At 37.3% G+C, this 288,358-nt stretch overlaps 7 protein-coding genes and 3 non-coding genes across 19 annotated transcripts; 6 read left to right on the forward strand and 4 right to left on the reverse strand.

Moving 5' to 3' along the window:
• Nucleotides 1–667: 667 nt before the first annotated feature.
• On the forward strand, nt 668–31,331 carry RCSD1 (RCSD domain containing 1). Of its 3 annotated transcripts, XM_070943726.1 has the most exons (7): nt 668–738; nt 1,178–1,274; nt 17,270–17,374; nt 17,799–17,888; nt 20,763–20,834; nt 28,189–28,386; nt 30,354–31,331. In XM_070943726.1, exons 2-7 carry the CDS (start codon nt 1,224–1,226, stop codon nt 30,939–30,941), a joined length of 1,104 nt encoding a protein of 367 aa, XP_070799827.1. In that variant the 5' UTR covers nt 668–738; nt 1,178–1,223; the 3' UTR covers nt 30,942–31,331. The 3 variants fall into 3 exon arrangements, with proteins under 3 accessions (XP_070799827.1, XP_070799826.1, XP_070799828.1); XM_070943725.1 differs by lacking the exon at nt 668–738 and having other exon boundaries at nt 1,090–1,274; XM_070943727.1 differs by lacking the exons at nt 668–738; nt 1,178–1,274 and adding an exon at nt 16,928–16,993.
• A 6,688-nt stretch (nt 31,332–38,019) lies between these two features.
• Nucleotides 38,020–38,091, forward strand: TRNAP-CGG (transfer RNA proline (anticodon CGG)). Its single transcript has one exon. It is a non-coding gene; the product is annotated as a tRNA-Pro (tRNA).
• Nucleotides 38,092–38,698: 607 nt separating this feature from the next.
• Nucleotides 38,699–38,770, reverse strand: TRNAP-AGG (transfer RNA proline (anticodon AGG)). Its single transcript has one exon. It is a non-coding gene; the product is annotated as a tRNA-Pro (tRNA).
• Nucleotides 38,771–48,700: 9,930 nt separating this feature from the next.
• MPZL1 (myelin protein zero like 1) lies at nt 48,701–90,962 on the forward strand. Its single transcript, XM_070942687.1, has 6 exons — nt 48,701–48,931; nt 59,929–60,089; nt 60,652–60,865; nt 73,297–73,429; nt 78,574–78,679; nt 88,824–90,962. Exons 1-6 carry the CDS (start codon nt 48,772–48,774, stop codon nt 88,923–88,925), a joined length of 876 nt encoding a protein of 291 aa, XP_070798788.1. The 5' UTR covers nt 48,701–48,771; the 3' UTR covers nt 88,926–90,962.
• A 7,791-nt stretch (nt 90,963–98,753) lies between these two features.
• MPC2 (mitochondrial pyruvate carrier 2) lies at nt 98,754–116,307 on the reverse strand. The gene is made up of 5 exons (XM_070942688.1): nt 116,086–116,307; nt 104,116–104,156; nt 102,559–102,643; nt 100,896–101,007; nt 98,754–98,971 (listed from the first exon to the last, which is right to left on the reverse strand). Exons 1-5 carry the CDS (start codon nt 116,189–116,191, stop codon nt 98,926–98,928), a joined length of 390 nt encoding a protein of 129 aa, XP_070798789.1. The 5' UTR covers nt 116,192–116,307; the 3' UTR covers nt 98,754–98,925.
• Nucleotides 116,308–116,978: 671 nt separating this feature from the next.
• On the forward strand, nt 116,979–172,197 carry DCAF6 (DDB1 and CUL4 associated factor 6). Of its 7 annotated transcripts, none has more exons than XM_070942693.1 (21): nt 116,979–117,171; nt 124,662–124,723; nt 127,449–127,541; nt 128,093–128,278; nt 128,685–128,798; nt 129,931–130,066; nt 132,402–132,616; nt 137,593–137,686; nt 141,452–141,571; nt 144,449–144,685; nt 149,544–149,711; nt 153,438–153,549; nt 155,442–155,557; nt 156,768–156,851; nt 157,486–157,612; nt 161,210–161,248; nt 164,389–164,527; nt 166,333–166,489; nt 170,805–170,893; nt 171,320–171,425; nt 171,764–172,197. In XM_070942693.1, the coding sequence occupies exons 1-21, from the start codon at nt 117,078–117,080 to the stop codon at nt 171,826–171,828; spliced, it is 2,553 nt and encodes an 850-aa protein (XP_070798794.1). In that variant the 5' UTR covers nt 116,979–117,077; the 3' UTR covers nt 171,829–172,197. The 7 variants fall into 7 exon arrangements, with proteins under 7 accessions (XP_070798794.1, XP_070798792.1, XP_070798790.1 ...); XM_070942691.1 differs by having other exon boundaries at nt 144,497–144,685; nt 157,294–157,612; XM_070942689.1 differs by having other exon boundaries at nt 116,980–117,171; nt 157,294–157,612.
• Nucleotides 172,198–172,591: 394 nt separating this feature from the next.
• Nucleotides 172,592–172,693, reverse strand: LOC139317300 (U6 spliceosomal RNA). The gene has a single exon (XR_011600435.1). It is a non-coding gene; the product is annotated as a U6 spliceosomal RNA (small nuclear RNA).
• A 3,454-nt stretch (nt 172,694–176,147) lies between these two features.
• GABRR3 (gamma-aminobutyric acid type A receptor subunit rho3) lies at nt 176,148–199,278 on the forward strand. Its single transcript, XM_070943728.1, has 9 exons — nt 176,148–176,281; nt 180,668–180,780; nt 183,297–183,364; nt 185,058–185,281; nt 189,636–189,718; nt 192,504–192,644; nt 193,991–194,143; nt 196,826–197,022; nt 198,982–199,278. The coding sequence occupies exons 1-9, from the start codon at nt 176,148–176,150 to the stop codon at nt 199,276–199,278; spliced, it is 1,410 nt and encodes a 469-aa protein (XP_070799829.1).
• Nucleotides 199,279–202,956: 3,678 nt separating this feature from the next.
• Nucleotides 202,957–215,898, forward strand: RIOX2 (ribosomal oxygenase 2). 2 transcript variants are annotated; one of them, XM_070943729.1, is made up of 11 exons: nt 202,957–203,024; nt 204,649–204,779; nt 205,871–206,303; nt 207,738–207,857; nt 209,802–209,930; nt 210,310–210,413; nt 211,557–211,659; nt 212,191–212,356; nt 212,811–212,899; nt 213,301–213,405; nt 215,354–215,898. In XM_070943729.1, the coding sequence occupies exons 3-11, from the start codon at nt 205,875–205,877 to the stop codon at nt 215,513–215,515; spliced, it is 1,407 nt and encodes a 468-aa protein (XP_070799830.1). In that variant the 5' UTR covers nt 202,957–203,024; nt 204,649–204,779; nt 205,871–205,874; the 3' UTR covers nt 215,516–215,898. The 2 variants fall into 2 exon arrangements, with proteins under 2 accessions (XP_070799830.1, XP_070799832.1); XM_070943731.1 differs by having other exon boundaries at nt 202,960–203,029.
• Nucleotides 215,899–219,392: 3,494 nt separating this feature from the next.
• On the reverse strand, nt 219,393–259,694 carry CRYBG3 (crystallin beta-gamma domain containing 3). The gene is made up of 19 exons (XM_070943732.1): nt 259,137–259,694; nt 258,282–258,329; nt 257,782–257,897; nt 256,320–256,464; nt 254,819–254,952; nt 253,277–253,391; nt 252,004–252,039; nt 248,974–249,107; nt 245,721–245,847; nt 242,046–242,188; nt 240,765–240,891; nt 240,039–240,071; nt 237,842–237,951; nt 234,047–234,173; nt 232,046–232,185; nt 228,126–228,249; nt 223,615–223,773; nt 222,260–222,419; nt 219,393–219,775 (listed from the first exon to the last, which is right to left on the reverse strand). Exons 1-19 carry the CDS (start codon nt 259,284–259,286, stop codon nt 219,687–219,689), a joined length of 2,217 nt encoding a protein of 738 aa, XP_070799833.1. The 5' UTR covers nt 259,287–259,694; the 3' UTR covers nt 219,393–219,686.
• Between the last annotated feature and the right edge of the window lie 28,664 nt (nt 259,695–288,358).

Below are 288,358 nucleotides of genomic sequence, written 5' to 3' on the forward strand. Positions count from 1 at the left end.
ATTAGCCTAATTACTTTGTGGGGAAAAGGTAGCTATTTCCTAAGATATGATTAAAGTGCCACCACTAAACAGAATTGTAATGGTTCAGACTCAAAATTTTTAAAAGTTCAGCAAATACTTTTTAAACGATACTTCCTTCTTTTTTTTTCCCAAGCAGACAAACAAGAAAGAAAACAGAGATGACATTATTTCCTATACCAGTGGAAAACATTGTTAGGGCTGGGCAGACAAGAGAAACTTTCTGACATTCTCCTGATTCCATTCTGGAAGCTGATTTGCTGGAGTGATATTTGGCAGAGGTGCAGAGGGTCTTAAACATAACTTGGCATGTCTCCCTCTGTCTCTTTAAAGTTAGTCTTTCCCAATCTGGCACTCTTCCGATATGTGTGATTACAATTCACATAGCATGACCTTTTGCTGTGCTGGTGAGGAATTATGAGAGCTATAAATCAACAAAACTGGAAGACACCAGATTGAGAAAGGCTACTCACATGTGACCTAAAAGGACAGTTTATAGAACACCAATTTATAATTTGCAAATATAAACATCTGCGATCAAAGGCAATTAATATTGTCATGCCAAAATGTAGAGGTTTCTCCACCCCACCTTATCCTACTTTAAAGTATGTGTATACAATCTGAGACAATTAAAAGGTGGCTTGCTAAAAGCCTTATGCCTCATCTGTTGGATTATGGCTCTCGAATGTGGCCTTAACATTGCCTTAATACTTCAAACTGGTAAATACCCTCCTCTTTTACTTGTTGGGTTAAAGAAGAGAGTTCCAGAAAACTATGGAAAAATACTAGAACCAAAGCTTTTACCGGAAAGAAAGATGTAGTAAGAAGAGGAAGTAGAAATTGAGAAATAACGAGAAAGGCAAAAATAGGATGCATAACTGATTCTGTCTTGCTCTCTCTTTTCTCCCCTCACTCCTGGAAAGGCAGTATCTGTTTAGTTTTGCGTCTAAATTTAAACCTTGATTGCTTTGTCTCCCTAAACACCCGCTCTCCCCACCCTCCCTTCCTCTCCTCCCCCAGCTCCCCCCCCCCCCACAGCCTTTACAGCAGGCCACATAGGACTCTTGACAGTTTCTAAGCTAAGCTGGAACTTGGATTTTTACACTCCCAAGCAGTGTGTTCTTATACTTTTCTTCTTTTTCTTTCCCTGCCTGATCAGAAGCTTTGAACAAATAGAGGAAATAAGGAGAAAATAAAACAACGGGATGGGGGAAGAAATACTTCCCAAGACCATCCCACACCTGCACAACAGAGAGGTAAACATATTTTATTTTTTGCTTTCTCCCTTATTTAGCTCTGTGATGTTTTGGAACTTTAAAATAAACATAGTTAAACCTTAAACAGCCCAGCTAACCAAGTCTATCAAGCTTGTACCTCAACTGTTTACTCATTAACGGGCAATAGTGTTAATGTGAGGAATTAAATACCATTTTTGTCCTTCTCAGAGAATTTTGCACTTGAACCAGGTTAATTTTACTTGACTCAAAGCATCTGTGTGTCTTCATAAGAAAGTTCATATTTAAGGCCAATGTTAAATAACTGACATTTGGTTTGTCTATTTATGTTTTACTTGAAACTAACTATAATATATTGGGACAGAATTTGGAAATTCAGTTTTAATAGTTAACATATTCACAAAAGCTATTGCTCAGGTTGAAGTTTCCTTCTCTGATTCAAATGTTATCTTTTGTATTCTTAGTCCTCATATCATTGTTCTCAATTTCTTATCATCTTTTCTTGGTTCATACATGCAGTTCTTCTACTTCATATTACCTCACAAACGCACAAATCCAACATGTCATAAAAACAGCGGTAGTCAAGTTTTTTCTTATTTGAATTGTGTAGATATATAGATTCCAGGAAAAAGGTTGTAGCTCTGTACTTGTTATATTAAAAACACATTCTCACTTACAAGAACTTTAGTAATTGCAATGTAGAAAAAGTTTAATGCATTGCAATTCTATCAATAGGACTTAATAATTTTTACGGATAGCATTCGCCAGTATCATATCAATGCAATCTTTTAAACGGATAGCTTGGTATTAAATAATTTGAGAATTGATAATCTACTGAGTAGGACATAAAAACATGTCCATGAAAATTTGAAAAGAACACACAAAAATCATGTTCTTGTTTTCATATTTCAAGGCAGGAGGAAGAACATATTAGATCTTTATAGGTCCACATATGTCCAAACGTGCCTGCTGACAACTGATTGGGTACTTTACTTGTGAAGTGATTAATAGCTGGGCTGATTTGCTATTTATTAAATCTGTTGTTTAGATCTGTTATATATTTGAAAGGACTCATCTACTTTTTAGCTAGCATTCTCATGATTTTAAAAAAGTGGGAAAGTAAAGATACATATGCTTATCTCACTCCTTGTTATTCAGTTAATTTGTAAAATAACTTTAAAAAGCTAATGTGTTCCTTGATTTATTTAGTGGGAAAGGCTGTAATGTTTACAAATAATATTTCAGGATTGAGATTATCAAAATTAGATATTATTTAAGGAGAAAATAGTTGTAAATCAAATTACATACTGAACCCTTGGATTTTGGTTTCTATTTGACCTTTTGACCAAAGAATTGACCAATTCTTTGCTAGGTTTACACATAATAATAAATCATAATTTACTTGTTTGCTTTTTGCTATGTGTGATTAGTAAAACTGTCATTCTGGCTTAGTGTTGTATATAAACCAAGTCATGATGGCCTGTTCAACAAAACACGATTTTAAAAATTCTGGTTTCAGATTATGTGTGAACTCAGACCTTATCAGCCCTTATTTGTTAAGATAGCGTTATTTGTGTTATTCATTCATGTCATGAATCATGTCTAGATTAGTGTTTTTTGTAAGTATTCATGAAAAGAAAAAAAAAGAATTTTGTTCAGTGTTTGTATAAGCCAAAATATTTCTGAATGTCTACTTTCAAAATTCTGATGTTTTCATAAATTTGAAGGCAGATTGGATCAGAAGATTTATCAATTTAATCTTTAAAAAGATTAATTTCCTGTTTAGAGAATCACATGCAGAAACCAGCTAGCATAGCTTATAAATATCTGTGGGCTTTGTCAGAATGTTTCTTGCCTTTTTACTGTCCTGTGGTAAAGTTATCTGGAAAAAAAAAAGTAGAGAACTCAAGATAGGTAAAAATTAATCAAGAAGAATTGATCCATAATTTAAATTTAAACTAGTGTAATTGTCACATGTCCATACAAAGTAACAAGAATATGCCATCACAATGCAAGCTCTGCCCCTTTTGTATGTGTATAATGAAGAATGCCTCTGGAGTGACATTTTTCACACTTCACAATGTTGGTTCCTCCAGAGAACATGGGATGATAACAGCTAAGCAGCTAGGTATGTTAGACTCTGAACTTGTACAGGAAACACCATGGTTAGACTCAAGATAGAATTTCGGAACTTCTTTCTCTAGGAACCATTCCCCAATTTTTAAGATTGCTATGCCAATCTTCTAGAATTTGAAGGGCATAATAGATCTTTGTGGTGATGTGGTTATGAAGTAGTGGAAGTTTGAATCAGGTGACAGACATAAACTACAGTTAGTCCTCAACTTAGGACCATAGTTGAGCCCATAATTTATGTTGCTAAGTGAGAAACTTGTTAAGTGAGTTTTGCCCCATTTTATGACTTTTTTTCATTTTAAATTCATTTTATGAATTTAGTAATTTTTCCTTCATGTTGTAGAACAATCTTTGAATTTTAATTATGCTGCACTAAAGATAACATTGTGGGTATCTCAAAGAATTGAGGATACTCATTCCAAACAAGTTGAAGTTTAATGTTTACAACAGCTGTTGCCTGCTGTAGAAGGAAGGAAATCGGCAATATTGTTTGTCTGGTGGAATAGAAATTGATATAGTTCCAAGATCTGGATATTTCTAATTTCAGTCATTATTAGAGTTGTGTGAACCATTTGGAGAAGTGTTTCACAAACCTACTAAAGTAGTTCCCAGGGAGCCTAAGGAAGCACATATCCCCTTAAAAAGCAAGACAGTTATTTTAAAGGCTTCCCATATTGTCTGAAATTGTCACCAAAGCAAAACTGGCAATTAAATCTCCTTATCCGAACGGACGTGATGGCTCAGTGGCTAAGATGCTGAACTTGTCAATCGAAAGGTCAGCAGTTCAAATCCCTAGTGCTGCGTAATGGGATGAGCTCCCATTACTTGTCCCAGCTTCTGCCAACCTAGCAGTTCAAAAGCACGTAAAAAATGCAAGTAGAAAAATAGGGACCACCTTTGGTGGAAAGGTAACAGCGTTCCATGCGCCCTTGGCATTTAGTCATACTGGCCACGTGACCACGAAGACGTCTTAGGACAGCGTTGGCTTTTCGGCTTTGAAACACTCCCTAGAGTCTGGAACGACTAGCACATATGTGCGAGGGGAACCTTTACCTTTACCTATCCGAATTACAAGGGAAAGGAAAAGGAGGTATGTGTCTTTGGAAGACAAAAAGCAAACATAACAAAATACATCTCAGTTTTATGCCTCTTAATTTAGTCTGGGCCACTGTGTGGAAATTGAAAGGCATTTTCTCTGAAATTGAAATATTAAATGAGTTGTCATTAGCCACTTTGACCCTTTAAAGGTAGAATTCCATTCTATATGTAAAATTCTGAATCAATGTGGGATAATTATTATTACAGTGACACATTATGGTTGGAATCACATAGTATATTAAACCATGGTTTATTTTACTATTTATTAAATACTGTTGTTCATCTGATATCCTAAAATGATAAATCATAGTTAACAGATTGCAATCCTGTGACAAATTCCAAAACACTAAGCAAATCAAACAAAGCAGATTTTGTTTAATGAGATAAATGAACACTATCAGTCAAGATAGCAAGCTCCTCATTTGACAAAAGCTGATTGTATGACAGTAGGCCACGATCTATCAATTGATCCTACTTTTTACACCCACACACCCTACTGTATATACTGATATATATATTACGGATATAGATTTATAACTCATGGATCAAGCAGATATAGTACGTTGAGGAATGTAATTGAAATCATCCGTAAACCATTTGATCTTCCTGAGAATGCCCCAAAGTATTGTTCATCTAATATTTCTCAGTTACCTTTGCCCATCCTTAGCATTGTTATTCAGCTCTGAATGGAACTTTTGCTTAAGAAAGTATCCACAAGATTGCAGCTTTTATAGACTCTTTCAAAAGGAGATATAGATCTATCAACAGAATGAGACGACTTCCTCCCTCCCTTTCCCATACTAGTTGGTGTGTGGGTGTGTGATTGTGCCAGATCCCAGATTCCTTCTGTTCCGGTTTATTTGAAGCAGAGAGAAGGCAGGATCTGATGTGATTCCATGTGGCTGGCACTGGTGCAGTGGAATGCAGGAAAGGAGTTCAGATCCATTCCTTTTGGAGGAGCCTTTATCTATTGCTTAATATAGTTTCTTTTAGTATAGGTAGCTTTATTCTTAGCAAGGTTCTTAGCAAGCTTAAGAACCTTTTTTTCATACTATTTCCATCATTAGTATTTATTTCCAGATGTTGTATGGTTTCAAGTACAGAGGAAATATGAGAAAAACATATTACTTAGATCTAAATATTATTAATGTAAAGGCACATTACTGTGTATGCTACTAGTTACTAAAAAACATACAGTAGAACAGATTCCCATTGTCATTCAGGAAATGCTATAGATATAGATATCTGAGAAAAGAAGTGCTGTATATGATTTATTGCCTTGCTTCCTGCCAGGATTAAAATTGCACATTTTTTGTCATCATTAAACAAAAAACAAAAATAAAATCCTATATGCTCCAAATAGCATTTACTTCACTATGAAATAAATTCTGTTTGGAGCATACAGGTTTTTATTTTTGGTTTTTAAAGGGTAACAAAAGATGTGCAAGTTTAACATTGGTTACTGTTCAAAACTTTTATAGGAACTGCTGCAGAAGCCATGTATGTTAAATCACATAGTAGTCCAATGATGACAATCTGAATGCCAAGACTCAGTACTGCTTAAGAAAGCACCAAAGTTACCAATGGTGCTTTATTGTAGAAGCATTATTTTTGTCAAAGTGATTAACCAGTGATTAACCAGTTTCAAAGACCATAGCATGACTTTTATCAATTATTAAATGGTTCACATGTCTTTTAAATCAGCTTCACCCAGGAAAAGGAAAGAAAACAGCTTCTAAGTGCTCTAAAATTCTTTAAATTGTAATTCTTAAAAAGCAACGCATTGTCCATGAGCAAGATGTTTTATGAATTGTGATGTTTTAATCTGTTTTACAAAACCACGGTACATATTCTATGATAGTTAATGAATACTTTAGAACATGGGTCCCCAACCCGCAGTCCATGGACGAGCATTGGGCCGTGGCGTGCCAGTGTTGGAAGAAATATCCTTCTGGGTTCAGTTCCAAGTGCGGAAAAAAACACTGGAAACATGGAGACTGTTTGGAAAGATGTTTAATGATGGACAGGATCACGTGGCTTGAGTTCCTGAGCAGAAAAGGGCAGAGACGCTGAGAGTGCCTTGGTTTTATGCCCTCTCTGGGCCCCACCCCAGAGCCACCTGTTCCTGTGTAAGAAATGCTCTCTGATTGGTAGTCAGACTCCCAGGGGGCGGAGGTCTTAGCTAACTTGGTAGGCTGTGTCTCCCAGGCTTGGTTGAGCCTTGACTGGGTGATGCAATCTCCCCAGGTACTATGTGGCGAGTTCTGTTGCTAGATGGGTAGAGGGCTAATCCTATCTTTGTTATGTAGAATGGACTGACTCAGGCCTTAATGGCTCATTAACAAAAGTGAGGGGGTGAATTTCTGTCTCCCTTTTTGGGGAAATATTCTACCCTTTTAATATTTCCTAAAATATTTCATTCTTCTAGGAGAGGGGTGAATGCTACCTTCCTTCACCAGAAACTGGGCCATGCAAACAAGCGAAGCCCCAGCACATGAAACCACACCTCTTCCAGTTCACAGAGAAATATGTCTCCATGGAACTGGTCCCTGGTGCCCAAAAGGTTGGGGACTGCTGCTATATAACCTAGAAAAATACATAGCTTCAACCTAGATTAATCATTTTATTAGCAGATACTTGAATTGACACGTTTAAAACAAAAGGATAACCTGGAGTTCATAGAATATATATTCATAGAAGGTTATGAATCTTCTGGGCAACATCTTGCTACTGTGTAATAAAACCATTATTGGAATTTCTTACTGGAAAAAATAAATGCATTAAGAAAAACAGTTTCCTATTATATATACATATATTTGTATATATACAATTATCATGTATAAGTTCAGTGTTGGTAATAGAGTTGGGGAGGATTCACTATATCCTGATATTCATCATAGCTTTGCTCTGGCTTTGGCCATCTGGATCCAGAAAAAGGCAACATGAAATCAAGCCATTTTAACAATGGGGCTGTGTCTAATCAGTTTTGAAGTGCAATAAATAAGTAAACAAAGAAATAGTAGCATTTACAATCCAATTAAACTTGGCCCTCTTTTCCATCATCATGGACAAACCATTTATTTAGAAGATGCCAAACTTTAGTGGATACTTTAGTCTCTTGCTAAAGAAAGTACATTTGTTAGATGTTACCTGCTCATTGTAAAATAGCACACAGCATTTTCCAATGTACTCTAATAATATGAATAATCAAATGCATCATTTCAGATTACCAAGTAATAATTGTCTAACAAGCAACACATTCATGAACCTAACAAAAATATCTTGGACATTACAGGGTTCAAAAAAGAAATACATTAGCCTTCTTGAGGGTGTGGAATTTTTTCTTTGGTTTTTGTGCTTTCAAGTCAATGTTGACTCCTAGCAACTGCCTGAACAAGTCCCTACAATTTTCTTGGCAAGGTTTCAGAAATGGTTTCCCATTGCATCCTTCCTAGGAGCAAGAGAGACTGGCCTAAGGTCACTCAGCTAGTTTCACACTTAGGTGGGACTAGAAGGCACGATTTCCCAGTTTCCACCTGGTGCCTTAATCACCACATTATAACTTTGGTTTTTTTTTCCATATATTCTGCTTGCAAGTAAATTAACGGTAAGCTAAAATTGTTGTCAGATTGAAGCTTGACTCCTAGTAACTACTTGGATACTGTACAATCATTGCCAACAGCAAGAAGTGTTTTGCAATTGAATTTTATGATTTCCTGGTCTAGCTTCCAGCCCTAGGATTCACTGATGGTCTCCCAAAGACTTACTTAACTTTCAAGTCCAGCTATCTATTGACAACATTGTAACTTGCCAGTTTCTATTTGCCAATTCAAAAAAGTAGAAAAAGACTCAGCCTTTTCTAAGGCATTTTCTCTAAACATTAGCAATGAACACTTTACTAATGAAACTCTTTGAGTGCCGAAGATTATTGGGTGGTTAATGAATGTCATTTCCCCATTCCTCTTTAATTCCCTTTTGAATTCCAGTTGAAAATACAAGAAACCCCTCAACAATGCTGTTCTGTCAGATGATATTTTGGGATACTTATGGAAAATATTCTCTGAATATTTATTGAATATCACATTGCCAACTATTGACAACAGCTTTAGAAGTTTTGGTGGTGGTCTTCATCAGTTGTATTTAGAGATGTCATAGACTAAACTTACATCTTTCCACATGTGATGTAATGATGTTTACATAATTCAAAGTATTTCTCTTGGATCTTGGCTATCTTAAATGTCTGTGCATAAATAATGCTAGCTGGCTGTTGAATTGCCATTTAATAACTGTGATAAACTTACCAATATATCTGATACTTATTTATTGTTTCTGAATTTTATTTTCAGACTTCAATCTTGTAATGTTTAGAAAAATCAGCTTCTGAAATTTATTTTTATTTCTTGGAACATTGCAGTGAACTTTGACTGAGGGTACTTTATATTTATTGTGCTATGCAGCAGGTGCCATGCCTTTTTTGGCAGGGTGCCAATCAAGCTTTGCAACCATGCTGACTTTCACCTTGGCTATTGGGAAACATAGCTGTTGACTTCAACATAGCTATAGATTCTTTTTTTCACTGTGGAGCACTTGCCTTTTCCTCCTTTTCCTTCTTATTCATCCATTAACATTGTCTTCTTACTTATCTAGTAAATTGGAAGAACGCAAGCTTCAATATTTTATTTTCTACTTTTACATTTTATTTGTAGGAGGTTCTGTTTGAAGAAGCTGCAAATATGAGTCAAAATGGATATTAATATGTGCTGTTAAACGAATTCTTTCCGGTCAACCATGTTGAGCAACATACGTTGCAGAACACAAGGTTGCACATTTTAAGAGAAGATTGTTTTCACTCCCTTCTGCTTAAAGATAGTCCTGGAAAAATGGTGTTTGTAGATATTCTGTCTCTGTGTTCCTTTTACATCTCTCTTCTGTAGACACATGGGGGTGGGTGGAGTGGAGGTTGCATTTAAAAATGGGAAGAAAGGTTGGCATAGGAAAATAGTATCTTGCTGGTCATAAATTGAAAGATTTAAAAATGGCCGGGATATTAGGGTGAGTCCAGTGGAGCAGCTCACTTCTCCAGTCATCCCATGCAAACAGAGTCTCATAACTTTTTTTAACACTCGTAGGTTATATTGGATCTGGAATTAAATGATGTGAGAATGTTTTTGCTCTACTGCCTTAGTCTGTTTAAAAGTATTCTAGTGACAGGCAAAGGATATTCATCTGAAGTGACCTATATAGTTTACTAATAAACCACAGTTGTCTCTATGTTATATAAGAACCAGTGGTGGGATTCAGCCAGTTCGCACCATTTCGGGAAAACCGGTTGTTAACTTTCTGAGCAGTTTGGTGAACTGGTTGTTGGAAGAAATCATTAGGACAGAGAACCAGTTGTTAAATTATTTGAATCCCACCACTGATAAGAACGCCTTAATTTGCCAGGAGAGGTACAGTGCAGTGGTGAAATGCAGTCGGTTCTATCCAGCTCGGGCGAACCGATAGTGCCTGCAGTGGGAGGCTCCACCACCAGCCCAGACGTCATCACATCCTGTTTTTGATACTCTGTACATGCGCAGAAGGTACTGTGCATGTGCAGAGGTCTCGTGCATGCATTCCCATTTGCGAACCGGTAGCAAAAGTAAGTGGATTTCACCCCTGGTACAGTGGTAGTTAGAGAAATTTTCTATTGTAGCAAACTATATAATTATTTGGAAATATGTCCTCTCAAAAATAACTCTTATTAAGGCAAATTATTACTAAGTTTTTTGGGGGGTTTTTGGCTTCCAAGAATAGCAGGGGTCTGAACTGGCAAGTTCAAAACTCGTGGGAGAAAGCAGGGGCAAATCTCAGATATAAGTGTTTCTTTCTAGCCAGAACTATTTTAGTTCTATGAGTGTGCTTTATATATATAAATATATATAAAATATAAATATATTTATATAATATATAACTTTGGAAAAAGTGCAGAGAAGACCAATTAAGATGATTAAAGGCCTGGAGACTAAAACGGATGAAGAACAGTTGCAGGAATTGACTATGGCTACTAGTCTAGAGAAAAGAAGAAGTAGGGATGACAGGATAGCAGTATTCCAATATTTGAGGGGCTGCCAAACAAGAAAGGGTCAACTTATTTTCCAAAGCACAAATAGGCAAGATAAGAAACAATGGATGAAAACTAATCAAGGAGAGAAACATTAGAAACTTCCTAACAGTGGGAGTCGAAAGCATGTAAAAATGCAAGTAAAAAAATAGGGACCACTTTGATGGGAAGGTAACAGCGTTCTGTGTGCCTTTGGCGTTTAGTCATGCCGGCCACATGACCATGGAGACGTCTTTGGACAGCGTTGGCTCTTTGGCCTTGAAATGGAGATGAGCACCCCCCCTAGAGTCGGGAACGACTAGCATATATGTGCAAGGGGAACCTTTACCTTTACCTTTACCAGTGGGAACAATTAACCAGTGGAACAGCTTGCCTTCAGAAGTCGTGGGTGCTTCATCACTGGAGGTTTTTAAGAAAAGATTGGACAGCCACTTGTCTGAAATGGTATAGGGTCTCCTGCTTGAGCAGGGGGTTGGACTAGAAGAACTCCAAGGTCCCTTCCAACTCTATTCTAATTACTATTGCTAATTCTCTCTCCCAAACATCAGCGATTCTACATATTTGAATTTATGTTGTATGCAGCTTTCAAGAAGCACATTATTCCTTCTAAACTAATTCAGATTTAGCCTTCACTCAAATGTATCCTCATGAGAAAAATTCTAACTGCGACTGGACATTTCCCTGGCCAAGTTCTATTTATGAATTTGTAGTTGTCACAGGAACTCTTGACACAGTGTAATGCTATTCTACCCAGCCAAACAAAGAGATTACAGAAGCAAGGGGAGAAGAAATTCAATGGAAAGCTTTTTCTCAACAAGAAATATTGTTAACTATTCAAATGGTAATAGATTGTTGGTGTTCAACTGAAAAAAAAGTGGTCAATTGTTTTTATCTTTGTGGCTTCCTGCAGTTCACAGATGTTTCCTGTAAATTGTTTGAGAGAAGCTGTGCAAGGCAGTCTCGCATTTGCTTTGTTTGTTGCCAGAGCAAATTTTGTCTCTCACAACACTGTGCTTTTCTTTCAGGTAGAAAATCACCATCAATTTATGCCCATGTTAAAATAGTAGTTTTCATTTTCCCAGTTTGGTTATTGCACCTTGTTTCTACAAGAATTGCAAGCAGATAATGCTACACAGTTCTTAGAAAGAAAATTTGATATAAGAATTCCTAAAATCTCATGACTAGTATTAATATAATAGTGAAAGAACACTGTCTCTAAAAAAGAGCTGCCATATTGAATTTCATTCATCGCAGGCAAATGAATTTATGGAATATTCTTGAATAGGGATTGATTATGTTCCTATTAAGCCCATAATTGTCCTTCGGCAAGAAGACGCTTGCTTACCTACACCCTCAGTCATTCTAAGAAGGCATTGATTCCTGTCACATATTGCCTTTCTAATCACTGAATCAAGATCAATTTTAACCTAAACATTGTCAATTTACAGATAATAAAAAATACAAACCTTTAGGTAACAACTATTATCAGCTTTAAGAGCAGGAATCTCTTAAGTTGTTACAATTAAAGTAAATGTCGTCCACAGGGCCGAATTTAGATGAAAAGAGGCCCTAGGCTATTCCCCTTATGAGGCCCTTTCACCTATAGTGAAAGTGTAATTTTAATTTTGCTAACAATTTGAATGTAGGCCCCTCTTGATCTTGAGGCCTTAGGCTGAAGCCTAGTTAGCCTATAGGAAAATCTGGCCCTGGTCGTCCATACTGTTTCTTATTTCACCTCTTCAAGAGAGAACTATAGGGAACACAAAGAAAGTTCCCCGCTCTTTTAACTTCAGATATTTATAGCTACTTCTTAAAACCAGTAGAAGGCTTATAGCAGATGTAATATCAATATAATTCTGTAGATTTTATTAGACTGCCCAGCGCCATAATATAGCAGGGCAAGAGACAAAAATAAAGCAAGTTGCAAAAAAAAAAAAAAGTTGCTCATTGGAAAAAAGATTAGTGTAGCTAGAACTGCAGCCATTTGTTTACTTATCTCTTAGCATGTGTTGTTTCTTGAGCAAGAGGCCTAGCTTGCTCCCATGCTTTCAATCAGAACAGACATTGTGGAATTTCCTTCTATGGAAATAATCAACAGGCCAAAACAAGCTTCACACACCCACTTCCTGAGTAATTTCTGCTGTGTTTGACTCCATACTTCAACTTGTGAAGAAAAAAGCAGTCTGAATACAGGCTCTGATAATTCACTGTCTTCCTTCTGTGCAGGGCTGATTCTTTGATATACCATCAACTTATTTGCTTCTTCCTTTTAATTATAAGAGCACTTTCTTCTTTAAACTGAAATCATATATTTGAGAACAATGATGTGTTCTTTTTTCTATTTCTTCACATTTGGTAAAATATCTTACTTATTTTAGACAGATCCTAAGAGATCTGATAAGAACAATTTAATTTCATCTCCTGCCTGAAATCACAGATGCAACTGGATCAGGGGTGAAATCCAGCAGGTTCTGTAGAACCGGTAGCGGAAATTTTGAGTAGTTCGGAGAACCAGCAAATACCACCTCTGGCTGGCCCCAGAGTGGGGTGGGAATGGACATTTTGCAATATTCTTCCCCCTGGAATGGGGTGGGAATGGGGATTTTGCAATATCCTTCACCTGCCACACCCACCAAGCCACACCCCAAGCCACACCACACCCACCAAGCCACACCCACAGAACCGGTAGTAAAAAAATTTGGATTTCACCACTGAACTGGATGAACCATTTCTTCTGTAATAGTAATAATTGTTGTTGTTGTAAATTAAGTGTAAGAAGAACCATTACTATGATTATCAGCATGGGTGGACTTACATTATGATGCTAATTGGTTGTTATAGCAAAGGGTGAGCAGTTGTTTGTTCATCTCTAATATTAGACATTATAATACAATTATGATAATTTAAACCTATTCTGTATGGTTCTTAAGCTAGCTCTTTAAGCATCAGTCCAGAAAAGAGACATGGATCGCCAGAAAGAGCAAAATTGCACGGAGTTGCATAACATTTCAAACGACACATGTACAGGCTTAGAAACATTGGCTGTAGTTTAGATATATCTCACCATAGTGGGAACATTACATCAAGAGGGCATGCTCAGTATGTCTTCTGGACGCAAAGAGTTGCTGTGCAATTGAAATCGTCCTTAACATTTGTCTTTCAACTGGCCTTGGAACAGGCAAGTCTTCAAATGAAGGACATGTTCAATAGTTGTGACTCCTAGTGTCCTTTCTAGAACCATAGTGTAATGAGGCAGTGATGATTTGCACAATTATCGTGACTACTATCATAGAAACCTGTCATGAACAATGTAAGGGGGGAAGTTAATGCACAATGTATTTTCTGCAGTGTTGTGGTAGCCCTTGGAGTGCTCAGAACTACTTCCCTTCCCTAACCAAATTGAGAAAATAGCTGCTCGGATATTTTAAAAGAGATACAAAGTAACATGTAGAACTAAGACTTCCAAAACAATGTACAACAAAAATATATAATTTCTCTAACCTTTTGAAGTACACACACACAATAATCTACAAAATGAAAGAAACTACAATAATATATTCATAAAAATACCTCTAAATAAAGTAATTACTGCTATCATTAAAAGAAAGGCAAATGTTTGCTAAGTGAAATTTAAAAACATCAGATTACATTTTACACTGCTTCAAGGACATAAAACTCTATTTAAATACAGTTTTCCCCTCCTCCCAAAAATCCATAGAGTTGTGTGGATTATTCAGTATTATTCTTGTGATGTTTCTGTCAGGGAACAGAAAAATAATACAAGAAAGGTGGCCACTTTGCTAAAAATATCATTCTGGGTTTGCAATGCATACAATAAATATTAATGTGAATTGTCTGAATATAGCTTAAGTCTGTACCCAAAATACATCCACTTAAGTTATATTTCAGATCAATACAGCCTTACAATTGGTGTAGAATACTCAGCAATTCATTATAATTACTCCATTTTATTCATTAAAGATACTGTTGTTTAATGAAAGAAATAAAATGCTACTTTCAGCCTTATGTGTTTATTGCTTTCAAATTATATTGACAGCCTGATATCCTTGAAAATAAATAAATATAACAGTACTTTATTTCTCACAGGCATTCAGCCCATTCTCATGACCATGAGAGCTATTGTTACACCCTAATACTCCCTGGGTAGAACACTGCATGTCTCTTCTGTATGTAGAGTTTCTATGCATACTGAGTCCCCTTATATTTATTTCAGCATGTGGAATTATCATACTCAGAAATCAACTTTATTTACATAGTCTTACTTACAATGTATTGTTATAGTAATGACAATGAATTTGTACTTGGATTTCACTCAATTTCTTTTTACTTTCCTACATTTACTTATCTTATTCTTCAGTTTGTCTGAAATATGTATCAAAATGTTATATTCCCCTCAGTGGACGGGGAATATATTCTACTATTTCCAAGTGACTCTTAAATAGCTTGGAAGAGACCTCATAATGTTAGAATGAGGTATCAAAAGTATATGCAGCATTGAGACAGCCAAATGTTTGCTTGGGTCCAGAATACTATAATAGTTATTTGTTTTCCCAATGATTTAATTCTCTCTTGCTGAATTATTTGTGAATAAGGACAGAATGCTTGTTCTCCCTTCCCACCCCTCTTGCTGCTTCTTTCCAAATGTTGTAGAGGCATAATTTATTTTTTTCCCCCAAACTATGAAATTTGGAGATATAATTTGTGCATCTGTAGCTGCCAGTCCTTTACATGATCTAATCTAAACTTAAAACGTTTCTTATCTGTGTCCAATGCAATGAAGGACAAATCTTTTCTTGTTCATTGAGAACAATATGTGCAGAAATAAATGTTAGGAGGGAAACAGAGCTTCCTTGAAAGAGAAATATTGGCAGGTAGAAGCTGTTTAACTCTTCTTTGTCTTGCCAGTAGTAGTGCAATCAAAGAATAACAGAATAATAATAATAGAATTCTTTATTGGCCAAGTGTGATTGGACACACAAGGAATTTGTCTTGGTGCATACGCTCTCAGTGTACATAAAATAAAAGATATATTCGTCAAGAATCATAAAGTACAATACTTAATAATAGTCATAGGGAAACAGACAATATAAATCTTAAGGATACCAGCAACAAGGTTACAGTCATACAGTCATAAATGGGAGGAGATGGGTGATAGGAACAATGAGAAGGAGGATATAAGGGATGAAGACTGTGGCTCCACTTAGTAAACAGAACTGGCAGAAGGTTCTGTGAATGCAGCAATAAGTGGAGAAATAGATTTTATAATCAAAAGTGGCGAAATAAGTGAAGAAATACATTTTGTAGTAAAAAACAGTTGCCTCAACCTGGCTACTTATTCTAGTGGCCACAAACTAAAATTATTCAGTTATACTGCAGCCTCCTGTTCTTTCCCGTATATAACAGTAATTAATTTACCCTACAAAACAATTTAAATACTATTTAAATGTGTGGTATCCTGGTATTCTGATAATTTTATCTTTTGGACTACTGATCAAAGAAGACCATGAGATTGCTAGCATGACTAGAGTTATGGGATACCATGGAGAGAATTGTGGATTTAACTAGCAGTCCTCCTACCTTTCCTTTGCATAATCTGACTCTGCTTTGAAATTATCAAATTATATTGGTTCCCCACCTACTTCTCAGTCTAATATTAACATATTAAAGCATTATATATTAAATAAAAATCTGCTCATAGTTTTTCCCCAACTAAAGATCTTTTCCAAAAGCTCTGCTGAAGAGACTTGCAACATTTTTTACCATTCTCCTAAAGAATAGAAGGGATAATCTGACTTCAAGAGGTATTCCAGAAGGAGTGGCCCACCACTAAGAAGGTTGTGTTCCAGATCCCAACCAACAGCATATTGTCCTGACTAGACTATGTGCAAAGGCAGATTTTATTTGGAGAAAGCAGTCTCAATTGTTCCTTCAGGGAAAATGAACACCACCCCAAACAATAGATGGTATATCCACAGAACTAGAAAGTTTCTGTTCCAATAACAACTCTTCTGTTATGCACAGTTCAGACTTTATAACTATGACTACTTCACAGGTTTTTGTCTTCTTAGTCCTGTATGTGATAGCAACTACACCTCCTACTAACTTTCATTACCTGAATCCTTTCCATAATGACGATCTCCCAGCCACTTATTTCTTTTTCTCAACTTGTTCCTCTTTTTATACCTAATTCTCTTTCCATCTACTAGTATTCAACTCAGCTAAATGTCTGAGCAGTCCAAATACAGTCCAAAGTGTCTTCTTTGTTTTTTTTTTCCAGCGTCTACTTTCAAATAAATCCATTTTTCCTCTAAAAATAGTATCAACAGCAACAACAATGCTATTATCTTGCCAACCAAATTTACTGTAACAGGAATGGAATGAGCTAGTAAGTAGATTTCAGGTAAAAAAAAATGTAATTTAAACCAATATTCATGCCGGTTGCATTTATACGAGATATTAGAAAGAATTTCCTAACATATTTATTATTCCTTAAAATAGTAAAAGATTTGAATATATTATTTCTTAAAATGTTCAAGTAGTAAAACAAAACTTGAGATAATTTGGTCATCAAGATAAGTGCTGCATAGTTTTAACAATAACTTTTACCAACTTTTTACTTATTTCTTAGACTGAGAAACATTTTATTTCTGGTTTTCTTCAGGACAAACCATCAGAGATCAAGATGGTGGTGGAAAAGCCCACAACTTCATCTGTGGCCCAACTAGCAGGAAAATTTCAAGAGCAATCATCAGTTTCTGGAAAGGAGGTAGGGATAATGCAACTACAAAGGGAAGTTCAATTTGCATATTGGGGCAACCCTCCAACTTCGTGTATATCAGAGGTGGGTTTCAGCAGGTTCTGACCAGTTCTGGAGAACTGGTAGCGGAAATTTTGAGTAGTTCGGAGAACCGGTAGTAAAAATTCTGACTGGCCCTGCCCCCATTTATTCTCTATCTCCCAAGTCCCAACTGATTGGGAGGAAATGGGGATTTTGCAGTAACCTTCCCCTGGATTGGGGTAGGAATGGACATTTTACAGTTTCCTTCCCCGGTAGTAAAAAAATTTGAAACCCACCACTGATGTATATATTCAGATTTGAGCATTCCTTAAAGAACCAATATTACATATGTTTTTTTTTTCATATCTATCTCTTTTCTCTTTATTTTTCATACATTTTCCTCTATTTTTAGGTCCCAGCTCCTAAACCAGTACGCAGAAAACCACCTTGTTCTCTTCCCCTCCACACAAATAAGATGGAGCTAGGACAGAATGGTGAGCTAGTAAGTATCAATATTTTAAGGAAACTGAATTGTACTTCTTTTACTGTATAAGACATGTTAATAAGAACTCTAAAACTGAAAAGATGCAATTGCTGTAGAGGTGTTTGGAATGGTACAAGGTAGTGATTTCCTTACATCATGGAGCATGATTCTATCTCACGAAGCTCTGTTAATACAGAGTTCTTGCTTGCCTCCTGATGTGAAACAGCTGACAACTATGTTTTGTAAATATGCCTTCATGTTACTAAAAGAAACCGCCCTATTGGTTAGGGTAGTTCCAGGAAGAATTGGGCTTCCAGCAGATGCATAATCCATGTAGACAAAAACAGGCATCGCTATTCATTTGCCATATATGATTATTAGGGTGATCATATATATGGTTAAAATAAGCATCAACCTCTTTAGATAATATTACATGTTTCTAGTTGAACATGGATATAAAATCCAAAAGCGAATATCTCCAAAATAAAGCTTACATCTTCCTGAACAAAGCAGATATGAGTACATAGATATCTTTAAAAAATTACTACGTTGGATCATGAGAGTAAGATGTTTGATAGTAGGACAGGCAAGACAAAAGCACTGAATTCCCATGAAATAGACAATTTCTTTGTGGATGATAGGAAGAGTTGAAGCAAATAGAGGTTAGGGCTATTGACCAAAGTAAGAAATCTCACCTGTTTTTCCTCTTTCTGATACCACATTCTCTCTCTTTTCTTCTCATAATTCCTCTCTAAACAACCTGTTTCCTGTGGCTTGAGGTATATCAAGAAAGAGGCAGATATTTCTTATGGAGATATAAATTTGTCACGAGTTTTTTTCTTCAATACTTCATGTTTCCCATGTCTGCTTTTTATTCCACATATACACTATATACTCATTATGCTATTCTGTTTCAGGGTAAACAATGTAGGTTTGCATTCTCTCTTCATACATTTCCTTTTTTGGGATTAATAATAGTCTTCCAATTGCCATGTGCAGATACAGTCTACACACATACAGTACATTAGGAAGTCACATAGCCATATTAACCTTAAATATTTTATCATTTCTCCACTTGCATCATTTATATCTTATCATTTTCAGTAATCTGAAAATGCATCTCTTACTTGCTTTCCATTCATTCTTTTTATTAGATTGCAACAATTATACTACCCACTTTAATTTCATTTTTGATATACAAACCTATAAAATATTCCTTGCAACATTTCTTCATTTCAAATAATCTCAAATCATATCACATTTATTTTTAATAATATATAAACTCTTGGTGACTCCTTGTTTAGCCTTTTCTTTATGTCTACTTTCCATTAATTCTGCTGGGAGATTAATCTAGTTTCTACTAGATTACTTTAGTAACTCCATTACATTGTATTAAATGATGGGTATATCAATATGTGGCAGCAGTGTTAGTAATGGCTCAGAACCAATCTAGGTACTCTCCAAATATGTGGATGTCAATTTCTAGAATCCATAAGTCCCCCATGGCCACTGCTGAGAAACATAGTAGGTTTTTTTTTTTTAAATTTCATTTATATGCCGCCCTTCTCCGGAGACTCAGGGCGGCTTACAATGCGCTAAGCAATAGCCTTCATCCTTTTGTATATTTATACAAAGTCAGCTTATTGCCCCCACAACTGGGTCCTCAATTTACCTACCTTAGAAAGGATGGAAGGCTGAGTCAACCTTCAGCCTGGCGAGATTCAAACCTGCAGTAATTGCAGGCAGCTGGTCTTAATAACAGGGTGCTTTAGACCACTGTACTACCAAAGCTCTTGGTATCTTGGTAGTTGCAATCTAAACATCTGAAGAATGCTATAATTGCAGAAGGTTGTTGTGATTTAAGTAGTATATTTCTAATCAGTGACCCTGTCATCTGAATAACATCACACCTGTCCACAGTGGCAGCACTAGTAACCAGATGTTGCATTAGAAATTATAGTCAGGGAATAAGCTTTGCATTACCATTTATTTATTTTATCAATTTCAAACACCAACTCAAAGGTTTATAATTAAAAAGTAAGGACATTCCAATAAAAGAACAAGAATGCATATGAGGCTTAAAGACAGGCATAAAAACAAATTCCCCATCCAGAAGGGGCTTCACCATCAACCTCTTCCAAGACCTCATTTCATCCCAGATGAAAAGTCAATAAAAATTGGAGAATGGTAGCCTAGCAATGGTGGCAATAGGAATTTTCATCCTTTTAAGTTAGTTACTTCTCTAATTTCTGAATCCCTTCAATTTATCTTCATTGTGAGGTCAGATGTCTAGCAAGAATATGACAGTACTGCTCCTGATAAAACCCTACAATCCTAATACCATCTATTGCATCATCATCATCATCATCATCATCATCATCATCATCATCATCATCATCTTTATATCTAACATATACATATCTTTCTTTTGTGGAATATAGTCCTTTCCAAGGAGGGTTCTTCAAGGATACTTGTATTAATACTTGTATTTTCCTAGAGACTTTTTTTTTTGGATTTGATTTATATGCCGCCCTTCTCCGGAGACTCAGGGCAGCTTACAATGAGTTTAGCAATAGCCTTGATACTTTTGTATATTTATACAAAGTCAGCTTATTGCCCCCACAATCTGGGTCCTCATTTTACCTACCTTAGAAAGGATGGAAGACTGAGTCAACCTTGAGCCTGGTGAGATTTGAACTTGCAGTAATTGCAGGCAGCTGATGTTAATAACAGTGCTTTAGTCTGCTGCGCCACCAGGGCTCTTCCTTTTTATACTTAATAATAAAGAAAATTTAATAATTAAAAATGAATCAACTAAACACCAAAGATTTTTGGAACGTAACAAAAGGTGGCTCTTTCAACCAACTCTGTTTCTTATTTCTCCTTTTACAGAAACCATCCCCAAATGTTTCTCGTCCTATAAGGGTAAAGCCCAAAAGTTCTCCTCTCATTGAAAAAATGCAGGTAAGATCTGATTTCATCATTGCTCCTCTGCTAATGTTTTAAAAATGTTACTAGTTAAAACATTTAGAATTTCTAGTTGCTGATGTCATGCAGGGAAAAAATCCAAAAGCTGTAAAGACAGAACTATAGTAACAATATGGAATGTAAGAAGCATGAACACAGGAAAGCTCAACATAGTGAAAATGAAATACATTAACTACATATTGACATCTTAGGCATCAACAAATTGAAATGGAGTGAAATTTCAGAATATCATAATGCTGACTACTAATTGGGACAAAAAAAATCCATAGAAAGACTATGGAAATAATATAGTCAGATACAGAATAATATCAATTAGACTTCCTGGACAGCTCTTTAATAAAATGGTTATTCAGATTTAACTCCAACCATTGAGGCAGAAAAGAGGATTGATGAGTTTTATGGTTAAATTCAACATGAAATCATCAGCTGGAAAAGTAAGAAGGAAAAATGTAGTTCCAATGGTGGGATTCAAAATTTTTTACTACTGGTTCTGTGGGCGTGGCTTGGTGGGCATGGCATGGCTTGGTGGACATGGCTTAGTCAGCGTGGCAGGAGAAGGATACTGTAAAATCTCCATTCCCTCCCCACTCAGGGAGTGGAAGGTTACTGCAAAATCCCCATTTCCTCCGATCAGATGGGACTCTGGAGGCAGAGAATAGATGGGTCCAAGGCCAGTCAGAGGTGGTATTTACAGGTTCTCCAAACTACTCAAAATTTCTGCTACTCATTCTCCAGAACTGGTCAGAATCTGCTGAATACCACCTCTGTGTAGTTCAACTTCAAATTGATTTTTAAAGGATGCCAGTGAAGGAGTATACTGAAATTCTATACAGTACGAATGCCCATATTCAACATGGTGAGACAGACTAGCTCCAAGTTAGTGGAAAAGTGAGAAAAAATTATATATTCTCTGTGCATTTGTTCAGCTATGTGCTGAGAGAAGCTAATCAAGTTTCTATCCAATAATTGGATTGGTTGGAATTAGAAACAATTATTGGATGGAAACAAATCAAGGACAGAAGCAAACTAAGGAGAAAATTCCTAACAGTGGGAACAATCAACCAGTGGAACAAATTGCCTTTGGAAGTTGTGGGTGCCCCATCATTGGAGGCTTTTAAGAAGTTACTCGAAAGCCATTTGTTAGAATTAGTATAGATATCCTGCTTGAGCAGGGGATTGGAGTAGATGACCTCCAAAGTCCCTTCCAACTCTGTTACGTTATGCTGTCACAATTTATATTAGGACTGTCTCACATTACTGGAAATAGAAAATTTAAGACAATCTTGAATATAAAGAATTAAATCTGTTGATATTATGGACATGTTCACCCTTTCTTTGATATCAAGCCACTGTTGATATATTTTCTTGGCTGAGATGCTAGAAAATCTATAAGGCTTGAGCCAACATACAAGAATAGTGTCTACATTCAGCTGTTTTGGAAAGGCAGCTATTCTCCACCTCTGCTCTTCCCCAAACTATTTGTTGACATAGTCACCATTAGATACATAGGATGGTGAAACAGATATCTTAAGCACAAGAGCTCCCTCTTGTGATTATAATATTACAATAGCAGTGATTTCCAAAAGACTGCCTGCTAATACTAGAAATCATATATGAAAAAATTAGCAAGATATTTAAAGGTATTTCTAATTTAATAGGATCCAAAAATTCATTCTGATTTGGATTGTGAATGAGGACAAGTTCATTGGGAGCATCAATAAAGCATTACCATGTGCAATAAATAATAAAACCTTTATTTTCACAGCTATATTTAGACCTGGTACCTTCCAAAGTACCATTTTTGATTTCTTTTTTTCCCATTTCCAATTTTCCCATCCAAAAACCAGTGTTTTGTACTCACTGGGACTCCTCATCCCTAAATGGTCTATCTTCATAAAATCATGGAAAGCTTTGAAGAGACCTTGGAGACCAATCCCCTGCCCTCTGCAGAATCCACCATTATAGCATCTGTGACAAACGGTCATTCAGCCTCTCTTTAAACACACCCAGAAATGAACACCTCTACTTCTCAACACATTCTGATTTCATTGTTTAATAGCAGTTAACAATAGGATATGCTTCCTGATGTCCAATTGAAGTTTATTTCCTCTGTAATTTCAGCCCATTGTTTATTGTCCTGTCTTCTGAAAAATTCTGAGCTATTCTGCCTTATCTTCTAATTTCTCTTGAATATGACACTATATGTCTGCTTATATTACCTAAGATTGCTTTTTCTTTTGGGGGAGTTGTACCATATTCTTGGCTCATGTTTACCTTGTGCTTCCCCAAAATAATAAGATCCCTTTTTACAGGTGCCATTGCCAATATGGTCTCCCCATACTATATTTCACATGTATTAATTTTTATGCTGAAAAAAGGCTTTGTATTTATTTCATTGAAATTAATCTTGCTAGATTTTGCCATTGTTATTGTTTATCAGGTTCCTCCTGAATCATGATACTTTCCCTGTTTACCCTGCCATGTGTGACATTTGCAAGTTTAATAATCATATTCTCTAAACATCATTTAAATTATCTATAAATATGCTAAATACCACAGAGCCTTTGATATTTCTTCCAGTTTGACATTAAGATACTGATGTTCTTGTTGACTGTGATCATTCAATTAGTTCTATCATCTAATCATAGTCTAGTCCAGGGGTGAAATCTACTTCCTTCCCTACCGGTTTGGAAGTGCTTGCTCCGCTCGCGCGTGTGCCATCATCACATCCAATTTTTGACCCTCTGGGCATGTGCAGAATTCTTTGCGCATGCGCAGAGTGTTAAAACCCAGAAGTAATGACGTCTGGGCGAGTGGGAGGAGCCTTGCGCTGCTGCCGCTACCATTTCACCGAACTACGCGTCACATGCACTACCAGCTCACGCGAGCTGGACAGAACCGGCAGGAGTTCACCTCTGGTCTAGTCCAGGGATGTCAAATTCACAGCATCACAGCGGCATCACATGATGTATAGGGACTTTTTCCCGCTTTGCTAAACCGGACATGGGCGTGACCAGTGCGTGATGCCTCCGGCCCATCTCACAGCCCTGGTCTAGTCAATTCCAATTTTTATTACCTTCTCTCCTAGAAACTCATGAGAGACTTATTAAATTGCTGAACTCAGAGTTAACCTGTGAACAACTAATAACTGGTCATTCTATTTTAAAAAATCATGGTTTTGCATGACTTGTCCTTGATAAACACATGTTAGCATTATTCTCTAAATGCTCACAAGTCAACTGTTTGATAATGTGTTTCAGAGGTTTGCCTAGGTCTTTTTGACTCTTGTGTAAAGATATAAAATACATTCATGTTTCTCAAGTCCTCTGATGCTCTGTTTGTCCTCCATATTGTCAAGAATTTATAGATGAAGCTCCAAAATAATACCTACAAGATTCTTCAAGATTCTTAGATGTAATCAGTATGGGTCCTGGAGAGCTAAACTCATTTATTATAATTAGGTGGCTATATTTAAAACTTACTACAAGCCATTTTGTGTGTCAGTTGTTCCACTTAATGTCAGGTATGCCTCCTTTCAGTACTCAAGAAAGAAAAACCCCAACTCCATTTTCATAGAGAAAGGTACTTTTACTGAGTATGAACTGAATGCAACCAAAGAAAAGCAAGGTCTGAGACAATAGGCGCGAAAATCACATATAGAAAACATCCTTAAAACCCTCCCCCCAATGGTCCAGTCAGGATTATCCAATCCACATCCCCCCAAGGGATCATGTGGGGTGCAGCTTCTGATGGCTCCATCCTTCTGGTATGCCAGGACAGTTGACCTTGACTGGTTATCAGCACGCTTCCCAGCTGCAGAGAAACGCTGAGGAAAACTTTCTCCAATTTACTCTACCAGCTCACTTCCCCCGTCCCAATATCCAGACAGATCCCCCCTCCCCCCATTTCAATTGCAGCCGTAGCAAGCAAGCAATATAAAAGTGGAGGCTGACACTTAGATCCATTTAAACATAGTTCTCCTTTGCACAGAAAATTGAAGTAAAGTCAGAAATGTCAAGTTCTAAGTCTTTCCAAAGTTTGCTACAATCCTATTTCCCCAAGCAGTAGCCCTTCCCCTTCCCCTTCTTTTTTCTTGGCAAACTAATCTTTTAGCATCCCTTGCAAACCTAAGTTCCTTTTTGACTTTCTTTACACAGATAATAACTGCTTACTGGTATGCCTGCTTAGTTCAATTGCCATTTTGTAAACATATCCCTTTAAACTCTCAGCTCCATCAAAATTCACTATGTATTCACAATTATTTCATAAATTATCTCCTATTTTTTTTTCTCACTTTAGAATGGTGGTAACTGTATATCCAGTATCTTATTTTTTTAGAAATTTCTAACTCTCCTGTAAAATCTAAAAGAAGGATAGATTGTCATGAAAAAATGTAGTTACTAAGACTCAACAATAATTTGATGTTACATAATCACTCAATCAACTCTCCTGCATTTTCTTTGACTTGAGAATTTTTGTCTGTGGGATTCTATTAAGCACTTGGAAAAGTTTATTAAAACTGAATATTCTAACATCTGATATGTATGTACAATTCTGTTCTGTCCCAATTTCTCTTTTTGTAGTATCTTAAAGCAAAGGTAATATGATATGTTCCCACTGCTTTTACCTCTTCAGCCAGCAGTTTTTTATTTATTAGAATCAGAAGAGCCAAATCTCCTGTTTCTCCTTTAAGAAACACATGAGAGACAAGAAACAAAATCAGGAAGACAACTAATGACTTTTGGAAACTGTATAGTCTTGGCTGAGTTGGTTTTCTAACAGATGTCTTCATAGTTGAAGCCTGAATGTTTTTTAATCTGCATTGTCCAGATCTCTTGCCTGGTTTTGCTGGTTAAAATAATGCTATAGTAAAATGCTTCCTCCCCGCCCCTTTTTTTTTTGTATTCTTACCTATGCTTTCAATTAGACATTCATATTCAAACTCTGGGATCTTAAAACACGTGTGTACTTTCTTCACATATAATGCCAATCCTTCATGTGGCATATTATAGTAAATAACATTCTATTTGTTAATCATTGTATTTCACTCATGCACTCTATCATGCCAGAATCCATCCATCCATCCATCCATCCTTCCTTCCTTCCTTCCTTCCTTCCTTCCTTCCTTCCTTCCTTCCTTCTCATAAACTGCCTATCTCAAATGCATGATTCTGGTTGACTAACAAATATTAAAAGAAAGATAAAATATTATAACAAAGTAATAAATAATATGTACAGCAGCCAAGATGAATTTAACACAACATGATTAGTTAATTAACACAACCCTGATTGTTCTCTGTGCAATTGTTAAGAAACAACTGGAAAGTTTAGTTTATCTAACCAGACCTAATATATCAGATGCCTCTGTGTCTCACATACTCCTCCCAGTTGAATTTCCAGGACTTGGGGTTGCACTATTTTTAGAGATTTTTTCTCCTTCCTCTAAAGGACTCAGTTTAAAGCTCTCTGAATCTGCTTTGCATGGCATCTTCTAAAAACAATTTTCTCAATTCTTGTGAGATGCAGCCTACCTTTTGCAGTAATTGTTTATTTTGGAAATACAACTCATTATCTTGTAATCCAAATAGTTCTTATTGGACCATCTGTGTTGTTAGTTGTTCATTCCAGTATTCTTCTGTCCTCCCAAGTCATATCCTTCAACAGGAATGAGTGAAAAAATACCATCTCTTTCATTTTCCTGTTCCTTCATAATCCTTTGTTGCCCCTCCATTGCCTGTTTAACTGTGTAATTTGTTCCCATGTGAATCAACAAAAAGGAATGTGTCAACAGGTGTTCAACCTTTGAAAGCCTTTCATCACATCCTAAATGTGTGCCCTAGGAAGGCAGCACGTTTTTCTGAGTGCATTATTCAGCCAACAGATTGTGCCTTTGAAGCAAGGAGTCTCCCATCATCACCCCACACTACTTCCCGTTCTTCAGGACAGAGGCAGAATCCTTCCCCTTGGGCAGACAATATTGTCTTCTCCCTTAGTCCCTGAGGTCTGGCTGTTGCTATTTCTCCAACAATATGAATAGGGATAAAGATTATGGAATTGCAATTTATTTTGAAGCTCTAGAGAATAAGAAGTCTTTTTGATAGGTTTGGGTGTTTGTGTCATGTTCCTCCATTTCTCTGGCCTCTTTATCGACTCTTCTCCTATATTACAGGAGGCTTCTTGGTAACACTGCCCATGTACAAGTGCTTCTTGTCTCTGTTCCAAAAATGCCGAGGGTTCTCCCATCATAATTTGTTATTAATTTGGGGATGAGCGAGGGTTACTGTCCTCTTGTGTGGATATTATAGTTTTTACCTCACAACTGTATTTGGTCAATATCTATATATGAGGGATCCATCACAATGTTATATCAGATTGCCCTGTCATATGAACTATTGGTAGAAGGGACTCTTTCCCTTCCAGACCTCTTTGATCAATTATATCTCTCATCCTCAAGCTGCTGCCCCCACTCAAGTTCCACTTAGGCCTGCATTCAAAAGAGGACATTGCAAAACAGCTTCTTTTTTTGTAAGGCTTACACAGCTGCTTTGAAAGCTATTATGGATATAGGACAATATAGGTGTTATGTAAATGTGTTTTTGGAAGCTTCTCTTTACAATGTTTTGAATAGTATTATATCCAGTATTCTTGTCTGTTAATAGAACATCTTCTCAGAATCTTGGTTTATGTTTTCTTTGGTTTTTGTGTATGTTATTTTATTTATTAGGAGAGGGGGTTGTTTTTCCATAATTGAACATCTGATGATACGCTTGAGCTCATCTCCACCTCCAATTAATAGGGAACTATAGAGGGTCTCCAATAATTCCTTGGCAGTTCAGAGATAAATAGATCAATAATAATATCTCAGCTTCATAGACTACATCTTTTTTCTCTCACTTCTCCTTTTCCTATTTTTTCTCCCACAGAGCTGGATACTATTTTATATTTTCTACAGAGCCGTTGCTGAAACATTGTTGGCTCATATTTATTTAAAAATTGCTTATTTTATTCAGGAGGTGAACATGATTAATCCCTCCCCACAAAATAAAGTTAATAGCAGTTTCGAAGTTCCATGTTCACCTCTGAATGCTGTTTACTTCTTAACGGGTGCTGGCAAAGGTAGCAAATTCCAGAAAAAAAAATACAATACAGAATGTCATTCCTTGGCAGATATCCTTATTAAGCATTTAGGAATCTCTCTGTTTCACTAATATTAAGTGTGCTCCATAAACTGACTTCAGCAATAGATAAAGTGAGTAACATTAAGGCAAAATTTCAAACATTGGGAACAAAATGAAAGTACTTATTTATGATTCACTCATTTTCTTTACAGGCCAATTTGGCACTTGCTCCAACTTCTATGCTGCCAGGAGCTTCTCCTAAAAGCCCTGGACTAAAGACAATGATGTCTCCCTTTAACAGTCCACCGGTCACCCCTGTCAGCCCAAAGACTCATTCAAGTATTCCTGATGAATCTCCAGTTAGTTTTGAGCAACCACCAGAAGGTACTCATCTTCAGTTTTATAATAAGGTAAGATATAGGCTGGTCACCATAATATTGACAATTTAAAGATGAAAAGGAAAGGAAGGAGTCGGGAGGAAGGAGGTCTCTCAAAATGTAGTACCATAAATGTACTATGTACGAGATCACCTTCTGCCACCGATAGCCTCCCACCGGCCAATACGCTCCCACAGAGAGGGACTCCTCAGGGTGCTGTCGGCCAAACAATGTCGACTGGCGACACCCAGGGGGAGAGCCTTCTCTGTCGGGGCACCTGCCCTCTGGAATGAACTGCCCCCGGAGATCCGCATGATCCCCGACCTACGTACCTTTTGCCGTGCCCTTAAGACTCTTTTGTTTCAACAGGCCGGCTTAGAAAATGAATTTTAATTGGGTGTCTGTAGTTTTTAACATAAGGGCCAAATTTTTTATATATTTTAAATTGTTTTTAAATTTTATGGGTATATGTTTGTTTTAATATGGCTGTACACCACCCTGAGTCCTTCGGGAGAAGGGCAGTATAAAAATTTAATAATAAATAAATAAATAAATAAATAAATAAATAAATAAATAAATAAAATGAGTCAATGAACAGCTGTAGCAATTTCCAAACAGATCACAAAGAATTTTCATCAAGTAACAGTTAACTAATTGAAGTAAATGTGTAATTATTTTTAAAGAAAATTTTCAAGGTCATTTGACTGGAATATTAATTTTATTTGTTGAAATTTATAACAGTACTGTAATAAGTACATTGCATAGTTTTGATTTTTTAAAAAAATATACTCTTGAAGTACATGTGATGTTCCTAGTATAAAGTAGTTTCCTGAATTCTGTCCTGAGAACCTTTTTAAGAGGAGGAAATTTTAGAATATCATTTTTTCATTGTTAGGCAAATGACAGCCATATAGAACAACATTCCTCAGATTTGAATATGTGGAATTCCCATATAGCTTAATGTACATATGATTGTGAGACTGAAATTTCTTTAGACGTACCACTTCCTTTAACTTGCTATCATTACATGAATCAATATATGCCAGCACTTGCAACACTGACAGATTTTTTCTTCTTTTTTTGTTCACTTTGTTTCCCAGCTCCTATTGCTAGCCATCCAGCTTTCCTTGGGGTTCCTTTCAAATGATCTAATTTTGTCTTTGGTGACTCCTTACACTCACTAGCCTTCCATACCTGATAGTCCTACTTAGATTCCTCTATTCTTAAACATCTCTAAATGACTCTTCTGTGGCCTGTCTTTTGACTACCTGAACTGATATTGGATTTTAATTTATCTGCTCCTTTATGTATGCTTACTTTAAAGAATGATCCTACAGATGATCTAGCTATTTAAAGTCCAGCTTGGCCAAAATAACTAAATCTCTCGATTCGTTACAATATCAGCTGCATAGATGGAACAAAATAAGATAAGCTTTAAGAAAACGAGAGCAGGTCTGAAGTTATTGATTTCTTAAAGAAATATCAACTCATGTAGAAAATTATCAGCCTTTGGGTCACATCCTTTTCTCCTTTTATCAGCAATACCATATCCCAGTTCATTTACTGTTTCCACTCTTCCACTCAAAATCATTGTTTTGGTGAATGAATATAGAAAATCCTGGAGCTTCTGCCCAATGTTTGTATTTTAAAACTAGACTTAATTTAAAAATCTGGCAGATTTTAAATAACCACATTTATCATCATCTTCATAAAGATGGTGATCTTTACATTGGAAGATGTATTTCTTATCCACAAAACCACATTGGCCAAAGTAATTGTAATGTGCTAGTTGGCACTGAAAAAATATTAGAATACTTCTTCACTTTTTGCTAAGGAACAATCATATGTTCTTCGATGTGAAAAAAATGGTAATGCCAAAAATTAATCTTATGAAGAATAACTAATAGAGTCCAGGAATGAATGCAGTTCTGTTGGTTGTTTTTAATGATGTCTGGTCTTGGTCATGTTCTTATTTCAATCACAGCTTTATCCACTTTCAGGTAAGGACACGAGGATCAATAAAGCGCAGACCTCCATCTAGAAGGTTTCGAAAATCACAGTCAGAATATGGAGATGACCTAGATTTAGGAGGGACAGTTTTACCTCAGGAAAATGGTTCCAAAACTGAGGAGAAGGAGGAAGTAGATGTATTTATGGACAAGAATAAATGTATGAAATCCTCACCTGCCCCCGAGGGTGCAGTAGACAATCAAAAGAAACAAAATCAAGTTGCTTCTGATGAAAAATCCCAATCAGTTCTACAATCTAGTGGATCAGAAAACAAAGAGAAAGAAGTAGATACAGAAAAAGTAACAAAATTCAAAGAGAGCCAGGAAGACAAGACACAGCAGAATCTTTCAGAGGAGAGACCAAGTAAGACTGTAAACAATGAGAAAGAGAAGAATGCAGATACAGATATTGCAGAAGATACAAAAAGAAAACCACAGAACTATAATGCTTCCGACATGGAAAACACTTATAAAGAAAAGAAGGAGAAAAAAATAAATGGAAGTGAAGATTCACATCATGAATCAAGCAGACAAGATACTGGGACTTCACAACCTACTGCAGATATGAAACTATTCTGAACTCCAGGATATGGTGCTAATATAATTACTAAGAAATGATAAATGGAAAGCCAATTATTAGTGTTCCTATTGCAATACTTGCTTATAAACTATTTCTAGTTTATAATAGTTTATAAAGAAATAAACTATTTCTTTAAAGAAGACACCAAAGAAACCTGAATTATTACTTTCTGCTGGAAATTTTTAAGCTTTTGTTGAGACAAATCAGGACATCTGCGATGGACAACAGCCTTACCAAGCTCCTTAAGTTTCTCAAACTTGGGGACAGGCCAAAAGCATGTTTTGGAGATTGTTGTCTATTGAATTTCAACAGTTGTTGAGTGTTTTTTTAAATGGAAAGGACTATGATATTAATTACACTTTCTGATTAAAGTTGACATTTCCAAACCATTTCTGGCCTGTGAGCTATAATTATACTGCATACATATCCATTATACAGTCAACATAGAAGCATAAAAAACTCAGTCTCTTCTGGTTTGCTTACTGGCTGTGGAATAATTTGTAGATGCGACAAAACAAAAACAAAAAAAAATTGATTTTCTACAATATTTCATATCTTTTGGGTTTTTCTGAGTTTGCTATTAAGCACAGGATTGCTTGGCTGGATTCAGCAAAGTAATAGATTCGGCCACAAGATTGCTAAGCCATTGTGATAAATAGGCCATGGTTTATGGTTTAGCATGTGCAAACTCAGTTATATGACCTATTTAGCAAAAAATAGTGAAACCATAGCTTGACGTGATATGTGTATTAAATTTGTGGGTATTTTTATACATGAACATTACATTAAGTTTGAGCCTCTTGTGCTATTTATCTAATATCTTTGGTTATTGTTCATATTTTTTTTAAAAGGAAAAGAATTATTTATAATGTACATGACAGATCTTACTGATGTCTTTTTAAAAATCTATTACTGAAGTGACAAGCAATAACATCTTTCAATTTCATTTGTCAAAACCTGCAACTTTAAAAAAGTCTGCTGTTCTCTTTAAGAAGCCAGTTATAGCAATTGCTTAAGTAGATATCTCCAATTATTTTAGGAAGTAGGAATAGAATAGAAATAAAAATAGGAAGCACTGAATCATGCCCCCATTAGATAGATCTGTTTTAGAAATGCAACTTGTAGTCAAAAATGCGATCTATAAGTAATAATGGCTGAAATATCAAATGGGGAGAAAACATATATTCAACAAATTAGGGATCAACAAGCTGAATACATCTACATTTGCTATTCAACTATGCCTTTCTGAACTTCACATGGTTCTGCTTGGAGTGACTGAAGAATGAAAGCATATACCTATCAGTATGAATAAAGTAAGTGTAGCTATTTGGAAGGAGTTATGCCTAGGTCTGCAAATATTGCTTATACATTACAGATATCACTGACAAGTGAACATGGTTCACTGCAGAATTATTTTGCATATTGTGCTGGTCAGCTGTAGAATAGTTCTGCATCTCGGTGATCTAAAGCAGGGGTCTCCAACCTTGGCAACTTTAAGCCTGGTGGACTTCAACTCCCAGAATTCCCCAGCCAGCAAAGCAAATTCTGGGAGTTGAAGTCCGCCAGGCTTAAAGTTGCCAAGGTTGGAGACCCCTGATCTAAAGAGAGCATAGCATCATTTTCTGAATGGAGAGAAGACCAGGTACTGCAGCTAGCAGCAAGATTTAAGAAATAATTTTCCCAAACACTGATTGGCAGATGTTCTTCTAAAAAACAGAATGACTACTGGCTAAAGGAGCCAGACAGTTTTTGTTTGTTTTCTTCACATGACTAAAGTCTCAATATTATCACAGTGCATGGTGCTGCTCTCAGAAGATAGCACACTGTAGACTATCATCTCTTCCAAAAAGCTATCTTCAAAGCAAAAATATGAAGTAGTTTCAAAAATAATCATAATGCTTCAAGAAATAATATGGTATATTAAACTATTTTGCAATTGAAGATGCCCATTTATACTAAATGACCAGTTTAATTCTGTGAATTTCTCAAGTAGGTATGAAGGAGATAATGGATTCTTGTTAATTGTATAATTAAACTGGTATGTACTAATTCCTGGTTGCCATAGATAATAGTAATTTTATGTAAATATTTATGTAATCTATGCACCATATCATTCTGCAAAATGAATTTTCTTATGTAATTTTGATTTGTGTAAAATGTGTTTGTTAAACTTAAAAGCTATTGAGCATTCATTTATTATTTGATTCAGACAGCTAACATTTTCATACGGATTGTTTCTTTCTTTTTGTTCCTTCCTCATACAGCAAAGATGCATCCCATGTTTGTTGATGGTCTATTGTTTTGCTCAATGCTTTTGTAGAACAATAGCTGTAGATGGAGTGACTGGATTTTTTTTCTTGGATTTTCGTAATTTATGGACTGCTAGCTATGCCTCAGCTAAATCATGAACCTGAAGAACACTGTAGAGATTTTTGTATTTGTATTACTAAACCATCTCAGTTATTAAAAACTTGTGGGTCGCCATCACATGTCCTGGATTAAACTAAAAAACTATATATCCTATCCTTGATTTGCTGCAGAAATAAGGATATTTATATGAAGATTAAGAAAAGCTATTATTGTAGTGTAGCCATGATTCACATGCTAAATCCAGAAAGAATCTAATTGTCAAAACATTTGGAAAAGTTTTGTTGGAAAATTATTTGGAGATTTCAGGAGATAATACTAAAATGTTGTTATTAGGGTGATCTTACTTAGTTTGCATCTTTCTTGAGATTAATCACCAATTCCTGCATCATTGAGTTTTTTTCACAGGATCTTACATTTCAAACATAGTATATAAAGATAATGAGGACATTATCTTTTAATGAAATAAAAAAAATCTAAAGCTGTCCTTTAATTGGTGCTACTATTGGTCCATGTTTATTCAATATATTCACTTATTTATTACTTCTTCTTATCAGAGAGCATTCTGTTCTCAGGAACATCCATAAAGATCAGATAACCATGGTTTTGTTGTCACATAAAATCTATTAAATAGTATTGTTTATTGAGTCATGGTTCACAAATACATGCACATGAATTTTGTGTTTTTACTTTATATTAATGTAAATGAGAAACACATTTTTTTAATGTAGGAGTGGTAGTGCAGTTAAGTATACACACTCTATTTATACATTGACATTTTATTTGTGTTAGGAATATTTTTTTTTCAGATTTTTATCCTGCCTTTATTATTCTGTAAGCAAGTCAAGGCAATGAATACATCTAACATACCTAATATTCCTTCCTCCTATTTTCCCCACAAAAACTCTGTAAGATGAGTTGGGCTAAGAGCATGTGACTGACCCAAAGTCACCCAGCTGACTCCATGCTTAAGATAGGACTAGAAAAAAAAAAGGTTCTCCTAGTTTCTGACCCAGGTCTCTACTGATGGTAGAAGGTCAGAGCTGACAGTGGCTTTATTTAGTTATCAGAATTGAAGTAAATAAAAGAATGTGTGGCATTGAAATTCTAGCACTGATTTTGAAACAGATATTATGTACAAATGATGAACATGTGATTGTTAAATTTATAAATGGTATTGAACAGGGGTGGGTTCTACTTACCTTTACTACCGGTTCGCATCGTGCCTGCATGCATAGATAACCTTTGATGATGTCCAGGTCAGTGGGCGGAGTCTCTCGCTGGTTTTACTACCAGTTCTTGCGAACCAGTCTGAACCGGGGCAACCCTCCACTGTTATTGAAAATTGAAACAGAAGAACAAGTCAAGGAACGTATGATGAAGTCCACTAACATTTTTGGTCACAGTATACAGATGGAAAGATGGGGAAATATTGGTTGAAAGAAATGAGATTTACACTGTTATAAACTTAAAGAGAATTTTTATAAAATGATGTACCATGGGTATACAGTATGCCTCCATAAAGATTATCTAAAATGTATAAGAGTACTTTAAATTTGTGTTGAGAATGTGAACAACAAAAAGGCTGCACATAAAAAAAAAGCTTAAAAAATTAGATTCAACTAATTCAGAGGATTAACATCTCACAGGGTTTTTGTGGGGAAAACAGGAGGAAGGTATGTTGGATATGCCTTAAATTATTTGTAAAAATAACACAGGCAGGATACAATTTAAATAAATAAATAAAATATTCAAATGAAATTAGAACTTTTCTTCAGAGTGATGGATATTTGGAAAAAAGTTATGGAACATTTTTATATATAACTTTAGCGAGATAATTGTATGCACAAAGTTGGAAAGATTTGGTAATATCTACAATGGATGAATGGTTGGTGAAGATGGCAGAACCTGCATATAAATAGGAGCCTGGTGGCACAGCAGACTAAACTGCTGCTGTTAAAGTAGCACATAGTTGCCAGCTGCCTGCAATTACTGCGAGTTCAATTCTCACCAGGCTCAAGATTGACTCAGCCTTCCATCTTTTCGAGGTAGGTAAAATGAGGACCCAGTTTGTGGGGGCAATAAGCTGACTTTGTATAAAATAGAACACTGCTTAGGGGGGGCCAAAAAGCCCTACTAAGCAGGTACTGTATATACATAAGTATGAAGGCTATTGTTTAATGCATTGTAAGCCGCCCTGAGTCTCCGGAGAAGGGCGGCATGTAAATCGAACTAATAAATAAATAAATAAATTTATGATTTATAGTTTTGAAGATTAGGTATGAGAAAGAAGAGTGATAATGTAATTTTAGAGAGGGATCAATTTATAATTGTACTTATAAATACTGTAAATAATCAGAACTCACTTCTTTATATCTTTTTCTTTCCTATTTTTCTGTAACCTTTTTCTTTTTGCACCTTTAGCTTTTTTTTTCTTTTCTTCTTCAGTCTGTTTTAGTTTGTATTAGTCTTAGCCTTGTGTTTAAACTTATTCTATCATCTATCTATCTATCTATCTATCTATCTTCCAGATTTGGTGAGAACAGTGACTCCAAAGCTGGGAAAAAAACTGCCTAATCATAGACCTTTATTGATTAGGTTTTCACAATCTGTTGCCCTTCAAATGCACTTAATGATAATACCCATTAACCAGTGGAATAATTGTTGCCAGTTTCCTTGCAGATATCTTTGGACTTTAATTCATTTGTGTGGCTACCAAAATATAAAGAAATGTAATAATCTATTATTTTGATGGAAAAATTTTATGGAACACCCACCTATTCTGCATTCAGTTGTGAATTTGGTACTATCACTGTTTGTTTGTTTTTTGGGACTATATTATTTTTCCATATTTCATTTGAAATATGGTTTGGGTAAAGGGGCAGTGAATTATTTACCAAGAAATGTCTCTGGCATTTGTGCTTCAACTATGTTATGTTCTGCAGCAAAAAAAACAAAGATGTGTAGTACCCTAAACTAACGCCAACAAGTCCATCAAATCCATGAAGTGTTCTTCAGCAGCTGGATTTATCTAAACATACACACTTAGATTAAATGGCTATGAGATGAATGATGTCTGATCATTCACTAATAGTTTAAACATGTGAAAAGTAAGCATGGCCTTTCATACTATCACTTCTTATTGATTACACAAAAATCTACAATGTTTATGTTAAAAGCTGTGATGGAACAGAAACTACTATATCCAATGAGATGGAAGTAAACTACCATTTTCTCAAGGATACCAATGCTTCACCAACAATTGTGTGCTCCAAAGACATTAGACAATAATTCTCACAAAATGCAGTTTAGCTGATGTTTATTGACGTTGCTTCAAGCTATCTGGAAAACATGCTATTGGGGAATGCTGATGGAGAGTTCTGAGTTAAAGCAGAGGTTTGCTATACATTACAATAAAAGAAGCATGTCTATGATGCTCACCTTCCTGTTCATATGGATGTCTGGATTTGTCCACTGGGATGTACAGATTTGTGCCAATCATATACATTTTATAGACCATGAAAATAAATGAAAATAGAGATTTCTGGAAAAAATAGTCTACATTCAGAATAAATGAATGAAATGCTCTTTTAAATGCTTCTTGTGATCTCAAAAAGCTAAAAGTGATGCATGTTAAGTGTTATATTCCACCCTCTCAGGTGCATGTATCTAACTACTGGTAGTCCTTCCACTTCATCTCTCCTGTACTTTATCTTAGAAAACTCTGCAAAAAGTCCGAAGTCAATGAAGTTTTTTTCAGGATCTTTTATTTATTGTCATGCCTGAAGCACAGGACCCCTACAGACAAATTGACTAGTTGAAAACTTCATTCTTTAGAAAGAAGAGGGTAATCAGTTGGAGAGGACTTTGCCAGAAAAAAGGAAAGAGAAAAGGGAAGGGAAAAGGAAAGGGAAGAGGAAAGGGAAAAGGGAAGCAAAGGAAAAGAAAGGAGGAAAGAAAGACAGAAGGGAAAGAAATAAAATAGGGAAGGAAAGAGGAAAAGAAAGGGGAAGGGGAAGGCAAGAGAATGGAAAGGAGGAAGGAAAAAGGGAAGGAGTGGAAGGAAAGAGGGAAGGAAAAAGGGAAGGGAAGGGGAGAGGAAGGGAAAGAGGAAAGGAAAGGGGAAGGGGAAGGAAAGGGAAAGGAAAGGAGGAAGGAAAAAGGGAAAGAAGGGAAGAGGGAAGGAAAAAGGGCAGGGGAGAGGAAAGAAAAGAAAAGGAAAGAGGAAAGGAAAGAGGCAAAGAAAGGAAAGGGGAAAGAAAGGAGGAAAGGAAAGGACTTGCTAAAATAAACTTCATACAGCTTATCGTTTCATTAGAAACGAAGAGATTCCTACCCTGCATTTACTATATGCTATGTCAAAGAAGGTTTATGAAGAAAGAAGGAAATAAAGCCGCCCCGCCTCCTCGAGAGCGAAGTAGTATTGTCTTCCTCCCAACAGGCTAAAGCGTCTATTCTTCGGGGACCGAGTATAAATGGAAAAGGTTCTCCGAGAGGGAAGGGGGGGAGCGGAGGCGCTAACGGCAGACCTTTCAGGTAGGTGAGAAGCGAATTCAAATGCCACGGCTAGTAGCACCACTGTACCCGGAACCATTTTCCCCCCAAAATGAACGCAACGTTAACGGAGCAACCAACCCTGGGGAGATTGCGCAGTAGAAGAGGGGCGGGATAAAAGTGAAGAAGCCAGCCGAGGAGGGTTTTACTGAGAGCGGCTCGTTGGTCTAGGGGTATGATTCTCGCTTCGGGTGCGAGAGGTCCCGGGTTCAAATCCCGGACGAGCCCGTAGGCGGAGGAAGTGCTTTCGTTTCCTTCGTATTTTGGGGGGTGTTAGGCCTTTTTTTTTTTTTTTTACATGTTTTACAGAATCTTTCATCAAAACAAATTAAGCAAGAACCGGATGCCAAAAGATGCAAATAAATAATCTCCCTAAAATCGAGAACGGATTGACAGGATACCGGAGCTGTCTTTGAAATTCCGCATAATTTAATTTATATTTTCGCGTTTATATGAACTGCCGAAAACACCGATTGCGTTTATAGTCTGTCCTTTTTTGATTACAACCTTTTTATAGCATTCGTTAACACAACTTCTTACGTTTACAGCGGAGTAAACAAGGGGAAACGAATAGGCTTCCTTTTTTTTAATTTTTCCTTACACTTGTAGGATGAATAGATCGATAATAAAAAGAGGGGGGAAAAGCTCTACGGTCCCTCACACGGCAGCGTCGCTGGCGAACGAATTGCATAGCAATTAGTGTCAATAAATCTTTCTACAACGTTTTTCTAATGTCCTGGAGTGAGCCGAAAGCACAACCTACTGTAAAATACTAATTTACGGTTTTTAAAAACAACCGTGTATTATGGAAAAGATTAAAAAAAAAATAAAAATAGGGCTCGTCCGGGATTTGAACCCGGGACCTCTCGCACCCTAAGCGAGAATCATACCCCTAGACCAACGAGCCAGTCCATAAACTCGCTCTTCTTCTTCTCCTGGATCCTAACTTTAGCGGTTGCTTCATCATTTTACCTGCCCAATAGAAAACTATGGTGATTTCGAGGTCATTGTTTACCCACAGCAAGGACTGTTTTGTTTGAATATTGGTTGCATTTTCTAAAGTCAGCAAATATCAGTAATCCCATTCAAAGGCAGATGTTCTTGGGACAGAACAGAATGCTAATGTTAATGTTAAGTCTAACGCAGGTTGCAAAGTCGCATGTACACTTATTACCACATGGATACTGTTTTCTGTTACAGCAAACAGCCCTTCCCTCAAGGTCGTGGAAGCCCTGGGAGAGTTCCCGGCGGTATCATGCCTTTGTTTGTTTGTTTGAACCTGGAAAACATTTAAGAGATGCCCCGCTTCAAATAGAAACAAAAGACATATTTACGGGATTCTGTGTCAAATTAAGGGAACAGGAGGATGGAAGAGGATCCCGAAATAATCCGACCCATTTTCCCCACAGGTGTCGTCCTTTAGTGCAGGGGTCTCCAACCTTGGCCACTTTAAGCCTGGCGGACTTCAACTCCCAGTCCGCCAGGCTTAAAGTGGCCAAGGTTGGAGACCCTGCTTTAGTGCAGGGTTTCCCCAAATACGTCAACGTCAAGATGGGAGATTTTTTTTAAACTCCCAGAATTTCCCAGCCACGCAGGCTTCGCTGGCATCTTCTGGGAGTTGAAGTCCACCCGGCCCTGAGGGTGAAAAATGCTGATCGAGAAAGACCTGCCATCAATTGCGCTGGTTTCCGAGTAAATTCGCCTCTATGCCTAACTTAGCAACGGGAGAGTTTGGTTTGCTGTTAATACCGAACCAAGCCGGCCGTCAGGATTATTTGGAAACTCGCTTCAAAAGCTTATTGTGCAAGAAACATTTGCCTGTTTTCGTGGATCAGTCGCCTCTGGCTTTGCCTCTGGGCTGGTCTCCTTAACCTGCTTGCTAATATCTCTCCCCGCCGTCGGATTTCCAGTTATTCCGCAACAATGAATATGAAGTGAGCACCGGAATAAAAATCTGTAGAAATTCTCTGTCATCCAGGTCATGGTTTGTCCCAAGGGTGCTTTTTCAGGAGGCAACTGGACTTTATTGTTTTTTCGTTGAAGACGTTTCGCTTCTCATCCAAGAAGCTTCTTCAACTCTGACAGGATAGTGGGGAATGGACGGATTTATACTCCTTGCAGACAGTTGGTCATTTGCATCCTTTTAGAGGGTGGTTGAAGCACTTGGAGGTTTATCTGTGTTCTCAGGGTCACCTGAGTAGTGCTCTTGGTCAGTAGTGGGTTTCAAAACCTGGCGCTACCGATTTGCTATCGGTAGTGCACAGGTGCCGGCACTTGCTTTGCGAGCACGTGGCATTTCTGCGCATGTGTTTTTTATAACATCTGGGCAGGTGGGTGGAGCCTCCCGCCGCTGCCGCTACTAGTTCGCCTGAACCGGGCGAACCGGTAGAAACCCATCCCTGCTCCTGGTCCTGTAGTCTGCATTCCTGCCCCCCCCCACTCTGGAAATCCATTCCTACTTCCACACTATTCAAAGGGTGTTCATCCGAAATTGTGTAGCTAAACGTCTGGAGAGATTCTCAGTCATCCAGGTCATGGTTGTCCCAAAGGTGATTTTTCAGGAGGCAACTGGACTTTCTTGTTTTTTCTTTCAAGATGTTTCGCTTCTCATCCAAGAAGCTGGATGAGACAGCTTCCAAATGACCAGTTGTCTGCAAAGAATATGAATCTTTCCCTTTCCCACCATCCTGTCAGAGCTGAAGAAGCTGCTTGGATGAGAAGCAAAATGTCTTCAAAAGAAGAAATAAGGAAGTCCAGTTGCCTCCTGAAAAAGCATTTTTGGGACAACCATGACCTGGACAACTGAGAATCTCCATAGATGATAATAGATAAAATAATGTTTGTAGAAACTATAAATACCTTAAAAGATTCTGTAAGAATTTTCTTTTTGAGGTGCACCAAGCATCCTGGATCTGCGTCCACAAAGAAATGCTTTAACCCTAAATGAGCTTACTCAGATTTTCTCTTGAGCAGACATTTGAATAAAGTGGAAGTGAAATCATAGTTTGGTTTTTAATATAATAACCATAAATGAAAGGGAACTGAGCCTGTATTAGGAAAGGATGGGTTTAGCTTCTCCTTTTTATTGTTTAATGGTACTAGTTTTGAAACTGGGAACTTTTTGACCCTATTAATTCACTCCATTCCTTTGAAATGAATACAGAAATACAGATTTATTTTTGGTACATAAATATTTCTATTTTGGCTCCTTAGTAAAACTGCATGTGCATCTGTAGAATAAAATCAGGATTTAGAAGATTAAAGTCTGGAGTTGAGAATCATTCAGGTTCAAACTGAATGTTATTCAAATACTTTCTCCCCATAACTGAGTACACAACAGAGACCCATTTCTATAGCTATGCCTGCATTTTGAAGAAAAGGAATGTTCAGGATTTGAAACATTTATGGAAATAAATTCAAAGTAGTCTGATAATATGTAAACTGTGTATTTGTTGATGAGGATTTTATACTATTTCGCAATAGATTTCCAGACTAGAAAAAAAAAAGTACCACAATCAAGATAGAAACAGAATAAATTTGCAAGTTGGTTGATATACAGAGGCATGAAAACTAACTGGATGAATTTGGGCCAGTCATTCTTTCAGCCAATCCACTCTCAAGATTGTTGTGCAGAAAATACCAAATCCTATCAAAAATACCAATCCTATCAAAAAGATAGGATTAAATTCTAGTGACAAATAAATATAAAGAGATAGAGATATAAAATATAATACATATAGATATATAAAATTAAATTGAGATCATTAGCAGCAGAACAAATTTATTTATTTAGTGTATGGCATCTAGACAAGTCATGCAATCACTGATGTATAACATTAATAAACCACACTATATGTAGAAACATATATATAACAGATATAATTTTAAATAAAGCATCAGCAAATGCATGCACGGTATGTAAAACGTGTGGAAATGCAATAGATGAGATAAAATGTTGAATTAAGATAAAACCATGATAAAATTGCCATGGCACCACAGAATCATAATAGGATGGGTGCTATAGTGCAATTTCTAATGAAACCCATCTCTAACTGCTTATTATGTGGCTGCAATGAGATCAGTCCAGGTGCCTTGAAATTTCCAGAAGGCATTCTTGAACTATATGTTTTTGTTTGTTCTGGTGCATCATAGTCACATTGCAGTCTCAGCCATTCCCCACTTAAAGAGCTTTGATCGAAGTTCTGGCATGGCCTGTCGTGATTCTGTTCAGATGCCTCCATATTTTTCAGGGCAGCTGTATTCCTGGAAGTGGTTTTGTTGGATCTATGTGATATGTTTGATTACCGTTATTAAGGGTTGCCCATTCCAATCACCATTCTTTATCTAGATTGCAAGATTGTGGTATGTTATTGCAAATCGGTTTCTTAGACTTAAGCTTTGTGTTAGGTAGAGAATCTAATATTTTATGTATCAATAGACTTCTAGGAGTCGGTGGTCTACTTACCTTATTCTACTCTCAAATTGTCTGTTATTGTCACTGAGATCAGGAGGGGCAATATTAGAAAGAGCCATCAAAGTGGTGTAGATTTGAGAGTTCCAGATATTATTCTCATTGTGTCAAAGATAAACATCAATCTTGTTGGTACAACTTCTTCCTCATACAGGTGCGCAATATTAAGTTACAGAGTAAATTAAGGATTGTGCCATTGTATAAAATGCACAGGACTAACTGAAAACCAATAAAGCTGATGTTGTTCTATGGGGATTTGTCTAGCCAATATCTAGCCAAGTCCTTATCTAAGCCCTCCAATATCTAGCTCTTAAAAACAGGATATGAAGAGGATAATATTTCACTAGTGATTTTTTTTCAGATGTACAGTATGATTTCAAAAAATTATCCTCCCATTTTAGCTAATGGATAAAAGTATTCCTGCAGATAAAGCTGAATTATGTGAAGAGTGTCTTAAAACATAAGTCTTTGTGGAACCACTGTTAGATTTCAATGCAATGTGAGCTGATTACATATATGATGATATACATATTATATGGCAAAAAGATCAAAATATGTGTTTTATCTACAAATGAGTTCTAAAATTGAAACCTTTGAAGGGTGCTCATTGACTTAATAAGCAATTGTGAAACATTATTTTGGAGGTGTCAACAATCCTATATATTCTTGAATGCTGGAGTAACAGATTAGAAACATGAAAATAAGGATTTAATTGCCTTAAGATAATATTTGTAAAAATAATAAAGGCTGGATATAAATTAATAATCCCACCAGTTATGTTGGACTACCTCTCATAATCCCAGAGCTAGCATGATCAAAGCAAATAGTATATTATTAGAACTACTAGACTTCTGGACAAAATATATTTCTGCAACATGAGCAGAAAGCTGGAACATGGGGTGATGACAAAAACATAGATTTTTATTTACTGTTAGCCAGATTTAGTAATTAATGTATTGAATTAGGAACTGAAAGTTGCAGGCTCTATCAACTCCTAAATGACATACTTTTGAATCACAAAGTGATTCATGACTGTAGACAGATTAGCCTGGAAGTGAACAAGCTATGGTAGGAAGACTTAACAGAGCAAGCAAAAGCAGAGGCTGATTTGCCAAATGCATTTTATTGCTGTTTATTTATAAAAGAATATATTCATTTTTAATCAAATTCATATCTGATATAGAGTGCCAATCCTTAGAAATGTTTTAGCATAATTTTTCTTTGGCCCTTGTCTCTCAGATATTTACAGCTATAAAGGGTTATTCTAGTAGCTCAGTGTCTGAAATAATAGGAAAATTCCTTGTTTAGAATTAGAAAGTATCTAAGGTGAAGAAGAAAGGAGGAACCTTGTATGCCAGTAAAAAATAAGCTGTTTTTTTTTTTTAAATTTGATGCAATTTGGAAAATGCATCTTTTTATGTGTATTCAAAATAACTCAGTAAAAATCTAAAATAGATTAGCTTTAAGTTACAAATATAAGCAATCAAATTAGTTATTTGAAAAATTCTTATGTTTGTTGTAAGGCATCAAAATCAGAAATGTTGCTATAATAAACCTACGGAATGTTAGAGTTATTAAAACATTTAGCATATATTACCTTTATTGTGAACAAAACTGAAAAAAGATTGACCCACATGATGGCAAAACTGACTAAAGTTGAGAGTAGCTGTGGTAATTTATACTATAAAAGTATATTGTGGGGTATAGTGGCGTGGTTGTAATTTTATTGAAAATAAATCATTTCGTACTGAAACTAAAAATTTGGAGTTTTCACAAGTCACTTCATGCTGTTGAAAAGGCATATTGAATCAGCATTCAGAAAGCCATCTTTTTTTTATTTAAAAAGTTTTAACAATCATTACAACAATTTTCCCCCCTCCCACCCCCCATCCCTCCACTCCCTCCAACCCCCCCTCCCCCCAACACCCACCCCACCCCCGGACTTCCCAGAGCAAAAACAGGGTATAGCATAACAAACATTAGCTAAAATAAGCTAACTTTCTATGGTCTCCAAACTCCCCCTTGCTCTTTAACTCCCCATCTTGAAAGAAAGCCATCTTGTGTGCGGCTCAAATGTGAAAAGTAAAGCTGAGACAGGACAATAAGCCAGTCTTTTACCTTTTAAAAATCCTAATCTTCAGCCTATACTTGGAAGCATATTTTGCCAAATAAGTATCCAATACAGCATCAGACTTTATTATAGTTTGCATAGTACAGCAATAATGATCTCACCATTATGGTACACATATCACGGAGATGGGTGATGTACTGTAGCTCCTTAAGAACTCCAGGTAAAAGCTAAACCACTTTCTCTTATGTCAGCAGAGAAACTATTATGTGCCATCCAATCACAGTCATAAGTAGGTAAGACTTTATTAGCTGAAGAAATCCTGCTTTCTGATTTCCTATTGTACAAACTACTTCTTCTACACTGATACATTCTAGCAAGTCACGCTGTCAGGTTTTTTTAAACTAAAAATATGAACAGTTTTTCAGCATAGCACAACATAATACATACCATATATTTTAACATTATTCATACAATAGAAAATAATAGATAGGATAATATACTAAAAGTGCTGAGAATCATATCTAACTGCTTGCATAAGTATTTGATTATAATCCAATGATCAATTTATAAGGTATGAGAAATGGGGATGGAAAAGAAACTGCATATAAGTTCTAGATAGTTGAAGAAAAAAATCTTCATTATATTATTATAATTATATATTATATTCTGTAGAATGTCTATGCCATTTCAGCACATTTCTTGATCCTTCCAATTTGCCTCTGGGTGCAATTCAAGGTGCTGGTTATTACTTTCTTGAACTTGAATGATATCTCCTCCAGGACTGTCCATTCTGTCATATCATTTTTTTTTTATTTATACTGTTTAGATGATTTTTCAGTCAGTTCTTAACTTCTGTGTGGTTTATGTGGTTGAAATCCGGAGAGAAGAGGCTCATCAGTCATCTGTGCCTGCAACTGTTATTTCCTTTTAACTTTTTAGCTGTTTTATCTTTCACTCGCCAATAACTAACTTTAATAACCATTATATTTAACGGCAAACATCTTTGGCATACAAAATTCAGAATTGGATTGCTCACAGCACTTTTAAGAAGAGTATCTTTCCCTTAATGATTTCCATCTTTAATTCTGGGTGGGTTGCACTACTCAAGACAGAACCAGTATCTACTCTAGATGACCTCCTGAAATCAAAGCTCCAGTTCAAAAAGCAAATGGGAGTTGTGGCCAAGACGGCTTTGTACACCTTTATATTGCACATCAATTTTGTCCTTTCTTGGATCATAAAATATTGCAGTGTCATTCATTCTTTGGTCATCTGGTGGATGGATTATGCAATGTGCTGTACATGGGCTCCACAAAGAACATCTAAAAATCTCAATTGTTCCTAAGTGTGGCAGCCCAGGCCATTGTGAGTATGGCTCATTATACCCATGTTACACTTTTATTCAATGAACTGCCCTGCTCTCAATTTGATGCAATTCAGGGTGCTGATTATTACTTATAAAATTCTACATAGCATGGGGAGTATCTGAAAGATTGCATTACACCCAATGCTTTTACCTTCTCATTAGGTCAGGCAGTACAATCCTGCTGATTATATGGTCAGGGATGACCGGGAAGCAATGTCTGTTCTGTAGTTATATCTGCCCTCAGGAAAATCCTATGTCCTGAAGTTAGTTTGGCTCCAGATCTGCTCACCTTTTAAAAAGCCTTAAAGACCTGGCTGCTTTTTTGGCATGGGGTTCAGGACAATAATTCAGGCTATATTGTTAGCCGCTTTGTAATTTAGTTAATCACATGTTTATATATGTTTTTCTATTATATATGCTTTTGATGTGTAGTATAATCAGTGTGGGAGAGGTCATACTTTCCCCTTGCCATTTTTTTTCCTGTGAGTCAAGCCTAATTATTTCGTACCCTGCAAAGTCAGACATATACAAAAAGCTTACTGAGCAGATAATTTGTGCTAAAATGTTAATTTCATTTATGAAATAGTAATATTTTCAAATTGTCTTTCCTCCTAAAAATAACTGTCATAAATTATTTTGAACCAGAATAACTTTAATGGAACACTGGAATTTATAATATTAAATATTTATATTAAAATCAACGAGGAGAAAAGTTAATGAGAAATAAGAGCTATCTTATTGACATATCCAATAGTTCTAGCTGAATAACTCTTTATTGCTGTATAACCAGGTTTCAGTTAGCACAATTGGCTACAATCAATGTAAAATGTGTTATTTTACCATACCTACCACAATATTATAAAATTGTTTGAAATTAAAATTACTTCAAAGAATTTTTATTTCTTTGTCAGATGCAATACTATGCTAATTTATACAAGGCTTTCCTGTCTTGTGGTTCCTCTGAGTGGTTGGCTTGGAATACTTCTAGCTATAGTTGCAGTACACCTGAAGGAACACCTAAAATAATTATTTTCCTTAATTACTTATTTTAATTAAGATGCTTAATATTTTAATGGGTAATATTTACAGTGTTTTGGTTGGGGTGTTTAAGGTTCCACTAGAATATTTAGGGATTCTTTTGATGTGGCAAACTAACATGGTTACCTTTATCACATTTACTGGTTTCTTCCTGTTCTGCTTGATTGGAAAGAAAGAAAAAAGGAAAGTTTTTGAAAGCCTCAAGCTCAATTGTGTGCATTCATTTTGCATCATAGTTCTGCTTACTGCTGTCTCCACATCCAACACTTAGCAAGGCCTTTAGACACCACAAGTTCCCTATGTTGTGACAGAATATACTTAAAAATAATACCATAGACATAATTATTGCTTTTCAATCTTCATAGTTTGCATTAAAACTAGAAGAAACATAATTTTAAAAAATGGAGGGCAAAAGGTCACTTAGCAACAGAAAAAAACTTGCTGAAGATCTGAAAAAGGATACATTTTGGAGGGTAAAGAAGGAAAGATGATGAAAGAAAAGCAATTTCTTAGCCAATAATTTTAGGGAGAATGAGGAAATGAAAGCTTAGCTAAAACTTTAGATATTGTACAAAAAAAGAGAAAAGAAGTGGGTACACTGGCTTCCCTGTGAAGCAAATGAATGTTAACAGGTAATAAAGAAAAGTTAATTTTTTTCTAATAAAGAGGGTATCACCAGGCAATTCTGAGGGAGAGAATGAAGAGACAAAATAAAGATTTTTAGAGGAAGAGAGGTCTTGAATGCACATAATTCTTCAGCTCACCCTTAGGAACTGACGAATCTTGCAGAAAATCTGGTGAATTTTAATATATTAGCCATGAGAAATTCCGAGAAAATATATACCAGATGACTGAAGAAGGGCAAATGTTCCCAATTTCAAAGTGTGTGTGGGTGTGGGTGGGAGAGAGAGAGAGAGAGAATCCAAAGATCTTCAGATCAGTAAGCCTGAAATCAACACCTGATAAGATTCCACTAGTTAACCATAAATAGGATGTATGATGAGTAAATGCATGGCTGACTTCAGAATCATGCACAAGGATTGGCAGTGACTCCAATTACTCACTGGAGTTGTACCCTTCCCTTTCCTGGGTGGGTTACAGTGGAGATTAGACAGTCATCTTTTCCAAGACAGCTTAATTTTGATTGCTGTACTCAAGAGTGAGTTGGAGAAATTAAATGGGCCATTACAACTATATGATTCTACCCAAATGTGTATATTAAAAAGAATAAGTAGAAATGTGCTTCTTAAAGTAGCATCTTTGCTTGAGAACTTGACTTAAATCAACAATGTACCCAAAACTGTAATATTTAATTTCTAATACCTGCCATAATGGAAATATTTAAACATACTTTTTTTTTCAAACACTTTCCTACCTTTTAATGGGAGAAAACAGCAAATTATTCACTTGGCTGTATCTGACATCAAACAACAAGGAAAATTTGTTAAGAATGCATTGAAATTAATGTGAAAAAAATGGCCCCTGTTCATTTTTATATGAGAAATTATCTCAGAACTAGGTGATAAGTAGGCTTGAATAGAATATATACTTTCAACCTCTGAACAGACTCATGGTTTATAACTGGGATGCCAAAAAGAAGGAAATAGCCGTCGAAGAAAAAGCCACGAAATCACTACCACGCTCCTTCCACTTGGGCCACTGCCAGATAGGGAAGAAAAAAAAAAACCGGCCAGAAAGCGAATCCTGCTGCAATATTAGAGAACGCCTAAGTAGCTCCTAATCACGTGTCAGCCCCCCAACGAGGGCGAGGCCGTGCTTTTCTAACAACGCCCTCAAGCGAGAGTGGCAGCTGGCATTTCCAACCGCTTTTTCACCAGGAGAAGCAAAAGGCGGAGCCTGGTGAAAAGGAGACGTGGGATTCAGGAGGTGTGCGTGATCGACAGGGGCGCAGCTCAATAGGCGCCCGGCAGTCCCCTTCAGCTTTCCCACCCCTCTCCAACCATGGGCGGGGGTGGAACAATGGGAGGAAAAGGAGATGGAAGCAGGAAAATGGCAGCGGCGGCTTTAGCGGCGTCTTCGGGCAGCGGCGGTTCGCGGCAGGGCGCGGCGTCCCCAGCCTGTTTCCCCGCGCTTCTCCTGCTTGCGGCTCTTTCGTCCCTGCGTGAGTCCGAGGCGTGTCGCATTGGGCGCTGTGGAGCCGGGAAGGGGGGGGGAACGGAGGAGGGGGGGACGGAGGGAGCACAGGAGGAAGGAGAGGCTACTTCCTCCTCGGAGACCCGCCGCCCTCTTAGCCAGACCTGGCGTGGGCCGGAGGTGGAGGAGGAAGACTAGCTATCCGCCGGCGCTAGTTTGCGCTGGGGTGCATGGGGGGGGGGGGGAGAAGAGCGCCAGGCTGACCGCTGGGCAAAAGGCGAAGGAGCGGAGGGCAATGCTGCTTTTGTGGGATGGACGGGAGGACTGGGTAGGAGCTCTAAGCAACCCTCCCCTCCAGTAATACATTGACAAGGGTGCCTTGTAAATGAAGAGGGTGTGTGTGTGTGGGGGGGGCAAATAAATATACGTGTCAGGATGGTGGTGCCTGGACATTTTAATCGCTTTGCAAAACAATCTTAGAACTGACCCTCCTACAGAGACGCAGGTGTTCTCTCTCGCGCACACACCAACACACACACACACACACACACACACACACACACACACACACACACACACAGAGAGAGAGAGAGAGAGAGAGAGAGAGAGAGAGAGAGAGAGAGAGAGAGAGACAGACAGACAAACACACAGACACACAGACACACAGACAGACCGTTGCCCCGTTTGACATGCCCTCTTCTTGTTCTATTCTTGTTGCGATGGTGTCAGTTGTACAAATAACGGGGATGTTCTGATTGAGGAAAGTCGGGTGAGCAAAGGTGGAAAAGACTCGCTACGTTCTTGAACAGATACGCTACACGTCAGCGGCAGGAGTTACGTACTGATTTTAGCGCTTGTAGTAGGGATATGGTTGTTGGCTTTCCAGAACTGTTATTTGACCGAATCAACTAAACATAAATCAGCCCAAAATGGGCATAAATAGAATTGTATGCTTTAAAGTGTTTTAGAATTTCAAGTTCCTTATATTATTTACCAAACAAATTGATATAGCCGCTTATATACCAAGAAACTGTGGAGTTTGTCTTCTTGGAAGCGCAAGAAGACAACCCCTCAGTTTTATCCCTAGTACTATTTGGAATTCCTATGTCTTAGAGGTGCTAACTGAAGCTTTGATAATGTCCTGGTATGCAGAATCACTCCGCTCATAAACATTATGTTAGACCTGAACATCAGTTTTAGGAATTGGTTCCTATAATATTTGCAGCTGTTTTTCACTGAAAACAAATGGTAAACATGATTCATATGTTACAAGAAAAAAGATGTTGCTTAGCTGAAAATAGGTTTATCCAAATGATATAATATCCTTGAGGGCACTAGTTTGCTAATCTGTGCTCAGGAACAGTGTAATTGGGAATATTCTCTCTTGATGCTCCCATTTCTCTCTCATAATCGATGTAGGTAATATATGCAAAACTAATATATGCAAAAGGACAACTAATAAGATTAAAATAATTTTATAAATCCAATCTATCCCTTAATTGTGGCAAAGTGCTATATTTCTACAAATAAATTGATACATACATTACCTCATCATTTCGCAATCTGGTGCCAAGTTTGACAACATTTCTGTAGCCTGAAGCAATATTAGCACTACGAAGGTGGCATTATTCCCTACTTCTGAGTTTTATTACCATGAAATTTTACATGAAATCAGCATTTCATATTTGATATATTTTATATGTTACACAGCAAATAGAACAGTAGTAAAATTGTGTAGTGTTTATCATTCAATATGAATGCTACAGTTATTTTTCATGTGTAATGTGGATACAAGTCAAGCTAATACTAAGATTCAACCAGTGTGGTACTTAATATAGTGTTTTTTTTGAAACTTATTAATATTTTATTCTGATGATACTATACTTACATTTTTAAAAAGTCATTGAAAAGATTATATCAGTTGAAAATATTGTTTCATTTCCAAGTCCCATGCTTTGTACTACAGTAGTTACAAAAAGTGTTGAAGACTTGTTAATTTGTGCTGTATATTTATCAGAAGTGAGATTTTCCCACAATTAGATCATCAAAGAAAAAAAAAACCTAATGGCAACTCTAATGAGATTAGCAGTAGTTAAAAGGAATGCAAGTTTTGTCATGGTTTATTGTAACCTTGTGCCCCAGAGGTAAATGTGAAGATGGATGAATCCCTCCCCCTTTTTTGTATATGGCATGTTTTATGCCCAAGTAGACTTGTGTCTCCCAGAAAGAGAGTTTAGTTTTAGAACAGCGGCCCCCAACCTTTTGGGCACCAGGGACCATTTCGTGGAGAGAAGTTTTTCCACGGACTGGAGGGGGCATGGTTTAGTGTGCTACCTGCATCCCACAGATGGGGCTTCGCTTGTTTGTGTGGCCCATTTCTGGCATGCCATGCCAGGGGGCCTGGAGTTGGGGACCCCTGTTTTTGAATACAAAGTACTACGTTTATTTTCTCCTTCCCTTTTCTGCTTAGCATTTTGTTTATATATTTTTATATTTCTTTTTTACTGGCACAGAAAACCTAGAGTATTTTAAAACTTAATTCAGTATTTAAAACCCAAGTTAAATTTTGAACTGGTGGGCTTGGGTCTCGATTCAAAAATCTACTTAGAGACCTTATCCCTTAAATAGAAACTGACTTAGATCTGGTTCCATTGTAATCCTAAAATAAAATGTGCCTTTTTAATTTTTATTTAACACAGTTATCCAAAACTGTGATATGTAGTTGGAACCATCTACACATCAGAGTAAGCCAAAGGCAAACAATATTTCACTTTAGCATTGGAGGTTATGCTTTGGATACAACTTATTTCAAAATTGAATAGTTTTTTTCCTTTCTTTCTGAATTTCATCAAAATATTTCCTCTTCTATTGCAATTATTGAATAAACATCTTATTTTCTTCCATGAAACTAATATTTTTAAAAGATAACTGAAAATAAAAGCATAGTTCGTAGTCAAATTTGTGCCTCCACAAAGCATTCTTTTAAAAACTTCAATGTAATGGTAAAAAGACCTTAGGATGATTGTTTACACACAGAGGAATAAGAAATTGGCTGCATTTTAAAATTGGCTGCATTTTTAAATCTAGACTTGTTTTTTGTCTTACATTAAACTGGTTAGATAATAGCGATTTCTCAAAAATATAAACCTAGCTGTTACTGTTACACATGTTGAGACAAGAAAAAATTATCCATGAAGCAACAATTAAGTGTGTTCATGTTTGTTCTGTCTACGTCTTCTTCTATAAGTAGGATAATTTGACTAGAGGCAAAAATAGTTCCTTTCAGATTGGTTCTGCAAGTTGAACTGGGCAGATATTAATAAGAAAATGAAATAATGCTCCAGATGGTTGCCAACAAACAGCTTGCTTCACGGATAGGTAACCTACTATCTTTCAAGTATTCAGATATAAACCACTGTCACTTTGGCGAGCAAGAAAGGACTAGGAGTTGTTACCCATGCCATTTGGAGAATACCATAGTAGTAATTTATTGCAAAGTTATTCATCCAAGTAGTGTCTGGCTAAATTGGTAGCATTACATTACAAAGTCAACAAATTCTACTCAAGTCTTGAGTTTGTGAGGTACTGGATGCTTACAGAATATTTCTGATTAAAACAGGACAGATGAAAGCAGTTGTTAAAAGAATAGCATTTGAATGGATATAGAGGTAATCACACTGATAAAACACAGTGTTAGTTATCCTGTTCTCAGATAAGTGAGATATTCCACTATTGGGGGAGGGATGTTCCTGCTCAAACTTAATATGCATTCTCTTTGGTGACTCTTTGCTTATACTCAAGCAGGTCAAAAGTATATTTTGCAAGTTATATAGCTATGCTTATGTCAAGCTGTTAAAAATTATTCTATGACTCTCACAATTTTATTATTTTCAATGTTCAATCAGACTGTTTTAAAATCTAAGCATACGTCACAGTTTTTGAATAGTAGATTGAAACGAGTATGGATAATAATATAATATGGATAATTATAATAATATAATAAGTTAACATATTTTCAACTTCTTTCAATTCTCATTGCAATAGTTCATTGTAGTGTCAAGTAGCATGTGACCATCTAGATCAGTGGTTCTCAACCTGTGGGTCGGGACCCCTTTGGGGGTTGAACGACCCTTTCACAGGGGTCGCCTAAGACCATCCGAAAACACATATTTTCAATGGTCAATGGAATAATTTTATGGTTGGGGGTCACCACAACATGAGGAACTGTATTAAAGGGGTCGTGGCATTAGGAAGGTTGAGACACACTGATCTAGATGCTTTGAACTCAGATTTAGATTAGCCCTTGCAAGCCTGTCAACTGTTGAGGAATGATGCAAGTTGCAATTTGATAACATTAAAGGTGGACATAGTTTATCCATGCTTAATCTATGTGGTTCTTTTCATACCAGTTATTATGCTGTTGGGTTCCTTCTTATTAGAAGCAAATCCAGAAAAGAAATACCCTTTATTGAAAACAGAAACTAAGCAACTTAATGCATCTTAAAGATGGCAAGGAGATTTTAGTTCAAACTATTTGTTTGGCTTGAGTCAGGCTAGTATTAATCTCTGATTAATTCAATGTAGTATGATAATCAAAATAGATTGCCTCTAATATTTACTTTTTTTGTTGACTAAACTCCAACTCTGGAGTAACAGAGTTGTTGAACAATTATTGTACAAATTCCAATTTGATTAGTGTGGTATGCACTTTGTGTATTTTATGCTGTGACTTTTTTAAAAAGCTTTGGCAATGTGAAGTCCAAAAAATGATGGGATTGAGTGTTGCTCTTTACTGTGTTCTGGCATTATTAAAATTGGTAAATATTGGCAGGTGGCCTAGAATAATCAGTGGTGATTCTGTGTCCCAACCTCTTATAAGCAGATTTTGATAATTACTTTCATCAGGAATATTATTTTAAGTTTATTTGCCTATGCTTTTCATCAAAATCTGAAACAGTCTTGAACTAATGCACAATGCTGTAATATCTATTAGCTGTGAACATTATGAATTATTCTATGAAAGTCAGAAACATCAAGTGTTAAAAGAGGGATATTCATGGTGCTGCTTCAAAGTAATCATAAACTATGATTTCATCATCTGAAAAGAATAATGTCAGCCAGTTCTCCCAATTTGGTGCTCAATGATGTTGTGCTGTAATTTTCTTATCTATTCTGGCAAACCAAGTTGTTCCAACTCTTCCTGAATATACTAGTTTTAAGAAGATGTTGCAAGCTAACGTTTCCTGGCAATGTAAACTTCAAATTCTTAAAAATTGGGACACAAATGTGTATGGGTATACAGTTGCAAGAAAAAGTATGTGAACCCGTTGGGATTATGTGGAGTTTTCCATGAATTGGTCATAAAATGTGCTCTGAACTTCATCTAAGTCACAACAATAGAAAAACACAGTCTGCTTAAAATAATACTCCACAAACATTAGATGTTGCCATGGTTTAATTGAACATAACATGTAAACATTCACAGTGCAGGGAGGAAAAAGTATGTGAACCTTTGGACTTAATAACTGGTTGACCCTCCTTTGGCAGCAATAACCTCAACCAAACGTTTCTTGTAGTTGCAGATCAGACCTGCACAATGATCTGGAGTAATTTTGGACCACTCCTCTTCACAAAACTGTTTCAGTGTAGTAATATTCTTGGGATGTCTGGTGTGAATCACTCTCTTAAGGTCATGCCACAGCATTTCAATCGGGTTGAGGTCAGGACTCTGACTGGGCCACTCCAGAAGGCGTATTCTGTGCTGTTGAAGCCATTTTTTTGTTGAATTACTTGTATGCTTTGGATCATTGTCCTATTGCATCACCCATCCTCTGCGGAGCTTCAGTTGGTAGACAGATGGTCGTATGTTTTCCTGCAAAATGTCTTGATAAACTCTGGAATTCATTTTCCCATCAATGACAACAATCCGTCCAGGCCCTGAGGCAGCAAAGCAGCCCCAAACCATGATGCTCCCTCCGCCATGTTTTACAGTGTGGATGAGATTTTGATGTTGGTGTGCCTTTTTTTCTCCACACATAGTGTTGTGTGTTCTTCCCAAACAACTCAATTTTGGTTTCATCTGTCCACAGTATATTTTGCTAGTAGTGCTGTGGAACATCCAGATGCTTTTTTGCAAACTTCAAACGTGCTGCAATATTTTTTTTGGCAGCAATGGTTTCCTCCGTGGTGTCCTCCCATGTACTCCATTTTCTTTATTGTAGATGTGTCAACAAAAATGTTAGCATGTGTCAGAGATTTCTGTAGGTCTCTAGCTGACACTCTAAGATTCTTCTTTACCTCATGAAGCATTCTGCGCTGTGCTCATGCAGTCATTTTTACAGGACGACCACACCTAGGGAGAGTAGCAACAGTGCTAAACTTTCTCCATTTGTAGACAATTTGTCTTACCGTGGACACATGAACATCAAGGCTTTTGGAGATACTTTTGTAACCCTTTCCAGCTTCATGCAAGTCAACAATCCTTGATCGTAGGTCTTCTGAGAGCTCTTTTCTGCGAGGCATGGTTCACATCAGACAGTGCTTCTTGAAACCAGTAAACCCAAAACAGGTTTGTGTTTTTAAAGGGCAGGACAGTTGTCAGCAACACATCCAATATCATCACACTGATTGGAGTCAAGGTTGGCTCACTCCTGGCTCCAATTAGCTCTTGGAGAAGTCATTAGGCTAGGGGCTTACATACTTTTTCCTCCCTGCACTGTGAATGTTTACATGTTATGTTCAATTAAACCATGGCAACATCTAATGTTTGTGTAGTATTATTTTAAGCAGACTGTGTTTTTCTATTGTTGTGACTTAGATGAAGTTCAGAGCACATTTTATGACCAATTCATGCAAAACTCCACGTAATCCCAAGGGGTTCACATACTTTTTCTTGCAACTGTATATACACATACAGAGATGTTCACAAAAAGAGATGTTCACACAAAGGTTAAAGCCTAATTTGTGTACTAATCTGGAATGTTAACATGCTGTTTGTTTTGGTTTAATCATTGGTATTCCCTAGTTAGGAAAATTTAATGACATTTTTTTGAAACTAAAATGCTATCTGAGAACATGTGAAAATAAAGCTCACGTTTTAGGATATCGAGATCCTGTAATTATGATATTTGAAATTGCTGTTTTCTTATGCTTTACAGTGCCTGGGTGGAGTTTTTCAGAGTAAACAGTGGTATTGTTTTCCCCCCTCTAATTTCAGAAACCCCAATGTTGCATTGAAACATTTTGCTACATTGTTTTTCAGAGGAAGTTGACTGGATACTGAAACAATTGCTTTCTCTAGTTATGTGTGTGTGTGTGTGTGTGTGTGTGGTTTGATTCTATATGTCATTAGAAAACATTTTTGGATGTTGCAACATGTTTCTGGAGAAGGAGGATTAACAGTTTCTAAATTTGTTACTAGGTTTTCTTCAATATTTTAGAAACAGTATTTCATGCAATACTGTTGTTTGTAAAACAGCAACAAAGTCCAAAGCATATCAAGTGGCTCCTTATCAAAATTCAAATATAAATTTTGAAACTATATTCAGGTTTTTGTTAGTTAGAAAGTGTAAGCCTTTGATTCTTATAGTCTCCTGGTTTGACAAAGTGTGAGGATTCTTCCCAAAGAACCCCAGATGTCACATTGAAATGTCCATATGTATTTCCCTGTTTGATTTTCTAGTACTGGTATGCACATAAATACATTCATTGAATTGAGTTTTTTTCCCCACCCTTATCTCCAAGTATGTCACTAGATGACTACAGTTTTTGAAAGAAAAATACCATTGTATTTGTTTCAGATTGCTGATTTAAAGAACGCTGATATTCAATATTGATATTTCTGTTCTGTCAATATCAGGTGTATTGGTTCTGAACGCTATATATCCTTTTAACATCAAACAAATGTGCCACTGGCCACATCAGTAGCTGGACATAGTTTTTTTGCCTTAATCCAGCCACATGATGAGCACCAATGCTACGTGGAGTTGTCATTTGCTGTTTGTTAACAGATTGTTGGAAACCTTCTAGCCTGGTGCAGGGGTTCACATTCTGGAGTACATTGCTTTGATTGGGAATGTTTATTTACTTTCCTTCATGGGAGTGGATTTCCACTTATTTTCCAATGCATCATATTTAGTGTGATCTCTTGTGTATGACCAAAGGTGCTTTTTCGAGCGGCAACTGGACTTTCTTGGTGTTTTTCTTTTTTTTAAATGTTTTGCTTCTCATCCAAGAAGTTTCTTCAGTTCCATAGACTTTTATGTAATGACCTTTGGCAATTTTTCTAGCTCTAACTCACAACAATTGAACATACAGAGATTTAAACCTAGCTCTTAGTATATATCCTCTTAGGTCTCCAATGTTTTTTTTTTTAAAAAAAACAGTATAAAACAGTTTTTAAACTGATGAAGAAGTGGCTCTTAAATTTCGTATTTGTTTTTTTCAGAGGTACCAAAAAACCCAACATTCTTTGGTGAGGAATGGATTGTAGAAAGAAAACTGTAATATGATCAGGTCTATTTTGAATCATAATTGACTAGAATCACACATCATAATTATAATTCATTTTTACATGGCAAATTTTGGAAATTGCCATTGTATACTGGCATTAGACACATGTTCAACACTTTCAACTAGAGATGTTTGTTCTACCAGCCAGCTGTGAAAGCAGATTAAAAAGAAAGGATTAAACTCTGAGTTTGATAGAAGTGTAGTCAAAAAATAGAATATATGTAGCTCAGGGTTTAACTATGGAGTCCTTGGTGTTCTCTGAGCCTGATTGTTTGCATGCAGACATTCTATTACTTGACTAGGTAATATCATCAGTGCTGCAAACCAAGGACTCCCCGGTCACAAGATATCCAATTTGAATACCTGTAGGTTTTGGAAAAAACTTGGTGGTGGTATAACTGTTCTGAAAGACAGTTGATGGATCAGTTAATTGGACAAGAACAAATGTTCCACCTATGTTCAAAAAGTGGAAATGTATTTTTGTAGATTTTGGAATGTTGTCATTCCAGATTTAATCAAAGCATGATACTCAAAGCATTTTAGCATTATGGATCTAGGTGACTTTTGAACTTGAGCTACCAAAGTGATGCAACTGCTGTGCATGCTCCACAACTCATAGCAAATGTAGTCTTAGAAATAATAGAAATAAAGTAGCAAAGAGCAAGATAAGTCATTTTTTTCTTTCTGTTCTGCATTGATCAAATTGAACATAGAACATTGTGTCCAATAATAGGCTCCAGATTTTAGAAAGGACATCAACAAAATAGAGCTTGGCCAGAAGAAAGCAATTAACATAAGAGGTCTGGAAGGAAAAACTATAAGGAATGGGTAGAGAGTATTAGCTATGATTAGCTTACAGAAGTCTATGTGTGGCATAATGCCTGTCCTCAGATATCTGTCAAACTGTCATGAAGAAGACCGGAACAGAAATAGTGGTGTTAAATAAAAAGGAAATATATTTTGGTTGAATATAAAAAAAAATAATCCTAAGAATAATGGCTCTTCAACAGTGGTATGGAATTACTCGGGAGATGGTGGAGGCTTCTCTGCTGCAGGTTTTTAAACAGAAGCTGGATAGCCATCTGTTGAGGATGGAATAATAATGGATAAGCAGGTGGCTAGCCCAAATTACATTTTAAGATTCTTTCCAGTGCTTGTTATTATTTACAGGTAATTCTTGCTTAACAATGATAATTGAGATTGGCATTTTTTGTTGCTAAGTGATATAGTCATAAATGCAATCCTGGCAGTCCCTGTAATTAAGCAGGGATGCTGCTACAGCCAGAACTTTGAGGCCTGGGTGTAAGTACCATTCGTTCAGCATCATTGCATCTTCAAACAGTCATTGGACAAGTAGTTAAGGACTACCTGCAACTGAATATCCCATTATATTTAAATTATCATGCCACTTCTAGATTGAAAGACATGTTTACATACAGTTCATGCAAAAGATTAAGTGCCCCCAATCAAATTATATATTTCCCTAAATCAACAGAATCACTATATGGTGCAAAGTTAAATACAGCATCCTTCTCTGTCTTTGAGTATATATTTTCTATTTACGTGCAGTTGTTTACACCTTCAAAATTAACAAAAATGAAAAGTGGTAAAAAATGATAGAAGTTCAATGTTTTGCCACCCAAAGAAAAACCAGTTGTTAACCTATTGCACAGTGGGAAAATAAACCACCAATATCTGTAAGCCCTTTATTAATTCTAAATTAAGAAGTAGGCAGGGAATAGAATAGTGCACCTCTATAGCATAGTACATTAACTTCATTAAATGCATGCACACTTATGTAGAGAACACTTAGCTATATAATATTAAGTAGAGAGAAAAACATTTTGTCATTCTGCAGTTTAGAATCGCAAGTGGTTCTTATATCGAATGGGTAGCAGAAGAGGGGAGTAATGTCTTCTGTCTGTAAATTGGGCTTGCTGGGAAATGAAATTAGGTGTCTGCATAATAAAGATGAAAAATTCTGAAATAATGTGTTGTATTGAATTTCTCACCTGAGAATCCACAGAAAGTCTGGTCTGCACATGACAGTAAATTGTAATGTTGCATCCATACTTTATACAAAATCAAAACCAACCAGCCACATGATGGCTTAATAAGATAAGTGAACTGAAACTGATTTTTTTACTCAAGAGCCTTGATAATACAGTGGTTACGCACCCTGTTATTAACACAGCTGCCTGCAATTTACTGCTGGTTCGAATCTCTCCAAGGCTCAAGGTTGACTCAGCCTTCCATCCTTTCTAAGGTAGGTGAAATGAGGACCCAGTTTGTGGGGGCAATAAGCTGACTTTGTATAAATATACAAAAGTATGAAGGCTATTGCTTAACGCATTGTAAGCCGCCCTGCGTCTCCGGAGAAGGACGGCATATAAATCAAAAATTTTTTTAAAAAAAAATCTCTTTGATTTAATAGATTCTTGAATCTTCTTTTGGATAGTATTAATATTTATGAAAGATCTGGTATTCCAATTCTTGTAATGTTGTTTTTGATAGTCCAGGTTTCAGCTGTGGAGGTATACACGCCAACAGACTTTTCTGTGGAGAATGGGACTGAGGCAAAGCTTCCATGCACTTTTACTTCCACAGAAGTGATCAGCAGTTCAGCTTCTGTCGCCTGGAGTTTCCAAGGCGAGGGATCATCATCTCCTATCTCGGTAAGATATGGTTTACAAAAGAAAATCATAAGAAGTAAAAAGCCCTGCCTAATCTTGCATTGCTCTCTGTAAAAGCCTGATTGTTCCCTTGAAATGTTGGTTAAGATATTAATTGTATTTTCACCAAACTTGGTTGTCATCAAAAACCTTGCTTACATGAGGAAATGCTTTAACCCACTTCACATGCTTGGTTAGGTATCTTTTTATCTTAACATGATTGGAAAAAAAAATAAACTGGTACCAGAATGAAATCATGTAATAGTAATTCTATTAGTAATAGTTATCAGTTCATTATTTTGAGAAAAGTAAAACAATTGAGGAAAGTCAGGCAGAGCAAGATACCTGAGCTCCTGAAATTTGTCTAAAACTTTAAAAACTCTTTTGATATTATGTGTTAAATGTTTCTCTGACCCTTCAACTAATTTAAAACCAGCTTTTCAGGCTCTCAAGTAGACTATTATTTATGTATTGTATGAGTTGAATTTTGAAGAAATTTAGCAGATTTCCAATAGGTGGAAAGCAAGTTTTTAATACAGCATAATTTTTATATTTTTGATTATAGTTCTTCTATTATTCCAATGGAAAAGCATATCCTGGAAAGAGTACACAATTTGATGACAGAAGCACCTGGGCTGGAGACCTTAACAGGAAAGATGCATCAATCACTATAGCAAACATGCAATTTCAGGACAATGGAACCTATATCTGTGATGTTAAAAACCCTCCAGATATAGTTGTTACACCAGGAAAAATCAAAGTCAGGGTTATGGAGAAAGGTACAGTAATAAGTGGATGGAATGAAAGATTAATTAATGAGTGATGGAGAGATTCTGCATAAATTGCTTTCTTTCTCTAAAATTACTTTATGTAACAATGCGCTGAAGCAAGTACTTGTTTGGCTATACTGCATTTTATTCCATTATTTTATTTTGACAGTGGAATAGAAATTTTACCAGCATTTTATTGTATTAAATGTCATGGAATAACTTAAAATGAGTTAATGGCAAAAGCCAAAATTCTGTATTCATCTGTGATTTTTGGAATAAATTACAAATAAACTTTCAGCTCCCAACATAGCTTAATAATTTACATTTAAAGAAGTACAAAATGGTCTTTTCAAAAGCTAGATTAAATGTGTTGCCATCAAAGATTCCAATTTCTCAAAGTTTTTGTCCTGTAATACAATGGTGGGATTCAAATTTTTTTACTACCGGTTTTGTGGGCATGGCTTGGTGGGCGTGACATGGCTTGGTGGGCATGGCAGGGGAAGGATACTGTAAAATCTCCATTCCCACCCCACTCCAGGGGAAGGATACGGTAAAATCTCCATTCCCTCCCCATTCCAGGGGAAGGTTACTGCAAAACCCCGATTTCCTCCCAATCAGCTGGGACTCGGGAGGCAGAGAATAGATGGAGGCGGGGCCAGTCAGAGGTGGTATTTACTGGTTCTCCGAACTACTCAAAATTTCTACTACCGGTTCTCCAGAACTGGTCAGGACCTGCTGAATACCACCTCTACTGTAATAGTATTGGCTATTGTATTGTGATTTTTGAAAGAGTTTTGGGCAGTATATTTATCTGGTTTATTTTAAAATCAAGACCAGTAAAAGGTGTGTGTGATCATGTTAACATTTCACCTAGAAAAATCCTAAACTTAGATTAGCAATAGCCAACTTTTTAGCTATGGCCATAAATACAAGGTCTTTAGTAACATATCAATAAGATTGAGTTTGTTTGATGTAATACTTATAAATGATTTGTTAAACTGTTTTATTTAATGCCATAAATAATTTTAGATTATGCTTGTACTTTGCTATTTGGATCTTTGGGGCATAAATAAAGCTATATATAAATTTACCAAGAAAAATCAACAAACTTCAAAGGTTCTAATCAGTGCTTCCCAAACCTAGGGAAATTACCCAAAATCGGTAAAAAAAATTTCTTTGGGTAATGGCATATAAACCTATTGCCCAACACAAGGACATTTAAATTCAGTTAAATATTGCCTAAAATATATATGAAGTTCTCCTAAAGTATTCCTATTAAGACAATCAATGAAATTACCAATGGTAATTTGTTGAAATGATGTAAATATCATTAAGTGATACCGTTTTCATAGTATAAATAGTCCCCGAGTTGTGAATATTCATTCAGTGCCCACTGATTGCAGGGATTTATGTCCAGTCCTTGAAGCGTGATAAGACTCTCTGATAAGCGGTTTGGGTAATGAAGGAAAAACCATGGGAAGCACTGATCTAAATATTGCTTTATCTAAGAGAAGAGTCACTGGATGGAGTGAGAGATTCTTTATGTGGAGAGTCCTAAAGTATAGTTAATCTTATATAGAAAAAAACATATTCATAAAAAAGATACATTTTCAACTGTGAGGAGTATGAAGTTCTTATTGCTTCATGCTGTTCTCTGGCATATCTAAAATTGTTTCCTGGTATATCTAGCTATCTGCCAAGCTCAGGTTAGCTAGCAAGGGGCAAATTGTCAGTTTGAAAATTTCATTCCTAAGCAATAAGTCTAAACATTCTATTACAAAAACTAATTGTTTTCCTGCAAATGTGAGACACTTATTTTGTCCATTTAAAGAGCTAGTGAGTAACAAAATATAAAATATACCCTTTTCTGACAAAAGTCCACTGAGCCCTCCCTTCAAAAATTGCATTCTCTAGGATAGTCTCTTCCCATTTGGTGTCTTCCAGTTAAGTTGGGTTGCCATTTCCACCATCAGCCAAGACTGCACGCACTTTTGAGAAAAGAATCCCATTATGGAGCAATATTAAAATATTTTTCTGTGCAAATAAGGTTCAGAAACAAAAAGTAACATAGCATTTGTAGCAGTTTTGAGAGACAACAGTGGGGTGCTGTGATAGCATTTAGATTTATTTCAGATAGTGAAAGAAGACAAAAAAGGATTGGGCATCCTTAACATGATATAAATTGATAAGTAAGACACATAGTAATACAATGATAAGTGCATTCAAATACATCTTGGACTTTTAAAAGTGGATTTTAATAAATTCAGAGAATGAAAAAGATAAGACTGAGTTTATGAATGATAGGAAATCTCTATAACTTCCCAAGACCAAATGAATTGCACTTGGTATATTGAAGGAATATCTTCTGATGGCCAAACCTTAAAGCATTCTTAAGAAATTCTGGACAATGGGCAACGTGCTAGCTACTGGGAAAACAAATACTCTACCTTAAAATGGGAAGGGGGGGGAGAAATAATCTAGAGAATATAGACAAGTCATTCTGACATGAAAAAAATGGAAAGAGTCTAGACCAGGTTCCTAATGTGCTGTCCCATTCACATACACATACATACATACCCCAGTGTTAGGAGTCTTAAGGTTTCTATGCCTGAGTTACCGTATTTTTCGGACTATAAGACACTCCAGACTATAAGACGCACCTAGCTTTTGGGGAGGGAAACAAGAAAAAATAACCTGCCACTGCCTCCCAGTAATTTGCCTCCTTGCAGCAAACAGCAAACAGCCTGGTCAGTTTCAGCACAGCCTGATTTAGCACGAGCAGCTGATTGGCGGTTGGGTCTGCCTCCCAGAATACCACTGATCACTGTTCCAGGCTGCGGGGATCGGTGCCACCCATTGGCTCCGCCTATCACCTTCTCCGCGTGCCCCACTTTCGACCTCCGCATGTCCCATTTTTGGCCTCCGTGCACCCCATTTTTTGCCTTGGCAGATCCCATTTTTGGCCTGTTCCAGGCAGCAAAGATTGCCGCCACCGCTACCTATCCCCGCTGCCTGGAACGGGCTGAAAATGGGATGCGCGGAGGCCAAAAATGGGGCACGTGGAGGCCGGAAATGGGGCGTGTAGAGGCGGCGATAGGTGGCAGTGGTGATGGACGGCGCCAATGGACGGCAGCGATCCCTGCAGCCTGGAACAGCTGATCAGTGGTATTCTGGAAGGCAGATCCAACTGCCAATCAGCTGCTCGTGCTAAATCAGCCTGTGCTGCAGCTGACCAGACTGTTGTTTGCTGCAAGGAGGCAGATTGCTGGGAGGCAGAGGCTGAAGGGTGAAGGCTGACAGGTAGGTGGGACTTCGGCAACATTCGCTCTATAAGATGCACAGACACTTTGGAGGGGGGAAGTGCGTCTTATAGTCCAAAAAATATGGTAGTATTGCCCAGCAATTTCATGTTTCAGCATCAGCTCACTCCCAATGAATTCAGGCTACTCAAAAGAAGCCAGCACTAGTCCACCAGGCAAAGGCAAGTCCCCAAGGCAAAGGCAAGACAAGTACACAGGGCAAAGGTAAATCCATATGGCAAAGACAAGGCCACAACTGCAACTTCCACAGTTGAAGAAGCAAGATCCAAAGTTTAAGGCAAGAACACACAACAGGGAAATGGATACATTCCCAACATCATTTCACTTCCCTTGCTGAATTAAACTGCTTCCTGGTGCAGCCCATAAAGAGGGACAAGGCTGCCTCCTCGCAAGTAGCCTGGCTGATCTTCTTTGTGTCTGCCTCCTCTCAGCCCTACATGCTCTTGGATCTGGAGGAGGAAGCAGGTCTTCATCTCCACTGACAGCTGCAGATGTGTGCCCTCTCCATTCAAAATCTCTGGGCTTCCCAGCTGCACTTGTGTCCTGTCTCTAGCTAACCCAGCCGCTTGTCTGGTTGCTCCCCTGTGCTCAGCCCCTCTGCTCCTGGCTTGCAGCCCTCATCTGCCTCCCCTCCTGACATGCCTGGGACCAGCTCATCATCCTCCAAACCAGCATCTGGAGGAGTCATCATACCTAAAGAGATTGTTTTCTAGGTGCTATAAGATTGGTCTGGTAATTGCCAGAAGGCCACATGAATGGTAACATGAATTTGTCAAGCCCCAATGGGCTTTGCGAAAACCCAGCCAGATAAACTGCTGCTGGGGGGTCTTCAGACTGGAACTGTCTTGGAGGGATGGAGGAGAGAGAGAGGCGTCTCGAAAGACCAAAGAGGAGCAGGCAAACTCCTCGGAAGGTCGGAGACAACTCTTTGACCCGATGGTGGGAGAGGTGGCCATTATGTCCGCTACAAGGTGAGGCAACCGGATTAAGATGTGAGCAAGAGTGGAGAATGAACAAGAGTATTGTTACCAGGTGAGTAATTGGCCAACTCACAGGTAAGAAGAAAAAAACCTTTAAAAGCTTGAAAGAAGTCCCAATGACTAGTGGCTAATTGGCACTCGGGAATTTAAGCAAAGAAACAAAAGGAATTTTAACACTAAAACTAAAGCCTTAAAAGGAACCTTTCACCGGGACTTAAAATTGGATTTGGATGAAATTAAAATAAGACAAGAAAAAAGGAGATAGAGAAGTATTCTTTAAACAACAAAAGGATTTAATTCGGAGAAGAGGAAATAATAAGAGGAAATTTTATGGATTTACAAAGGGATATTTTGTGGCTGCAGGATTTGTGAATTGGAGAGAGAGATCTGCTGGTGGAAAGAAAGTATCATACTAAACTTATATCGTGAGAAAATTCTGGAAGTACTGTAGGAGTGTTTTGTTTATATAACTAGAACGTGATTGCAAGAGGAGCATGGAGAACAAAGACAGAAATTGGAATGGCTCAAAGGAATGTTTGAATTGGACACTATCTGGAAAGATAAAAAAGAAAAAAGAGACACTACATGGACTTTGAATATGAATTATATGTAAAGGAATAATAAACTTAAAAATCCTTGCCTTTTAAATTAATAACCTGGAGAATTGGGAAGGAAATAAATGAAAATAAAGGTACAGATGATTACACTGGGATTAACAGTGACAGAATAAAAAAGATGACCACACTGGGATTAACAGTGATAGAATAAAAAAGGTGATTACACTGGGATTAACAGTGACAGAATAAAATGATTACACTGGGATTAACAGTGATAGAATTAAAAAGGTGATTACACTGGGATTAACAGTGACAGAATAAAAAAGATGACCACACTGGGATTAACAGTGTCAATAAAAAAGCTGATTACACTGGGATTAATAGTGATAGAATAAAAATGGATAAGGGGGAATACATCTCAAAAAGGAAGAGAAGAGAAAGAAATGGGGAAGAAAAAGGAGAAGAAGGCAAGGGAATGGGAGAAAGGGAGGAAAGTGTCAAGAAATGGAATTGTGGAGAAATTAAAAGAAAATAGGAGATAGTAAAAAGAAATTTAAAAGATGAATATGCTAATTGAAGAGAAGGATGTTAACTTTAGAAATGTAAAAAGCAATTTAGAAGGAAGATACAGATTATTGTAAAAGGGATATAAGTAAAGATGAAATGTGAGTAAGTAAAAAAGAAGAAATACACTATTTAATGTAAAATAGATCAGTAGATGCAATATGAAAGACAGAATGGACTATATTTTGTTGTTGGAAGATGTACAAATTCAAGAGAAATATTAGTAACGAATTAATTGAAATTAAGGGGAAAATTGAAATGTTAAATTGAATAAAATGGAAATGTTAATAAGTGATGCAAGTAAGAATAAAACAATACATGTAAGAAATAAAATAGAAGAAAGATATTGTTTAGGGTTGGAAGGTTATACTAGTAAAGGATTTAAGATAAAAATGGAATAAGTTGAAATACATTGTTAATAATTAAACGATAAGGGGAATTTTGAGAAAATAAATGAAAAAAAAGTCAGGGTTGCCTGGACACCATAGTGGAAAATAGAAAATTGAAAATAGATACAGCAATAGGAGGAGGAGGAGAGGGATGGAAGGGAGGAAGAAGGAGAGAGAGGAATGGGAAGAAAGGAAAGGGGAGGAAGGAAGGGAGGGGAAATAAGAGTAGGAGAGGGTTAGAAAGGGAGAAAGAGGAGGAGAGGGAGAAAGGAAGGGGAAGTAGAGAAGGAGTAGGAGAAGAGGGAAGAAGAAAGAAAGGAAAGAAGGGAGGGAGAGATTGAGAAGAAAGATTGCTGTACAATAAAAAAGATAAAATGGAAGAAAGGCAACCCCGAACATGCATAAATGTACTAGGATAAAGAATGAGTTATTAAAAAATAAAAGAGATTAATATGAGTTAAAACAGAAAAATTAGAATTTGAGGGTGAATTAAGATGTTGTTTATATAAATAAGCATAGAAATTTTAAGACATGATTAAAAAATGGAAAAAGGAAATTCTCCAGCGTATCGGGGAAGATCATCCAGGAATGGTAGTGCTCTGCTTCTCTGCTTGGAGACCGAGTCAAACTTTTTTGGCCACGCCTACTCCTGCCTGGGCATTCTCCAGTTCGACTCGGTCTTCCACGAGTTGAGACTGAGAATAGAGACTCACCCATTCTTCGATTTCTTCTCAACGTAAAATGACAGCAATTTGGATTATTATTCCGAGCGAGGCTCAGTGATCGCTGGTGAGCGTTCTGTGGGGGTCACCAGTCCGCTGGTACCCCTTCTTACTGGCTTGAATTTCAGCTGAGGTTCCTGCCCTTCCCGCGCTTAGTGGAGGGGGCATTGCCTGCTAACAGGCAGCCCCTGGCATTAGTCTGCCCCTACAGAGAGGGACTCAGTCTCTGCCTAGATTCGTCTAGGCACACTGATTGAGGCCAGCGCTTCGGGTATCACATGGGCCTCGGCAGGTGTGCTCGTGACGAGCCAGGATGCCCTACCCGCAGTAAGCGGCTGGTGCGTTAGGCACCATTACAGCCGCAGCAGGAGTACTCACTAGGAGCCAGGCTGCACAAATTGCAATGAGGCGGCAGACGCGTTTCACATCTTCTGAACTGCAGCAGGAGAGCTCCTATGAGCCAGGCTGCCCGACCTGCGGCGGAAACAGCTGGCTCACTAGGCGCTGTTATGGCTGAGGCAGGAGAGCTTATAACAAGCCAGACTGCCTGATCTCCATGTAGAGGCTGGCGCGCTAGGCATCATTTTGCTACAAACTTAACGGAGAGCGGCTGACAAGTTAGAGACTTCTCATGGCCACGGCAGGAGAGTCCCCAGTGAGCAGGGCTGCCTATTGCCAGAGGAAAATGTGGCGAGACCACTCTGCTCTATCTCGCAATGTCTCCTCCTTTCAGCTCGTTGAGCAGGGAGCACGTGGCACACTCACGGCCATGACAGTAGTGCCCTTTCTGGCCGGTCTGTCGGATGCAACTCAACAGGACTTCGGACATCACTGCAGAAGTGTTTGGCAGGGCCGCTCTGCCTCATCGAAAAGGTAACGGGGTGGCGGCCTTACGGTGGCGGTGGGATAATCCCTCAGTGCCAAATTGCCCCGATAATTGACAGGGGTAGGACATTAGCCACACTAAAGGCCCGCAGCTGGTCTGCATTGTGTTTACAAGTTGCCAGTTGCACCAGCAGTGCTTCTGTCTGACTACCATTTGGCCGCAGTGACAGGGTTCAGACAGCCCCACCTTCCTCCTGCTCCAAGAGGCAGGAAAATTGCTGCCTCAGGTGCAGCTTCAGTTGCAACAGAGCCACTTGCTTGCTCCAGTCTTAAGTGAGAGGAGGCAGCATTGCTTCTAAATGGCCTTGCGACAGTTGCCTTCCAGCTTAAGAAGCAGGAAGGCTTCTCCAGGCACATTCAGACATTTAATCGGTCTTACTCTGGTCATGATATAAGTTGCCGCAACATCCTGGGACATATACCACCCTGCGGTCACCTGATATAAGCACACCTGTCTCACAGGGCGGTACGCAGAGTTTTCACATAGGATCAATATCCTGTCACCGGTCTGGTCACCTTAGTTGGCAGCCCTCAAAGGTTCAGGGCAACGCCATAGTACCAATTTCCTCTACAGAGGTTTGACTGCACCTACCGCTCCGATGGGAAAGTACACCATAGGAATGCAGTGGCTGAGGCTCCTCAGTTCCCTGACTGCTCCCACTGTCACTTCTTAAATCGGGACCTGACGTCTCAGGCTGCTATGCCCTTTGGTTTAAGAAGGGCATTCCTCTGGGGGGCGATCCCAACCCTGGGGGTGCTGGGTCGGGACTTCCAATTCGCCTCAAGGGCTAATGCTTAACCAGCCCCGGGAACTGTCTCGGGACGACACAGTGATATGCAGGACCTCCAGTGTCCCTGGGAGATTCTCCTCTCAAGTGAGACATGGTGGCTCAGTGGCTAAGACGCTGAGCTTGTTGATTGGGGGTCAGCGATTCGAGTCCCTAGTGCCAGGATGAGCTCCTGTTGCTTGTCCCATTTTCTGCCGGCCTGGCAGCTTGAGGGCATGTGGAAGGATGCTGGTGGAAAGAAGGGACCACCTTTGGTGGAGAGATGACAGCGTTCTGTGCACCTTTGGCATTGGTCGCACTGACCACATGGCCGTGGAGATATCTTCAGACAGAGCTGGTTCGAGGGCTTGGAAATGGTGACTAGCACTGCCATCTGGAGTTTGGGAGCGCTAGCACATATGTGCGAGGAGAACCTTTACACCTGTTCAAGTTCAAAAGCAGTGACCCTCTCCAATGTAGAACCTGCCTAATCTGGACTTAGGAGGTAGCCACAAGTCCTACCACATGGCAACATGTACCGGGGTTGGTTACCATGAGAGGCCACATTAGGGGGACTTCCTTGGCCAGAGCTGGACGTTTTTCTGGATTGTACATGTCCTCTGTTTACCTCCGGTAATGTACTGGGCCAGATTGTTCCTTCCACGAGTTCACAGGCACTGCTCAGGTATTTCAGGTGCAGGCCTTATCATTCTGCACGGATAGTAACACTCTTGATTCCCCGCAGGGTCCTTCCTGGGGTGTTGTTGGCCTCTCTCAGCAGGCATAACATGTTTTCCCCGGTTGGAGGGTATCTAACTTGGGTTTGTGACCATCTTGGAACACGTTTCAACCCGTGTCCTTTTCCCTTTATGGGGTTAGTCTCGGATGTTAGCCTTGGGGTTCAGGAATGCCGAGTTCCTTGGAAAGGATCTCAGTGGATGCCCATGTATTCATTTGGTGTTGGTCACCCGGGTACACTCATCGGTTGATGTTCATTCACGCCTTGAGTTGTAAGGTCAGCTTCCGGGCGGTGCAAAACAGCCGTTCGGATTACTCCTCAGTGCGAGGCCGTTTTCTTCCCTGGATTCCAGGCAGCCGTCAGTGAGGTCACTCGTCATTCGGATAAGGTTATCAATCGTCTCCTTCGTCTAGTTGGCAGTTTTCCCTTCAGATTGTTGACAGCTCGCCATCCTCCCTCCTCGGCCAATCCGGTCACGGCAGGTAGCCAGGCCTCTGGTTGGAACGGGATCACCATAGCCCCCGGTGCATGCCTGACTCGGTGGCTCAGTAGTTTAGACACTGAGCTGGTTAATAGGACAGGTCGGTGGTTTGATGGCTTCACATCCCTGGTACAGGTTTCCTGCGCTGGCAGGGGATTGGTCAGGATGAAGTCCAAGGTCCTTTCTGCCATGGCAACGGCCAATCTATTGTCAGTCTGTTGACCTTTCGGATGTGCGCTTCGGCCTCCTCAATGGACAGGGGAACTTGGGTGCTTTCCGAGGCCAGTTGTTTCCGTTCCGTTGTATTTAATTTATTAGAGAATAGCATTGTGGAATGTAACGATGTATCTAGTGGGCTGGCTTACCACGAGATGGAAGATTGAAGAGAAAGAAATGTTACCATTTAATGAATATTGGTATAAGTCTTATATTCTAGTTAGCATATATCACATAACTACACGCTATATGCATCCTATGGTATTCAATGCTTGAGGAGGGAGACTATAATGACTCGGCAGCTATCTTCGTCTTCTGTTTCTGTTTCATGTCTAGTCTTGCCTTGCAATCTCGGATGGTCAGTAACCGTTCCGGTGCCATTGGGAGTAAATAGACTAACTTGTTTGTCGCCATTGCAGTTGAGGCACGAGTTCGGCAGTTCTAACTTTAGTCTTTTGAGTCCTTACTGGGTACAGGCCTCATGGATCACCTGACAAAGATGCTGTTGGTTCCATTTGACCTTCTTTGGTCCACGGGACTTCCGCATTCAGGACTTCTGTGGCTATGTCCCTTATTACCTTGTCACCACAGTTCCTTTGGGCTCCTTTCAGGGATCACACCTTGGGTTCCGTGCATTGCCGTCTACACTGCTAGGGGAACGGCCTTACATTCTGACCTTCCTGACATGCGGGCTCCAGGTTCATTAGGACCCTCGGGCCGTACACTGGGGGGGATCCTTCTCTGGGTTGGTTCTGGTCTCCCTCGGACTATCCAGGAGGGGTTTTTGTTGCCCACCCTTCCCGGTGGAGCCTGGCTTTGGCTGCACCGCAGGTGACCTCCATCATGTTGGATTAACCTGTTCATTCCAGTGGCCTACAGGTGGTCTATTGTACAACCTTGGGCCGGATAGTGGCTACAACTACCACTCAGCCCAATGGGACTGTTCTGGGGGTTCGAGGGCTGGTCACTTTCAAATTGACGGGCAGCCACTTCCCACCATTGTCATTTTGGGGGGCGTATCTATGTTCTTCTGCCCATCATGAAGGGGGTACCAATTCACCCCCTCTCCCGACTGGGGTGTATTCCTCGGCCTGGAGCCCTGGGGGTGTTTTGGCCATGTCGTGGCCATTGTTCCTTCCACCCCATCTCTGGGCTGGCTGGTCTTGTCTGGCTGGGACTGTTGCCACAATTGTTTGATGGGTCCTTCCCTGTGGAGGATGGTGTTCTTTTTGTTTCAGGTTTCCTCCAAGAGCACCTTGAAGGACCATTGGTCAGGGATCGTTGGTTCTCGAAGGGGGCCATTCGCTCGTTGGCGACTTTCCTGTTCCCGGTGCTCCTGGCCCTCTGGATTTCTCCTGGGGTGCAACCTTGCCGGTGCCACTACTGTGAAGGTTGTTTCTCTGCCACTGCTGTCTGTCACAGAGGTTGGTACAGCGGTTCAGTCACTCTCATTCCAACATTATTACGGGGAGTGGGCTGCATTTCACGTGCACCAACTTCGAGGCGGGTGGTAGAGTTCGGCCCAGACTGCTTCCCTCCCGTATGACTGACCGGCTTTGGTAAGTCCCATTCCTGGATGATCTTCCCTGATATGCTGGAGAATGGGCGTTGGTCCTACCTGATACACCCTTTCTCGACGTGAGGGGAAGATCATCCAGCCCCACCCTGTTGACCAGTGGGGGGCTCCTATTTTACAGGTGGTGGGTCTCAACTTGCTATGCCTTTGTCGAACTGGGGAGCACCCAGGCAGGAGTAGGCATGGCCAATAAAGTTTGACTCTGTCTCCAAGCAGAGAAGCAGAGCACTACCATTCCTGGATGATCTTCCCCTCATGCCGAGAAAGGGCGTATCTGGTAGGACTAACATCCATTTTGGCAAAAATTGTAACTGAGTAAAATGTACTTGAAAATGTTAAATTGTATAAGTTATGATATGGCCAATACTCTGTTCATAAAATATGTGGAGGGAAATGGGGGGGAAAATCAATAAAACTTGATTAAAAAAAGAATTATCAAGAAAGTTTACCAAATTGATCTTATTCCAGATTAAGGAATAATTAATTCCTTAATCTGAAATAAGATTTGATTCATAACTTTTCAGTAAATTACAGAAATGCTACAATAAAATATAATTTTATTTTAATAAAACCTTTTACAAAGTGCTTTATGGCATTCTGATGAGCAAGCTAGTGTACGGATGTCATTACAGTTAAACATATATGTAGTTGAAAATTATACTTGAAGAACACTATCAATGGTTCTTCCTCAGAATGGAATAAATACCAGTTGGAGTAAATTACTACATATCTTGGGCCCTGTACAATTCAAGCTTTTTATTAATGGCTTGGAAGAAGAGATGGAGAGAATGCTTATTAAATTGCAGGTGATTGAAAATAAAATAGGATATTTTAGAAGACAAAAATAAAATTCAAAATTACCATGATGGGTGAGATAAATATGCTTAAGAGAATTAAATATGAAAAGAGACAAATATAAAGTTCTTTTTTAAAATATCAAATGCACAAGAATACAGTTTGGGACATATAATAATGCTTGTGAAAAGTATTAGTTGATTACAAACTGAATCTGAGTTGCTGTTAGTTGGTGGGGTTTGTTTTTTTTTTAAACATAAAGGTAGGAGGCATCCTATATAACATATCAATCGTTTTCATTTCATGTTTAACAAGTAAAAAATATTTAAAAAACATACTGATAATATAGATGCATCCACAACTGAATTAAAAATTCGAATAGAATAATGTGTGATCAGTTTTTACAAGGTATAATAATAACTGAAAGTGGTTTTTTTTTTTCTCCTCAGGTAACTTGTCTGTATTTTCTCTTACCCTTGTGTTAGGGGTAACCGGTGTTGGCATTCTAGTTTTAGTTTTCGTCATCATGCTTATTGTGTGTGTTATGATCAGAAAGAAGAATTCCAAAAAGCATTATTCTGGGTAAGGTACTATACTTGTTTCTTTAGATATGCAAGGGTGGAGGGGAGGGAATATGAACAGTTTGAAACATGAATTTGTGCATTTATATTTTGGATTAAATTACTGGGACAGCTAGAAACTACATCCTTCTGGTCTTATAAATTATCAACTTCATCGTGTACGTATATTCCGTATGTTGCTCCTCTTTATGAGCATAGGTCCATTAAGTCTAGTATCCTTGGAAAGTAGCCTAAAACTGCCCCTTTGCAGCTCTCAGAATAAAGGAGGCTGTGTCACTATCAGGTTACATTCTGAATGGCACAACTTTTTTTCTAAGATTGGGGGTATGGCTGCCAGTTCCTTTTACAACAGTCCGCTTTCCATAGCTTTACAATCTTGGCTTTGGGAAAACTGCCCTTCTGCTATTTTCACTGGCTTTATCATATGCATGACTTCTTTTTGTTCCTGTTGCGCTCATGATGCCTCCTGTAATTTGGCTTTAAGGAACTTCTATTAGACAATATCTTTAAGGTGGATTATTTGCCATGAACAATTGGTTGATGGGCTCCTTTGAACTGGTGGTGACATTTATTTTGCTTTATCACTTAATTCCAACAGAAATGCAACCCTGTGCACAGAAAATTGCACATAACATTTCTTTCAGGATCAATCATTGACTTCTTGCTTTTATAGATCCAGTAAATATTATTCATACAGTGCTAAAAAGTCAATTTGTACTGGGTGTACGTAATTGGCATATTTTTTGTAACCTTCTTTTCAGCTGCAGAATTTAGAAAGTGCTGCAGTAGATGTCAGTGGTAAGGTTGAATGAGTGCAGTGAATTGGCTGTATAAGCTCTGGCTCAGTGTGGAAAGCTTAATTTCCCTCGTGCATGTACTGTTTGCATAACACTTGAATACTGATCTGCACCCAGGATGCCACATCTTAATATGAATAATAATTTTTTCATCAAGTGTATTATTTCTTAAGGTTTGGGACTATCTTTGTATAAAATTATTGTTCTTTTGTGGTTGCCTCCAAGCAACAAACATTAACATTGATCTCATTGACTATACTGTGTTTCTGATGGTTACTAAGTGGTGGGATGTTTATTCTAGTAATTACAAATAAGAATGTGTGTGTGTGCACACACATTTGTCTATATATAATATATGATATATAATTTCTAAATAAACTAACACTAGAGCTGTAACTGATTGAGACAGGTGGTGGTGGTAACTCTTGCATGGCAGTATCACAATGTCTATTTTTTCTTTGATTTTTTCCCCCTATTACTGCTTTGGTATGCTGGGATTGGATCCTGCTTTTTATCTTCCTTTCCTTACAGAGATCCTGATATAGATGCAAGACTGGGAATGTAACAGGGCTGGGTCATCTCTTCCAGTCCCACTATATATCATGGTAACTAATCATGCCAGTAGTTCTTTGGTACTTCATGTCCATATGTATGTACATTTCTGCCTCCCTTGCTTACTATCCTGCTAACATACTTCCAACACTTATGCTGAATTTCTGTTTTGTGGACTGTTGATGAAGGGGCAGCATATCTCATCTATTGCTTGCATTTTGTTGTCTCATTTCTTCAGTTTTGGCAACAAGGCTATGTACCTTCAGAAGCAGCTAATTCAGATGCATGCATGAATTGAATATTTGGACTTTTTACACTATGAGAAAAAAAAAATAAGATTGCTGTCAGTAAAAAAAAAAATGCACCTGAAAATGTTTTATGCACAAACTGTGAATTCAGTATTATGAACTGGTTCAGTGCAGAGTTGCATATTCTCTTAGAATAGATTCCAGATGCTTATTTGTCCTTTGATTGTTATGTGCTGGGGTTTAGTCTCAATATGAATGAAGCCCATTTACTAGCTCTTAAGTATGTTTTCTCAGTATGGGTGTTTCTGTGTATTGCTTCATATCTCATGTCTGCCTTTTGAATGTTCAGTATTTATGTTCGATAACAAAATTGATTAGTGGAGGGCTGCTTTGTGCTTAATAGCATTGTCATCTTTTCATTATCACACTTGCATATATATGCTTTTAAGTGATACTTAACATTTTTGAACCTTTAAAAATTTTCAATATTTAGCCTCAATATGACCTAAAACATGATTTGTTTTCCACACAAATCCTAAAACTAAATAAAGAGAACTCAATTAAACAAATGAATCAAAAACATACTTGTTCATTTATTCATTGAGGAAAATGAGCCAAAGCTACATATTTATGTGTGGCAAATGTTGCTGAACTTCTAGGATTATCTGTTCATTTGAAGGGAAAATTAGAGTAAAATATTTCAACGAATGGGATGATAATCAGATGTACATGTGTAGGGCCCTGTCTTTATTTAAAGAATAGAATTCTGAATAATCACAATCAAAATCTGATCTTCACAACACAGGCATGTAGAATTGTCACTTTGCTTGAACAAGGAGGTTTCTGAGGACCTCCAAGAAAAAAGTTGTTGATGCTCACCAGTCTGGAAAAGGTTACAAATCTTTTTTCAAAGAGTTTCAATTCCATCAGTCCACTGTCAGGCAGATTGTGTGCAAATGGAAATAATTGAACACCATTGTTACCCTCCCCAGGAATAGTCAACAAATCAAGATTACACAAAGAACAAGGTGTGTAATGCTCTGAGAGGGCTCAAAGAAATCCAGGGTAATATATAAGGAACTTAAGACCTTTCTTAAATTAGTAAATGTCAGTGTTCGTGAGACCGCTATCAGCAGATTATTGAACAATGGCAAGATTGCAAGAAGAAATGCAGAGTCATTGGATGCAAGATGGACAGTAAATAAAATTTATAAATAAATAAAGTCAGTACTTCCCCAAAAGAACATTGCTGGTGATCTACAGTTTGCAAAATAAGGTGAACAGCTACTACAAGAATGTTCTGTGGATGGATGAGGAATAGACTGTTTTGGCTTGAATGAAGTCAAATGCTGCAATCTACCAAAACAACCTTATCCCATCTGAGAAACATGGTAGCAGCAGCATCATGGTTTGAGCCTGTTTTTCTGCCTCTAAACCAGGACAGCTTGCTATCATTGATGGAACTATGAATTTTGAATTGTACCAGCAAATTCTATAGGAAAAGGTCAGAGTATCTGTGAACTGTAGTTCCAGAGAAAGTGGATCAGGCAGCAAGACAACAATCCAAATGAACAGTGATACCACCAAAGAATATTTAAACAGGACAATGTTTAAAATGACCAGGTCAAAGTTTTGACCTTAATTCTATAGAAATGTTGAGGAAGAACCTAAAGCAGACAGCTGATGCAAGGAATGAGAAGTTACATAATTGGAAATGAAACAGTGGAAAAGTTGCTTATTTAAGAATTTCTATAGATGGAGGAATGGACTAAAATTCCTTCAAGCTGATGTGCAAGACTGCTTAAAAGTTACAAGAAACTTTTAGGTGCAATTATTGCCTTCTAAGGGGGACACACTGGTTATTGAAAAATTCATATACCTTTTCCATAAAATAGGTAGTTTTGAATTATTTTCCTCAATGAAAAAAGAACAAATAAGACGTTTTTGATCTATTTGCTTGATTGGGTTCTCTTTAACTAATTTTAGGACACGTATGGGGAAAAATAATGTTTTAGGTCATACTGATGCAGAAATATTGAAAATTCAAAAGGGTTCACAAATTTTTAAGCATCACTATGTTGGCTATGTAGGAAGAAAACCAATCTAGATTTGATTTCCCCAATATGATAACTACAGATACTTTGAGTATAGTTTCTATCAGCAGCTATTGACCAAAATATTTGGAGATCTTATGAAAAGCTGATACTTTAGAAAACAGTTAATGGAATTTATATTCCTGTTTTTAGAACCAAGCTAGATATTTTTCCTAGCAGCAAATTTTATACAGAAAAGTCGCTTCCAGATAAAGTAGTACTGTCAACCCTATATTATCTGGTAGAGTTGGCAGGTCTGGATTCCATTTTTTAAACTTGGTCAATTCAGGAGATGCTGGAAATTGTCTATTCAGCAGTAGCATCTTTTCTCCAGAGATGAAATCCCTTCTTTTCCTACCCTGATATTATTTAGATGAGCTCTTACAATCTAGCTCTTTTCCCAGGACCAGGGCTAGAGTTAGTGGTAGGACCCTTGTTAGTTGTTTTAATTTGTGAAATGATGGTGGTTTTCTCCAGTAGGTCCAGTGGTGGGTTGCTCCCGGTTCGCACCGGTTCACAAGAACCGGTAGTAAAAATTTCTAGTAGTTTGGAGAACCGGTAATAACATTGGCTGGCCATGCCCCCGAACCAGTCCCCGGCCCGGTCGCCGTTCGCTTACCCCACCCACCTCATCAGAGGCTTTCTTTTTCTTTTTAAAAGCATTTTTTCTACAACCTCTTCAGCTGAAAAAATGCTTTTAAAAGTAAAAAAAAAGCCTCTGATGATCGTGCGGCTCAGCTGGAACCGTCAGAGGCTTTTAAAAGCATTTTTTTTACAACTTCTTCAGCCGAAAAGGTTGTAGGAAAAAAAATGCCTTTAAAAGCCTCTGGCGATCCCAGCTGAGCCGTCTGATCGTCAGAGGCTTCTAAAACCATTTTTTTCTGCAACCTCTTAAGGTTGTAGAAAAAATGCTTTTAAAGGTAAAAAAAAAAAAAGTTGGCCACGCCCACCCAGTCACGCCCACACCCCACCAAGCCACGCCCACAAAATAAGCCATGCCCACAGAACCGGTAGTAAAAAAATTTAGAACCCACCCCTGAGTAGATCCCTTTGTATTTTTAATTGTGTGGATTGTTTGGTTTAAATGTGATATATTTTATACCACACAGAGTCATAATGGAGTTGGGTGGCTTTTAAATCTAATAAACTCTAAATTAAATTACATTACATGAAGATGCAGGAAGGGAAGTTAATTCTTTATGTGGTTATGAGTTTCTTTACCTAACCTGGAGCAGAAGGACTTTCTTCTTTGTATGTGAAGATAGAAAATATAGTCATGACTTACCTGAACAAGTATAAAGCAAGGATGTATGTGTTGTCTGTCATTCACTAAGGTCACTCTATTTGGCCTATTGCCACCTCATCTTGCCATCACTTGCCTTTGTTTTTGTTTTGTTTCGTCTTGGATTTGCTTCTTGAATGTTATTCTGCAAAATCTGCTTGCCACCTCATCAGCTGCAGTACCTCTGAGAGCTTGATGTCTCCAGTTAAGCAGGCTCCACGGAAGTCCCCCTCCGACACAGAGGTTTTGGTAAACAGCGGGCCCATCCGATCTCATCAGGTAAATGGTATCATACTCTGACTCGGAGATTACCTAGTGCCTGGAAAGGTGGTGTTTTTGTTAAGGGGAGGAAGGGACAATTCATCACTGAAACACATACATGGAAAAATATCTGGAAAAATTCCTGCTGTAATTGAACTTACGGTGAGAAATGTAGCTATCTTTTGGCTATTATTTTTGTGATATATTTGCTGTCTTTGACCATGCTAAACTACTGCAGGGCTATTAATCTTAATAAATGATGAGTTTTTATAGTGAGATAAATTACTAAAGATGGTCTACCTTCATGTAGGCCTTCAGTCCTTGAGATTTGATTTATAAAAATTTAGAGGATTGAGTATATATATATATATATATATATATATATATATATATATATATATATATATATATATATATATATATATATAGTATTGTAGGCATTATTATTCTTAATTTTTGCCATTAGTGTTGAGCCAACACTATACACTGCTTAAGAGTGTAACATGGAAAGAGACCTACGGACTTTGGAATCAAGTATAGCAGAAGGTAGTAAGGCTGATTTAAAATGGGGTAATAAATAACAAGTCTCTTTTTTTTCTACAGTGAATCATTTTTTTGGATGGAAAGACATGATAGAAATTGTACTGATCAGAAAAGATTTTACTTTTTCAAATCTGTTCAAAGTTTAGTAGAAAGCCATAGACTTTATGATATGATTTGAGATCCTTAAGTAAGGAATAAAATATCATCAAACATTTATGAAGGTTTTTTGGAAAAATTAGAAACTTATATACATGGAATTATTATTTATGGATAGTTTGATGCTATAATGTAAATTTAGCTATGTTCTAACTTACAGAGTTCCACATGATACTTTCAGTGGTTGCAGATTACTATTAGTAGTCTTGACTGTAAATCCAGAAATTAGCTGGCAAGATTTTGTTTATTAATTGCTAGAGTATAGTAGGGGAAGGAAACTAATGGTAATGTTTGTATGATGAGTTCCAAAGGAATAGTGTCAACCATTTACCAACATAGAGTTTCTTGTCAGTTATGAATACCAGATGAGTCAGTACTTAAATATAGACCTGGATTATGAACTCCTTAAAAGGAATAATGGTATTGATCACATGTTGGTTTGCTTTGCTGCCTGGCAAATAGGTAATAACTGATGGATGAAATTGACTTGGTTTTGGAGGCTATTCGTCGAATTTTATAATGTAGTTGTAATAGTAAAGGAGGCACAGTGGCCTAGCAGTTAAGACACTGGGCTTGTCTTCCAGAAGGTCGGCAGTTTGAAACCCAAGCACTGTGTGACAAAGTGAACTCCCATTATTTGCCCCAGCTTCTGCCAACTTAGCAGTTTGAAAGCATGCAAATAGGTACCACTTTGATGGGAAGGTAACAGCATTCTGTATGTCTTTGGCATATACTCATGCTGGCCACATGACCACAGAAATATCTTTGGACAACACTGACTCTCAGCTAAGAAATGGAGATGAGCACCGGCCCCTACAGTCAGACACTACTGGATAGGGCAAATCTTTATCTTTTACTTACAGTACCACAGTAGTGAATTGGTAGAAGTAGAAGTAGATTGTATTTATATAGTAGTGTACCACTAATACACTAAATAAGTAATTAGTAATTACACTACTACTACAATGCACTATATTGTACATTTGTCAATTTAGAGAAAGATTATGTAATCAAAAGTGATTACATTTGTGTTATGGAATTCAATTAAAAATACAGAGGTTTGACCCCTATTAGATATTGTTTCAACATATAGTTCAGAGTTCAAACTGTGTGTTGCTTTCTGTCTATTTCCCAGTGGTGGCTTGCATTTGAACACATCTCATGTCTGAGAACATTGTATGGATACAAAAATGCATTCAGCCAGGCATTTTACAGTAGAGTTGTCATATCTACTCAGACAGACACTGTATGGCAACCTACAGTTAATGATTTATTAAATTGTTGCCAACTTGATGTTCACTGGATTTCTGCAGCCCATATGGAACCCCTATTCTACAGACAATTTTTATGTTCCTTTAATAGAAACATAAAAGAAGCTGTAATGAATTAAATAAAAAGAAATAAAAATAACTTTTTTTCTTAATATCAGCACAGACTCTAGTGCCCACTTAGTGTATCAGGGTACTGTTGATTTGTTTCAGAAATTTAGAATCAGAAGTGCTTTCCAATATACTTTTAAAAGTATATTGGAATATGTAGCATTTATCCCTTGGTTTCTCTTTTTTCTATACTTAAAATGCTACCAGAAGTTCTGGCAATGACTTAAAACATATCAAATTTAGAATTGAGATACAGCTATTTTATAATACTATATATATTTATTTTCACACAATCATTTTTGTGGGCACCAGAATATAACTTTCTATAGGAATTTGTATTGCTGCTGTTAGAATAAGGAGGATTTAAAATAAATAAATATATACTGAGGAAGATTGGGGGGGGGAATAAAAAAAACTTCACCAGCTTAATACTGTACCTTCAAAGTAACAGCTTGTGCATTACCTATCCACAATATCCTGGTATCCTATTTATTTCCTAAATATTTAGTCTTAAAGATTAACATTGCTTGTTCTGAAAGCAGAAACTTGTTGCCCAGGTTGAATTTCAGATGGCATGTCTGAAAACAACCTTTGTAGAATCATTCCATCTTCAGCTAGACTCATCAGGTTTGCCCTCTTGTCTTTATCAATAAATTTGTCTGAACCATAATTTCTCACAATTGTGCATGTTCAACTGGTATATAGTACTCATTCTCCTTTTCCTTTGTTCATCTGTAGAATGCTTGATCATTTTGAATGTGATAATTAACCATGTTCTCTGCTTTCTAGGTCTAATACTGACCTGATTGGTTATCTGGGTTCCTATATGTATAATGGATAAATTAGAAGACAATATCTCAGTTACATAGCACTCCAGACAGCGCTTTTGAATGCTAAAATCTTTTTCCCATAATTTCTGCTGAGAAGCAAATATATCTGATCAATATAGCTTTCTCTCTGAGTGTGGGGGCCAGCAGTCAGGATTGGTTTAACTCCGTCATCTGTCCTAGGACTGAGTCTGCAAGCTGTTAAGCTCCTCCTCTTCTTCTTGCTTCCCAGCTTTCAGACTCAGTCGATCTGGATGGGCATATTTTGCTGAGCTGCCTATTCTTGACTGCTTGAAAGTCTATTTTGGCTCCCAAAACACCGGTTGAGTCAATTCCAGCGTGAGGGGTTTTTTCCCTTCACGCTTTAAGCCGCTTGTCAACTAATCGGCTCTGAGGGCTCCCTGATATCTGGTAGAGCCCTCAGCTTACCAGCATGAAAGGCTCATGCCTGATCCCACTGAAGACCGCATTGGCGGTTCTGCAGGCACCTCCCAGCTTGGCTGGTCGAGGTCCTGCTCTTCGAGCATGAAAGGCCTCAGTCGGAGTCCACTGATGGCCGCTTCTTATCGGTGGCGGTTTCTGCCGGCCAGCAGATTGCCAGAGCGGTGTTTCCTGGGCTTTGCCCATACGCCTGGCTGGTGCAGCAGGGGTTTGGAGGCTTCCAACCTTCCCGCTATTTCCAGTCCGTTCCGGCACTTCGCCAAAGAGACTGATCGCTGAGGCAGCGGCGGGGGCTAGGGCAGAGCGGCAATCTCAGTAAGGCCATTCCAATTCATTTCCCGGGCTGAAAAGGCAGCAGGAGCTCTAAGCCGCGGACTTGCCATCTTCGCCTACTGCAGGTGGTTTGGGGCCGTCCACCATTTTGTTTTCACCTCGTGCTTATTAGAGGCCTACAGTGACACTTGCAGCCTTAAGATGGCTGCCACCTCTTCAACCTGCCCTTCTAAATGAGGCCTGTCTGACTTCTTAGGGGAATCCTCCCAGCCATCTCTACCGGGTCCCTCTCTTCTTAAAGAGATGACCCCTGCTCCAGCTGCTCCGGCATCTGGCCCTTCTTCATCGGCGACCCAGGGGACTCTGGTTATGCCTGCACCCCAAGACCCACCTCTTGCCTGGTCCCCGAATGGGGACCCCTCCACTTCTGCCTCCAGGCATGCTGAAGTCAGCGCACAGCTATTTGCTCCCCTACAGGATCCCTTTGGACAGCCAACCAAGGGCAACCACAGCATTCTGTTGGGGCCCCAGGAGCCTCAAGCGGGGTCTGTCCTTCTACCTACAGAGGCGGCCCATTTTCAGGCAGGGGTTCAGTCTCTGCCTTTACCAGATCTAGCTGCCCTTATTCAGGAAGCTGTTCAAAGGGGCATTGCTTCTGAGATGCAGCGTAGAACCATGGGTGTCAGATCTTTCCAGGTCTCAGAAGGCACACCAACAGTCACAGTTCTCTGAGGATCTAGAACAGGCCCAGGTCCAGGACTTACCAGGGCCTCACCCAGTCAGGGTTCGGTTGCAGGAGAAGAAGTGGGGGAGCAGGGATTGTCGGATGATGAGGATCTGTCCCCAGACCAGCCATTGGGCCTGTTTAAACCCCAGGTCTTAAGATCCCTCCTTCACAAGGCCAAGATCACCACAGGGCTGGGTCTACCACAGCCTAAATCTGACACTGCTGGGGAAAGGGCCCGAACCTCAGTCCCCCTATTCGAGGAGCCTACCTTTGAGGCCGAGGAGATCCCCGGTCCAAAGTTGTTCAAGGACGTTGTCCTGAGACAGTGGTCAGCTCCAGTTTCGGGACCTAACCCCAATGCTCTGGATAGACACCTTTATAATATGGCATCTGACATTTCTTCCATCCTGCAGGTTCCATCAGTGGACCCCCCTGGTGGTCGCTCTCACTACTCCTTCTGTCCTGACTGGACTTCCAGAAGAAGGCTTCCGGCCAGAGGACAAGAGGTTGGAGCACTCTCTGACAAAGGCACACCAAGGGGCTGCTTGGGCCATTAAGGCATCATGAGTTGCATCCTTCTTTAATAGGGCTTCTCTCCTATGGCTTAAACAATTTGGTATCCTCCCTGTATTCGGACGACAGATTTTTTGGAGCTCCTCTGGAGCCCCTTCTCATAGAATCCAAGGACAAGCACAGGGTTCTCCCTAGCATTTCTCAGAGGGTTGATCCTCAACTGCCCGTTTCCTTTCACCCCTTTTGGGATTCTGAGGCTGGGTATTCCGGGCTGAGACCTCAGAGATATTTCCCATCTCGGCAGGTCCCAGGACAGACAGGGTGGCCCCCATCAGAGGGGACAACCCAGACCCTCATTTTGGGGAGGGTGGGGTCATCTCTTCCACAGATCCCGTTGACTGCTTGTCCGAGCCTCCCATCGGGGGCTGCCTGGCACTTTTTGCCAGCCAGTGGGAGGCATCCTACTCGGACGCTTGGGTCAGGGAAATGGTCAGGTCGGGCCTCTCTGGAATTCTTCTCCACTCCCCCAACTTGATTTCTCCGATGCCCCCTCTCACGGGATCGGGAAACACGTCTTCTGGTGGAATTCGCAATCAAACACCTTCTGGATATTCGGGCCGTGGAACCGGTTCCACCAGAGCAACATGAACAGGGCTTTTATTCTTGATTGTTTGTGATCCAGAAATCCTCGAGGGATGGAGAGCGATTCTCGAACTCAAGTCTCTGAACCGTCGAATTGTCTATCGACGGTACAAGATGCAGTCTCTCCAGACCATCTTGGAGAGCATCAGGGAAGGTGATGTCCTCATGTCAGTGGACCTGATGGAGGCTTATCTCCACGTCCCCATTCACCCAGCCTACAGAAAATTTCTTTGGTTTTGCCATGCAGCTCGTCACTATCAATACTGTGCTCTGCCTTTCGGCCTCTCCTCAGCACCCCAAGTGTTCACCAAATTGATGGCAGCGCTAGCAGGCCACCTCTGGATTCTGCTGATAAGGATTCAGTTCTACTTGGACGATCTCCTTATCCAGTCCAGTTCGGAGCTTCTAGCGCTACAGGATCTGGAGACCACCCTTTGGATGCTGCGCAGTCATGGTTTCTCCATCAACATGGCCAAGAGCCAGCTGATTCCGACGACCTACATCCAACACCTAGGGGCAGTCATAGATACGGTTCAGAGCAAGGTCTATCTTTCCCAGGACAACCTGGCCAGTTTGCAGTCAAGACAACCACATCGGGGAAGGCAATCTCCTTGCGATTGCTTTCCCAGCTCCTCGGAAAGATGGTGTCGTGCATCGACATTGTGCCGTGGGCACGTCTTCACTGCAGGACTCTGCAGTGGTTCATTCTTCCGTATCAAGGAGCTTATATGAGCTCTTCTACCCTCCTGATTTGGCTTCCACCCCAGGTTTGTCTCTTCCTTCGCTGGTGGACATCTCCAGCAGTTCTCAGGGGACGGGAATTCAGGGAACCTCGCTGCCTTGTTCTGACCACCGACACCAGCCTTTATGGTTTGGAGGCACATCTGGCTTCAGACATGGCCCATGGTCAGTGGACTTGAGGTGACCTGGCCCACAGCATAAACTGGTTGGAGCTTCAGGCCATCCATCTAGTGCTTCGAGTTTTCCAGGACAAAGTGCAGGACAGGCATGTACTAATTCGTACAGACAACGTGGCCGCAAAGGCCCATGTAAACTGCCTCGGGGGCACCCACTCCCAGCACCTGATGCAGGAAGCCGAGAGACTGGGACATTGGGCGAAGACACACTTGAGGTCCATCCGGGCCTCCCACATTTCAGGGAAGGCGAACATTCAGGCGGACCTTCTCAGCCGGGCATCGGTGGACCACAGGGAATGGCACCTCTACCCCTCCCTCTTCCAGGAGATCACCCTTTGCTTCGGACACCCAGTAGTCGATCTTTTTGCCTCCCTGACCAACCATCAGATGCCGAGATTCTTTTTGAGGTTCCTGATGATGGGAGTGGAGGGCGTGGATGCTCTGCGTAGCCTTTGGCCTCCGGGCTTACTTTATGCCTTCCCGCCACTTCACATGATTTCCAGGGTTGTTCGGAAGATGCTGGAACAAACGGCGGAATTCATCCTGATCGCTCCTTATTGGCTGTACCAACCCTGGGTCGTGGACTGATGGCCTTGTCAGTGGCCCCTCCATGGAGGCTTCCCCCGGCCAAGGTGTCTCTCAGCCAGGAGTCATTGGTCCACCCGGACCCCAGGTGGCTCCAACTGACTACCTGGTGCTTGAGCGGCATCTGCTCTGGGGCCACAACCTCCCCCCGAGGGTCATAGATACACTGCAGGCATCCCACCGTGCATCCACCACCCGCATTTACAACTCTACTTGGAACACCTTCTGCAGCTGGTGTGATAGATGGAGCCTTGCTCCCACGGAAGCTTCCACGGTGAATGTCCTCGAGTTCCTGTAGGACGGTTTCGAGGCGGGACTGTCGCCTAACACACTACGGAGACACGTAGCTGCTCTTTCTTCTAACTTGTCCTGCGGGGCCATGGGTTCCCTTTCCAGGCTTCCCCTGATTAGGCAGTTTCTTAGAGGGGCTACGAACCTCTGCCCTCCCGTGCTTCATCGATACCCAACCTGGGACCTTCCTAAAGTCCTCAGTGCGCTCACCCGGGGTCCCTTTGAGCTTTTGCAGGAGATAAGCCTTTGCTTCCTATCCTACAAGGTGGCCTATTTGGTTGCTATTACCTCAGCCCACCGGGTTTCAGAGCTGGAGGGCTTCTTCACGAGGGCTGACCTGTGCATCTTCCATGCTGATAGGGTTGTCCTTTGACTAGACCCCACCTTTGTCCACCTTTAATTAATTCACCTTTCCATAGGACCCAGGAATTGGTGTTGCCTAATTTTTGCCCTCAGCCTTCCCATCGCTTAGAGCACATCTGGCACACCTTGGACATTCGTCGGGCTTTCCATATCTATCTTAAATGGACATCCTCCATTCGGAGGTCGGACAGTCTCTTCGTGTCCTTCCAACCGGCATCCCTGGGCCATAAGGTTACTTCTTCCACTATTGGGTGCTGGCTTCGGCCAACTATTGCCCGAACTATGATTCCCTGGCCTTGCCAGCCCCTCGACGCATTACAGCTCATTCGACTCGCAGTGCTGCAACTTCAGTGGCATGGTCCACTCAGGCCTCCTTAGATGAAGTGTGCAGGGCAGCCACCTGGTCCACTCCTTCCCCAGTCATCTGCCACTATAAGTTGGACGCCTATGCCTCGGACATGGCTTTCAGCCGCAGGGTTTTGCAACAGGTACACATGGGGTCGGCGGCTCAGGACTGGACAGGTCCCACCCATTAGGTTTCCTGCTTTGGAATGTCCCATTCCTAACTGCTGGCCCCCACGCTCAGAAAGAAAGGGCACTGCCTTACCTGAATGCCCGTTCTGCTGAGCTCGGGGGGCCAGCAGTCAGCCCCACCCTGGAGTTTTCTGGTCCTCGCCAGGGGTGTGTGTACTAATCTTGTCTTTTCAGCTCAGCGTGCCAGTCTGCCACATCTCCCTTGTCAGAAAGCTGGGAAGCAAGAGGACGAGGAGGAGCTTAACATCTTGCAGACTCAGTCCTAGTACAGATGAGTTAATCCATTCCTGACTGCTGGCTCCCCGAGCTCAGCAGAACGGGCGTTCAGGTAAGGCAACGCCCTTTCTACTTGAAACTTTTCAGGCAACATGTATATGTTTCCTTCCCCCCCCCCCCGAAATACAATTTTCCTGGCATACTTCTCCATGTTTTATGTTTTTCTCTTGAGATTTATCTGGCAATATTTACTAGTTACCTAGACTAAGATATATGAGTATTTTAAAGTGGTTGAAATGGGATTGCCCTTTCCAAGGATTGACATAAATTTAAATAATTTATTCAAATGAAATTCAAATAATTGACACAAAACGACTGCAAATTACTTCTTTTTGCAGCAAATTATTATTTATATAACCGATTACAGTTGGAAATTCCTACAGGAGACTATGATGTTCCCCTGATCAAAGGTCCTTGCTAGAAAATAGTTGCATGAATCCCCTACAATATTTGTAGTAGCTAGAAAAAGCATGTTAAATAAGAAAACTTGCACATAAAAGAAACAACTTTTTTTTAAGATGGCAGTTGCATTTTGAGAAAAATAAAATCTTTCTTTTTTTTTCCTACTTGTTTGCAGTTAACATATACCATATTCATTATTCCCAATTATTTTTCTCCTTATAAAATGCTTCCTTATCTGCCCTGTCAATCCATTAAATGAAACTCAGATTTCTGTCCTAATGTTAAGTCCTATTCAATAATTCTAATACTTGTAATTAAGCTATACCTTATCACTTAAAGGTTTGAGACTTATTCTGAAAGATATGGGACAAAGTTACTGTAACAAATATAATTTTGTATTCCGAATATTGTCGAGAAAGATTCACAAAGTTGTAAAATGTAAATGCCTAGGAATTATTCTTCAGCTACTTGCTCCTTTCTTGATTTTATTTTTATTTTATTTTATATCAAATTTATATACCGCCCTTTTCCCTGAGGACTCAGGGCGGTGTACAGCCAAAGTAAAAACATAAACTACAAACATTAAAATACAATTAAAAAGATATATATATATATATTTGGCCCCATAATTAAAAGCAATGACAAAACAATTAAAAACATTTTTAAAAAGTGTTAGGCCAGCCCGGCTTGCTGAAAAAAGAAAGTTTTAAGGGCACGGCAGAAGGCACTGAGGTCTTGGATTCTCCTTATCTCTGGGGGCAGCTGGTTCCAGAGGGTAGGTGCCCCCACAGAGAAGGCCCTCCCCCTGGGGGTCACCAGCCTACATTGTTTGGCTGACAGATTACATGATGGTATTCCATATACTTCCTTTTCTTGAATTATAAATGCCACCTACACAAATACCTATAATCTGTGATGGTAAGTGTGTGGAAAAGTGGAATCTTGTGAATGAGCTGATTTAGTAGGGCTGTGATTACTTGATGTACTTTTGAAGAAGCGTTCATTCTCTGCACTGTGTTTGACTATATTGCCACATAAACTACAAAAGATCTTATCTCCACGAAGAATGCAAGACAAAGGACTATAAGCCATTTGCTGTGAATTTTATATTTGTTTATTTCAACAGATCGATGGTTACAGGAATAATCCACATAATTGGTATGATTTCTAAGACTGGGTTTCAAAAAGAGGAAATAAAATCCCTTGTTTTTATCTGCATGTGATTCTGAGTTTTCACTAGCCACTGATAGAATAATTAAATGTTTATACCATGTTTATTTTTTCTGTTTTTAGGGACCAGTAATTTATGCACAATTAGATCACTCTGGAGGACATTACAGCGACAGAATCAACAAATCAGAGTCTGTGGTCTATGCTGATATTCGGAAGAATTGAGGAGATTACAACCTATCCAAAGCTTAACAAAAGTTCAAACTGGAATCGCTTGAAGAATATTGACCCAGAGAACTCATATGTGGCCTTTGATGCCTAGGCTAAGACCAATGCATGTGCATACAGAGAGAAAGAGATTATATATGAACTGTGTGTAAATAGTCTATTTAATCATACAGAAATGAGAACAATGTTGCATGTTAAAATATGATGATAATTCTGCTTATAAATGGCCAATAGTTCATTATATATTTAGGAAAAGGGGAAAAAACAAACATTCATGTTACACCTTTAGACAATTTGTCAATTGTTATATGGAAAAACTGGAAATACTTGGATATTCTAATGGAATTGGTACTTTTTATGTTACTTTTGAAATGGACACAAGAATTACTTCTGCATGATTTCTCTTAATTAATATTTTTGCATTTTTTTACAGATCTAATTTTTCATAGAACGTATGTCTTCTTCCACTCTAATGTCCCCCTTTACCAGGAGAAGTAATCTTTACCTGCTTTAGTTTCCAACATAATGGAAGGCAAATTGTTCTCTTCAAGGAATTTACAGGCAGTCTCTCATAAACAAACTTTGAGACAGATAAAAGTTTTAATCAAGTAATTTTTATAGTGCAACTCTCAGCCTTCCTGGACAAAACGAAGTCAGCAGACACAAAGCACACCAAAACGAGTAACTCAGGGTTGCAACGCTGGTTTAATGCTGTCGTTAGCTCCGAGGAAACGGTGAGTTCGCAACGGTTCAAAGTTGGTGCTACGAGCATTCGCCTTGTAGCGCTTTTATCATGCCGCCCCACCCAGCCGCCACGCCTCCGTAGGCCGCCTGGGCTTCCATCAGCTGTGTAGCGCCTCCCCTGCGCCACCCCTTTGCCGTGTCAGCGGAGCAGTAATGTCAGGGCCGCTTCTTCCATTTGCCTATGACGCCTCCGTCGAATGTCCGGCTGTCTGTCTGCCGCGGAACACCCTTCAATGCCTCGATCGTCCGCCGCGTTGGCCAGCAGCAACAGCAATCCCCATCCCCTGTCACCGATGCACTCCATGTCCCCAGGCTCGACTACACCCGGTACTACCACCACCAACCCCTTGAACAGACGTGCCTCTCAGGATAGCAGGTCGCTCTGCTCTTTCCACCGCTCTTCCTTCCCATCCCTGTGTTGTCGAACGATGTGACGAGGCGGCTCCCCTTCACCAAGGGTCCTTCTGTGAGATATAAAGTAGACAAGTCAACAGCGGCCCCTGGTTTCAGTGGGTTCTTTCTATGGAACCGTCTGAGAAGCCGGTTTGCGTTAACGTCCTCCATGGGCACCCAAGAAGCCTCTTCATATGGGTACCCTTTCCACCTAACTAGATATCTCAACTTGCCTCTGTGGACTCATCAGAATTGTGTTCTTGTCTCCTCCAATATGTGCCGCCATGTAAGGAGTGCCCATTGAACAGTGAATGCCTCCTTTTCCCATATGGTCCATCTCCTCTCAGTAGGGATAAATTTTTTAGAGGTATATGCACATGGTTGTAATTGGCCTTGTTCGTTGGGTTGCAGTAGCACAGCCCCAATGGCCACATCACTCACATCTGCTTGCATTACAAATGGCTTCTGTTGGTTAGGGTGTTGGAGTATGGGAGCCCAGGCAAACTGGGCTTTCAACTCTTCGAAGGCCTTCTGACAATCAGAGGTCCATATTATACGTTGCTCTGGCCTTGCTTTTTCGTTACTCCCTCGTGTGCGTAGGAGATTTGTAAGGGGTAATGCTATAAGGGCAAATGCTGGGATAAACTGCCTATAAAAGTTAGCAAATCCAAGGAAGCTCTGCAATTGCTTCCTCGTCCCCGGGGCTTGCCACTCCAATACGGTAGTGACTTTATTGGGATCCATTCCCAATCCTTTTTCAGATATCCTATATCAGAGATAATCCAGTTCAGTGCGGTGGAATTCGCATTTCAACACTTTAATGAATAACTTGGCCTCTAGCAGTTTCTCTAACACCCGGCATACCAGTTGTGTATGTTCTTCCATAGTGTTCATATAAATGAGAATATCATCGAGATACACCAACACTCCCCAATACAAATATTCATGCAGGACCTCATTAATTAATTGCATAAATACCGCTGGTGGACCCTGCAAACTGAACGGCATGACCTAGAATTTATAACTGCCGAGCGGATAATTAAAAGTGGTTTTCCATTCGTCATCCGTTTTAATATGAACCCTGTAATATGCCTCCCAATGCTTACCGCATTCAGGCCACGAAAATCAACACAGAGACGGAGACCTCCATCCTTCTCCCGAAAAAGGACCGGAGCAGCCATATGCGATAGACTAGGTTTAATAAACCCTCTGGCCAGGTTCCTATCTATATATTTACGTAGTTCCTCTAATTCTTTCGGGGTTATCGAATACATACGGGGCTTCGGTAACTTAGCCCCAGATACCAGCTCTATGGCACAGTCTGTTACTCGATGTAGTGGTAGTGAATCACATTCCACCTCACTAAACACGTCCGCCAAATCCGCGTATATATCTGGGACCTCCAGCACTAGAGGCTTACTATCCATTAAAGAGTTTGTTGACCAGCCATCATCTGCTCGTCCACATGGTTCTTTCGTAACTGGTTCAGAACCAAGCTCAGTGTGTAGTTTCCTGTAACCCCACTCCCACCATATCGTGGGTTTCCATTTATCCAACCAGGCCAATCCTAGGATGATGGGTTCTATCATCACATCCACCACCACAAACTGGAGAAACTCCCAGTGTTCTCCTATTTCCAACCATATCAGTTCCGTAACATGGGTAGCCGGTGTTCCACCCAGTATTGACCCGTCCATTTGTTCAAATCTAATGGGGTCCTTTAGTCTGACCAGGCTTAAGCCCAATTTGACTGTCAGGGACTTCCTCATCAGGCACCAGGTACATCCGGAATTAATCAGTGCTCCCTGTCGTACTGCTGTGGCGTTGTGTATGGTCTGAAGGGTGACCGGAATTACAAAGGGGCGTATAGGAGCACTTACCATCGGGTCGTTGATGTCCTCATCGCTGTTTCCCACCACCACGGGGAGATCCCCAGGTCCTGCTGTACCCCCGGCCTCCTTGGCAGGCGTTCCGTTGTCTGAGTGCAATGCTTGTGACACAACTCTAGAACGCTCCGGGGTTGTTCGCGCCCGCTCTCGGCTCTTCCCGCCGGTCTCTGGAGTCCGACCTGTCGGTGGTTGTGTTGGAGGTAGGGAGCAGTCCAAGGCTCTATGGCCGACTTGATTGCACCTGAAACACCGGAATGGTGGTCTCTGGGTGGTGTCCAAAGTCCCAGTAGTTGCAATCAATCTCCCTGAGTCTCTTGTTGATGGGGGTCTGTCTGGAGCATGTCTCATCTGGGTTGGTCCTGCTACACCTCTGAAATGGAATTCTTTCAGGCTGACATCCAGGTCTATGGCTGCCCTAAACCACTCAGTAAGGTGGGGGGCGGCAGACTTCTATAAATGCATGCTTGTCTCAAATCACGGTCCAAGCCTATGTGAAACTGGTGTACAAGCATGCGTTCAGGCCATGCCCGCAATCTCTCTGCTATTTTCTGGAACTCCTTAACATAGTCTTTGGCAGGTCTTCCTCTCTGTTTAAGAGACACCAGCTCTCCCTCAGCCAGTTGCGTTCTGGACCCATCCTCAAAGAGAGCCCTAAGGCTCTCCAGAAACATGCCGATATCAGTCAATTCCCGAGCATGGTCACTATAGAGGTCGGCTACCCAGTCTGCGGCTTCCCCCGTCAGTACAGTCATGATAGCGACCACCATAGCCCATTGGGACGGGTAGAACCATCCATACAGATCCATGTAACTAATGACCTGGCTCAAGAAGATAGCCACCCGGTCCAGACTCCCATCAAAAGTCGCTTGTAATGGTGGTGGTCCCCAAATTGTCTGGGGAGGCCATACTCCGGGGCCCCACACCGGGCTCTGCCTGGCAAACCCGTGGTACGTGACACGGGCCCCAGGGGTTCCATGGGTATCAAAATGCTGCCCTGGGCTGGTTTGTCCGTCCCATGAACCCTGAGCGGGAGCACTACAGAGTCCCCGTTCAGCAGGCCCTAACCCATCCTCCAGAGATGGAATGTGAGTGCCAGTGGAGGGAAGTTCCACCTTCCTGGGTCTGCCGAGGGTAGGCTCTAAGCGTAACTTGGGGCTGGTTAAGCGAAACCGGGTGTCTGTCCCAGACGGTCCTGGCCAGGTAGAAGCTGGCTTCCCCCCTATCGCCCACAGCTGCCATGATGGCACATCTCTGAAGCTGGCCTCCCCAAACCTTTCTCTCAATATATCCAGGGTGGTGGATATACTTTCCGTCTTCCTCATCTTCAACCCACCTCCTCTCCCTCCACCTTTGGAAACACCCTCCTGAGGGAGGGGGGGCGGTGCCTTTCCCAACACTCCAGGGCCAGCCAGAGCTGAAGTATGCTACCACTCCCCTGAAGCGGAGTGTATCAAATCGCTTTTCGCCTCTGAGGCTTTGGCTACATCCCTCCCCTTGCTTTTGGTTCTGTTCTTTTGGCTTCACCATAGGTTGCTGGAGGTCAGTTTGAGCCACAGGACCTGTGCTGTCCTGCTCTTCCTCTGTCACAGCTGGCACTATTCCTTCGGGGTCCAATCCCTCTGCCATGCTGGCTGCCTGGATTACTGAAAAACTACAGAAAAGTAAATGGGAGCACCAACTTTCTCTCAGCCTTCCTGGACAAAACGAAGTCAGCAGACACAAAGCACACCGAAACGAGTAACTCAGAGTTGCAATGCTGGTTTAATGCTGTCATTAGTTCTGAGGAAACGGTGAGTTCGCAATGGTTCAAAGTTGGCACTACGAGCGTTTATTTATTTTATTTTATTTTATATTGGATTTCTATACCGCCCTTCTCCCTGAGGACTCAGGGCGGTGTACAGCCAGATTAAAAAACATACAGAACAAATATTAAAAACAATTAAAAGATATATAAATTTGGCCCAATTAAAACTCATTTACCAATTAAAAACGTTTAAAACATTTAAAAACAGTTAAAAATTTCATCTTAAGCCAGCCCGGCTTGTTTAAATAAATGGGTTTTAAGGGCGCGACGGAAGGCACTGAGGTCTTGGTTTGCCTCGTAGCGCTTTTATTATGCCGCCCCACCCAGCTGCCGTGCCTCTGTCGGCCGCCCTGGGCTTCTATCAGCTGTGTATCATCTCCCCTGCGCCACCCCTTTGCCGCGTCAGCGGAGCAGCGACGTCAGGGCCACTTCTTCCATTTGCCTCCGTCGAATGTCCGGCTGGCCGTCTGTCGCAGAATGCCCTTCAATGCCTCGATCATCTGCCGCATTGGCCAGCAGCAACAGCAATCCCCGTCACCGATGCATCCCATGTCCCTGGGCCTTACTGCCTACACTGGTACTACTACCACCAACCCCATGAACAGACGTGCCGCTCAGGATAGCAGGTCGCTCTGCTCTTTCCACCGCTCTTCCTTCCCATCCCTGTGTTGTCGAGCGATGTGACGGGCTCGACAGCAACAGTAACAAATGTCTTGAGGTGTTTTTATGGCTCTTTTTTGGTTTCAGCAACAAAGACGAAACACTGTTACCTCTTTGAGCAAAATAGGGTGCTAATTTTGATGTGCCTTTCTATAATCTATAAATCTCTCTATAGTGTACTTCTAAGAGTTACAAAAGGCTGGTTGATGTTGCAGTTGCAAAAACAAATGGTACAATTTAATCTTTTATGGCATTTCATGGAAGATATACGTATGTTAGGACAGTTTTACTGCCATTAGTTCTTAAATCTCATTCAAATTTACTTTGAAACTTAAATAGCTGTATGCTTCTTTACTGTGGAAGAAGTCTGTTCCACTCCTTTTATCTTTATGATGTCATTCCTATCAACTCTGAATCTGCTCTCCATCCTTCTCTCTACCTCAGTGTTTCAGATACACTGGTGCTATTATTGCTTTTTTCTGAAGTACTTTACATGTCTACAATATCTGCTCATATGTTTGTTCAGCGTTATACATGAAAAATAAGTTTAAGTGTTCTTTTAAAAAATGGAGCTTTTTCATTGAATCAAGGGCTGGCAAATATTAAATTGCTAGTCTGTGCAGCACACAAGAAGTGTTTTCTATCTATTAACCAGTGCAGTTAGCTCTCCATATTTGTGGAGGTTATGTGTGAACATTTCATGCAAAACTTTAAATTGTCTGAAAATTTGTCCAAATATCCCTAGATTTAAACACTTGAGCAGCTATTTAGAATTAACCAAAAGATATTTAAATCTGTTTTAAATGTCTTGTGTGTGATTTAGAATAATGAGTAACATTTTTGAGCCATATTTATGGAAACACTGTATCAAAATTATATTACATACTTTAATTAAGAACAAGGCATTCATCAGGGTATTCACCACGGAATTCGTTATTCCTCAGTAATGGAGCCTCAGTGAGTGGACAAGAAACAGTTGGCTGATGCTGAGATTTCTGTTTTACGGGGGGAATGAGGAGGTTTAGATGTTAATGTAGAAGTTGTCTTTTCAGGAATATTGTAATGAGAAGCTTTGCTTCTTTTGTTTGAACTCATTGAACTTTGCTGTGAATGGTGCTAAAATATTCCTTGATCTTCATTACATAAACCATATTGTCATCATATTTTTAGAAGTCCAAAGACCTCAGATTTATCATGATACTGTTGTTTATTGACTGTCAGTTAAATTTCTATGTTCATATCCCCTACAAAAAAAATTACATTTGAAGATGAAGAAATCTAATTTTTGAACAAAAAGTTGAATCATAAACAATACTTCAGGTGAACAAACTGAACAATTAAATTCGAATTTATTCAGAAAAAATCATAAAAGGTAAAATCAATCCCAATTGTTAACATAAAATTCAATGGCATCTTTGTTTCTTTCATCAGGCATTTAGATTTGTCCTGATGCATCATTTTTTCAAGTAATTATACTCTGTCTTGTAACTAGCTCAATTTACACTAGTTTCCTTTCTCTTAGTATATTTTGGTAGAAGAAGTAATTCAGTCATCAATATACAAGCCTGAAACCCAAGTCTTAATAGATTACAAAATCATGTAACTGTCCAAAACACTTCATAGTTTCTATTTGTGAATGCTGTGAGTTGCACTTTTCATGTATTGAATTCAGATTCCAAACTAAGGTACAAAAATCTCTCAACTTATGTATGAGCAGTGTTTTTGTGGTGCTATAATTTTCTATAAAAGCCAAATGACTTCTGGTTGTGAAAGTTAACTTCCCAAACCTTAGATGTTCTAAGATTTCCTGTCACTAGGTAAATCCATGCCATGCAACACTGAGCCCTTTTTTACCTTGTTTCTGCACTTTTAAAAAACTGGAATTTTTTTATTGTACAAGTCTTCTTTCTTCTCCATATTCTCATAAGCAGCTTTATATTGTACTCTTGTGAATATTTTAATAAACTTTTTTCATTAGTGGTCTGTTGTAAGTCTCAATTTGTCAATCTATGATAGACAATGGAATAATTTGTACTTTATAAATAGTCAGAATTCAAATGGCTGGATTCATATCATATAAAGTCAGACTAGGTTTTATTTTATTTGTTTTGGCTTAACTCGGTGGGTTTACATGACATATAACACTGAGCAAACTGGAGCAACACAAGTAGTGCACCCAAATGGAGTGTGGAGCGGAGAGGTAGAAATGAGTATCCTCATTATCCTCATAAAATGAGTTTTATTTGAAACAGAAAAGCATGGTGCAGAGACTGTTACAACATACATTCCCTACAAGAAAGAAACATGTTTTCATTTTTTTAAGGATAGTTTTTCAACTTTAAAATAAGGCATTGCTCAGTTTGCATAAGTTGTCAAAAAAGCAGTTTGAAATATATATATATATATATTTAGCTTGTGGTTTTCCAAATTTTGCAATGTAAAATAACCCCCGCCAGCATATTTAATACTGAATGGTACTGGGAATTGTAGATATACAGCATCTAAAGATGCATAATTCCTATCTTTACACTGTTGAACTCATACTGCTGGGCTCTAGTGTTATTCATTTCCCCCCTGAATAAAAGGGAACTTGGATAGTAATTCTTAAAAAATCGGTAAGCAACAACCTATTTATAGAAACCTCCCCTGTATCTATGAAGTCTCTAGAGCATTAAATATCCATACATCCATACAATCAGGCAAGAGCAGTATTGTTATATACAATTGCTTTATTTTGAAGTGCTGCTATCTATCCAAGAAAGGTGAAGAAAAGGAAAAAGATTCCAGTGATATTACCAGGTAAGCAGGAAAGCTTGGAAATCATAAGTTATTCCAGAAATAAATCTGTTTAGCCATGATGAGAATCAGCAGCAAGACGACTGGAGCAAAGATATGCAATTTCACACACAAGAAGGAATAGCACAAGGCCTAGAATGAGCAAAAACATGGGCCAGGGAGCTAATGGGTAAAGAAAGTAAGGAAAAGAAATGTAAGAGAAGATGGAGGGTCCTGAGAGAGGAACATGGGCTAATGATGTGGAGTGAGAGAGATCTTAAGAGTCTCAGATCTCATATTTTTTATTTAAAGAACTTAACTGGCTGCCTATCTTGCATAGTAATCCTAGATGGCTGATAGCAAAACCAATAAAAATAAAATCCCACCGAGGCACTATAGTAATCCATGCTACTAATCCTGTGACATTACCCCATCCTACCCTAATGCTTAACGGAAGAATCAGGTCTTCAAGGCCTTAAGAAGGGTTAAAAGGGTACACTCCCTCATCTCAGGTGAGAGATTGCTTCAAAGAACAGGGGCAGCTATGTTAAAAGCATGCTCCCAGGATCTGACTAGGTGTTGTGGGAAGGCACCTAAAGTGACCCCCCACCCTATCTCACCTGATGGGATGGACCGATATTCTAAGGGAGAGGCAGTTGGGCAAACAATCTGGCCATGGGTCATATGGGTCTTTAAAAGTGATAACTAGTACCTTCAATTGTACTTGGAAAACAATTGGAAACCAATGCAACTTATGCAACAGTGATAGAACACAACGATGTGTGGGACACTCAGAAGTACGTCATCACATTTTAGCTCTGTTACAACTTCTGGATGGTCTTCAAGGACAGACTAATGTAGGATATATTGCAGTAATTGAATATATGCCTTGCATATAGGTATAAAAGTAAGCCACTTGAAAATAACTCAGCAAATACGAAATGCTTCATTTTCTGTGTACATGTTCACTTATAGTTGTTATATCTACCAATATTATTTCCTACGTCTGTCTTTGGGTCTATGAAGTTCAGGAACATGCTGAAAAAGTAACATTTCTCTAGCTATGTAAAAACAAAATATAATATAAATCCCAGTCTACAACAGGCATTTTGCACATGTATCCCAAAATATTTTTTATATGAGCCTATGATTCTGACAAATTTTCATATTTTGAAAAAGTTAGCATTTCTAAAATATAGCAAAATATATGAATTCGTTCCTACCCTCTGCCCAGATTTAGAGTAGTTTTGTGCTGTTTGGGCCATTGGATCTATAGCTATTAAAACTGTAGCAATGTTACTGTAAAGAAGAATATATATTTGGCATCTATGCACCTCCTGAAACTTAATATGTCTTTTTCTGATTGTGAAGTGGCAATTCCATGAGCCTGGAAAAGATTATATTTAAGTTGCTAGTGAAAGATATGGTGTGAGAACCCGAGTCCCCTAAATCACCTTTTCCCCTTCAAATTCAGGTTTCTGAGCAGTTGGAAAAGTCATCTTGCTTCTGTCCTTAAAAATACTTGCACCAGTTGCATTTGGGCTTAAGAATAGACTAGGAGCTTATTAAAGAGTTTATTTAAATGCAAAGAGGCTGCTTTCTAACTTTATAGAAAAACATGCTCTACCACTTTTAGTAAAAATTCACACTGGGCAACTGAACAGGATTAAAAGTACTGTAGGTCCCTTAGGAAGTAGTTTACATTGAGATTAGAAGAAATTAACTAGAATTTCTACTGTTGCTTTTCCAGTTCCTTGGCTTTTAACTCTTGGTTATACCTGTCAGAAAAAGAGAATACAAATTATTCACTATTGCCAATATATTTTGAAGAAGAAAAAAACACTGCATTAAATTAGAAATTATATTTTTATTTGCTATATTGTTTTTCCTGTCAGCTCTTTAAAAACATGTTTGATATACAATAAGAGATATAACTATACTGCATTGATTTTAATTTGCTTGTAATTTAATTCAAAAAACAGGTTTTATTATATATTCTGTTTAAAGAAGGCTATCAGATATGGACTGCAAAAATCTGGACAACCATTAGATGGCAAACAATGGAAAACATTTGTATCTTTGCTGGATCTGGGTTTTGCAACTCAGATCTGGTAGACCCTATTTTAAATCAAAAATAGCTGGCAAAGTTTATTTGTGCACATTCATGTTTCTTTCTAGAAGCATTACTTGTTGGGAAAGTTCTGCTTGATGTTATATCAATTCAAAAATATAAATCTAGAATTATATCACTTAAGCTTGCTATTAATATGTATTTTCAATCAGTAGAAACTGATTTACAGTTTCTGTAAATCAGTAGTGCAGTACTTTTAGCAAGATGAAACCTCAAAACCTTTCCACTGCATTCTACTGAGATATATTTTTGACATCCCAATATCATCTATAGCAGTGATGACTAACCTTTTTGCCATCGCGTGCCAGGAGCAAGGGGGGGGGTTACACGCGTGCATGCCCACATCCATAATTCTATGCACCCCGCCCCTGCGCATGCGACCCTCCCCACACTCTCCCTACTCCTGGCACGTGATGGCCCGGTAGGTCTGTTTTTCTCTCTCACCAGGCTCCAGAGCCTTTCTAAGAGTCTGGAGAGGGCAACCCCACCCCCCAAGAGGCCCTCCGGAGGCCAAAAACAGCCTGTTTTCCAACTTCCAGTCCCACCGTTTCCGGGCTCCAGAGGGCCTACGGGGGGTGGGGGAAAGCCGTTTTCGCTCTCCCCAGACTCCTAGAAAGGCTCTGGAGGCTGGGGAAAGAGAAAAACAGGCCTTCCCCACCCCCCACGCCCTCCGGAGGCAGGAAACAGCCTGTTTCTGGGCACACACATGCACGCCGGAGCTGAGCTTGCGTGCCCACCAATATGGCTACACGTGTCACCTGTGGCACGCGTGCCATAGGTTCAGCTTCACAGGTCTACAGCCTTGGAATTTCCTGAAAGTTGCTTATCCAGATAAAAAACTGGTTTAGTCCTATTTAGCTTTTTCAAGATCTGTCAAAATTTCCTAGCTATTGCCACCTGCTCTAATAATACTGTTACTAAACAGAAGATGAGTAACACATACTGTATGGATTGCATAAAAAGTAGAAAAACCAGAGCAACATTTTCCCAAGGACTTTTATAAGATAGGCAATGTTCAAAGCAAAGGTCAGCAAGATAGCTGTTACCAGGTCATCAATTTGCATTATACAAGGGAAACAATGGGTTTGAATAAATCTAAATAACTGAAATATTATCTAATGGCAGTCTAATAAAAATTGCTTTTATTAAATGAAAACTGTTATAGCTTTCAAAGACTGGCCTGCTAAAGAACCAACTAATCCTATCCTACAGATATAGCTACTACCGTAGGGAACAGAACAGATGAGCTGAACTAAGGAGAACCAAAAACTTCACTATCAGCTAATAAGGCATCTAATGCTTCTGTCTCGTTGGACAATTTTTCTTTAAAAAAAATCAAGAATTATTTTTTACATATTTCTAACACTGACCAACTCCAAGTCCCTATAACAATAGTTGGGAATAGGGTCAGACACCAACATGAAAAAAAATGGTTGGGAGGGCTACCATTTCTTTTTTTTTTTTCTGGTCCTATCATAGTGTCTTTCCTATTTTTAAATACGTTGGAAGTACAACTTTCAGAATTCAATAATAGAACGCAACATTGGCAAACATTCTTCCTAATTACCTACCTCCATATGCGGTACAGCTGAGAGCCACCAGCACAGCCAACAAAGAAATTAACAGTAAACAGACCCCAGTTTTTAGGAATAATTACTAGAGAATACCTTGACCAGATAAGGCCTGTTGAATTAGAAAACAAAATACAGATCTATTACCAATTTAAAATAATGGTTGCATTCTCAAAATTTATCAAAACCTATAAGGAAAACCTCATAGTTTCTCCCTTTCAGTCTACTCTCTCACCAAGTTTATTTAGTAATTATAGGATTGCTACCATTTCCCTTACAGCTGAATGAAAGCTTACAGCATCTAGACCAGGGGTGTCAAAATCGCGGCCCAGGGGCTGGATGCGTCACATGCTGGCCACGCCTACCCCCAGTTTAGGAAAAAGGGAAAAGTCACAATACGTCATGTGATGACAATGTGATGCCACGAGTTTGACACCCCTGATCTAGAACTACTATCTTAATCTAAAACCCAGAAGATCTATAGATTTATAAGTCTAGTACAAGAAAAATATATGCTTGAATGGCAGATTAAAAATGTTATTGAACAGTTCTGTTATCCAGCAATGAACCTGCAATAAAGTACTATATACAGTTTTGGCTCTCGTTTTTACTATCATGAAATGAAACAGGAACTAATGTTTAAAACTTGCAACCTGTAACACTTTTAACACTTATTTGACAAAATAACTCTGCTGTTTGAGGAAGATAATCTGAAACTTTAAAACTAAGCAAAAGATGAAAAATCAGGTATGTAAACCAATAAGATACACTTTTACAGCAATGAACAGATTGCAGCCACTTTAATTTTTAGAATAGAATTGAATTTAGCAATATTCCTTACATCTCTGCTGAAAGTCAATAATTTATATACAGGTAAAATCTCATTTACAGGCTGTTCAATTTTACAAGGATCATAAAAAATAATTTGGGACCAAGGTGCGCATTTACGACCTTTAGAGTTTTTCTCAGTCACAGGACTACCATTACAGCCAGTATCTGTTGTCTTGTGCCTGACCCATTTTCCCTTGTCTTTCCTTCCTTATAGACAGAAAAATTGGAAAAGATTACAAGAAATAAAACACACAGACACACACACAATAAAGTGGCTGTTTGCTCAGAGCTGCAGGCACTAGAGCATTCCATTCAATGTGTATTCCCCATGTGTATCTGTTTACTTTCTTTTATGCATTTATTCCCAATGAATATAAATATAAACATTAATTCCCTTCTTGCTAATTATTCCAGCACTGGGTAAGCATTCCAAATGGCAGGGTAGTTGGGAAAAAGGAAAGATAAAGTAAAATCATAGGCACAATTGCCATTATTTGATTTCTTTTAGGGTCTTCATCATTTTAGCAACCAAGCTGCCAGTCCCAATTGTGGTTGCTAAACAAGGACTATGTATATAACCTAAGCAAAATCTCTAGACTAATGTGCTTTTGGTTCAAGTATACCTATTTTAGGTGTTCCAGTTAGACAGTCAGGCAAAGTTAATAATTGCATAAAAATTTATAAAATTTTATATATATATTTCAAGTATATGGCTTGAAAACCTTTCATAAAATAAAATGTTAGTTTAGCTTTGTCTTGGTATTAAAACAGAACTGATGATTTAACCTTTTTTCCCCCTATACTAGATAATTAAAAGAAAATACATACATACCTGTAGCCATTAGGACGCAAGACTGTGAAGTGCTGAGTTTTTCAGCAGGCCTAGCCATATCAGCCATTCCAGCACATACCAAACCCTGCAATAAGAAAGCAATAGCTTAATTTAATGTGTCAGTAATACATTTTTTATTAATACCAAAGTTTTACAGTCTATACCAGCAGTTCTCAAAATATGATCTAGGGACCCTTTCCTTTGTCCTTGAAGTCAAATAAATATGTTTAAATTTCTCTGTTTTAATTTCTAATACAATAAATATTGATATAATTCACATAAACCAAAGCTCTTTGGGTGTCTTCTATCATTTTTAAGAATGTAAAGGGGTCCAGGACCAAAGTGTTTGAGAACCACTGGTCTATAACATTTAGTTTGAAATCATATATTTCATGCTTGCCATTTAGATAGCTGGAGTTACATTTTCCAATCCATTTTAAGTTTTAAATTGGGTCAAGGACAAAACTAGGAATTGAGTGGTACATGATTCCCTATCAATCCAATGGATTGGCATTAACATGTTTGTATCAAATAAAACCAGGTTGATTTGGAACTCAATTTAATCGATATCCCAACATATATCAGTCATACAAACCAGAGATGCTCTGTCACTTTTGTGATTTCATTTTTCAGCCTATTTCCATGATCTCATGGAAGGGAGGGACAGGGAGAAGGAGCATGAAAAATGGGCGGACCTGACTATTGATGGGATATACCTTTCCCAAACTGTCCATGATGATGCTGACCACAATCATGACATAGTAGATTTTCCCATTCTAATGAGACAGAAACTAGGAAGGGAAGTGACAGCTTCCCAACCACCTTTACAATGGCCAAGAGAACTATAAACAACCAGCTCAGATATTTCAGATTGTGTTCAGCTGGCACATGAAGATTTTATTTACTTATTTATTATGAAATGTATATGCTACCCATATACACGGGTAGCTACCCAAGAGGCAACTCAAGGCAGTTTAGAACAAGTTGAGGAAATTGTATACAAGATGAGATCACTGGGTCAGCCATAGGTCGGTAAAATGAGGACCCAGATTGTTGGGGGCAATATGCTGACTCTGTAAACCGCTTAGAGAGGGGCTGTAAAGCACTGTGAAGCAGTATATAAGTCTAAGTACTATTGCTATTGCTACCAAAGACGGCACTTAATTTTGTTGTACCATGTACAATGACAATAAACTAAACTAAACTATTATGTTAGATTCTAACTGATCTATAATGCATTCCTTGTTTATTTAAGTCTGGCTACATGACTAAAAAGTATTTTAATATAGACTTTTGAGAAATTACATTGCAAGTCTGATAGAGATATTGACCAATAATTTTTTTCACCAAGTTCTCAGATGACATTTCACACAATGAGGAAAGAATTTTTTTTTCAAAGATTGGATTAATATAGTCTTTGGCTATGCAAAAGAAAGGCCTCGTCTACCAGGAGATTCTCCAGGTTTTTTTTAACTACACTTAAAGTATATAACTGGCCTTTAACACAGGAAACACTAGAATTATGTATGTTTTGTATGAATAACTGAATCAACTTACCCATTTCATAACAGGTGCCCAAAAAAACACTGTTTTGGGACCTGCAAGAGAAGATTTTACTTAGTCTCAAAAAATTATTATATTCATTTCAATAAAATATTTTTTGATCTGCAGGCCAAGAGAGAAACAAGTTATGATTAAATTTCTTTGAGTAAAACCTATGTAGTAGTTTAGCATGTCTTGAAATTCATGAAGTATATCCACCTTGCAGGAAAAAGGAATTGTGATGATGACAAAAATACATTTTTCCAAAATGAATGAAGAAAATGCAGCTTTTCTTCATTTGTATAAAATGTTTCATGTTTATTTATTTATTTGCAAAATTTATATTATATTATATTATAAATTTATATTATATTGCCGCCTACTCATGGCAATTCAAGGTGGCTCATAGGAAACAAAAACACAATATAAAAGAAATAAAAATAACAAAATAATAATAAAGTAACCCCCCACCCTCCGGTGACAATACACACTCATACCAGCCATTTAATGTGCTCCATCCTGCTCTGGATTCCCCAGGCCCATTGGCAGAATCACGTCTTCAGGGCCTTCCAAAAGAGTGTCAGAGTGGGGAGTCAGTCTAATTTCCGGAGGGATGATGTTCCAGAGGGAGGAAGCCACCACAGAGAAGGCCTTTCTTCTGGGTCCTGCCAGATGTATCTCCTTACGTGATGGGACCTGCAATATTCTTTGCCTGTCTGATCTAGTGGGGTTGGGTGGATGTGACTGGCAAGAGACGGTCCCTCAGATAACTTGGTCCCAAGCCATGAAGGGCTTTAAAAGTGACAACCAGCACTTTGAATTGCACCCAGAAGCAAATTGCTAACCAATGCACACATTGCATTGCAATGAGGTAACACATATGCACACGTCTGCACAATACCATGTGGGCCACTGCATTTTGCACCAGCTGGAGCTTCCGGATGCTTTTCAAGGGTAGCTCCATGTAGAACACATTGCAATAGAAAAGATGGCAGGTGACTAGGGCATGAGTGACCGTGAGTATGTATTGTTGGTCCAGGAAAGGGCGTAACTGGTACACAATCTGCAGTTGCGGAAAGGCCCTCCTGGTCACGACTGCCATCTGCTCTTTGAGCAGGAATCGCAATTCCAGGACAACAGCCAGATTATGCACTGGGTCTGTTTGAGGCAGTGGCACTCAAAGACTAAAGACACCTATCCAAGACTAAAGGTGGCAATTCTCCATGGACCAAAGAACCCAAACCCACAGCCACTCAGGTCTTGCCAGGGTTGTTTCAACCCATTGGTCTCCATTCAGCCCCTAACAGCCTCCAGGCATTGTGAAAGGGAGATCATGGCATTGCTTAATTCACCAGGGGCTGAGATATACAGCTTAGTATCATCAGCATATTGATAGTGATGGATAATCTCACTCAACGGCTTCAGGTAGATGTTGAATAGGCACAGAGGGAGTATTGAACTCTACGAGATGCCACAAAGTAATGGGCCAGGCCTGGATCTCTCACTTCCTATTAACATTGATTGAGAGCAGCCACAGAGAAAGGAAGGATAGCAACAGTTTCCTACTCCTAACCCCTGAAGTTGCTCCAGAAGGATACCATGGTTGATGGTATTGAAAGCGGCTCAGAGGTCAAGTATAGCAAGGATGGATGCACTACCCCTATCTCGCTCCCGCCAAAGCTCATAAAAAAGTGCAACCAATGCCATTTCTGTCTCATATCCAGGCCTGAATCCTGACTGGTAGGAGTCTAGATAATCTGTTTCATCCAGAAACCTCTGGAGCTGCCACACAACCACCTTCTCAACAACCTTCCCCCAAAAGGGAAGATTGGACACAGGTCGGAAATTATCCAACAGGGTGGAATCCAGCGATGGCTTCTTGAGAAGAGGGCAGACCACAGCCTCTTATGTTAACAGCTATTTGTACCTACATAGAAAAAAATTATTTATGGTAAACTCTTAACAGCAAATTTTTGATTCTGGTAGTCAATAGTATAACAATAAATAAGTGAATGCAAATAAATAAATAACCTCCTGCCTTGATATGATTTGATTAACCTCAAATGTAATCAACTAGTATGTAAGTATGGGACAAAACTATCAAAAGTGCTTTGAGTAATCATAATAAGTGGGACAGAAATAAACAGTAAAAATAACAATTATAGAAGTAAACTTCAGAGAGTTTAGCAGTTAAAGCATCAGGCTGGAAAACGGGAAACCATGATTTCTAGTCCTGCCTTAGGTACAAAGACAGCTGGATGACTTTAGGCCAGCAATTCTCTCTCAGACTTGGGGGTGGATGAGTAGACCTACTTATACAATGGAAATTCCCATTATTTTCCTAATCTTTGCCCAAATGCTATTGGAGTCACTCAAATACTGCAACCTCCCAATATTTGATACAGTAAAATATTTAAAATGGATTCATAAAACTGTTTTTTTCCTAGGTCATAGAACTTTATACAGTATTTTATTCTGTTTTCTAACAATAAACCTGGCCAAGCTGCTCTTACATTTTCATTTTCTATTGTTATCCCAGAGATTGTAACTGTAAAATCACTCAGTTTAGGGTTCACATAAGTTTATAATATACTTTAAGAGATATAAATTGCTGTTTGTGAAGTGAAATAATCCAGAGTACAATATTGCTCACTAGAAGTAATTTCTCTGAAAACTATCTAAGAACCTTCTAAAATGAATTCAAGGGATGGATAACTTTTTTGTAATAATTGGGTTCCTTTTTTGAAATGTCAGGTGCTGCAAGGGAAACTGCTTTTCATGCTGAAAGTAAGACATTGCATGCAAAGCCTCAGAAGAAAAAGCACCTATTATCTATAAATAAATAATTATGGATGTATAAAATGTGTTGGATTATTATACAAAACTGTTCTACAGTATTCCTTTTGAACTCTACCAGCAGAAGGTTCAGCATTTTACAGGAGTAATCCCTCCAAAGCAGAAGCAGGTCAAGATGAAACATTAGACTCATTAGAATACTTTATTTGGCCAAGTGTGATTAGACACAAGGAATTTTCCAGTGCAGAAGCTCTCAGTGTACATGCAAGGCAACAGAGTAATAATAATCATAATGATAATACCAAAAAGACAAGGGAGTAAAGAAGGTAAGACAGATAACAATAATGCTACAGCAGTACATGGGGAAATGTACATAGACGTTAAACAGTATTGTAAGAATTAGAGTGATGGCACGAGAAAAGAAACTGTCCCTGTCTCTAGTTGTTTTGACATGCAATGCCTTATAGAGGTGTCCTAAGGGGAAGAGAACAGATCTATTTCAGGGTTGGATCAAACTAAGAATATCTCAAAATCATTTCCAGTTTGGAGGATGTAGTTTCAGGCATAAAAACAAAGCTTTATCTCTATCTTACCTTTAGCTAGATAAATGCAGTTAAATCGCATTTCTGGTAAGCCCTAATGACAAACCAACATTTCTCTAAAAGAGAGAAATCCATTGTGACTGAAATGGGACTTGATTGGGAACTGGGCAGCTGAAATCTCTCTGAAATTAAAGAGACTTTAGATTATCCACATAACTGTTATTTCACAAGTTATTTTGTAAGTCCAACTCCTATTTAGGAATAAGTTTTAAATAGGTTTTTGGAAATAATGTCCATGAATGTCTAAGGACTGAAGGACAATATGAGCAAAACCGCATACCTTAGAGCAGGGGTGTCAAACTCAATTTCATAGAGGGCTGTATCAGGGTTGTGTTTGACCTCGGGGAGCCAGAGTGGGCATGGCCAGGGTGGGCGTGGACAGCTCGATGTCACTTGTGTCAGGGGCACCTGTGGTGGCCCAAGTGCTCTGCCAGCAAAAACGGGCTCCAGAGCTGCATTTTCGGCTGTGACTGCCTTCTGCAACCCTCTTCCAGTGAAAATGCAGCTCACGAGGGCCTCACATAGCCCTTACGAGCTCCGTTTTCGCTGGCAGAGGCACCGCGGGCCAGTCCTTTCCTGTTTCCAGGGCCAGCCCCGCGGGCCACATCTAAGCACCCCGTGGGCTGGACCTGGCCCCTGGACGTTGAGTTTTAGACTTCAATCTTTTACATACTTGCTGGATTTGATGTACACTGAAATCCAACTACCAACAGGCATCAGCTGGCCTACCTTTTGACATGGGTAATTTTTTCATGGTGCTTTAAATTCCAGCATTTCAATTCAGCATGGCCAATAGCTATGCTACACCAGGATTTCTGGAGATTGTTACTCAATTTATTTGGAAAGCACTAAGTTCAGTAATGTTGTACGGCGTGCATTGCATCTCTGAGTAGTGTATTTTTTTAAAAAAAACCTCTACTTTTCTGTTATTTTACAGATGTTCTAGACATGTAATATTTCACACCATTCTAGGGAAGTATGATAACCACTTTACAAATTAAAGTTAATACTTTGAAGTACTCAGTTCTAATTAAGTCTTTCAGAAAACTATTGCAATCTAGTGGTGTGTATGTATGTATTTTTTATATTAACTAGTAGGTGCAGACAAAGAGGATAACAAAGCACTAGAATTAAAGAAATATTCTCAATGAACAACTCATGGCAAACTTGGATATGCCCTTACATAAATAATAATGTTGTGAACATAGATATGATATATAAAGGTTGTGACAATTGTTGTAGAATGAAGTTAAAAAGTTTTAAAGGTTTCCCCTATCCAGTCAAGGGGCAGTGCTATCTTCAATTCCCAGCCGAGAGCCTGCGCTGTCTGGGAGATAATTCCAACATCGTGGCCAACATGAAAATACAGAACACAGTAATGTTCCTGCCAAAGTAGTACTTATTTATCTACTTGCATTTGCATGCTTTCAAAACAGCAAGATTGGCAGAAGCTGGGGTGAGTAACGGAAACTCATTCCATCACATGGCACTTGGGTCTCAAACCCGAGCTATCGGCTTTTCAGCTGACAAGCCCAGCATTTAACCGCTGAACCATCATGCTGCACCTAGAATCAAGTTATTTAGGCTAAATACATATTGTTGGATCAGGCAGTTGCATACATCAAGACTTGGTCAGATTTTAAATTTTACTTTTCATTAGAATGCTAAACAACTAATAATATGAGAAGAAAATGTAAAATAATGGTTTAGCCAGGTGAATATGAAACAAAAAGAAATGTGTGTCTGAGTACATGTCCAGAATAGGAATTTGTTTTGAGTACAAATTGCTTCTCACAACTTCTGTTACTCGGTTCTCTTATTTTTTTTCATCATTTCATTTCAGGTTTTTGTTTTGGTAAATCCTTCATTTGCTTAAGTTTAGATCAGAATATCTTTGTATATCTATACCTATCTTATGCCAGTCCTGATCCAGGTGATTATGAATGCTACTTTGAAATATAACTAGCAGTTGTTTTATAAGACTCCTTCTTTATAAATTCACTTAACTATTACGAGCCACAAATTATTTCCCAGTATGATTAGTTATTTTTGCTGCCTTGTGTTCTAAAGTTTTCTATTAAAAGAAATATTACAATGAATAGAAAACAGCAGCTAATTTCTTTTACTGCCAACACTTCACTTTTCACTGCATGATAATTAACCATCTTAAATAATAGGATTATCTATAGAGTGCAAGGAATTACTAGAATAAGAAATGAAAGTGTTAACTGCAAAGAATATTTCACAAGCCAGAAGTAAAAAGATTTCTCTCCAATACTGGAGGTTATGTTCCAATCTAGGGGAAATGTCATACTGTATCAAATTAGGCCATCAAACTGTTCCAGGTTCACATGGCATGGACTTTGAAAATATGTTTAAAATTGAACAGAAACTGACACTAAAGCTAAGAAGACAGTGCCTAAACATTATCCTGATGTTGTAATGTAGCTCAGCAAAAACGATTCATTGTGTAACTGTTGAGAAAAGCAGTAATTCAGTACAACTACCAGTAATATACTGATTTATATAAATGTATGGTGCAACTAACTACAGTTGGAACATTGAATATATTTGTGCTCATCACAAGTCAAATATAGTAGGATAGAGAACAGCTACTGAAGGAACAACCAAAGTAATCAATAGGTTGAAGAAGAAAAGCTATGAAGTTTGGAAATAAGGTTGTTTTTTATGCAGTATGTTTATTTACCACCTCAATCACTGGCGTCAGCTTCCCTTTCCAAACCTATTGCTAAGGAAGAAATACAGTAAGGTGTTGGTGTACTCTTGTTCTTTCTGTGAGTTTCCCATAAATACTGTTTCAACCACTGTAGGACAGACTGTTAAATTAAATAAGCACATCTCTCTTTATATTCAAACACAATTCACACTCAAGTGATTGGGAAAGAATCTTGTTAATAACTTTTCTCTTCTTACACAGCCCAGCTATTACTAACCTGAAAAAGTATACCAAAGAGATACTGAAGTGAGTTTCTTATAAAACAAATAACAGTTTATTGTTAAAATAATTGTTACATATGCCACATTTCCTTTCTTCCACTGAATAAATCCAAAGGGGTACAAATACAGTTTAATATGATATCACCAAGAAATGAGGAATCTGTGCTTTGTAGTTTATAGTATGCCTATGCAATGCAATAAAATGTCTACAGTCTAAGTACAGACTTAAAAAATAACTAATCCCTAACTACAAATAAAGCAATCAGTAACTGATGGCATCAAAATGTCCAAAAGCTCTTTGAAATAACTATTTGTTGTAATTTACTGAAAGTCAATAGTAGGGTCTGACTGAATTTCTGAAGGAAATGGTTCCAAAGGGCAGATAAATATACACACAAACACACACCACCAAAAAAACCACTATCTGCAGGCCTCCGCCATTCTTACCTCATGGAATTGGGGAACTACAAACAGGTTCTTCCAGGACATACAAGTTGGGTTGGATAAAACTGGTTGCAAAAGGCAGTCCTACAAGTACTCCAGTTTAAGCCATATAGTTTTTCAATTCCAAAACAATAGTTTGACTTCCTCTCAGAAGCCAATAGGAAGCGGGCACAAGGCCGAAGCATAGGTGTTTGTACTAGCATGTATCTGTTAACAACCATGCAATTGCATTTGAGACCAATTCAAATTTCTTGATACGATAATCTTCAAAGACAGCCTCATATGAAACAACTTGAAATGAAATAAATAAAAGGTGATGGGGCATGAATAACTCTTGCAAGGTCCTCAATAGTCCAGATACCGCCAGAACTCTTATACAAAACTGGGATAAGGCATTTTTTAAACTAAAAATACATTTGCTCCTGTTATTGCAGTATGACAGGATTTTAGAACCCCAAGAAATAAAAATTCTGTCTGCAGCAAGCTGTAATATAACAATAGCTGCATAGTAGATGTACTTAGTTGCTACTTTATTATTATTATTATTATTATTATTATTATTATTATTATTTATTTATTTATTTATTTATTTATTTATTTAATTTAATTTAATTTAATTTAATTTAATTTAATTTAATTTAATTTATATACCACCCTACTCCCGAAGGACTCAGGGCAGTGAACAACCAAACAGTAAAAATACATAGATACAAAATTTAAAAACAAAGTAAAATCAAATTAAGCAATTTGGCCCAAACAGATTAAAACCCCAATCATTTAAAAAACGATTAAAATTTGCATAATTAAAAAGAGGGAAAAGATTAGGCCAGGCCCGCCTGGTGGAATAAAAACGTATTAAGAGCGCGGCGGAAGGTGCGCAGATCTGGGATCCTCCGTATCTCCAGGGGGAGCTCGTTCCAAATAGTAGGTGTCCCCACAGAGAAGGCTCTCCCCCTAGGGGCCGCCAGTCAACATTGTTTGGCCGACGGCACCTGGAGGAGCCCCTCTCTATGAAAGCATACCGGCCGGTGGGAGGCTATTGGTGGTAGTAGGCGGTCCCGTAGATAACCAGGTCCTAAGCCATGGAGTGCTCTAAAGGTGGTAACCAAAACCTTGAAGCGCACCCGGAAGACCACCGGGAGCCAGTGCAGCTCGCGCAGGGGACGTGTTATATGGGAACGCCATGTCGCTCCCATTACCACCCGCGCGGCCGCACTCTGTGCCAGTTGGAGCCTCCGGGTGCTCCTCAAGGGGAGCCCCATGTAGAGAATGTTACAATAGTCCAGGCGGGAGGTGACGAGGGCATGAGTGACCGTGCATAGGGAGTCCCAATCCAGAAAGGGATGCAACTGGCGAATCAAGCGAACCTGATGAAAAATCCTCCTGGTCACGGCCGTCAAATGCTCTTCTAAAGACAGCCGTGAATCCAGGAGGACGCCCAAGTTGCGAGCCCTCTCTGTGGGGGCCAATGATTCGCCCCCAAGAGTCAGCGATGGCGCCAACTGACTTTATCGGGACGTCGGAAACCACAGCCACTCGGTCTTGGATGGGTTGAGCCTGAGCCTATTCCTCCCCATCCAGATCCGCACGGCCTCCAGGCACCGGGACATCACTTCAAGGGCATCGTTGGGGTGGTCCAGGGTGGAGATGTACAGCTGGGTGTCATCAGCGTACTGGTGGTACTTCACCCCGAAACCACGGATGATCTCGCCCAGCGGCTTCACATAAATGTTGAAGAGGAGGGGCGAGAGGACCGACCCTTGCGGCACCCCACATATGAGGGGCCTCGCGGTCGACCTCTGCCCCCCTGTCAACAGAGACTGCGACCGGTCAGAGAGAAAGGAGAACCACCGCAACACAGTGTCTCCCAAGCCTAACTCTTCCAACCGGTGCAGCATGATACCATGGTCGATGGTATCAAAAGCCGCTGAGAGATCTAACAGGACCAGGACAGAGGAGCACCCCGTCCCGAGCCCTCCAGAGATCATCTACCAACGCGACCAATGCCGTTTCCGTGCTATACCCGGGCCTGAAGCCTGTCTGGAACGGATCCAGATATGTCATTTCATCCAGGTGCTGGGGGAACTGTTGAGCAACCACGCTCTCAACAACCTTCGCCACGAAGCGAAGGTTGGAGACCGGACGATAATTAACCAACATTGTCGGGTCCAGGAAAGGCTTCTTGAGGAGAGGCCTCACCATCGCCTCTTTCAAGGCAGCGGGAAAGTCACCCTCACCCAACGAAGCATTTATAATCCCCTGGAGCCAGCCTCGTGTCACCTCCCAGGAAGCCAGCACTAACCAGGAGGGGCATGGGTCCAATAAACAAGTGGTCATGTTCAGTCTGCCCAGAATCCTGTCCACGTCCTCAGGGGTCACAGGATCAAACTCATCCCAGATAACATTCTCAAGACCTGCCCCAGTCCCTCCCCCTGAGACTACCCAGTCGGAGTCCAAATCTTCCTGAATCTGAGTGATTTTGTCATACAGATACTGAACAAAATCCTCAGCTCTACCCTCCAAGGGGTCCTCCTGCGCTTCCTGGTGGAGCAGGGAGCGGGTCACCCTAAACAGGGCAGCCGGGCGGTTATCTGATGACGCAATAAGAGCAGCAAAATAACTACATTTCGCTGCTTTTATCGCCACTAGGTAATTCCTAATATGAGATCTTACCAGTGTCCGGTCCGATTCAGAAAGACTGGCCCTCCAACTACTCTCCAGGCGTCTTTTCTGGCGCTTCAACTCCCTCACCTCCTCAGTGAACCAAGGAGCCAAATGAGATCGGCGCCGGGTCAGAGCCCGCAAAGGCACGACCCGATCCAGAGCTCCAGTGGCCGCCCTATCCCAGGCGGCCATCAGGTCTACAGTCGAGGCGTGTGCCAGAGCCTCAGGAAATGGCCCAAGCTCCCTCTGGAACCTGTCAGGATCCATCAGGCGCCTGGGGTGGAACCATCTTACCAGCTCCGCCTCCCTGCAGCGGGGTGCAGCGGTTCGAAGGTTGAGACGAAGGAGAGAGTGATCTGACCATGACAAGGGCTCGGTAGCTATATCTCCTATCTCAAGGTCACTCAACCACTGTCCAGAGACAAAAACCAGATCCAGCGTGTTTCCCCCCGTGTGGGTAGGGCCATGAATTAACTGGGTCAGGTCCATAGCTGTCATGGAAGCCATGAACTCCCGAGCCACCTCAGACGCCTCACCCACGGACGGCAGGTTGAAATCCCCCATGACCATAAGCCTAGGGGTATCAACCGCCACCGCGGTGATGACGTTGAGTAGCTCGGGCAGGGCTGTTGCCACGTGGCAGGGAGCCAAGTACGTGATCAGCAAACCCATCTGAACCCCGTGGCCCCATCTCACAAGGAGGGATTCACAGCCAGCCGTCTGAGGAACAGTGGCCTCCCTCGGTCTCAGACCTTCTTTAATGATAACCGCTACCTCCCCGCCCCTACCCTGTAACCTCAGCCGAAGGAATGCACAGAAACCTTTAAATATGGGGTTGAGGATATTTTTTCCCCTTGCAACTTTTATTTGAAAATAATGGGGAACAGCAGCCATTGACAATTTTTTTTACAAGGCTCTGACACAAGCCATGGGGCAAACACACCAGTCAGCACTTCTGGGCAGGTAAGAACTCGGCAATGATCTTTTCCGGACTAGCAAGTTTCTGTTGCAATTTAACCAATAACATTCCTTCACCAGAAAGTATCTATTTTGAAATAGATACTAACAGTTACACATTTATTTATTATTATAAATTAAATTTGTTTGCCTTCAATCTCATCATGAGGCAACTCTGCAGGTTAATCTTAGAATCTTAATTTTAGGCTAAATATCAGCAATTCAAATCACTATTTTGTAGCACTGCAGCTTATCTATTGTATTTTTCCTGTATGACAGTTTGACTCTCCATTTAGCTGCCTTAATTCAGTCTTTCACTCTTTATTGCTAGCAATAAAGATAACAGACTCTATTTCTGAAAGTTCTGTGTCAAGGAGAATAAACAGATGTTACATTTTCTGTAAGCTTTGTCAATTCCTTGATGATTGCATTACTAAAACTAAAGGCGAAGGAGAAGTAGGAGGTGACAAACTTTAAATTATATATGACCCTATAAGATTTAAAATGTATTCGAACTTCAACATCTTTTTGGTAAGGGGGACGGGCTTAATAAAGGATGGGGAAGGAGGTTATAGGTTATTTCCCTTCTGCCACTGAATTGTAGAAAGGACACTGAAATATCCCATTGGATTATTACCCTCACCCTGTCCAGATATTTTATAGCTTTCTCCAACCTAGTGCCTATCAAATGAATTTGAAGTAAAACTCCTAAAGGTGTTTTTTCCCAAAAGGCAACTGGATTTTCTTGGTTTTTTTCTTTGAAAACATTTTGCTTCTCATCCATGAAGTTTTTTCAGTTGTAAGTTCTAACACTGGAAAAAGCACCTTTGGGACAATTATGACGTGAATGACCTAGAATCCCCATAGACATTTACAACTCCTAGAACTTATTTATTCAGTTTATAGGGTGGTTGCTCACATAGCTGGGACCTTCAATGATGTATGGAATTCTAAAACATTCAAACATTCAATATCGTGGGAAGGCCAGTCTAGCTTTTGTAAACTCTGTTCTCCAGAGAAATGGAGAGATGAATACTTTGCAGAATTTCTTGAAAAAAAATTGCAATGTTCCATCCATTTAACTATTGGAGATGCAGTGACTAAGTGTTCTCTGGTATTCTGCCTTTCAATTTGGAGTTCAAGAAAGCATTGAAATAGGGTTAAAGCACAGTACCTGGTCCAAGGTCACTTAACAAACTTCACAGTAAATTGGGCTTCAACTTTAATTCCTCAGAAACTAGCCAGATATTTGACATTCGGTAACACATCACATGTGGACACTTCATGACCAATACTGCAATAGGAGGGGGCAAAATATATCCAAATGTAATGGAAATAGAGGTTTCTCACGACTACGATGCCATGGCAGGTAAAACTGCATATCCTGGAACACTCTTTCTAGACGGCTGTTAAAAAGACAGGCCTTCTTCAAGTGGACGTCTGCAGGACCATTTACTTTTTCTTTTCACATTCACCTTCTCACACCCTTAACACGGATCACCTCCAGCGATTCAAATTGCCGGTCTTTCCCCCATTCTCTCCCCTCCCTCTTTTCTTCCAATACCTGCAGGGTGGTTATACAAAGGGCGCAGCCGGGGCGGCAACATAAGCTCGATCTTGTCTAAGAAACGGTGGTAAGAAGCACGAAACCCAGCCACGGCAGCCGCCATCCTGCGTGTGCGGTGATAGCGGGAGGCCCGAATTCAGTGACGGCGCCGCTCGACCTGCCGTCCTTCCCTTCCTCCTCCTCCTCCTCCTCCTCACACGGCCCGAGCAGAAGCAAAACCCGCCCCACGGACATAAGCCGGTGGTAGGACGAGCCCCGTTTGCTTCGTTCTGATTTGCTGCTGGAAGGAGAAAGGGGCGTGGCTTAAACAGCTGTCCTTCGTGCTATTGGCCAGCCAGGCTTATTGCCACCACCGGCTTTCTCTCCAGTGCCGATGACAGAAGGAGAGAGTCAATTCTTGTCTGCTTTTTATGACGCTCGTAAAGCGAGCGCGAAGCAATGACGAAGGAAGCAACTATTATTTTCTGTTATGGAACAGTGGCTCCGAAATAATGTTCGAACGACGAACTTGTTTACACAGGGTAGCCAGGGCCGAGGCTGCCTTTGCCACCGCCCTTTAACTCGTCCTGACTTGTTTATCCCTTTGAGCCTTCAGTGTGTCGACGACGTGAGGGGAGGAGGAGACCTTTAAAGCGGCCGGCGGTTGGCTTGGTCTCCGTCCAGAAAGTCAACGAAAGACACGGCAGCTGCAAATAGTTATTCCTCTACTGCTTTAACTCTCGCGATGTCTCCAGTGAGCCGTTCCCTGTGTCTTGTGGGCGGGGAGGGGGGAGGAGCTACTGTTGCTGTGGCAGCTCTCCGAAGAGGCGATGGTGGGGAGTGGGGAGGGGAGTTGAATGGCAGCGGCGGCAGTGGTTACGCGCGCGCCAGGCGCGCGCACGGTCTCCATGGTGAAGCGGGGGAGGGGTGGCCCTCAGTAAGTGGCAGCGACTGATGTCGCTGGCGCCCGCGGTGGCAGATCCGATCCGCCTGGCCGAGCACGCGGGGCCATGTCCCGGGGGTGCTGCACCCACCTCCTGTGGGATGTGAAGAAACGGAGTTTGGGCCTGGAGGAGCCGGGCCTGCTGCGGAGACGGTATCTAGGTGAGGGAAGAGCGGGGGCAGGAGGGCGGGGTCGGGGGCGCCGGGACGCGGCGGCCCTGTGTCGATTCCCCCGCGCGCCGAAGCTCGGCTTCGAGCCTTTTGACGGCGAGCCGTCGGGACCGTCGTAGTGGAGCGCCTTTTCTGACCCTCAGCCCTTCTTCCTTAGAGCAGCGCCGTGTAGGTTTGAATGCCGAAGCGGGGAGCAGGCGGTCGGACGCCCAGGGTGGTCGGTAAAAACGGGTAGGAAACCTCGACCGATCTAGCTCTCCCGCGCCCTCCGTGCCCCCTTGCCCTTAGCCAGTTTCCTCGGCCAGTCTTGGGAAAGAAAATCATTCTCTTCCCAGCACGAAACGTCGAACTTGCGGTTTTTCCCTGCTTGCCTTTTAATATTCCGTTCTTCGGCACATGTTGCACTTGGCCATGGAGCAAATCTAAATTAATTGAACGGAGTTCAGTTTCATCAAGTAGCAACTGGGCTGTGGGGTCTGCTCGTCTTTCCCGTCCGCTGCCCTAGCCTAGTCGGTCTGTTCAAGATATACTGAAGGCGCCGAAGAAATCAGGACGGGGCTTAGTGTCGTTTGCTGCCTTCCATTAGCGTGAGCTAAAGAAGCTCAGGGTGCACATATAAGCCTTGGAAACATTTAAGTCAAACGTGAGGAGCCTTTCATGGACTTTGAGATCCCCCTCCCCCAAAGATGTACTACGAATCGTTCAGAATAATCAGTCATAAAAATACGATAGCAACCTCATTTCTATGCAGAATGGATGAGTTTTTGTTTATTTTCTTCTTTTTTTTTACCAAAATTGAGCTAATCTACATTGGGCCTTAAATGTGTTGGGCAGTGAAATAAAATCAAATTATTATCTTTTAGTGTTTATTAATACAGAAAATCAATGTAGCACTAAATTTTCACTGTGTTCTGTGTATGGTTATGGACTTTCTAAAACTTTGTAAGAAAAACAATCAGTATCTGGGTGGTAGCCATAGTAATTTTTTCCCCAACTAATAACTTTGTTTTTAAAATTGCCCCATTACAAATGACTCCTATGTGGTTTTGCTGTAGATATATTAAAGTTTAGTACTTTAGATAATTGAATATAATTTATTAAAAGGCTGATATTTGGTAGGATATCGTGTGATAGCAGAGTTGTACTCATGATTTGCCTGTTTACATCCAGATATATACTTGATTGCTCCCAAATTTGTTTTAGTATATACTACTCTAATAAAAATGAATATCCTCTTTCAAAAAACAAGGAGTATGGGAATAATTTTTCTGAGTACTACATTTTATTAAAAAGGTAAAAGTTTTAAGAGCTGCAGAAAAGATGCTGCCAGACTTATTTTCATTACCATAGGCTGTTCTCCCAATACTCTCTTCCAAAAGTATTAATCACATCTGTCAAACTTCGTCTAGAAATCTGTTAGAGCAAATTGTGGCTTTTTCTCCTGGAAGTTGATTTAAAATATATATATATAGCCAGATAGTGATTGCTTCTCTTCCATGTGAATTAGATCACTTAATATTATGCAGAATTACAAGGTCATTGCCATCAGTACATGGTTAAATAGGTTATGTATATAATTATGTTATGTATATAATAGGATTTAATTATTATGGCACATTAATATCAATATAAATGCAGTTTGATAAGTTTCCTCAAATTCATTTCAAGAGTAGTCTTCCAATTGCATCCCAATTACAGGGAGTGATATGGTGATATTTTGGAGGATCATGGAATCATCTTTGCTTAGTATAGCTTGCTGTTTCTTACCCCTTTTCTGACTTTGTAAAATGGTGCTTACCTTGAAAAAAATTGAGTAATGTCTTGTATGTATATAATTTAATAAAGTACTAGGCCACTTACTGCCCATCATCCATTTCTGTTTGGTCCAGATGAATACTTCAGTCAATGCAGTATCTAAGACTGGGGAATGGTTTTTCAACTCTTGGAATTCTTCCGTCATTGTTATGAAGAGAAACTAAAACATGTCAGATTGACTTGTTTACATTCAGAATGAATTGGCTTTTCTCCTAAAGACCTTTAAATTCTAAAGATACTGATACACTGTATTAGCTAGTTTCAAAGATCAGTTGTAGTTGTTGCTTTCAGTTAAAATACTGAGACCCTATAACCACTCAGAGTTGTTCAGAACCATTCAGATTCAGGCAGCATATAAATGTTAATAATGATGCTAAAATGAATATGATTGGAACAAGTTTGTTGCTATTTGTTGCTGCTTAACGTTAGCTATTTTACATTTGTTTTTTCTATTGTATGAGTGATCCTGATAATATTTCTATGAACTTCTGACATAACACTAAATGGATAAAAGGTCTTTCAGTAAATAGGTTTGACCAAAGGTAGATTGAAAAGGTATCAAGAAAACAAATTGTAAACATGCTAACAACATAAGGATTATACTTATTTTTGTCAGGACTCAAAAAATTCTTGATTTGAGTTATTATTTTGATTTATATGCCACATTTCTGATCATAAAACCACTTGAAGTTGTAAGAACAACATACACATATGCAAACAATATGACATAAAAAATAAAAAATACAGTAAAATATAAAAAGTGGCATTTTCTTCCTACTGCCACATATGAAACACCTGATCAGTCTATAAAGCATGCAACATTTGTACATGCTCTCAAACATCAGATTAAAAAACTAATATTAGAATACACTCTCATAGGAAAGCAAAGAATGTTTTCTTTGTATTGCAATAATTTTTGCTAAGCAGTTAAACATTTTAGTTTATAACTAATAGATGAAGATGCATCACGTTTCTTGAGATAAAACAAGATATAAATAGCGGTACTTTTAGAGTATTGTTTATTGTGCTGCTAAAATATGCAAGTTTTAAACTGACTTAAAGCTGAAATGATTGAGGCATAAATTTTTGAAATGTTAAGGAACAGAAGGAAAGTTTTAAATATAATCAATGTTTCTCTTAAAATGTAAACTCTTACAGTTCAGTAGTGGTATATAAACAGTTAAAAAGAAGCAGATATCAAAGCAAATTAAAAATTGGATATAAAATTTGGAATAATAAATTATTCCAGTTAATATATATATTAATCTTTGTTGAACAAGATAGGTACCAACTACTTCAAAGGTTATACTCTCCCTCCTTCCCTCCCTCCCTCCCTCTATCTATCATCAATCTATCTATACTGATATGTAGCACATTTTAATGTACTTGAGTGACCAGATACAATAGATTACATTAAACCATCTACATTGATGTAAACTAGTTTTTTAATTCAGTCAGTGATTCTGGATCACCATGAATGAACTAATGTAAGAGAATATGTAAATATGTTGCTGGGAAAGTGATTTTATAAAAACATAAGGAACTATTTAAAATACATTTTAAAAATAACCAAAGCCTACCAACCATTATAGTCAGAATATTAATTTCATGGCAGTATTTCAGTATTTGTCACAGGTTTATAGTCACAGAATTCCTTTATAATGTTACAGCATTAGTTTGAAAGTAGCTCTCCAATGCACCTTGAAAACGTTTATAGGTCTTCTGAGAGGTCTTTGCTGAACTTTGCATTTCTTACTGGATGACACAACTATTTGTTCAGCACACTTGGGATTTGACTAGATTCTAATACAGTTTTGCTTTCTCACATCTGCAAGCACTTCATATGCAGTTAATAGACAACAAAATATATCGAAATATTATTTAGGGTTTCAGTAATTGTTTTCCTTTAATACAAATGACTAAATTATTTATTATTCAGAATATGTCTCTGGCACCAATATATAAAAACTTTATCCAGTAATAGTCATTTGAAGGTAATATCATGCCAAATTCTTCAGATTCTTTTAAATCTGTTTTTCTCTGAGACAGACTCTGGAAAACAGAGAACAGGCAGGGAATGCCATGAGCCAGTGTTCTCCTTTATCTGCCTAAGAGGAGAGAGTTCAAAACATAATTCAACAACAGCTTTACAATTTGTAGCTTTTTAGGGCCTTGTGAAAGAAATGGGAAACACATCTTTTTACATGTTTCCTTGGCAAAATACGCCTGGGAAGGTACAGCAGATTGGATAGAGTTTGCTTATCGGTATAGCTTTTAGTTATAACCTTTAAGATCAGTTATCCATTGACTGACTGAGCTTTAAATGTGAACCCCAATTTTATGACCAGAAATAAAATATATTGAAAGATGGGAATATCTTCAGGAATTATGCCTTTTTGTAGAAGTACAGGATACACTTTGCCTCTGTTTTTCTGCACATTGGGACAGTTGTAAGGATCTGAAGAAAGTCAAAACAGCGCATTTTAAAGATTGCATTTTTTCAGGTTATGTATAGAGCAATCAAATCTTTGAGCAGTTACTTTGACGATGGATTCCACAATAGCAGAATTGATTTTGGAATTGTGCAAAGGCTGTGTATGAAATAGTTTTGAGTTTGTGGGTGATAGTCATTGAATGGGTGTCTAATTTTAACTCTGTTTATAATCAGGAACAATTTGAAAAGGGTAGAAAGGTGAAATAAAGTTCTATTTTGAGAAAGAGATAATCTGATTGATGACTTTGCATGTCAAGAAAATTATTCAGGCTGTTTCTCACTCTTAGTAAACCCCTGAATGGCTGTACCACTATTGGATCCTATAACTGAATGCTAGAGAAGATAAACATATACAAATCCTCCTCCCACTTACACAAAAGACTTTATCTTTGACTTTAATTTTCTATATAGAAGGAATATACACACACACACACACACACACACACACACACACACACACACAAAAGAAATTCAACCAAGTGAGTGCTGTATTGTCAGAGTCACACTTTATGAGAACTAAGCCCTTGGGCCTGTAATTTGGTTCCTATAAAAATAATCTCTTGAGTTTATGTAGTTGTTTTGTAAATAATATGAAACATGGGAAATAAGTGTATTTTTTTAAAAAAAAGTTTTGCAAGCACTCTGCATTACTGTTATAGTGGAAATAACATTATTTACTTGCAAGTTAACATTTTAAATCTAGTCTGTTGTTCTAACACTGTTTACTTCAGTTGAACATTCAAGTATGTGTAACATTATCATTGACTAAGCAGGAAGGGTTATATTTAGCTATGTACTCATTTGGCTGTGTCGTATGTTTAAAAGTCTAATAAAGATTGCAATATTGCTATAGACAAAATTGCTTTTCCTTACATAATAATGTAGTAATCACATGACAGCAAAATGCATCTCAACAATTAAAATTAAAATAGACTGTAAGAATTACTTTAAAATTGATTAATTATGTTAAGCTTTTAAAAATAGTGATATAATAGTTGAAGTTTAATAATTTTGTCAATGAAGGAAACAAGGTCAAAACTGTCAGTTGCCAATATAACTTCCTCTTAAAATATGAATTTTCCGGGCAGTATTTTTGTTGAGCACAGCTGCTTTTTAATGTACAAAACAATATATAATGATTCCTTATATTGAAGAAATTAAGAAATACAGCAACTGGAATCACATTATTTTGTGGGATATACTGAACTTACAAATACCCACAAATTGTGATGTACTTTGATATGAAAGTTCTTGTTTTAGCTCCAGAATTATTCTTCAATAAAACAAAATGAGGTATGGAATCAATTGCAGAGGGCAAATAAGTTATTTGATTACAACAATTGTAGAAGACAAATATACATAGTTTAGAATTAATATTATTTAAAACAGTGTTGTTTGCAAGAAATACTGGAAAAGTGATGTTGATTGTTAAGTCCAGCAGTAATAATAGTATTTTTTTATGCAACAATAACTAGATGCAGTCTAATAAGAGCACAACAAAATGTAAAGCCTCTAGCTGAACAACCCATAACATTTAGAACTATGGTTATAACCAGTATCTAAATAACCACAGATATTCATAGAAAGAATTAATACTTAAATCAGCTTTACTGGTAAGAATACTAATGAAATGTAAGCTGTATTTGTAATTCACTGTTGTATGCTCTTGTTAGATGGGTGTCCATATAAATATGATAAATAAATAAAGAAAAATATTTTCTGGAGGTAAGAAAAGGGAGTAATATGCCACTTTTGATAGATAAAATAATATTTACATAGTGATGTGTAATCAATGAAAACTTAGAGACAATATTAGAATTTAATAATCATGCCTACTCTGATCTAATGTAAGAAATAGCTGTTGATATAACAAGGAATCTTGAAAATACTTACATGATCTATTTTTTAAAATAAATTGATATAATTTACACTGGAACATAGATATGTTTTGCATTCAGCATTCCTGGATTCTGCAGTATAATACGTACAATTATAAAAAATATGTAGAAGCATATTATAGACGGTTTTATACTGACTATAACTGAAACATTTCAGTTATGAACTGATTTGTACTTCCCTAGTTACCTTATCTTCCAAGTCTGTTCAAGCACTTATAGGCTAGTTTCATGTTCTCTCAACTAAATGGCAGGTAGACTTTTTTATGTATGTATTAAATCTCTCAAAAATTAAAAGTTTTCCCTTGGCAGACTGAAATGCACTGGATCAGCCCTAGCAATGAAATGTTTTGGGCAATGATCACAACAATGTGCTCAAAGTAGAATGTGACATTTGACTTGCATTTGTGGTAGTGAAGGTAAGCTGGATACAGTATTGGCAATTCTTCTATTTCCAATGTTTATATCTCTGTATCCTTTATAAATGGAAACTAAAAAGAATACTGCCCTAATCCATAATTAATTTGTATACATTCATGGAAGAATTTCAAAATCTGATACTTATGTAAGAATTGACTCATCCATAAATAAATATATAGACCTGTATTTATATCATTTCCTTAGCTGATCTCTTGCCTAAGTTTGCCTACATTCATTCTGAATATATACATATTACTGGATTGAAAAACAATATGTTCTTTATCTTTTCTTTATTTTTCTTATTTATATTTTTCTTTATTATTCTTATTTTTTTTCTTTATTTTCCCATTAGTATTATGTTTTTAAAAAAAATCCATACTAGGTATTTGATTATCATTTCAATTGATGGTACTCTTAAAACAACAGCAATTCACTCTCCCAGAAGTGTTCATTTTTGCCCTCACAGATGAAACAAGAGGAGGGAATAGGGATGTATTACTCCCCAAGGAAAAGTCATCATAGTAAACTTTCATATGCTGAGGGCAGTGGGGAAATTTACTCAAATTTGGGGGTAGTTGAGTTTTCCCTTTGACATATTGAATGTGTAATGGTAGAGTATATATTTCTGACTAAATGCTTGTTGAATAACTCTTTGCCTGCTTGGCTGATTGGGCTGAATAAATGCTTATCTATTATCCAGGAAATCAAATTCCCAGTCTCTAAATATTGTTGTTTAATAATCTTGGGTCTACATACAATGCAATACCTGCCACAGAAAACAGAGCCAGGGAGTTTTTCATTGGGTTTTTGTAAATATTAAGATATGTCAGTTAATCTTCCGGTATTTTTTTTCCCAGGGAGAAGAGAATTTATCCAAAGATTAAAACTTGAAGCAACATTGAATGTGCATGATGGCTGTGTAAGTGATTTCTTGTTCCTTTTAAATTTTTAAACACTTTTAAAATTCTCATTTTAAATAGGAACTAATTATATGCTTCCAAACTTCCCTCCAGATAAGAATATGAGGGGCAGATATGTAGAGTAGGCAGGGATCTCTAGAGTAAAGAGTACTCTGTTATTCAAAAGTATCTGTTGCATAAATGGACAAGCACAGTAGCATGCAAATTTAGTTAACTTAATAAGATAGTTGCAAACAATTTCATATAGTGAAAGAAAGGCTTTGTTTGGAAATGAACATTCTATTTTCTTTCCTATCTCTGCCCTTTTGGCCTCCTGGCACTATATTGCTTCTGCTCCTCTTGTCACCCTACACTTTGCTCAACCTGCTGGCCCTATCCACCCACGTTCCTTTTTGGCCTGCTGCCTTGCACTTGTTGCCCCTGCTGCCTTATGCTCATTGACTCTGCCACCCTGAACTCTGCCCTGCTGGTCTGCCATCTTTGCCACCTGTTGGCCTTGATATTCTGTGCCCACTGGCCCTGGTGCTCTGCATTGCAAGATTGACGCATGTTATTTGGAGAACATGCAAGTGGGTTTGGAAAGACCTAGTGCAGCCAGCTGCTACCTAACACATGACCAGGCCAGGCATGTCTTGCCAGCAGTGCGAGGAAGATGGTGAAACTTGGCTGGGTATGGTAGGGTCTGTGAAGTAAAGGCTGGCAGAGATGGCTGCGACTTTGCACTTGATGCTGGGGTGGCTGACTGCAATGCAAGGCTTGAGACAACATTCTACAGTGGTGGCAGCAATAGCACTAGGACTAAGTAGGGACTTGGGACAATGATGGCTGGTTGAGGCTGCTGAAGGCTCTGGACCTCTACTTCAGCCCCTGTTGAGAAGTGGCACTGTGGAGGGCAGCCAAAAGGGCACAAATGGTCAATGAGATAAGCGAGTGTGAGCAGTTGAAGCGCCCCTATGGTCACATGCATAGGCGATCTGTAAGAAATGAGCAGTTGTTTATACTGATTTAAACAATATTGTTTATTTTACATATTAAGTATTAAGTCAATACAGGTAGTCCTTGACATTCATTTACTAATTGTTTAAACTTACAACTGCACTGATTAAATTCAGGTGCTTAGCAACTGGCATGCATCTGGGACACTTGCAGTGTCCTAGGATCATGTGGTCACCATTTGCAAACTTCCCAAGCTTCTAACAAAATAAATGGGGAAAGCTGGATTTACTGCAGTGACTTAACAACCATGGCAAAAAAAGTTGTAAAATCAAGTACGACTTACTTAACAATCACCTTGCTTAGAAGCAGAAATTCTAGTCCCAATTGTGGTCATGAGTCAAGAACTACCTGTATTGACTTAAACAATATAGACCAGGTCCCAAAGGTGCTTTTTCAAGAGGCAACTGGATGTTTCACTTCTCATCCAAGAAGCTTCTTCAGAGCTGAAGAAGCTTCTTGAATGAGAAGCGAAATGTCTTCAAAGAAAAACCAGAAAGTCCAGTTGCTTCTTGAAAAAGCACCTTTGGGACAATCATGAGCTGGATGTCTGAGAATCTCCATAGACAATATAGATCAGGCTAAATCTAAAACACTAGGGAGTTCCTGAAAACTTTGCATATAATAGAATAGAATAGAATTTTTATTGGCCAAGTGTGATTGGACATACAAGGAATTTGTCTTGGTGCATAAGCTCTCAGTGTACATAAAAGAAAAGATACGTTCATCAAGAATCATAAGGTACAACATTTAACGATAGTCATAGGGTACAAATAAGCAATCAGGAAACAATATCAATATAAATCGTAAGGATACAAGCAACAAAGTTACAGTCATGCAGTCATAAGTGGGAGGAGATGGGTGATAGGAATGATGAGAAGATTAATAGTAGTGCAGATTTAGTGAATAGTTTGACAGTGTTGAGGGAATTATTTGTTTAGCAGAGTGATGGCGTTCAGGAAAAAAACTGTTCTTGTGTCTAGTTGTTCTGGTGTTCTAGGTGTTCTGAAAACTTTGCATTCAGACAAATCAGCCATCAGCAGACACATAGGGAAAAACCACATTTACGTACCATCCAAAAGAGACAGGAAAAAGCTAAGAAGAAAAGAAAAAGATCAGAACACATTCTCTTTAGTAATCAATCCCCAGATAAGTATGGATTAATATAAGTCAAACAATCAAGCAGAAAACAATATCCTATTCAAGGAACTATCAAGGACAAAACCACACCTGCACCAACACTGCCAGGGCAAGCTATTTTATAGAAACAGAGCAAATTCTACAGTAACAAGCACTGATGAGGTTACCTAGTTAATAATATGTCTGCAAGCAAAACATAAAAAACAACAAGGATTCTACAATTCAACCATGCTCTATACATTTTCTATTGGAAACAATATTTCCATATGCAGAGTACATTTCCTAGATCTAGCTTATTCCACATGTTCAGCTAAATCTTCATTCACATTTAAATTAGAATTTTCTTTATTCATTTATATTGGGAATTAATTATTAAAGTTGAGAGGATTCATCTTATTTTTTGGTGGCTTCGGTTTTCAGAAAAATAGGCATGTTAATAATGTGAGGCCAAACCAAGGATCTTGCAATATTTTATTTATTAATCATTAATATTTTGCTGTGGCCAAATTAAATACAGTACTTTTAATATTTTTATATGTATTTTTTTAAAACTCTTCACAATTAATGTAGCTAGTAAATATTTATTCACAGGTGAATACAATATGCTGGAATGATACAGGAGAATATATTCTATCTGGATCTGATGATACTAATCTTGTAATTACTAATCCATATAGTAGAAAGGTAAGGTAGCCAATTGTTTTTCTTCATTCATTCAAATGCTATTATAAATATTTGTTTTTTTTTTTTGTTTTTTTTTTTAAATTTGATTTATATGCCGCCCTTCTCCGGAGACTCAGGGCGGCTTACAATGCGTTAAGCAATAGCCTTCATTCTTTTTGTATATTTTATGATTTTGATAATATGTGTATCATGTATCCTATATGCTTTCAAAATATTTTATCTGTCCTCAATAAAATGATTGATGCAAAACCTATTGTCCACCAATCTCACAAAAATACGGCAAGATCATATGAATTTCTCCTATTTGTTTTTCTACTACTCCCTGTCATGCTAGCGTGTAAGTATTGTATTAATGCAATGGTCAGATTCTTCTATAGCTGTGAAATTAATTGGCTGATTTGGAGACTCTCAACATGTCAGAAATAATCAATTATAAATATAAAGTGGAATCATAATTAAGTGATTTTGGTGGATAGATGGGGTAATGATAGAAAAAGTAGACATGAATCCTTTATTAATAGCCTAATAAAAATGTTAATCTTGTTTCCTAGGTATTAACAACGATTCGCTCAGGACACAGGGCAAATATTTTTAGCGCAAAATTTTTACCATGCACCAATGATAAGCAAATAATATCCTGTTCTGGAGATGGTGTCATTTTTTATACTAATATTGAACAAGATGCTGAAACCAACAGACAGTGCCAATTTACTTGCCACTATGGAACTACATATGAGGTACTACAATACAATACCTTGTTACTATACAGACATGAGTATTAATTAAATACTTATGCAAATTGTGATCATAAGTGAAACTTCAGTGACTTGCAAATAGAACAGACCAATGTATATAAATAGTTTGGAAATCTATTTTCAATCCACTATTGAATGGATATATCAAATTCAGTCTCTGCCAAAAAGGCTTCAAATGCTACTCAATATTTTCCTTCTGATTGTATTCTGATTATATAATTCAAGACCAAATTCAATTTCTTACATTAACTATTAATTATATATTAATTAATTTTCATTATATAAGAAGATTATATAGGTACAGTTTATGCAATTTTTGGATCTTAACCTTAGTTTTTTAAGGCAACTATTCCTGCAATTTTTAATTCTATTTATGTTTACTTTGTAGATCATGACAGTCCCAAATGATCCCTACACATTTTTGTCTTGTGGAGAAGATGGTACTGTAAGATGGTTTGATACAAGAATCAGGACAAGTTGTACAAAAGAAGACTGTAAAGATGTAAGAGAAATTTGTTACAGACATGAAGTATCACATTAGGTTCAGAACTTGAAAGGAGTCCAAGATACATAACCAAGTTATGTAAATGTAAACAATAACCTGGTATTTAGGGCTGATCTAACAGAACTCTTATTGAACAGGGAAAAACTGTTATTGGTGAAACAAGTATTTAGATTTAGTCTCACATTTAATAAATTACTTGATTTTGCAATTTTTTCAGGAGTGCCCTTTACTAATATAAATAGAACATAAGATTTACCTAGAATGGAAATAGATGACTAACACTTCATTTGATAAAATAGAGTTTATAATACTTATTTTTAAAATAAATATGCTGATCAAAGGAGTCAGGTATGATTTCAGTCTTCTTTACTTTACTTCTTTACACACTATTACCAGTTTTGCACTTTTATATTTAGCTATTTATTTACTTGTACCCTAATTGTCTTGATATTTCTATCCAATTATTTGTATGTAAAACCAGTTTACCCAGTTTTTCTAAACTAAGTTATACAATACCTGCCTCCTTTCATATATTTTCTGGTCTTTTTCTTCCCCCCCCCCCCAAGAAAATCTAAACGTAGAGAGATAATGATGATTGGAAACTGCTATATTTTGATATTTTGAAAGGCTCCCAAAACCTGGTTATGTTGTCAGCCCTGTTGTCAACCTAGGAAAATGGAAACTTTCTTAGAGATCTCAATTGTTAAGTGGGCATTTTTATTGTCCCTTCTATTATTTTTTATGATATTTATTAATATGAATTTTTAAATTTTATATCTGTTGTTTTTACATTTCTTGTTTTATCTGGGGGGTTTTCTGCCACCCAGAATCATTTTTGGTGAGATCGGTGGCTGTATAAATTTGTTTAATAAATTGCGCACACACACACACACACACACACACACACACACACACACACACACACACTGTTTTTGAGGTCTGGTCTCAGTCTGGGAACTTTATTCTTGTCTGCTTTTCAATGATTAAAGTCTATTTTAATCACAGACAGACATAGCTTGTCTTAAATTAGTGATCCCAAGTTAATTTTGTATTGTAGTCATAGCTCAGATAATACAATATTTGTGTGAGCTTTTCAAATAAATGCAGTATTTCCTCTTTTTTTCCCTAGGATATTTTAATCAATTGTAGGAGAGCTGCCACATCTGTAGCCATCTGCCCACCAATACCATATTACCTTGCAGTTGGCTGTTCTGATAGTTCAGTAAGAATTTATGATCGACGCATGCTTGGCACACGAGCAACAGGTATGATGATGCAAGCATGACATGATATATATATATATATCAATTTTGAATACATGACTGAGGTATATTGGATGTGAATTTCCAATGAATTTATGTAATGCAAAATATTTTGTCTATAGTGTTCGTTTATATTCATAGCAGCTCATAATATTCAGAATACTACTATTTTAAAATAATCCCAAAGTCTGTTAAAGGTGTTCCCAGTATTTTCTTGCCATTTGGACTGAAAAGTATTGACATTCTAACTGTTTATTTAAATGGGATTTGTGCACCCTATCTAACAAAATAAAATTCAGTAGTGAAGAAAGTAAGGTTTTATATTTAGACAAGAAAAACCAAATGCACAGGTATAGTATAGGTGGTACCTGGCTCAATAGTAGTAACTGTGAGAGGGATCTTGGAGCCCTAGTGAACAATCACTTAAATATGAGCCAGCAGTGAGCTGCAGCTGCCAAAAAAGCCAATGCAATCCTATGCTGCATTAAAAGAGGGATAGAATCAAGATGAAGTGATAATACTACTTTATAATGCCTTGGTAAAACCACTCTTGTAATGCTGCATCCAGTTTTAATCACCATATTATGAAAAAGATGTTGAGACTCTGGAAAGAGTACAGAGAAAAGCAACAAAGATGATTAGGGGACTAGAGGCTAAAACATATAAAGAACGGTTGCTGAAATTGAGTATGTCCAGTTTAATGAAAAGAAGGACTAGGGGTGACATGATAGCAGTATTTCAATATCTAAAGGACTGCCACAAAGAAGATGGAATCGATCTATTCTCCAAGGCACCTGAAGGCAGAACAAGAAGCAATGGATGAAAACTAATCAAGGAGAGAAGCAACCTAGAACTAGGGAAATTTCCTGGCAGAACAATTAATCAGTGGAACCACTTACCTCCAGTAGTTGTGAATGCTCCAACACTGGAAGTTTTTAAGAAGAGATTGGACAACCATTTGTCTAAAATAGTATAGGGTTTCCTGCCTGAGCAGGACGTTGGACTAGAAGACCTCCAGGGTCTCTTCCAACTCTGTGGTTATTATTTTATGCCTCCGTTGGGCTGGCTTTCCACTAATTTCCAAACTAATTTTTGAACTCCAAAGAAAATAGGTTTTAGGTTTGATGTAAAAGAGAATAGCTCAAGGAAGAAATTGTATGCCCATCAACAATATTTTTTTCTTTTTCTTTTTGAGCAGTCATGAGAAATAAACGTAGAAATATTTTTTAAAAAACTGGTTTTAGTTGTTGTTTAATGGTTTAAATACTAAACATCATGGTTCTGTTAATTTTTTTGATTAGAGCAGCTTTAGAACAAATATGGGCTTTTCTTGTTTTAGGTTTTTTGTTTTTGTTTTCTACAATTGCTAATTTTTTTTAATATAGTTTCCTTCCACTTTGAGATGGAAAACACATAAACTATAGGTTAAATTCAGAAATAGATTTTATGAATTAAATGTATTTTATATATTTTATAAATAACCTCCTATTTTATATATTAATTTATTACAAATACTCTATACTACCCAACGGAATGTGACTTCTTGCAATGGCATGTCCAAATTAATGATCTGAAACTGTGGAGGGAAATATTTTGGAGGCCATTGAAATCATGAAGAAGTCAAAGATTGCTGTGTACAAAATAATTTAATATGAGGAAGAGGGGAAGCTAGGCTTTAGGGTTTTTGGGGAAGAGGATTGAAAGGGCCTTCTGGGGGGTTATTATTAAGCTTGAGTGGACATTTAGATGTTTATTGATTGATCTGACTGATCAACCAATTGGACTGTAACCAATTTTATTATTTTTTACTGATCTTGATTTCATTTTACTCTACACTACCACTGATAGGAAGAAAATTTTGAACATGTCATTTTTGCTTGCTTGTCCATAACCAAGTCATGAGCAAATGCAGTTTTATTACAAACAGACCTGGCTTTTATCAGTGGAGTCTGAGGCTCAGGTCACGGGCAATCTTCCAAAACTATGAACAGGCTACTTGAGACTTGAACTAAATTCCCTGAAACAGCTCACTGAGTGATTCTTGACATACCTTCCCTGGCCCATCAAATCTAAATTTTCCCAACTTGTCAACATATTACAACACCCTATAATAGTTGGCTGTTCAGATTTCTCCATACTCAATTGTTGGCTTTGTTGTGTTTCTGGTGAGAAACTGCTTCTTTGAGATAAGTAAAAAAAGGTTTTATTTTTCTTGCAAGCTGCATATTTCCAGTAAAAAGTCTCTTCATTTCACATGAACACTAGCCAGATGTGGGTATGCTGTTTTGCATTTGAGCAATGGAGAATGTTTTCAGCTGTTGTTGTTTTTTTCATGTAGGTAATTATGCAGGCAGGGGTACTACAGGATTGGTGGCACGTTTTGTTCCTCCTCATCTTAATAATAAATCCTGTAGGGTAACATCTCTCTGCTACAGTGAAGATGGACAAGAAATTCTTGTGAGCTATTCTTCAGACTACATATACCTATTTGATCCTAAGGACGATACAGCTAGAGAATTGAAAGTTCCTTCTGCGGAAGAGCGAAGAGAAGAGGTAAGCTTTCCGTAGTGCTGATTTGATGTCAAGATAATCAGCTATATTTTAAAAAATACTTCTCTTAAACCACAATTGTTATATCATGTATGTAATTTAGGCAGTATTTTAAAAAATGAAATATTTAATAAATGATCAATGTCAGATACATAGTTTTGTTAGAGATTCTGACAAAATCGTATTAAAGGAAACCTGTGAACAAAAATATTGGCTAAAATTTCAGTATTAGAATAAAACAAGTTTGTTTAAGCATTTAAATGGCTGCCCAACTATGTAACTTTAGACAGCATATAAGAAAAAATGCAAGTAGATGTGCTGTTTCTTGTTTTTAAAATTCTGATGCTTCCTTTCTGAACTAAATATTTTAAATTTGCTATGAACAATTGCAACACTGAATGATTCGACCTATGCTAGACTACAGCCCAATACTGTAGTTTTAATATAAGGAAGTTTACTGACTATAACAAGTATAACATTGTGCTACCTATATTTTTTTCACTTACATGAATTTTCATTGCTTTTGTTTTGTTATTTTCTCTTATTTTCTCTTGCATGCATTCTCTTTATGCAAAAACAACAAAAGGAAGTTATTATGCAATTTATGCTAGAAAGTTAATTTGCACCAAAGGTCTAAAAACATCACAAACTTGTTGCCAAAACTGCTTAGCTTTCCATCAGCATTTTTTTTTGCCCTCACTCACATATTAACCATCATGTTGTACAGTCATTCTAATTGTGTATTTCATCTCCCATTTAATCCCATACTTGTAATCACTACTACCATTACTATGGAGACAAAAGAGTTGTCAACCCCTTACACAAAAGGACTTGTCTGACATAAGAAAGAAATTTGGGCACACTATAGTGTGCCAAAGCTGGTAAACAGGCTTTTAACCTGGGCAATTCTACAGAATGCAGCATAGCAAAACAATGCCTAACAAAAGTTTTAGTATTGTAATGCATTTGGTCTTTTTGTCATGATAACCACACACACAAGAAATCCAATGGTAGAAAACATGGAAAAGATGTTTCACTATATGTAGAATTTGAGACAAGGAGAAAAACATGTTTGAATAATGTAGTGCTTTTAAGAATGGGTGCTATTGATAAGTACATTCATCAATGCATTTGAGTTACAAATTTGATATCATGCCCTGCAACCCTCTTTTTTCTTTTGTACCAACAATAAATGAATTCATCTTTATGCAAACGTTTCAGGACACCTAGATCTAACATTAAGCAAGGCAAGTTTACATTCAATAAATATTCATATATAGGGGAGTTTTTATTTATAAACATTGCTTGCTATTTAGAAAATGACTACATGATTCATATCCATATCATCTATGAATTTGACATTTGCAACATGCTCTACTGGTAGTCCTCAAACAGTTGTATTCATTTAATGACCAGTACAGTGAAAAAAGTGATTTAGGACCGTTTTTCACACTTCCAACTCTTGCAGCATCCTGGGGGTTGTCACATGATCAAAATTTGGATGCTTCGCAACTGGCATGCGTTTATGATGGTTGCCAGTGTCCCAGGATCATGTGATCAACTTTTGTGACCTGCTGACAAGCAAAGTCAATGTGGAAGTCAGATTCACTTAACAAGATGTTACTAACTTAACAATTGCAGTGATTCACTTCACAACTGTGGTAAGAAAGGTCATAAAATGGGGCAAAACTCACTTAACAACTATCTTGCTTAACAACAGAAATTTGGGGCTCAATTATTCTTGTAAATCAAGGACTACCTGTATTTGAGTCTTCCTGTGCAGAACACTTAGAAAATACAGTGGGAACAGAATGCATCTGTCCATTTGCTGATGAGTAAGAGCAACTTTAACAATCACTGCATTTCAAGCACTGCATTGATATAAATAGGATTTTGAATGAAATTCACAGTTCAGATCTTAATCTATAAGGTTGGCTTTTTCCCCATCAAGAGCATATAGGCAGTGTTATCAAAAGGATGCTTTGGGTTCTTTCTCATAAGAGGTAAGATTGGAACCCAGCAGACAGATCTTTGTGGTTGTTCCATTATTAAGGAACAGTTTGCCTTGGATATCTAACTGATCCCCACACTTTGAATCTCAGAAAAGCAGTAAATTTGTGTTTATTCTGTGAGATAGTTGTAAACTAAATAATGTTTAGTTTCCCTTTGTTATTGTTTTTTAGTGTTTTTAGTTTTTACATTTTATATGTGTTCCAATTGTTTTTATTTAATATATTTTGAATTGGTATTACATGGTTTGAATTGTTTTGGCTGAACTGTTTGCTTGCTGTAAACCCTCTAAAGTCTGTTGATATGTCAATAGACAAATTTTGTAACAAATAGCAGATGAGATGTGACAGGTTTGCTTTTCTTGTTTTAGAGTACAACAGACAATCTATTTTTTAGCTGATTATTAGAGCTATGTACACATTTGAAAATGATTCAGAAGGAGTATTTGAACTTTCCATACAGACTTGAAAAACAGAGATCACTTTAATGAATAGTAAGACTGCTGTGTTTATTCAATGTTTAAAGTATATCTTGGTTTGAAGCATATAGCACTATGCTATCACACAGCAAAATAAATTCTGAATTGGTTATTATTAAATCATAGGGAAATTGCAACTACACTTAAGACATTTCTGATTTTTTGGCATATGTAAACTGATTGTCTAGAGCTCCCATTCCATTCCTTGACTGCAAAAAATCTGTGGGTTCCTTACAAGTATTAAAATCCTATTCAAGTAATAGAGAAGTGTCTCTGTGTTGATAACATTGTTTCCCTGAACATAAATAGCATCATGAAGAATTTGTCAGGCACTGCTTGTTAAAATCCATCAATACTACTTTACTAAAAACATGTTCTGCCCTGTGTATGTAAAGTTATTATTAGATTGAAAATTTTAAATATCAGAGTTAAAATTATTAACACTACAATCACATGCTCTTGTATTTGACTAGGTTCCACTAGGTTTTGTACAACATTGATGAGTCGATATGTAAAAATATTCCTATAGAGTACATTGTGTCTTCTAAATAGAAAACTAAAAAATTTTAATGGCAAATTTTGAATAATTATCTGTAGCAAAAGATAAACATTCACTTATGAAATTGCATTATTTTAAGTATCAGGCTCTCATGTGTATGTGTATATATATACAATGGGAAGGAAAACATCTTCTCAAAGGATTAGCAATTGCATACAGGTAATCTTCAATTTATGACCATAATTAAGTTATACCTGTTGTTAAGTGGGTCATCACATAAAAAACCCGATTTTCAACATTTTTTTGTGGTTGTTGAGGAAATGCTACAGTCTGCAATGGACATTTTTATGTTGGAAACTAGAAGTAAATGCTGATTTATTTATTTTTTTTATTTGGTTTCTATAGCCGCCCATCTCAACTCACAATTTCTGACAAAAAAATCATGTTCATATGACTACAGGATGCTGTAAACAGCCATTGATGCTTAATTGCTTAATTTTTATTGGATAGCAATTCCTTTCTTCACCAAGCTGCTGGTGTTCTAATTCTTTTCCTTTTATTTTGATCATCTGTAAAGACCTTTTTGTTACTCTTGGCATCTTTTGCTAAACTTCCTTTCTGGGAAATCTGTGGTATTCTTACTTTCTGGACTGATTATCTATTTCTGTGTCCTGTTTTTTGTTTTTAGAGCTTCACTGTTTTATGAAGCCACATTGGCTTCTTTTATTATCCTCCATTTTTTTTCTCCTTGTTGGAGTTATATACTGTACATTTGTACTTTCAGAAACTTCTGCCCACATTGAAGTCCTTTTCCTGTTAGTTTCCCATGTCATAGAGTCCTATTTATCATTTCTTTGAGTTTACTAAAATCAAAAGTTTCAGCATTACCTGGTCATTTCCTGCTATTTCTGCTTTCTCAACCAAGTTTTGCCTGTCGATTATTGAGATACTTATCCCAAGTCAAGTATAGCTGATATTCATTATCTAAAAGCAAGTTGAAACTATATTAGGGTTTAATGTTAAATCAACAATCCTTAAGAAGTTAACCTGATTGTTATGAAGTGTAAGGGCTGAGGTGGGAATGAGCAGTTTGCAAGCTACGATGGCTGTTATGTAAACAAGCAACAACTTAATCTGGAAAAGTGAAAGGAAGAAATCACAAGTTTATTTTTTTTTTTACTTCTTTTTACTAGAAGTGGGCAATCCGTTGTTTCTACAGCTTTATTCTTATCTTCATTTTAATCTAACTAAACCTTATTTGTGAATCTTTTGCCAATCTTCAAGCCAAGGATTCAAAGTAAATGGTGATGTTTCAGGAGATTTTTGATTTATTGCCAAGTCCAGGTCAGGAATCATGACATTATACCTAGTTCAAATATTCTTTCTCTGAGATTAGAAGAAAAAAGGCAGTATCCTCTGGGTAAGAGAGAGATTGAGGGAAGGGAGCATATAATACTGTAGCCAGATCTCTATTTTTACTAAATGTTAATCTAAATAATTCCACACTTCACTCACTTCTTTCAAACACACAGTCCACTATGTATATCTGTACCTTATGGCATATTTTTTTAACATGAAGAAAGATTGAAAAGGCATCCATGTTATGGCATAGATTTAAGCAATGTGGTCCTCTTGATGATTTAAAATGTAATGCCATAAATACCAACTAATAGAATTAAAAATTGGGGATTCTGAAAGTTTTAAAAAAAGTGCATCAGTTTGTTATTCCTGGACTCTGATACTAAAAAGAAAAAAAAATTAAAAATCCCACTTATCTTTCTCAAACTCTTCCAGATATGTAAAGTAGTCCATTTATATATAATGACAGTATTAGTTTTCTGCCTTTCTTCCTAAACCAAATTATGGTTGAAGGTTTGTCCATGCTGATAAAAATAAGACAATAACAGTGCAAGAATTTTAACTTTATCTCATATTTTTAACTAAATAGAATATAATGTTTGCATCTATAATTTCCTTGCTTTTTTTCTTTAGTTACGGCAGCCTCCTGTCAAACGTTTGCGATTAAGAGGAGATTGGTCAGATACTGGACCAAGAGCAAGGCCGGAAAGTGAAAGAGAAAGAGATGGTACTAGATTTCGATGTTTATATTTATACTAATTTTTATCCAAACTTTGTTTGGTTATATGTATAATGATGCTATAATTTTAGACATCTTATATCTCTAATTGTAGATAATGACCATATTTAGACAATTGTCCATTACTTCATTATGTTTTTTTCAGGCTGCAGACAAATTGTTTCTTCTTGTCTTCTATCAAGCATTAGGTCTGATGCAGAAATATTACTTTATGTTAAGACAGAATTCCCCATTATAATTAAATTGGGAAATTCTACTAAGAAGAATTCTAATTTCTGAATTTTTCAAATCTGTTCTGATAAATTGGGAAACCATTGAAGGGGGTTTTGTAGTCATTGTACGAGAAGGACAGAGATGTAGCGAAACAGTTTATAACCATATGTGCAATTGATTCAGATTCAACTCAGAGTGACAGTATTATCAAATGCTTAAGTCTCCAAGTATAAAGTCCTTTCAAAGTCATTCTAGCAGTAACTTTAATTTCTTCTATCCACTTTATCCATTGTCTTCTGCTTCTTCTATTTCCTTCAACTTGTTGTCCATAACTGCTTTCTTTCACATTTGAATTTTAACTTGACTTTAATTCCCTAAAAGGAGCAGTCAGTTTTTATTTGGCATAGAACTTCATTGATTGGAGACTCTCGTGATTCATGATACTCTTAGCAATTGTTTCCAGATCCATAATTCAAAATTATTGTTCTCTCCCTTTCTCAATGTCCAGTTTTCACAGGCAAGTGCTACCACTGAAAATTGCAATGAAAAATCCCATAACTTTTAACTATCCTTATCTTTCTCTCTGAGATTAATCTTTTCTTTACATTTCCAGCAGATTTTCCTTACTTTTTTATTTACCCTAGCTACCAATTTCACTTTTTCACCTTCAAATAAAGTTTATAAGGTATGTCAGTTGCTGTAATCTTTATCTTATTAAGAACAGATTTCTCATGTTCTGTTTTTATTTTCACAATCAGCCTAAATTATATTTACTTTTACTTTACTTTCAATTAACAAGGTTGTGTTAACTATCTACACATTCCAGTTACTGTTACGAGTTCCTATTCAGATTAAAGTCATCTCTTCTTGTTCTGTTTGTTGTTGTTGTTCATTGTACAAATTCCTCAGGAAAAGAATATTCTGGCACACCCTTTAGCTTTAGTATATTTCAACTTCTGAATGATCATTAAACAAAGATTAAAAAAAACGCCTTATATTCTCTTGCTCTCTTCATTGTTCTGCCTATCCTATGCCATTTTAGAAATCTGGTTGTTAATTTTACATTTTTTCTCTCAATATATAGCTCTAATCTTTTTTGTAAAGAAGTAAATGAAAAGTTTGTGTGGAATTAGTGCTGTGATTTGGTAATTTTTACATCTCACAATTTTACTATAGATATATCCACCAACTAATCTTTTCTATACTCTAAGCCAGATAATGTTGTTTTATATTTGTTGACATAAAACTGTTTAATTGCCTGTTCTAAGTGATTTTAAAAGTATTTCATCTGTGCTTGGTGCTTTCCTATTTGACAATACTCTATCTACTTTCTATCAGTTCCTGAATGTATTCATATTCTGCAAACGTTTCTTATATTCTAATTCTTGTTTATTAGAGTTTCAGAATAATGTTTACATTTTCCTTTAATACAATTTCTTTATGTTTCTTCTGTTATTCTTAAATATTCCTACTTCTGTAGATTTTCCTTTATTTTTCCGATCTTAAGAATAGCTCTTCTTTTCCTTTTAATGTTATCTTCTTCTATTAGTCAACACTCTTGATTGATATCTTTCCTTATTTATCCTTACTTGTTGAAAATTGTGATTCAGTAATATGTCCTGTAAATTGCTCAAGGTTTTCATCCTTTATGTTTTACTGGCTGTTGTAATAGCTTGTTCTGAAAACCACTTGGATCTTTTTGTCTTTGGAATTTTGGGAACATATTTTCACTTCGTTTTTCATAATGTCTCTTAAATCTTATCTCCTCAGATTCTCTTTCACTTAAATTAAGTATGCTAACGTTTTCTTTGCATTGCGCTTATACTCTTATATGTCCTCCAGATTGATTTTGTAGGTTTAATGCATAAATTTGATGCCAAGAATTCATGGTCTGTTCCACAGTCTGCATCTGGTAGTATCCTGGTTGACTAAATTGCACTTCTTATCATCTGTTTCCTATCGTCAAATCAATTTGATTCCAGAGTTGTGCATTTTATGATGTGATTGTGCTGAGTCTGCATTTCTATTCCTTAAAGTAGGTATTATGTTAATTTAGTTCAAATTTTCCTGTGATTCTTATTCCTCCATTTCTCTGATTTCTGTATTAAAGTCACTCCCTATTGAACAGTATTATATATTTTTAAATACTGTTTTTAGCATCTCTTTCAATTGGCTATACAATTCCTCATTTTCTTAACTGCATAGGTAGCAAGTACATTCACTGATATTCATTATATATACTCATTCTAATAGGTCTTTTAATTTATTGGGTTATTGTCAAATATATATTTAGCAAATTTCTTTTTGAATATCATTGCCATTTTTCTTCTATATGGTCCAATGTCACAAATTATACAATTATATGATTTTAAGTTGGCTTCTCTCATACTTGCAGAACTCACTCAATCTTACCACCACTGTGGATTAACCTTAATGTTGCCACTGTTCCATTAGCCTTTGGTTTTCCCTAGGCTTTCAGATTCTTCTATAGAGTCATTCAGGAGAAAAAGTAAAGATAATTTCTTTTGTGCAATAAAGTGTTAAATAAGGTTGAAATTTACCTGAAGTGATCACAGTAAAATGTACAATTTTATAGTGCTTTGTTTCTTGAGAGAATGAATATATTTGCTAGCTTTGTCTCTCTTCCTTTAACTATTCTTACAGTTTTCTTTCTTCATTTTCATCTTCCTCTCATCCATTTTTCTTTTTTCCTGTTTTTAACTTGCATAGGAAAATGGATAGGATTGATACTGGAACGTGCTTCAGTTGAATTCCGATTTTATTATAAAATAATATTTTGCATAATTCTTTACATTCTGCAAACTCTTTTCATTGCCAGTATGTTTCTGGGTTATAATGACCTGTAAAGTCATAGTATCTATGTACTATGTACTAGTACTATAGTAGTACTAGTACTATGACCATAGTAAGGCATAGTATCAGGTTAATTCAGAGTCCACCTCTCCTAGTTGCATCTATCTGTCCCAGTAGAATTGGCAAGAGCGGTTACACATTCCATCCATGAAAGAATGTAATCTAGTGGAACCCAGGAAGAAAGTCTTTCCTGCCATAGTCCACAACCTGTGAAACATCATGCCCTGGAATTTAGATTGACCCCAACTCTACTGGCCTTGAAGACATGGCTCTACCACCACATCTGGAGGTCTGGCAGTGGTGGAAGCTTTTACAGGGGCTGTGTTGAACTGATATAAGGGTGGATTCTGCTGCTCATCATGATTATTTTTGTTTTTAAATGATTATTGATGGTATTAGAAGCTTACATATTTGTCCTTTAACTTGCTATTGTTAGATTATTTTTACCTGTTGTGAGTTACCCAGATTTACCTAATTGAGATGGGCAGCCAAACAAATAACAATAACAACAACAACAATGGTAATAAAATAAAAAACTCTACAAAATATAAAAATTAAATATCACTTGTTTTTATTCTTTCATTTTTCAGAGATATAAATATATATGATTGCAGTTAGTAAAAGCAAAAGTACAGTAAAAGCATTAATATCACTATTTATACATAGGTGAACAGAGCCCTAATGTTTCATTAATGCAAAGAATGTCTGACATGTTGTCAAGATGGTTTGAAGAAGCAAGTGAAGTTGCACAGAGCAACAGAGGAAGAGGACGATCTCGCTCTAGAGGTAAATGCCTTTAACAGCCCTCACAATTAAGTGATGGTAACAAGTCTATTTAATCCAGAATATGCTGATATTATAATGTTGCTATCTCAACTCAAGAGTAAGCTTGTTAAGAACAAATCTTTTCTGATTAATCGTATCTAATTTTTTCAAGGGGGGAACTGATTGTGGGAGTGCTATAAACATGAAATTTTTTGACTTCAGCATAGCATGCTGATTAATAAATTAGTAAAATGTTGGCTGAATAATCTGACAGTTTAGTGAAAATTGTTGACTCAAACTTGGTTCAAAAGTAACACTTTGATTGTTCACTAATGGTTCTTCATTAAATTAAAGACAAATATCAATTACTATATAATTCAATAAAAAGGAAGAGAGGAATGTTTACCGTATTTGCAGATGATACAGATAAAATGTATTATAGAAGACAGAAAGAAAATTCAGAATTATCTTGGTAGAAATTATCCGAAAGTTACAACATCAAATTTAACAGAAAAAAGTACAACATTTTTACCTAAGAAACAAATATCAAATGCCCAGGCATGGGATGAAATTTATAAACCCTAGCGTGGTATTTATAAAAAAAGGTCTTGGAATAGCTGAGGCCAAACTGAATATGAATCAATAGTGCGAAATGGCTGAAAGAAATGCAGCAAAAGTGATTGGGGGGGGGGGGACTAGAAACTAAGTCCTGAGAAGTGAGCTTGAAGATGATGAGCATATGTAGCTTTGAAAAGATACAACAAAAAAAGGAAATGATTGTTGTTGTTGTTGCGAAGTTGTGTCCGACCCATCGCGACCCCATGTACAACTTTCCTCCAGGCCTTCATGTCCTCTACCATCCCCCGGAGTCCATTTAAGCTCATGCCGACTGCTTCAGTGACTCCATCTAGCCACCTCATTCTCTGCTGTCCCGTTCTTCTTTTGCCCTCAATCGTTTCCAGCATTAGGCTCTTCTCCAGTGAGTCCTTCCTTCTGATTAAGTGACCAAAGTATTTCAGTTTCATCTTCAGAATCTGGCCTTCTAAAGAGCAGTCAGGATTGATCCCCTCTAGGGCTGACCGTTTTGATCACCTTGCAGTCCAAGGGACTCGCAGGAGTCTTCTCCAGCACCATAGTTCAAAGGCCTCAATTCTTTGACGGTCAGCCTTCCTTATGGTCCAACTTTCATAATCATATATTGCAACTGGGAAAACCATAGCCTTGACTATATGTTGACAGGGTGATGTCTCTGCTTTTTAGTATGCTGTCTAACTTTGCCATAGCTTTCCTCCCCAGGAGCAAGCGTCTTTTAATTTCTTGGCTGTAGTCCCCATGTGCGGTGATCTTGGAACTCAGGAAAATAAAATCTGTCACTACCTCCATTTCTTCCCCATCTATTTGCCAGGAATTGAGAGGGCCGGGAGCCATGATCTTAGTTTTCTTAATGTTAAGTTTCAAACCAACTTTTGCACTATCCTCCTTCACCCCTATCAAGAAGCTCTTTAGTTCCTCTTCACTTTCTGCCATTAGAGTGGTATCATCTGCATATCTGAGGTTGTGTTCTGCCCCAGCTACAGGTCCCAAGAAGTGTAGCACACACACACAGCTCCAAAAACTCTGTTTAATACAAACAGACCCCTTTCAAAATGCAGACTTTAACCACCAATGTTTTTATCAGCCTGCTATGAATTACAGAGATTAAACCAAGTCTGACAAGGGTTGGCAATCAGCCTAGAAACCAAGTTGTAACAAAAAACTCACTCTCAAAATGCTCTGCGTAGGACCACAAGTTGTTTCCAGAACATTTGCTATCTGTGTGTGAACTTAAATAGGCTAAGGGAGTGGTCAATTAACCTCAAGCCTTACTCTCGAGGAGAGCTCCTCCTGATTAGCCACTCCTGCCTTTTGGCAGCCCTGCATGCCCGAGCATTGAGAAGAGGCTCTTCCACTTCACTCTCTTCACTTGAAGGAGCCTCTGGAGGTTCTGAAGGCCCTGGCTGAGTCTCTGCCTCTGGCACCACATCCTCTTCAGCCTCCTCGCTATCCGACTCGAGTGCCAGCTACACAGGCTGCTGGCGCGACACCACATCAGCCGCCTCCTCGTCGGGATCAGCCACAATCCACGCAGGCCACTGGCGGGCCACAACAGGTTGTTGATATTTCTCCCAGCAATCTTAATTCCAACTTGTGATTCATCTAGCCCTGCCTTTTTCATGATGTGCTCTGCATATAGGTTAAATAGGCAGGCGATAGTATACAGCCTTGGCGAACTCCTTTCTCAATTTTGAACCAATCAGTGGTTCTGTGTCCAGTTCTCATTGTTGCTTCTTGACCCACATATAGGTTTTTCAAGAGACAAATAAGATGGTCTGGTACTCCCATCTCTTTGAGAATTTGCCACAATTTTTGAGAACTTGCCACAAGGAAATGATAGCACTCTTCAAATACCTGAAAAGTTATCATGTGGAAGAATACCTCACTTTTTCTTCATTGCAGACTGCAGAATATGCAGTAATGGATTTCAGTTATTGAGAGCTGTAGACTCATGAAATTAATCAAATGAAAAGCAGACAAATATTAGAAAAAATATCCTAACAACAAGATCAGTTTGACAGTGGAAATTAAGACCAAAAATAATTGTGGGCTCCCCTTCATTAGAAGTGTTCAAGCAGAGAGTTGACAGTATGTGAATGATTTAATTGGCATCCTACATTGAGCACAGATTGGACTTGATGGCTCAAATAGGCCCTGCCAAATTTATAGTTCTAAGTATCACATTTAGCACATTTAAACTACTCTGTTAAAGGTATTAATTTGTTACTGTGTTGAATAAATATAAACCATAAATTTGTTTTTTAAAAAAAACAAGCAAAGTTAAGTTGATGCTTTTCTTCAAAGGTGGAACAAGTAGATCAGATGTTTCTACCCCAGGAAATGTCTTGGCAGGTGCTGAAACAGAAAATTCCATGGAAGTAGATGGTCCTGAACAACTGCAGTCATCTTCATCTACAGCTCAAGCTCCCTCAACATCTTCATCAACAGAAAGTCCTCCTTCTACTTCTTTACTCTCCTCTCCTGACAATGAACAAAGACCTTTCTTGGAGACACCGGCACCTCCTACCCTCCATCAACCTGGTATGTAAAGTTTTCTTGTTAGAAGAGCATGTATAAGTTCAAAATACATATTTATTATACCAATATTCAGCGTGCTCATGTACTTGGATGGATGACCTCCAATTATAAAATCTACTACATTAATCTTCACTCAAAATTTTACTAGTCTGAAGTTTGGCTATAATTTGTTACAACACAGTATATTGCTATTTTTCTCTGAAAAGATATGCCATTAAATGTTTAGCTCAACTTCTGACCCCCAGAATAGTTTTTCAGCTTTATAATGTATGTTGAAGATTGTAGGCGAATTGAGTTTGTTCATTCCCAGATTTTCATTGATAGAGCTTGTTTTAAAATTAATTCAACTATAGTTAGGTTTTGAATCCATAATGCTAATATGTAAATATGAAGTAACTTTGTTTTACAACCTAAATTAGCAATAATTAATGTGAAGATAGTTCTTAGTAGAAAAAAGGAGATCTGTACAACTATATACTCGATCACGTTTCATAAGAATTACTGTATATATTGACTGTAAGACACTATTGCAGTTTCAGAAAAACCTTTTTTCCCCAAAAGTTGCTTACTACATGAATGGAAGCTTATTGTTTAAGAAATATAAGTGTAAAAATGATCTTTTGGTTTGTAGAACTAGTTGTGTGAATCTTTAGGTTCTGACTATGCATTATTTCTATTAAGGAACCAATCAATTATTGTCTCTTAATTGTTCTATTCTTTATTGTACTAATCATTTATAAGCAAGAATTAGACTTACATTACAATGGATATTTTCTTATTTTAATTGAATCGTACATTTTGTGCCATATCTGCATTGTGTTCATTCAACTTAATGAGCTGACTGTTGCAATATAGTAGAAAGTAGTTTCCCCTTCATTGGTTATACTGCCTAGCTTTTCTACCTGGAGTTATATTGTCAGCTGATCTATATGAAGATTTATAAAAACTGCAGTGGTAAAAGGTAATTGAAAATTGGTATCAAAAACAGTGGCCACAGCAGCTTTAGCACCCTTTAGAAGTTGAGTATTTGATATGTTGGAATTCTTGCTACAATCCTATAGAGGCAATTTTTGTGAGTTTATGGAAATTGAGGCTAGATTCTATTCTTACTCTGTTTTAGCATTTCTGTAATTTAGATTGATGTAGACAACAACACTTAAACACCAGAAATAAATTTTCATCTTTATTACCATTAGAAACAGAAGATGGGAAAGAACTGTGGTGTTAGTAAATGGAAAGCAAGCTTCAAAACAATTGGTTATAGAAAGCTTCACATATTATGTACTGTTTTATATTGTCATTTCATTGCTAAATTTTAATTGTAGCTTAGGAGGATTTTACCTCAAATTCTTGTGCGCCATTTTATTTATTTTATGTATGTATTTATTTATTTATTTAATTTATATAGCCTCTTATCTCACAAGAAATGATTCTGGGTAGGATACAATAAGTAATCAATAAAAAACTAATATAGATATAAAACAGATATCTAGAAATATAATATTAAAAACTGATTAATTAAAACTAACATATATGCAAACCCCAAGCAGAAAGGATGTGAGTACATTCATCTCAATAGTAGAGGCATCTACTTAGAGTTCTCTGGAAACCAAATCTTCAGGGACTTCTGGAACACCAAAAGGAATGGAACTGATGTAATGTCCAAAGGGAGAATGTTCTATAAAGCCAACACTAGGGCAGACAAGTCTCATTTTCTGGTTCGTTGCAGATGGCATCCACATGTTCTCTCTGCCAGATTCTAATGGGCCAGGAAAGATGGCCAAAAATTGCTTTACATCCGCCCAGAGAACCTCTGCTTAGCACAGACTCTGCAAATATGTTTGGAAGTTATTATGTACTAGGTAGGAATAATATCTGTTAGCTTTGGCTTCATGTATTAAGTCCTGCAATTCCTTGCTTCCAGGAATGAAACTAAAAATATTTAAAAGATATAAAATCCATTTTACGCTTTACATGTAGCATCAATAAATGCTACTATATTCATAGCAAATATTGTTTCTGCATTAAATATGAAGCAGTTTTCAGTAAAGATTATTGAGGTGGATTACATAAAAAGACTGTGTAAAGTTTAATACACCCCATAAAAACTGCTTTAATATTTCCGCTGTTTCAAATGAGCCTAATCCTCTTATGGCTTATGCTTAGGAATCAATCCACTTGCCATTATTCCAAAAGGAAAGAAATTTCATTTTTAGCAATTAACAGAAATAGCACTTAGACTTAGATACCGCTTCACAGTGCTTTACAGCCCTCTCTAAGCGGGCTTAGATTTAAGCATCAAGTTTAGGGTTAAATTTGCTGGGGACTGAAACCATAACAGGTTTAATCAACTATAATAATAAACCTAGTGCCAGCTATTATTGAAGAATCTGTTTTCTTATCATTTTGGAAAATGCTCCTCTCAAGTGCTATTAGGATAACTTGAAAAACACTTGAAGACATACTTATGGGCTTATATCAACTCAATGGAATTTTGGATTGCTTTTGTTTGAACTGGTAATTCCCAGGTATGTTCCTAAGAAACATATACTTTTAAAGCAGCTGTTCCTTCAGTTTCAAAATTAGTATGGTATGCTATATTAATTCTTAGAAAACAATATATGGCTTTTATTTAAATATTGAATATCACTATAAAACTGTTACTATATTCTTTCAAATGGAGTATAGAAGAATTGGATTTAGATGTAAACATATTTATCCAATTGTAGGTTTTTACTCAAACATTGCTTTATAGGTTTACAAATGGAACTTAATATGTGCTTCCGCATCTATAGAATTCCTGTGGATGAATATTAGTTTTGTAAATGTGTGATCTGCATAGAGTGAAATAACTGTGAGAAAATAGCTATTGCTATTCTATAGACCTTTATTTGTCTAAGTTAACCTGATTGTTTCTGTACTGGAAGTTTATCTTCTTAACTGATTCTGTTGGCACTGTGAGGTAAACTGCATTTAACTGACTTTGCCATCAGGATTGGGGTCTCAGGGCACCAGTGATATCTTGAGGTGACTCTATTGCCGATCAAATCTCTTATGTGTGCTTTTGTAAAATATGACAGTGTTTGACATGTTTTTATACTTTTTGTTGTACACCACGCAGAATCACTTCTTGTGAGATGAGTAGCCAAATAATTTTAATAAATAAACAAATCAAAATGTAACAATTAGAATATAGTTTATTTTGAATTTATTTCATTTCTTTATATTGTTCAATCCTGTCACAATAAAATTCTGACATGTTCCTTTCCCAGGCCATGGTATTAGAAGACATCTCACAAAAAAGAATATCTTTTAAATAAAAAAATGAAGTTTCCTTCAAGGACATTGCAGTTCAACTTTAGTAGATACTCAATTTGTTTTCCTGGCAACAGTAAAAGTGGGTTCCCATCCCCATGTCCCCAAGTCTAGTATAGGGCTGAAATTTCTCAGTTATCTCCCATTCAAATATTGACTCCACCATCTAAACTTGATTACCTTTTTGAGATGGTTTGATAGTGCCATATAACTGAAATCTATGTACCTTTCAGCAATTAGCTCACTGTGTTGTGGCTGTTATAGCCAAACTATTTTTAAGTGATATATAGCCAGAAAACAAATCAATTAATATATTTGAATAAATCTGATTTAAGGTAGTTAATACTCCTTCAAATGGTAATGCTTTAAATATTATTTAAATTGGATGGTTACTAAGAAAAGGTATTGCCTATAGGAGACTAATTTGTTGCAATAATTGTCACTGTTTTATTAGTTCAAGTGATCTTAAATGTTTAATTCCTTTTTTCTGCTCTTATTTTTAGTCTGTATTTCCAAAAAGTGTCATGAAATCAATTCAGCGAAATAATAGTGGTCTGAAAATAAAACATTATTATGCTCTGAATTACATAATGTTAATTTTTTACATAAGATCTATCGTTTTAGTGTTTTTTAGTTTCTCACTTATTCATGTACTAGAACATGAAAACATTGGAATATATCAAACAGCAATGGTTTCCTTTCTGCAAATTGAACACTAAAACCTTCTAATTGCCCTATTCCTCCTGGGTGATTACTGCTGAGTATTAGGAAACCGTTTAATATGTTGTGGTTGACTGGAATAGAGAAGTAATTCATTACATTCAGCATAGCAGTTGCCTAATCTAATTACTTCCATTATAAAAACAAAAATTATGACACACACTCAAATGTTAGAGTATTCCTGTATTTTCATATTTCAGTTTTGTTCTTTATTTGCAGAAGGACCAAACCCCAAACTTGAAAACTGACTTCTAAGAAGAAGAAAAAAAATATCAAAAACAAAATCATCCCCTCCCTCATTTTAGCATTAGACAACTTTTACAGTAGTGTGCTTTATCACAGTCACATTAAATAGGGCTATATAGCTACATTTTATATTGTAATTTACAACCTAAAATTTTGATGGCAACTTTGATAGTTAGGCTTCAGTTTTGTCCACATGTTACATTGATCTCTTAATTCCCAATGAATATTGTTAGAGTAGAAACAATCATATGCGTGGAAGTTGTGCAGGAAATTATCATGTATATATTTTTTGCGTCTTCATGGTTATATCTTTTTTTATTTTATAAAACTTAACTGCCTTAGCAGTTGAGCAAGTTGAGCTAGGAAACATACATAATGAGCATAATTCTCATACTTAAGAAAAAAATAATAAACCAAGTAAAGCACATTTTGCCTCTGTGCTGATATTAATAGTCTGCTTTTAAGAATGAAATTTGATGCTTGTATTCTCTACATAATATCTATTACCTTGCTCTTTAGTCATATTCTTTTTATCTTATGTTCTATGCCTGTTTCTTTTTTACACCCTTTTTCCTGTCAGAATTAATGGCACCTGAGTTAGCTATACTCCGTAGGGGCCTGCAGCGGCTGAGGCTTAAGAAGGCTGAACAGCAGAGACAGCGAGAGCTAGCGGAGGGTTCAGCACAGCAGTCCTCCAGCTCTGATCAGTCTTCCCCTAAGGGATCCTCACAGGACCCTCAGCCTACAGGTTGTCATTTGTCAAGGTTTATTAAGCAGCTAATGTAGTTACGTAGTTTGTGCTGCTGTTGTTTGCTCAAGACGCTTTCCCTCAGGAACAAAATAGTGTATGCAGTTGCTGCTTGCCTGTTGCATTTGTTGGTGTTTATCATCACACAGTTAACTGACTAATACTTGGCTGTATTGTTCTTTACCTCTATAACACTTTTTAGTTAAGGATATGTCATGTCTGGATAAAATATGATTTAAAACTACAACAACACTGTTCAAGCATAATCAGTTGTATCAGTAAGGCCCTTCTGTTCCAACCTGAGGAATTGAAAGAATTCATTAACCCTAGTGCCAGCGTTTAACTAGGCTTAGTTAAACTTTGTTAAGTATTCCCTGGAATGGAAGCTCAAGAGAAACTCTCTCACTTCATTTCTGCCAAAACTGCAAAGGTAGCCTTGAGATCAACCAGGAATGATGTATGATTTTCTAAGATTGTTGTTTGGGTATCTGATCTGAAGCTATTTATGGTAAGGCTTCATAGTAGAGAAATTCCCCTAGTTTTTTTTCCCCCATTGTGATTTGTAATAATGAAGGGTTTATACATTTTTGGCTTTGTTTTCTTTTATTGGGACACACAACTCAATTTCACATAAATAACAACTGAATTATAAGATTTTTCCATTTGAAGAAGTAAAAACAACTGTTCAAAACTATAAACTCATCCTTCTGTTAGGTGGCATTTTCATTTAACTCTCAAATTACTAAAATTTGTCTGATGTATTAGAAACCAGTGCATGGTAAAGATAGGTTTAATAGTTTTGCTCTTCATGGTTCGGATCAGGGGTGGGATCTACTTACCTTTACTACTGGTTTGCAACAGAAGCACGCGGACGTGCTTGCTTCACTCGCACGTGCAGAAGCTTCTGCGTATGTTTAGATCATCCATTATGACGTCTGGGCAGGTGGGCAGAGCCTCCCACCGCTCTTACTACCAATTCGCAAGGACCAGACAGAACCGGGAGCAACCCACCACTGGTTTGGATTTTTTAAAATTGATGTTGCTAAACCTTATAAATAAATATAAATATATAAAAGTTCATGAAGCGTAATCCTTGTTTGAAATGAACTTGAGAAATTCCATGTATAACCATTGATATTAGAACAAACAAAATCTTTTTCATGCTTTAACACAATATAAGGTAATAAGCTTTTTGCCTTTTAGTATCTTACACCAGATTTTTTTTTGAAGAACAAGATTCCAATCTATTGGCAAATAGAGCTCCCCCCCAAAATATTTCGAATTAGTTCCTTTTTTCACTGAAAAAATCAAAAAATGATTTTTCACAAGAAAATCATTTTCTTGATGAACATATCTTTTGTTTTATGTACACTGAGAGCATATGCACCAAGACAAATTCCTTGTGTGTCCAAACACACTTGGCCAATAAAAAATTCTATTCTATTCTATGACTGACATAACAACATAGAGTGACTGATCTGCATGTAAAAATGAATTGCCTTTTATTTGGGCTTGAGTATATGACCCCCTTGACAAACTTCACTTCTTTGAAACGATTTCTTGAGCCAAGCCTACTTGTGCAGGTTTTTGGACAGGCAGTGTGAACTACACACTGCTGGCAGAATATGTGAACTCAGCTATACAGATCACTGAACATCTGTAGGTTTTGATACAGTAAATGGACATAGGTATGAAGTATGACTCTTAAGTCATACTTAAGTACTATATGTCAGGTTCGAATTCTAAATTTTATAGTATTTACTTCTTTGTAAGTGGGTTTGTGCAAAATGTATCAATCTATAAATATAAGAATTTTGTACATCCCTACTTTAAAGTATGTTTAAGATTTCAGCTTTAATTGTCTTTTTAAAAAATTACTATGATTTAACTGTCATAATTCTTTGTACAGTATTGCCTTCATTTTCTTAGTCAGGTATCTTGTTTAGCAGCAGGAAAATTTTATTCCTCTAGTCATGACATAAGTAAATTTAAAAAGGAAAAAAAAGATATTACAGCCTGTTTTTAGTGCTTTAGCCCGTCTTTTAGAAGAATGCATCTAAGTATTCCTAAGCACTGTTCAGGCTCCAATAATTTCCTTAAAAATGATGACATATTATGGAATACTTTTATTGCTGCCACACTTTAAGATTTATATGTGAGTTGATGGAAATTTATTTAAAGATGTATAATTTCAAATGTTCTCTTTCCTTCCTATTAAATCAAAATATCATGTAGACATGCAATTATTTTGAGGTAACAAAATCTAGCTCCAGAATTATCAAAGATAAATGTTAAATCATCTGTCTAATTAGATATATTATTTGATGGGTTACAAAGAACTTTTGAGAGACTGTTTTAAATTCAGGTATTTAATTCCTGATACACAGTTCTGATACATTGTATATGTTAGTATGATATAATGGTTAAGTGCTGGCCTACAAACCAGGAGACTGAAAATTACAAGCCTCTTTTATGCATGAAAACCAGTTAGGTGGCTTTTGACCAGTTACTGTGTCATAGAAAATCACCTCACAAGATTGTTGTGGAGAAAGTAGGCAGGTGTATGAGTTATGCCCACTGCCTTGAATTTTATATATATATAAAGGTTGAATAATCAATCATCATCATCTTACAACTTGTGACAATACCTTTAATATTATTAAGCAACAACATATGCCTGTCTCAGGTATTTGGAAAGGATTCAATAAATGGGACAAAATGGTAAATCCAGTCTAAATATCTGGTTTACTACACAATCATCCATAATATGCATAAAGTACATATCTTGGAAACATCCATTGCCAGCATGCTGAATTACAGAACTTATGTGAGATCCTGATTTTTGTAGTTTGTGTCATTCCTTCCATGACTTTTGTTATGTAGGATGAATTTTGTAAAATAAAACCAGTGATCTGTTACAAGTTTCTTGGCTCAATTATGATGATGTGCCCTCAAATTGGTATTGTCTCTTAGTATTCACGTAATGTGCCCCAACTTGACTCCTAGTTCATATAAGTTTAGTGGCATTCAGATTGATGCACTGTTATGGGTGGTTGCATATATACATATAATTCAACATGAAGCTTATTTTTAAAATATCTAAATTCATGAGTTATAATTGTATTTTACTTCTGTTGTAATAAAAAATTGCATTTTTTATTATTATTCCTCAAAAGAAATTAGGCAAACCATATATAAACATAAGAGTACTAATGTTTTTAGTCTGTTATCCTGCTGACTCCTAAAGTTTTCTACTAAGTTACAATAAAAATGAAAGTAATTAGTCCTGAGAATATATTCAATTGTCAAATTAAAATGATTAAGTATATTTAATCTGGAAATGTTCATACAATGAATATAATAAACATTACTGTTTTTAAAATATAAAATTGCTCCAGCATTTATTAATGTAAACATTATTTATTCATTTCTAAATTTTAATTTTGTGCCTCCTTGGCTTATTGCCTTTGCCAAGCAGGACGGAATTACAAATTTGTTATTACATATTGCACATTAATATTACATATTATATATCTTTAAAAGACTAAGGCTAGCACAAGCTAAATAGCACAATTTTGTGGGAGTTTATCCATTTTTATACTGAGATTTTATCTTTGAAAGCCAACTGGTATCACTGTGAGGGAGTTGGGCAGCCATAATATTTTTATCAATCAATCAATCCATCCATCAATCAATCTGTTTGCATTTGTAACACTTTCTTTTTAGATGATGAAAAAGCAAGTCCACGGCCAGGAGCAAGTGAACCTGTTTTAAGTTTACATTATAGCACAGAAGGAACAACTACAAGTACAATTAAATTAGATTTCACTGATGAATGGTAAGTACTTATTGCAAATGCGGGTTATATTTTGAAGTGGAACTTTCATTTTTATAACATATCTATTTTATACATATTATACTCATTGTTCAAGTCCCCCCTTAGCCATGAAAGTCAGCTGGGTGACTTTGGGCCAGTCACACACTCTCAGCCCAACCCACCTCAAAAGGTTGTGGGGAAAAGAGGAGGAAGTTGTTCAATATGTCCACCATCTGAGTTATTTGTAAAATTATAAGGGCAGCATACAAATAAATAAAATGAATAATTGGACATCTGATTTCCATATGTCCCTTGAATAAGCATACATCACTTACTGAGACAGTATTTTATCTAATCTCTCAATGCCAAAGTCCATTCAGAATACACATTTCTTAAACAATCTTCTGGAACGCTAGTAGGAACGAGGCTAACTATTCCAGGGTACAAGCTATTTCAGCGGAGGAGATTTATCATCAAGAAGGGCTAAAAATGACACTCTGAAACAACCCTTTTCTCAATCTTACTTGACAGATTAATTCTATTCAGAATAGGCTATCATATATATCACCATGTCCTAAACTATGAGGTTATCAATATGAGAAATCCAGTTAGGAAATAGTAGATTGCCTGCTTGAACAACGATTCCTTAAGTGGTTATTTCTGCATACCTAGGTTGTGTTTATGATAAACCTCATTTTCTATACAAAATGATTTGGGGCAAAAATGTGTATGTTCCTGGCAATAATCATGATCTCAGACAATTCCATGGGGGCTCTATAGTGTCCGAATGATACATTGGACTTATTACAAAGCATCTTTATTTTTCTATAGCAAAAATAGGGTACCCCTCACCTGCCCCAGAGGAAAGGCTGAAAAGACCTGCTACTGCCCCTCCCATTTCTCAGAAGCTGTTTGAGGCTTTTTTTCCAGGCAAATATCAGTGTACTCTTGTTGACTGGAACATTGCAACATAACCTGGACAAGGAGCAGGACTTCAAAGAATGCAATTAAGTGTCAGTTATCAACAGATGCTGTGAGGGCCTAAGTTAAGAAATCCAACTCTCTTCTTCTAAAAGGGCAGTCCTATAAGAGAATGTGAAGAGCTTGAAATCTGATTAGTTATAAATTCTGAACCATCGTTCTTATCTGCTCAGAAACAGCCAGCTATCTTATATATTTACCACTTCCTGGAATACAGTGAAGTTACGATTTATATTATGGGTTTTCACAGAGAAACAAGGTGAAGATAATGACATGATGTCATGATGCAACTTATGTACTTGTGATGCAAGTACCAAACCATGTTATTTTTCACAATAATGTCATGTTACACGAGTTATCATTTTGACATTGTTGCAGCTTGTTACAAATGCCACTAGTTTCTAGCCATGTTTATCTTTATTTCTGTGGATTCCTTCATGCTGCTTAAAACATTGCTTTCTTAGAAGAGGAGACTTGGATTTTTTTTTATCTTTAATATCAATTGATGTGGATGCTTGTTTACATTTTTGTCATTCCTGCTCTCCTATTCAGGTAAGTCCAAAATAGGATGGAATCGCACAGCACAGCCATATGACTCTGGTACTATAGTTCACACTCTTAAAGATGTAAGTGCAAACAACTGAGGGGATTTCTTAATAGAAATACTTTCTATCAAATTGTTTTTATTCCATCTGAAAATGCACACATTGTTATTCTAATGTAATTTTGTTATTTTTCTAATTTCTGTAGATATTTTAATTGTGAGTTTTGATTCCTAATGTTTGCATTTTATATTGCTTTATTTCTGATGATTTTAAAGTGTAGCTCTCTTAATTTATAGTTGATCTTTCTATCTATATTTTACAAACTTTTGAAGAATGGGAAAAATGTCTAACATAGTGCAATATGTTGTTGCATGCATTTGTTGCTAGGAGTAGTACAGCTTCAAGTTCTAGAGGGAGTGGAAGTCAGAGCAAAATAGAAGGTCAGGAAGAATCCCTAAGAACTCCAGGTTCAGAAGTACCAACACCAGAGTGTGAAGAATCAAGTAAGATATCTTGGAATTTATGTTATAAAAAGCACCATGTTGTATCATTATAACATTGTTGATCTGTTCTCATGGAACTCCAAAATATTTGTTGAGATAGACCAAATAATATTTTTGTTTCATTTTGGACGCAGAGGACAAGCAAAAGCATACAATTTAAATCACAAAATAGCTTACTCTTACATAGGAAACAAACATTAATTAACATTGTGAAATTGGTGACTTTCTTTTTATAGTATATTTTATACTATTCTTTTTTCATTATATCTACTTACATAAGTAACTGTTGAAAGCTGAGAGAAATAAATTTAACAGTATTGTGGAATTACGAATATCAATAGTTCTTGGTTTAAGTCCATTTGAATGACTATTCAAAGTTTAAACAAATGGACATTTGACTAGTCCCTAAAGTTCCCTCCCTAGATTCCACATACAGCACCTACACTGTCTCCCATATTCCCTTACTGGGACTTCTGGCTCTTTCACTTAACCACCATGTGTCCTGGGATTAGGACAGCAACTGGTACTGTTGGGATTGCACTTTATAACCATATCACTTAGCAACAGCAATCCCAGTTCCAATTTTTGTCATAACCTGAGGATTACTTTACTATATGAGCTGAGCAAAAACTGTTAAGAGAGCTGGAGCTATATGCATTAAATAATCAAGAATTTTCAGAAATTATAATTGTATATAAGTGCTGTAAAATGCTAGGTCAAGAATCACATATAACAAACTTGCTACAACTTTAAATAGATTTTAATAATTGTTTAAATAATAATTTGAGCAGAACATAAATACGGTAAGGTTTATAAAACTAAATCATAGATATCTGGAATCTGCAGCAGAAATAAGAATCAGATTTTCTTTTATTGGGGTTATAAAGAAGTTTGTGCCTGTTTATAACTCTACATTTTTATAAAGCATATTTTAGCTGTAACTTTTACTTGTCATATGAAATATTGGTAAATTCTCAAAATTCTTTAGACTTCATACTTATCACATTTGCTAACAGGATCAATATCAAACATCTAACAGGACTAGAAAGTGTTTTTTAAAACATCTGGAAAGCACCATCTTGCCTCTTCTGATGTAAAATATAGTAGACTTTGAAATCATTCTAAACATCTTTTATAATAAAGAATAGCAAATATTAGAAATGGTTTCTATCTGCAGAATTCATCCATTTTTAAAAATTCTATGGTTTAGAAATTCCTGAAGAATCACCTGAAGAAAGTACAAATGCTGAAGAGCTAATGTCAACAAATGAAAATGCTGATACACCACATTCGGGTATGTAAAATAATTACAGATATATATGTTAAAGGTAACAGGAATTTTATTTTATTTGGTATCATCAGGTATCAGTAGTTAATACTGTTAGTTTTGTTTTATGCTCCTGTCCTGTAAATTTTTGCAATATTTGGAATTAATTTGTACTGAACTGCCAAATAACCTACAATAGTATATTATGGTTTTGTTACTGTAACTCTCTGCTAATAGTGCATTATCCAACTACTCTCAAAGAACTGCTTTGAGGAAAATAGTTGTGGAAAATATTGTACCCAAATAGAGCAACAGCTAAAACAAAATTAAATGCTTTTTCACCATTTACAGCTATTATACTTCTTAATAGTTAGCATCAATTTTGCATAGTTCATGTAATTCATGTTGTTCTTTCCTGTTAAGTATATTCAAAAGTGTTTGATTAACCAAATATTGTTTGTTCTATCAGAGAATGAAATATCTGACCAGCCTGAAAGTACTATGGAACAAGGAAATGTTCCTGATCTTGATTTAATCTCCCAGATCCCAGGGGAAGATTTATCAGGCAAAACCATGGAACAGCCAGAAAGCTTGAGTCAACAAAGTACAGATTCTTCTGCCATCCCAAATAATACCAATAATGAACCTCATTCTCAACCAGATTCCTCAGGACTTGCCACTCATGAAGAATCATCAACAAGAAGTTCTGTTTTCCACGAAACTGATGATAGTGATGATGACCCTGTTCTCATACCCGGTGCACGGTATCGTGGAGGCGTTGGTCATAGGTTAGTATTGTTGTGTTTGTTTCCTGTCTTCAAAAACTTTGTAGAATATTTATTCAGATCTCAGCATTCTCTTGCTGGCAATTTGCATTGACTAAAAGCATTACAGATCATTTCTTCATTTCACCATTTACTCTTGCTGTAGTTACAGTTCTGGCTTTCTGTATGTATTTGCACTCAACTTCAGTGACATTACTGAATATAGTATGTTCTAGATTAAATTTATTCAGTAACTTACTGTACAATTTGGTGCAAAGATGCACGCAGGGTGGAGTTCTATCATAGTTTCTTAACTGGATCATTTAACTTCTGAGGAGATATGTTGGTAATTGTCTTGAGAGAGGGCTCATCTGTATTAGAAGTACATAGAGTCCCGTGAGGTTTTTGCAGTGGTGTTTACACACATTTATTTGTTTGATTTACTGTATTTTTCGGACTATAAGACACCCCAGACTATACGACGCACCTAGCTTTTGGGGAAGAAAATAAGAAAAAAAAATCTGCCTCTGCCTTCCAGCAATTTGCCTCCTTGCAGCAAACAGCAAACAGCCTGGTCAGCTTGAGTACAGCCTGATTTAGCACGAGCAGCTGATTGGCTATTGGATCTGCCTCCTGGAATACAGCCTATCAGCTGTTCCAGGCTGTGGGGATTGTCACCGCCCATCGCCACCATCACTGCCCATCACAGCTGCCACCTATCGATGCCTCCGTGCGTCCCATTTTCAGCCTCTGCGCGCCTCATTTTTGGTCTCTGTGTGTCCCATTTTCAGCCCGTTCCAGGCGGCGGGGATCCCTGCATGGAACGGGCCGAAAATGGGGCACGCGGAGGCAGCAATAGGCAGCAGTGGCAGTGGGCAGCAATGGTGGCAATGGGGAGTGGTGAACCCCGCAGCCTGGAACAGCTGATGGGGGTATTCCGGGAGGTCGATCCAACCGCCAGTCAGCTGATCGTGCTAAATCAGGCTGTGCTCAAGCTGACCAGGCTGTTTTCTGTTTGTTGCAAGGAGACAAATTGCTGGGAGGCAGAGGCTGAAGGGTGGGGGCTGGCAGGTGGGCGGGGCTTTGGCAATATTCACTATATAAGACGCACAAACATTTCCACCCACTTTTTTTGGGGGGGGGAAGTGTGTCTTATATACCGAAAAATACGGTATATCCTGCCTTTTGTGCAGCAGCTCAAGGCATCATAGGTAGTGTCCCTTTCTCCCACTTTTCCTCACATCAAGCCTCTGAGGTGGGTTCAGCTGAGACAGACTGGAACAAAGTCACCCAGCTGACTTTAATGGTTTGGCTGAGACAGAATGTTTGGTGCAGAATTATTCAGGGAGCTTACATGGCTGACTGCGGATTTGAAGCTGTGTTTCTATAATGTCTTTAATGTCCTTAACATCTCCACCACACTGGCTGTCTCACCTCAAATGGTGTGACTTGAAGCCTGATCAAAATAGAATATCTGATAAAGTTTCTTCTTTTGTGCAAACCTCCTTTGGGTGGTAGAGAATAGACTGTCGAACATGCGTATATATATTCTTACCTAATGGCATCAGAAACACATTATGCAGATGTACACATACATAGTGAGGGACCTTTTGTTCCATATTTTTATATTTTTCTCTAAATAAAAATATGTTGCCATTTCCCTACAAACAATCAAGTTGACTTTTAAAATTTCTAACAGCAAATGCTCCTAAATCTTTTTCATGTCTTTCAGGGATTTCATTTTCTCTAGTTTACTAAAAAAAAAGATTCTAAAATGAGGTGGTTTGGAACAAATAAATTCTATTATGCATTATGATTAGAAGAAAAGATACTTTATCTATAATTCAGTCATTTTATTATGGTCACAGACCAACATTTACAGTGTCTATAATTTACTAAATAGGAAAATTATTTTTAAATATTTTTTTAATTTGCTCAGAATGGAATATTATTTTTAATTCAGACATTTTTGGAATGTCTAAAAGACCACTAGATGGGGTTATGTGATGCTAGTGATGCCAGGTTCGTTTTGTATAGATTTGATGAGAAGAAGAATGCATTCTTTTTTAACCATGTTAACTTAACCCTGCTCAGTGCTTACTCTAATATATTGCAATGTTTCCTAACTTGGTGTATTGAGAAACCATGCTTTCAACATTTTTGTAAAATATATGTTGTATGGGCCATACAAAAATACAGAAAAGTTAGCATTCTGATGGCTCTGAAGGGAATGCTTGATTTCAATTAAAGCATATTTAGAATAATAAATTATTACTCAAATAATAATTAATGCCAAACTTTAGAGTCATTAAAACATAGATTTTTATTCCTATCAGGATATAATTTCATTATGAAAGCTCCTTCCTTTCATAGTTGCACAGTGTCATGGCGCACACACATGAAATTGGTAGAGTTTGCAAAATGCTGTGAATCATTTAGTTTCATATCCCCACCTTGGACACCTGCATAAAAGCACTAAATACAATCACGCTTATGTCTTGATATACAATGGAAATAAAATGTTTCTTTGCAACATAGCATTTTATTATTACAGAGCTATATAAAAATGATACTACATCAACATTTAATTTAAAATTATTTTTTAATTTTGTTTTGAAAAGTCCCAATGCAATAACAAATTCTGTTTTAGAATCTTTTGATTTATTGTCCACTAAAAATTGGTATGAATTTAAGTTGTATGTTATTCACATACATGTGCATATTTCAGAAGAATTGAGAAACCCAGTATTGATTTTTAAAAGCAATATTTGGTTTTGCCATAGCTTTTTGGTTCAGTCATTCAGCTCTATTAATTCAATATAGAACTCAATTGACCCCATGTTCCTTTTCAGAGCATCAAAAGGTGGCCACAATAACAACTTTCTGCGTCAAGATAAGTAAAACTATAATGGAGATAGCTAGGGAAAGGTACATAGTAGAAAAGCCAGTTTTTCTTTTCCCTTTTTATCATGAAGGCACTCAACTGCTAAATCTTTCCAATTTCCTCATCCCAAATCAGCACCTTTTTTGTCTGTAGACTGATATCCATTTTAGGGATAGAATTACTCATTAGTTATTAATGATTTATTGCAGTTTGGTACCGCAATATTTAGCTCTTTCATTTATGATTACAATTCCAGTTCTTTTTTCTGTTGGATTTATAAGACACATCTATAACATAATCTGATCAGGAGATCTGCCATATCCAGCCTAATGACTGAATTCTTCAAGAGCAATAGAATTTAAGCCCACTGCTAAAAGATTTAGAATGAAGTCATCTCAGGACCTAGATTGCTGTAATAGTAACAAGGTTTATCTACAGTGATTCTCTGTTAATTGTCACTATTAAATGCAAAACAAAAATGTTTTCTTCCACTTTTTATTTTGAACACAAATTATGTATTTGTAAACAATATAGGTACTGAAGAATTAATGGTGATTTTACAGGAAAATGTGTTGCTTCTGGGCCCAATAAGAAAAAAAATCAATTATTAATACTTAGAGTATTATGAACATTGAAATCAAATGGTTAAGTTGGCCTGAGAATGCCATTTTTTTCTTTAAAAATATTTCATATAACATTTTTTCTTGAATGACTTTAGCTGTTATTCCTTTTGCTAGATATAACAGAGGAACAGCAGTAGGTGATAGAATAATGAGGTAATTCAAAATTCCCATTCTATAAACAATTCAATTTTTAAAAAAATGATTGGTGCAGTATCTAACTGTTAGTGGTTATATTACCTGTTTTAAATCTACTAAACTACATATAAAGGATGTTACGGAGCAATGATTTAGCTGCATGTTGTGCCCAGGAATAGTAAGAAGAAAATGTGTACAGTTTTAATAACTTTATTAATATCATTTATTGGAGATGATTGTATAAAAACATAGTGAAAATCAAATCCAGCCTTTCTATTTCCCTTTTTAAGCACATAGCATATTTTGCATGGACCACTGCTAATATGAGTTTGAATTAATTTGTTTTGATTGATCTGTTTAATGTTGTTTTCCAACAGTAATAGTAGACAAAATTTAGAATAACTATAAAATGTGAGTTGGGAACCAAATGAGTATACATTGAGATTTAGCATTTAATATTATTAAGTTTATTCTTAGAAAATATCTCTTATCTTCAAACTTCTGAAAATTCAAAAATTAGCTTGGTAGCTATGCATTATTTAAAAATTTCAATTTAGACTGTTCATAATTTAATGCCGAAACTGCTTTTTAAAATTCAGGGCATTTACAGTTATATAGAAAATATAAGCATATGTGTCTTTGGTTCCTAGCCACATGCTAAAAGCTGGAAAATCTGTACATTTTGCTTTAGATAATAGGACATCTGATTATGCTAAAGAAGGTTTGGAAGTATATAGTTACCTATTGTCTTGACTTGATGCATACTAAATACATAGCATATTCCACAAAAAGTTTAAGCCTATATCCATACTTAGTTAATTCCTGCCATCTGACAAAAATACAGAGAGGATAAGACTGTAACATCATCCAGGCAAACATGTCAGAGATTCCTGATAGCAGGTCTGGTACAGTTTGAAGCATTCAGGTAAAGAGATTGGGCTCCAGATTCCCTCAACTTCTGTCCAGGAACAGATGAGTCTACTGTATGTAGTAGCCCTGATTACGAAAGTTGGCTTTGGCAAAGTCAGCATTGCTTCACTGTTTATCCATATATTTGGGAGAGTTCATCTATTTTGTCTCTGTCTAGTCCTTTATTTATAGGTGTCATTATTTTTGGGAACAAGGTGGCTCTGGCTTGGATGCAACATCCACATCCTCAAGTCAGAATCTGTGTCATCTTGACTGGGTTTTGTCTCCTTGAAGTTTCTTGGACATTTTTCCTCAGGTATGGGTGAAGAAGAAATGGAGGAACTCTTCCACTTCATTTTCATCCTTATCCTAAACTATATATTAATATGTTTTGCAGGGCCGTTGAAGCATATATACATTCAGGCTCTATAGTTTAAAACCACATTAATAGGTGATGAAGGTATCTTTTAAGATAAGTTTAAAAACAAACAAAAACAAAATTTTAAAGAAATCTTCAGAGTATCAGAGAATGAGACCTTGAAAACAAATATTTTGCTTGCACATGTTGAATCTTTAATTTAAAATACGTTTTACTGGCAAATATTTAGAATACCTGATAATCTTATGTGATTAGAATGAAATACATGTATATGTTTGAAATTGCAGTGAAATTGGATTAAATTAGGAAGAAGTAAAGAAAGCATGTCAAGTTTGAACAGAATACAAATAACATGAGACAAATGTACTGGACAAATATGCACTTAATTATTACTGGCTGGGACTGAGGGGGGATTCAGGAGGAAATAACATCGTGCTTGTTTTGCAATTTGTTGCTCAGTTTCACTGGTGTAATATTTGGGGTTCTCCAGAAACTGCAAAAAGGTACATTCCATTAGCCCATACTGCCCTATCTGTCTGTCTGTCTATCATGCCACTCATCTTGTGTAGAAGTGACTTTAGGCAGTTTATAACCAATAAAAGCAACAAGATGGAACATTAAAACAATATTAAGACTAAAATTGACTAAAGAATTAACAAAGATGGCAAAGAAGGAGCGAGATGTTCACAGGCAGGAGGTAGGTCTTATCTCAGTCTATTAACTACCTCCAGTATGATGTGCCCTTTTCCTAGTTCAGAATTCTTTTTTTTTCTTTTTTCCCCAATCCTTAAATCATTCAACTCAGCTACTTCCAAACAATATCAGATAATGTCATTACCCCACCCACTCTCAAATGTTTATGTACTCTGATTTTACACAAGCAACTCAGCAATCCCAAACTGAATCCTCAAATCACAACAAGCAATTAAAAATTGCTCCATTATCTTCACAATGTGCCCAGATATCCTAAGTCCGTGACGGCAAACCTATGGCACACATGCTTTGAAGTGACACACGGAGCCATGTTGCCTGGCACGCGTCGCGTTGGCCGTTCCTCTTCTAGGTTTCTGGCGTGCATGCGCACGCGATGATCAGCTGACCTTTGTGCATGCGGCAGTGCCAGAAACCAGAAGAGCTGTTTTGTGAGCATGTGTGCTGGCCAGTTGATCGGTGCGTGTGCATGCGCAGCAGTAACTGGAAGACTTGCTGGCCAGCGCACATGTGTGCGCCAGAAACTGGAAGTAAATTTTTTGGTGTGCACATGCTCCCTGGGCAACTCCTCTTCCTGGTCACGCCCCAGACGAGCACACGCTCCCTTTTCAGCACTTGGTGCTGCGCGTGCATGCTTCCTTTTCAACACTTGGTGCCGAAAAGGTTTGCCATCACTGTCCTAAGTATTCATTTTCCATATTACAAGACAACATTGTTTTTCAGGCATACATCTTCAATATCCCTCTTTCCATTGCCTCACTTTCCCTATATGGTGACTACTGGTGAAGCATAGTGTTCTACTTTTTATATAACATTCTCACATATAGACATTCTTCATTACCTCAATGCCGGGCCATGCTTTAGTTATTTTTTCCTTAAGCATTTACAGAGTTTTCTAGGGTTCATCTATCAGATGCTCATATCTAACATGGTTATTCTGTTTCAAAATTTATTTACAACTGACCATAGGATTCCCTTGGTTAATGATTTACTGTCTTTCTTGTCTAATTCTAGATGCTGCAGAATGTTCTTTTTCTATGTCAGTGAGAAGGCAGGGTAGCCAGTTACTATGTAACTGAAAATACCAGCTTTCTGTCCATAAAATGAGGCTATTATGTAACTTTCTGATAATACTAGTCTTTCTGTTCATAATCTACAGACGATCTGCTGTTGCTCGCATCCAGGAACTTTTCAGACGAAGAAAAGAAAGAAAGGAAATGGAAGAATTAGAAACACTAAATATTAGACGCCCTTTAATAAAAATGGTTTATAAAGGTCATCGGAACTCACGGACAATGGTACCCCATTTCTGCTAAATATATTGCTATGCTATCTTGTTTAGAAATTGTTATTTAATAATAAAGTTATTTGTTACTTGATTGTTAAATAATGAACATTAAATAATAAATGTCTTAAAAATTGCTATTATTTTCTTCCTGAGAGATTTTTCTCAAAGCACTAATATCTGGTTTATTTATTAAATAAACCTTGTAATATAAGGGAAAAAAGCATGGTAATATTCTGGTATATGCAGATAATAGTGTTGTCACTTTTCTATTGTAAATGTTGTATATTTATGATAAATTATTTAATTATACCTTAACAGCTGGCAATTCTAGCTAAATTTCATCTCAGAAGCAGGTCAAGGTTGGACCTGGAAGACCATCTGAATATTCCAGATGCCATATGCTACCCTGAGGGGGAAAAACAATCCCAGAAAAAGGCAGTATCAACCTATTTCTGTGTTAGTGTAGTTACCAGGAATTAGGTTCAAGTGATGGGTACCTTCGTTTTTTTTTTATATATATATATATATTCATTCCTGACAAATATCATAAGCTGCTTTATGTATAGATGTCATCATTTGGGTAGGAAATAATCTTAATAAAAAAGAATGGATTAGATTTGTCCTTGCTAACTTTACAGGAAAATCAGTAACAATCATTCCATGAAGACAGATATGGAAAACCATTAAAAAATTAAATTAAAAACAGATATGGAAAAAAATTAAGAATACTTTTTTAAAAGTGCTAAAAGCTATAGATGCTATACCAGTGACTAGAGTAAGTTGTGACATGTTAAATTTAAAAAAAATGTTTCTGTCAAGTCATTGACCAGTAGATCTGCACTCAGAATTTACTGCTCACCAAAGGAATAATTATTTTCCATGCATGCAGGTGTTAATCTTCTTTATAAAAGAGAAAAGTTTCTTTCTGAAATTATGTAATTCAGAATACTTATTTAAATGTCAGGTGCAATATAGAATTTCTTTTATTGTTTGGTGAAATAATCTATATAGCATAGTTATTATTTGATCACATGACCATTTGTGCCCTTCAGCTTTAGTGTAGGTTGCCCACACAATGGGCAGATTCAGTTATTTATATAATAAATATATCTTATATATATTCTTATCCAAGTTAAACCGTTTTTCCTTTAGTGATTTCTGAAATGATTCACCTATCTGGAAATACTTCCTCTATACTGTGTTGAACAGTCCATTATTTTGTTGCAGTTTTAAATAATCTCTACATTTTAAAACATATATGACATTTCGTCATCCACCGTCTTCAGCTTCCTTTTAATTAAACCATATCACTTTTTGGAAATTTCTTCTGAAATGAACAAAATTTTCATTGCCCTTTTGAAAGTTGTGCTTACTGCCTAAATGTTATATTTATTGATATTGTACTGACTGTTCCAAATTGATTCAAAATATTTCTTTGTTGCATCAACTGGATTGTTATATCTGGCTTTGCATCTGATGATAGCAAGTTGATGCTATATTTATATAAAGATAAAAAATACAAATGCATCAGACTTTTGTTTTTGCTTTTTAATATTATATTTATTTTCAAAGCATGATCCAAGCTACTTGAACAAAAATAATTTTGTCTCTATAAATTTTTCTAGATTTGGTCATAATAAATTGTAATTACCTAAACATTAAATGTGAGAGCTTTCCCTTCTGCTAATGAGAATTAACAAGCCTCTGTTCTCTGATTTAGAGAACAGATTTAATGCTTTCTTGTTCAGGTTTCTCAAAGATGCTTCTTAAACATAAAAATAAAGTGCCTCAATTGTTGTATTAATTTACCTGTAGATAAAAGAAGCCAATTTCTGGGGTTCTAACTTTGTAATGAGCGGTTCAGATTGTGGACACATCTTCATCTGGGATCGACATACTGCTGAGCACCTGATGCTGCTGGAAGCAGATAATCATGTAGTGAACTGTCTGCAACCACATCCATTTGATCCAAGTAAGACTGTCTCCATCTGTAATAGACAATTCCATAGATACCTTGTATGGAATCCCTTATAAAGTTGGCTGGTGCAAAAGTGATGAAATATGCATTGCAAGATAATCCAAATCACGGTTCATCTTCTTGCATCCTGACATTTGAAGCATGAACATTACAGGTAGATCTCGACTTACAACAGTTTGTTTAGTGACCGTTTGAAGTGACAAAGACACTGAAAAAAGTGACGTGTGACCATTTATCACATAATTCAGGCACTTGGCAGTTGATTCATATTTATGATGGTTGCAGTGTCGTAGGGTCATGTTATCACCTTTTGTGACCTTCTGACAAGCAAAGTCAATGGGGAAGCAAGATTCACTTAACAACCATGTTACTAACTTAACAACTGCTGTGATTTACTTAACAATTGTGGCAAGAACGGTCATAAAATGGAGCAAAACTTGCTTAACAAATGTCTCATTTAACAACAGAAATTTGGGGCTCGGTTGTGGTTGTAAGTCAAGTACTACCTGTAGTTGTACTTTGTGTTCTCGTTTCCACCCCCGCCAAATAGAAGCCTGTGACTAAAATATCACCTTTTCTACCTAAAAAAAAGTTATTATATTTCATTCTGTTTTTGTCTTTACTTCTCTTAACTGGTGTGGGAAAAATGCATCTTTGCCCCTATTCCATGATTTGCAAATCCTACCTTGTGCTACAATCCATCAGGATCCTATTTCAAAAGACAACAGACTGATACTCAGCCAGAGTGGAAAACCAATGATTTAAATACTTTTCATATTTTAATTTTCCATCATGAATATAAACATGCGTTCCGTGGTTTAAAAGTGAAGAGCACACAGTCTTCATTGGAGTAACTGAAGTCAACCAGAGACTTTACAAAATAGTAAAACTGTACTATAAATGTAAAGGATACCTCTTCCTTGAAGAATTCTAAAGTTGGATAAACAACTCCTCCCTGGAATAGTAAAGCAGTATACTTAGCTTCAACAAAGCATACAAAAATAAACCAAACACTTAAAAATAATAAAATTAAATATATGGGCAGAATTATAATTCTTCTCTTAGATGCGACATCCATTGTAACTATAGTTACAGTGTTACAACATTGTTGTATAGTTACAACAGCGTCATAGCTACCCGAAAGGCATGTGCCTTTATGAGAGGATACAGGTTTTATTCTATATTCAATTACATAGAATCCATCTGATAAAGGCTAATTTAGGGCAAAGGTTTAAATATATTATTCAAAATATCCTAAATGGTTAAACTGATTAGTTATTAACCTTCCCATATTACAGTGTTCAATTATAGATAACATGCTATCTCCACAGTTTTATTTGAAAGGAGAATGTAGAAATATTTTTAAAAGGATAGCAACTAGTCAGTTTAACCATTTAGGATATTTTGATTTAAACTTTTGCCTTAAATTAGCCTTCATCATTCAGCGATGAGTTGTTTCCAATGTTTTTCTTAAACATTTTCTTACTTTATTTATAATATAAAGTAAATTGAAAATATAGTTGCAATTCTGTTAGTTTCAGAATACAGGGGACTGAAGGAGTGTAAGGGCACTTAAACTGGAGATTTGGGCTGTATAGAAATTAATAATTTTATTGAAATAATTGTTAAAAAAGAAAATCAAATAAAAATTCTTTAATTAAACAATATTTTTAATTAAATTAAATAAACTTGTTATTAAGTCTGAGAGCCAGTTGTTTGAAAAGGATGCACATTTGCCTGGTAAATTTTCTTTGCTATTGACTGCATTTACTTAGTTATTCCTTAGATTTTAAAAAAATGCTTCTGTATCAAGGTATTTGCATATTTGTTAATGTGAGATATCTTCCTGTTCTTTGTTTTTTGAATAATATACCTTTCTATATCTTGAAGGATATTGCAGGATAGGGATCGCTTATCTATCTTAGTGAATATTTTTAAAAAATACTTTAAAATGCAGGTAGTTCTCGACTTAGGACCAATTGAGCCCAAAATTTCCATTGCTAAGCAAGACAGTTAAGTGAATTTTGTCCCATTTTACAACCTTTCTTGCCACAATTGTTAAATGAATCAAAGCAGTTGTTCAGTTAGTAACAGTTAATAGATAGTTTGACCCTGTGACTCCCGAGGACGTGGACAGGATGCTGGGGAGGTTGAACGCAACCACATGTTTATTGGACCCGTGTCCCTCCTGGTTGGTGCTGGCTACCCGGGAGGTTACACGAGGCTGGCTCCAGAGGATTATAAATGCTTCCTTGAGTGAGGGGTTCTTGCCTCCCGCCTTGAAAGAGGCGGTGGTGAGGCCCCTCCTCAAGAAGCCCTCTCTGGACCCAGCTGTTTTAGCAAACTATCGTCCAGTTTCCAACCTTCGCTTCTTGGCGAAGGTTGTTGAGAGTGTGGTTGCGCAACAGCTCCCGCAGTACCTGGATGAAACCGTCTATCTAGATCCATTCCAGTCCGGCTTCAGGCCCGGGTACAGCACGGAAACGGCATTGGTCGCGTTGGTTGATGATCTCTGGAGGGCTCGGGACAGAGGTTGTTCCTCTGTTCTGGTCCTATTAGACCTCTCAGCGGCTTTTGATACCATCGACCATGGTATCATGCTGCGCCGGTTGGAGGGGTTGGGAGTGGGAGGCACTGTTTTACGGTGGTTCTCCTCCTATCTCTCCGACCGGTCGCAGTCTGTGTTGGCTGGAGGGCAGAGGTCGACCTCAGGCACTTGGTTTGTGGGGTGCCACAGGGGTCGGTCCTCTCGCCTCTCCTGTTCAACATTTATGTGAAGCCGCTGGGCGAGATCATCCGTGGTTTTGGGGTGCAGTGCCATCTGTACGCTGATGACACCCAGCTGTACATCTCCACCCCAGACCACCCCAACGATGCCCTTGAAGTGATGTCCCGGTGCTTGGAGGCGGTGTGGGCCTGGATGGGGAGGAACAGGCTCCGACTCAATCCCTCCAAGACTGAGTGGCTGTGGCTGCCGGCGTCCCGATATAGTCAGCTGGTGCCATCGCTGACTATTGGGGGCGAGACATTGGCCCCCACGGAGAGGGCGCGTAACTTGGGTGTCCTCCTGGACGCACGGCTGTCTTTAGAAGAGCATTTGACGGCCGTGGCCAGGGGGGCTTTCTATTAGGTTCGCCTGATACGCCAGTTGCGCCCCTTTCTGGATCGGGACTCCCTATGCACGGTCACTCATGCCCTCGTTACTTCCCGCCTCGACTACTGCAACGCTCTCTACATGGGGCTCCCCTTGAGGAGCACTCGGAGGCTCCAACTGGTGCAGAATGCGGCCGCGCGGGTACTTATGGGGGCGACATGGCGCTCCCACGTGACACCTCTCCTGCGCGAGCTGCATTGGCTTCCGATGGTCTTCCGAGTGCGCTTCAAGGTGTTGGTTCTCATCTTCAAAGCGCTCCATGGCTTAGGACCCAGCTATTTACGAGACCACCTTCTGCCTCCGATAACCTCCCACCGGCCAACACGCTCCCACAGAGAGGGTCTCCTCAGGGTGCCGTCTGTCAGGCAATGTCGGCTGGCGACCCCCCGGGGAAGAGCCTTCTCTGTGGGGGCACCCGCCCTCTGGAATGAGCTACCCCCAGGGATACGACTAATCCCGGACCTCCGGACCTTCCGCCGGGCCCTGAAGACTTTTTTATTTCAGCAAGCCGGGCTGGGTTAAAAATTTTTAACTGGGTAAATTTTATGGGTAACGGGGTTTTAAATTGGAGAAGCCTAAGATAATTTAATTTTGTTTTAATGTATTTTAATATTCGTATTGTGTGTTTTTAATTCTGGCTGTTCACCGCCCCGAGTCCCTCGGGAGAGGGGGCGGTATAAAAATTTAATAATAAATAAAATAAAATAAATAAAAACATGGTTGTTAAATGAATCTGACTTCCCCATTGATTTTGCCTGGCAGAAATCGCAAAAAGTGATCACATGACTCTGGGACATTGCAACCATCATAAATACATGCCAGTTGCCAAGCACCTGAACTTTGATCACATGACCATAGGGAAAAACACTCATAAATCACTTTTTCAGTGCCATTGTAACTTCAAACAGTAACTAAAGGAATGGTTGTAAGTCAAGGACTATCTAGCTAATGATATAACCAGTAGTGGGTTTCAAATCCCGTCGCTACTGGTTTGCTTGTGGATGCTCGCGTGTGCGCATGACGCATGTGCAGAGACATCCAGGTGGGTGGGTGGAGCCTCCCGCTGCCGCTATCGGTTCGCCTGAATAGTCAAATGCTATTTATATTTACAAAGCTTTACACTGTTTTCTAATATATTTCTAAACAATTGTTTAGTTTTAGCTTCATCAGGTATTGATTATGATATAAAAATCTGGTCACCACTAGAAGAATCCAAGATTTTTAATCGGAAACTTGCTGATGAGGTAAGATGTGCTTTTGCTCTAATATCAAACCTATGATAAAAGTGATAACTCTTTTTCAAATTAAGTTATCCATATTTGAGCAAATTAACCTGTTGCATCTCTAATATCTATAATTTAGAAAGAAGTACTATTTTCATAGCTGCATTACCCTAAAAAGATCACGTTAACCTTAGGATAATATGGAGGTGAATTATGAATTGAGCTATCATTAAAGTATACATAAAACTTTAGCAATTAACAATTTGTTTCAGTGGTTGTACATCATACGAAATTCAAATTGACAAGATTTGTTTGCTAAATATGAGCCATTACTGAGACAAAATCATTGTTGTGTATTAATATAATAGTTGCACTATTATATATAATTGGCCAAGAGAACAACTCTCTATTAAATTCTTGTTTAATTGCTATTTTACTCCTTTGTAGGTTATAACTCGAAATGAATTAATGCTGGAAGAAACTAGAAACACAATTACTGTTCCAGCTTCTTTTATGTTAAGGATGTTGGCATCTTTGAATCACATACGAGCAGGTAAGATCACTCCAGATACACTTTCTTATGAGACACACTTTCTTAATTTCTTTTATTGCATCCTCCTCTTCTTGGATACTTATAAATGTAAGCATAAAGGCCACTGTACATGCAAGCTGCCTTTTGCCAGTGGGACACAACCATTTAACAGAATTTTATATTTGGGTAGATTCTATTAAGGCACTACTTTAAATTAGGCAAGCTTTGCATATTTTCATTCTTGCATTTTCTTTCTGATATTTGTGGAAATATTTATAGAATAAATGTATGTTATATTCCATTTAAAAATGACTGTAACAATACTTTTATCTTTAAAATATTGCTTTTATATCTCATAGACCGGCTGGAAGGTGACAGGTCTGAAGGGTCTGGCCAAGAAAATGAAAATGAAGATGAAGAATAATTGGCTATTTTCTGGAAACAACAAAATGTCATGAAATTTGTATAACTCGTGAATTATATTTTTCCTTACAAAGCTTTAGTGCAATTTTAAGGTTTTGCTTTGGGTAATCTAACATTCTGATTTTTGAATGTGTGTGCATGACTTGTGAGAGTGTGCAAGTTAAAAAAGCAAAATGTTTTTAAAATGTTTTGCCATGTATGAGGAGTGCTAGACAATGCAAAGTGCAATATTTTCCCTTAACTTGCAAATATGGGAGCTTGGATCAATGTTAAAATAACTTACCTAATAGTAAAAACATTGGTTCAAATAAATTTCTATACCTGCTATTTGCATGTTTATTGCTTTCTATTAAAAGATGTGGTTGTTTTACATTTGTGTTTGTCTTTTCACTATGACTGTACATAGCAAACCAACCAACCTGTTAGAATACATTATATTCTTACTATTAGAGTGATTTCATTCCTCCTCCTGTTCCCAAGTGATCTTCTGTAGTTAATCTTTAAAAGATTAATCTTTTTAAAAGAAAACATGAGGATTTCATTTCTTTTGCTCACTGCAAGTGTTGGAATGAAATAATTTTATATTAAGGTATTTATAAAATCATGATAATATTCCTTATAAAAGCAGTTTGTTATGTATGTATTTGTGCATTTGTGTACACACACACACACAATATACATTGCCATATCACTCTTGCAGTTTACAACAATTATAGAATACAATAATATGTCCAAAGTAAAAGTTAAAATAAACTTACATTGAAAGTAATATGAAACAATTCATAAATTTGCATGCCATCTGTGTGCATTGGCATGCTAATCTTCTCTCTGTTCCAATTGTAATAAATGCCCTGTCAAAGTATAGCATAGAGGGCTGCTGAGGAGTAATTACAAGGCCATTCTTTGTGTAGATACAATCATATAGGCTTACAATGAAAGTCTGTGTTAGCAAACCTAAGCTCCACTAATTTTATTGTAAACAAAATAATAAAAGGATGCCAGGTGGTCTTTAGATGAGTGCTTCCTAACCATAGTGATCCACAATGCGTGGCAAATAATCCCTTTGGTAATGACAAAAGGAAAATATTTTTTTAAATAGCTAAACCTTAATGAGAGTATTACATTTCATAACAGGATATTCTTGCTGGAAATCACAATTGTATTTTTGTCAAACTTTTGCAAGATTACAGATGGCAGCACCATAATCTTGTGACAGTTCACAGTTCATTATTGTTCTTTGAATTTAATTTCGGAGCATCCACAAACACCAATTTAGGACCTGTTGTCACATTCTATGTTGTAGTTGTAGTTATTAAAAGTGCATGGATCCACATAAAGGAAAAGATTGGGAATTACTATTTTAGTCTATTGTTTCCTCCCACCAAATTTTGTACTGAAATCATTTGGTACTCCTACAACATTTTATGTCTGAATACTGAGCTTTGGAAATCAAATCCGCTAAAGTCATTGGGGTTATTTTTTCAAAATAATATCTCACTTCTGCAGAATGTTCATTTCAGTTTATATAACTGAAATAAATCTCAAATTTATTCATAACACATGCATAATCAGCAACTGTGATTAAAAAAAAACATTGCATAGAATCAGCAACATCATTACAATTGTATAGGTCTTTCACACCTTTGGATCCCCAAGTCCATTAACAAAAACCACGTCTTGAAGGCCTTGCAAAAGGCCAGCAGTTTGGGGCTAATCTAATCTCTCAGGTGATGTTCCAAGGGGTTAGTGTTTAGCTAGATTTATCTCATAGCCATTGAGAAAGTCATATTCCTAGAGGGAAGTGAGAATGGCCTCGAAGGACATGAAGAGGACCCACTATCAAGGCATTGGTCAGATAAAAGGGGCCTTATCCCAAACAGAGAAAGTAAATATTTCAGACAAGTCCCTGCCTAGCTCACAGGAAGATGAGGGAGGAGGGAAGTGTATTTAGACATACACGTTTCTGTTACTATAGCTTTACAATAAAACTACTGACCTACATGGCATTAGTTCCCTAATCTGGACCACGTTGAAATCTGACATATACAAACAAGATTTGTCCATTGTATCAGTTTCTTTAACGTGTACAATAACATGACAAGAAGGCTGGCTCTGAGGCAAAAAAAAAAGTCCTTTCAAGGTAACCTCATTTGTATGCAATGTATTAAAATATGTTTTAGTTAAATATTTGGTTTTCTCCTTAGAGGAGAGATCTAAGAGAATAAACATAATGGGTGAAAAGAAAACAAGACAAAGATGTATAAAATAAAAAGGGAAAGGTTGCATAGACTACACCTTGACCTTTTTTAAGGGGGTTGGTCTGGTCCTCTATTGATTACTTTTAAATGAAATACATTTTTAAATAAATGAGATAAAAGCTGAAGCATGTGACAAATAGGGCAGCAAGAGATGGGAGTGTGGATAAAGCTAGCATCCTTAGATAACTTTTTGCTTGTAGTTCTTTCTGTCCTTAGAGATTTTTATAACCATCCTATTTGCATTGGTGAGATCTGATGAGCAGTTTCAAATTATAATGCTACAACAATCTGGCAGTAACATCTGGATCAAAGTAACAACCTCTTCAAATTTAATATGGCATACAGCTATTTTGATGGTTAGGATCACTCCAGAGAACATCCATCACCTTTCCGTACAAATGAACGAACATAACTTATCTTTCAGTGTTTGAAATAAATTCTTGTTATCTTTACTGGATTCCCACACATGATATATATGACAATTAAACTTATGATACTGATGGGCTAAATTGAAACAGTAAGAAAGTTAAAACACAATGCAGGATTCAATATAATTGCAATTTGGTTTGATCATTGCAATCCAGAACAGAGATATTTATTTATTTAGCTTCAGTTAATATTGACCTATTTTGACACATTCTGCCCATCTTCTAGCAATCTGATGGTAAAAAAAGTTTTATCACAACCAAGTGTCTAGAAGGATTTCCCTCAAATGAGAGACAATTGTGGACACAATCATGCATTTGATAAGAATGTAGGGCGCTTTTTTGGGGGGGGGATTGTATTGATTTTGTATCATCAGAAAAATGTAATCTAGAACAATGGTCCCCAACCTTTCTGGCTCCATAGACCAGCAGCGTGTCTCTGTGTGTGAGAGGATGGTTTCATGTGTGCAATCCTAACCCAGCGCATGCACCAATGAAGCTTTGCGTCATCTCCCACCACTTCTGTGGCTCAGTATCCTGGGGTTCTAGAAGACAGGCATTGCAACTATTGCAACTATTATCCCACATTTTCTCTTAGCTTACCCAGAAAACAATGAAAAAAGACTACATTTATTGGACCTCCAGAGTACTGCATAGGATCTTTTCTGGCTAGATGGGCACAGTGCTTGACAATTATGAGAGCTAAAATCCAGAAAATCTGGTGGACATTTTATTTTAATACCAATACAGCAAAGAACAACTTAAGTTTATCTCCATCACAGTTTGGGGAAAAGATGAAAGCAACTTATTGGGGTAAGACAGGAAAAAAAATATTATGCCATAGTTAGGTACAAATGTGGAAAGGGCCAATCTCATTCAGAAATACAAATATTTTCACTGAAACTTGCAATAACTTTTTAAGTTCATAGTATTTTATGTAAGATTCTAAGTGTCCTGATCAACTAATACCATGGGTATATTATGCTTTAATTTGCTTCCATTTTTTTCAATAAACAAGATACTGTGTGACTAAGTTTTCATTAAATATCTACAAAATTCTGTTTCAAATAAACTTCATACACCTAGTATGTACGCATAAATAAGCCCACTTCTCTTAATTATTTTCTGCATACGTAGTAAGTTTATTTGCCTGACCTTTGTTTATTAAGCACAGGTTTTCATGGGGAAATGAAAGTTTTTCTTATTTAAAAAAACCAGTAATGTGGAGGATTAAGGAGATTAAATATGACATCATTCTTTTGTCTGTGTCAATGTTTTATCAAACAGTACACTGAGTGAGCATTAAGGCTTTGGGCTGGAAATGCTCCCCTAGACAGAGAAATAATGGGTGAAAAAGAGAGTAAACAATGTAGACAATATTATTTAATGTATTTCTAGAAGTAAGACTGCAACAGCAAGGAGAGGTAAACCATAGGATGTGACTGCTGAGGACTTATAAAACTACAGGAATAAGAAGAAACTTCAGATAAAGAAAAGTGGAATGTTATTTCTTCTTTGAATTTGCAATGCCTCATATTATTTGCACCCTTTTCATCGCATGAGTAGATTATTTCATAATAAACGGACTACTGGAATGAAAATGACTGATACAAATTGATTTTTGTGGATTGGAAGACATGGTCCCTGCATTAAAACTGCTGCTGTTCACCTCTATTTGGCCTACTTCTGTTTTAGCCTATAACAGCGATCATCATAATCGTTGCTATAGCCACCATCATCCTCAAAGATCATTCGTGAAAAGACATAACAGGTGAGTGAGATAGCCAGCAGGCATCACAACTGATGTTCTTGTAAACTCATGTAATTTAAGGCTTGTATTTGTTATACAGTTATGCTGGCTTTAATTTGGTGGAATTACTTAATTACCACATATAAAGAGAAGCTTTTTAGCTAGCTATTCAATTTCTATTTGAGTTCATGGTTAAAGAGGTTTAATGCTGTATTTTAAGACTCAGTCAATTGGAAACTTTACATTATTGATCCTACCAAAATATGGGAGGGAGGGAGGGTATTCTCTAACATCAAAATCTAAAGTTTTAAATTCTCAAGAATTGCTACTTTGAGCCACAAACCAGAGAACAGGGTTAACTGTCAGATGCTTTGGTATACCTGTAGTTATCCCCTATTTTTATATGTGATTTTAAGTAAAAATAGGAACTTTTATATATTTTCTTATTTTGACAAAAATGCAGAAGTCATAATTAGTGTTTTGTCACTACAATTTCTTTGCAGTTCTATAGTAAGGGAAAAAGTGAACTAATCACTGAACTGGGATTAGGTTTCATTTAAAATTAGCATTTAATTCATTTCATTTCACCACTCTACCAAGATTTATTTGTAAGTCTTTAAAATGAGAAGATCTCATTTTCTTCTGCAGCAAGTTTCCAAAGCCTGGAACAGGAGATTATGAGTAAAATTCCAAGCAAGGGAATTTGTAGAGTGTGGCAAAAAGAAAGGCAAGATTGCAGCATGATAGTGCAATTGAAGCTCCATGTATGTGTGACAGCCATAAAGAACTCAGAACATCATGATTGCCATCTTCATTTTACCTACCACACCTTTGGATACTCTTGATTCCCAGAATCTACCCAGGACTCCACATTAGTTATGGAAAATGGAGGTCTGACCAATGGATTGGTCACTATGTGACATATGAAAAAAATAGAGAAAAGAGACGGAGAGCTAATGCTGCCACTGTTATTTTTATGTTGAAATTATTATTTATCCAGCTAGTCTATAAATAGAGTCTCATGGAATGGCAACAGTATGATTGACCTTATTTGCACTTGGAAATGCAATGGGATTGGACCTGGAACATATCTAGATAGAAAATTGCTAATGCTGTAGTCTTCAGTAGGAAATATGAATCAACACACTAGAAGAGGGCAATATGAAGTCACTGTTGCACTGTTGCCAAAAAAACTACATGGATAGTATTCTGAATTAACAAGGAACCAAACTTAGTTCAAAGGTGATGCTATTTTTTTATGATACTGAAATAAAACCAACAACAATTGTCCAGTGAGTTGCTGTTATAAATTAATTCAGTGCAACTGATACTTTGGAGAGTAACCATACCAGCTTTCTCAAGAAAAATAAGCCAATTATGGATGGAATTAATTACAGTTAAAGGAAACATACATACATACATACATACATACATACATACATACAATTTAGTATCCTTTTATCTAAATACAAATTAACTCTTCCATGGATTTAGCCTCCATTAAAAGGAGCAAAAAGCTTTGTTACAAATCCAATTTCTATGATACAACCTAATTCACAAACTATTTAACTACTTGTTTTAATCCTTGTTTGTTGTATATTCTCCATTTCATAGACTGAAAACAGCCACATCAGTATAGATCATCTGAATGTTCTTAACTGGATTAAAAAAGGATCAGAGAGATTCTTAGAAAGACCTGACTTTCTACAATCTTTTTTTAAAAAATGTAATATAAGATTATTAGACATTTTGCCTTGCTATAGTAAATGTTTTCCTACCAAGTCCATATATGAAACCATAACTTGGAACCTTGGTTTCAAAACACAGTTTCACTGTTTTAAATAACTGCAGTGATTCAAAGAGACATGAATAAGATTAAAAATACCATGACACTGAGAACATGAGAAAATTATACTAAAATGACAAATAGATGACAAAAAAATGAAAAAGATTGGCATAAAATTTGTGTGCGGTACAGTAAATGTGCAAACAGTTGCTCAGTCTGAATCTGTTTATTCAGCTGTCCCAGTGGTTGTTGTTGATGACACCTGCTCTTCTTCCTTCTTTCTCTAAGGCAGTGTTCCTGAACCTTCACAATCTTAAGATGTGTGGCTTTTAACTTCCTGAATTCCAAGCTCTCTATGGCGGGGGTCTCCAACCTTGGCAACTTTAAGACTTGTGGACTTGAACTCTTTGCTGGCTGAGGAACTCTGGGAGTTGAAGTCTACAAGTCTTAAAGTTGCCAAGGTTGGAGACCCCTGCTCTAAGGCAATCCTCACTGACAATCCTCACAAGCCTAAGCTGCTTGTTTCCCATGCTGCTTCCCGCTGTTTCTTAAGCTAATTTCAGGCCACTAACAAAATAACAGGAAACAGGTGGTCCTACTGTTCCTACAGTCCTCTGTAAGTCAAAAGAAATTTTGTAGCAAGGAAGAAGTGATCATTCATCTTAAAAAAAAAAACTAAAGTAGCAATGTTTTTATATTACAAATTAAAAATGAAAGGGAAAAGAAAAAGAAAAGAGAAAGAAATCTTGCAGTACTCTGGGCAGGTGTTAGGAAAAGAAAAGAAGCATGTTTTAGCAGCTGGGACAGAAAGTGAATGGGGGCCTGGAGAGCTGTAAGGATTAAATGGAATGTACTTGACAAAGGGGAGGTAGTCCTCATCTTTTGACTGTTCATTTAGCCACCATTCAAAGTACCACCTATAAGAGCCTTGGTGGCGCAGCAGTCTAAAGTGCTGTTAACTGCAATTACTGCAAGTTCGAATCTCACCAGGCTCAAGGTTGACTCAGCCTTCCATTCTTCCGAGGTAGATAAAACGAGGATCTGGATTGTGGGGGCAATAAGATGACTTTGTATAAAAAAGAACACCGCTTAGGGGGGACCGAAAGCCCTACTAAGCAGGTATATACAAAAGTATGAAGGCTATTGCTTAACGCATTGTAAGCCGCCCTGAGTCTCCAGAGAAGGGCAGCATATAAATTGAACTAATAAATAAATAATAAATAAATGATGGCACTGAAGAACTAGTGCTTATGACTGGTCCTCAGAGTTGTGCTCATCCCTCACACTTACAACTGGTTGCAGTACCCCATAATCATGATTGCCAGAAAGTCAATGGGGAAGCTGGCAGGGAAGTTGCAAGTTGCTTAGGTAAGCGTCCCCTACCCATGCATCTTCCTTCAGTTCTTGCCAACTACTTGTGTGCCCTTGCGTACTCTCCCCAAGCTGTCAGACCTGGAAGCCATCTTTTGCATTAGGCCTTCAGGACTGCCACATTTACTGCTGTGGGAAACTGGGAGGGGCGATTGTATGGAGCAGGGGTGATATATATATATAGTCACAATAACATTCCTTTCTCAGGGAGTCAAGGACATCTTGTTCTGCACCTGGCGGGGTGTACCTGGGAGACATCTCCAGTTGGGATGGTGCTTTCATTGGACCATGTGATAGACATGTGGGTGCTGGGCATGGACTTGGACTTTCTTTTGGGTGGGGAAAACCTGGAAGCTTTCAGATTCAGGTTTTCCCAGATGTGCCAATATGACATCTCTAATAAAATGGAACTTTGAGGAACTTCACGCCTCGGAGTCTTCTTTCATTGGGGATGTTACTTGGAACCATGACATAAGCCTCATCATGCCTCCCTCATACCCTTTATGCACCTTAGGAGCCCTAGTGGCACAGTGGTTAGAATTCAATATTGTAGGCTAACTCTGCCAACAGCCTGGAGTTTGATGGGGGCTCAAGTTTGACTCAGCCTTCCATCTTTCCAAGGTCGGGAAAATGAGAACCCAGGTTGTTGGGGGCAATAGGCTGATATTTTAAACTACCCAGAGAGTGCTGTAAAGCACTATAGGGCAGTATATAAGTCAAAGTGCTATTGCTATTTGCACATCCTCCTGCAACCTTGCCACACTTTTCTTGCACCCTCACATGCCTCAAGTATGCCACATATTTGAAATCCTTGCCATGCCTCTCTCATGCTCTCATATACCCCCTCAAATCACCCACCCAACAGCAACAACTTACCTTCTTACTGGCCTGATTGTGAGTTGCCTGTGACTTGAAAGTTCTTGTCAGCCTCCCCAGTGGTTGTGGGAATTTGGCAGGAAGTTGCCTCACCTAATGATCATTGGCAAAGGAAATTCTGGTTCCAATTGTCTTCATAAATTGAGGACTTCAGTCAAAGCTGGGCTTGTTTGGGCATTAATATGTGGCTTGAACTAAAACCAGAATTGGATTATCTCTCCATGTTTTGCTTGGATAGTTAGAATCTTTTGACTATCTGACAGTAAATGTTGACTTATTTTCTTTATACAAGAAACTAGAGTGATCTAATAATTTGTGGGGGATGTATAGGAATTTTGTTTGTTTGTTTGTTTGTTTGTTTGTTTATAATGCAGCAAACAACAATTTAAGGCAAGGAAACTAGACCGCACTAAAGTACCACCTATGAAATCAGAACAATTTCTCCACATAGAGAACCATGATTTTGCCATGAGACCTGGCTTTGGAGGTAAAAATAGCTGTTCTGTTCTGTTCTGTTCTGTTCTGTTCTGTTCTGTTCTGTTCTGTTCTGTTCTGTTCTGTTCTGTTCATTATTTCTCCTGATTTTTTTCAATTATTATTTTCAATTTATTTGAGTTTCTTTATTTATCAAATTTTGAAACTGCCATCTCCCTCACAGAGAGACTCTGGGTGGTATATAGATAAAATATTTGTTTTCTTCAGTAGATTCATAACTGGTTGTACATCTCAACTACAGTGAGCCTAAATATATTTTTAAAGGTGAGAGAAATACTTTTAATAATGACTTATTATCTTTTAATGCACCCAAATGAATCTCTAGTGATTTAGTTGGAAAATGGCTATTCTGGAATCTGCTCTCTATTCTATGCACTAATTCTAAACAGAATTGTTGCAATTTAATAAAAATGCTATTTCAAGAACACTTAACATAATAACAGAGTTGGAAGGGACCTTGGAAGTCTTCTAGTCCAACCCTCTGCTCAAGCATATCAGGGTTAGTGTCAATGTCCTCTTGCCTTCCACCATTAGGTACAGTAAATCCACCAAAGTACCATGAGGGGCTTATCAAACTTCAGGTAGGTCACCTACTTCATTTGTGATGGGTTTTCCAGAAAGTGGATAGTGACAACATGTTTGCTTAGTTTTAAGTCTTCCAAATGCTTTGAATAAGCTCTCATTATGTACAGTAGTTTGCAACATCCCATCACAACATCTAGAAGAAATTAAGTCATCTACTGCACCAAGAAGGGAGAAATATATATCCTAGACTTAAACACTCATTATATGATGTTAGCTGAGCTAATAAGAAAAACAATTTTTACTGTTGTACAAATGTAACATAGTAGTTATATGATTTACTTTAACATCAGCAGAATCAACGCTAAATGCATGCATATTTATGTGGTAGCATGCCTCAGTTACAGAAATAATATCCTGTTAACCAATAATTGTCTTCCAATTCCACAGTCCCAAAATGGTTGTGACTAAAGAAAAATTACAACCTGCATATGACCTAATATGAAAGGTTATGTAACAACATATTGAATTTTATTAGGAGGCTTTAAATATAAAAAGCAGGGGGAAAGCTGCCTGTTTATTTGGAAGCTTCAAACATTATTTATAAATATTTTATACAGTATTTTAATGGAGAACTTTTAAAATGAGTCTATTTTTTTAAAACAAAATTGCTTTTATGCGTTAACTTTCATTCAACCAGACTAGCGGCTCCCAACCTTTTGGGCACCAGGGGCCAGATCCGCGGAGAGAGTTTTTTCTGTGGACCAGAAGGGGCGTGGTTTCGTGTGCTGTCTGCATCCCACAGATGGGGCTTCACTTGTTTGCGGGGCCAGTTACTGGCATGCCGTGGCTCACTGCAGGTCCACAGGCCGGGGTTGGGGACCTGTGAGCTAGACACAAGAAAGGAGAGAATGCAGCAAAATGAAGGGGGGAATACAGATAGTCCTCAACTTATGACCACAACTGGGCACAAAATTTGGTAAGCAAGACAATTGTTAAGTGAGATTTGCCCCATTTTACAACCTTTTTGCCACGGTTGTTAAGCGAATCCCTGCAGTTGTTAACATGGTTGTTAAGTGAATCTGGTTTCCCCATTGATTTTGCTATCAGAAGGTCACAAAAGGTGATCCCAGGACACTGCAGCTGTCATAAATATGAACCAGTTGTCAAGCGTCCAAATTTTGATCGTATAACCAGGAGAATGCTGCAATGGTTGCAAGTGTGAAAAATGGACCTATGTCCATTTTTTCAGTGCTGTTGTAACTTCGAATGGTCACTAAATGAATGGTTGTACGTCAGTGGTGAAATTCAATTTTTTTTACTACCTGTTCTGTGGACGTGGCTTGGTGGGCGTGGCAGGGGAAGGATACTGCAAAATCTCCATTCCCAACCCACTCTGGGACCAGTCAGAGGTGGTATTTGCCAGTTCTCCGAACTACTCAAAATTTCCGCTACCAGTTCTCCGAACTACTCAAAATTTCTGCTACCGGTTCTCCAGAACCTGTCAGAACCTGCTGGATTTCACCCCTGTTGTATGTCGAGGACTACTTGTAGCACATTATATTTCCAAGCCTGTTGCCTTCTCCCGTATCTACTTGCCCACTTGGTCCTTGTAGACCTATTATATTTTGAGATGAAGCATCCAACATTTTAAATTCCCAATAATTCATAACTTTACATGAGCGTATTTAAAGAAATACCAACTAGCGGGTGCCTTGTAATCACCAACCTTTAAAGGAGTAAGGAGAAACAGGTGACCAAATGTGTACACAAGTTATATCCAGTACCACTGATAGTTCCCATGGATCTTAGGTTGCTGCCAATTGCTGTATATGATCAGAAGGCTCTCTTTTGTTTGGAAAAAATGTTCACACAGTTGCTTCTAAAAGAACTTCAAAGCAACAGTAAAGTCTCTATTTAAGCTGTAGTTAAACTTAAAATGTTCTTGGACTCTTTTATTGCTGGTTTGTTCTCTGTATATTAAAGGATCACCAATCCCAGTTGGTATTGATGTGCAAGTAGAAAGCATCGACAAAATTTCAGAAGTTGACATGGTAAGTTTTTCTGCAGTTGCTGAAAATGTAATATAGAAATGCAGGTGACATAATTAGCAATTTGATGATAGGAAATATGGGAAAAAATGAGGGCAATGGGGAATCTTCAAATAATTGTATGTCATTCACTAAACAAGTGACTATTTTTTATACAAGTAATTATAAAATTACTTTCCCATCTGAGAAACTGAGAAATATCTTATAAAAGCAAACATCTTTTATATCATAAACATAATAAAAACCCATTTGTTCATATAATAATCTACATTTAAATTATCACTATTTTCACAACATTAATGCAAAAAGGAAATTAAGTGTATAAATCAAGGCAGACAGAATTTCTAAATAGTCCTATCAAAGAAAAGAAAGGTGACTTATTTACGGTATTGTATAACTGGCAGAGAATGTCCTTTCTGCTTTATAATATTGAATTTTTGTGATCATTAAAACTTGTAATGCCCATTTCCAATACAGGTGGTCCTTGACTTACAACCAATTGTCTAGTGACTGTTCAAAGTTACAACTGCACTGAAAAAAAAGTAACTTATGACCAGTTTCCAGACTTACTGTACGATTATTGCAGCATCCCCGTAGTCTTGTGATCAGAATTTGGGGACTTGGCAACTGGCAGGGATTTATGATAGTTGTGCTGTCCCACAGTCATGTGGTCACAATTTGTAACTTTCCAAGATGGCTTCTGGTAAGCATAATCAATGGGGGAAGCCAGATTTACTTAGCAATTGCATGATTCATTTTACAATTGCAGTGATTCATTTAACAACTGTAGCAAAAGGTCATAAAATGGGGCACAACTCACCTGTCTTGGAAATTTGGGCTCCACTGAGGTTGAAATTTGAGGACTACCTGTATTCTCCCATTAATCTTGAAGTCCTTGGCATGTATTTTCAAAATATGCCAGCATAGGCAAGTACATCATATGAAGATTATGTCAACATTATGATGTTTGCATTGTGATGTCATGATGTAAATCTTGCCCTTATATATTTGTATTATGAGATCTGATGCAATTACACAAGTTATAGAGTTTGATTCATCACACTTATCCCTGTAGCTGTCCATGAACATAAAGGTCTACAAAAATCTGCGAATATTAATAGGCAAATTAAGATGAATTTTTGAATCCAAAAGGAAGCTAAAATTTAACTCTGATATAGCATCCATTCCAAAAATTAGCTCAACCCTCTAATTCATTTTTATAAAGATTTATAGGTGTTCAATACAGAGAAACCGATTTTTCCTAAATGCATTGTAATTTTAAGTCTATTGAAATATTGAATAATAAATTTACCATTTAACATATGCAACCTGTACGGTGGAAATATTGGTTATGTTGTATGAAACAATATTCCATCATACTGAAGTATTCTGTGAATAAACTAGGGTGCTGTACAATCATTTGGATTCAAAGGAAAAGAAAGATGTTACAGGGTATATTGAGATGTGAACAAAGCATCTCTCTGCAGCTCCTTAAAGCAATTCTACCATTTCTTGAAACCATGCTTCTTCATAGTCCAAAGTATGTTTTTGACTTTTAATGCCAATAGTCGAACTACTAATTCATATTAATGGCTTAACTACTGAAAAGTAATGTTAGCTATGACAACTTTTACAGATTATATTATTAAATGCAAGAATGCATACCTGTATTTTTCCCCCTCAACTTTCTATATAGGATTTCACAATGACTTTGTATCTCAGGCATTACTGGAAGGATGAAAGACTCTCATTTCCTAGTACCAGAAACAGAAGCATGACCTTTGATGGAAGATTAATAAAAAAGATTTGGGTACCTGACACATTTTTTGTACATTCTAAAAGATCTTTTATCCATGACACAACCATGGAGAATATTATGTTACGTATTTATCCAGATGGCAATGTGCTCTTCAGTTTACGGTAAGCACAGATCTCTTACCTTTCAGTCAGGAGAACAAATACAACATGGGAGAATTACCATGGGGTGTGGGATACATTAGTCTTTCCATAGTTGGTACCTTCTAGATGTATGGAAATATAACTCCTCATGATTCTTAGGAATGGTACAATTCAACAACATGTTTGGAATATGTCTGTTTAAGGAAGGCTGGTTTATTTATATAACTTGTAGACCCTATGCAACTATCCCTGAATTTACATCAGTGTTGTGTGACTTTCAGTCCCCAAAAGTCATTTTCACTGCAATGTTTCTTCCATGTCTGTCTAAATTTCCCTCTGTCTAGCCATCAAGAGTATTAAATAATGTATTAAATAAGCCAGATTCTCTGAATCTTAATTTATCCACACTGCCAAATGGGGAGGATAATAACATATTTCCTTGGTCTGGTGTAAAACACTTAAAATATAGTAATGTATGTTTTGCCAATTCCCTAAGAATACGCAAATTTTGCTTCTGCTGATTACATAAGAACTTATCAACATAATGTTATCATTTTCCTGTGGTTTGAGAAAAGAATTCATGGGATGAGTTTCAGACAAAAGATGGGCCTCTGGCTCTGCTGATGACCTTGTATGTTCCATAGGAGATCAGTCCAGCTATTGATCTAAAAATGTCCAAGTATAAGGTTGCATTAGAAAGGTCAGTTGAAAAGCTCAAAGTAAAGAAAAGAATTCTGGTCATAAACCAAAGAGGGGAAAAATAAAAGAAAGAAAAAAGGTGGGAAAAGTATGCAGAGTACTGTATGGCTTCTGGAATCTTCCCAATACCTTTATCAATAGTGGTCTTATGTTCAGATAAATGTATTCACTGTGAAGCCTATGATGAGCTGCATAGGCTCTACTCTGGATCAGAGTTGGAGGGAGGAGGAAAAGGCGTTTATAGTGGAACAGTCATCTATATTTTAAGCTGCTGCCCAAGTGCCTGTTCTCTAGGAGTGTACTGGGAGAATATTTTTTGTCTGCAGGCCCCAACCAGATTCAGTGCATTTCTGAAATCAGGTTTTTTTGGCCACTTCTTCCTTCTTATATCAGATTTGTTCAATGGATTACACTGCTGATGGACAGATAATTGGGCTCCTTTGCATACTTTCTTTCCAATATTTTGTTAGTTTGGGAAAATAAAAAGAAAGTAGGAAGTAGGAGAGAGGAGAGTTTGGTAACAGAGGTTCCTCCCAATGGCAGAAAGATAATGATAATGTTAACCGCTTTTTTCTAATCCCTGCTTCCAAAATGGCAGCAGTGGGGAGTTTCATGGTGTTGGAGAATATCACCCCATTTATCCTGATGTGATTCGGATATAATAAAAAGAATTGAGATTTTTTACATTGTTAGATATTTTCCCCTGAAAAGTCCTTTGTAGCTTTATTTTTGCTATCTTGAAACAAGGGACAGTCCTGTTCTGATCAAGGCTTCCTGAGACAGTAACAATCACAAGCTTAGTCCCAAAAACCGTCTTTTTATTTCAATGACTGTGAATTATGTTCATTCACAGCCTGTAATGAGTCCCAAGCAATTTGTGAATAGTGTGACAGAAGTCTGCCACAGTCTTTCGGGATAAGGCTGATAAGCATCCACCTTTATCTCTCTTGAAACGCTGCCAAATACCTAATTGCCAATTAGCTTTGCAAGGCCAAACGGAGCACAAAGTCAAAACGGAGCTTCAGAATTTAAACCGTCCAGAATGAACAAAGTTGTTTCCTGCAAAGGCTCATGTCCCTTTGCTAAGGTGACCAGACGTCCCGCTTTTGGCGGGACAGTCCCGCTTTTGAGCAATTTGTCCCGCGTCCCGCGGCGTTTCAAAAAAGTCCCGATTTTTCTTGAGCCCCAGCTGATGGCTAGAAGAAAAAAAAACTGTTTAAACTCTTGCCCGGGGCTTCAAAGGGCTGCCCTACAGGCAATCAGTGTAAAGCAGTTTTTTTTTCCCCTAGCTAAGCTTCAGAAACGAAAACGAAACCGAAACCAGGGTCTTTGGTGCAGCGTGACAAAATGAGGCAGAGAGAGATTTATTTTTATTTTTATTTTTCCTCCCCAAAAAAGGTAGGTGAAAAACTGCAAACATGGGAAATTTAGGAGGAGAGTTCAAGATTTTAAAACACAAAGGAAAAAAAGCTGTATTTAACTAGGGAATTGTAATAATTGAGATACTATTAATTGTATATTGTGTTGAAAGCAGAAATGGTTAAGTTGTGGTTCGGAGGAATATATGGGAGAAATTATTTGGTTTATTATTATTGGTAAATATAATTAATTGATTTGTAAGAAATTGGATTGCATGGAAATAATTGGAATATTCATGTTCATATTGATTAATATACAAAAAAGATAGTTTTATAACTAATTGATTTATATTAAAATGTTGAATTTGTATTAAACAACTGTATTACATAATTACATAATTAAACAATGTGAGGATGGATATAAAAATAGATGACAATGGGAAGGGGTATAATATAGAATAGAAGGAAAAAATTGAATTTGATTAAGATTAGAGATGAGGATGAAGGGTAATATTGGTTTTTTTAAAAAATAGATGAGGAATAAATATGGCAAAAAGGAAATATAGAAATTGTAAATTTAATTGAAATGACTAACCGCTGTTTAAATTTGTGAACCAGCCAAATATTCTGTTCAAAGAAAATACATTGTATGTTTGTATGTGTGTTTCTAATTATTGCTATTTATTCATATTTGTTCTCTTTTATTCTTTAAAGTTTAACAATTCATTCTTTATCTTAATATCTTTATATTTGCTTGGGGTTGGCTTTCTTCCCTTTCATCTTTTTTATTGTACAGCAATCTTTCTCCTCAAACCTACCACCTCTCTCTTTTCTTTCCTTCTTACTTTCTCTTCCCCCCACCCTCTTTTTCTCCTCCCTACTTCCTCTTTCTTTCTCCTTCTCCTCCTCTCTTCCTCCCTCTCTTACCCTCACTCCTACTCTAATTTCCATTCCTTCATCCCTCTCTATTGCTGTAATCCTTTAATGCATATGGACTACTCAGAGGGCTGAAAAAGTTATTTTTGACTGGTCCTCACACTTTTGACCAGTCCTCGAACTTACGACTGTCCTCACATTTTACATTTTTGCCCTATTTTGTCACCATGTTGAAGAGAAGCAGTTGTGAAATGAGTGACATGGTTGTTAAGAATGCTGCATGGGCATAAATGTGAGGATGGTCATAAGTGTGAGGACCAGTCAAAAGTGTGAGGACCTGTCAGAAATGACTCTTTTCAGCCCTCTGGTTAGTCCTTTTGTGCATATGGACTACTCAGAGGGCTGAAAAAGTTATTTTTGACTGGTCCTCGCACTTTTGACCAGTCCTCGAACTTACGACTGTCCTCACATTTTACGTTTTTTTCCCTATCTTATCACCATGGTGAAGAGAAGCAGTTGTGAAATGAGTGACATGGTTGTTAAGAATGCTGCACGGGCATAAATGTGAGGATGGTCATAAGTGTGAGGACCAGTCAAAAGTGTGAGGACCTGTCAGAAATGACTTTCCAGCCCTCTGAGTAGTCCCTATACACATAGCCATGGCCACCCGGTCACATGACCAGCTAGCCACGCCCACCCAGTCACATGGCCTCCAAGCCATGCCCACACAATAAGCCACGCCCACAATGGTGTCCCTCTTACCAATGTTAAAATCTGTTCACCTTACCCTATACACATAGCCATGGCCACCCGGTCACATGACCAGCTAGCCACGCCCACCCAGTCACATGACCAGCTAGCCACGCCCACAAAATAAGCCACGCCCACAATGTCCCTCTTTACCAATGTTAAAATCTGGTCACCTTACCCTTTGCTCCACCTTTATGTCTTATGGGAGGGGCCAATCATCTCCAAGCCTTACTCCCAAGTCGCCCCTTTTTTCTTAACTGTTCTTGCCTTCTGGCAGCTCTGCACATGCGTACACTGGGAATAGGCTCTCCTTGTTCCTCTACTTCGCTGCTGTCAGACTCTGGAGACTCCAGAGTCAGCACATAACTCCCAGTTGGCCTGGGCTCCATCTCTGCCTCTGACGCAGAGCCCTCGTTCAAGCCTTCCCCAGACTCCAGCACTGGCCCATGTTCCTCCCCAGCCTCCTCACTGTCCGACTCTGCTGCCAGCTCCGTAGGCTGCTGGCGGACCACAACAAATCCACATTTGATATATTCTACTTCTCTGAATTAAAATGTGAGGGCATAAAAGTGCTTTTAGGAAAACTTGAAAAATAAAACTAGGAGCTTACTGAAATATTTCATATTTAAGCACTTCATATATTGTGAATCATTTTATAATTATTGAGATTGTCTATTCTTTGCTTTTGACAGGATAACAGTTTCTGCCATGTGTTTCATGGACTTCAGTAGATTCCCACTTGACACTCAGAATTGCTCTTTAGAGTTGGAAAGCTGTAAGTCTAGCTTTGCTAGAAAATATGTTTTTCAAATGTAATAAGTAGCCTTACATATAATTCATTTTAAAGGTGTGTAAATCAGCATTTATCTGTTGAAGAATACTAATGTTACCAAATGTTTTTGAGAAGTGGCCACCCACCACATTTCTAAACATTTGCAAAAGAAGACAGAGGAACCCAAAGTGCTTTTCAAAAGGCAACTGGACTTCATTTTTTTTTGCTTGAAGATGTTTCACTTCTCATTCAAAAATCTTCTTCAGTTTGGATTGAATGGTGGAGAATGGAATGATTTATATTCTTTGCAGTCATGCTTGTTTGATTGCAAAGAATATAAATCCTTCCATTCCCTACCATTCAGTTCAAACTGAAGAAGATTCTTGAATGAGAAGCGAAACATTTTCAAGAAAAAAAATGAAGTCCAGTTGCCTTTTAAAAAGCACCTTTGAGATAAAGGTGCTTTTTCAAAAGGCAACTGGACTTTCTTGTTGCTTTTGAAAAGATGTTTTGCTTCTCATTCAAAAATCCTTCCATTCCTCACCATCCAGTGCCAGTGCTGAAGAAGCTTCTCGGATGAGAAGCTAAACGTCTTAAAAGAAAAACAAAAAAGTCCAATTGCCTGTTGAAAAAGCACTTTTGGGACAACTATGACCTGTATGACTGAGGATCTCCATAAATAAGATAGAGTAACCAGTTCTTATCCTGTGCCAGTAAACATATTGAAAGTTCTAACTTTTCATCTGCCTTATTTCTCTTTGCATCAACTGTGCTCTAAATGACAATGGATGAAAAAAACAGAGATAATCCCCAGCCATGAGTCACATTTGCCCCAAATCTTAACCACAGCCCCAGAAAACCCATGGACAACCAGTTAAATATGAGTCAGCAGTGTGCGGCAGCAGCCAAAAAAGCCAATGCAATCCTAAATTGCATTAACAGAACAATCAAGCTCAAGTGAGGTACTAATACCACTCTATAAAGCCTTAGTAAGACCACACCTAGAATACTGCATTCAGTTTTAGTTACCACACTAGAAAAATGATGTTGAGACTCTAGAAAAAGTGCAGAGAAGAGCAACCAAGATGATTAGGGGACTGGAAGCTAAAACATACAATGAACTTGGTATGGCTAGTTTAGTGAAGTGTACTTGGCAAGTACTCGGTATGGCTAGTTTAGTGAAGAGAAGGACCAGGGGAGACATGATAGCAATGTTCCAGTATTTGAGGGGATGCCAGAGAGAAGAGGGGTCAAGCTATTTTCCAAGGCACCTGAAGGCCAGACAAGGAATAATGGATTGAAGCTGATCAAGGAGAGATTCAACTTAGAAGTAAGGAGAAATTTTCTGGCAGTGAGAACAATAACCAATGGAACAGCTTGCCTTCAGGAGTTGTGGGACATTCATCACTGGAAGCTTTCAAGAAGAGATTGGAATGCCATTTGTCAGAAATGGTGTAAGGTCTTCTGCTTGGGTGGGAGGTTGGACTAGATGACCTACAAGGTTGCTTCCAATTCTGTTAATCTGTAAAATATGGCTACCACATTGTAATTTGAATGTGACAATTGAAACAAGTTCTACTTGTTTAGATGAGACTATTATTAGTCTCAGATGAGACTATTATTAGCACATGATGAGAACATGCTAGAAGAGAAGTAAACACGCAGTATATAGACAGTCCATGTAATTATAAGTAAAACTTCTGTGGGGATATGGCAGTGACCTCATAACTGGATGTCCAATTCAGCTATCCAGATGATTGCCTCTGTTGTTGCTTCAAACACATCTTCTAGGAAACAGAGAACGCATGTTGTAGGTAATCTTGCATACTATGTTGATAATTATCATAAAACCATCACAATCACAACAAGAGGACTATTTCCATCCCGACTGATACAGGTCAGAGGCATTTCTTCCAGCACCACACCTAATTTTGTTCAATTTTGATGAGAGAAAGCGAGGCAGGTCAAAAAACAGATGGTTTGGTAGAGGGATGATATAAGATGATAATATGACATGATTCCATATCATCGTTCCTTTGTTTATTTGAAAGGCTGTCAAACTACCATCCTCAAATCTGGTATCAAGATAGGAATTTAGCAAGGCAGGACTTGGAAACCACTTACCAATAGTTAAATAAGAAATTGGGCAGGCAAAAAAGATCACATTATCAATTTTCACTGCTATAGTGAGATGAAATAGAGTTCTAATTAAATTATAATTCTTTCCAAATTTCCATCTATGGGTTACCAAGATGAAAGCTGTAGTCACTGGTGTAGTAGGGGTGGTGTAGTGGTGATGGTGATTTGATCACACTGCAGACCTTAGATTATCTCCACTTAGATGCTGCCAAAAACAAGGAGGAGGATAGAGGTTGGTATGGAGTTGGGTCCTGCTGCCAGTGAACTAGTACAATGCTGGCACAGGAAATAAAAGTCAGCTTTGACTTTTGTTAATGACCCCTGCAGTTTTATTGGCAGCATTTTTGAGAAACGGCTTGCTACTGCTTCCTTCCTATGGCTAGGAGAAAGTGAGAGATCCAAGGTCATCTTGTTGGCTTTGAGCCTTAGGCAGGATTAGACGGACACTCTCCTGTTTTCTGCCTGTTGCCTTAACTATTACACCAAGCTAATTCTCAGCAACAGAGAAAGGGCCTGTTTTTAAAAAATCTACTTGAGGTGTCAAAATGCTAGGTATATCACTGATTACACTCAAAGCAGCAAAGCAAGGAATTGGAGATATGTACATATGTGTAACAATCATAGCTAACTTTTTTTAATACTTCCACAGATGCTTACAATGAAGAAGACTTGATGCTCTACTGGAAACATGGCAATGAATCTTTAAGCTTTGACGAGTACATTTCTCTTTCTCAGTTTTTCATTGAAGAGTTTAGTGCTTCTAGTGGATTAGCATTCTACAGCAGTACAGGTATAGTACTGTCAAGAGTGAGAAATAGATGCCCTTTTTGTATTTATTTTGACCGGAGCAAATAATAACATCAGTAGGATTACAAAGAAAATCAGTTCAAAAGAGTTGCTATTTTTCTACACGCTGGATATAATGTTTATTTAATCTTTGATTTGTATATCATTTTACTAACTTTACATGAAATCCATACATTTTATAAAGATAATAAAAGACAATGTGGTTTTTTACCATGTTTCTCCAAAAAACAGCCCCACCCAGCAGGAGCCCGCTGCTGGTCCACTTCTTCTGCGGCTGCTTGCCGCCACTCGCATGCATCGCCCTGGCCTCCTTTTCGCCTTCAGATGCCTTCCGGCATCTGAAGGCGAAACAGAGGCCGGGGCGATGCGTACGAGTAGCGGCAAGCAGCCACAGAAGAAAGAGAGGCAGGTGTCGCGGTGTGAAAGGCCTGGTAAGTAGGGCAGCTCTACCCCCCCATCCCACCCTAGCTTATTTTTTACTTGTGTGCCTCGCCCCACCCCTTGCACCCCGGGGTAGGCGGGGTCTTAATTAGGGCTAATTTTATAGGTGGGGCTTAACTTCATTGCATGCGCTCAAAAACATGATAGGGCTTGTTAGAATAGTTTTTAGTTAGGTTGTAAAGGTCAATGAGATCTTTCAATGTCCCAGCAGCTACAATTAAGCCAGATTTCTTTTGTCAAGAAAACTTTAATTGTTTATTTAAAGTCAATAAACTATTTACATTTTAAATCACAGAACATTGTTTCTTGGTCTTTATTTTGTTTCTTAGGTGAATGTGCCTAGAGCATATTCCCTTCTTATCTACCCATTTTGACAGAGTGAGTGTCTGTTGTTGAGGGTCTGTGATAAGTCTATCAGGTCAGTGTATTTCTTTTGTGTTCTGTGAGAGGAAAGAGGGGTTATATTTATAGGGTGGCTAAGCCACTCCCCTTTCTGTCCCTTAAAAAATGGAGAGAAAGTATAAACACAAAACTATCCTTTCAGTATAGATAGTGTAGTTCAGTGGCACTATTTTAGATTATTATCTGACAAGGCTTCTTTTCAAGGTGGGTCATCTTTTTGGAGAAACACAGTATTAAATGAATGAGATGAATTTTCTTCATATCATTTCTTGGAAGAAGTATGTGGTCATGTTTGCATTTTAAAACCTTTTGTCCACTTCCCTCCAAGCAAAAAGGATGAATTTCACCTGAAGGACATTTAAGTAAATATTTACCAAGTTTTTCATAAAGGAGAAATGTTGTTCTTTTAGAAAGACACTATGAAGTCAAAGGTTAATATAACATTGCATGGGCTGGGTATTAAGACATGTCTATGTTTTTCTTCAGGTTGGTACAATCGACTTTTTATAAACTTTGCTCTACGGAGACACATTTTCTTTTTTGTTTTACAATCCTATTTCCCCTCTATGTTGATGGTGATGCTATCTTGGGTTTCCTTTTGGATAGACCGAAGAGCTGTTCCTGCAAGAGTATCACTAGGTAAATTTTCATTATAAACTATTTTAGGTTGTGTAGTAGAGTCTGGTAGTTAATAGTTAGATTCTATTTATGAAGTCTCTTACAGGAACTGTTTGATTATAGGAAAGTGATTAATAATTATTCTGATCTATATGGTTTTATATAGTTCTCCTTTCCATTATTAGGAAAAAGAATGGAGCATCTCCTTCTACAAGTTGTCCATTGATCATAAAGGTGCTCTGAGGGTCAATATAACAAGAGGAAATTATTAGCTCAAATTTTCTTGGAAATGGTCTGTTCTAGGGGGAATAATCACTTAGTTCTGCATGAGAACAAGCCAGGGGTGAAATGCTCCCGGTTCAGACCGGATCACCCGATCCAGTAGCGATGGTGGTGGGTGGTTCGGAGAATCGGTAGCAAAAATCCCTGCCCCCCGCCATACCCAGCTGAGTTGCCTGATCGTCAGAGGCTTTTAATAGCATTTTTTTCTGAAGCCTCTTAAGGTTGTAGAAAAAATGCTTTCAAAAGTAAAAAAAAAAAAAAAAGTTGGCCACACCCACCCAGTCACATTAACACCCACCACCACCACTACCAAGCCACGCTTACAGAACCGGTAGTAACAAATTTTACATTTCACCACTGGAACAACCCAATTGGAATCTCTCACACCCCATACATACACCTAGGCGCCCACACTGAGGCAACACATATAAATCCATCATGAATAGACTCACACATGTATAAGTAAGGCAAAGGGAGTATCTATGTAGACATCCCGGTTTGACCTTGAAGACAAAGGCTGTGCAGATGTACGGCACTGTGCTGTAAATTCACACAAAAGAAACTACAAATGCCTCCTATGGCCACCTTTGCTAAAGGAGTTAAAAAAAAAATCAGATGACATTCTCTATATGTTTCTTTATATTGTTTTAAATCCTGTTTAAGATACAAGGACACATTTTGAAACCAAATAAATAATTAATCTTTGATGCTTTCTTCTTCAATTATTAATTGTAGAATAAGTGAAAAAGTATAGCTCACCTGCTTTCTTTCCCAGCTATGATGCTTAAAAACATGTTCAATGGATTGTGATATCCTAGCTTTCAATCATGGTTTTGACATATCTGCTTCCAGAATCAGAACTGCAGGAAAGATTTAGAAGTAAACATTAATTTTCCATTAGTCATTCTAATTAACATAACAGCATTCGTCATGTGGAATTTTGCTTCTATTTTAAAATATACTGTTAAGAGCTATCAGTTTTTAATAATGATCGTAATAATAATATAGGAATTTACTAAAAAATCAGTTGGATAATGTTTTAAAAATGAACAATTGCTATTCTCACTTACCATGGTCACCACATTTATTATTGTTAAAGTGAGAATAAATGATCTTAAATAAATATTGGGTATTATATTGAATATTTATAAAATTCTCACCATACAGGAGGCATAATAGCAATAGCACTTAGACTTATATACCGCTTCACAGTGCTTTACAGTCCTCTTTAAGTGGTATACAGAGTCAGTATATTGCCCCCAACAATTTGGGTCCTCATTTTACTCACTTCAGAAGGATAGAAGGCTGAATCAACCTTGAGCCTGGTGAGATTTAAACTGCTAAATTGCAGTCAGCCGGCAGACACAGAAATAGCCTGCAGTACTGCATTCTAACCACTGTGCCACCACAGCCACTAATCTGTTCCAAACAGTGAATCCAGGATAATTGTAATCAAACATATTCTTCATACTGCATTTTTCCAGCTTGATTTCCTGATTCTACATGCTGAATTACTAAGACAAACAGAACCATTGAATCATTTTCAAAGGAAAAGTGGAAAAAAATCAGGGGTCAGCTTCAATATTTTCAGTCAAAACCATAAATTAATTAGTGGTTCTATTAACCAGGGACAGGTTTCAAAACCCATCGCTACTGGTTCACTCATGGGTGCGCACGCAACACTTCTGAACATGTGCAGAAGCTTCTGTGCATGCGCAGAAGCATCCGGGCAGGTGGGCAGAGCCTCCTGGCACCGCTGCTACTGGATCGCCTGATCCGGGGTGAACCGGTAGCAACCCACCACTGCTATTAACCTATTGGTATATGTGCTGGTTGAAATCTGGTAACAACTTTATATCAGGTGTTCCATGTAGTTATCTGTTATAATAAATATTACATTTTCTATCCATGGAAAGACACAAAAGAATACACTCACATAACATTTACACACATAACATTTTGGGCATATTTTCATAGAATGCAAGAACAAACTGATAGTACAGATAGTTCTCAACTTACAACCACAACTGAGCCCAACATTTATGTTGCTTAAGTGAAAACATGTGTTCAATGAGTTTTGCCTCATTTTACGACTTTTCTTGCCACATTTGTTAAGTGAATCACTGCAGATGTTAAATAAATAACACAGTTGTTAAGTGAATCTGGCTTCTCCATTGACCTTGCCTGTAAGAAGTTTGCGAAAGGGGATCACATGATGCAGGGATACTGCAACTGTCAGAAATGTGAATCAGTTGTCAAGCATCAGAATGTAAATCACGTGGCCATCGGGATGCTGAAACTGTCATAAGTGTGTAAAATGGTCATAAGTCACTTTTTTCAGTGCCGTTGTAACTTTGAACGGTCACTAAATGAACTGTTCTAAGTCAAGGAATACTCCTATGCTTTCCTTTCTTTTGGCAGGTATAACTACTGTGCTGACGATGTCAACCATAATTACTGGAGTAAGTGCCTCAATGCCCCAAGTGTCTTATATAAAAGCTGTGGATGTATATTTATGGATCAGCTTCCTTTTTGTCTTCTTATCTGTTATTGAATATGCAGCTGTAAATTATCTCACGACAGTGGAAGAACGAAAACATCTGAAAAACAGAGGAAAGGTATATATTTGCAAATGTTTTTCTCATGTAAAAATATTCAAAAATAAGTAAAACAATAACACCATACTATGTAGTACCAATATTTTCTTTTTCAATTTCTTTTGATAATGTTCATTCTAAACATCAACAAATTAATTTCAGCTTAAAATGAAACCCCGCAGGGAAACTAGATCCAATGGCGTTGTCATTGGATATTGGAAAGTTCCATTTTTGGAGCAGAAATATATGGGGCCCCCTCAGAATCTCTGACATCACAAGGTATTGGACATTAAGGGTTCCAGATTTAGGAAAGGAGACTTGGAGACTGAAGAAGCAGAGTACGGGGGTGAGAATGACTGAGGCTCCTAATTTGCTCTTCCTTAAATTAGACACTGGATGACAGCTCTTAAGTTTAATATTCCTTTTCTTGTTTGAATTTATTTGTACCAAAGATGTAGAAGGGCTGCAAACAAACATTGTTTTTCTTTGCAATCTGTCACCTATGCTACAATGGAAATATCAGAGCAGGTTGAAATGTTGTATTAGGAGTGCATTATTATTTGATTTATATTGAGCACCAGGAGGCATTACATGACTGTTTTCTCCAGAACTGTTCGGTTGTGGAGGAACTGATCAGTTATTCTGCATATGAACAGGACAAACCAATCAAATACCCCCTCCCGCTCCTCAATATTTTCCCATTAAAATAGCATTTCCCCCCTTAAGCTTCCAACCAGCTGGGCCAATTTTACCATAGGCATAGTCTGGCTCACATTACAGACCATTGACAAAGTGCTGCTGTCAGCTGATCTTTGGTGGTGGTATTTACCTGGCACAGATTTGCTAGTTTAGGCTGCTGCAGGCATGCCGCCTGCCTTCCTAGGTCTTCAAGGGCCATTCTTCTTTGGGGAGAGAGAGAATGTCGTTCTTCCAAACTGGGCCTTGCCCCTTTATCCGACAGGTCTGCACTGTCCTGTCATGCCTAAATGCGCCCCCACCTGTTAGCAATTGGATTCTTTTGGACTGCTAATGCTTTGATTTGAACCAAGTTTCAGAGACATGAAGACAGCCTCTTCTCCTCCTTTTATGGATGGCCTTCCCACTTCAGGTAGTTGATCCCACAGCCAGAAGAGTTAGGAGAAAGGAGAGGAAGGTCTAACAGGCAGCAAAACAGGGGCGTCTAGTTATCTGTCATAACTATTGGAAATCATAGTAGAACTGATGGCAGATGATTTTTCCATGGGCTGGTAATACTAAGAACACAGACTTCCCTTAATGGGAAATGAGGGTATGTCTTTCAGTTACAAATCAGCAGAGAGGCCATTGGCGCTGGCATGAGGACATTAGTTTTCTGGTGGCTGAGATAAGAAGAGAGTACTTTAGCTGAAACAGTAGGTGATATAAATGAAAATATTGGAAAATAAATCCAAGTTAAAATGAGTCTCTTAATTTATTCCAGATTAACAACTTTCACACATGATTCTCTTTGGCAAACAAGGAATATCACTGCTGAAAATACTTTTGTATTAAAACAATTTCCAAAATGAGAGTATTAAAACTATTTATCAGGGCAACATTTTCCTTAGTATTTGGCTGTGGATGATAGGGAGAGTAATTCAGGACAACTAAAAACTACTAAACTTATTTTGAAACCAGATTAGTCCATAACCAAGAAACAGGAACCTGTTTCAAGCAGTCATACCATGAAGATGGCAAAAAAAGACCAAAGAATATAAACCTTGAGTTCACTATAAATATGGCTTCTATTGGAGACATGGAAATCACTGAAATTCTTTTAGTATTCTTTCATAATGGCTTCACTGGCTTTTCTACAATAAAACAAAGAAGTTCTTTCTATGCCTTAATGCTTATTGTGTCTGTTTTCTATTCAGCCTGACACAGACTGCGGAAGACTACAGCTGCAACAACATGAGTTCTCCAGAGATACAAATCCATTGATTCAATTGTTCTTCCTTCTAGGTTGCTGGGCTATATAACATTGATGCAATGCAAGCCATGGCCTTTGATGGGTGCTATCATGATACTGACATTGATCTTGCCACCTTGAGTGTACTTTTGGAAGAAGGAGCAGCACGCGAGCGAGCACCCAGCATCACCCATCTGCATGAAGGTCCCTTAAAAAGAAAAAGATCTTTGAAAGGAACTGTGGGCAGAATTATTTTGCAGAATAACCATGTCATTGATACGTATTCCAGGATTGTATTTCCTGCTATATATATTGTATTTAACTTTTTTTACTGGGGTTTATATATATAAGTGAAGAGAGTCATAACTATTTTACTTATTTTATTTTCATGTGAACAACTGAGACTTGGTATAGTAAGCTAAGGACTCACTTAGGTGAGCTGGATTTCTTGTTGATTACACTTTTTTTTTAAGAACAGGTAGGTGCTATTACATTCTAGCGTAAACATTGTTTAAATATACCCAAGCACCGATCAATATAAAGATGATTGAGATTGACAAACAGAATATAGCAACAAATAGACAATTCTAGTCCAATCTGCCTAAAAATATATATATATACAAAATGCAACATATTAAAAAGGAAAACACAACAGCCCTCAGTTACAGTATTTTCTTTTGCTATTAAAGTAATGATTGGTGAATTCAGCTGATTTGTACAATGAGCAGTATGCTGCTTCCTTTGTCATACACACAGCAATGACAATTATAGGACTTTTCACAATATTGTCAAATTGCTTTCAGAACTTTAGAACCTTATAAGGCCAGTTACATGAATGACACATCTGCAAGAACTCTCTGTTCTCATATCTGCCTGATCCCATAAGTAGATCCATTATAACTTTGCCACATGTAAAACCAATGTCTCCCCTCCCCAAGAACTGATCTCATATCCAATTTTGATTAAATTATATTATCTATTTCAGAAGTCGATTTTCAGTTTTTGCTATTATTGTGGAGGAGATAATTGGCTGACTATATTTAGGAAGGAAATTTTGTTAGCCAAATCAGACAAGATGATGACACTATATTCTCAGATAAATTCTCATGGTATTGCACACAAACTAGGTGTGAGTTGCATTTATTTGTGTTTTGATTAACTGCAGGAGGAGATTTTAAAGGGAGAAATGGCAAACATGGAAAAATAGATTGTTTAATATTTTTCCTACTGTTTTCTGTTCCAATTTCCACTTGTTAATACTTCAAGAGAATTAACATATATACACACATAGGCTAATAACCCTGTTTTTTATAAATACTAAAAGTGTATTAATTCTTGAGATCTTTAATTAAAGCATAACTTTTAAGGAGGTGGCAGTCATTTGTTTCTAAACTATGAAAATATAAAGGATGATTGTAACGATTATATATAATGTATATCCCATACATTAAGTATGACTTTTTGCTTGTATACTTTTGAACAATTGTGAAGCTGTTTCAAGAACACTTATGGATACCATGCTTTCAAGGCTGGTTGGGGATCCTTATGAATCTAATGAAGCAAAGTTTAATCCATGAAAGAGCATGTAATATTACATTTATTATTTAAAATGCTATAGCACATTAATAATTCATATTTTAAAATACTTGCTCAAACCATAATTTCTTATTTATTCTTGATATCTCCAGAAACATTAGAGTACCTCCATTCATGGCAATAAAATTTCAGAGAAACTGATTTGTAGGTTGCACTTTTAATTAATATTTATTTTTTTCAGTTTAATTTTCAGTGTAGAAATATGTTTTGGTTAAAAATATGAAAAATATATGTTGATAGTAATTAAAATAAAGACTACTTTAAAACAAGAACACACTTGTGTAATATGGCATTTCTTCAATGTTGAAAAATGAAAACATCGTAGGCTTATGAAAAAGCAAAAAAAAATGAATATGTATCATATTTGATGCTACAAAGAATTTTGAAGATGAATATTGAGACCAAATGAGGACTCCTTTTATTGGCACTTATGAATAGTAAAGTTAGAAAATACTTATGGAAGACTATTATATATACTTAAAGTAAGATTATATCAGTGGTGGGTTGCTACCAGTTCTCCCCGGTTCTTGCGAACCGGTAGTGGAAATTTTGAGTAGTTCGGTGAACCGGTAAATGCCACCTCTGCCCAGCCCTGCCTCCAATCTATTTGCTGCCTCCTGGGTCCCAGCTGATCAGCTAGAAAGGGCTAAAATCAGGGCTCACTTGACAAAGAAGAGAAAAAAAAAACACCTAAAGACACCTTAGCTTTAAATTGAGAAGCCAAGAAGCCTCCCAACTGATTGCTAGAACCAATCCGCTCCTTGTAAACTGCTGGGTGGTGGTAGATTGGCAATTGAGGCCAAGCTGCCTGAAAGTGGTTTCCGATGCTCTCGGTGGTGGCAGAGCGGCAAAAAACTGTTTAAACTCTTGCTGCGGCGCTTCATAGGGCCGCCCTACAGCTGATCAGCAGTAAAAGGCAGTGTGGTGGTAGACCAGTGCACTCCAAAAACAAATGGGTAGACCGGTATGGTTCTGCAAGCAGTTAAAAGCCTGGTAGACAAGTACCTCTGCTAAATCCTAAAGAATTGCTTGTCACATGACCATCAATCCATGCCCACAGAACTGGTAGTAAAAAAATTTAGAACCCACCCCTGGACTATATGCACAAAGATGGAGAAATACTGAAATATTGAAATGGAGGAATGGATTCTGAAGATGGCAGAACTAGCAGAGTTGACAAAACTGACTTGCTTGGGACTTTAGGGACAAAACACTAAGTTCTTTTATAAAAGACTAAAAACTGTTTATGAATTGTTGGCTGAAAATACAAAAAAATAAAATGGTGTTTCCCAGATTAGATGATTTAAAAAAAAAAAGAATTGAATGAGGGGCTAAATAAATTGTTGTAATTTAAGAAGGGGAGGAGGGATAATGAGCTTGAAGTGGTTGTAAAGAAGGGTGAAAATAATTTATTTAGCTGTCTTTTTTTTCTTATTTCTGTACTTTTTCTTTATTCACTTTCATATTTGTCTTTTAGCTATGTAAAAACCTTTAATAAAAAGTTATATTAAATTTTTTTTAATATAACTCTCATAGCCTCTGCACACTAGAAAATCAATCTTCCTGAATGCGCCTTCCCCCTTGTCTTTGCTTGTCAGAAGGTCACAAAAGGTGACCTCTGGACCATGCAACCGTCATAAATTTGAACCAGTTGCCAAAGCATCTGAATTTTGATCACAGGATGCTGCAATGGTCCTAAATGTGAAAAAGTCATGTCCCTTTTTTCAGTGCTGTTGTAACTTCAAACAGTCACTAAGTGAACCGTTGTAAGGCGAGAGCTACCTGTATCTTTTTGAAGAGAGCTTTTTTTTTTTTGTCAGCCAACCACGGGGAAAAAAAAGAATTGCCATTCCATTTTCCGGGACATTTTTTGACTACTGGCAAGCCGGTGGTTCTATCCAATACTATCCAATTCTGTACTGTCCAGAACAGCGAAGGACAGGTCTATTTAAAAGGATTTAAAAGCAGACATGCCACAAGTGCATGTTGTCTAAGCCAGTGGTCACCAACCAGTGGTCCGTGGACCACTGGTGGTCCATGAGAAAATTTTGGTGGCCTGCAGAAACATTTTCTGCATTTTTTATATTGCACTAAACTAAATACTATTTATCTTTTTAAAAAATTCATATCAGTGGTCCGCGGGATTTAAAATTATGAATTTAGTGGTCCCTGAAATCCGAAAGGTTGGTGACCCCTGGTCTAAACCAAGGAGGGCTTGCGTCAAGACAACATGCTCAAGCCGGTGAACTTCTGAAAGCGACTCAGCTGTCAAGGCCACAGAAAACCGCGAAAAGGCGGCGCTCGTGTCGTTTGTCAGGAAAGCTGTTGCCCCGCCTGGTCTATTTGATAGGCGGGCAAAAGCAACAAGTCCGGTTCAATAAGGTAGGCTGCCGCGTCCACGCCTCCTCCTTCTCCTCCTCCTTCCGAGCAGCGGCCTTTGCTTGTCCCTGCAGCCCACGTGGCTTTGGCGGCGCCCTTCCAGAGCCGAATTTCTAAGCAGGTCAGGTCTGTACGAAGTGCGCGCGAAAAGACCAGAAGCGGGTGCTGCTATTTTTGCCCCGCTTCCCGAAAAAGAAGCTGGCGCTTCTTTGTCCATTCCCGCTTGAGGGTGGGGTGGGATCCGGTCCCTTCTTGCCTACCTTTCCCCCGGCGAAGGCTGCCAGACCTTGTTGCCGTTTCCGTGCTTCTTTGCCGGGTTCAGGCTTTCCTCTTGAAATGGGCATTGGGAGTGGGAGCTTTTTTTTCCGGAGCGCCCGTGATTTTGAGGGAGGTGGGAAGCTACGAGGCTTGCAATCCAAATTGGGCACGGGGAGAGGCCTACCAAGTGGCATGGAAATCTGTTCTTCCTGGTAAACGTCGGGACAGATTGTAGGAAGGAAAATACACCTTTTGCTGGTTCGGAAGAAGGGGAGCGAAAGGGACCTGTGCATGCAGAATGAAGTCTGTTCTGGGGGGCTTGGCCCTTTGCAGATTTTAGGAGTAATGGAGCCTGTTGAATATGAAAACGTGTTTTCCCCAAGTAAAGATCTTCCAGACTGTAGTATCCACCTACCCCCATCTTTTGGGGTATACACTATTTATAAGGAATAATTTGTATTTCTGTTAAAAGCAATCCAATGCTGTGATTAAGGATAAGCCTAGGTGTTGTTTTCGTTAATACTCAACTCCAGTCTCTTCTCCATGAGTTTGTGACCAACATGCTCTCTTGATTGAAAATGCAACAAGTTCCTGCATCAGAAAATAAAATATACACCCACCCACAGCCACACCCCTTTACGGGGATAACAGAAAAAAAAAGTTCTGATACCATTTCAAAATAGCATATAGGGTCAGGCAAGATGATCAACAAGGTGGGGGCGGGAGAGGAAAGCCATAGGTAAACATCCTCTTCCTTTTTTTTTCATACTTATTGATCATCTTGCCTGAGCTACATGCTATTTTGAAATGATATCAGAACAATTTTTTTTCTTATTCCCATAAAGAGGTGTGATTGTATATGTGTGTACTTTTTTGATGCATGAACTTGTTCCATTTTCAATCAAGACAGCGTGCTTGTCACAAACTCATGGAGAACAGATTGGATTTAAGTATTAACTAAAGCAACACCTAGGCTTATGTGGACTGGATGCAGCTGCAGTGAGCCTGTCTTTCTTTACTACTGGATTAAGCCATAGTCATTTCTTGAACCATCATAAAGCAACACTGGAATTTGATCCCAATTGCCAAACTCTGCTCTGCTTCTGTTGCATCTGGGAGTCATTGCTGGATGCTGATTTTCTGATCTATACAAGTGACATAATTGGTTTTCTGGTTTTACTGCTGGGTCTCCTCAGGATTGTCACCAACCATCTAGAGTCCTCATCCTGCATTCCCTATGGCATCTTCTACTGTGAAATAAACAGATTGGAAAAGAGGGCAGCAAAAGCCCAGAAGGAAGGATACAGCCTCTGCCATAATTATGCAACTAATAAGGACCTGAACACTGGGGCTATAGAAACTGTATAGCTGTTGGGAACCACATATTTTTCAGAGGGATTTGTGAAAAGATGGTTGAAACTGATAAATACAGGGAACTTGTAAATAATGAACAATAACTGAGTTTATATTTCTTTGTTATTTTCCAGACCTTGCAATAAGGAAAAGGATTCATTTATTTACGTAAACTATATAGCCTCCCATCTTACAACTAACTCTGGGTGACTTCCAATGGAAAATTGTTGCATCTAGAGTTAACACGCCAGGGTTGCCATTTCAGGTACTCTTAATACAAAATTACGTTGATGTATTCTGCTTTCTTCCTGAAATTAAACAGCAGGGGTTCTGCTGTTTTCTCTGATGCCTCGTTTATACAAACATTCCAATTCTTTGGTTTCTGTTCAGGTAGACTTGTAGGCCAAATGAAAAATACTGGCTATTACATATAAAGTCCTTTATTACATGGTTTTGTGCTGTATTAAGGACCATTGCTCTGAGAATGATTTTGCTGACCCTATTAGGTAATCTTGAGAGAGCCTGTTCAAGGTCCTATCCACTGGGATAAGTGAGGGAGTTGTGGGCACAAAAGGCCTTCTCTGTGCTAGCTGAAGGGTTGGGAAGTGTCCCTGGCACTTTCTCAAGGCTCTCGAGACAATTTTAATCAAGTGGGCTTTTGAAGCTTTGTGTTACTGCCCTGTTTATTCTTTTATATGCTCAAAAGCATCTGTTCTCTGTGATTGTATTTTGTGATATTTTCTGCATTTAAAGAAATGTTTCTATACACTTCCTTTGGTGGTGGGAGCAGTGTAATAATGATGATGGTGATAAAAAAATTAATACATGTTGTTCTGCAAGCTTTTTTTGTCTGTGAAGAATCATTCCAAAGAAATACATTTCATAGGGTGACCTGTCATCACTTCTGTTAATACTTCGGATAACATAAATTTAGATTAGTTGGGGATTTTGCAAAATTGGGATTTCTGGTGATAAGTGAATTGGTGTGACCTTATGTGAATAAAACTTAAGATTTCTTGGAGGGACTAACTGGTTTTTACAGATGTTGATATCATGTTCTAAACTTTATAATTTGGGTTTAAACGTTATAAGCCCCTTTGGGAGTTCACATTAAAAGAACAACAAGGTATATAAAAAGAAGTTGAACAGGACCCAACTTCTTGAAATTGAATCTAGCAGTGCCGGGTATGCTTCCTGATCCTAAGCAATTTTGCACAGAAATAAAATCCACTGGTTTCAGTACATCATGCTACGTCATCCCTTCTACATGGAAAATCAAATTAGAATGTACTTGTTGGATGTGTTTTGATGAAATATGTATAAAATCAGGTGTTTGTTTCTTCGTTTCTTGTATAGCATCATGCCCAAGAAAGGAGGAAGACGAGCTAGAATAGAGAAGGAACCAGATTTGCCAAGCAAGCAAGCAAAAACAGAAGCAGTCAGTCCTTTGCTTTGGAAATATGACAATCCAGAGAGCTTATTTGAAAGTTTGATTGCTCCTATCAAAGAAGATGAATTTTTTAGAGAATATTGGGAACAGAAGCCACTGTTGATTCAGAGAGATGACTCCTCCATGGCATCGTATTATCAGTCTCTCTTTCAGTTAACTGACTTGAAAGACCTAGTCAAACTGGGTTTGTATTATGGAAAAGACATCAATATATGTAGATGTATGAATGGCAAAAAACTTATTTTTAATAAAGATGGAAAAGTAACCTACGCACAATTGAAGAAAGATTTTGATCAGAAAAAGGCTACAATACAGTTTCACCAGCCACAGAGATTTAAGGTAAATAAAGAACAATTGTTTGCATTTTGTGGCTGCTTTTGTGCTTCTCAACTTTGACTCAGAACTAATGAATTTAGAAAGAAAACCATTGCATGATGTGTGCCTGCTCTTTGCTTTAGGTTAATGTTTTTAAACAAACAAAAAAATACCACAGATTACTTTTCTATTTAGCATTAGTTTTTACTTTTATTTTTAGTTTTTCTGTTTTATATTTTTTAAATATATTTATTTATAAAATTTATAGGCCGCCATCTTACCTCAAGGTAACTCTGGGCGGCTACATAGTTACTACAGACATGTATTGCTGAGACTATCATTTCACATTACAGGTAGTCCTTGGGTTATGATGTCAACTGGAACCCAGATTGCTGTTTCTGTAAAGTGCAACATTATATGAATTTATCACTTAATGACAATGATCCCAGCAGTCCTAGTTGCCTTCATAACCCCAAGACACATGGATTGTTAAGTAGCAGGAGTCCTATGTAAGGATCATGAGGATGCCATGGGTGGTGGGAGAGTCCCTGGGAGGCACAATATAGGAGGCTATTGCTTGGCACCAACTTGGGGTTAGAGGAAAGAGACTACAACACCATGCGGGCACAGGGTATCAGTTTTGCAGGAAATTGTGAATTTTCAGTAACTAAAATGCAGTGATAAAACTAACAATTTTTATGAATGAGAACCTATTTGAGTTTTGGGATTGGTTAAATATAAATTCAAAATTATAGCCTCTATATAAAGCTTTAATTCGTTTCTAGTAAGCTGAAGTAGCTATGATATCATTGTTTCAATTCTTGGAAATCACCATGTAACACAGTGTGGAGTAATCTCTATGTTACCCAGCCAGTTACATTTTCCCTTCTTATTCCAAAGGCATTCAACAATCTATAGCTATTACCTGATTTTGTTGGAATTATCTGCTGTTGAACTTTTTCTCACAAGTAATCTTGTCATACACAGATCTTAGATTTTCTTCAAATATGCTGATAACTCCAGTTGCTTCTTCATAGCCTTCTAATGATGAGGATAACATAATTGTATTAGGACTTTCATTTTTTAAACCACTCTTACTTGCTGTTCCTTGTTTGCTTTCTACTCAAATGGAGTTAGATTGACCAAGTCTTGGCAGGATACATTTAAATGTCAGAAGAGTTTTGTAATGCTAGGATCCTGAAAATGACCTACACAGAAGTTTGCTAAAGAAGATAAAGTTTACTATTTTTGCTTTAGTTTTTGCTTGTTTGAACATTGATTTGTCTCAGTATTAGTAAGCTTTATTTAGACTTCCTTTTCCTGAGAATACACAATTTTTGTCTTATGCACATCTTACCATATTTGGAATAGTAGAATGCAATACTGATATCAATACAGATATGACAAAAGATAGATGATTTTCCATTATTAAAGTTATTTCTTTTGTATTAAAATAAGGATGAGCTCTGGAGGATACAAGAAAAACTGGAATGTTACTTTGGCTCATTGGTTGGATCTAATGTTTACATCACTCCTCCTGGATCCCAAGGCCTACCTCCACACTATGATGATGTTGAGGTAAATAAACCCTTATTTGTCTGTACATTTTCTGCTCACAAGTATTTTCAAGAACAGAAATTTTAGGAGAGTTGTCACATATGCTATGGACTGAAAAATATGGAAGTTGTATTGTAGTAAATTGGATAATCATGATAAAAACCTATAATAGATTTTGAGCGTATGTCTACAAGCACATTTTGCTTTAAATGAAAAATTCTTGCTAGCTCTATTAAAATTGTTTGTGTATGTGGAATTTGGCTGCCATAAATGTGTATTCTTTAGAAAAACTAGATATACAGTGGGGCAAAAAAGTATTTAGTCAGCCACCAATTGTGCAAGTTCTCCCACTTAAAAAGATGAGAGAGGCCTGTAATTGTCATCATAGGTAGACCTCAACTATGAGAGACAAAATGAGAAAACAAATCCAGACAATCACATTGTCTGATTTGGAAAAAAATTATTTGCAAATTATGGTGGAAAATAAGTATTTGGTCACCTACAAACAAGCAAGATTTCTGGCTCTCACAGACCTGTAACTTCTTCTTTAAGAGGTTTCTTTGTCTTCCACTCATTACCTGTATTAATGGCACCTGTTTGAACTTGTTATCAGTATGAAAGACACCTGTCCACAACCTCAAACAGTCACACTCCAAACTCCACTATGGTGAAGACCAAAGAGCTGTCGAAGGACACCAGAAACAAAATTGTAGACCTGCACTAGGCTGGGAAGACTGAATCTGCAATAGGCAAGCAGCTTGGTGTGAAGAAATCAACTGTGGGAGCAATAATTAGAAAATGGAAGACATACAAGATCACTGATAATCTCCCTCGATCTGGGGCTCCACACAAGATCTCATCCCGTGGGGTCAAAATGATCACAAGAACGGTGAGCAAAAATCCCAGAACCACACGGGAGGACCTAGTAAATGACCTGCAGAGAGCTGGGACCAACGTAACAAAGGCTACCATCAGTAATACACTACGCCGCCAGGGACTCGGATCCTGCAGTGCCAGACGTGTCCCCCTGCTTAAGCCATTACATGTCCGGGCCCATCTGAAGTTTGCTAGAGAGCATTTGGATGATCCAGAAGAGGATTGGGAGAATGTCATATGGTCAGATGAAACCAAAGTAGAACTGTTTGGTAGAAACACAACTCCTTGTGTTTGGAGGAGAGAGAATGCTGAGTTGCATCCAAAGTGGATATATACCTACACATACCTACTGTGAAGCATGGGGGTGGCAACATCATGCTTTGGAGCTGTTTCTCTGCAAAGGGACCAGGATGACTGATCCGTGTACAGGAAAGAATGAATGGGGCCATGTATCATGAGATTTTGAGTTCAAACCTCCTTCCATCAGCAAGGGCATTGAAGATGAAATGTGGCTGGGTCTTTCAGCATGACTATGATCCCAAACACACCGCCCGGGCAACGAAGGAGTAGCTTCGTAAGAAGCATTTCAAGGTCCTGGAGTGGCCTAGCCAATCTCCAGATCTCAACCCCATAGAAAACCTTTGGAGGGAGTTGAAAGTCTGTGTTGCCCAGCGACAGCCCCAAAACATCACTGCTCTAGAGGAGATCTGCATGGAGGAATGGGCCAACATACCAGCAACAGTGTGTGCCAACCTTGTGAAGACTTACAGAAAACGTTTGACCTCTGTCATTGCCAACAAAGAATATATAAAAAAGTATTGAGATGAACTTTTGATATTGACCAAATACTTATTTTCTACCATAATTTGCAAATAAATTCTTTCCAAATCAGACAATGTGATTGTCTGGATTTGTTTTCTCATTTTGTCTCTCATAGTTGAGGTCTACCAATGATGACAATTATAGGCCTCTCTCATCTTTTTAAGTGGGAGAACTTGCACAATTGGTGGCTGACTAAATACTTTTTTGCCCCACTGTAAGTACAATTTGCTGTAGATGTTCTGATACGTGTTGACATGGTACTCCTAGGTATTTATCTTACAACTTGAAGGAGAGAAACACTGGCGACTCTACCGCCCAACTGTACATCTAGCTCAAGAATACAATGTTGAACCTGAAGAGAGAATTGGAACGCCAACTCATGATTTCATATTAAAGGTAGTATATGCAAACTCTCTTTTTATTCTTAAACCATAAAGGCGGTTTAGACTTAATTTAAGGTTTTCAGAATATATTTATGCTCACGTAACAGCATATCCCATTACTGTTCTTTTTCCTTTCCCTGCCACATCTGCTCAGAGGATTTCCTAATTTCAAACATAAATTGAAAAAGCATGTAAAAGGAAAAAGAATCTGTTCTGTATGCCCAATATAATTAAGATGTAGTATTTGAAATCTGCTTTTATTCCAATGCAGTTGTGCATGAAATGAGAGCCTGTGTCACTTTTGTTATTGACTGTAGGTAGGCAAACATAGCAATTTAGGCATAAGCGTTTATAGTTCCTATTATAACTATCATGCTTGCATTTCCTTTCAGCCAGGAGACATGTTGTATTTTCCAAGAGGAACAATTCATCAAGCTGACACTCCTCTTGGAATATCTCATTCTACTCATATTACCATTAGCACATATCAGAACAAGTAAGCACCTTGTATTATATTTCTAGTTTAATTTGGTTAATGATTTTACTGTAAATCGATAGTTGTTGGCACATTAATATTTCAGTCATACCAGAAAAGTTTAAAAACAAAATTTGGTATGTTTTGCTGTTATGTGCAGAGATTGCTCTATTATGTTTGGGTTTGTGTATACCTAGCAGCACAGGAAATATCATTCAGGTGATAGGAAGAATGGATTCAGCTGAGCATCAATGTATCTTAGAAACTAGTGCCCCCATGGTCAGTGAAGAAATGGAAGCTGAAAAGTGATTGGTTGTTTCAGTAAGATTGCAGCCTGAAAAGTACCTCCAAATTATTGATGAAGTAACTTTTGGAATGGACTTCAAAGTCCCTCAGATTGAATATTTCTGAAAAATCTATGGGGAGACATCAGACATATAGTATAGGCAAGAACACTTAAGAACATTTATTAACTCTGTTTTTTTCTTGGGTCTTTCCTTGCTTTTCATGTTCAGTTATTGTGAGACCTGCATAATAACTTTCATGAAATATTTTGTAGGCTATTATGTACATTGGAAAATTAATTTTTACTGGGATTTGAGCACTTCACCACTTTCTCTTTAGGGTCCCCTTAAAGATCTCTTTGAAATTGCAATTAATAGAAAGTTATTCAGCCTACCTCTTATGGAAGGAGACCGAACCAAGTTTTTAAGAAATCACAGGGATGTTTTAACATTTTAGAATCACTTACAATACTTTGCATTTGACAAACTGCCATGAAAGGTGTCATAAAATAGTTTCAGGGGGAAGTTGAATGTGCACAAAGCACTCATTTCATGGAAAACATGGAATCTAAAAGACATGAAGGTGCTCAAGACCTTGAGTACAAGGTAGATGTGGATCTCGGACAGTGCTGTGAGCCACAGGTTTGGTATCATTCCTTCTCTAAAACATGGTATCTGATACAGCCCAAGCACACTGGTAAAACTGAGTCCTCACTGATGTCAGTGGGACTTCTCTGAAAATCTGAATGTATGGTATGAGTTTCTGACCTTTGCTATTTTGGCCAGTTTATGTACATTTTATCCTCAATAAGAAACATTTCTGTAGATTGTTAATATCTTATTTATTCTTAATAACTTTAATTTGTTTTGTGCATGCCAGCTCTTGGAGAGATTACTTACTGGACATGGTTCCTGGACTTCTTTTAGATATAGCAAAAGAAGATGCCGAGTTTCGAAAGAACATTCCAAGGCAATTGTTAATGGTAAAGCTGCGAGGCGAAAGGAAAAATAATTTGTCTGCTTCCAGAAGCAAATTTTGTAGCCACAGTGTTAATTGTAAAGTAATTCCTATTAATCACCACTAAGAGTTCCATGATGCTATTTTTGTCAGAACTGTGAGCCTTAGCTCTTGGCAAAAGATCTTACAAATGTTTTTATTTTTAAATACCTTTATGTGAAAACAGTATGTCCTCCACATTTCTAATGTGATATTTTTCATGCTGCTTTGTCAGTTTATGGTAGGATCATAGAACAATTATGTTCCGGATATATTTCTTACAAAAATTTAAAACTTAAAAATACATAATCTAAAACTGAATCTGAAATGTACATTTACATTTTTTAAAATAACAAATATTGTGTTCTTGGATATATGTAACTGACTCTTTCTTGTTCTACATCAGTTACTAATATAAAGCATTCACAAATCTCCTTTATCATTACATGAATGGTCTCTGTAATAATTAAGTTCTCATTTCAGGTTGTTAGCAAGTTATTCTTGACTTTTTGTTTAGAAAATGGATTTATCGGATTCATCCAAGCAGTTAAATAGTTTGCTGAAACGCCTTGAAGGCCATTTGGAAAACGGGAGGAAACTGAGATCATCTTATATGAAAAAAGATTTTATTACGAGCAGATTACCTCCGTTTAGTGGAACTAATTTGGATTTTCTCACGCCAGGTGACATTTAAATTCTCTATGGATATATTTTGCAAAAAATAAGGGGACAACTTTTATTGTAATGTTAATTACAAAGTATTTAAAAACTAATCACATGGAAGTAGCTTGCAAAAATTCATACTTAAAGAGACAACACAGTTACTACATTAAAAAAAAAATCCATGTTTCAATTTATATTAAGGGGGTTTGCGAAAGATTGCATTAGCAGCCTCTTGAGTCTGCACTACTCATCCAGGCCAGACCTGAAGAAGCCATTATCAGTCTTTGTAGCAGCTGCAGCTGCTTTTTTTTTTTTTTTTTTTTTTAATTTGATTTATATGTCGCCCTTCTCTGGAGACTCAGGGCGGTTTACAATGCGTTAAGCAATAGACTTCTTAGTTTGAATGTGACAAGTAGTTAATGTTGCCTAATAGCATTTCTCTTCCAAATAATGTGGATGTTCTTTCTTTTTTAGATGGAACACTACCAAAAGTAGACAGCACAATCAGGTTAAGATTTAAAGACTACACAACAATTACAACAGAATTAGAACAAGATCTTCTGGTGAGTACAGAGGAGGAAGGCTCACAGAAACATGTTTTTCCATGAGGCCACCTCTATGGTCAACATGCTATTCTTAGCGTGCATAGTTGTGTCCAAGATCATCTAATTGAGCTGTGTAATTGTATTATAGTAATAGTGTTGCTCTGTTCCATAAATAGAATGTGCTAGTATTTAAGAAGGTTAAAAAGCTATACAGTGTAAACTTGACATGAGCCGAGGTCAAAAATCACATTAAATTTGTAAAAAAAAAATACTGAGCATAATTTAAATATCTCCATAAATAATAAATGAAAGTTAGTTATCCACCCAGCCATGAAGAGAAGTAATGATTGTATAAAAATGTGTTTAAATTGTACACTAGCTGGCTAATGTATAAAAACATATTTCTTATGGTTTTTCAGAATGATTCAGTCAAAGAAATGGTTTTTGTTTATCACTGTTTAAAGAATAAAAGGCAGATCCATATGATGGGGGATGAGAATATGAACGAGGAAGAAATAGCAGAGGTTGGTTTTATTTCTGTTTAGCAGATTTTATCGTCCTACAGTCCGTATTTTATTATTTTTAAATCCTAAATATTTTCTCAAATGGCATTGTTGTCTATATTTTCTTCCCTGCAGTTGTCAGGAGTACAGTTAGTCCTCGATTTATAACCACAATTGAAACCAGAATTTTTGTTGCTAAACAAGATGCTTATTAAATGAGTCATGCCCAATTTTATGAGTTTTTCTTCCACGGTTGTTAAGCAAATCATTACATTTGTTAAGTGAATGCAGTTGTCAAATGATTCCAGTTTCCCCCATTGACTCTGCTTGTCAGTAGATGGCTAGTAAGGTTGCAAATGGTAATCATGTGACCCTGGGACAATGCAATTGTCATAAATATATGCCCATTGCCAAGCACCTGCATTTGGATCATGGGACTGTGAGGATGCTATGATGGTTGTAAGTGTGAGTTTCAGCTATAAGTCACTTTTTTCTGTGCCCTTGTCTCTTTGAACAGTTGATAAATGAATAGTTCTAAGTCGAGGACTAACTGTACATATGTCTTTTTACATATAGAATATAGTTCATTTTACTTCATTTTTGAAATTGCTTGGATTCCTCTTCACCCATAATTTTTGTAGATAAGTGTAATCCATAGATGCACCTGTAAATTACATGTGAATATATGTTCTCAGGAAGAAATCTTTTGTTTATATATTTTGATTTATAAGACCACCCCTCTTGCCAGAGTGACTGTGGGAGGCAAAGAAAATTTATAATTGGAAGACTAAAAATAACTATAAAGCACTATATATAACCAGAGAGAAAAAAGAGATGACTGCCAATGATAGAAACCACAAAGCAATGACAAATCACCCTAGCCTCATAAGGTCTTGCCTTCTGTGCCTGGTTAAACAACCAAGCTTTCAATGTTTTTGGAAGGCCAGCAAACTTGGGACCAATCTAATCTCAGGGAGTTCCAGAGGGTGAGTGCCATGACCAGAAAAAGCACACAAGATGGTGTACCATTAATTGACTTCCCTACCTTTTATTTAGAGCATGAGAACAGAAATAATAACACTCTATTTTAGGCTCAAATATTTAGGGGTATGGTTTTGTTTATACATTGATGTTTATGTATATATCAATGTATGCTGATTAACTTACATACTATAGCAATTTTCATTTGATTGGAAAACTTTATTGTCAAATTCCTGATCACCAGTGAATTATTTTCAGAAGCCTTGGTCAGTCATATTTTTGGAGGCTAATTTTTTTTCTTAATTGAAATGGGAAAAACCATATGCTACCCAATCTTCTTTGGTATAAGGAGCAAACATAATAAATGAAACCATAATAAAGTTCGGAAGATTATTAGTTTGTGTAAGTAATTTCAGTTGGGAAAAAAATGTTCTGTCTCTTCAATTAATTGCTAAAACCACAAAAAAACCCAAATTACAGGAAAACAATTTCTCATAAACATGCTATTATATCATAATTTTGTCTTAAACTCAGCAAATATGTTGCACATTTTCTCATTTAAAATAGTTTTCTAGAATTATATCAAATCTATGATTGCATACTATTCTAAACCATAATGTGGTTTGATTTTGATTTGGTATGTTATATGGATCTTGTCCTTGTAGCTTGATTTATGGCTTAATGCAGTTTGTAATCCCAATGTCTTCAAACTGTTATTTAGAAAATTGTGATTTAATGTGCTCCGTATGGACAACATATATCATATAGTTCTCCTCTACTTGTGTGACATCTTGATACATAACATTTGGGTTCCTACAATTATAATCAGTATGAGCCTTAGCCAACTGAAACACTAATTATATATAACATACATAATAACTATGCATAGTTATTATTAGGCCAGAGTATGTATTGTTCTGTAAATTAATTTATATGTAACTAATGTTTAATTTTACTTGATTTTTAACAAGTATTTTTCTTCTTTAAGAAGGCACATGGATTACGATTTCCTCTCTCTCACATGGATGCACTGAAACAAATATGGAGCTGTGATACTGTTTGCGTTAAGGACCTTAATCTTGGTTCAGAAGCAGAAAAAGAGAACTTAGTGATATCATTGTGGACTGAATGCCTTGTTGAAGTAATCTAAAGATAGATTCTTATGGTTAACAACCTTATATATTTTGGATTTGTGTAGAGGAGTCTACTATGAACGTAAATCACAATGAATAAGGACTTGATAATCAGGCAAAGCATATTACATAGAAATTAAATCCTAGGCATTTAGTAAGATTGTGAAACATCTGATTCTTTTCAAGATGCCTGAAAGTTATGAATTTAGACATACGAATCTTAAATATGAGCAGGACTCTGATTTCTTAATGTGCAAAATAAGAACACATTGGAGATGCTAAATATAGTTGGGGTCAGTGATGAGTTTATACAGAAAGTTGTTTGTGTTAAATTTGCTTCCTTAAAGTGTCATCTGATATTGGTGTGTTCTTTGAATGAAGCCAAGACATTTCTAATGAACATCTTGCAGTTAAATAAATTTCTTCCAATTAAGAAAATTCTACAGTTTGTTTAGCATCCTGTTTTGTGTCCATGAATATCAGAAGCAGCATGTTGTTGTCTCTGTAAGCTCATGAGCAGGAGAGTGAAAATTATGAGTTTCTTTTCTTTCTTAACCCAGGTACCAATGTGGAAATACGTGGAGTGTGCTTGATTGCTTTTTCATTGGGTGGAAGCCTTTTCACAATATTCTGTCTGCAATTTTGAATCTGTACATATATTTTAGTCTAAGTTCCAAGCCACCAATATTTTCTCCCTTTTTCTTCTTCAATATGCGTGGTACTTTAGTGACAAAGTTGGTTTGAAAAATATAGTACAACTTACGGCATTGATAATTACTTATAGATCCCATATATGAAGTCATTTGGAGGCAAAGTTTGTCAACTAGCATAGTGATCTTTTTTAAAAATAAAATAGGAAGTGCTCTTTTATAAAAACCTTCCTTTTGTGCTATTTTTAAAGGATTATTTCACTTTAGCACAGTACAAAATGAGAAAATTCTCTTTAAAGTATAGTAGCAGCAAATAAAACCGTAGGATGGTTTAATCACTTAAATAGAGCATGAATTTGTAACAGTTCCCAAATGCCTTTTAAAAGCATGATGGTTCTTATTCCTTGTGGCTTATCTGTTCCCCAGAATCAACAGAAGAGGATGCCATTTTGAAACTATCCTTTATTCATTAGAATCCAACTAGACCAGGGGTGTCAAACTCAAGGACTGTGGGCTGGATTCAGCCTGCAGGGTGCTTCGATTTGGCCCAGGGAGCTGGCCTGGAAATAGAAAAGGACCAGCCCGTGGTGCCTCTGCTAGCGAAAACAGGCCATGGGGGGGGGGCGCATGCACACACACCCCAGCACCCAGTTTTCAGCCTGGACGGCCTCCTGCAACACTGCCAGCCAAATAGGGGCATGGGGGCCACTAGAGGCCTCCCCGGGCCTGTTGTTGGCTGAAATGGAGCCTCCATGGGCTGGATCTGCAGGCTTGGTTTGGGCCCAGTCTGATCAGCGACAAGCAGCCTCCTTGCTACTGACTGGCTAGGTTGAATGAGCAGCTTCAGGGATTGGTGCATGGCGGTCAATCAACAAGGGGCTTGCAGTTCAGCCTGATGAGAAAAAGAAAGCAAACTCCTCATTGATTGGTGGTGCTGCTGCTGCTTCAATCCCTGAAGCTGTCCTGAGGCTGCTCTGGCCCCACCCAGGCCTTTTGTACTACCAGACGCCTGCTGGTCACATGACCCCCAAGCCGAAGTCTCAGAAGCTGGCGAAAATGTTTTTCTTAGATTTTACATTCTTATAGCTGTGCGATCATCTGAATAAAAACATTTTGGCTTCTCTGCCAGTGAGTCAGCCTCTTCTGGAGATCTTCAAAAAGTAAGTAATCCATGGGAAATGGGATGGGGAGGAGTAAATGGAATATTGGATGCTAGCAAAGCAGGCCCAGTCTGTGGAGACTGGGGCAGGATGGGGGGGGGAGCAATTGTGGGGATCCCAGGCTAGCATGAGGTATCTCAGTCGATTGGAGGCAGCCTTGGATGGCCTTCTCCAGCACTAGGCCCCACATGCTTTTCCCCACTCTGAGATACCTCATGTGCATTTAATGACCTGCACATTCAATTAACAAATGCATTGAGGAAAGCAGGGAGTGATCACTTTCATTTAACATGATTCAATCAAATGAATCCTTGGCTTATGAATGTAATTGGCAGACCTCTATTACATTCGTAACTCGAGGATTACCTGTATAATGAGGGAGGATCTCAGGGAAGTCTTGCCTTAGCACTTGGACACCACAGGTGCCCCCCTGACATGAGTACCATGTCATGCCCACGCCCACTCTGGCCCTTGACGGTCAAACAACCCTCAGTGAAGTTGAGTTTGACACCGCTGAACTAGATTAAGACTGAGCTGTATCTTAAAGATGCACTATGGTAGGCTTCTTTCAAAGCTAATTTTATGATAAATCTCTTGAATAGATACTTCATTGTAAGGCTTTAAACCTCAGCATACCCAGAAAAAAAGCTAATTACATAGTTTGCTTCCATAATCTACATTCTCTTGCAGATATTTTCTCAGAAATAATTGACAGTGTATTTATCTAGTCTTATTTTCTTAGAATTATGTTTAGCATTACAGCTTTATGTAGTAGTATGAGTCAGATGATCTTATCAGAAATGGAGTAAGGATAACATGAGCTGGAAAGAACAATTTATTTAAAAGGTGTGTTATCAAATATATCTATTGCTTGTTTTTAGTATACATACAAATCTATTAAATAAATTCTTTAGATTAAAATATCAATACCTTGGTTACATAAAATAAATGCAAGAAGTAAATAAATGATTTATTTTACAATATAAAATACTACAGGGTTGTAGCTCACACAGCTGAACAGCATTGTACCTCCCTGGCTCCATACCCACCAACGTTTACGGTACTTTAGGATCTGGAACTTGACAACTGCTTTTATTGGTAGGACCTGTGGCAAAACATTTGGTTAGGAGGTAGACATCCATGGATGTTCTGTTAACGAAAATCAACATACGTTGCAACCACTGCCTATGGTTGGGCTTGAATAGCTGTGAATATTTGGATATTCCAGTATTTTATTTTGAACTGGGCCTAAAAACTACAAGAAACATTTTTGGCTATGATATTAGAAACTAAATTAAATCACACTCAAATTGTGTGAAACAATAGTATTGAAGATGAAATGATGGATAGTAGAAAATTTGAGGATGAAAAAAGAAAAAACCTAATCTGAATTCCATTTTGACTAAGTTTCTTTTACTAGATACTGTGGATATTTTGACACTCGTATATAAAGGAAGTTTTTTTTAAAAAAAAACCTGCATAGATATAAGTTGTATAATAAATGGTTGTATATGTTTCCTTAGTTTGTAGGTAAACAATATGGTAAATTTCCTGCTGTGCTTCATGATGTTAATGACAAGATTTACCAATTCAAATTGCTAAATTTAAGCAATAGCAGTTGTCAAAGGAGAAACCATTAGGGCCAAAGACACATCAGATAACACATCTATTTCCCAACTTTTTTGTTTGTTTGAAAGCAATTGTAAGACCTTCATCAGTTTTCCAGAAAGAGCAATCCTAGGAGGAATAGGTGTTTTATAATTTCTTGCCCTACGACATGTGAAAATTTGAAAATAAGGACTTAGCGTGTGTTAAGTTTGGTATAATTTGGGAAAATACTAGGCAAAGAGTTAATCACATACCATCCCTTAGCCAATTTTGGCTATTTGTAAAAATAAATGAGATCAATTATAGACCACTTTTTTCCTTTTTTAACATGCTTGTAACTTTTAATTAGAATTATACAGAATTCATTACATTAGAATACAAACTGGATTGACAAATAATTTCATCCATTCTCTTAATCAATTTAGAGTTATTGTATCAAAATGTAGTATAAATTTCTAATATTTAAATGCATCAGTTCTGTGAAGGCATAATCTGTATAAAGTTGCATTTTAAGTTTTGGTTTCTAACAATCCAAAATTGTTAAGAACATTTGGCATAAATTACCCTGCAATATTTTATGAATAACAACACTATTGGAAGTAAAAACTTAACAGTTTGGTGAACTTTTAAATAAGCTGTTTTTTTATTCTTCGTTTGGCAGTCTTGGGCAGATCTTTAACATACACCAATACTATGTCTCTTCAGTAGTTCAAGTGTTTTCAGACAATTTAATACATATTTTCAAATTAGTTTATCTTGAGAACATCCATTCATAATATTTCAAAGTCCCATTTCTGTGTACATTCATTGATGTTAAGTTGATTTACAATAATGTGGTTTCTGTCATAATAATCTCCTCCTATAAAAGAATTTGAGAAATAAGTTACTTATTTTGCCCTTTAAAAACTGTACCTAAAAATGTTACAAAATTATCACCTTAGAATCACTTTTCAGCTTTAATGAAAAAATTCTTACTTCAGAAACAGGAGGGTAGGCAAGAGCAATCAATTAGCCATAACAGAATTTCAAGATTTGAATGCCATTGTTTTTGTTTTTGCATCATACCTTTCTCTACTTTTCTAAGCTGCACTGAATAGTTTCCCTCTTTGACAAGCATTTGATGTAAAGTTTCTTTTATGAATGCAAATATCTTGAAATTGCAATATATTTGGATGGGTTAAGATGATATAGCACTAGGCAATTTCAATCCTAAAGCTCTTTGTGTTCAGAGGTAAATTTAGAGCTGAATATTGAAATGAATTACCCCCAAAATGAATTAAAAACTGCATTTACGATTCAGTCTATAATTCAATTTTACCCCCTAAACAAAGAAAATGATTATTTTTGAAAAATATACTATCCAGGAATAATATTCTAATCATTTTTCCAAACAGGAAGGCCTTACAAATAAAGTATACAATTGTGTAAAATCAAATATATATTCCAATTATTGTTGGTATTTGGATAGCCAATAATAGTAATATTTTATTTGCTCATGTAAATGGCAAATGGGTCAGTATTCAAGCATCTATTCCAATGCAGATGCAAACTCTGTAGTATATAATTATTTTGGAATATTCAGTCTTGACCTAAAACTATTTTAAAAACTAGGTTAAATGGCAAGGTAAATCTATCCAAAACTTCAATTATGTATATAATGAAATTAGAAAGTCTATACACCCCTGTTAGAATGACACGTATTTAAGATGCCAAAAAAATCAGACCAAGATAAATCACTTCAGAATTCTTTGCACCTTTAATATAATATATAAGCTGTACAATTCAATTGAAAAACAAACTGAAATCTTTCAGGGGGAAAAATAACAAAGTAAATAACATGGTTGCATAAAGATGCACACCCGTTTGAAACACCTTTTGATTTTTTGACAACATTAAGTCTTAGGGCAGGAGCATATCAGCATGGCAGATCTTACCATGGGAATCTTCACCCACTCTTCCTTGCAAAAGTGCTGCAAAATTGTCTGATTGGCAACTCCTGTGTACAGCCCTCTTCAGGTCATCCTACCATATTTTCAAATGGATTCAGGTCAGGGGTGAAGCTGGGTCATTTCAAAACTTTGATATTCTTCTGGTAAAGCCATTCTTTTGTTCTTGGATATATGCTTTGGGCCATTGTGTTGAAAGGTGACATTCCTCTTCATCTTCAGCATTTTAGCAGATGGCTGAAAATTTTGTGCCCAAATTGATTGATATTTGGAACTGTTCATAATTCCATCTTGACTAAAGCCCCAGTTCCAGCTGAGGAACAACAGCCCTAAAACCAGTGGTGAAATGCAGCCAGTTCTATCTGACTGGAGCGAATCGGTAACGCTGGCGGCGGAAGGTTCCGCCCACCCATCCGGACATCATCACGTCCTGTTTTTGTCCCTCTGCGCATACGCAGAAGGTCCTGTGCATGCGCAGAGGTGTCGTGAGCATGTGTTTCCATTTGTGAACCAGTTGCGAAGGTAAGTGGATTTCACCACTGCCCATAATAATGCTGCCATCACCATGCTTCAGTGTGGGTACGGTGTACGTTTAGCAATATGCAGTACTCTTTTTATGCCTAACTTTTTGGAATTATGGTCAGAAAGTTCAAACATGGTCTCAGACCATAACACATTTTCCCATATGCTTTTGTCAGACTTGAAGTAGGGTTTTGCAAAATGTAGCTGGGCTTGGGTGTTTTTCCTTGTAAGAAAAGACTTCCATCTTGCTCTCCTACTCCACAGCGAAGACATACGAAGATTGTTGTAATATATAGTATAAAACCAGTACTTGCCAGAAATTCCTGCAGCTTCTTTTTGGCAGCCTCTTGGTTTTTTTTTTAAATCAAGTTTGGAGGGACATCCAGGTCTTGGTAATTTTCTTCACTTGCTGATGACTGTCTTCATTGTGTTCCATGGTATATCCAGTGAGATCTCTGATGCTTTGTAAGCTCTTTGCAGACCATACATTTTGATGTAAGAGGCAATTGAGTAAATGACAAAAAATCCCGCTAGAACAGCTGAACTTTATATGGGCTTGATCAGACTTTAATTCATGGCAGATGTGTACTGACTACTATTTAATATCAGTTTGAATGTGATTCTGAACACAGCCACATCCCTACTTATAAAAGGATGTGAACACTTATGCAGCCACATTATTCTAGTTTTTAATTGTTATTTTTTCTCCTAAAATATTTCAGTTTGTTTTTCAACTGAATTATGCAGCTTATAAGTTAATATTAAAGGTGGAAAGAATTCTGAAGTAATTTATCTTGGTCTGATTTTTTTTACATCTCAAAGACCTGGCATTTTAATGAGTATGCAGACTTTCTATATCCACTCTAGGCTACTACCTTTGATATCAAGAACAAGCTGATTGCTGAGGTAAGATGTGATGGTTCCATCCTTATTGCATGTCCATTTCTGTCTTGGTTTTCCATGTTCTGCCCACAGGGCAACTTTTGCTCCAGGTATATCCCTGCCTCCAATGACATCAAGGCAAGCATCATTGACCTAGATAAGTAGGAGAAAAAATGAATTTGCTTGTTGTCTTAAAAGGCTTAATTATGCATACACTTCTGCCAGACATATGTCTAATAAATAATACCATAAAATGTAACTTCTCTTAAGGAAACAGTAGCTCTAAAACGAATTGTTGGGGATAGGTAGCAGTGGCTAAATTTAGGCAGTGGTCTAAATTTGGTCAGTTGTATTAAGAGTTAGGTATAAATTAAGCCAGAAATAAAAAAAAAATACTTTCCAAAACAATTTACCCTTCAACTCCACTTACAAGAACAATAATTTTCACGAATGACTGCAACTATAATTTGCTAACAGTTTGTGAAAGAATTTAATTTGTGGAGCAATGATAGGCAGAAATTTGATTTAGTACATAAATAACAAAGAACTCCTAGTGTATTATTCCTAGTGTTTTTTTTTGTTTAAGAGTCTAAACACATTCAGAATTTCTAATTGCCTAATCTACCTTTGAAACCACTGGAATTTGTGTGCATAGTAGAACTGATTATAGATTTTTAGAAATACGAAAGTGTTGGACTAAGAGTGGTGAGTTGAGATTCAAGTCTACCATTGAGTAACCTCACAGCAAAATCTGTCTCATAATAGTTGTGAAGAAACATTAGAGGACAGTGAGTTGTGTATTTTGCCTTGGGATTTAGGTGGATATAGATCTAACAAATAAATATTCCTGGAATGTATAAGAAGAGTAAGCACATGTAGTAGATTCTTGAAATTGCTTCAAATCTGCCTTCACTTCAGATTTACATGCTGGTAGAGAATTATAGATAAGCAAATTCTCATTTTGAAAAATACCAACTATTTAGGGAACTTTCTAACTCAGAAAAATATCCATTACAATGATGATCACATTCAGAATGAGTATTTCTGAAGCTCTTAGAAATGAAATGATTTGTTATTCCATGAAATGTATTATAAATTCTCTCTAAAGATCTCTTTCATTTCCTTTTAAAATATGGCCCATTCTTATTCTAAAGAACTTGCAGTTAAAAGTCACACTTGTTACAGCAGACTGTAAGTGCAATGAAACATGGGTTTAAAACATGCAGTAAATATGAAGCTAGTAAATAAGGATGAGCTAAAAATTAATTATCCTGCTCTTATTTTAATTTCTCTGCTGCTTGGAAGTTGAGATGGGTAGCTATATAAATTTGATAAGTAAGAAAACTACCTTGGACTTGATGAGTCCACGACTGTAATGCCAGATCTGAGTATTCTTGCCATTTTGTGGGAACAAACATACTGATGTAGCTCTTCCATCCATTAAAGTGCCAGCAACTGTCAAGTATTTTTCTTGGGATCTGTTCTTTATTCTGAAATACACTGCTGGCTGAAATAGAAAAGCATAATTAACTCATACTTCATGAAGAACACAAATCCATATGATAAAACTTGTATAGACAGAACATTTTCCTCTAATAGTACAGATAATCCTTGACTTACAATGATTTGTTTAATTAGTTTGAAGTTATGACTGCTGAAAAGGAACATTGGGATTTATCTGGATGTTCGTTCAATGTGCGCTGCAGGAGAGTCCAAGCAATGGGTTAACTTCTGTTTGGTTGGCCAGAGACTGAGTTGAATTTGCTTAGCCACACCTCTTCCTCCTGGCTGAGCTTCAGTGTTTCGATGAAGTGGATCTAGAGAGGACGTGGCCTGCATGATGAAAAACGGATCCACAGGAGACTGGACCGCCACAAGAGCTAGGGTGGGGACTCTCCTGCAGCGCACGTAGAACGAACATTCAGGTAAGTCCCAATGTTCCTTCTGTGCGCTGCTTGGAGAGTCCAAGCAATGGGATATACCCAAGCTAAATATCCCTAGGGCAGAAGTCCGAGGGGTCCAGCAGATTCCGGTAGAACCTGCTGCAGGACTCTTCTGCCGAATGCTGCTTCAGCTGAGATGAATTTGTCCAATTTGTAATTTCTGATAAACGGAGTAGGGGAGGCCAAAGTGACCGCCCTGCAAATTTTCAGGATGGAAGCTTGGGTAGCCCAAGCGGCCGTGGTAGCTGCACTTTGTGTTAAGTGTGCTATGAGACATCCTGGAAGAGGTCTGGCTTGGTGTTCGTAAGCCAGCGTGATACATGCCTTGAGTCATCGTCCAATAGTTGAGGGAGTCACTTTCTTTCCCATCGAACTGGGCTGGAATGAAACAATGATTCAGATGTCCTGAACGATGCTGTTCTGTCCATGTACTTGTGAAGAGCTCTACGAACGTCCAGAGTGTGCCAGCGTCGTTCCCTCGGATGAATGGGATCTGAACAAAAATTTGGTAAAATGACCTCCTGTGCCCTATGAAACCAGGAATTGATTTTTGGCATGAACGTCGGGTCCAAGCGGAGGACGACTCTGTCCGAATAAAATATACATAAGTCCTGGCGTACAGATAGGGCCGCCATCTCAGAAATTCTCCTCACTGATGTGATTGCGATGAGAAAGGCGACCTTGAAATATCTTGAGACTGGCAGACCCCAGTGGCTCGAACGGGGAGACGTGAGAGCTTGCGAGACTAGAGACAAATCCCAAGTGGGATATCTATGGACCATAGGGGGACGTAAATTGGAAACCCCTTTTAGGAAACTTCGCACCCTCGGGTGTTGAAACAGGGTAGTTGTGCCATCGCAGTGTAGAATAGTCGCGAGGGTGGCCACCTGTCTGTGGAGTGTGTTGGTAGACAATCCGTGATTAAATCCAGTCTGGAGAAAATCCAAAACGTTCGGAATGGATGCCAATGTGGGAACCAAGTGTGATTTCCTGCACCAGGCTTGTCGGGTGTTCTACCCTTGTCCTCAGAGAATTCATGCTCTGCTGGTTCCTCCTCCCCAGTGTAGGACATCTCGCTGCCCTGAGACGTCAAAGGTGAATGGGGAGCCTGGGAATATACCCTTTCTGGTTGCCCTTGAGACAAAATAGCTGCTGTGCTATTGGGAATCAGTCCTACTAAGGAGGGCTGAATCAAAGCCTTGGGACAGGGTTTTGATTCTCCTCAGGCGGAGCCCCGCCACTGTGGGAGTGAAGGTGGCTGATGGAACTGCCTGCCTGGGGCCTGATGTGACCATCTGTCCTGAAGAGCCCTGAACAGTTAGGGGAACAGAATCTCCTGCATAGGTTGGTAAAAGCCTTGGTAGTACAGTGGTCTAAGGCACCCTGTTATTAAGCTGGTTATTAAGACCAGCTGCCTGCAATTACTGCAGGTTCGAATCTCGCCAAGGCTCAAGGTTGACTCAGCCTTCCATCCTTTCTAAGGTAGGTAAATTGAGGACCCAGTTGTGGGGGCAATAAGCTGACTTTGTATAAATATACAAAAGGATGAAGGCTATTGCTGAGCACATTGTAAGCTGCCCTGAGTCTCCGGAGAAGGGCGGCATATAAATCAAATTTAAACAAAAAAAAATCAATTTGTGGTTTTGAAAGGGGATCAGGTGACCAAGACAATCTTTCTTCAGGCAAAGCTGAGGAAGATGTGCTTTTTGCCAGGGAAATATCAGCCTCCATGTGGCCAGCTTGAGGGCCTGGGCTCTTTGTAGCTTCTGCCTGTTTTTGGGCCTTGGCAAAGTGCTTTTCTAAGGCTTTTTGCATTCTTTCTGCATCCTTATCTGCTGCTGTGGAAGTGGATGCCTTGGATCTAGTGGAAGGCCCATCATGGGAACCCTTTGCCTTTTTTGGTTCAGATGCCATTGATCTCCGAGATCCAGAGGATAAGGCTGCGATCCGCCATTTTGAGAATGAATAAGGAGGCTTTAATTATGCTGCAGCTCTTGAAATTACTGCCCAAGGTTAAATTATTGGGTCTCACCCCGTCTGATAAGGTTTGACGCCAAACTGACAAAACAATTTGTGAGTGCAATGGTCAACTGTGGAATAGTTTTGGTGCGAGACTGGCAAAACGGCCTCTTGCGCAAGAGCAAGTATGCAGCAGATAATAGGGAGTGGCGTGAGACCAACAATACAGTCCGCAGGCCTCAATCCCAGTTTTAAGCGCGAAACCGACAGAATGGTTTACTCTGCACTGGAGCCAATTGCCTGACTCACATGGGTCCTCCCTGGTGTTATCCTTGATGAAGGGAGTGGTTCCGACGATCCCGATGAACCTCTGGCTAGTGGCCTGATGTTCCCTGCTACTAGCTACTTAGAAGAAGCCTGGGGAAGCAAGATCTCAATCGCTGCCACTGCCCCAGTAACCGGCTTCCGCTTGCGATTGGCTCCGGAGTGGTCTGCTGCCCACGTGGCTAGAAATCTCCTCCGGAGCTTCTGGAGCCCTACGGAGCTGCTGCTGAGCCGCTTGCGGGCGCTGAGATCGGCACCGAGATAAGAAAGAAGTACTCAAACATAAAAGACAAAATTTTTGAAGATTTGAATCCATCTAACTTCTGCTGAAAAGTCCAAGCAATGGGAGAAGAAAAAAGCAAGTCTCTATAGGCCGACTGAGTTGAAACACTGAAGCTCAGCCAGGAGGAAGAGGCGTGGCTAAGCAAATTCAACTCAGTCTCTGGCCAACCAGACAGAAGTTAACCCATTGCTTGGACTCTCCAAGCAGCACACAGGAGAAAAATGATTTATAACCTGTCCTTGAAGTTACAACTGTCACTCCACCACTGTAGTCATAGGATCGCAATTTGTGTGCGTAGCAACCAGTTCATATTTACAATGGTTGCAGCATCTTGTGATCATGTGATCAACATTGATCACACCACCTTCCCAGAGGGCCTCTGACAAGCAAAGTCAATCGGGAATCTGGCAGAGAAGATAGCAAATTGTAAGCAGGTGATTTTTCATTTAATGAATGTGGCAAATAGGATTATAAAATTATGTGTCTCTTTTAATTACCATGTTGCCTAATGACAAATTTTCTGGTTCCAATTGTAGTCTCAAGTTGAAGACCATTTGCAGATTCATATTCAAATTTCATATATATGAACTAATGGGATGCAGTGGGTAAAGCATTGGATTAGTACCAGTATTTCAATGGCATTTGAGCAACAGGGGTAGGCTCCATGACTATGTTTCAATTCATTTTGATTGTTAGTCTGAATTTTCGAAAGAAGTACCAAACTGAGTACAGAGAGTGATATTTGGTATTAAACTAGAGAAGTAATTTGGCATAGTAGTTAAGGTACCAGTTAGAAACCAGGAGACTGAATTCTAATCCTATCTAAGGCAAGAAGGCTGACTGGGTGACTGGGTCAGTCATGTTCTCTCAGCTCACAATGTCAGATTTGGGTGACAAATTAGTTGGTCAATTCCTGTCACAACCAATGGGTCAATACTTGCTTGGTTTGGAAAAAAAGTGGACCTAACACTTGTGGAAAAAATTTGTGAAAAGAAGAATTTGGAGTCACACTGTTTTGCTGATTTAAACCTGGAATTATGGCTTCCTACTACAATATTTGTGAGGTAGATACTAAATTCTACTTATATATCAATCAATCTCTACTTTAATGTAGTCCATACTTAATCATAGTACTACTCCTAAACAATACTGGGGAAGAACAATACTGAAACTTTGATTTCATGCTTCCAAGTGTACGTAAAGTGCTAATTTCAGGGTTTGTAGATAGATTTGTGTATTTCTAGCCTTAAAATGGCAAGAACTCACTTTACCAATTTTCAGTGGTTCTCATCTAAGAACCTCAAATTGCCACTTCAGATTTAGGGGGGGAAATTATCTTTACACTAGTACCTGCTTTATGGGACGAAGAGAGCCAATTGCTGTCCATCCACTAAACTGTGTCCAGTTTGAAATCTTGCTTGATTCAAGAAGAAACTGTTTCCCCCCAAAATTGCAGCCTTCATAAGCAATCCATCTGTTAAAAATGCAATATACATTTAGTACAGTATGCAAAGAGTTCCATTAATGGAAAACACAAAACAACTTAACATTCTATCTTATGCTCATATTTCACTATGGCAACGATTCATACAGAATGTGAAGTTTTATCTTTCTAACTACAGGTAGTCCTCGACTTACAGTAATTCATTTAGTGACCATTCAAAGTTACAATGGCATTGGAAAAAAGTGATTTATAACTGGTTTTCATACTTATGACTTGCAATATCCCTTCGATCACATGATCAAAATTCACTCTTGGCAGCAGGTTCGTATTTATGAAGTTGCTATGTCCCGAGGTCATGTGATCACTTTCTGTGACCTGACAAGCAATGCCAATGGGGAAGCCAGATTCACTTAACAACTTTGTTACTAACTTAACAACTGGAATGATACACTTAACTATGGCAAGAAAGCTTGTAAAATGGTGTAAAATTCACTTAACAAATATTTCACTTAGCAACAGAAATTTTGGGCTCAATTGTGATTGTAAGTTGAGGGGTATCTGTAGTTGTTTATTTTACAGCTGTTTTTACAAGCGTCCCCTACTTGTGTTGAGAGGAAAACATAGTGGCAAAGATACCATTTAACACTGGAACTTTTCCTTCATATTTAATTATAAAGAAAATCTTTTAGAAAATTGTAGACTCTAGGTTTCTTAAATGTATCCAAGCCTTGGCTATGGTCATGATTATTTAAATAAGAAGCCTCATGTTATAAAAGGCATATCAATAATTCACTTAATACTTTTAAATATTTTTAAGTGCTTGTCTATAGCAGTATGAGACCATACACTTAGAATCAGCATATCTGTATAGTGTTGTACAGTCTCTTGTGTGAGTTAAAATACTGTATATGGTCATATAGTATAAAGGCAGACAAGCACTTTTTTTTGTACTGATTATTTAATTCGTAATATATTTAAGGCATAATAAGGATATTATGATAAATTTTAAGTTCTTAATTTATTTTACTGTTCCCAGTTAGGCTGCTAAAAAGTATTGCACCGAAAATACTGCAGCAATTGCAAATCTGAGTTTTACTATATTGCATGTTCATAAGACTATCCTAAAATAAGATTGCATACTTCATGCTTTTCATATCAGAAGCTTTATTTAAAGCTGTAATTTAACTACACAGTTTTGCTAATTCTACCTTGTTTGGAAGATTCTAGCAAAACAAAACAACTTCATATTATTTTTAATATTTCATAATATATTATTGTGAAACTGTCATATCTACATTTACATATGTCTAACTGTCAATTTATTTTTTGATAAACATAATTATATGAAGTTCTTTCTACTGGAAAGTTTATCACTGTAATCAAGCACTTTAAAATAACACATTATTCCTGATTCAGAAAATAGTTTATTCTTATGAATTCTTTTCATTAGTAGTCATAGTTCAAGACACAAATTAATACCCAGAGCAATTTTAACAGTGTTAAACTTTCAATTCCAAAAATAATACCTAAATTTTTATTTTAATAAGAACCAAACAGTTCTGATATTGATATTTTGCAAAATAAGATCACTTAGTTTTGAAACATTATCCTTGTCGTTTAGATTAACAGAAAAGAAACATAGAACTTGTATCAAATATGAAAATCTGGTGCAATGATGGATCATATATTTGTGTAAATATGAAAAGATAAGTACAAAAAATGCACCTCTGTTTAAATTGTAACTATGGAATGATTTTTTAATTCAAAATGGTCTACATAGGTATATTACATACATATTTTAAATATATTAATATTAATATATTAATATACATATTAATCAAGTATTGAAGTAGCATGTTGACAATTGTTTCGAAAAGACAGATATTGTAAATATAAAATCTGTATTTGGAAAAAGAAAACAGGTAAGATGAAAATTAAGAACAAAGGAATAGAAGAAAATATTGACATGTAGAAAATAATGTGGTTTAGGGACAGGAGAAATCTCACTGGCTGGAAGGCTAAGGACCTACTTATGTACTGATTGTAAAGGAATAAAAAAATCTTAGTTGACCTGAAACACTGCTACAATGAAAAGCCTATGTGGAGCCAATCTAAACATTGTTTATTAATGTATAATTGATATATAAATTAATTTAGAAAGAAACATCATGATTTTCAGGAGGAATTTTATGTGAAAATCCAAAGGACACTAAAGGAGAATTGGGTTCATTCTCTTAGTAAGGACTCACACATTTCCAACCAGCTCAGCTATCTCTACCTATTTACAAAGCTGATAATGATAACCAAGTAATAGGAATATACAAATTCACTGATGTGGCAATGTAACAATTGCCTGAAATGTTCTGTCCCATCCCATCCCACTGAAATACTGTTCAAGGGACAGATTCCGAGGATTTCCCCATAATAGGCTGTTTTGTCTGTCTATGACACATCAACTGTTTCTAGCTTGGAAAATTTACTTCCTGGCATTGTCAAACTGCCTCAAAAGAGCTTTACTGAATTAGGAATTTTGCATAACTATAAAGTAATATTTTATATTCTGTCTTTGTATTTCTAACCCTAATATTTAAAAGACTAATAAGGTTTTTAAAAATAGAAGATGGACCTCTTTTCCTAAGAAAAAGATCTGCTAAACTCAGCAAATACTGGCTTTAAAGAGAAAAATGTTCTTTGCAACAGGTAAAGATGAATAGGAAGATTCTTGGAGTCTAAATAATTGCTCCATATCTTAGAAGTTGTCATCATCCGGTTTTCCTGCAGGTTCTATGTGGCCTTGAGTCCAAAACACACATATGCTGGTCTTTTAAGAAGACATGAAAATTGCAGTTGGTCCAAAATGCAGCAGCATAGCTTTATACTGGCATGAGTAGTTTTATAACAGCCATTATGTTGGTTACTAATAGATTTCTAGATCTAGGACAAAATGACTTGTTAGCTTATAAAATCCTATTTTAGCCCATACATACCTTCTGGGCCATGTCTGCTACTATGTTTCTGCCTATCTTTTGCATTCTTTCTGATAAGGTGAAATGGGACCTAAAAGTGATCCTTTTTGGTAAATGCTCCCATACTGTGGTATCCCCTGAATGTATAGGGCTCCACCCTGTGGGTGGAAAACTTACGAAGATCATAGTTCTTTCATGTTTCAGTTTCTTGATTGATGTGAAAAAAGCAGACCCTGCACTAGGAGGAGGAAGAGGAAGGGGAAGAGGAAGAAGGAGAAGGAGAAGGAAAAGAAGTTTTTAGTTATTACCTTTGAAGTTCTAGGGCCAAGTTATTTGCAGGATCACCTCCAGCTATCTATCATTCCTACCATATCAAATAGGATGGGCATGCTTCTAGTCCTTTCCCTTAAACATTGCCATTTTATGGGACCTAGGAAATTGTCCTTTTCATGTCAGCTCCTGCCCTATGGAACACCCTTCCCCCCTTGAGGTTCAGCAGGCCTCTATCCTCCTAGCCCTCCAAAGAGTACTTAAGACCTTGTTTTTCCTCTAAGTGTTAGGATAGAGTTAGGTGGATGAGAGGATTCAATGATGAGCTGCATGTGGAAGCTTAACTTTGGTGCCAGGTTTTTAATGTATATGGTTTTAATGGATGGATGTATTATGTTGTTTTATTATTAATGTTATTTTAATTGTTGGTTTAGAGCCATCTAGAATTCGATACAAGATATAAAGCTAAACGTTTTAAATAAAAAGTAAGTAAGCATGTTCATCTATGTGATAGGAGTTATGTGATTTCTCCATAGTGAGTAAAGAAATTAAACTCTCAGTACATTAATTTATCTTATCGTCATACTTACATGCCACTTTTTACCCAGATTGACTGAGTAAGAAAGTGAAAATCTTTATTCAGAATTGAACTGGTAGCTTCTTGCAAGTGCAGCTCTTTGCCTTCATAATTATCCAGTGCAAAAAGGCTGATCAACGGCTCAGCAAAAACCTGGAAGGAAAAAAAAAGATTAATACTGTGTTGGTTAACTAAATTTAGATTTTCTTTGGCTCCTCATATGTAATGAAGCTTTTCCTTGGTTTGGAGATGCTTATTTAGAAAATAATTTTGGCTTCATTATATTTTGCAAATTTTAATCAATAAACCAATATTAGCATCAATCATGGTAAAGCAAATTCAGTACCAATCTACCCAGATGTTTAATGTTATTTGTTGAATTCCCTAATCAACTAGGTCTAGGCAATTTATTGTAAGTGAAAAAGATAAACAGATAAACAGTGATTATAGTTGCTGATCTTGAACTCTTACAAAATGGACTTTCATACATCTATCCATATAACGTTTTTTAAAAAATGGGACCAAGATGTGATCTATACTTAGAGAGGGCTGTAAAGCACTGTAAAGTGGTATATAAGTCTAAGTGCTATTGCTAATTCATTCAAGTAACTCTAATCCTCTGAAGTCATTCAATACATGCAAGTCCTAATTAGTTACATTGCTTAATAAGGAAAATTGAATTAAAAAACAATCTCCCAAGCAAAATTACATTAGTACAATGGTGAATACTGAGGAAACCATTTTCACACTTTTTAAAAAGCAATTAAGCACAAATGCAATTATCTGCTAACCCAACAGAAAAGTCAGCACGTGTGTCCAACATTTCAGCTATCCCTTATTCTGAAAGCATGACATTGTTTTACTCAATTATATATTGTCCATTACCATGACTAAGTTTATAATGCCTTATCCATTTTGTAATGGATAAGTTATCACTGAATGTTGAACATAACAGCATTAACTTTGTAATGCCATTCAGCTATTTGTACTACAACACTTAGTTGTCCTATTGTTACAAACAAATGCTAGAGATTTTCAAACAATCAGAAATTCAGAAGAAGCTTGAAATGTTTTAAAAGAATACTTCTTAGATTCTTCTTCATCATAAAAATAGATATTACATGAGGAAAATAACTTGTTTTTATCTTCTAGAATTATTTCTCTGGGCTGCTACTTCCTACTTGTGTAACAGATTTTGCAGATCTGATATGCAAATTTCAGACTACCTCAAGAAAATTTTCTATGCTTCTGCTGCAATCTAGATTTTTGAAGTGATAATGACTGAAGTGGGTTAAGAAAGTAACATGAGTAAATATCTCAGACAAGACTCTCCCTAGTTCTCACAAAAATAGAGACAGGGAGGTGAAAAGCACATTCAGATTTGCAAGATCCTATTATTAAAGCTTTACAATAAAAATTGTACTGATCTACATGACATTGGATTCCTAGTCTGATCTACCTTGAAGGGCTAATATCCATATTATTCCTTTCTTCTTGAATGGGCATGAAGCTGAGGCAACTTCAATGGCTGTATAATTTAAGTGAATTAAATTTTATTGAGCTAAATGCTTCATAACATTTTAAATGATTACTAGTTACCCTCACTTTAAAACGGAATTCTCCCAAATTTTTATAGCTATACTGCCTAGTTTAGCTTAATTTATGAATCTGTCCCTATTGGTTCAATGGTTATCATTTCTTATACTGTAAGTAAACTATCCATGTAAGAAACATAAGTCAGGTAGTTCCTTTATAATTTTACCACAACCATGTGATCTTATATGGATAGTATTTCAGTGTAAATCCTTTACTGGGTTGCTTTTTATTTAATAAAAAGTTTCTTTATATGGATAAATTTGGCTTCTTACTAATATCTGTTACAGTTGTATGCCTCAACTCTTGTAAAATAAAAAATACAAATCAGAACCACAACTGCTTGGTTATATTCTTTTGAGGGCACCACATTTGGACTGTATAAGGCTTTTCTGAATATTGCTAGGTGGTAAGTTCTTACATGGTGAACAGGCTTGAGGGACTTGACTTTAGTTGCCGAACATCCACAGGAAGCAAGGTCAGGATAGAGGTCTTCTTCTAGCACACACTGTTCAATAGCAGTTTTTCCCTTATAATAAAGCAACCAACTGAAAGATAAGAAAAAAATTCCATATGAAGTTGTATTGGTTTCTATTAAATAAAATAGCATAGCATAGAAATACAGATTTATTATTATGAATTACAACTAAATGTCGACAGATTGATGTGTAGAAACAAAATAATACAACATTCATCTCCAAATGCCCTTGATGCACTTCTCAGATGGCTTTGTTTCTAGAATTCCCTATTTCTGATATTACTCTATTCAGGAGATGGAACAGAGAAAAGCTCTGTGCGGCAGTTGTGAAAGTACTATTTTAATCATCGTCATATCTCTACCATAGCACTGACCAGAAACTTGCAATCCAATGTTACATATTTCAATGACACCGACAGGGTTGCTAAGGATTCTGCATTGTTATCTGCAGAATCTCAAATAGGTTCTTTGAAAACAGAAAAATTGGCAGACTGCCCTTAGATGTCCCCTTAGATCTTTTAAATTAGCAAAGAGCAGTGAACTGGAGTCCCTATAATTGCTATTATTCAAATTCAATTAGCAGAGTACTAATAGTTTTGAAGGGCTTGCTATTATTAATTACATTAAAATCATTCAATAATTATCTTGAAATATCAGATTTCAATTTTCTGGGGTCCAACATGCAACCCACACCAAGCAATTTTACAATAACTTCAACTGATCAATTAATCTAGCAGGCTCTTCTCTATCAAATGTGTTCATTTTTTTCTACAGCATCTGGAAAGTGAAAAATATAGCAGTTGTAGCAGCTCTAGTGACTAACAGCAACTGTTGTACTACACAATTTCTGAAGATTCCATAGATTTCTTGCTGACAACAAAAGAGTATTAATTTCTGTCCTTTAGCCAGATGGTCACAGTTCATTGAACACAGATAACTTCAGAAGAAATGAGTTACCCTGAAATATAGATGCTTGTGCCACTCTCACTATAATTGGTAACTCTTTAGAAGCAAGAAAACTTGCATTTTAAACAAAGCAGAAAAATCATGTAGGGCATGACTTTTAGAAATTCTTATAACCTTTCCCAGTAATGGCAAAAAGAAGTGCCTGAATATTATTTTATTTAACAAAGTAATATCTTGCAGCTATCTATAAGTGTATACTGGGAATACAAGTTAGGCTGCATACACTTTATTCTAGGCCATGTAAACAGGAAGGAGGTAGACACAATGGAGCTTGTTCCAAAATTCTGCTCAGCTTCCTCTACATAAGGATATTTGAGGAATTTGTTATAAATCTTTATCTCTGCAATCCTTGATCTTTTCTGGCCTCTTTTTTACCTTGACTTTTTGTTTGCCAGCTTCTCCTCACAGGTACCAAATCTGGTCCTGTTCTACTCAGTTTTCGGGGATTTATGGTGCTGGTAGCCATGTAATAAATTCTTGTATAACTCGTTACACAATATCTTTTTAAAAGTATGTTGAAGAATATTTAAAAGTATGTTAAAGAATATTTAAAAGTATGTTAAAGAATAAAAAGAAACAAAGAATAAAATAGAAAATAAAAAGGCCTACTATGCTGTCTCATAAGTGGCTGGTTTCAAGTGGGGGAGAAGAGTTTGGGGGGGGGGAGAAAGTTGTTCCTGGAATGTATGTGCGACAAATGCTGGTTGTATGTGCCTCATACAACCAGCATATGTGTGTATATTACTGCCTCATGAGTCCCAGCTGATCGGCTAGAAGGAAAAAAAACTGTTTAAACTCTTGCCGCGGGGCTTCAAAGGGCAGCCTACAGCTGATCAGTGTTAAAAGGCAGTGTGGTGGTAGACCAGTGCCTGCAAAAATAAATGGGTAGACCAGTGCCTCCAAAAACAAATGGGTAGACCAGTGCCTCCAAAAACAAATGAGTAGACCAGTGCCTCCAAAAACAAATGAGTAGACAGGTGCCTGCAAAAACAAATGGGTAGACTAGTGCCTCCAAAAACAAATGAGTAGACCGGTGTCTGTAAAAACAAATGGGTAGACAGGTGCCTGCAAAAATAAATGAGTAGACCGGTATAGCTCTGCAAGCAGTTAAAAGCCTGGTAGAACAGTACCTCTGCTAAATCTTAAAGAACTGTCACATGACCATCAAGCCACACCCACAAAATAAGCCATGCCCACAGTACCGGTAGTAAAAAAATTTAGAACCCACCCCTGTGCCAAGGGTATATACTTCCAGCTACTTTAAGGCATTAAAAGTTATCCCAGCTGCCTAGTTAAGGCAATCAGCCACCCATATTGGGCAGAGAAATACAGAAAGATGCTAGAGACAGAGGATCACTTTAAGGACAATGGAAAAGGCATGATTTTTTTATTACATGCAGAAGACAATAATATAGAAGTTTTGTATTTTACCATAAAACCCTCATTGATAGAAAATATAAAATGGTTGATGATATGGTGCTGCATTATGGGCTCCTCAAGTTAGATGGCCCTCAACATGGCCACTCACTCTCATCATGTGTAACCTCTAAGAAGACAGGAAGCCACAATCTGGAAGGAGCATGATGAAAGACTGATCTCAGATCAGCAAGGCGATACACTGCTCCCTTACTTATTCAACCTATGTGCTGAATCTGTATTGAGGGCAGCTGGAGTGGAAGAAGATGAGTGTGTTTTTAAATTGGATGAAGAAGCATCAGCTTTGTTGATGACACCACGCTGAAAATGCAAATCATCTGCAAGGTTTAGTATATAAAGGAGTACAATGAAAAAATGATTAAATATAAAGAAAAGGGAACTAATGGTAATAGATACAATTAAGTCTTAAAAATGACAATGAAAATATCAAAAACATCAAAATAGCTTCTGCTTTTTAAGACCACCTATCAACAATAAAGGAACCAGAAATCAAATATTTTACAAACTAGCATTTTGTAGGGTAGCAATGAAAACCTTAGAAAAGGTATTCAAATGCTATGATGTGTCTCTACTGAGAATTTTCTCAGTAATGATTTCTCTTCTGACATCTATGGAAGTGAAAGTTGGACTTTGAAGAAACAAGTCAGAAAGAATACTGACATTTCTGAACTTTTGTGGGTTTTTTTTTTTTTTAAATTTTGATTTATATGCCGCCCTTCTCCGGAGACTCAGGGCAGCTTACAATGTGCTCAGCAATAGCACATTCAACATTCTTCAACAAGTGTTGAAGAAGATTCCTGAAAATACTATATGGATAGCCAAGAAAACAAAAGGCACAAGTGACCAGGCTTAATTTTAGAGACCTTATGTAAAAACCCATCTTCCTTGATAAGTCCATAATATTGGGAAAGATGAAAGAAAGAATCAGCAAGATGAATGGACTCAGTTACAATAGTGAAGAATATACTGACACATTTTAAGCACATAATCAACCATATAATCCAGTGTTTGGGCGGAAGGCACTGATAGTGACAAATACTGAATTCTGTTATGCCTAACAATTTATCTGACCACCTTATGTGCTGCATCAGGCCTCATGATGATGAATAAGGCTCAGGGTTTGTAGTCATATATAAGACCACTACACAATCCACTTAACTATAGTACACATTTGACTGTTTGCAAGAACAACTGTATAAGACATTTATCGATTCCTTCTATTTTAGGAGAGAAATACTTCAAAACAGTTTAAAAATGAAAAAAAGGACTAAATCACAGAAATAGATTGAAATAGTTTTCCAAAGTGCTTTAAAAAGTATGCATAAATCAGCTCACCATCCCCGTAAAACTTTAAATGAGCGTGGCATGAATGATGTAAAATCAGCAGCTTCTGTTGTAAAATTAATACATGATCCCTGGAAGTGTATATCATCAAAAGCTTTGATCTGTAAAGAAGCAAAACACTGGAATAAAAAATTAATGTTTAAGAATCAGCTAAAAAACAAACTATGTAATGGAAGAACTTTTGTCAGGCACTACTCCATCAACTGAAGTATAAAACATTATATTTTATGTAAGCTGCTGAGTTTCTGGATTGTGACAGGATAGAAATGGTTAATAAATAATAAATTGTTCATATATGATTCTGCTGAAAAGGTTGTTACAAGTACACACACGTTGACATAATAGCCTGCATGTTATTATTTAATTAGTAAGATGCAGAAATTATTGTATATTATTGCTAACTAAGGTTAAGGTATTCCACATATGACTCAGAACATCATATTGCTTTCCAGGAAGTTATTTGTCAGCAACATACAAATCTAGCCTAAAAACTGACAGAATGTGCAAGACTTATTGTTAGAAAATATGAAATAATTCAGTAAATGTAGCAGTAACTACAAAGAAGGGTAGTGGGAAGGGGATGCAAAATGATCTGGTGTAACGTTTGCACACACAGGCAAGTGAGATGTGGCTTGTAGTAGAATGCTACAATGCTGCTTTTGTCATTCTGATGAAACAGTAACTGCTATAGTTAAAAGATAGTAGACACGTTCAAGTCAAGTTCTAATAAAGTTGGTAAAACAGCACTTCTGGGTATTTGACAAATGAAAATTCTCATCTTTCATCCATACTGGCAAGAACATCAAACAAACAAATATTTTTCAACTATCTCATCCTCTCACAAATTTAGAAGGTAGTGGAATTTGTTTTAAATTTCTATCCAGAAAAGACAATTCCTATATAAAAGAAACTAAGAAATTCAAGGATGGTTTCTTTTCAAACATTCTTAAAATGTATCCATGGACTATGAACCTGCCTAATAGCCTTGAATATTTTAAATGTCCTTCCACACTGTGGGGAAGAAACTCTATAACTAAAAAGAGAAAATTATTAATAAAACATAACATTTTAAAAACTTATTTTAGACAGGAAATCTCCAAAATTATAATGAACAAAATGTTTAATATTTGAAATATTTTGCATGTGAATCCAATTGTTCAAATCTCACGAGAAATGCCCAATCTATTCTAATCATACTGAAAACATTCTGAGTTTGAAGCAGTCCCGTTTTGAGTTTGAAACCCTTCTGTATGGTTAAAATTGCAACAAACCTATTTGTTTAAACTGTTTTGAACTTAAACAGGGTATTTGAAACTTGACACATTTCAGCATTGAATTTTTCGCATATCACTTTCCAATATTAATAACTTTTCCCTAACTTGTGGTTAGGAAAAAAAATAACAGCAGAATATAGCAACATGTTGTACCACAAAAGAATGACAAATATGTTAGATATGCCAAGACTTTAGATTTCAGGTATAGTTATATAATAAACTCAGATCCTACAATTTTCAAATGGCTTTAAATCATAGTTTGGCTTGAGTAGGGCCTACAGATAAACTTACAGAAATTTCTTTAACAAGATTACAGCTGTTCAGTTTATGTTCTACAATCCAGCAATAAATTGCTCCAGGCATGGCAGTAACAAATTGTTCTAAGACTATATCTTCAAATGTACCTTGAAAAGTCTGTATTTCCAGAGACAGCCACTTCCTGGCAAGCTCTCTGATACAGTTCAAGGGGTGACCTTCTACTAATTTGAACCTATATTATCCTTGAAACAGTTGTCAATAGGCTCCAGCATGGACGTTCAATGGTTGTTGTATTTCAGCCCATATTAATTTATGGTCAGCATATGTCTAGGGTGGAACACTGTTACATTGTGGCTTACAAAATGGCTGCAATGGAATTTACTCACTCTTCTCAGAAGTTCAAACCAAAATTTTTGAAAATAACATTCAAAATACAACATTTAACCAAGGAAGTAAACTAAATTAATAGAAGCTGCTCTTTCCTGCTCTTGTACCAGCAGTCTAAGTAAGTCTTTCAGCCTCAGCTGTGAGCATATAAGCAATTCCTTGCTTGACTAGTCTCTATTCCCTTCCTTACCTTCAGCACACTCTTATTCTGCTGTGATTTATACTCACAGGTTGACCACAATGAACAAAACCTCATTTCAAAAACTTACCCAGTGTATGGGTTGATGATCTCCCAATGGTTCCTGTAAAAAGAAAATACATGAATCATATACACAAAAATATGTTATTAAAGAAAAATACGAAACACATAGAGAAAATAATTCAAGAAGATCTAGTTTGAAGGTTTTCCTGGTGAGCTAAGCTTTGTGAAAATTCTCCAAATACTGAGGAATAGCTGAAGTTGATTTATAGATTTAAACAATGACCTGAAAGCACTTTGAAATATAGTTATGGTAGCTAGGATAAATGACAAATTGAATATGCCTTTTATAAGTTGACTTAACTGACTGTATTTCAATTTCCTATTCAAATGGCTTTCTTTCAATAAAATATAAGTTCATATACATATATCTTTGGTTATAATTTTATATATTGTGTTCTATTTCAAAAAACACTTTTTGTATGAAATATGTCACAAAATTGTTTTTTCTTCTCTGAAATGTTTTCATAGTAGCTAATTAATTGTGTATTTATTGATGATGCTAGGAAGCAATCATAAAAATCCTAACAGATTTACAGGAATATATTATAAATATATTTAAAAGAATAGGAAACTATAATTTCATGCATGATACGAAGAGTTTGTATTAACTCTTTAACTGTCTTAACTCTTCAGGTATTAATTGTTATAAAATATTTATTTTATTTATTCATAAATATTACTAAAAATAACTTTGTTTATTGCATATCTTTTTTCATAAATTTTGTTAGCTTACCAATTTAATGGGGCGAATTGACATTATAGTTTCACTAGTGCCACCCCAGTCCAAAAAACACTTATATTTTCCTTTCTCCAATATATATTGTTCTCCACAGAAATACTTCTGTTGATAAGCAACCCACCTAGATATAACATACAACAGACATTTTAAGATAAATCAAATATATATTAATAATCCGGAAAACACTCTAAAAGAACCCTGAAATTTTCATCTATTGAACTTTCACATTTTTTTAAAAAAAAAGTATTATATGCACCTTATTAAATCTTTGACCAGGTTGCCTCTAAAAGTTTCTTGCTATACCCTTATTTCATATTGAAAAAGGGATGGCTGATCCATCCCAATTCTGGTTCTCTAGGCATAAATCCCAGCGTTTTAGGCTGGAAAGTTTGAAAATACAACCCAGAAACAGCAATAAAAAATCAATTGCTTAGTGTAATGTTGCCATGAGAACAATACTGTATAACATGTCCATATAGTTACCAAGAACCAAGGTACATTTGAAAAGCAATTACTGAAATATAACATATACCATACATGGTGTTTCTATGACATATAAAGTATTTCCAGATTCAATGATGTTACAAGCATAAAAAGTTAAAACAGAACCAAGAACCACAATACTGAATTCTTAGTTTCCAAGCGTTACATTTCAGAATAATGGGTTAATTGTTTGACAAACATTTCAATGTCATTTATGAAGTATGTAATACTTTATATTGTGGCTAAATGTTTTACTAAATCTAAGCTGTTACTCTGATAAAAAGAGAGAGAAAATATTCTGTTTTTTAAAAGTTTAAGACTAAACTATGTATTCAAGTTCATCTTTAGTATTATATACATTAGCATATTAGAATCTATATATGCTATCCGTATGTATGTGTAGGTGATTTATGTTTGTATTACTTAATTGTTCTTTGACCATAGCTAAGCCCAGTCAGCTAAGCCTTGTCTAAGTTAAGCAGGGATGGACATGTGCAGTACCTATATAGGAGGCAAAGCCCAACCACATCCTAAGTAATCAATTTAGATTAGAATGGGAAGCTGAAGGTTAGAATGGGGAGTTGAAAAATATTCCTGCAGAAGATCATAACAAACCACTGCATAGTTATATCTCTATGGTCACTGGAAGTCAAGCTTAACCCAAGGGTAACTGTACTTTTAATTACTTATACCTTTTTATTTAATTTATTTATGGAGTTAAGACTGAAAAGAAATGATAAAATAGGAAAATCAGGCATTTCATGCTGCACAAACATGTGAAATTCAACTTACACTCCACTTTTCACATTAACTGATCTTGTCACTAGGCCAAACCCTGCCCATTCCAAATCAGGAATTTCTTGATTTACAACATTCAATACTTTTCCATTTTCCTCATCAGTTTCGAAAAGTGTTACTTCAGATTCCATAAAATTCTGCAATTTAAAAATTAAATTAGGAACATCTATTACTACTAAAACCATCTTTCTGTTTGTAACCTTCAATTAGCCCAAACAATGCCTAATAATGCAACAATTTTTGAATCAAGGTACTTCACATCTGCTAGCTTAAAGAATGCTAAAAAATCTAGCACCCATTGCTCCTGGGGAATTGAAATTCCAAGGATCTTCAGGCCAGTTGGATTCGCAAATTTGTGGCTGCTGCTGTGATCACTGCAGTCACATAACTGTGTTTTCCAATAGTCCCCTCCAGTTTTCCACAAGCAAAAGCAGTGGGGAAGCTGCCAGGAAGTTGAAAGACACTCCTGCTCCCACTGTTTGTTTTTTTTTTTGTCCACCCATAGCCATTCTGTTTATCTGTTTAAGTAAGTAAATATCTCTGAAAGGATGACCCAGAAGATCATGGGTTATGTAGTACATCCACAAAATTCTTCAGCTAATAAATATAGAGATATTTTCCTCAAATTATTTGATTTGTTCTGGCCAAAATACTGGCATACATCAATTCAGTGCGCATATAATACAATTCATTATTACAATGTCTAGTCCCATCCAAAGCTAATATAAATTCATCTATTTAGACAAAGTTATAATAAATAACTACAATTATTTATAGCTGAACAGTGAAAATTTAATAGTGCTGCTTTTCTACCTAGGGTACATTTTAACCTGTTTTCTTTTGTCATAGAACTTAAATAAAAATACTCTGAAATTTCCCCCTACTTTTCTCTTCTTAAAATGTTTAAATACAGTGGTGCTTCAAGGTTTGTAAACCCATTTGAATTTTCAATATATATAAATATAATCTAAAACATGATCTTTTCTCTACACATGCCCTAAAACTAGATAGAGAATCCAAATAAACAAATGAGACAAAAACATTATACCTTGTTCATTTATATATTAAGAAAAATGATTCAAAGATACTTATTTGTGCATGGCCAAAGATGTGAACTTCAAGGATTATTAGTTCATTTGAAGGGAAGATTAGAATTAGGTGTTTAAATCAATGGGATGATTATGAATATAGGAGTATTGTGCCTTATTTAAAGAACAGAGTTCTGGGTCTTCACAATCAAATTCTGATGTTCACAAGTATATGGAAGTGTCTTTTGGCTTAAACAAAGGAGATTTCTAAAGACCTCCGGAAAACAGTTGTTGATGTTTACTAGGATGGAAAAGGTTATGAAACTTTCCAAAGAGTTTGGACTTTGGAGGGTATCATGGTTTGGGCCTGCTTCACTGCTTCCAAACCAGGATGGTTTGCCTTCATTGATTAAACTATGAATTCTGAATTGTACCAGAAAATTCTACAGAAAAATGTCAGAGTATCTGTGAAGTTCAAGAGAAAGTAGGTCACGCAGTAAGACCCCAAATACATTTATTCAATTAAGTAGAAGAAAGTTAATGTTTTAGAATGGCCAGTCAAAGTCCTTACTTATGGGGACTTCATGCAAAGGAAGCCCACTAATACCCCTGAGTTAAAGCTGGTGAATTCAGAGATATTGAAAAATGAGTAAAAATTCTTCCAAGTCAATGTGCAGGATTGTTTTTGGAAATGTTTAGTTTTAATTATTGCTTCCCACAGTGAGTATACCAGTTACTGAAAGCAAAGGTTCGCATACTTTTGTCACACTGAAATATATATTTGGATTATTTTCCTTAATAAATAACTGAACAGTAAGTAAAATTTTGACTCATTTGTCATTTGTTTCCTTTATAGGAATCCATTAATCAGAACTTTTATATGGAATTTTAAATATAAATATTACATTTTAAGTGATTTATTTAAAGATGTGCAAGTAGATTTATGCACAAATAAGTATAATGATGAGATTGTAACATTTTATTATTACACAAATAACTGCATTTACAACTCTGCATTTATAAGGGCTTAATCCAGGTATCTGGGAAATTCTTAGTAGGTTAGGTTTAGAATGTGAATTCTTTATGCTTTGTAAGAAAAATCAGAGTGTCAATTTATCTCCAAAAAGAACTTTGGAGCACAATATACAGCACAAATAACTAATTTCTCTAAGGTATGTATCATGCATTTAACTATATTTTTCCCGAATTTTCTGCTGTAACCAGAATATTCAAAAATTGATTAATGAAGAAATGACTTTCATTTCTGCATGAATTTCTACTTTACAGGTAAATGCTATGTGACTTTCCATGTCTGCAATCTAATCAAGAAAACTAGAAATATGCACACACTCACATTTTGACAGTGGTCATAAGCCTGATGTATAACTGAATGCACATTCATACCATCTGGCATTCAAGGGACCAGTATATTTAAACAGCGAAAATGCCAATTACAGTTTGTACCTGAATGTGTGCATTACTGAAATATTTATAAATTGTAGGTATGCCTCATTCGGATGCCCCGTTTTACATATCATGTTACCAATATATACAATGTGGTTTAACTACCTTTTTGCATATCAACTTCCTTGTATCAGAAGCTTAGAATATAAATTCATTTAGTACTAACTCAATTAATCATTTTTCAGTACTAGTTACATTTTTAAAAAATATCATAAATGTTTCACTGCAGAGATACATGAACATGTTTAAATTCTAGAATCAGGACTCATTTTGTTTCAAGACAAAATATCTTTTAAATGCAGCTGCTGAATTTTTGGTCTCTTAAAGGAACAGACTGCAGTCAATCTCGGGGAGAAACACTATCTGCAATTGATAGATAATTGTGGAGCTTTATATGGATATATAACAGTAAAGAGTAATGGATTGGTGGTGGGGTACTGGTTAGGAATGGACACTGGAATTGAAATTTGGTCCCTAAAGTGTGTTTAAAATAAGGTGCCAACAAAGTAAAATTTTGCAAACAATAAGGAACTTAATATATTTTCCACTTAGACTATCCCACAAGTGCAGATTTGATTTTATTTCGATCAACCAAGTGTTGATCCATGATTTGTGCCACAAATTGACTGACTGGCTTCTTGCCTGAGCCTGATGTCACAGGCTGAGAAAGCGTGACTGGCCCAAAGTCACCAAATCTGTTTTCACGCCTGAGATGGGACTAGAACTCACAATGTCTTCTATCCTGGTGTCTTAACCACTATACTCTAACAACAAAACAATGCAAAAACTCTTGGCAGACTATTTTCTCTTTCTTTATTATGTGAATTGTTTTAATGGATGCTTTACAGGTTAAACATTATGGTCTTCAAGCTTCCATAAACATTCATCAGATGTACTGTATGTAAAAAAAAAATGTTACCTTGGATACAATCAAATATAATGAGCAAAAATAGAGAAAAAAGATATGCTTTGCAAAGTCAATCCTATGAACTTTAAAGAATTTTTTCACTTCCTCAATCTCACTGAATTGACATTTATTTATTTATTTAAAGTATAGCATATCGTACATGGAACTGAATTGACAATAACAGCTCTTAATTTACTAATACATGTTCAATTAAACGAAGAAATAAAATGTTGAAAGAATATTGCCTTAAAGAACAAATTAAGTACTTACAGCTTGCAAAAATCTAACAGAAAGCAAAACACTGCTGACTCCACCCCATGATTGCCAGTGTTCATATTCTCCCTCCTCTAACAAGTATTGCCGGCCTTTATATCGTTCCTTGTCGTAAGCAACCCATCTACAATGTTGATAACACAAATTTTGACAAAGTTAGAGAATGAATGACTACTACAAATGTATTGATAATCATTAAAGCATATCATTTGGCACTCCTCCTCTACGGCATTAATTTAGTAGCTTCAGTTACAAGAGGCAAAACAAATGATTCTCTATTCTCTTTGCCCTATCCTTAATCCAAGCAATTCAGAATAACCCACAGCAGTCTATCCTATTAGAATTTCACTGCAATATTATGAGATATGTTAGACATACCCACAATTTACCTGTTGACAAATCAATTCTACCTTTGGCAAGGTAAGTCTGGGGCTGGAGCAGTTGGCTAATGTTTTGAAAAAAAACTACTCCCCTTCATGTTAAATAGCAAGGAAAGAATTTGCTGAATGATTTTGAATTTTCCCTGGGAGACTTTTTATGATCAGAAGTAACCTTGATAGGCTATGATTGCACACTATCTGATCTCAAACAATGGGCCTTGATTTAGAGTTAAAGCAAATTTATCAGTTCTACCTAGAAACATCTTGAGTCACTCTGCATATCTTCTCCAATCAGCCAGAGACCTTAGCTACATAACAATTCCAAAATTTACAGGGGTTTAACATTGGCTATATTCAACAGATATTACTGAAGGGAATTATTTAAGATCCCTTTTGTACCGAGACTGCCCATGCGATGGAAGAATAGTTGAACAGTTGGACTGATAAGAGTGTGAGGAAGTAGTGTTGAAACTGTTGTCTGCTCATTTCAATAGTTGCTGTAGTCATGCAAACATCTTCTCTCAGGCAATTGTTCATTACTCCAGTACTCAGAGGCATTCAAGCTGGTGTTCCAACTATCTGGATAATTGTGCCACACCCTTGTGTTTTCAAGGACATGCTGACATCCAGAGGCAGACTCACCCCACCTAATCTTTTGAAAGCTAAGACAGAGTGAGAAGAGGCTAGGTATAATAGGAAAGGTGATAGCAAATGACATAAGATAAGGAAGTGGAATAGACAGGTCTTGAGACTGGCAGCTATTACAAGTAGATAAGAACATTTTCATTGAATTGCCAGGGCTACAAGCTATTGTCATCAGCATATTCTGGTGGGAGTCCTACCTGGAGCTTGAAGCTTTTCCTGGAACTCAGCAACAACTAGAAGAGGAGCAACCACCTCATCCCAACAAGTACAAGAACATTTGGAAAAAAGCAACAGTTATATACTGTGCTTCTCCAAAAAGAAGGCCGGGTCTTATTTTCTTTTGACCCCCCCAAAAATGGCTGGGCCTACTTGTTGGAGGGTTCTAGTTATTGACTCACCTCGTGGCTGTGGCACCGACAGCCCCACCTGGCCTCAGTTTTGCCTTCAGATGCCTGCTGGAAGGCATCTGCAGTTGATAACAGAGCTCTGGATCAATCTGGAACTCTGTTAATGGCTGCAGACCCCTTCCGGAAAGCCCTCTGCAGCCAGCAGGCATCTGAAGGCAAAACTGAGGCCAGGGCGATGCATGTGAGTGGCAGCAAGCAGCCGCAGAAGAAGGCGAGGCAGGTGTCGGGGTATGCAGGCAGGTGTCGGGGTATGCGAGGCCTGGTAAGTAGGGCAGCCTCACCATTCCCCCAATTTATCCCTGCCCCTGGGGTGGGCAGAATATTAATTAGGGCTTAATTTGATCGCATGCACTCAAAAACAGGATAGGGCTTCTTTTTAAGATGGGTCGTCTTTTTGGAGAAACACGTTATTACCTTAAAGACTTTAAGATTTTAATTTGAACTGAGTATTAACAGAATAATTATTAAAGGATTGAATATCAAAGACATAGTTATGTGGCAAAGTCACCTTGTAAAGTCATAGAAATGTGGAGTTGACCCAAAGCAATAACCTACTGTTGGGGAAGGTATGTGTTGCAATAAAGCATGTGTATAGATTTGCTAGGCTGTGCTAAGTCCTGTCCTTAGAGAGCAAAGAACCCTCACATGGAATAAATTATTTTGTATTATCTTCTATACACAGACGCTTGCCAGGAATTATCTGCATTTTTCACTGAACATCCTGGTCATCCTGACTTGTTTTATCTCGTTACTATCAGATCAATCTGATTTTATTTCTTTGTCTACAGTAAGTATTACTCTGTAGTTTGTACAGTACACTGTAGTGTATTTTCTAATCCTTCTTGGATATTTTAGAACAACTGTTTTTTTTTTCAGCCTAATTGTGATTTTCTTATCTTATTTGTTGATTTATGACCAAAGAAAAAGTGATTGATTGGTATCTGTTTGAGCTATTTTCTACTAATTTTTTAAAACAGCAAAAAACAGTTCCCAGGTTTGCTATGTACATGACATATCTTTATTAAAAGATGCTTTAGAGCACTCTCTAAACAAACATAGAGAGATATATTCATCAGCAACAAATGAGCAAGAAAATAATCAAGTAAAACTGCATACAAAATAGAGTTAATTTATAATATTTGGTTATTAACTGACTGGCTCTCTCTCTCTGTATATGTGTGTATATGAGTACATAACCAGAAACCATTGTAAAGCATCTTTTAATAAAGACATGTCATTTACATAGCAAAACCTTGGAACCATTTTTTTGCTGTTTTGAAAAATGTGAAGACATATTCCCAGCTCAGGCAGCTTTATGACATGAGAGTGACATATGTAAATTATTCCCATTACATTCCACAAAAGAGGAATAAATTAAGGGACAATAAACCAAGGAACAGTAGACTGATTTATAGTCATATCTTACATGAAGTTACCTTTGGCCACATCCTATATTTTATCTTCCTTTTGTCAATCCAGATAAGATAAACATACTATTAATACAAAATATCCAGTTTTAAACAGTTTTAAAGCCCTTCTTGTACATTCTCCAAGCTCCTAAGGTTTGTTTGATGAGAATTAAAGAGTTGGGGTTTTTTAAAATGATGATACTTGCACTTAGCTTTTTCATTGAAAACTATCAACTAATACATTTATAAAAGCTTTTGATTAGCAAGTTAAGATACTTCTAGTTAACTGGTGTGGGCTTTTATCTGTTTTAATGAAATATTGTTCTTTTTTACTGATTTAGTTTCTAGTGGACAGATATTTACATATTTAAATATTCTTAATAGTTGTTAATAACAAAATCAAACTTACATTCCACCAATGACATGTATTGATCCAATTCCCTGGAAAGTATCAGAATTTTCAAGAAGTACTGGAATACAATCAGTATTCTCAGAAAGTTTTTTACACCATCCTCCAAAGTGTGGTCTTTCATATATTATCATCTACAAAAAAATGAGAAAATTGATCCTTTAAAATACATTTCTAATCCTCTGTTTATTTGGTAGATTGAAGAAAGGTTTAATTATAAAACATGAAAGATTTATATGATTTGAAGAAACTGCAAAGCCTGATCAGCAGCTTCCACTGAGCATTCCATACTTATGATTTCAATCAGAGTTTCTTAAGAGACATTCCATTGGAAGAAGGGAAACAAGAGAATTTTTTTTTTTAATAAAAAGTTTTTATTTTCTGATCAAACAAGTGTACAATATAAACAATCATTCAAACTATCATCAAGAAAAAGAAAAAAAAATCAATCCTTGGTAAACTCAATCTTCAACCCCTCCTCACCACCCCCCACCCCCGACTTCCCAGAACAAAAACAGGGCATAGATTTCACCAAACATTCGCTAAAATAAACTAGCTAACTGCAAGATTTAATAACTCCCAAGACCCCTTAACTCCCCTTTTACAATTTCATCAACCTCCCTTTTTATAGACTCAAAGTAGCATGTAATCCAATAACTCTAAGAGTTTTAAAACCATTAACAAATATTAAACATTCAAACCTAAAAACATTTTTCCCCCTCCTACTTTTCTCAAAGTTCAGATATTTTGAAATCTTAAAATTTTTAAAAGATAATCATCAACATAATTAACCATTAGTACATAAACTAGAAAACCAAAAAGGATTAATCAACCATTAATGCATCATATTTAAAAATCAATATTTAACTTTATACTTTTTCCCCCTCAGTAGTTATAATACCTAAAACATAATCATTTTTAACCATGAGTAGAACAACTGCAAAGCCAAAAGAAAAGGTTAATCTTCCATTCTTGCTTTCTTATTTTGAAATCTCATAACAAAAAATAAACCTTAGGTATTCACTAATTAAATTTCTACATTTTTTAAGTTTCTAAATTTCCCCCCTTCATTATTCCTCCCTCCAACTTTTAAAATTTTGAAAGATAATCATCAACATAATTAACCATTAATACATAAACTAGAAAACCAAAAAGGATTAATCAACCATTAATACATCATATTTAAAAATCAATATTTAACTTTATACTTTTTCCCCCTCAGTAGTTATAACACCCAAAACATTATCATTTTTAACCATGAGTAGAACAACTACAAAGCCAAAAGAAAAGGTCAATCTTCCATTCTTGCTTTCTTTTTATATTTTTTCCAGTCTTTCTGCATCCCTCCTACTTCTATTTTGAGGAGGTTTTTCATTTTAATTTGAGGTTGATGTAACTGCAAAGATTGTCCCGTTTTTGAGAAAATTTCCTCTGATTTAGAGCCCCCAAATCGCCTCTTCATGCTTATATAAATCAGTTCATTCCTTCGTCTGTAAAACCAAAGTTTGTCAAGAGTTTGTGAAAAAAAGTTCAGTTGTTTCTTTTCTATTAAATGTATAAATGCCACTGGCAAATCTCCTTCATCTTCTGAAACTTCGAAAGTCTGGTCATTTACTACTTTTTTCCAAACCAAGTCATAATTTTGAAAGATTCTATCAATTTTTCCGAAAAGAGCAGAGAATAAGCTCGAAAATTCTTGAAAAGATTCTTCCACCCTCTCTGCTGCAATCAGAATATCTCCTGAATTGTCATCATGCTCCGTAGTTGTTTTTGTCTCCTCAGTCATTTCTGTTGTTATCCCTTTAAGAATTGCTATTTGATTACTTATAGCTGCAGTATGATTATTCATGGCTTCTTTTATAAATTCTGTAAATTCTGCATCAAAATCCTTATAACTCTGTAAATCAGACAACTGTTTCGTTTCTGACACCTCCAAATAGCTTCCAGCACTTTCAAAATCTCCTTTCTTAGAAGCCATTTTATTTTAAAAAGATTTTCTTTCTTCCCACAACCATAAAATCATAAAGTCAGAGCCATCCTTTTGAGCAGCTTTCAGCAATTTCTTTATAAATCACCAAACGAAATAATCTTTTCCCAAACAGCTCTTCAAAATCTATTCCAGCAACTTAAAGCCAGTCTCTGAGCACGAGTCTATTAGCAAAGACTTTCCTTTCTAACTTTCACTTTTAAAATCGCAACAAAGAAACGCCATCTTAACTTCCAGCTCAGAAAATCCAATTAGAAACATTGTATCCCCGGAGTTAAAAATACTTGCAAAAAGCTTGTCCTCCTGCTTCTGTTCCGCCTGCTTTTTTGAAATCATTTAATCTTCTGTTTGACAGCAGAAATTGGACGCAACGCCTAGCTCTGTAAAAAAAAACAGAGTCCCCCCGGATCTGGAGCTTCAATGGGCTGAACGGGGAGCTCTCGCCCTCCTAACCCCTGGAATTAATCCAGGGGTTTTCGGGGAGCTCTACCCTCACCCACCTGCTCTCCTCCCCTTCTTTTCCCGAAGGGGAGATTTTCAAGCCGTTTGACAGCTGATTAACGCTGTCAGAATGGCTCAACGGAATCACAGGGGCGGCGGTCTAAAAAGACCGTCAATGGCGCTGCGGAGCCAACCCGGAACGGGAAACAAGAGAATTTTTGTTGGAATACTTCCCTCTGCAGAGCTGCCCCCTAAAAAAAAAAAAAAAAAAAAAAAAAAAAGCAAGAAAAGGGGATGGAGAAAATGTGTTCCTGTTGCTGTTCTTTACTAGTTATTCTGGATTTATATGATTGATAAAGAAAGCATAATTGAAATCAATGACAACTTTATTTTTTGATTTTTTTTTTTTTAATTTGATTTATATGATTTTCTTAAATGTCTGAAGGAAAAGTATGAATGGAATAGTAAGATTGGTTTAGTCAACACATATCTACTATAATTTGCACTTCTAAAATAAATCTTTAAAAATTAGTGGTAAAGAATACCAACTTATTTTCTTTTACATGAATAAATTTCTCTTCCTAAAAGGATACTGTGCTTACCATAGTATTCATAGGTACCTGCACCTTTAGGCTACCCTAAAATACAAAATAAAATAAGAAATATGAATATATACTTCCATATTAATACATATTATATAATGTTAATATACTATAATATTTATTATATATATTTATTATATGAGATACCTTATCAATCAATCAATCAATCAATCAATCTATCAATGAGTCATTATTTATATTTCTTCTCTTCGCTTTTACTGTGTTTTAGGAAACTTGATTGATTTCATGAATAAAAAAGCTTCATCAACATCATGGCCAACTAAATTAATTTGTTCTGTACTAAAGGGCAGATATGCCTAGGAATTTTTTTCTTTTACTTTCTAATTCATAGCACCAACAAGAAACTTTAGAGTTACTAAATACTAAATATTAAATATTTATAAGGGTTGAGGCAGTTGAAGTGTGTATATGCCATTTCTAGACCAGATATGACTGTTATATACAGTAAGCATACAACTACTTATTTTCAAGGCAACAAATTACTGTACCTATTAATTTGGATGGATAGTCCTCTACATCTTTGTCCTAGAAGTAGGCAACCAACAACCATGTGTGGCTTCAGTTTTGTTTGCAGTAACAATTTCAATTTAGTCAAGTTGTACCTGAGATTTTTTACTCAAATCAAGATAAACTGAGCTAAACTGGTTAGATATCAGGGAGGTCTATATTTTATTACTAATTTTTCCCATGGAATTGGTACTTTTTAAGAATCATGAATGCAAAATTTGTAATGACACAATATTGTTTTCTTGATATTTTTAGGGAGGGAGGAAACTGAAAGTGGCAAAATATATTCATACAAGTTGTAAGGAAATATATTAGTAGCAATCCAAAATAATTTTGTAGATATAAATTTCTATTATAGAAAATAACTTCTGAGCACCTCCTGGGAATGTCTATAGAGACATGGATTCATCTACAATAATAAGAGTATCAAGCCACGACAACTTTTTCAATCCTGATTTAACAGATAGCACTTAGCATCCTATAACTAAAGGTGATAATGACATTTATTTTTTCTTCAATATTCCTGAAGTAATATATTCTAAGTCAAACATAATTCCCTTTGTCAAGTTACCAGAAGTCTGATTTTAACAGACACAGATTCTTCATCAAAAGGTTAATAGCTTATTTTTGAACTCATAATAATATGACAAAATAAATATGAATTTTCAAGCATGGACACATTCAGATTTAGATTCAAAATGACTGTAGCAAATTAAATTGATTATAGGCATTAATAAGTCCTTACCATTTTCAATGGTCGGAAAGATTTTACAACGGTGGCTGAAAGTTTACATGGGCTTTGATTTTCTTCCAATACTGTTTTTTCTCCTTTGTAATCAGTATCTGAATAAGCAAGCCATCTATTAAAATGAAGAATTAGCCTATTAACATGATAATTAATGTGCAACTTTATTCATGTATCTTGGATTAGCACACATTATTGAAGGAGCATATGGTTTTTCAAAATATGGTATTTCATTTTGCTATCATAGATTAGAGTCACATTACACAAGTAGACAACATTTTTGAATGCATGGGTACATCTGGAATTTTAAAAAGTACGAAAGTTTTAAAAATTGGCAATCATGGTAGGTTTTGCTAGCATCCATTTATTTATTTATTTTTATTTATTTATTTTTAAATTTGTATACCGCCCTTCTCCCTGAGGACTCAGGGCGGTGAACAGCCAAGTAAAAGCATAAACTACAAACATTAAAATACAATTAAAAAGATATATATAAATTTGGCCCCATGATTAAAAACAATAACAAACAATTAAAAACATTTTAAAAAGTGTTAAGCCAGCCTGGCTTGCTGGAAAAAGAGGTTTTAAGGGCACGGCAGAAGACACCGAGGTCTTGGATTCTCCTTATCTCTGGGGGCAGCTGATTCCAGAGGGTAGGTGCCCCCACAGAGAAGGCCCTCCCCCTGGGGGTCACCAGCCTACATTGTTTGGCTGATGGCACCCCGAGGAGGCCCTCTCTGTGGGAGCGCACAGGTCGATGGGAGGCCATCGGTAGCAGCAGGCGGTCTCGAAGATAACTAGGTCCTATGCCATGGAGCGCTTTAAAGGTGATAACCAACACCTTGAAGCGCACCCGGAAGACCACTGGGAGCCAGTGCAGCTCACGCAGGAGCAAACTAAAAAGTTGGTCTTAGTTGCTCTCTTCCTCCCCAAATGCTTTCTATCATCTGGGTTTACTTTTTGCCTTTTTCTTTGCATGTGAACGTATTTCCAAAGAACAATTATGAAATCCTTATGGGACAATCTTTAAATAATAATATCCTGATAGATTCTGATTTTTGTTTTTTAATTAGTAGAACCTAAAAAGAAGAAATACCAAAGGGCATAACTTCCTCTATTCAGAGTATCTATTATTTAAAAAGATACTAGAACATGGGTACAATTGAGTTACAACTGGAAATGATAACATAAAATTTGAGATCATTGCAAAAGGAAACAGAAAATTTTCAGATTCAAAATAATGAAATAAATATTTCACCTTTTTCCTGCAATATTACTTGTTATACATACAACTCTCATAGGCATATACTACATATAAGAAAAGTGCTAACATTAAAACTTAATTTCAGTCAAACTTTTCATTTTATAGTATTTTGATAACTTCAGAAAAAGTCTAGGAAATCTGTTATTTGATAAATAGAACTGTTAATTTTATGTTAATTTTTCTTTGAAAACGTAGCAAGTTAACAATTATTTTGGTTACTTTTTTGCATGATGAACAAATAGCTATTGTTTATATAAGTAAAATAAATATTTACTCACACTCCTGCTTTCACAGAGATGATAGGATTTTCAACTTCCAATTCATCTACATTGGCTATGCCAACCTGAATGCAGATTGGAAAATGACCTGTACTATTGTGTGAACAAACTTCAATTTCAGGAATACTACAATCCTGTAAAGCAAATTAAACCAGAATAAAACAAATCAGATAAGAAATATATATATGTGGACATTAGCCCTCTCTATGCTCCTGTCAGTTTTGCAGGAAGCATGGCTAAATGAGCTAAACCTTCTTTATTGCAAGATTACATGAACAGAACCTTAGAAGTCTGAAAGTATATTTCTCTCTTTATTAATATTGATTAAATGAGCATTAAAAACTTGCAAAAGTGAAATATTTTCATACATCCTCTTAAAATAGTTGACAAATTTAGAATATAATATATCTGGTTAGTTAAAGGTATCTTAGAAGTAGAATAAACATACATCTAAGTACACTCTTGTTTATAAATAGGATTGTATTTACAGATTTTAAGAACTTTTTTATGACAATAACTTTTCTAGACTGGAAACCATTTCATCATTGTTATTAATTATATCACTTGTTTTGTTTTCTTATTCTCAAAGAGTAAGAAAAGAAAACAGTAGTTCTGTTTACTGTTAAGAGAACTCCAAATTGCTAAACAATTTAAGTTGCTTGTAGCATTACATTTTAGTTATTATTGTGAATTTATTTATTTAAAGTCGATATGGTCATCTGAAGTTTCTCTTCAGCAGAAAGTTTTAGAGGCTGCCTCATATTTTAAGAACCAATTTATTTTTTGCAGAAATCTGGCACTTTAAAAAAGCAAAGGTAGCACTTTATGGTTATACTTTAATTCACAACTTTAAAAATAACCTTTTGGATTCTTTAGAGTTAATAAAGCTAGGCAAAAAAGGCATAATGAGAGTTGAATTTAAATGCCTGCAATTTGCTCTCATGTTAAAATTTCAACATTAGCTACTCACTTCCCTCTTTTCAACAATATTTTTGCTATTTTTATGGCTCTATTTTGCTGTATTTTCAAAGATACCATTTGACCACATAAGCAGTACAATCTGTAGTCAAGTCTCATGTACATAATACGTACTAGTTTAGCATTCTTTAATTGTCAAACAGCAAACAAATAATACAGTGGTATTTATAACCTTCGACCTCATTCTGCTATTATCATTGTAGTGCCACTCATGCACATTGTTAAAAGGTTGGTAAACATTTGGTTTGATAATAAGCAAAATAAAATATGATGAATAAAGCTTGATATAGAAAAGACAAATCTGGGGCGCAGAAATAATTACAAGAGTTATCAAAAGTATAAGAAAAATAGCTGAATCTTTGATAATTTCAACTTTAATGCTCTGGGAAGAGAAAGAAATAATAAAACATTGAGGAAAGATAAAGTAGAGTGACAGGGAAATATATATAAGGATACCCATTTGGTAGCTACTCGTAGCATCTGATTTTCACAAGAACTGAAGTATTCATTATAATTGCTATACCTTCATTATATGCCTGATGGAACCAATTGTGACATTTCCTTGAGCTTTCTCTCTGTGAAGATTCAAGATGTCAGTCAGCATCCTTTCTCCTTCTTCTAGAACATATTTCTGACCTTGAAATGTTGGTTTCTCATATAAAATCCAGCTACATTAATGAATATATCAATATAAATATGCCACTCACATTGCAAGCACAGCACCAATACTAATAAGGATCCATGTTTACCATGATAATTATCTGCAGCCTTTCACATGTGTAGAATGAGCATACATACACACTGATGTATAATATGAACAAGTGTTTTTTCCAGCAAGAGATTTACATTGCACACTGCTGCAAGAAAAACATCTGCCATCTAGCTACATTATTTTCATTTGTTAAACATATATGTCTTATTTTTAAAGATTTTAAAAATCAATATGGAAAAAAATATTGCAAGCCAGTCTTTTTGTTTGTTTGTTTGTTTGTTTCATATGGATGATTAATTTCCCCAACAGACCATTTTCAAATATTACTTTAGCCTGTCATTCAGAATGGGCAGGAGAATATATATTGTTTTTCTAATGTTAGAATAAGATAGGTTGACAACAAAGATCACAAAAAAATAACTTCACTCTAACATAGTTTTAGGGATACAATAGTAATAAATGATTTAGTTCTTATCACTTAAAGATTTTTCTGTACTTTGTTTACTTCCCAACATTGCTTGGAAAGCTTACATAATTATATATTATGAAAATTACTGCAAGGATGTTTATACTTGTCATTTGACTTTGCACCAGTGACTCTTTCTTCCTAATCCACCTCGTATGTTCGTGGCAAAACTGGAGGCAGGATCATTATGCATGCTGCCTTGAATTGTACAAAATAAAGGTGGGATATAAAACTATAAACTAAATATAAATAATATTTATTTATAAAACAATAAATAAATATTATATATTTCCTGATATCACAATTATTATATACTGTCTGGAAATTACTTTAAACTATTTTTCTTGCACATTAAACCATAATATTTCTAGATCTATATGTATATTAATTGAGGTGTTATGTCTCTAGTCTTATTCCTAATAAAATATACTTTCTATGTTTTCTGTTTTTTTGCTATGGATATATTCTTTAATTACCGACAAATATAGATTTTTGGAAAGTATACATTTACAGTACTTGAGTCGCCATAGGCAAATAAGCTGCAATATAAATTTAATAAATAAATTTAATAAATAAATAAATAAATACTTGCTTATCTTGTGTTTCAGCCTTCTTAAAGCTATGACAAAATATTCAAACTAAGAAAAATGCAAAGTATTACTTACTGTTAAGTATTATATGGCAAAATTACAGTGAATAAACTTTGCATAGTGTGTTGTCTTTTTTGTATGTCCACATATATCTATTATCAACATTGTCATGATATTAGTCAAATGTGATTCCTGCTATAAGATACGTTTTTCTTACCATCCTCTAACAACTCTGATTGATGCTTCTTTTGAAAACACCCAGATGGTAGCATCTACCACATCACGATAAATTTCTAGTTTATTTGTGTTCCCATGAAAATCACAAATAAGCATCTGCAATGACATGCAATAATGCAATAATGTAAAGCAAATTTTGTACATTCATTTTATATTCCTCTTATATCAATTATACTGTGTTTTTGGTGCAAACATAACATTTGCATGACATAATTACTAAGCTAGTTTTGATGACTTGAATTTTATGGGTCTAGCACACCAGGCTGGCTTATCTAGGTCATAAAATGAAACCATCACAAGAATACCTACCAACCTCCTTCTTGCATTTCATTGTTGTAGCAGATAACTATGTTAGTTATATCAAAGAAAACAGACTTCCTTTCCATACTCGTCCCTCATTTATTCCTCACTTTTGAAAAAAGTTTATGACAAAGCAGACAATACTGACAATTTTATTGTCTTATATAAAATCACACTCACTTTTCCTGGTCTTGGATTGCACTTGAGTATGTCCCTATCAACAGGACACTATAATCAGAAAAAAAGAAATAATTTTAATACTACAATAAGCCAAGAAAATATATTTTAAACAACATGTTATGAAGCAAATATTAGCACTTTTAAGTAAATGTGTATAAGTATGCTAACAAACCATTTCTGAAAACCTTAAAGACATAAGTTAAACTTGTAGAAAAATACATTTTGCGACTTCATTCAAAACTATCAGCAGAATATTCTGAATCAGTTCTTACAATTCCTATTAAAATATAAAAGGCTGTGTACAATGCTACTTTTCTCATATTATTCATCAGAAGAAGATATGGACTATTATGCTTTAAGCAGATTTGGAAATGTGAACATACATGCTCATTTATCAAACATTATTGCAAGAAACAGAACTATTATACTCAGTCTGCCTGATATCAAAGTGATGGTGGTACTTCAGCTACGAATGTTCACTCTTCTCACACTTATAACTCATTTATGAAATAACTTTCCTCATATCCCACCTAAAATCCCAGGAGAAAAATAGTAAAGAGAAAAGTATTTTTCAATTCAAATTCTGCTAAAAAAGTGTGCTCTCTTTCATTTCATCTGCCTAGTATATTGTATATTGTACAATATATATAGTGTATATTGGATACAGTACATTGAAAGACTACCATATTATGTACTAAATTCTCACAGTAAATTAAGCAGAATCAAGAGATTCAGAATTTCATTTATATGGAAAATCTATTTCCATAATATATTTAGCCTAAAGATGTGTGTACAGAAGAAATGAAATGAATAGATTAGGTTCCTACTGTGTATAAATTTAGTGAAAAAAATTACCTTTTGACAGGTTACCAATTTAAGCAGCTTTGTAGATTTAGATGGAGGATCAGCTGGCAATATTCTGCTTCCAAGCGTACTTCCTTTTTCAACTAAATAATTTAAGCCAGGCAGATTTTCAGAATATGTATCCTTTAAAAAAGGCTTCATGCCAAGGTCAGGTTTTTGAATAAAATGAACTGCAAACGTTGAACTCAAAGATGAAGTCTCTTCTGAATGAAGTACTTCCTTAGAAATAAATTGTTTAGAAAAGTCTTTTGGGAATTCAGTATTTTTATTGTCTTGCCAAATATTGGAAATAGATGTTTCGTTTTCTTCCTCTTGATTTTTTCCTTCATAAAGTTTGTCTTCTTGTTCATTTTCATTACACTGATTACTAGACTTCAACTTTTCAGATACTGATTGCAAAAGTGATAAGACAGACAAAGATTGGTTTTCTCTTGGTGATCCACTATAGTCATTTCTTGGTGAGATATCAGTGGAAGGCAAGTCCTCTTGGGAACCATCATCTTCATATATAGGTGACAAAGAAAAGGGGTAAATCCTGTATCGCTTTGCTTCCACAGTCATGAAAGATTCTGAACAAGTATCACCTAGCATCTCATTCAACTGCTTGCTTTCGTCATAAGAAGGAAAGAGGTCCTCTTTGAATCTGGATGTTTCATACATCTTATGCTTGTTATCAAAGGATAAATCAGGATGGGATAAGGTACTCAATATTTCTTCTCCTGAAAAAGAATAGCTTTCATCTTGAAGACTGTCTTTATACAAAATATTAAAGGAAGAATTGTGTTCCCAGTGTTCTGGTGTAGGAAAGTCAAAACAATTTGGGGATTTGTTTTCATTTTCATTGTCAACATGCAGATAATATTCCTTAAATACATTATCTGCTATTAAACATGGGTCCTCATTTACTACTTCTCCATGGACAAAACCAATGTTTGATGAGTTGTTCAACAGAGATGATTCAGATATACTAAAAAGGGCATTGAACTTAGTATCTTGTTGTATTATATCTTCATTTTCCATTTTGCTACTGTCCCATTCACTATTTATTTCATTATATTTTTCATGTGGTTCCTTTCTTTCAGCAGTAATAGCTTTGCTTTTTATTATCTCATTTTTGGGGAAATCATTATGTCCAGGTGAACATAAGTAAGTAAGTTTATCTTTATCAGAAATTTGATATTTATCAGAAAAGCTACCATATGTATTAATGTTTGAGTTAAAGGGTAGCACATTTCTTGTTAAAACTGAGCATGCTGACAATTGCTTATAGGTCATAACAGCCTCTCCTTTTACTAAATTACATTGATTCTCACATGTCCAGCTACTAGTGATATCACCAACAATTGCCATATTTGTTGCACAATCATCATCTTTATTGTATTTGGCATTATTTATTTTGTCAGGGCTGGAATTTAGTTTAGTTATGTCATCATACCATTCTTCACAAACTGTTTGGCCTGAACACACATTCTTCGGTATAATTTCTCCAGAAACCTCTTTACTCTCTTCTTTGAAGTTAAAAGGAACGGAGACATTTGTTACATCCTCAACAGTTATCTTCTGCTCTTCAACTGTGGATACTGGACTTAGGTTTAACGGTATTTCAATTATTTCAGGAAGCTTAGTTGATAATTCTGTTTCAGTTATAGGTATCTCTGATATTTCAGTGTAGCACATATTTGTATTTTGAGAAAACTCCTTCCTTAAATGTTCCTTATAGGGCACAACTGCTGGATTTTGTATGGCTGTTTTAATAACATTGTCCGTTATTTCTTTTGGTTTTACTATTACTGAATTGTGTAAATCAGTTTTATCAGTGATGTTCAATGGTTCCTTTTCATTCTGAGTATCATCGTCAAATTTAAGTCCTGAGAACTTAATATAACTCACATTACAGGGCTTTAATGAAGAGTTCCTTGACTGTATTTTTTTAGATTCTGACAGCATTTTTCTATTTGTATGATGTTTTTGAAAGTTGGGACTTTCATTATATTTAGTGTCATTATTTTGGCAGATGCAAACTGTTTGTTTTGATCTAATTTCTTCTATTGCTAAATGAAGAACTTCATCTACTATTTCATCAGCCTTTTTAAACAAGAGTGTTAAGTTTTGAGATTTAATTTGCAGTTGCTTTCCTGTTTCAACATTTTTCAACGGTTCCTTAAAAAACTGGTTGTTTGATTTAGGAAATAAAGCAGCAATTGCTTGTTTATCCATTCTAGTAGCAATTTTTGAAGGTGTAGCCACAAGGCAATTAGAATTCTGCTCTGAGGGAGTTGTATGAATTTCTTTGCTCTGCTGGGTAGTAAGAGGCATTTCTGATGCTATCTTTGAAGAATCTATGGTATCCATGTAATAAGTAACTGATGCCATTAATGGAGGTGAATAAGTAACATCTGATATTGATTCAGAAGATAGACTACTTAATTTATCTTTAGATGACAATTTTACAGTATCTTCTTCAGAATTTATAGGAAGAGAATTGATTTTGTCAAAAACAGCCTCTACTGCTTCACAGACAGGAGAATGAAGGTCTGAAGTATCTTTAGAAGAACTTGTAGGAATAGCGGACTTGGGCACATGTACATTGTCAGATGTAAAATCAGGAAAGGTCTCTTTTATGAGAATGGATTCAGAATCCATTGAATAAGAACTAGTCAAATTTTTTGTTTCATTTGAATGTGGCAAAATCTTTTTTCCAGAGTTATCTCTGTCAATAGTATCAGGGATAATATGGGATTTAAAGTTATTTCCAGATTCCAGAAAAAAATGTGACTTTAAGACAGTTTTAGAGTTTTCAGACACAGAATCAGAGAAGCATATTTCACTAAAGTCTGTCTCTGCAGAATTTGCTGCAGTGGTGACTTTTGTGTACAGCAACATATTTTCCTTTTCATCAGGCAAAAAATGTGAACCCTTCAAAAAATTCTGATCTTCGGAATGAGATACAGATTTAGCCGTAGTATCCAAATGAATGCTATCTTCAAAGATGTTAGCATTACTGATCAATGCAGGTAAGACAGAGCAAGAATTATCTGGTGGCAAGTTAGTTTTTTCAGGTTTCACAGGTAGAGAACTGTGGGTCAAGCACTCATTTTCGGAAGAAATAATAGACAGACAAGAGAGTTCTTTATTTTCAGGAGGCTTGACATGATTTCTTATGCTACTGAGCATTGAATTGCTTGTTTTCTCAGAAATAATTGGAGTTTTAATTGCATCAATTTTTATAGTTTTAAGAGATGACATATCTGTGTTCTTTACATGTCTTGTGTTTTCCAGTTCAAAGAGCTTATTTTGTTTCTCAAGTGGAGATGAACAAATATTTAAGCTGGTTAACGGTTGGATCAGAGTTTTATTCTCATCTCTCTTGGCAGGATGAGAGTCATTTTCAGCTTCAAAACTTTGTGGAACATCATCTGCATCTGTTTTAAAGGAGTCGACATGTGTATATTCAGTATCTAACAAAGAAATGCTGGCTTTATTTTCCTCTGTACCATTAGACAAAACTGTGTCAAATTCCACAACAGATATTCCAGCATTCTCCTCAACCACTTTACTAGCCCCAATATTAGCTATTATGGAGATACTGGAATTATTTTGTAAATCTCTAAGTAATAATGGCTCAGTGTTTTCTTTACTCTCTAGGCCACTCTTGCTGCATAAGTGCAACCCAGACCTGTTTTCTGTGGAAAGGGCTGACATTCCTGATTTGAAAACTAATGACAATTCTTCTGTAACTGCTGGTTTATGGGGAAGCAATTGAGAATGATTTTGAGTCATCATATCTGTATTTAATTCTTCATTACTGTTTGTTCCATTATTTACTTGATCACCAGAGTTATAGCTATTCATGTACAATGATGGATTAACTGATTCTAATTTGAACTGATTGTCAGTCCAAGAATATTTATCTTCTAACAATTGACGATCATTATTAGTTGACTCTACTTTGGGGTAAGATGAAAACTCATTTTGTATTGCCTCTTTTGTTTCTGTGTTAGAAAAAACACATAAATGTGTTTCTTTTTTAAAACAAACAGTGGTAGCATTGTTTGACTGTAGCTGCATATGTATTTCTTCAAATGCTTTTCTCTTTTCATCTAATTTACTGTTTTCTGAATTGATTCTTGCAGAATCTATATTTTGGTAGCTAAAACTGACCTGATTTGGCTGATTTGGCTCTAACAAAAGCTTCTTAGTAGTTTCTGATTTGTCTGAAAGTGATACACATTTTGCAGACTCAAGTTCTTCTGTGCAGTTTTTGATAGTTTCAATTTCTCTCAAAGTGGTAATTTTGTTCTTTAGTTCATTGTGCTCACAATCACCATGAACATCTTCCTTCTGATTCATTTCAGATAAAAGCATGTTTTCTTGTGAATATTGTTTGTCATCTTTAGTTTCAGGTTTTCCATTCTGCAGTAACGATTCTGGTTCTTTTGTAGTTTCTGTGCTTAAAGTATTTATGATTTCCTCTTTTTTGCTTTCCACAAGACAATTGCTAATACTGGTTCTGGTTATTGTTTCTTGTTCCAAGTCTGCTTGTTTCTTAAGCAACTGCTTAATTCTTGCAGAACCTCGGTAGGTTGCATAAGTAACTGCATGTGCTGGGAGTTCACTTTCTGTTTTTCTGGAATAGAAACATTGTTAATGGCATATTAGCAAATGTTTTTAGCCACATACAATTATAAATATATCTACTACTCAAATAGTTAACCTATATTATATAAAGAGGGTATGGTATTAAAACTGTAAATTGTGCAATTCATTTAATAGTTATCTACATAATAGTTGTAGAATTACTGAAAAAGAACAATTTTCAGACTATTAAGGTCAAATCCCTGATCTAAAGAAGATTCTTCTTGCAATATATATTTTTGTGTATGAGAAATCTTTGCCTTACACCCAGTGGTGGGATTCAGCCAGTTCGCACCACTTCGGGAGAACCGGTTGTTAACTTTCTGAGCAGTTTGGCAAACTGGTTGTTGGAAGAAATCATTAGGGCAGAGAACCGGTTGTTAAATTACTTGAATCCCATCACTGCTTACACCCCCACAGGAGAAGCGGCAAAATACCACTTTAAAACTGGGATAACTAAGGATGACTTTTGGTTGTCTAGAGTGAATGCCGGATATGAGGCAAAAGCAATGCCATGGGAAAATGGCTGAAAAATAAGGCATGTTTGTGCAACAGTAATGTGCAGATAAGGAAGAATCTTTGGAAAGGTTTCTCTCCATGGGAATAAATGGGTTAGCATTGAAACTACATCATTATGCTAACATGAATTACAATAGCCAATGCTATTAATAGAATGATGGTAGTTACAGCAAAATATCTGGAAGGTATTACAGTTAGTCCTCAACTTATAACCATAATTGAGCCCAAAATTTCCACTGCTAAGCAAGACAGTTGTTAAGTAAGTTGTGCTCTTTTTTTACTACCTTTTTGCCACAGTTGTTAGCAAATCATTACTTCTGTTAAGTAAATCATGCGGTTGTTAAGCAAATCTGGCTTCTCCTATTAACTTTGCTTGCCAGAAGTCAACAGGGAAAATTGCAAATGGTGATTACATGACTCTGGACAAGTGCAAATGTCATAAACACATGCCAGTTACGTCTACATTTTGATCATGTGGACAAGATGGTGCAACAGTCTTAAGTGTGACAACCATCATATCACCTTTTTCATTGTTACTATAACTTCGAAATATCATTAAAAAATGCTTGTTTAGTGGACAAATGGACTACCTATATATTGATAAAGGCTGTTTTACTTTACAAAACAATGTACAAAATCCTCACATGCACCATTTTAAAAAATATGGGAATATAAAATGCAAAAGCTAAGTATCATCCATTACTTGATGTTGTGTTTAAAACAACAGTTTATTATTAGACTTAGAAACAGTTTGAAAATTTCTTTCTTTTGGAGCAGTAGGATTTGAACAAATATAAAACAGCCTACTTTCTGCTCGTGTATTTTTGATTGAGTGATTTTCTTAAAAAAATATGAAGTCTATATCGAAGGCTATGTGCCAATAAACTGTTATTTGCAATGCTCAGTGCACACATGCATGGATAATCCTTAGCATGCTTCCTCTGTAACGTAATGTTCTGTGATTTAAACTGAATATAACTTTGCCTCCATTAAAAAGCATGGTAAAGTTAATATACCTATAGTATTTGATTTGTAATACAGACCTTAGTAAGCATAAATGAGATGTAAGCACATGTTGTGTAAATGAAATTAATGAAAGTTATTGACTGTAAAATCAGGTATGTAGGTCATGTATTCGGGTACTGTTGGGATGTACAATAAGATGACTGTCTCATTAGGAAAGATGTATGACTCAGGTATTAAAAACCTATAAAAAGTGATATTCTGTCATGGATTATATATAATTGGTATAATCTCTGCCTTAAATGTATTTTATTCAACTACAAGTGAATAGAGACTAAATGAATCTAAAATAAATACAAATTCTCTTGCATTTAACAGCCCACATAATACTAATGGAAGCTATAATAATGTTGCCAGGAGAGATTATTCTGATGCCATCCTTATTCTTTGGGGGGTAGTGGTGGTGTAGGAAAGCAGCTTATATATTCCAATAGTTCCATCTGGTATTTCAGAGCTGTTTGATAAAAACACTTTAATCCTTGTTACAGCTTTCACTGAAATAAAATATCTAACATTTGAGGAAAAAAAGAAGATAACGCTATATAATACAGTATTGGCATGTTTGCTTTTATGTTTACAGAATTTAGTTCACAGCCTATAAACCACTTTGTTTTAAGATATATTTTAAAAATTGAAAAGGTAACAGAGAAACTTTATCTCAAACTAAGCTCTTCTATTGTAACTTATAGAATAATTTTATGACAATCTACATCTACCTGTTAACTAACCTTACAAAAATGCATAAAGAACTGTTGCCATATAAAATAAAAAAATGCAATAATACATTTCTAAGTCATATACTTTATTGAATACTGTTGAAAAATTGTGCCATTATTCCCCAAGACAAAAAGTCATTTCAATACCAGTAGTTCTCAGTTAATGACCATTGGTTCAGCAACTGTTTGAAGTTAAGGCACTGAATGACTGGTACTTATAACTGGTGCTCAAAGTTCCAGACATCTGAGAATCCCTGCAGTCACATGATTCTGGTACTTGGCAACCAGGTCCCACTTATGCTGCTTGGGTTATCCTGTAGTCACATGATCATCATTTGTGATCTTCCCTGTTGATTTAGGCTTAGTCCAAGAATGACATAGTATATCTCCCTTCTGGCAGTGGCCATCTCAGCTTGGCCTGGCAACAGTCACCCCTGATTGAGCATGCTCATGCTGTGCCACAGGAGACCTTTGTGCTTTTTCCTTCCCTAAAACTACCCCAGCCTTGTTGCGCCCATGCCACAGCAATCACTTACCCACTCACTTGCTTACAAACTACCTGGATTTGCAACTTCCTGCCGGCTTCCCCACTGTGTTTGCTTATTGGACTCTGGCAGGAAGTTGTGAGGATGTCTTCATTTAATGACCTGTGATCCTTGTGTAATGACACCAATGGCTAGGATTACAATTGCTAAATGATGTGGGCATGGGATGCCATGCTTTATGATCACATTGCTGAGTGACAGAAATTCCAATCCCAATTAACATCATTAAGCGAGCACTACTTGAAAGCACAAAAGAGACAGATCTGAAAGATTTTCAAAACTGGTCATTCAAAACACTGTACTGCATTTTCTCAACTGTAATAAAGCCTATGAATCTATCTGCATAAAATAAGCCACTCACATTTCTCTACACATTTTCATTGTGCAAAAGAAGAAAAACCGATGTTCCATGGAAAGCTATGCTCATATCCAGAGTCCATGTTTGTGAAACATGGGCATGATCAAATATAGTTCCAATCTCTATAGACTGACTTTCTACTGAGTAGCCATTACTGTTTTTATATACTTTGCATTGTGATTAGTTTCATCTTCCTGCTGTAACAAAGATGCTTTTTTGTTTCCTGTAAATGGGAAACTCTGTTTTGCAATAGTGAGTGACGTTGCAGAAGTAGCTGCATTTGTGTAAGCCTATCTATGAGACACAGTTTGCTCTAAAGATTAATATACTGGACTAGGATTGAGAAGATCTGAGTTTTAGTCTTGCCTTAGTTTAGTCTGGCCTACATTTTAGCAGATGGCCTGGACCAGTTATTTTCTCTTAGCCCTAAGAAGGCAATGGCAAATCACTTCCAAAATTGTTCCCTAAAAACTGTTATGAATTTGCTGATGTAGTATGCAAGTCAAGACTCACTAATGGCATAAACAAACAAACAAACATTTGTGTAGCTATTGAAAGGGATCACATTTAATTTCCAGCTCCGGGATAATAAGACCATCTTAGTCCAGCATTTTACTTTTCACAGTGACTAAACCAGATAGTAGTATTTACCTCTGCAGAATTTATGTGATTCTCCTTCATTAAGGCTAGTTCTGCTGTATGCTTACTTCTTTTTTTATTTTATTAATTTTTCCACAATTTGCCTGATAATGTCATTAAAATGACTGGTGTATAATTTTTACAAATTGGTATCATACTGGCCAGCTTTCTATCTTTTGATACTTCATTCGTTATTAGATTCAATTAATAAGGAATATGTAAAATGTTTATAATCTCTCTTCATTCTTTGTTTTTAATTTTGTAAATTCAAACTTCTTATATATAAGACTGTATCTTTTGCATGACTCTCCCACTCATGAATTTTTATGATCCTATGAGCTCAAATTAAAATACACATTTAGATACTATATTTGAACTCACTTGGCTGTTTCAGCAGATTGATCCTGAGGTTTCTGTAAATGTTGTGGACTAGATTTAATTCTTAAATTACTGTCTTCATCTTTGCTTGATATTTTCTGTTCTGTTCCAAAATTTGAAATGACAAATATTTTTGATTTGAGATGCTCAGTGGGTCCTTTGTCTTGATGGCTACCTTGATCTGAAAAGTCTTTTTTAGTTTTGCAATGTCCATCTCCAAAATTAGAAGGTTCTTTTTCTTTGTATGATGATTTAGAAGAAATACCAAATAAACTCCCAAGATATTGCAAAAATCCTTCTTTAGACCGTTTATTGTTATTGTTTGCTTTGCTTTCATGAATCAAACTAGGAAGACTTTTTGCTTTCTTTAATTCTTCTTGAGTGGTAGATCTATTCAAGCCTTCTGTACATAAATCCTTATTTTTACAGACTGAAACCTACAAGGAAAAAAACAGATTATTTTATCAATTGTTGAAGAGGAAGTAGATTTTACTGACTGTATAGGAGGAATTGTATTGCATTGTATCCTGTCTTTCTTATGAGAAGCATAAGGTAGCACATACTCAGTTCTTTTCATAGTATTGTTCCTATAAGAGAATTAATGCCATTCCAGTTTTTTAAGAGATGAAGATAAGGGTCTTCCCAATCTAAAGCCAGAGCTCTTTCTGCTTAAGCATACTGGCTCTCATTAAGTGTACTGGAATACATTAATGTACAATTTTAATGCCAGTGCTTTATTCCTGGCATACATAATATTGATTATCTAAATTACAGTACATTGAACATTGCTAAGTATGCATAACACTGATTCTATAAACGCAGAAAACTAGCTCTTTTACTAAAAGCTCACATGAAAAAGAATCTCCACTATGAGATCTGCCTTTTATTTTTTGAAATATATGTTCATATGTAATGGATGTAACAGCATTACATAAAAATAAACAGTTGCAGCATTAGCAGCTATTTTTAGTTAATAAATCTTTCCCCCCCCAGGAATGATTAATGTGGCATATCTGCCAGGCTTCTTCCCCAAGAAAGCCTTTTTTAAAAAGTCAGTGTCTCTTTCTCTTTCTTCTTACCTGTGAGCAGTATATCTGACTATTGCTTAGATAAGATGTGTCTATTTCACTAATTCCTCAGACCATTAGACTTTTATGTATTTATGTATTTTGTATTTCCTTAGTGTCTCTCACATAATGTCTTTCTTTTCCCTTACTCCTTGCAGGGAATTTTGCCTTATTTCTCTGTGGAAAGTTTTTTTATCTTTACAAAATCCCAAATTTTGGGAACCGATGGGGGATGAAGCCAGAAAACACGGTTTTTCCATCATGACACTTGTATTAGTCAAAATCCAGAATGGCCCTATGGTTATAGCTTTGCAGAAAGTAGCAAAGGCAGAGGACTGGCATCATCTGAACCTGGATTTTTAAATTTAATGTATTATCTTATTGGTATTGGGTATTATTTGCACTAGTTTTATTTTATATGAATCTGTTGTTGTTCTGATGGTTTTTATTGTGCTATATATTAGAAGTCACCATGAGCATATTGTGATTTTTAGAAATTTAAATTCTATAAATAATAATTCAAAAGGCATTTCACTTTCTAGGTAATTATCATTACAAGCATTACATTATATATAAGGTATAGGCAAAACAGAGTACAGAAAAATCCTATGTTTCATAGATGCCACAATGCTCTACTGAAACATGCACATTATATAGCCATTTGTATATTTTTCTTATCTCATTATAATATTTAGTTTTGAAAAGCTAGAATTGGAACTGCTGGCATAATATATATTAATTATGCTTATGCTTGAATCATATCTATTTTCTTGCTTTTAAGTTTACATTTCATGCTATTAAACTTTTGAAACAATTATTTAATTAAAAACTATCTACGACTAAACGATAACAAAGCCAGAGATCTACAATTTCTCATAAAATGATCATTGTAATGATAACTGACTCTAATGTCATTATTTACAATTTCTACTCTCACAATCACATATGAATACACACACACACACACACACACACACAGACGTATTTCAGGACAACATTTTCTGCATATAATGAAACGGACAACAATACAGGAAAACCTAAATAAAAATAAACTATAGTTTTTAGGAAGTATAAGACATAATTCTGATTCCTATTATAATAATAAATAGAAAGACCTTTAATAATTCTGGAAGAGGACTGCTTTCTTTTCTTGGACAAATCACATCTGTAGATTCATCTTCCTTAATTTCAAAACTGAAAAAGAGAGAAAGAGATGTAACTATTTGAAAGTCCAAATTTATTTGAAGCATTTCTGAAACAAAGTGCAGAAACCAAATGCATTTATTTTGCCTGCTTGCTTTCAATCATCTTGGCATTTCTTGTGTTTAGACAGCTTTTCTAAACCCGATCAAAGCATTTCCTTTATTGTCATAAACTTTCCAAGCTCATTTTTTTTTACTCATTAGTAAATATTTTTTACTATCTATTTTTAACACAACTCTTCTGAGGTATATTTTCGAAACTAGTCAGTTAATTTGATTTTTAGCTTAAGGTTACCATCTGTTTAATCTAGAATTTTGTCCCTTATCTTCACATAATGGTAGCTGTAATTGTAACTGCCTTACAAAGTTTTTTGCTTATTGATCAGATTTGTTTGCTATCTAATATCCAATGATACTGGATGGCTGATATAGACTAAAATTATAAGTAAAACTAAATTTCCCAATAATTTAATCCTAAATTGGAAGAAAGAAATTGAAAATCTTTGCATATATGTCACATATTTAAATTATATAAAATTTAAATATCTCTTTATTTTGTTAAATTTATTTCAAATTTGGTATAATAAAGATCATTTCTAAAAGTCTCTTGATTTTATAGTAATAGAGACAGACACATGAGAAGTTTGTTCTTGCTCAGTTGAAATGTTAGTTCAACTAATTTCCAAATTAAATGGTTAACAATTTATAATTTTAATAATTAGTAAAGAATGAGTTGAATTAAAAGACTTAATATAGTAGAAGACTCAGATACCATTTAAGTGTAAACATGGTTAAGTGTTGAATATGCTGAATTAACAGCATCAACATGAGACGAAATTAACACAAATTTGTCTATTTGGGAGTAACTCTGTTATATTTCTCAATACGCAATTTATATTTCAGTAGATTTGGACCAAAACGTATTTTTGGAAACTAAACTGTATAAAATATGCAATATCAAATTATGCTAAAACAAATTCTATGCTGGATTTCAGTTAAGCTCCAGAGTATTTCATTCAAATTTCCTCCAAAACAAAAACACAGTTTTAAAACCAAGATCTTCCATAATAAAAGAAAAATACCAGTTATTACTTTTTTGTTTATTTAAGATACTTATATAGCCATCCATTTTAAGAAACATAATTGTAGGTTCCATACAGTAGCAGTACAAAACAACAGTGAAATGCACTTACCTTTGCTACCGGTTCAGGAATGTGAGCGCGCGCCTGTTCTGCACATAGAGCCTTCTGTGCATGCACAGAGGGTCAAAAAGGGGATGTAATGACGTCCCGGTGGGTGGGCAGAGCCCCCTGCCACCGGCGCTACCGGTTCGCATGAGCTGGATAGATCCAGCCGGATTTCACCACTGGTACAAAACAGTATCCCCCCCCCTCAAAAAAAAATGCAGTCACACACAGTCTTTAACCTCACCCTATTCCAATACTTGGATGACAAGCTAGCTCTCTATAGCCTTCTCAAAGAGATGAGAGCCTACTAGATCTCAAGGGGAAGATGTTCTATAGGACAGGGACTGCTATGGAAAAAAGTTGCTAGGTCCCACAACATTTAGGTGAAAGGATCTGGAGTGTGTTTACTCTATTTGTAATAGAGTATGGAATGGAATCTGATGGAATGGAAATATACTGTCAGGGAGAAATAATTCCACAAATAACCTGGCCCCATGCTAAGATGATATGGAACAATGGAACAAAACTAAAATAATAACTTTATTGTCATTGTATATATATACACAGTATATCGATACAACGAAATTCACTTAATACCCAAAGACCAGGTCCAACACACATAACAATCCCCAAACACATCCCCACCCACCACAATTCCCCGCCCCTAAATCACCCAAACATCCACACAACAGACCAAGTAATGCTGTCCAACAGCTCACTGATGGTGGCCCTTTAGTTCATTGTTGAGGGCAATTATAGCTTTGGAATAAAAACTATTCAGAAAACGTGTGGTCCGAGTTTTAATTGTTCTGTATCTTCTGCCAGAAGGCAACAGTCCAAAAAGATTGTAAGCAGGATGGGAAGAGTCTCTGAGAATATTATGCAACTTCCTCAACAGCGAGATTCGAAGATGTCATCCAGGGCTGGTAGCTGGAGCCCGATGATATTCTGGGCAGTTTTAATGATTCTCTGTAGAGCTTTTTTGTCCACTACAGAGTTGCTCCCAAACCATGCAAGAATGCTGTATGTCAGGACACTCTCAATGGTGCTGCAATAGTAGGACAGAAGTAGATGCTGAGATAGATTTGTCTTCCTGAGCATTCTCAGGAAGTACAGCCTCTTCTGTGCCTTCTTCACAAGCATGTTAACTTTCATTGTCCATGAGAGGTCCTTTGAGATATAAATGCCCAGAAATTTAAAACTAACCAACCCTCTCCACCTCCTCACCATTTATGTACAATGATAAATGTACATCTCTCTTCCTCCTGAAGTCAATTATAAGTTCTTTAGTTTTTTTGGTGTTAAGTGTAAGATTATTTTCTTTACACCACAATGTCAGCCCTTGTACTTCCTCTCACACAACGAAAGTATAATATGGGCAAACCTAGGGGTGCCAAACACTGTGAGAGCCACTGCATTCTGGACCAGTTGTAGTTTCTGGGTGATCTTCAAAGACAGTTCCACATAGACCACATAGTAATCTACAACAATAGTTGAATGGCTTCTTAAGAAGGAAGACATATATTCCACACAGACATCTTTCATACTGCAAATGTCACACTTAATACAAACAGTAGCAAACATATAAACTTAGCCCAGAGTTCAAAATATGGCCAGAAAAAGAAAAAACTATTTTAAATAATATTTATTTTATTAAAGACTGGCAATTATAACCAATTGTAAAAGTAAGATTCTTCATTTCTAAAATAAATTGATCTTCCATTTTAATGCATGTACATAAAACTGATTCTTTTGCACAAGATAATAAAAGCATATTAAGTTATATATACTGTGGATAAAGTGTCACACAACACAAACTACATTCCAACAGTAAAAACAAGGTTGTAGACATCAGGAGACATAACTACAGCAACTTCCATAAAATGCAATGTTTCTTACTCCTAGGAGGAGGATATGCTTAGACTACTGCCATAAAGGAGGTGTCCCGGGGAAACTAAGGAAGAAACATGAGGTTCTGGACTGTATTTATTCCTTTTCCTCTTGTTCTTTTCTGTGTGTAAAGGGCAATTATTTGAAATGGAGAACCTCCATTGTCCTATTTAGGTGTCACTACAGGATTAGTGGGGACTAGACAACGGTTGATCTGTTGGGTCCTCACTTTAGCTGGGTCATCATGGGTCATTGTTTCAGCTGGGTCATCATTTCTGAGATATTTATTTACCTAAACAGGTAAGCAGAATGACCGTATGCTAGCAAAAAATCAGTGAGAGTAGGAAGAAGAAATTTCTGATTTCCTTCCTGTTTCCCCACTGACTTTGCTTGTGGAAAGCTTGCAGGGAGAAAATTAATGGGAAAGGGAAATTAATGGGATGGAAACTCTTAAGTTGCTCAGTTAAGTCTCTTCCACCCATATATTCTTCCCCAGTCCCTCTGTGTTTGCACTTCACTGGCCACTCACATACCCTTCCTGATCCTCACCATACCATGTACCCGTACCCCAGGGATGGGTTCTAAATTTTTTTACTACCGGTTCTGTGGGCGTGGCTTATTGTGTGGGCATGGCTTGGAGGTCATGTGACTGGGTGGGTGTGGCTAGCTGGGTGGCCATGGCTATGTGTATAGGGACTACTCAGAGGGCTGAAAAAAGTGATTTCTGACAGATCCTAGCACTTTTGACTGGTCAAAAGAGAGAACAAATATGAATAAATAGCAATAATTAGAAACACACATACAAACATACAATGTATTTTCTTTGAACAAATTTAAACAGTGTTTAGTCATTTCAATTAAATTTACAATTTCTATATTTCCCTTTTGCCATATTTATTCCTCATCTATTTTTTTAAAAAACCAATATTACCCTTCATCCTCATCTCTAATCTTAATCAAATTCAATTTTTCCCTTCTATTCTATATTATACCCCTTCCCATTGTCATCTATTTTTATATCCATCCTCACATTGGATAATTATATATTACAGTTGTTTAATACAAATTCAACATTTTAATATAAATCAATTAGTTATATAACTATCTTTTTTGTATATTAATCAATATGAAGATGAATATTCCAATTATTTATTTATTTTTATTTTTTTATTTTATTTCGAATTTATATACCGCACCTTCTCCCGAGGGACTCAGGGTGGTGTACAGCCAGATAAAAACATACAATACAAACATTAAAAACAATTAAAAGGATATATATTAATTTGGCCCCAATTTAAGATAACAAACCAATTAAAAATATTTTAAAATATGTTAAAAAATATGTTAAGCCAGCCCGGCTTGCTGAAAAAAGAAAGTTTTAAGGGCACGGCAGAAGGCACCGAGGTCTTGGATTCTCCTTATTTCTGGGGGCAGCTGATTCCAGAGGTAGGTGCCCCCACAGAGAAGGCCCTCCCTCTGTGGGTCACCAGCCTACATTGTTTGGCTGATGGCACCCCGAGGCCCTCTCTGTGGGAGCGCACCGGTCGGTGGGAGGTCATCGGTAGCAGCAGGCGGTCTCGAAGATAACTAGGTCCTATGCTATGGAGCGCTTTAAAGGTGGTAACCAACACCTTGAAGCGCACCCAGAAGACCACTGGGAGCCAGTGCAGCTCACGCAGGAGCGGTGTTATGTGGGAGCACCAGGCGGCTCCCGTGATTACCCACACGGCCGCATTCTGGACCAGTTGGAGCCTCCAGGTGCTCCTCAAGGGGAGCCACATGTAGAGCGTGTTGCAGTAGTCCTGGCGCGAGATGACCAGGGCGTGGGTGACTGTGCACAGGGTATCCTGATCAAGAAAGGGCCGCAACCGGCGAATCAGGCGAACCTGACAGAAGGTCCCCCTGGCTACAGCCGTCAGATGTTTCTCCAAGGACAGCTGCATATCCAGGAGGACTCCCAGATTGCGCACCCTCTCCGCAGGGGCCAAAGACTCGCCCTCGATAGTCAGTGATGGAGTCAACTGACTATATCGGGATGCTGGGAACCACAGTCACTCAGTCTTGGAAGGGTTGAGCTTGAGCCTGTTCCTCCCCATCCAGATCCACACAGCCTCCAGGCACTGGGACATCACTTCAAGGGCATCGTTGGGGTGGCCTGGGGTGGAGATGTACAGCTGGGTGTCATCCGCGTACTGATGGTACTTCACCCCAAAGCCACGGATGATCTCACCCAGCGGCTTCACATAAATGTTGAACAGAAGGGGTGAGAGGACCGACCCCTGAGGCACTCCACAAATGAGAGGCCTTGAGGTCGACCTCTGCCCCCCTGCCAACACGAACTGCGACCGGTCTGAGAGAAAGGAGAACCACCGTAACATGGTGCCCCCCATCCCCAACTCTTCCAACCGGTGCAGCATGATACCATGGTCGATGGTATCAAAAGCCACTGAGAGGTCTAACAGGGCCAGAACAGAGGAGCAACCCCTGTCTCGAGCCCTCCAGAGATCATCTACCAATGCGACCAATGCCGTTTCCATACTGTGCCCAGACCTGAAACTTGACTGGAACAGATCTAGATAAGATGTTTCCTCCAGGAATTGTGGAAACTGTCGCACGACCACACTCTCAACAACCTTCACCACAAAGCGAAGGTTGGAGACAGGACGATAGTTGGCCAATACTGCCGGGTCCAGGGAAGGCTTCTTGAGGAGAGGCCTCACCACCTCCTCTTTCAAGGCTGCGGGGAAGTGACCCTCACTCAACGAAGCGTTGATAATTCCCTGGAGCCAGCCTCGTGTAACCTCCCGGGAAGCCAGTACTAACCAGGAGGGGCACGGGTCCAGTAAACATGTGGCCGCACTAAGTCTCCCCAAAATCCTGTCCACATCATCATGAGTCACAGAGTCAAACTCTTCCCAGATAACGTTCTCAAGACTATTCCTCATCACCCTGCCTGAATCTACCCAGTCAGAGTCCAAATCCCCCCTGATCTGAGCGATTTTGTAATACAGGTATTGTCCGAAATCCTTGGCCCTGCCTTCCAGGGGATCCTCCCGCACTTCCGGATGGAGCAGGGAGCGGGTCACCCTGAACAGGGCGACCGGATGATTCTCTGATGACGCAATAAGAGCGGAAAAGTAGTTACACTTTGCCACTTTTATCGCCACTAGGTAGGTCTTAATATGTGACCTTACCAGTGTTCGGTCAGATTCAGCAAGACTGGCCCTCCAACCGCTCTCCAGGCGTCTTTTCCGGCGCTTCATCTCCCTCAGTTCCTTGGTAAACCAAGGAGCCACGAGGGATCGGCACCGGGTCAGAGGCCGCAAAGGCACGACTGGATCCAAGGCCCCACCAGCTGCCCGATCCCAGGCAGCCACCAGGTCCTCGGCCAAGTCATGTGCCAGTTCCTCAGGAAGTGGCCCAAGCTCCATCTGGAACCTATCAGGATCCATCAGGCACCTGGGGCGGACCCATCTTGTTGGCTCCACCTCCCTGCGGTGGGGTGTAGCGGTTCGAAGGTCCAGGCGAAGGAGCGAGTGATCTGACCATGACAAGGGTTCCATGTCTATATCCCCTATGACAAGACCACTCAACCACTGGCCAGAGACAAAAATCAAGTCCAGAGTGTGACCCCCCCCTGTGGGTGGGGCCATGAACTAACTGGGTCAGGTCCATGGCTGTCATGGAAGCCATGAACTCCCGAGCCATTTCAGATGTTTCACCAACAGATGGCAAGTTGAAATCACCCATGACTATAAGCCTGGGTGTATCAACTGCCACCGTGGCTATCATGTCGAGTAGCTCGGGCAGGGCCGTTGCCACGTGGCAGGGAGCCAGGTACGTAAGCAACAAGCCCATCTGCACCCCATGATCCCATCTCACAAAGAGGGATTCACACCCGGCAATCTGTGGCACAGTGGTCTCCCTCGGACCAAGATCTTCTTTAATAATAACCGCCACCTCCCCGGGGCCCTCGGCTGATGGAATGCTCTGAAGCCTGGTGGGCACATCTCAACCAGGGGGACCCCTCCCTCCGGGCCCAACCAGATCTCCGTAATACCCACCAGGTCCGCTCCCCCCTCCTGTATAAGATTGTGAATGAGGGGGGCCTTATTTACCACGGACCTGGCGTTGCACAGCATCAGCCGAAGGCCCAGATCCTGAGTAATTGTGCCACCTAGTATCTGAGAGGAGCCTTGGGGGCTGGGGCGCGCAATTGTTCTCAAACAGCGGGTGCGCACCCCTGACACATGATGTGGTCCCCTGCTCCCGCCATATCTGCCCCTCCCATCAACCGTGCTGATGGTACATCCCTCATTGGAATAGCCCTCCATCCCCTCCCGAATCCCTCGTCCTGCACCCTCCAAACTGCCATCCCGTGCCGGGCTCGGCTCCGACCTTAGTGGATTACCCCCCCCATCCCCTTTGGTCGTCCTCCCGGTTCCCCTTAAAAGATTATTAAAAACCCCCTCCCAGAAACCTTTAAAATCTTATTAAAAAACTTCCCCAGAAAACCCCACAGGCCCTTCCTCGCGCCATTTCCATGCAATCCAATTTCTTACAAATCAATTAATCATATTTACCAATAGTAATAAACCAAATAATTTCTCCCATATATTCCTCTAAACCACAACTTAACGATTTCTGTTTTCAACACAATATACAATTAATAGTATCTCAATTATTACAATTCCCTAGTTAAATAGAGCTTTTCTTCTTGTGTTTTAAAATCTTGAACTCTCCTCTTTTGCCCTAAATTTCCCATTATTTGCACCTACCTTTTTTAGTGAGCAAAAAGAAAAAGAAATCTCTCCCTGCCTCATTTTGTTGCAGCAGAGCCTGCTTTACTTTCAGTTTTTTTTCCCTAGCATAGCTACTCATTTGTTTTAACACTGATCAGCTGTAGGGCGGCCCTTTGAAACCCCCCCAGCAAGAGTTTAAACAGTTTTTTTCCCTCTAGCCATCAGCTGGGACTCAGGAGACAGCAATAGATTGGGAGTGGGGCCAAATAAAGGGTAAGAATAACACGGGGTGCTGGTGGTGGAGGGGCGGGGGGGAGAACCGGTTCGGTGATGTCATTTCGTCACCGCTACCAGCTCGCGGGAACCGGTGCGAACCGGGAGCAACCCACCACTGCCGTACCCTCTGATATATGATGTATCTCTTGCACATTCCTGCACTCTTCTCAATGTTCATCTCACCTCTTGCATGCTCCTTCGCTCACTCCCTCACTCAGCAGCAGTGACGTACCTGTCTGCTGCCTTGAATTAGTAATTCCCGCCAGCCTCCTCACTGAATTTGGTTGTGGGAAGCTGGCAGGGAATGTCAGCAATCATGACTGACTTTAGAATTTCTGCTAGTTTCCCCAGACTTGTGGGACACTCTCATGGAGCACTGGAAATGATTATCATGTGGCTGCAGCTGATTGTGGCAGTGCTGAATGCACACATTTTCAAATCTGAATCCCACAGAAGTAATGGGTCCTGGATTTTGGATGCATTCTGCGAGTTATCTCATTTGAAATACCTTGGTCCAAAAATTGTTGCCCAATGATGATCTATTTGGCCAATTGAAGGTTATAAACAGACACAACAGTTTTAGCATGCAGGTAAACCCTGCATTTCCTACCTCATCTTTAAAAGCCATAATATTTTCAACAGCTATACCTACAGTCACGTACTTTATTAGTTAGCATCTCCAATCCATTTCTTCTTTTCCAACTGCTTCTTCTATTCTAAACACATAAACAATTGCTCCAATTTACAGATAATTTTTGGGAGGTCTTCCTATAAGATACTGTTTCAGGTGTCTTTCAAGCCTTTTGGATAGATGTATATTTGTAAAGATTTGGCACAACATTTTCAAAGCTTTTCCCCATCATGTAGATTAAATATATTTTGGTTGAAGCCTTGAGTAGTAACCACTTTTTTTTTGTACTTTTCAAGTAACAGAATTGGAAGCGACCTTATAGGCCTTCTAATCCAATCCCTGCTCAAGCAGAAGATCCAATACCATCCTGATTAAATGGCTATCCACTCTATTTTTTAAAGTCTCTAGTGACGGAGCACTGACAATCCCAGGAGGCAAGCTATTCCATTGATTAATTGCTCTTGCTATCAGAAAATTTCCCCTTTCTTCTAGGTTATATCTCTCTTTGACAAGCTTCCACTTCTATTCTTGTCCTGCACACTAGAAATAAGTCAGTGTCTTCTCTGTGACAGCCTGTCAGGTACTGAAAGAGAGTTATCAACATCCCTATGCAGTGATGGGATTCAAGTAATTTAACAACCGGTTCTCTGCCCTAATGATTTCTTTCAACAACCAGTTTGCCAAATTGCTCAGAAAGTTAAAAACCGGTTCTCCCGAAGTGGTGCGAATTGGCTGAATCCTACCCCTCGATCTTTCTCTTCAATTTATCTGGACATCCCTCAGATATTCATCATACAATTTAGCCTCCAGATTCTTTATCATTTGTTGCTATTCTCTGCATACTTTTCTGGGTCTCAATATTTTTTTTTATATTGTGGTAACCAGAACTATACACAGTATTCCAGTGCAGTGTAAAATGGTACTATCACTTCTTGTTGTCTTGATGCTTTCCCTCTGTTCATACAGTCTAGGACTGTATGGGCCTTTTTGGCAGCTGCAGCACACTGCTGGTTTATACTTACGTGATTATCCACTAGGACTTCTAGATCCCGCTCAATTACTGTTGTTGACCTAGGTACCACTTATTCTATATCTGTGCAGTTAAGTTTTCTTGTCTAAGTGTAAGACCTTACTTTTCTCATAACTGAACTGTATTTTATTGGATAGGGCCAAATGTTCAAGTCTGTCAAGATTCTTCTGGATCTTGAGTCTATCTTCTAAAGTGTTGGGCTAATGTTAATTTGATAAGTTCCCCTTCTATCACTTCATCTAAATATTTATAAAGATGTTGAAGAGTATGGGGCCTAAGAAATAATCATATACTACCCCACCATATTTCCCTCCATGTCAATGTAGTTCCATTAAATTCCATTCCAATACATGGAATGAGGTTGGTCAGCCAGTTACGAATCTGTCTGGTGGTGATGTGACATTGCCCATTTTTCTATCTCACCAAAATGTAGGTTGTGGTCTAATCTGTCAAATGTACTTTAGAAGAGTACTTATTTTTAGGGAAAAAAATAGAAGTAAAAACAGAAGATTGAAAGGCTGCATGCTAAGGTAAGAATATAGGTTTTAAACAACAGAAAAAATTGTGCAACACTTGGTATAATTATACCAAGTTAGTAACTGATGCAAGAAGAAAGATTCAAAAGAATAGGTCTAAAGATAGTGTTTGGAACTTGGGTTCATCTACTGAAACAGAAAAGATGTGCTCAAACAAGCTTTTGATGAAAATCTACATAATGTAATACTACTCCTGAGGGAACGATTGATATCTGCAAAGAAAAAGCAACAGATGAGGGGAAGTACTTAATCTTCTGCCATTTGTTAATTCTTTCTGTAGACATTTTTCCTAATAAACTCCAAAATGTGAAATAAATTCAGTCTCAAGACACTGGGCTGGAAAAGAAGATTACAAATCACTTGATCTTCATTGATACTTTAATGTGTATCACTGTTATGGAAATACATAATAGGAGTGCCATCCTGTTCAAACTGATATGGCAAAAATAGAGAAAATACAATGTTTATTAATATACCTATCACCCAATTTTCATAAAGGACAAACAACATACTGGCTACATCTAAATAAATGTAAATGTAAATAATTCAAAGTCAAAACTTTTTCTTAAATGCAAGTTCTAAATTGCAAAAGTTTTGTTCAAATTAAAAAACACCCCAAATCATTACACATTACCTTAGACAACAACATTTGAGACACTTTAGTTTCAATCCCATAATATGAAAACATTTTTTCTCTGTAAAATCTATATATTAATATACCGTTAACTCTTCAAAGTTCATCCAAGCATACCAAGTGTATTTTCCCATCTGTTCTTTATTTAAAAAAATCCTCTGGAAATGTTAAGGAAAAAAACAAAACAAAACCTATCCTCCTTTAATAAGCTACCCACCCACATTATGTATACAAAAGTTTATTTGCAGCATTAGGCATCAATACTTGGAAAACAAAAGGAAGCAGTACTGGCAGGAGAAAGTAAATATATTAGTTTTGGCAATAAAATTGGCTGGGTTTGGAGTCACACAGGAAGATAAGGGTTCTCAAAATAGGTTCCAACATTTGCAGGCTATATAAAGATACTGTCATTCCAAGGCTGATATTGGACAGCAATATAGCTTTAAATTAAGCTTAGATCAAAATTGCTCAGAGTATAGGGTAATTCTCAATATAATTTGTATTAAAACTTTTAAACAAGGTAAAAGCTAACACAAACTACTAGAAAGTAAGAAAGGAAAAAGAAAAAAGAAAAAAACCCAGAAAAACAAAAAGTGCAAAACAAGACAAGAATAAAAAATAGAAAAGGAAAAAAGTATAAAGAATTGGCTTCCAAAATTCCACATAGCCATTACAAATACATTTTAAACTCAGTTACATTATATTACTTTATTTGTATAATCTATTCTGTCTAATTATTAAAAACATAAGTCCCAAGCTATTTTTTTTTCATTTTTAAAATTTCTATTTTAATTTATAAAATAAGAGGCTTCCAGGTAGGAATAAATATAGATAATATTTTTTTTTCTAATCAGAGAAGTCCAGTGCTAGGGTAATTAGCAAGAAGAGAATTAATCTTTTTATTTACATTCATTGGAGAGGAAGGGATTACAAGAGAATAAGCAGGTAAGCAAAGTGGAATACACACCAGAAGAATGTGCTAGCACAGGCTCCAGTGAGCTTCTTATGAGGGCAGCAAAAGAAAAAAAAAAGCCTTTAGCGTGAAACTGATTAGGGTCCTTCAGTGTCAGTGTCAGTGTCAGTCAATACTGAACTAGTTAGAGGGTTCTAAGGCCACAGAGCTGAGTTTAACAATTTGCGATTACTACTTTTTAGGGACATCCTAAAAAGAACCTCTGGAATAGATAGCTTGTTCAGGCAAACTTTCCACTCTGTGGGGTGGAGGAAGAAAAATCCTGTCAGGCACAGACAATGCTTACTGACTATAATGGTGAACATGTGACTGAGAGACAGAAAGTCACTACAAAGATCGTAAATGCGGGCATAGTCACAAAATTACTTTTTCCTTACTTTCATAACTATGAACAGTCACTATCCAAGGCAGTCACTAAATGAAGACAACCTGTAAATCAAATACAAAATTCAAAAGCATTTGAAGAATTAGGATTGACTGCCAGTGATGTGACAAATCAAGAGAACAACTACTTGCATACTATTGTCAATGTTTTGCTTTTTGTTTTGCCTTATAGTTCAGGCCTTTAGCCCAGCCTCTACTTATGAAAGTGGGGAAAGTCTGTCTCTAAAAAGCACGGAGTTTCTTAAAAATTTACACACTCTAAGATGGCCCTAGAATTTCCCATCCCACAATTCAAAATCATGTAAAAAATACTGTATTTCTATTGTTCTTTCTCCATTTTTTCAACAGTAATTGACTCAACAGTTATTATTTTAATGAGTGCTAACAGCATCCTCAGAATTGTCCTTCATCTTCCATATCCAGAGCTTGATGTATTATTTATCAAGTTAACTATTCAGAAACTACCTTTCTGAAACCTTCTCAATCCTACCCGTTGAGTTCATGTTTGTGCATTATTTGTTTTTGTTTTGTTTTTTGTTATAAAGTCTTGGTAAAACTTTGCTTGTTTGAATGTGATGGTTCAGTAATTGGTGTACTATTTTGAATTCCCACTATATGTTGTAGCATATACACCAGTCTTTCCAGTCCTTCAGCTTCAGTTTTGTTTCATATTTGTTGACCCATAATTGTTAGCTTTTTAAATGGCTCCGCTCCTATTACTTTAAAGATTTCAATGGGTATTTAATTGGTGCCTGCTCTCTAATTTGACAACTTATTTACTGCTGTCATACCTCATTTTATTTATTACAGGACTTATATCCTTCAAAAACTCTGGATGGTTCATAAGCATTAAAATATTCTAATAAAACAATAACAAAAACAAATACTTAATTAAAGGCATTTCACTGCCTTCATGAATACCACCAATATGGAGGCCACCTATCTCTGTCTCTTGACAGGATGCACCTCAAACTCCTCCCCACTGGATCAGCCCTCCCAGGTAAATTAGACAGGAAACCCAATCATATGAGCTAATTCTACTTTATTGTATTGTAAAGTTACATTAACAGAATCTTGCAAAGTACAAACTTCCTGTTGCCTTTTTTAATTGCTTGATCAATTAGGGTGGATCCTTCCTAGGTTTCGTTTGACCTTTAAGCCTTTGGAGGATCCTCCCTCTTTTGTCCGATTGTTTCCTAGCCAGCATCTCTTCCCCTCATCTTCCAAGGTCATCCACACACAGACACAATTGCACGCACAGGTCAAGCAGTTTCTGCTTGGAAAAGATAATTCAGAAGATGTTGAAGAAACGAAAGCATGAATGGTTTTATAGATCAAAAACAGCACTTTAAATTGTCAGATTGCTTGTATGTATGTATGTATGTATGTATGTATGTATGTATGTCTTCAAGTCATTGTTGACTCCTGGTGACTGCCTAGAAAAGTCTATGTAGTTATCTTGGCAAGATTTTTCATAAGTGGTTTGCCATTGCTTCTTTCCTAGGATTGAATGTATATAAGTGGCCCAAGGTTACCAAGTTGACTTTGTGCCTAAGGTGGAACCAGAACTCACACACTTCCAGTTTCTAGTCCAGTGCCTTTACCACCACAGCAAATTGACTTTCACTTGGAAATATATTGGTAACTAATGCAGTGCTTCTAATCTGGGTGTAATATTGTTGAAGCAACTCTCATATGCTGCATTCCATACCATTTAGTTTTTGAGTAGTCTTGAAAAGCAGTTCTAGATAGTGTTGCAGTAGTCCAGTTTCAAGATAATGAGGGCATGTGTGACTCTTGCCAATATCTCATATTCCAAGCTTTGCCTTGCCACACCTAGCACATATAATAAAATTGGACAAAGGCTTGGTGACAGCTTCTTTCTGCTAATCAAGCAGAAGGCTTATATAGGTGAAGTGACCCCAATGTCACTTCAGGTAGAGTGCAATCTGGATCCAGACTTGGCACAGGACCCAAAGAGGAGCCAAGATGTTTTTTGAATGAACGGTACTTCCATCTTGTTGGAATTTAGTTTTAGCTTATTTTGTTCCATCCAATCTAATTAGCCACAGTAGAAATTTATAGCCAGATATCCATTCATTGCTGATAGATCACCCCAATGATGAATTATCTCCTCCAGCAGTTTAATACTGATCTTAAAGAGGCCTCCGAAAATATGGGTGAAGACCTCAAGTGCAAATCCTCCATTGCTATTGAATGGAATTATCTATTCAAAACAGAGAAAAAGGCATGCCCCTCAACCCAATCTTTATAGGTAGTACAAGATAATACCATGTTGAGAGATATAATGGGACCAAGAGGGCTTCATGCTCTTTCTCCAAATCTCAGCAAACATCATCCTCAAGACTTTCTGTCCCACATCCAGGCCTGAAGGAAAGAAGAGGCTAGGTAGAAGTGATCAATACAGTTGGATCAAGAGATGGTTTCTTCAGACATGGCTGCACTATTGTTTCCTTTAAGGTAGTTAGTACAAACAAATTAATAAAAGAAGAATTTTTTGTAAAGAAACCTTTTTGTATCTAGTGATATCCCTTTTGGCAACCCAAAGAAATCAAGTAGCAGATGATTCAGCCTGCATTTTATAGAACTCAAATTGGAAAGAACTTGTCCATTTTCTCAGAATCCACAAACTAGGTCTTCACTAAACATTGTCCCAGTCACCTAATGAAATATATTCAAGTTGAGTCTATGCTATAGTGAATTGAAGTGATTTGATCAGCAAAAAGTCAAGGAAAAAATAGTCAGAATGGAATCACCATAAGTGGCATCACTGACTGACATTCCGCTGAAACAACCAGGGCAAAGAAGTCGATGCTTCACTACTCTAATCACTATAGGGTGGGTTCAGCCATGAACATGCGTTTGAGTTCTGCAAGCTTTCTCCTTGTTTACTACCACCATTACTGGGAATTATAAGTATTTTAGTGATGCTTTCTAATCAAATAATTTTCAGTCTACATTATTATAATACTGTTATATCTTAATTACTATTGCTTACATAAAAACTAAAACAAAATGCCAAAATATTTATAATTCCCTGTAATGTCCAAACTGAAAATAAAAATATATCTCTACGAAGTAATTATACCTTTAATTTAAACAAAATTAAACCAATTATGGTTTATCTAAGAAACTGATCAGTTTCTTAAACAACCAACTTTAAGACACACAATTTCTTATTTACCAAATTATACAACATGAAAATGCTTTAACCAAAACCGTGGTGCACTAAAATTTGAAATTAAAATCTAATTTTAAAAATTGTTTGACTGCTTATATTCACTATCTAGAGTATTTATTATTATAATCTTGAAAATAAAACATTATAAAGGCTCATAATAAAATACTACATAATTTTAACCTTTTGTCTTTGCCATATATTATATGACCAAAAACCACTCTTACAATGGGATTTCCTCTCATTCTTTCCCCTTTCCATTTCAGGGTGTGCTGACAGGAAAGGAAGGGGACAAGAATGCATTATGTTGATAAGTACTGCTACTGGATACAATCTTGTTTGTTAAGTTTTGGACCATTACATTTCATGTATTGTAAGATTGTCATTAAACAATTTGAACCAAGGGTGTGTAACATGTTTCATACATGAAAGCAATTCAAAACAAATTGTTTCAACCTCACTGGACTTGTTCTGATATTCTTTTGACCATGAGTGGGAGAAAAGACTTTACTTAACTTACAGAAACTTTAAGGATGGATATATTAAATCACCACAGAATTAGCTTAGATTACCACAGTATTTATTAACTGTTACTTTTACTTTGCATTTTACCTATCATAGATCCATAGGAAATGTGCACATACACACAAGGGATGCTCGTAATAAAATGTAAAATATAATATAAAATGTGAGAAATAGATGCACCGGCACTCTGCCCTAGACCAATTGTTTTATTATCAGAGGCATCCCTGGGAGTTTCCATACCTTTGTAACCCAGAAGAGGTTTTGCCAAAATGCTTCCAGAGGGCAAAGGCTATACTCCCCAAAATGTAAAAAAGCTTGAAACTAGTATTTGAACTTAAATGATCCAATTTTATTTACTGGCTAAGTGGGAGGAAAAGAAAGAGCCTAAGAGAGTAATCCCTATCTAGATCCTGTCTTCCTTGAATGATAACAAACTGGTTCGAGACCCAGCCTTGTGCACAGTTCATCTGCCTTGCTTGCCCCATGTGAAATTACACTGCTTATACTGAAGATGCTCTTAGCATTTGAGGCTTTTTAAAAAAACTTTTTAAAGTTCTTTAAAATTTAAACATAAGACCACCGCCTAGTTTGCATCACAAAGGCTGCGTTCGCCTTATACATTTATCCGGACTTAACAAAAAGTTTCCTCAAACCCCCCCCATTTTGCGGGGAATTTGCATAACGCTCTCAACCCTTCCACGGAACGACTCTGGGCTGAGCTCGCGCCAGGCTAACAGGCGTTTGGCAAGTTTGCGGCTCTGGGTTTAAAGTGGCGAATTCAGCCAAAACGAAGGGAGGATGCCAAAGAAGTATCGCAGCGCGGGGCGGAGAGAAAGGATGGCGAGGAGGTGAAGGGTGGCGGGGGGGGGGGGGGGAGAGAAAAAAAGAAGCGAAGGAGAGGTAAATCGGTCGATAGCCAACCTACTCCAGCCAGGAAGGAAAGAAGGAAGAGTCACACCGCTTCTGCCTTCAAACTTTGCCCCCGTCCCTACCTTCGTGCGCAGTGCAGTTCAGGGGCTACTTTGCTCTCTTCTTCCTGTTCCTTGGAAGAACTTCTCGTAAAAAGGCGAGATAAATTGCTGTGCCAGGGGGAACCAGTTCTCCTCCGGGTACTCCCTCCAGACATCTTCAACAACCAGGGAAGCAAGCAGGCTACTTTTTTCCCCTTAAGGCTGGAAAAAAAACAACCACCACCCAAGGGGCGAATCACCGACGCTTGTCCTGGGGACGGAAGCCCTCCTTCTGACTAGCTTCCTAGTCCATTATTGTCCCAACGGGACCGAGTACGGCGAAGCCTGCCTCCGAACCCTCCCTCTCGCTACTAAACTGTGGAGGCAGAAATATTTGCGCGTCTCCCTCAGCGGCCCGGCCCAGGAGGCGGGTCTCGGCCCTGACCAGCACCGCCCCCTTCTCTCCAAAGCCCCGCCTTTTCCCCCCACAGCGCAGGAGCTTGGGTTCCCGCGCGCGTGATCCGTGAGTTTTCGCTTCGCCGGTGTCGCCTCCTCTGCTCCTCCCTTGCCCTCTGCGGCCGAGAAGTTCAGGTTGATCGAGTTTTTGCCTTTCCTCCGAAAATAAACAAGTCACCACCGAGGGGTGTGCTTATTTCTCGACAACAGCGCGAAAGCAATACTGGAGTGACTGCCACGAACACCTCTAATTTAACCTGCTGAAAACCTGTTTTAAAAAGTATTCTTAAAACGTTTTAAGAAATAACTTCGTGTCCCTCCCTTTGCCCAAGACTGAGAGCCCTCTTATCAGTGATAGCAAAAACCAACAAAACCCAAACAACAAACTAACAAAACAGCAAACACCGGAAAATATGTTCGTGGCCATGAAGATAGATATGTTGTAGGGTATATACTTCTGAGCCTTAAGACCATTAAATATTGATGAAATGTCCCAGAAGTTAATGCAGTTAGAATTGATTAAATAAGGCTTATTTAATCCTTCTAGGCATAAGCTAATTGTCCTATTTTAGTGTAGGTTCTACAGGCACTCTATTTTTTTTTAAATATTCCTCATAAAAAGTATAACAATGGGCTGGGTTTTTTTTTTTACCAGTATTAAAAACTGGTATAACTAGGACATACCAAAGACCTGTCCTCCTACATAATCTTAAATGTA

The sequence above is a fragment of the Pituophis catenifer genome, unplaced genomic scaffold, assembly GCF_029215685.1.
Source record: "Pituophis catenifer annectens isolate HBS135680 unplaced genomic scaffold, rPitCat1.0.hap2 SCAF_4, whole genome shotgun sequence".
In the NCBI taxonomy this organism is placed as follows: Eukaryota; Metazoa; Chordata; class Lepidosauria; order Squamata; family Colubridae; genus Pituophis; species Pituophis catenifer.

Bases quoted from the DNA above. Each gene is read 5' to 3' on its own strand.
- GABRR3 (XM_070943728.1), top strand. From the start codon at position 176,148: ATGGTCCCTGCATTAAAACTGCTGCTGTTCACCTCTATTTGGCCTACT. The intron at 194,144-196,825 runs GTAAATTTTCAT...TTCTTTTGGCAG, and splicing joins TCCTGCAAGAGTATCACTAG to GTATAACTACTGTGCTGACG. The intron at 197,023-198,981 runs GTATATATTTGC...TCTTCCTTCTAG, and splicing joins ATCTGAAAAACAGAGGAAAG to GTTGCTGGGCTATATAACAT.
- RIOX2 (XM_070943729.1), top strand. From the start codon at position 205,875: ATGCCCAAGAAAGGAGGAAGACGAGCTAGAATAGAGAAGGAACCAGAT. The intron at 207,858-209,801 runs GTAAATAAACCC...TGGTACTCCTAG, and splicing joins CACACTATGATGATGTTGAG to GTATTTATCTTACAACTTGA. The intron at 212,357-212,810 runs GTGACATTTAAA...TTTCTTTTTTAG, and splicing joins TTTGGATTTTCTCACGCCAG to ATGGAACACTACCAAAAGTA.
- CRYBG3 (XM_070943732.1), bottom strand. From the start codon at position 259,286: ATGAAGCCTTTTTTAAAGGATACATATTCTGAAAATCTGCCTGGCTTA. The intron at 237,952-240,038 runs GTAAGTTTTTGA...GCTTCTTTACAG, and splicing joins ATCATCAACCCATACACTGG to ATCAAAGCTTTTGATGATAT. The intron at 222,420-223,614 runs GTAGTTTTCTTA...CTACTTATCTAG, and splicing joins GTGGACTCATCAAGTCCAAG to GTCAATGATGCTTGCCTTGA.
- DCAF6 (XM_070942689.1), top strand. From the start codon at position 117,078: ATGTCCCGGGGGTGCTGCACCCACCTCCTGTGGGATGTGAAGAAACGG. The intron at 128,279-128,684 runs GTACTACAATAC...TTTACTTTGTAG, and splicing joins ACTATGGAACTACATATGAG to ATCATGACAGTCCCAAATGA. The intron at 166,490-170,804 runs GTAAGACTGTCT...ACAATTGTTTAG, and splicing joins ACCACATCCATTTGATCCAA to TTTTAGCTTCATCAGGTATT.
- MPZL1 (XM_070942687.1), top strand. From the start codon at position 48,772: ATGGGCGGGGGTGGAACAATGGGAGGAAAAGGAGATGGAAGCAGGAAA. The intron at 60,866-73,296 runs GTACAGTAATAA...TTTTCTCCTCAG, and splicing joins AGTCAGGGTTATGGAGAAAG to GTAACTTGTCTGTATTTTCT. The intron at 73,430-78,573 runs GTAAGGTACTAT...CCACCTCATCAG, and splicing joins TCCAAAAAGCATTATTCTGG to CTGCAGTACCTCTGAGAGCT.
- MPC2 (XM_070942688.1), bottom strand. From the start codon at position 116,191: ATGGCGGCTGCCGTGGCTGGGTTTCGTGCTTCTTACCACCGTTTCTTA. The intron at 101,008-102,558 runs GTATGTATGTAT...CTAATTCAACAG, and splicing joins TTGCGTCCTAATGGCTACAG to GCCTTATCTGGTCAAGGTAT. The intron at 98,972-100,895 runs GTAGGTAATTAG...TTTTTCTGACAG, and splicing joins CAGCTGTACCGCATATGGAG to GTATAACCAAGAGTTAAAAG.
- RCSD1 (XM_070943726.1), top strand. From the start codon at position 1,224: ATGGGGGAAGAAATACTTCCCAAGACCATCCCACACCTGCACAACAGA. The intron at 1,275-17,269 runs GTAAACATATTT...GGTTTTCTTCAG, and splicing joins CACACCTGCACAACAGAGAG to GACAAACCATCAGAGATCAA. The intron at 17,889-20,762 runs GTAAGTATCAAT...CTCCTTTTACAG, and splicing joins TAGGACAGAATGGTGAGCTA to AAACCATCCCCAAATGTTTC.